The following is a 230,309-nucleotide window of genomic DNA, read 5'->3' as shown; positions in this document are numbered from 1 at the left end:
CACTCCTCGTATGTTACAGCAGGGGTTCCCAACCTTTTTGACTCCAAGGCCCCCCACTGATCAACAATGTTCAAAGTTCCCCCTTCCACTTACAAAGTCTCCAAATTCTAAAATTCCAAATTCCTACCCTAAAAAATATTTCAGAACTTGATATTAACTGGAAAATTGTTTATTTAATATAAAAATGGACAAATAATAAAAAATATCTTGGTTTATTGGTGTTTATAAATTTATTTAAATGCTCATTTTGTCTCAATTTAAATGTACAGTCATCCTGAGGCCCTGGGGGGCGCAGCCCCTCTGTTGGGAACCACTGTGTTACGGTAACTCAGGGTTCCAGGATCAGCGTCGCCTGGGAAATGTCCCGGCGTTCCTTATAAGCTACGTGTTTCCAGCACTCTGGGTTCTGGTTCAAACAACGCCTAACGCTGTGTCTTCTCTCCCCCCGAGTGAAAGCGAGGGAGCGATCAGCAAGGGAAGCACAGAGGACCAGAGTGGACGAGCACAGATCAGCAGATGGCAACACACGAGCACCCCGGACGTCACCCTTTTGCAATAAGTACTTTCTGTTTCATAATAAATTCCCCACTGGGGTTGCTTGAACCATCGCTGTGTGCGTGTTGTGTCTCTTACCCCCGTCGCAGTGAGTTAATAGAGTACACTTTGTCTACATGTGTCGTTTCCAATACTTTGATTAAATTAGTTAAATTGCCAAGAAATTTTACAGGTTAAAAAATATAAAATAAATAATAAATGTTTTTTCAAGATAAACATGCAGATGAGTTCATAAAATATGTTTTTTTTTATCTCAGTGGGTACTTCAAATAAGGTATGTTTAGGTCATAGGAGTTCAGAAGACAAAAAAGTTTGAAAACCCCTGCTGTAGCTCATTTGGTAGAACAATTAACTTTGTGTAGTATTTTCACCTACCAGATGCAATAGCTATCAACAATAACAGGACAAAACCAAGAAGAAAAGTAATCCGTTTAAATATCACCAGCTCAGCTTCTATCCTATCCAGCTCATTGTCTCTCTCCTTCAGGTCATAGTCTCTTGTCCTCAGCTCATCGTCTCTCATCATCAGCTCAGCATCTCTCATCTCCAGCTCATCCTCTATCTTCTCCAGCTCAGTGTTTCTCTTCTTCAGATCATTGATCTCCTGATCTCGAACTTTAATGCCATTTTCTGCTATCATCTGCAGCTTAATGTTCCTCTTCTTCATTTCACTGATCTCCTGCTCCAGATGTTTAATGACATATTTATCCTGTGTCTTCGATCCTGTTTGGTGCTCCTCCATCATCTCCTGTAGCTCAGACTGAGCAAATGACATAAAACATGACACTTTAGACATGAGGGAGTATTTTTCTGTCAGTTATCTTTAAAGAAAACTAATATAAAAAACGCATTTTAGCACTTAACACTAAACGGGATAAAGAGAAGATTAACAGAGATCTACAAAGGAATAACACACATTTCTGACAATAACACATCTTGTATTGCTTTATTACAGTATACTGACCTCTCTTATAGGACCAGGCACAGAAAAAAAATATTTATAATACATATTTTTTTTTTAAATGTTTTTCTATTAAACATAATTACAAACATTAAGTTTTCATCTAAAATCTTAATATAATAAAATGCCGTTTTAGATTCTTAAAGAATTTGATTGACATCTGTGTTAGCCAATTAGCGGTTACATTACCTGAGCCATTTCGTTCGTACGAGCTTTCCAGCTGCATGCAGTTAGCAAACCTTTATGTGTTAGCTAGCAATGTCGATGCAAATATCTATTAAAAACTTTTAAAAAAAGTATTGACCAGCGACCTGCACCAGGACAATAGATGATGATAATAACATTACCGCGGGAGCTTGTTCAGAAGAGGCTGATGAAGGAACAACTACAACAGATCTTAAAGTTATTTCTAGATTCTGAAACATTTATAAGTATGAAATCTATGTGTGTGTGAACTTGTGGGGGTGAAGTAGCACTTTGCTAAATATATGGGTTGTTACATGTTCTATGTTCAAGACCTTTCCATTAAGTGATAAATTTGATACTTAATTTGTACAAATTGTAGAATTGTAGAACATAATTATGTTATTAAATTTGATATAAAATAATGTCTCATGTGACGTAGTAGAGTAGGCGGGGCGAGACCGTGGTTCGAGGCCGGTGAGTAATTGTGAATTAGTGCCAGCTGTGCACACACCGGCCTCGAATCACGTAGGAGATTGGAGCATATAAGAGAACGAGCGACCGGACCGTCGAAGAGAGAGGACCGGGCCCGAACTTATGTTATGTTTGTATTTGTATTTATATTTATGTTCATGTTTTGTTCGCCGGCGGTCGTCCGTGAGGGGCCGCCGGCTGTTAAATTACTTTATTAAATGTATAAAATGTCTTCCGGTTCCCGCCTCCTTCCTTCCCTTTTATTGAGATGTATTACAGTGACATTTTGGTTAAAAGTTTTTTTAGTGTTAATTATTATTTCATTTGATTAACTCATTAATTAAACAAGCGTTATTTTTGTCTTTAAGGAAATAATTATATTATAAAAATATGAATTTTATGTGTAAAAATGTTTCATTTGAGCGTCATTAGATAAAACATTTGTTTAAATATGCACTATTTTAGTTTTTCAGAAAGTATGCACCTAATTATTAAAATCTTTACATAAAACAGCCATATGTGGGATTTAAATATTTTGGTAAACATTTCTAGTTGTTGATTATTTAATATATGTCCTTAATCATTGAAATAGTAATTTTAAATGAGGTGTTTTTGTAAGTCAATGAAATTTTTTGATTAATGCAATTAGTGTAATAAATGCTGGTTAAAAACGTGTAGACGTGGTAGTTTGTTGTTGCTGTTGTGCTGTGTGTGTTGTGCTGCATTTGATTAAAAAAATAAAAATATAAAAAGGAAAAAAGGCAACAGGCAACAGTCAAAGTGCTCGCTCAGTTTTGCTCATGGCCGTCCACAAGACCTTGAGCTAGTCAAAAACATGTAATCTGAAGAAATTGTGTAACATATGATTGATTCCAGTCCATCCCCTCCTTTTGAAGTTAAGTGCTTTAAAAAGGTCATTAATAATCTCCATTGTGTTTCTCTTTTGACAGTTTCAGGTTTAGCCACATACCTGTAAACCAGATTTTTTTGTCTTTATAACCTTAACTATAAAACCAAAGAAAATAATAGATTGATAAGAATTACACAAGTTCCTCGTAACCCAGTCCTAACATTGACCCAAAACTTACATTAATAGCAAGGATAATTTCATTATAAACTTTTTATATTAAAGTTTTTCAGCAGGAAACAATGTTGTTCACTAAACAAACACACAACATACAATGAGTACAATGTTTAAAACTGTGTCATTAAATGTAATATGAATAAACTATATATTTACTTTTTAATATACATATTTATATGTATATACATAAACGTACCACACTGATAACCCAGAATTGTGAAAGTTTAATTGTAAAACAGGCTATTTTAACACTCTTTATCACTGCTGATTTTGCTGTGAAAAATCTTTTTTTCTTAAACACAAGGAAAATAGTTTTTGTTATTCACAATTTTAGTTTAGTCCACATAAAATATCATTTTGATTGTGATTATTAACAGATATAGGCCTCCATTTACCAAACATCTTCATTACCAAACATCTTCATTGGTTTACACAGACTTCTGACACAATTTTAAATGTATAGTAAACCACTGTAGTTGATCATTTGACATCCTTTAACCTGCTCTGTTCTTCTAGTTTACTTAACCAAGCAATTATTAATCTGTTGAGGAGAATCTGTGTCATATTTCTGTCTCTTACCTGCGATTGAAGATCAGATGTGTTCACTGTTACAATCACTGAAGAAATATTCTGTTGTTTTAAGAGTTTCAGCTCTCATTGCAAAAGTGATGTAACAGGTATTTCCACATATTTGCTAAATACTGTAGATATTTTAGTCATTTCTCAGAAGTGACAATGCACATTTTGGGACTTTTGAAGTGCAAACAAACATGCAGTAACTTGTGTACTAGAACTTTAAAAATAGTATTACATGAACTAAATAAAGCCCCACAAATAATGCACACCTGTGGTGATTCAGCTAAAGCTATTTTTAAAATAATTTAGAGTAAATTATTTACAACAGTTATCACACAAGGCCTGTTGCTAATTTCAATGCCTTATTTTTTGGTGGACAGAAATTCATAAATTCAAGTTAATTTCTTTTCTTTGACGGTTAATAGTCTTGAAATGACAAACTTGCTCACATATCAGTAATAACAACTCAAGAAAGATATCAGCAGCTTAAAAGTGTTCAACAAATAGAAAACATTTTATTATTTTTATAGACATGACGCAAGTTTATTAGGTATGCAAGTTTGTGCGTGTGTGCGCGCGTGCGTGCTCTAGTGTCTCTAGTATTCTAGAGACATTGACTATTCATGTCACCCTAGTGCTTCCTTTGTCTTTGTTTTATGCTTGTTCCAGTCTGTGGATTACATTGGTTTGGTTTTGTCCTGTATTGGTTCATTAAATGTTACGTGCACTTGGATCTCCTTCCTACCTCGATCACAATACACTGGAGTGACAAATGAAACAAGAAACACCTGGGAAAACTCATTAACAAGAAAAACTACAAAGGACTACAAACATGGCAGGCAATAGGAAATAACGGAAGAGTCCGAAATAACAGGGAAACACAGAACAGATCATAACATGTCCAGAAGAGGTGAATTTTAATTTACAGATCAAATAGATGATCACTTGAGCACAACATTAGATCACCAAATATGCCTTTTATTCACTTATGGAAGACTTTCACAAATCATCACAGCAATGCGATACAATCTTTAACTACACCGATAACACAACATAAAAAATATTGTAATTCTTTATATTTAAATGTTTTCTAATGTTAAAAACAGAACTTGTAATTATTCAACTAATATCTTTTGTTTGATAAATAAATTTATTATAACTGTCTGACAGGTGTGATGATCAACGGCTCTGAGTTTTTACCTTGAATAATAAAACCTGGGCTAAAATATGGATAGAGTTTCTCAGTGAAAGATTGATCAGTGTAAGAGTAGATATGAGATCTGTTCTCCACATCATAAAAGGAGACCAAACCCTCCTCATAATCCACAAACACACCCACCTTCTGTGGCATTACACTCAGAAACAGAGACACAGAGGAATCAGACCCAGATATATATTCATTCTCATTCCTCAGAGCCACAGTCCAGAATCCATCCACTGGTTTCCTTGCGGTGACTCCCTTCCTGTTCACAGATTCTCTGACAACTCCTAATTTCCAGTTGGTCACTCCCTTCACCTGAACCTCAAAATAAAATCCCCCTGATGAGAATCCCTCCTTTGCCAAGACATCTAAACGCTGATTAAATCTCTTTGGGATGTCTGGGAGTTTGTGCTCAATATTTCTCAATTTCTCAGTTGTCACTTGTTTCTTATCATCAGACAGAAAGAGAAGAGGATGAGCTGTATGAGGATCCAGAGTCACATCCACTGAGAGAGATCAGAGAATATGAATCACAACTGATGATGATGATGTTTGTGATATTTAATGAATAATGTGTCAGTATATAAATGTAAAGTATTGTAGTATATGAGTGAAGAGAGCAGATGACACACTGTACCTGCATACTGCTGCATCAACTTCAACACTGTACAGACACATGACAATACATCATCATCAGCATCTTTCACAAGGATTCACACACGCAATCATGAACAAGGGAACAATGAACAAGTGCGTGTGTGTGTGCTGATAACTAGATGATCAAGTATCAAATCTGAATGAGCTCTTTTGCTTTGTATAAATTAGAAACTTTAAATGGTATTTCTAATTTATGGACTGTGTTGTTTTACGATGGTTGTCTGTAAATAATATATGTACAATGTGTTTGATGTTCACCTACCAGCTTCACTGAGTTTCTCCTGTAGAGTCTCTTGCAGTTGAGTCAGAGATCTCCTCACTTTCTCCACACTCACATGACTCTTCAAACTGATCTCAGAACAGTTATTGGTGATTAATTGACTGCAAATGAACGACCGAATCTACAGCAGAAGAGAGAGAAACAGCTCATAAGAGATCCTTAAAAATCTTAGTGTTAAAGGAGATGCTGTAATCTCAAGTGTTAAATTCAAGATCTCAAAAGATTTCATTTCTCTTAAATAATCCAAAATGACTCTTTACTCTAAGGCACAATCCCAATTCTATTTCATACCCTTGAAATAGAGTGGCAAGGGGAAGGGTTAAAAATATTTCCCTAGCAAATGGGACACCACCACTACACCACAATACATCATCATACATATTAAAAGATGACGCCATCACCTGTAGTCATATAAGTTTTGTGGCTTACAGCCTTAAATGTGGGCCCGGCCTTTTGCCAAAATCAGATCGCCATACAACCCTAGGTTTGCGATTCTGGGGGTCTCTCCATCCATTCTGGAAAAGACCCGGTGCTCCATATGACCCCTCTAACCAAAAGAGAATGGAGACACCCCTAACCCTTCACTAAAGATGAACAATTGGCTCATTTGTGTCTGGCTTTTACTTAAGACATTTGAGATCAAGTTGAAACTTTAATGAAATGCAATAACAGACTCCATTATGACTCCTTGACTAGATCAACTGCTTAAATATTATTTATGTTAATGAGTGTTGTAATACACCATGATTGTTCAGACAGAGACAGATGTAGAGACCTGTATGAGTTGTAGATGATGTTCAGTATGTGAGATCTGCTCCAGCTTAATGTTTCTCTTCTTCAGTTCAGTGATCTCCTGCTCCAGATCTTTAATGACATCTTCATCATGTTTCTCTGCTGCTTTCTGCTTCTCCTCCATCATCTCCAGCAGTTCAGACTGACATCTCTCAATGGAGCGCATGAGATCACTGAAGACCACCACACTGGCTGCTTTCTCCTTCTCTGTGTTTCTCTGATTTAAAAAAAAATTATGTTAAATTCAGCAACTTAATTTACAAAGCGAATTAAAACATGATCTATTAAACATTGAAGTTCTTCAATAGTTTTTAAACTCACTGTCTTGCTGGGGCTTGCTGGGCTATAGCCCCGTCAGAAAATGGCTTAGTCCCGGCAAAGCGCCCCCAAGGATTTTCTAATATATTTTACGGAGTGTTAATTTAACGTTACATTGATTGCAAATAGCCCGTCTTGTAAGCAGAGGCTTTGTTCACTAACTCTGCCCGCCAGTTTCTGATTGGACGAGAGAAGCTGTAAGAATGACTCTGGCCAATTAGCGTCTCCAGTGGCGAGGAGAATAAAGCCTAAGTTGTCTTCTTCACATTAGTCTCAGACTCAGCTCTAGGAGACTGAAGCGCCATTGTTAAGTAAATATGGAGACGGTCGTGAATTAATGATTTACTAGTTGCACATCGGTCTGTTATTGTGGGAACATTTACACGCCACACAAAACTATACTGGATTGGTACCTTCACCTGTCAGTCATATTGTCTCTTGGGCGGGCCTTGACCAATACTTGACCAAAGTTACGCGAGACTAACTTCACATCATCGTGGGTTCGAAATTGCCTCCTGCCCAATTTTTCCCCATCACAAATCAGATCATAAAGCCAATTATTCTTGATAAAATTAAAAAGATTGAAAGTTGTAGGGTAAGGTTGGGGTGAAAGACTGGCAACGTAACTGAACAGACCTGAAGGGCATATTGTCCCTCCCACCAAGGATGAATACTCCCAGTAATATTTGATATAAATATTTTATTTATTTAAATATTGTTACTTTTAATGTTATAGCAATCAAGCTGATAACATCCAAAAAATGTATATTGGAATAATGTTTGATAAGGCATCTGTTACCAGCTCAAGAGCATGATGCGGACTGTTATGCCCGCCGTGGCAAATCAGATGTTGTGGTCAGAAGATTCGGGTGCTATATCTGAGAATTAGTTGCAGAATTGTTAAACTATAACATAGTATATGGAGTTGTGGCAAAATGTGAACATATTCAACGTTTTGATTAATCTGCACTTTATGGGAACACGTCGTGGTTTTAGCTGGAATGAGCGCGTTTATAGTGATTTCTTTTTTAATAAAGAGAACAAAAGAATAAAGCATTGATTAGTTTGCTTTTGGTTAGAAGGAATCATTAGGCTAGCGATAGACCCTTAGTAAAAGGACTCGAACCATGTGATTGTGGATATGGTATTAGTTGTAAATTGAAACTTGTGAAATAATACCGTATGCTACGGTACATTCTTTATGTTCATTTCTGTATTCTGCTTCATTTTCTTTTTCAGTGTAGTTCATAAATACGTTTGTTTCGTAGGGAACTTTTCACATTGCAAAATGTTTTCAACAAAAAAGCACAGCCTATGATGTCAACTTGTTCTAAAACGGTCACAACATCTAAATTTAATAGCAATAATTATATCCAAGTAGTGCAATCATGGGAGATGTTAATGCTAAGGCTGTTCTGTATTTAAATGGAAAAATTGCATGTTTTGTAACTAAACCATTAATTTAGTTAATAATTTGATCAGTCCACCATCTAAACCCCCTTAGCACCCCCAAGGGTCAGCCCACTGCTCACTCTTCTGAGTTCTGCTAAATGTTTGATATCCTGAATCTTCTTGGTTCTGTTTTTGATCATCTGCTGCACGTCTGTCTGTGTCTTCGTGAGATCCAGCTAAAGAATGAACCACACAGACACATTTGATTATGGCGAAGATTTCTAAGCTTCTGAAAAAAGTTTTGATTGAATGTTATATAAGCAGTTAAAAGGATCAGTTCCTCCAAATTCTATCTAATTGTTATCTAACATGTAAACACCAAATTTTAAATTAGGATCTATGGGAAAAAAGTTTTACCTTCTTCTCTTCAATCGACTCTTCGAAAGGAACAAAGTTGTGGTTCTTGTGATCCGTCACATTGCAGATCACACACGCAGATGTGTGATCATCTCTACAGAAGAGCTCCAGAGGTCTGTCATGTTTCTGACATATATAATCCTGCATATTCTTCACAGGATCAATCAGTTTGTGTTTCTGTAATCCTGACACTCTCAAATGAGACTCCAGGTGAGTTTCACAGTAAGAGCTCTGACACACCAGACACGACTTCACAGCCTTCAGCTTTCCTTCAGTACAGATGTCACACACAACTTCAGCTTCAGGTTGTTTCTCGGGACATTTCTTCTTATGTTCATCCACAAAGTCTCTGAGTGTTGTATTAATCTTGAGATCAGGTCTCTGCTTGAATGTTTCTTTACATAATGGACAGATGCAATTTAATAATAAACCAGGCTATACACTGTAAAACTATTCTGTCTCTTACCTGTGAGTGAAGATCAACTGTGTTTACACCTACGATGACTGTAGAAATAATCTGCACACGCTCTTGTATTTATTCATACCTGAGTGCTGACACACATACTCTTTTGGTTTTGTGGGTTACTTGGAATTTCTAGTAACACTTCCACATAACTGAAAACGAGATAATTTAGATTTCTTGGCAGTGTTTCTCGTGTAAACAAATCGATACAAGTCATTATGACTAATTATGTACTGTATTTGAAGTAGGTTTACATAAGGTGAAGTAATATACCTCAGCAAATCCTATTCAGTCATTATCATGTGGAGTAACCATGTCCTCTGACCATAACCCAATATTCAACTTAAGTTTAAGAAAAACAAAAATATAAATATGTAAAGAAACGTGTCATACTAAAGTGTAATCTAACAGAACCGTTCAGAAAACCAGAACAGAGATTCTCATATTAATAAGAAGATGAGTCAAAGAGCTGACTGTTTTATTTTATTTGATAATTGACGTTTCATTTTGACCTTTGATGTAGGCCTATATTGTTATAAAATGACACAATATTTGCTCAAAAATGTAACATCTTTGACAAGACAGCAGCGTGTGTGTCAGTATGTGAGTGTGTGTGCACGTAAGAAAGAATCTGACATGGGTCTAACTTCACAATAAAAACATTTCAGCATCTCTACCTCAGAACTGTGCCCACATAACCTGCAGAGCCAGTTTTAGATATCTTCAGACCATTGGTGCATGTCAAAGTCAGTTTTTTAGGAGAGATCACTGGTGCGTCTGTTATAGGGTTGCACGGTTTACCGGTAGTATCGCGAGACTGTTGATATCTATATTATCTGAGTTATATTTCTGTCACTGACCTGTGAGTGAAGATCAGATGTATTCAATCTTACAATAACGAATAAAGAAATATTCTGTTGTAAGATTAAAAGCAGTTACTTTAGTTAAAGCCTCGTGACCAACTTCCACTAACGCTTAAGACTCAAGACGCTCCAATAGAAAACGTCATTACAGTATTGTCCAGCAGAGGACAGAAGAATTCATTTTATTAATCTACAGAATCATATTGTAGTTACACTTACTTCATCTGGTGTTATTCACATGCAGTGGAGGCGTAAACAAACCTGACTCAACATCATAAAAGGAGACCAAACCCTCCTCATGAGCCACAAACACACTCACCTTCTGTGGCTTTCTCTCAGAGGACCAGCAAAAGTTAAATATTAATTATTATTCCTCAGATCCAAAGACCATAATCCTTTCACTGGTATCAATGGGATTTTACCTTTCCTGTTTACATATCCTCTGACCTTTTATAAAGTCCATTAACTCTTTCCAGCACATGAACCTCATAATAAAATCTACCTGATACATACATGGAAATCAGATCTCTCTGGGTTGGCTGAGAGTTAATGTCAATGCCGGTGTTTTTTTGTTAATATCCGGGGTTGGGACTTTAACCAGAATGCACACATGGGGACTCGTGTTACTTTGGGGACCAAAATGGAGGACAACAAGCTATTCAACGTACTAGGGGTTGGTTGCTTTAAGACTTGAGTCATTATTGAGAAATCAGATATTATTCAGATTTGAATTAATATTATCCGAGCAGATAGATGATGGAGGATCTACGCATGAAAGTGAAGCACCAGAGAGTTGATCTGCCGGCTCTGTCTAAACTGAAGAAAAATAGTTTACATATGTAACGTAACGTAAAATAATTTACGTTTCATGATTTGTACATAATTTAAGAGAATGACGTGGTTTGCATTTTCTCTCTTACATTATTCCTGCTAAGCTTAAAATGTTACCACATTATTAATAACCATGTTATTAAAGCATTTAATTCTACTAAAACAATGTCTGTGAAACAACGGAATGCAAGAACAAAATGTTACAAAACTGTTCTTAATCAAATATTTTAAGTGGTTCTAAAGAATGTTATTGTGTCTTTCACATTGTTACATTCTAGAAAGAAAAAGAAAACTCATGAGTAAATGTTGGGATTTATAATGTTTTAATATCATCACAACAACAATGTTATTAACAAACATTTGTAGAATATCTGGAGAATATTGTTCTGACTCTCAGGGTATTCTGGGAACTACAACACAAATACCTGCTTAAAATGTTACAAGAATGTTAAAATACCAGGTTTTAACAATTTTACCACTAAACATATTTAGAATGTTTTAGAGAGCGTTTCCTGTCTTTTAAGAGAATGTTCTGGGAACTAAAATAAAAACCGCTAAAAATGTTGTTGAAACTACTCAAAACTAAATTAAACTAAACATGTCTACGATGATTTTTTTAGAATGTTATCCCATAATCCAAGATAAAGTTCTGGGAACTTAAAACTACCATCTTAAAACAGTTATGCACATTACTTGATAATGTAAGACCATTTTTACAACTAAACATTTCTAGCTGGGCTGTCCTACACACCGGCGGCGCCAGGGGGGGTCTTGGGGTGTCTCAAGACCCGCCCAAAAAATGCCTTGACCCCCATTTGACCCCCCACCCCCTCCCTGATTAAAAAATATTTAATATATATTAAAATATATATATCCGGGATAAAGATTTAACAATGGTCCTCTTCAAACTACGCAGAATAATAATAATTCATAATTTATTCGACTTAATAATATATACATAAGAATCATAAGAATCACAGCGACGCCCCATGAACGTTGCCACCGCTGCGCCTTTCGTCATTGCGTTCAAGACGCTGCCGCGAGCCCGCAAGTGCTGCAACGCACTTTATATCTTGAAGCTAAAAATGGATCGCTTCGTCAAACCTAAAAACAAAATGACAGCCGACGGAAATAGGACTGAAAATATACCCGTTGCAGTGGAGGGCGAGCTCTGCTTGATCCTAGAATTAGAAATAGAGGACACGGGGAATTGGAGGATGAGGAGGTGGGACCGGAGCAACTCGCATATGGAAGCATATGTGTTGCAAAATTCAATTTGCAATGTAATATGCAAAATGGCAATGCAGTATGTAAATTGACAATGCAATTGTGTATCTAAATATACATTTCAAATAACGTATGTGCAACATTAAGTGCAAAATGAAAAATAAAAATTCAATTATATCTATTACATTTGGGAGTTCCTACACGGGTTTTATGTTGACAAATGTAATTGATATAATTGAATTTTTATTTTCATTTTGCACATAATGTTGCACATACGTTATTTGAAATGGAATGGATTTAACGGGGGATTTAAACCATGGCCCAGCCGAGAAACCAAGACAGCCTAAATTAAAATCATAACCATGTCGTTCTTTTGGATCGGAGGGGCAGCTAGCATCCAGGGGTTTTAGTTACTCGTGGTTCAAACAGTACCAATGGCTTGAATATTCTGTCAAAAGACGCGGCTTTTTGTTTTGCCTGTCTTCATTTTTTTCACAGTGTGCATGGATCGGGTTTTATTTGTTTAGAAGCAAGTAATATGCAGTTATTAGCCGTGTCCACTGTATTTTTGGGGGTTTTCATGAGATCCCCCTTGAAATGACCAGGGTTCCCCCCAATGACCCCCCAATCAAAATTGTCTGGAGCCGCCACTGGTCCTACACCTCACCCAGGGTGAAGAGAGACCCACAAGACAATAATGCACAGTAAATAAATTGAGCAAGGGTCCCTCGAGGACCATAACGGGAGATGCTAAAATAAAAAAAGCGTCTGCTAAATGTCTAAATGTAAATAAAAGGTATTTGTAATGATCATTTAAACTGTCCAAAAACAGTTCCATGAGAAGGTCCGGATAGGTGGAAAATTTGCAATGTCCAAAAAAGTCTGTACGTGGTCCTCAAGGGAGTTATTACCTTGGCGAAAATCAATAGATGTTTTTGTAATGTCCCAACTACTGTGTGTGTGTTTCAAATGTCAAACAAAAACCCTTCTTTATTTATTTGCTCATTTGATTTCTTTCATAAATTTTTAATCTTATTTAATACTGTTTTATTATTCAAATAATACAAAATAATTAAATTAAAAGAAAGAAATCAAATGATGTGTCCGCTATCTTCAATCATCTATAAAGTTTCATATTTAATTTTACTTCTGGAATAAAGACTATTAGAAAATAACGAGACAATCCAACATACAGTATATCTGTAAACATACACAATCTATGAGAACATTTACAACAAGTGGTCTTTACCATAAAAACTATTCTGTACCGAGGATTTGATCTTTACTAACCAGATATGCAGTGTAGCATGTCTGTCTCCTGGTCACCGTTTTTCTCCTGCAGTTTAATGAACAATGCAGCTATTCCAAGAAAAATACAGAGGTGATCTCATATGTATCTTGTGTCCATTTATATAATTAAATGTATATATATAATAAACAGAATGTGCTTGGATTTACCGAAATAACATAAAAAATCAGATCTCTCAACAAGGATCCTATCTGTGAACGGTTGCCTTATATGTTTTTATTCAAAATGTCATTTGTGACCTGGATCACAAAGCCAATCATAAGGGTCAACTTATAAAATTTATAAAATATATTTATATATTCATGAAAGCTGAATAAATTTCCTTTGATGTCTGGTATTTGGATACACTACAATATTTGGGTGATATTCATCACTATTTAAAAAAGAAACAGGTTTGTATTAACACACTATTTTCTATTTTGGCTTAGCGCTGTAATGAGGTTGTGGTGAATAATTAAACTTAAAAGCTGAAATTATTTTTTATTTGAAAGTTTATTAATTATTATAGACACCAAAGTCGACTGCATAATTCTCCAAGAGCAGACAGCAGCGAGTGAAGGTAGTAGGGGCGTTTCTGGCTATTTTCCCTTACAGTATATTTACGGTGGAAATTTTACAAAATATCTACATGAGACATGATCTTTATTTAATATCCTGATGATTTGTGGCAAAAAATAAAAATCAACAATTCTTACCCCTACAATGTATTGTTGTCGATAACTTAAAGACTGGATCACACCACAAGACTTTTAAAATCTGAACAGATTAAAAAACAAACTCACAGACTTTTTGACTGGGCATCACAATACAGAATAAAATATGCAGACTGGCACTAACTTTCAGCAACAACTACAGACAGAAATCTGGTAAAAATCTGTGCAAAAGTCTTGTAGTGTGATCCAGGTTTAAGACTGGTTTTATGGTCCAGGGCCACATTTACAATATTGAACTAAATTAAATTAGGAGTTTAGTGCCAAAATTAGATAATGTTTTCAAAAATGTGTTATCATTTTTGTTGTGTTTGTCTACTTACAACCTGGTTGTCCTTAATGGGTTTGCTGCCCAATTCCCCATCCAGTGTGGACAAAATTTTGATGGTCATCTATGCATTTCTAATGCGTTTCGATGCAGCAGTCAAGTCCAGTGTTAACACGGTGTTGGTTTGCTTTAAGTTTTGTTATTATGGCTAAAATCAAAACAACCATCTGCATTTGGACTGATATTAAGTGGAATGTACAGTAAAAAAAACATGATTATTGAAAAGATTTTAAGACTGACTTTTTCGTTTTGGAACCAAACTCCTCATTTGTTACAGCATGGGTTCCCAACTTTATCCAACTATGTACAAATGTCCGCCCTCCACTTACAAAATATCTGCATCACTATCCTATAAAATATTTCAGAGCTTGATATTAACTGTAATTCTTTTTATTCAATATAACAATGGACAAATACAAAAAATATCTTGGTTAATTGGCATTTTAAAATGTATGAAAATGCTAATTTTGTCTCATTTTTAATGAATAGTCTTCCTGGGTCCCCCTTGAACGTCAGCTAGGGCCCCCTGTGGCCCACAGCCCACCTGTTGGGAACCAATGTGTTACAGTAACTCAAGGTTTCCTGAAATGGGGATGTAGGGGGTTTGTGAATTAAAGAGTACACTGTGTCTCTACCTTTGTTGTTTCCAATACTTTGATGAAATTAGTTAAATTGCAAAGAAAAAACCTTTTACAGGTTAAAAAATATAAAATAAAAAAATGTTTTTTGAAGATAAACATTCAGATTTGTTCATAAAATATATTTTTTATCTCAGTGGGTACTTCAAGTAAGAATGGTTTAGGAAATGGGAGTTCCTAAAAAAAGTTTGAAAACCCCTGCTGTAGCTCATTTGCTAGAACATTAAACTTTGTGTTAGTGGTGGGCATAGATTAATTTTTTTAATATAGATTAATCTAGATTAATTCCAAGATTAATCTAGATTAAAATGGCTCATTTGAATTCTGCCGAAGGCATTCAGAATATGTGTGCTACCCAAATAATGACTAAAAGTAAGTCTTTGAGAACGGGTTTCTCAAGCCAGGTGGCGCATTAGACCAGAGGCTCATCTCCTGTTTCCAAAATGCATCACAAACTGCTTGAGAAAGCTGTTCTACTCTGATAATTGGTGATGAAAATTAAATTATGTTCAATAAAATGAACTTGTGTTCACTTCCGCATTAGCTAAGGGATGATTTGCGTTTAGGTGGTACTTGAGACTGGAAGAGCTCCTACAGTACATTTACATTTAGTCATTTAGCAGACGCTTTTATCCAAAGCGACTTACAAAGAGTGAGGGAGCAACAAGCGATATGTCATACAGGAGCCATAATACATTAGATCTCAATACAAAGTTACTGGTTTCAACTAAAGCTAGACCACTACCTGTTGAGAGAAAGGTTTTTTTAAACCAATTTCGCATTGCACAAGGTGCAAACAACCTTAGTCTTGTCGATGTTTCTATAGGGAAGCTTCTTAAAAATTAATATTCCCTGAAGCAAACCCGGCGGCTTCATAGCTGCATCCATGTTAGCACGTCACGTTTGATACGGTAATTTCACAGTAACATTATGTTGTGTTCAGACCAAACGCGAATGGCGTGTCAAGCGCGAGTGATTTATATGTTAATGCAAAGAGCCAATAGACCTACTTGCTGCGCGAATCGCGCGAATGAAGCCCTGGTTATGAGATGATGAGGCCGCGCTAAGGACGCAAATGAAGCCCTGGTTATGAGATGATGAGGCGGCTTCTGCTTCCGCGAATCACGCGAATCACGCGAGTTGAAAAATCTCGTTCTCGCCCCGTACAGTGCAGTTAAGCTGGTATACATCCGCGCTAAAATATCAAGGTGAAAGTAATCATAGCTAGCGTAGTATAGACCCAGCTCCCAACCCAACTTTGAGAATAGATTAACGGCGACATTTTTTTTATCGCGCGATAAGTGGCCCAGGCCAGCCCACCACTACTTTGTGTATTATCTTCACCTACCAGATGCAACAATAATCAACACTAATAGGATGAGTCCAAAAACAATTGTAATCCGTTTCAATATCAGCAGCTCTGCATCTCTCTTCTCCAGCTTATCGTCTCTCAAATCCAGTTCATCGTCTCTCCTCCTCAGCTCAGCGTCTCTCCAATTCAGCTCAGTGTCTCTCGTATCCAGTTCATCATCTCTCCTCTTCAGCTCAGCGTCTCTCCACTTCAGCTCAGCGTATCTCTTCTTCAGCTCAGCATCTCTCCTCTTCAGCTCAGCGTCTCTCCTCCACAGCTCAACATCTCTCCACTTCAGCTCAGCATCTCTCCTCTTCAGCTCATCGTCTCTCATCTCCTGCTCATCATCTCTCCTCTTCAGCTCAGCGTATCTCCTCTTCAGCTCAGCGTCTCTCCTCTTCAGCTCAGCGTCTCTCCTCCACAGCTCAGCGTCTCTCATCTCCTGCTCATTGTCTCTCTTCTTCAGCTCAACATCTCTCATCTTCAGCTCAGCGTCTCTCACCTCCTGCTCAGCGTCTCTCTTCTTCAGCTCATCGTCTCTCATCTCCAGCTCATCGTCTCTCATCTCCAGCTCATCGTCTCTCATCTCCAGCTCATCGTCTCTCTTCTTCAGCTCAGCGTCTCTCTTCTTCAGCTCAGCGTCTCTCTTCTTCAGTTCAGCGTCTCTCTTCTTCAGCTCAGCGTTTCTCTTCTTAAGTTCAGCGTCTCTCTTCTTCAGCTCACAGTCTCTCTTCTTAAGTTCAGCTTCTCTCTTCTTCAGCTCAGCGTCTCTCTTCTTCTGCTCAGCGTCTCTCTTCTTCAGCTCATCTTCTATCATCTTCAGCTCATCGTCTATCATCTTCAGCTCAGCGTCTCTCTTCTTCAGATCAGCGTCACTCTTCTTCAGCTCAATGTTTCTTTTCTTCAGATCAGTGATCTCCTGATCTTGAACTTTAATGACATTCTCTGCTGTGATCTGCTTCTGTCTCACCTTCTCCAACTCTTTGGTTCTCCATTGTATCTCAGTGATTTCCTTTTTCAGATCTTTAATAAGACATTTATCTTGTGTCTCAGCTGCTCTCTGCTTCTCTGCTATCATCTGCATCTTAATGTTTTTCTTCTTCATTTCACTGATCTCCTGCTCCAAATATTTAATGACACATTCATTGTGCTCCTTTGATCCTGTTTGCCTCTCCTCCATTGTCTCCTGCAGCTCAGACTGACAAAATTACAAAGCAAATTACATAAAACATGATCTATTAGACATGAGGGAGTATTATTCTGTCAGTAATCTTTCAAGAAGACAAATATGAAAAAATATTTTATCACTTTACAATGTTGTTATAAAGAGAAGATAAACAGAGATCTACAGAGGAATAACATATCTTGTCTTACTTTACTACAGTATACTCACCTCTCTTATAGGAACAGTGTTGTGATTCTTGTGATCTCCTTCAGTACAGAAAAGACACACACATGTCTGATCATCTCTACAGAAGAGCTCCAGAGGTCTGTCATGTTTCTGACATATATAATCCTGTAGATTCTTCACAGGATCAATCAGTTTGTGTTTCTGTAATCCTGACACTCTCAAATGAGACTCCAGGTGAGTTTTACAGTAAGAGCTCTGACACACCAGACACGACTTCACAGCCTTCAGCTTTCCTTCAGTACAGATGTCACACACAACTTCAGATTTCTTCTTCTGCTCATTCACAATGTCTCTGAATGTTGTATTAATCTTGAGATCAAGTCTCTGCGTAAATGTTTCTTTACAGTTTGGACATCTGTAGTCTTGACTGTTGTTCCAGTATGTATTCAGACAGATCTTACAGAAGTTGTGTCCACATGGAGTGCTGACTGGATCACTGAACACATCCAGACAGATTGAACACAGAAGCTCATCGGCCATTATACAACTGGAGGATGACATCAGAAAAAAATGATGAAAATATATCAACTAAATGAATGATTTATTCTATTCGACAGCAAAATAGCCAGCATGACCGAACGATCTAGAATGCAGCACTTCGTCTCTTCTTGGATCTACTACACACCTCATGATCTTTACTGTAAGTCGATAAAATAGTGGGAAGCTTCCTTCAACTCGCTCGTATCGTGTATGTCCCCTCCAGCCCTCCTGACATCTGTGATCTAGAATATGCTGCAAAACCACAACCTTTGAGAAAACTATAAACAAACCTGCTTCACATCCGTCTCACAACTCCCTAACTTCGTTTAACACTGTCAAAAAAACTCTCTGATCGCGTTGTTCATCTCTCCGTAACTTGCAGATCACGCTTTATAAAATAAAACACTTGCAGTTTTTTTGGTCAGCAGGCATTGAACTTCCTCTTTCGTTTAAACCTGGATTCACAATCAAATGACAAACTTCACAAATAACCAAACATTCTGACACCATTTAAGTTATTAACAAACTAAAGTAGTTCAGTATTTGCATTACTCTCACTGTATCCTTGTTGTTTTGAGTCAGATCGGTGGGCGTGGTTTGTTTGTTTTGACTAAATCTTTAAAGTCCTTTAGGTGTTTAAAGTCTTACGAAACCGCCCTGACCCTAAAATAACTGTAACCATCTAAACTACCTGTGATTGTTAAACTTGCCAAAGAACACGTTTGCGTGATGATGTCAGACTCGAAACACCATTGCGTCTGTCCGACTCAGTTCAGTTTGACACAAAAGATAACGTTACTTGATGTTTCTGTTTCTTACCTGTGAGAGAAGCTCTTGTGTTCACTATTATAATGACTGAGGACGCATTCAGTTTGGAGAGTTAATGCTTCTTGTGTTGTTGCTAATCGAATTACTTTCACTTTAGTCTCCCAGATACCAGACCGTCTGGATCTTATCCTCGTCGTTATCTTTGCCCAAGCCCCGCCCAAGAGGTCATGTGACTGATAGGTAAGCAACCAATCACGTTTCGATTTATGCCGCGTCATGTTTAGATGCTTAGAAATATCCACACAGTGACAGACCGGTGAACATTCACGAACGTGTCAAAAGAACAATAAAATGATTATAATTTTATGTCGTGAACCTCGCATACTTTGACTTATTACGCGTGTAGTCGATTGTGATGAATTCTTATCGCAACCGTTGTAAACAAGGCAGTTTACTTCATAGATCAAACGGCATTGTGTTGTTTCGAGGCGGATCGTTAAAGAACGCGACTCGCACGTTTCTCGACTTCGAATGTGCTGAAATGTTTCCAGAAAATTGTGCCATTCGCATCAGGCTGCTTCCAATTACCCCCACACAGGGGCGCCGTAAAGGGGGGAAAAGTTAGGACAATTCCAAGGGCCCATGACTGACAGGGGCCCCAAAAATAGGTAAAAACTTATATAAAATTATCAAACCATCATCATTCATTATATATATTTATTTAATAATACAATTAAATATATATTTGTTTTTGCCGGCAAAAGTTAAAAATTCCCATTGACCAAAAAGTAAACATACTAATTGACCGATCACCCCCCTGTATCTGAATGAAATGGTTTGGTCCTGCCTTTGCGCTTTCAGTGACGGTGTTTAGTTACCGTCAGTAGATCCGCCAGATCTTCAGTGACCACAATGTTGCCTAATCAAAATCTGTTTTCAAGTTTTCAAAAAAGGAAAGAGAGGAAAGACAAAGGAAAGCATGTCAAACTGTAACCCAGTTTTTCACCGAGAACGGTGTGTAGCCTATAGCAGTGGTTCTCAACTCTGGCCCGCGAGATCCACTTTCCTGCTGAGTGAAGCGCAAACTCTGATAAAACACCTGAAGAGGCTCATCAGTGACTTAAGGAACAGACGCGTTCAACTTAATGTTCGGCCGCGCAGATTGTTTGGCATTTCGCATTAAAGTACCGCGAGAGCTATTCGAATGCATACCGCGCAATCTGCACTTGAATCTCTTTTGCGGTACTTAATGTTATACGATGATAGATTTGCGCACCGCCGCATTAAGTTGAACGCATCTATTGTAAAGACACTGATTAGCTTGTTCAGGTGTTTTATATCAGAGTTGGGGATAAACTCTGCAGGAAAATGGATCTGGTGGGCCAGGGTTGAGAACCACTGGCCTATAGTCTATGAGTGGTATTAACTTGTTGGCTTTAATGTCCATAGTGAAATATGCTAGCTAGCAAAACATTTACATTTATGCATTTGACAAACGCTTTTATCCAAAGAGACTTCCATTGCATTAACATGTACATTTATACTTAGGTATGTGCAATCCCCTGGGGTGGAACCCACAACCTTACGTTGTTAACGCAATGCTCTAACCACTGAGCTACACGAATGCAAAAGTCTAGTCTTAGCCCACATTAAAATCACCATTTAACCAGTGCAGGGAAAAGTTTAGCACTATAATAACCCTGGTGTGGAAATTCCATTTAAAAATCTGCCGTATTCAATGTTTTGAGAGGATGATGTTAATGTTAAGTTTGTTCGTTTTTCTTTTTTAAAATCTTTCATTAATAATAATTAATTAAAATAATAAAAATAATTTTAAGATCATTTTCAATTTTGTCAAAAAAAATTAGCGAGGCCTTTAATCTTGCATCAAATAGCGAACTACATAATAGACTTGCATGGATGTACAAATCACCAGAAGTAAATATTGTGGTAGAACAAATATTGAACTACAAGAAGCAAGACAGTTGCAAGCCTTTAATTAGAGGTTAGGGTAAAGCTTTTGATGGGACAGTTAGGTCCTAGAGATGTGGTGACAACAGCTGCACACAGGGGGCCCAATTAGATTTTTTGTCATGGGGCCCAAAATACGGTGGCTTAGTGGTTAGCATGTTCGCCTCACACCTCCAGGGTTGGGGGTTTGATTCCCGCTTACGACTTGTGTGTGTGGAGTTTGCATGTTCTCCCCGTGCCTCGGGGGTTTCCTCCGGGTACTCCGGTTTCCTCCCCTGGTCCAAAGACATGCATGGTAGGTTCATTGGAATCTCTGGAAAAAATTGTCCGTAGGGTGTGAGTGCGTGAGTGAGTGTGTGTGCCCTGCGATGGGTTGGCACTCCATCCAGGGTGTATCCTGCCTTGATGCCCGATGACTCCTGAGATAGGCACAGGCTCCCCGTGACCCGAGGTAGTTCGGATAAGCGGTAGAAAATGGAATGGAATGGAACTTAAATATGAAACTGTATAATATAAGGATTTTGAAAGACGAATCTGAAGATAACATGTCCTGTGAGAAACACTCAATACTGTAGGTCCCAAATTAACACAAATGTTTTTGGATATCTCCCTTTTTGTTGAGCAGAAATCAAATCATGATCGTTTAATGAATAATAATTGTATTAAATTTCCTAAAATCTCTGAGCGTAAGGTGAAGCAATAGAAAGGCCAAACCTTCTTATTTTACAGTCTTGAAAACCAATCTTTCTGCATATCATATACATGTATTGTGATACATGTACAGTTGGGTAGAAAAGGTTTCGTCTTGATGTTTAAGTCAGTTCTGCTGATGGACCTCAGAGAGGAGGGTCAGCTAGTGTCTATATTGAACGTTTTCTGCAAATAAGAAAAGATCTTAAAGAACTTTTGGAGTCTCGGATGGAGGTGGTCTGGATGTATCTAGTGGAGCCTCTGATGTGGTCCTGTTTCCAAGTGCAGCTGGTTCATTGAAGAAGCTTGTGACACAGATGGTGTTGAGCATTATTTGACTACCTTCAAACAAATTGCTGGAGTTTGCAGATGGACTAAAGGAGACTGAGATATACACCAGGTCCTGCTTCCCACTGGTAAAGCCTGTGTGGCCAATGTGACTTATAGCACAAGTGAAAGACTTCAAGCAGGTGAAAGATGATATACTGAGGAAATATTACATTCATTTTGAGACTTATCGACAAAGGTTCCTCTCCCTAGATGTGCTATTGGAAGAAGGATCTCACAGGGAACTGTATGTACACTTAATAGATTTCTCTTACAAATGGGTGGAAGCTGGCCATAAGACAGTACAACAGGTTGCAGAGACATTATTATAGAACATTTATTGAGAATATTGTGTCCTGAACTGCAAAGGTGTATTAAAGAGCATGATAGTCCTTCTGCTCTTCTGGCAGATCTTTGTTGCTGTGTGTTTGAACCATATTATATAGTGAATATTTGCATATTATAATACACAATACTAAAGTATAACACAGTTTACTTCAGTAAACACTGTACTACAGTATTCTTCATGCGGGTGAACGCTTACATATAGTAAACCGGGAAAACACATAACTTACACAACATAAAGCATACAATATGGATATTATCATCCTCATAATAATTATAATGGTTTTCATCAATTGACGCGACAAAACACAATAGAAGCAGGCCCCCCTTATGTAGAGTGCATCACTTTGCATCTTCTAAAAATAAGATTTATAATCTTAAACTCAAAAACATATACAACGCTGGAACATCATTTCTTTTCATTGGTGGTCTTATTTTTCATTGGTTAGTGTTATTTGATTGTGTAAAATCCATAATAAATTTCTATATTTCATAAAATGCCACAAAATCTGTGGCCTCTCTGGATTCATATTGGGGTCTCCAGTTTGAGAATCACTGTATAATTCAAAATTTCTATCATATCCACTTAGTAATAAAAACAGCAAAATCATGTGTTCTGTCGCAGGTTCAGCATGAAGTGTCAAACCTGATGATGTGTTTTTATTACTTATTCTATCTGCAACCGGTAAATGTCAGTTTGTGTCAGGCTAGAATAGGTCAACTGGAACAAGACTATTGTTTATTGACAGCAAGTATAACACTGAGAGTGAATGTGACAGAAAAACATCCCTTGTTTTCTCACTTGTGTGTCACACTAATGGTCCAGCCGCCCCTCTGAGGCATAACCATCTGATTTCATCACTGTACTGTACCATTGACTACATGGTACATGGTATGACTATTTCTAGTGTATATTGTCTCAATAAAAAAATTATCATTGTCATTAATTTAAATTTAAATTCAAAATTTACATACATTTTAATTATATATCAGAATATCAGCAGACATGTAATTTATACACCATTCTGAGGCAATGTAGAAACATTAAGACAACACTTTAAACATAATCCGCATATACAGCAGTATTGGAAATGGAAAAGAAAAATTCTACTTAATCCTTTTCATTATGTATAGAAAGTGTTCTTTTGTCTAGTATTTCAGATATAAAAAATATCATAAGTTTAATTGACAGGTGTGATGATCAACGGCTTTGAGTTTTTACCTTTATTATTGTTACGTGGGCCAAAATATGGATAGAGTTTCTCGGTGAAAGATTGATCAGTGTAAGAATAGATATGAGATCTGTTCTCCACATCATAAAAGGAGACCAAACCCTCCTCATAATCCACAAACACACCCACCTTCTGTGGCTTTACTCTCAGAGACAGAGAGACATCAGGAGCAGCGCAAGCTTTATATTCGTTCTCATTTCTTAAAACTACAGTCCAGAATCCATTCACTGGTGTCAGTGTGATCTCTCCCTTTCTGTCAACAGATTCTCTGACCACTCCTAAAGTCCAGTCAGTCTTTCCCTTCACCTGAACCTCATAATAAAATCTCCCTGATGAGAATCCCTCCTTTCCCAGAACAATTAAACATCTATCAAATCTCTTTGGGTTGTCTGGGAGTTTATGACTAATGTCTCCATCTCTCACTTGTTTCTCATCATCAGACAGAATGAGAAATGGATGAGCTGTATCAGGATCCAGAGTCACATCCACTGAGAGAGATCAGAGAATATGAATCACAACTGATGATGATGATGTTTGTGATATTTAATGAATAATGTGTCAGTATATAAATGTAAAGTATTGTAGTATATGAGTGAAGAGAGCAGATGACACACTGTACCTGCATACTGCTGCATCAACTTCAACTTCAATTCTGTTCAGACAAACATCACAACAAAACATCAGCACATCTCTGACATGTATTATGTACGGAGTATATAAATGCAGCGTTTATAAAATATTTTGCATCATGTTTTCTCTGATCAATATGTGTGGCCTTGTTTTTATATTGCAGTGGGGACTTAACCCTGAATGCTCACCAAAGGGGAAACAAGATTATAAATCGACTGAACTGTTATTTATGAAAATTGAAAAAAGCATAAAGTTTTCTGATGTTTAAGTTTAGGGTGTGGTTAGGGAATAGACTATACAGTTTGTACAGTACAACAATCATTATGCTATCGCCTTGGAGATCTCAACCAGACATGAGTATGTTTGTGTGAGTTGCTATTTAGAGGTTCAAGTAGCAAAACAGAAGGAGCTCTACTTGGGATCACCTCTGTACTCACACGCACACGCACACACAGAGACTTGATATTTCTGTGAAAACGTCTTACAGTAAAGGCTCCTTCCTGTAAACTATCCCATAACACAATCCTTTGGACATTTCTGATTAAACCAAAACATATTTCGAACAATAAGTCTGAGTCTGTTTAATGGAGAACTATCTAAATGCTCTCAAAATGTTTGTAACTGTTTTGTAAACAAACTTGGTTTACTGTCCTCAAAGGGTGACCGAACCTGAGACTAGGCTTTAGCCCCGAGCTCATCCTTCCATCATCTACCCCCCAGAACTACACAGAGGAAGAATAAGAGCAGAGGAGGAGACGGGAACATGACGGATGCCCAAAATACTGTTATGAGATTGGCACAGGGACTGCTGTTTATACAGATAGGATTGAATATTTGTCCTTAAATGTATCAATGCCCCCCTTTAAACTAACCTCATGATGTCTTATGATTGAATTTTCTGCTTTTTGTGGGTTTTTTATCAAATGTTTAATAAAAATCTCTCTTTATTTATTTGCTCTTTTGATTTTCTTATTTTCATGTATTAGTAATTTGTACTTAATGTTTGTAAATCCTTATTCTTTTCTATACTCCAAACGCTTTAAACATATGTTTAAAAAAAAGGCTTTCATTGAATTCAAATTAACCTGTATTGTGTATTTGAAGACAGCGGTTATATTATTTCATATGTATCTTGTGCAGCATTTCAGCAGAAACTTTAACAATCACCAGACTGTCCTGAGATTAACCAGAATAAAATCTACAGTCAAAAATCTGATCTCCCAACATGAATCTTTCAATGTGGATCTCTTTGAATCATTTCTACACTCTAAAACAATAAGAGCAAGAGAAAATATCCAACATACAGTAAATCTGTCATCATAAAACCCATCATTTCCCATTATGTTGTCTTTACAATAAAACGTATTGGAAGTTCAAATATATGTTTTAAAATATTACATTCAAATTAATATTTAATATATATTTTAAAATCTGAGTAGTGTATATGAAATTTTACTGACCAGCTTCACGGCGTTGAATCTCTAAGTTCAGCTCATTGTTTCTCTTCTTCAATTCAGTGATTTCTGTTTTTGTTGCCTTAAGTCTTTCTGATGTTTCTAACAAAAAGACAGCAGTTATTTCATGTGTATCTTGTGCAGCATTTCAGCAGAAACTTTAACAATCACCAGACTGTCCTGAGATTAACCAGAATAAAATCTACAGTCAAACATCTGATCTCTACATGAATCTTTCAACATGAATCTCTCTTGTCTGAGCAATGCTGCATTATTTGAAAAACATTATTTAACTTCATCTTCACCTACCAGCTTCACGGGGTTGTTTGTCTTTGTAAGTCTGAATAAAACAAGCAGACAACACAAACAGGACTCCCACAGCCAGGAACCAGAATTTAAGGGAATGCTCAGATGAAGACTTCTGCTGACGACTCAAATCTTTCTGACGTTCTTCCTAAAAAAAAAAACACCAGTGATCTCACATGTATCTTGTGCAGCATATCAGTAAAAATAATAACAATCACCAGACTGTCCTGAGATTAACCGGAATAAAATCGACAGTATAAAATCTGATCTCTCATCATGAATCTTTCTACATGGATATATCTAGACTAAGCTATGCTGTATTATTTGAAAAGCTTTGTACTCTTACACCCCGTCTACGCATGCAAGCGGCACAACATGACAAGACAATAGAAACTAAGACGTTTGTTGTGTCACATTGTTCCGCATGAAGTGGAGACAGAATTTCTGTTTATAGTGGGTTCTATATTTCTTATCTCTGCTGCTCTTTGCCTCTCCTCCACCATCTCCTGAAGTTCAGACTGACATAAGTAAGAAGATAAAACATGATCTATTAAACATGGGGGGGTAGTCAATAATCTTTAAAGATGATTTACAGCATAAAGAAACGTATTAGCTCTTGACAGTATACAGAAGATGAACAGAGATCCACAGAGGAATAACACATAATGACATAAGCGTGAGTATTTATGAGCACCTCTCTTATAGGAACAGTGTTGTGGTTCCTGTGATCCGTCACACTGCAGATGAGACACACACATGTGTGATCATCTCTACAGAAGAGCTCCAGAGATCTTCCATGTTTCTGACATATATAATCCTGCAGATTCTTCACAGGATCAATCAGTTTGTGTTTCTGTAATCCTGACACTCTCAAATGAGACTCCAGGTGAGTTTTACAGTAAGAGATCTGACACACCAGACACGACTTCACAGCCTTCAGCTTTCCTTCAGTACAAAAGTCACACACAACTTCAGCTTCAGCTTGTTCTTCAGGAGATTTCTTCTTATGTTCATCCACAAATTCTCTGAGTGTTGTATTAATCTTAAAATCAGGTCTCTGGTCAAATGTTTCTTTACAGTTTGGACATCTGTAGTCTTCACTGTTGTTCCAGTATGTATTCAGACAGATCTTACAGAAGTTGTGTCCACATGGAGTGCTGACTGGATCTCTGAACACTTCCAGACAGATTGAACACAGAAGTCTCTCAGTCACTGGATTTCTGGAGGATGGCATCACTGAAAAACAAGAAAATCAGAAAATGTTATATTTAACAAATTTTAGACACATTATAAACTAACTTGAAGGTTCCAGTAAACTCCGTCTTCGGGTTTCTCTTCTTTTTGGTGATGTTGATAAAGATTCAGCCATTGATATTTACCTGCCTCAAGACATGAAACGAAACTATTGAATTGATAAGTATCAAATTAATGTAAAATGAAGGTTACATCATGTTGAAATGAACTCTTTCTGGTTTAAAATGTATGTTTGCATTTTATTATATTGTATTATTATATTATAATTTTCCAATTCATACTTTCAAATCAGCTAATTTGAACTCGCTGTATATCAAGCTCTAAAAGGGCATTGGCAAAAAAAAGAGAAAGAAGAGAAACGGCTCTCTACTGCTCTTAACAAACACACTATAGAGTGTCATTCTCTTAAAATTAAACAAATTCATAATAATTTAATCTAAAATAATATATATTTATTTTAGTCGAGGACTAGTCTAAAGGCCTTTCCTGGAAAATGCCCTATAACGTTGATATCAAAGGTCAAATGTTTTTTACAATCAAGCCTCATAAAAGCAACTGAAACGTTTTGAAGTTTGATCTTCTGTTCTTTTAACATTTTTTAATGAATTACTTGTTTAACAAACATACAACAAATTTGATGAACAGGTTTGATAGTCAATTATTTGATAGCAGGTACAATGTTATGTTGTATATAAATGTGATTTACACCCAGGGGCGTAGTTTATGGGGGGGATGGGGGGTAGGTAACCCCCCCAATATTCAAATCCATCAGTTACAACCCCGCCAATATTGAAAATCACAGTAGATCAAATGAAAAATATGTAGAATTACTTTATTTTGTGACAATAATTTTGTTCCTAATCAAATATGAATTTGTCATAATAAATTAGACAAAAAAAACTCCCCCTCCATTGAACCGATTGGTAATGCCCAACCAATGAGTCGCACTTTCACCAAAACAACGCGAGTGGTGTTTCAATGGGAGAGCACACGGGTAGATTAACACAGCGGACTATATTTAACTGCTGTTCAGAGAGGGATGCAAAAAATATAAAGCATGTACTGAGAATGAGGTTTGAGAATATTGTGTAATAATAGCTAAGTACACCATATATGTTAGCTAGCTAATCCATTGCAATGTATTTAGGTATAACTATCAGTATAACAAATTACCAAAGCAGCCATCTGTTTTGCTAGTTCATTTTTCATTAGTGTCTGTAATTATCAATGACAAAAGTATCCACATTGATGTTTGTTTTCTTCCTAAAATAATCTGATTTTTGAACGAATTGGATGAATGAATAAATTAAGTGTCTCACTCATTAAAACAGTGAATCGCTGCCGCCTACTGGCGCTTTCAATACTTAATTTCTTTCTTCACTTTTTAATTTTTTACGAATTTCATAACGTTATGAGGTGTATAATCTCTTTTCAACAGATTCGAGGTAAACACACACATCAAATAGACGTCTCCGTGATGTTCGTGTGCTATCTGGGACGTTCACCCCAATGTTCAAACCAAATCTAAGCCCTTGTTTACACCTGCAGTTTATCAGGTGTTTATTAGTCTTGCTGCGTGTCATATACATCCCTGTTTTATCAAAATGCCTGTATTAACAAAAATGCCACAAAACCTACAATTATTAAGTAACGTTTCGCTAGTCAACAACCAAATCAGTTGAGTATTTCACACGCGGAAACCTGGAATAAATCAACTTCAGTTTGATATATTATGAAAATAACCCGAGCACTTACATTATAAATGTGTCGACGACAAGCTGTTATATTTCAGTCACTTACCTGTGAGTGAAGATCAGATGTGTTCACTCTTACAAATAACTGAAGAAATATTCTTTTGTTAGAAGACATGAATAATAGTTGTGTCGATGTAGATGTAGTTTGACATTAAGTTATTTTCACTTTCTTTGAAAGCTTGTGAGATTATAACTCCGCCCAACGCCTTTTCCTTATAGTTATAAATGATCTTTCTCTCTCTCTCCCTCTGTGTGTGTGTGTGTGAGTCAAATTATCCTTTTTTGCATCCTTATACATCGTCACTGTCCTGCTGAAACCTTGGATCTCCAAATTCACTGTGTTTGGGAAATGGAAAGAACACTGTGCTTTTAAAATGATTAAATATTGTGTTGTCAAAGTTGACAAGCTCATTTTAATAATGTTTAATGGTTATATATTAGCAAAACCCAGTGACAAGCATAAAGTCTGACTAATTATAACGATTTATGGCAAAAAAAATCAATCATATGTCCATTTAAAACGAGATTTTAGAAATCAGCGATATATTCAAATGAAGTTTGTACAGCACTATTCTATTTGTTTTTTTAGCAGCATTGTGTATTTAAATAACATATTGATTTTATAAAATTATTGTATTTTTTAAGTGATCTTGAGTACCACATAAACACCACATCATGTTAAGATATAATTAAACCGTTTATTTCAATGTAAAACAAGATGAGATAACATTTCACATGTCTTATACATTCATGAAACACCAGAAAATCTGCAGAAAGGAGATTTGTAGAGGATTCTGGAACAATGTAGAACTAGATTTTAAATAATGAGGTACAAGTGGCTGTATTGTGAATAAATCACAGCTAAAGGAAGATAATGCTATTTAGCTGTGCATCTAAGAAATTATGATATCTCTGTGGGGGACTGTAAACACCTATAGGGACTGAAAATGGATTCCCAATGAACAGGTAAGGCTAAATAACTTTTTTTAAACATTTATGTTTTCATTTGGTGAGAGAAAGAGCAGCAAATACATTATTAGTTCAGATTATATTTTTTCAGATGCCTATGACAGGTGTCAATGCACAATGACCCTCACGTCCTTAAACCATTTATCCATACACAGTGGCAAAAAGCACATAAAAACAACCACACGACCCCTGCAATGTTATGTTGTAAATTGAAACAGCAATGAGAAGCACAAGTTACAGATTGCAGCTTAATAAATGAACAACAGGAACGATGAAAAAGAACAAAACATAATTCTAATTCTACCAAACCCTCCTCATAATCTACAAACACATCCACCTTCTGTGGCTTTACTTAAATCCCACTCAGTCTTTCCCTTCACCTGAACCTCATAATAAAATCTCCCTGATGAGAATCCCTCCTTTCCCAGAACAATTACACTTCTATCAAATATCTTTGGATTGTCTGGGAGTTTATCTTTAATGTCTCCAACTCTCACTTGTTTGTTTATTTGCTCTTTTGATTTCTTTCTTTCTTTTCTTTTTTTTATTTAATTTGTGTTCCTTGTTCTTGATGTGTCTGCTATCTTGAATCATCTCTATAAAGTCTCATATTTTACTTCTGGAATAAAGACTATTAAAGCAAAAGGTGTATCTGTCATCATACTAAAGAACATTTACCGTAAAGTGTTCTTTACAATAAAAGCTATTGGAAATTGCACATATTTTCCTTGAATTCAAATTAAACTCTGTTAAGAGCATTTGATCTTTGCTGACCAGCGTTGCATTCTCTGTCGCCAGGTCACCGTTTCTCGTCTGCAGCTCAGTGAATTCAAGTCTGCCTTATGTTTCCAAGAAAAAGACAGAAGTGATCTCATATGAATCTTGTGCAGAAAAAAAACAGTCCTGAGATTAACCAGATTAACCTTAAAAACCTGAAATCTCGACATGGTTCATACCAAAGTCATTGAATATGAGCGTAACCATAAAACGTACCTCTGCACACGTTTTGCAGCGCCACTAAATACGTTCCAGCAGGTGCATATTTCTACAGTTTTCAGACACGAAAGTCCACTGGGGGAGCTAAAGGGAAGACCTCGGTGTGATTTATCGAAGACGGTCGACTCGACGTACAACACGATTGACAGTCAGGGGTATGTACATTATATCACATTATCCTAATGCTGTCTGCGTTAGTTTAGTGAAATTGTAAAGTCAGGCTCGATAATTTAGTTCACTGTAGACTCGCTCTGAACGGCTCATTTGAATCATTGAGTGGTTCATACAATCGCAAATGAATCATTTGGTGTGATTTGCGAACCGATCTACCCGGTTCATTGAAAATAATAAGTTCTTTCATGAGGGTCACATCGTGATTTCTTTATTTCAAAATAAGGAGTAACGATAAGCTTTATGTAATATAGCGGAGTAAAAAGATAAAAACGTCATTATACTGTCCACCACTGCGAATAATACACTGAATTATACAGCGATCTATTTATATTTCCAAAAGTCACCAACAGATTTATTTATCTAACCGGATAACAAGCCACATAGCTACTTAATCTACCGCAGAATACGTTACGTTAATTGTAAAACGAAACTTTGAATTGTCGGCGGGGGCTAACGCTAGCTAAATTAATCGGGCATTAGCTTAACTTAACCGTCCAATTGGCGTCACCAGCAGTCACATGATTCTAACGTTACAGTTTAGTTACCATTACTGGAACGTATTTAGTGGCACTGCAAAAAGTATGCAGAGGTACGTCTTACCCTTGAGACCAGGTTGCAATATCAACACAATGTATACACTGATTACTATGTTGATTAAATGTATAATAACATTTTGTCTAATGAGTGTAATAATCAGTTTTGTGTGTTTAATTTTTACTAGAAATAATGCATATGCGTGCATTCATCTGCTTCTTATGCTTCTATGATGATCAGTTAGTAAAGTTAAATTATGTTAAGACGTTTAGATAAAAATGCACAAGTAGTTTGTCAATTACGAATCAATGATTACAAGTTAATGCACTGAAGATGAAAAATGAACAAGACAAACAATTTCAGTCACTAAAAGATTTTATTATATAATTTATACAGGGAGAGAGTAGATAACGGGCAGTCTTTATAGGAAATCATTCAACCACATATACAGATACAACGGCATTTTTATTTAGGAAAACAATATTTTGTTGGAAAAACATCCTTATAATAAAACAGAGATATGTTTTATCAACTTAGCAGAGAATTTGTTTGAGAAGCAGTGAAACGAATGCATGCAATGTTTGGAATATAGAACTCTCCATGACACGAGTTTCTTCCGCATTCTATTCTTCCAACGGAAACCCATGCGAGAGTCGTAACTCTCATATTCAACAGCTCTGGATCTTACTATCTGTGAACAGTTGCCATATTTCTTTGTATTCGAAATTTCATTTGTAACCTGGACCACAAAACCCTTAACAATAAGGGTCAACTCTTAAAATGGATAGAATGTATATGTCATCTGAAAGCTGAATACATTTCCATTGATTTATGGTGTTAGGATACAATACAATATTTGGCGGAGATATCACAATTTAAAACTTTAGAAACTGTTCCGAAAATCGACTTTAAAGTTGTCCATCAGAGGCGCTGTAGCAGGCCGTTGCTGTCACACTTTATCAGCAGGGAAAACAGGAGAGTGGATCCATGTGGAGTAGTAAGTTCTTATAATACATCCCCAAAGTGAGTCAACTCCACAGTCTAAACAAGGAACATGGCAAGTTAACATAAGCAGACACAAGGCGTAACAACAACAACGATCGACAAAGCACAACTGACCAAAAGGGCAAGGGCAGGAGAAGAGACAAACATGAATAAGACGCAGATGAAAGTTACAATAACAAGACACAAGGTATAATGGGAAATGGAGTCATTCAAAACACAAACAGAAACACAGACCACTAGACTCTAGCACACGTTTGTGTGATTATCAGGTTTAGATGTTGTTGTGGTTGTGGGATAGAATATTATAAGACTGATATAAAATCAATAGAAGTCTATGTATTGTTTCCAATTTTAAATAGAACATCTTCTTTAATTATTTACTCGTTCGATTTCTTTCTATATTTTCATTTTTTCTTTATTGTAATTTTGTTCTTTGTACTTGATGTGTCTTGAATAATCTCTATAAAGTCTCATATTTAACTTCTGTAATAAATACTATTAGAGCAAAAGGAAACATCCAACATACAGTGTATCTGTCATCATACAAAACCTATAAGAACATTTACCATAACATGGTCTTTACAATAAAAACTATTGGAAATTGAACATATGTTTTAAAATAATGATTTCATTGAATTCTAATTAAACTTCTGTACAGAGGATTTGATCTTTACTTACATTTGCAGTGCAGCATCTCTGTCTCCAGGTCACCGTTTCTCTTTTGCAGCTCGGTGAATTCAAGTCTAACTAATGTTTCCAAGAAAAAGAAAATGATCTCTTATGTATCTTGTGTATCATTTCAGCAAAATCTTAACAATAAACAGACTGTTGAGATTAACCAAAATAACATCAAAAATCAGATCTCTCAACATGGATCATACAATCTATGAACAGTTGCCTTATTTGTTTGTATTCAAAACTTATTTGTGACCTGTACCACAAAACCAGTCATGAGGGTCAACTTATAAAATGTATAGAATTTATATATCAAATGAAAGCTGAATAAATGTCCATTGATGTATGATGTTCGGATACAATGCAATACAAAATATTGAGAAAATCTACTTTAAAGTTGCTAAGAAGAAACAGGTTTGCATTAATGCTCTCTATTGGCTTAACACTGTAATGACGAAGAAAAGTGAAAAAAAGTGAAGAAAAGACGAACCTGAAAGCTGAAATTCTTAACTTTACTTAGAAATCAAACTTAAGTGGGTACTTTCCAAGAGCAGACAGCAGCATTCAAAGTTTGTTGGGGTGTTTTTGGATATTTTTGTTTGTAAATTTGCTGCCTCCACTCACAAAAATAAAGTTTTTACATATTTACGGTAGAAAATGTATTAAATATCCTAATGGAACATGATCTTTACTTAATATCCTAATGATTTTTGGCATAAAAGAAAATTTGACAATTCTGACCCATACAAAGTGTTGTTGGCAATTACTAAAATACTTAAAATGCTGCTATTCAAAGGCTGGATCACACTACAAGACTTTTAAAATCTGAATAGAGTAAAAAAATGGTGCACTAAATAAAAAGCTGATAATTCGGTCAAGTAGTGTTTTTCTTTAAATCTAATGTCTAGCACATGTTTGTGTGGTTATCAGGTTTAGGTGTTGTGGTAGGATTAGGGGATAGAATATCGTAAGACTGATATAAAATCAATGGATGTCTATGTATGTCCCCACTGTGTGTGTTTCAAATGTTAAACAAACATCTTCTTTATTTATTTGCTCATTTGATTTCTTTATGTAGTTTCCTTTTTTGTTCTTTGTTCTTGATGTGTCCGCTATCTTGAATCATCTCTATAAAGTCTCATATTTTACTTCTGGAATTAAGACTATTAGGGCAAAAAGAAACATCCAACATACAGTGTATCTGTCATCACACAAGACCTGTAAGAACATTTACCATAAAGTGGGCTTTACAATAAAAACTACTGGAAAGTCCACATATGTTTTAAAATAAAATTTTCACTGAATTCTAATTAAAATCTGTACAGAGGATTTGATCTTTACCCACCTTTGCAGCGAAGCATCTCTGTCTCCAGGTCACCGTTTCTCTTCTGCATTTCTGTGAATGCAATACTAACTAATGTTTCCAAGAAAAAGACAGAGGTTATCTCATATGTATCCTGTGTAGCATTTCAGCAAAACTCTTAACAATTAACAGACTGTCCTAAGATGAACCAAAATAACAGATAAAAATCTGAAATTTCAACATGGTTCTTATCTGTGAACAGTTGCCGTATTTGTTTGTATTTTAAACTTAATTTGTGACCCTGAAAACTATCATTCAGGGTCAAATTAATACAATTTATAGAATTTGCATATCATTTCTTAAAACCTTCTCTACTATTTTCTTAAGAACATCTTCATATTTGTCGTAAGAATAAAACAATATAATTACACTTGCTTGCTCTGTGGTAATACTGTATGTTCATCTTATTAACTTTATGTGTGTAACAACAAGCATGTCACATTATTATATAGCTATTCGCTTTAAACGTCATTTATGATGTTAGCAAACGTTAATTTTTTTAACCATTATAATATTTTTTGTGTATTAAAACGGCATAATACTTGTGACCCTTTTAGTGACTTGTGAGAAAATTTACAAAATGTGTAATGGAACATGGTCTTGTATCTGTCATCATACAAAACCTATAAGAACATTCACCACAAAGTGGTCTTTACAATAAAAACTATTGGAAATTCCACATATGTTTTAAAATAAAGTTTTCATTGCATTCAAATTAAACTCTGTATAGAGGATTTGATCTTTACTGACCAGCTTTGCAGTGTTGCATGTCTGTCACCAGGTCACCGTTTCTCGTCTGCACCTCAGTGAATTCTTTTTGCAACAATTCAAGTCTTACTAATGTTTCCAAGAAAAAGACAGAAGTGATCTCATATGTATCTTGTGTTGCATTTCAGTAAAAATCTTAACAATAAGATTCTAAAATCTTAACAGCCTGTCCTTAGATGAACCGAAATAAATGTGCACAGTATAAAATGTAAAGAATTTATATATAATCTGAAAGCTGAATAAATGTCCATTGATGAATGGTGTTGGGATACACTTCAATATTTGTCTGATATATCACTAATTTAAACTCTGGAATCTGAGGTTGCAAAAAATCTAAATATTGAGAAAATTCTAAAATAATTTGGTTCCAAAATGAGATAACTCCGTTTTTTTTTTTAAATCATATTTTTTTATTGTGTTATAATGTATTTATTGTGTTACATCGTGTCTACACCAGAAGTGGTGTACTAGCTCTCGGACCCACTACCCATCCACTGGACGGTTACAATCGCACTAGCGTTCACGTCTGACACGACCAGTCCAGTCAGCATCGCTTCGCTAGAGATTGTGATGCAATACAACGCTGTGGCATTTCAAAACGAACCCCATCTGTTGGTTCGACAACACGTTGAGAGACCAACAAAAAGGGAACATCTCAGCTACGGATGTAACCTCTGTTCCCTGATGGAGGGAACGTGAAGTTGTCTCCTTCATGCCACAATGCGTTCCGCCCGCTGCAGCTGTCATGAGTGGCTCTCAGGCTCCTCAACCCAAAGGTGAATATATGGAGCACGCCGTCTCTGTTTTATACCAAAATCTCCAGGGGCGGAATCCGTCATGCAAATTTAATTCACCAATTTCATTGGCCTTTTCAAAACTAGTCAGAAGATTATAACGTCTCAAGTCAAACCCCATCTGTTGGTTCGACACAACGTCTCGTTCCCTCCATCAGGGAACAGAGATTACATCCATAACAGAGACATTTTTCAATGTTGTTTCCAATATTCAAAAAAAGTTAAATTGCAAAGAAATGTTAGAAGTACAAAAATTATAAAATAGATATAATAACTTTTTTTGAAGATAGACATGCAGTTCATAAAATATTTGTGTTATTCTCAGGGGTTACCTCAAGAAAGGTACGTCAAAGGAGTAGAGATGACAAAAAGTATGTAAACCCCAGCTGCAGCTCATTTGGTAGAACATTAAACTTTGTGTAATACCTTCACCTACCAGATGCAATAATGAACAACACTAACAGGACAATTCCTACAATCCTTGAGTACAAATCCTCAGATGAAGGTGTATGCTGACGACTCAAGTATTCCTGATGTTGTACCTAAAAGAAAATACACCTGTGATGTCACATGTTCTTGTGTTGCATTTCAGCAAAAACTGCTGAGTTATTTTAAGAAGGGAAAAACAAGACTGTTGGGTAAAAAGAACTCAGCAAATGGTTTTTATACCAACATTGGGTTTAAAGAACTCAACATTTTGGGTTGGAACAACCTAATACAGGGTTAATTGGATGTTTGTTCATCTTATACCATAGAAACCAAGTTGTTTGTCGCCTTGTATCACGCTGCACACAGTGGGGACAGCATTTCTGTTTATAATGAATTCTGTTTTCTTTTTTCGCTATCGTGTTACTATCTGTAAACAGTTTTGTTTGTATTTGTTCTGTTAAAAAGTCACTATGAAAAAAATATTTTTCAAAAAGATCAAATAAATATAATTTGTTTATAAAAATATAAATGTCAATCTACATATTAACATAACTCAATGAAGCCTCCTCAGACATGAAAGAGCCTGTATGATGATAGAGAGATTCACTGACCTGTAGTAGGTAGAGATTATTTTCAGTGTGTGAGATCTGCTGCTGCTTCTCAGTGTTTCTCTTCTTCAGCTCAGTGATCTCCTGATTTTGATACATGATCTGCTGAACTCGAACTTTAATGACATTCTCTGCTGTTATCTGCTTCTGTTTCACCATCTCCAGCTCAGAGTCTCTCTTCTTCAGCTCAGAGTCTCTCATCTCCAGCTCTGCGTCTCTCATCTTCAGCTCAGTATCTTTCTTCTTCAACTCAATGCTTTTCTTCTTCAGATCAGTGATCTCCTGATCTCGAAGTTTAATGATGTTCTCTGCTGTTCTCTTCTTCTGCTTCACCATCACCAGCTCAGTGTCTCTCATCTTCAGATCAGTGATCTCCTGATCTCGAACTTTAATGATATTCTCTGCTATGACCTGCTTCTGCTTCAACATCTCCAGCTCAGCATGTCTCTTCTTCAGCTCATCGTCTCTCTTCTTCAGGTCAGTGTTTCTCTTCTTCAGCTCAGTGATCTCCTGATCTTGAACTACAATGACATTCTCTGCTGTGGTTTGCTTCTGCTTCACCATCTTCAGCTCAGCGTCTCTCTTCTCCAGCTCAGCGTCTCTCATCTTCAGCTCAGCGTTTCTCATCTTCAGCTCAGTGATCTCCTGATCTCGAACTTTAATGACATTCTCTGCTCTGACCTGCTTCTGCTTCAACATCTCCAGCTCAGCATCTCTCTTCTTCAGCTCAGCGTCTCTCATCTTCAGCTCATCGTCTCTCTTCTTCAGCTCAGTGTTTCTCATCTTCAGCTCAGTGATCTCCTGATCTCGAACTTTAATGACATTTTCTGCTGCTATCTGCTTCTGCTTCAACATCTCCAGCTCAGCGTCTCTCTTCTCCAGCTCAGTGTCTCTCTTCTCCAGCTCAGCGTTTCTCATCTTCAGCTCAGAGTCTCTCATCTCCAGCTCTGCGTCTCTCATCTTCAGCTCAGTATCTTTCTTCTTCAACTCAATGTTTTTCTTCTTCAGATCAGTGATCTCCTGATCTCGAAGTTTAATGATGTTCTCTGCTGTTCTCTTCTTCTGCTTCACCATCACCAGCTCAGTGTCTCTCATCTTCAGATCAGTGATCTCCTGATCTCGAAGTTTAATGACATTCTCTGCTATGACCTGCTTCTGCTTCAACATCTCCAGCTCAGCATCTCTCTTCTTCAGCTCATCGTCTCTCTTCTTCAGCTCATCGTCTCTCTTCTTCAGCTCAGCGTCTATGATCTCCAGCTCAGTGTCTCTCTTCTTCAGATCAGTGATCTCCTGATCTCGAACTTTAATCACATTCTCTGCTGTTATCTGCTTCTGCTTCACCATCTTCAGCTCAGCATCTCTCTTCTTTAGGTCAGCATCTCTCTTCTTCAGGTCACCATCTCTCTTCTTCAGCTCATCGTCTCTCTTCTTCAGCTCAGCGTCTATGATCTCCAGCTCAGCGTCTCTCTTCTTCAGATCAGTGATTTCCTGATCTCGAACTTTAATGACATTCTCTGCTGTGATCTGCTTCTGCTTCAACATCTTCAGCTCATCGTCTCTCTTCGTCAGCTCAATGTTTCTCATCTTCAGATCAGTGATCTCCTTATATCTCTTCTTATTTTCATACACAAGTTCTCGGAGTGTTGTATTAATCTTGAGATCAGGTCTCTGATTGAATGCTTTGTTACAGTTTGGACATCTGTAGTCTTGACTGTTGTTCCAGTATGTACTGAGACAGACCTTACAGAAGTTGTGTCCACATGGAGTGCTGACTGGATTATTGAACACATCCAGACAGATTGAACACATTAGGTCTCTAGAGGACATTTTTCCCTGAAAAATGATGTAAATATTATCACCTGTACTGCATGACAGTCAAATGTTTGGACATATAATATATAATATTTCTTTAACCTGAGCAGCAACATAATAAATCTGTTGAGGACAATGTGTTATATTTCTTTCACTTACCAGCTGTGTTCACTACATTTCTACAATGACTGATTTTCAGTATCTATTTTTTTGTAATATGCATGTATGTTGATTTTAGTGCTCTGTCATGCTATTTATTTTTGATAGAACGGCAGTAGCGTAGCCACGAGGGGGCCTGAGGGGACCTAGGCCCCCCCATTTACATGTACGCCTCCCTCAGATTTTTGATTGCTTAAAATGAAAAGGAATTGTTAATTTGTTACTCTGGTTGATCGACCAATCAGTTCTCCCCGCTGTTTTCAAAGTTATTGGTTTTATTATGTCATGTGTTGTGCGTCAAAGCGTAGCATTTTTTTCGCAAAGAGTTTAATTTATAAGCTGCGATGGCAGATGCACAACAGTCTTTTTATAAATTATGAAAAGAGCAAGAAGAAACTGATAAGACTGCTAAAGATAACGACTAAAGATATGACTTCTTGTAGTGTCTATAGACTTTTTTCAACAGAAACTTTTGAACAGTACCACCATGGCAGGTAAAAGGTTAGCCAATGGTTTGAAAGGTTGCCACCCAGCTACTGCGATTTCATCCTGTTCCGTAAGACCCCCCGCTCTGCATATATTTTTACTCCTAAAGAGGTTAGTTCAATTTGCCCGTAAGAGCCCCGCGAAGTTGAAATAATGGGACATTGATGTGCACGAAGCATGACTACTACGCAAATCTCATGATTCTGGTTGGATAACACTTCAAACTTCCGTAGTAGGCTAAGTTTTGTTCGTTTGTTAAGATGCTGCAGGTGTAGTGGAGGCAAGCAAGTAAAGTGCTAAAGGCCTGCAGTGTGTAAACCTCACCTCCCGACCTCAACTAACACTCTAGCGAAAGATCGGAACAAGTTAACTTCAGATGTAAACATCAGCCTGTGGGCAGGGAGTAGAGAGCATGTCAATCTGAACATAGTTTATTCATGGAGCGCTTTTCTAATGAGCTGGTGGTTTAAGAGAGACGCCACATATGCAGAGCGGGGGGTCACAAGGACCAACAACCGCTAGGCTATGTTTGTTTGCTAAAATGGTGAAATATGCTGTATCATACAGCTGTATGATTTTAGTAATATATAGAAACCTTGAGCTGGTACTCAACCCAGGTCACCTGGAGCACAGGTGTAACATAAAACAGGTCATTGTTAATGTCCATCAAGTCTCTCATTTCGACACCAATGTAACAGTTTTTGATGTTTTTTAACATATCTATAACGGTCTCGGTTATGTCTGTAACCTCAATTATCTGATAGAGGGAACGAGACGTTGTGTCAAGCCAGTGGCGGTTCTACATTGAATCACTCCCCGGGCGAGATCCGCTCTGGGTGCCCCCCCATCTACTCCCACCCATCCGAGAGAAAAAAAGCCATGTTTTACCATAACTATATAAGTGTAAGACGAACCTTATATTTCTCAATTGCACAAATCCTTCAACAGAACATTTTAAAAACACAATTCTGCACAAATCAGTATAAGTTATCAGAACTTAAATATACTCTATGTACATAAATGTTGCAACATATGTACATGATGTACATATGTATCATGATGTAACACGACCAGAGAACAAGAACATTAAAATATTAAGAATAATATACAAATAAAATATAGAAAAAATATTCTAAATAGCACAAATCCTTCATCACACAAAAGCAAATCTAATTATTACACTATTGCACTAAGAACAGAAAACACAAACTAAAACCTGACCTTTCTGGCCTTCCTTAATGCAAAATCATCAATAATGTCATCATACGAAATCTGCCCCCTATTGAGTTATTGATACTGATGATAGGAAGGCCAGTGAGCTGTTCTTGAGACATGGTTGACCTCAGGTATGACTTGATCAACTTTTGAAAAGCTCCTCTCTGCTTGAGCCACAGTGACTGGCAGAGTAAGTGTAATCCTGAGAGCAGTCCAAAAGTTGGGGTAGATCTCTGATAGATCCTTATCATGCATAAAAGTGATAAAATTCAAGGAGGCTGATGGTTTTTGATGGCTGACCAGTGACAGAGGATTCTCCAAAATACTTTAGAAGTGCCCATGAATTTGCAATTGAAATTGACATCACAAGACAGTAGGCTACAGTATAACTCTTATGAATTGCAAATTTAAATAAACATGCCCTTACATGCCAAATGTCTGTCATGACTCATTAGACGCTTTATTAATCTAATCTAAGGGAGGAACAATTAGCTCCTTGGTTACTGCCTCAAATTATATTCTTTGTCACGCAACAGAGTTATAGCAAATGTTTGCCTTTGAACACATCCAGACATATGTTAATTTCGTTGGCTAATTACAGGGCCCAACATTAACCCCAATGATGGAAATAAATAATAACTTTACTTGTAACAGTTTTGTTGCAAAGCACAATCTTATGGTGAAATTAGATCTCGTGTTTGTTGAGTTAAGACCGAATTATTGTTGTATAAGCATCATAGCAAGAAGGCTAACAAACGTAAGAGTTAACGTTACCACCCATTAACATTAGCCCTTCATTGATGATGGATAACGTCACCGTAATCATACAGAGAGAACGTAGTTACATACCTTTATCTTTTGCTCCTTTCTCCGCTTCTACTTTGATTTTTTCTTATATTGGGCACCTGACGGCTTAAACCTTTTTCTCTCCATCGCTTTCATGTTTATCTGGCACTCGACAATCAAGACTAAACCACTTCACCTCCACATAATCGTTTTGGATTAACTTTTTTTATTAGCCATTTCACACACAATGCAGAAAAAAAACGTGGAAAAATAGGCCTGTGCTTTAAAATTATGAATGAAATGTGCGTTATTTAGAAGAAAGTCAAGGTGTGACTGATTTTAGCCCACTAAATGGGCCCCCCTCCTTGTCCGCTCCATTTGGGAGAGGTGAACTGTCCATCAGGGGATCAGCCCCTCCCCTTTACAGTTTTCACACAGCTTCTGCGCTTCTCAGCAAGCAGGGGCGGCGATTTGCCAATTCCCCACACAGACAGTTATATTATACATAATAGAAACCTGCTTTGCGGCGCGGATTATTTTTCTTTTTCAAGTGCTTGTGCCGCCCCCCACGTGTCGTGAAAATTTGGCGCCTCGGGCGGCTGCCCGGTTCGCCCGTGCCTAAAACCGCCACTGTGTCAAGCTGACAGATGGGGTTCGCCCTTGAGAACCTGTCAACTCTGACTAGTATAGAAGAGGCCAATGAAATTTGGCTAATGAAATTTGCATGCCGGTCTCAGTCCCCGTATAAAATGAAGACGCTGTGCAGCATTCATTTTGCTTTTGTTCTGAAGAGCCTGAGAGCCTCTCACGACTACAGCAGAATACGATACGTGTTGTGGCATAAGGGACTCCTTTAGGGAACTGAGGTTACAGACGTAACCGAGACGTTCCCTTTCTGTCGGTCTCTCAACGTTGTGTCGAGCCGACAGATGGAGTTCCTATGGAAACGCCACAACGTTGTATTGTGTCACAATCTCTACCGAAGCGACGGTAGCAGGTCTGGGCGTGTCAGCACGAGGCTTTTGCAAAACTTAAATCTCCAGTGTAGTCCGAGCCTTTCCTTTTTGTACAAAAAAGTAATAGGTTGATAAGAATTGTATATAAGCTCCTCCTAGCCCAGCCCTAACATTGAGCCTAAACTTCACGCTCCTGATTGGTTACTAGAAAAGTTTTCAGTACCAAACAAACACACAATATCATACAATGTGCGTATTTGTCACGATGAAACAATGTTTGGAACTCAGTCATTAAATGTAATATAAAGAAATGTAATGTTTATATTTGTTTTTCATATTTATATGTATATACATATTCGTCCCACACTTGTAAACCAGAATTGGGAAAATTTAATTGTAAAACAGACTATTTAAAAAATATATTTGCCAAGAGCATCCTCTTTCTAGGGCAAATTCTCTGCCATCTTTAAACTGATCACTTATTTGTTTATTTTGTGATCATAGAAGTGACATGTTTAGAATGATTTCTGTAAACATACAGTTTTGTACAGTCTGTAGATCTGAGTTTTTGCAGTTACTCCTGTTGTGAAGGCAGACAAACCTTGTGTTTTCTGGACTTTCACAGCAAAATCGCTAGTGTTTAAAAATGTCAAATTTAAAGAATTAAACTCTTTTCAAAGAGACTATGATTTAGAAAAATATTTCATTCTAAAACACAAGACAAGAAGTTATTGTTATTCACAATTTAAGTTTAGTCCACATAAAATATAATTTAGACTGTGATTATTAACACATATAGGCCATCCATTTACCAACATCTTCATCGTTTTTATACCAACTTCAAATACAATTTCAAGTGTAAAAAGTAAACCACGCTAGTTGAAAATTTGACATCCTTTAACGTGCTTTTGTTTCTGTAGTTTAGTTAACCAACATTATAAATAAGTTCAGGAGAATCTGTGTTATATTTCTGTCACTTACCTGTGAGTGAAGATCAGATGTGTTCACTGTTACAATCACTGATGAAATATTCTGTTGTTTAAAGAGTTTCACCTTGTGTCATAGCTACAGTGATGATGCTACAGGTATTTCCACATTGCTTAGAACAATAGATGTTTAAGTCATTTCCCTGTAGTGACCCTGCCGATTTTTTTAATTATGAAGTGCAAATAAACACACACTCACTTGTGAACCAGAACTTTAAAAAGCATTTTACATTAAAGCCTGATAGTTCAGATTCAGTGAAATGCTAATATGGCAAGGCGAATTAGCATTTAATCATTCTATTATGATATTAATTTTTGGACATCAACAATTCAATTTCTTGTTCATGATATCAAGCTTAGAATATCTACTAGAAACAATTGCTATTTTTGATATCTGTAATTACATTTTCACTAGTCCTAATGTGAATTCTTGATATTAATAATCGCGTACTCACTAGCAGAAATGTTTATTCTTGATATCAAAAATGTAAATTCAATCAGTAAAAAACATAATTCTTGATAGCTGTAATTGTTTTTTTACTAGTTAAATATCACAATAGGCTGCCATTCAATGTCAGATATCAATAATTCATTTCTTACATGTCAAAAATCTTATTTTAAAATAATCAGAAATACAATTCTTACAAACTTATCAGTAACAACAAAACCAACACAACAAAGATAGCAGTAGCTTAAAAATGTTCAACAAACAGAAAACCAGATTTATTTTTAGAGATATGACTTAAGTCTCTTAGGTATGCAAGTGCGTATGTGTGTGCGTGCGTGCGAATGTGTGTGAGTGTGCGTCCGTCTAGAGACATTGACTCATCATTGCACAATACCTGAAGGACTGCTTCTAGTCATCTAAAAACACACAACACCCATCCGCCTTTAAGAATAAATAAAACACAAATGATAAATAAAGGATTTAATTTTTATGCCAACATAAATTACTGACTCAAAGTCATTTAGAAGAAAAGTGTCATTCTTAACCGCACTCCATTTCTCACACTATAAATGCTAATATTAATTGATTTCACTACAGGTGAGTGACAATCAAGTACAGCCAATCGATAAAGAGCCTATAGTGTATTCTTCATGTCTCACATGGTGGACTGGCGTAAAGGTTCAACACTGAAAACAAGAGGTGTGATGCCACTAAAGCCAACAGAACCCATTACTACAGTGTAGACATGGTCTCGCACCCAATAAAACTTGTGAACCACTGAGAACCATGTCAAAATCTATATAAGTGTGTAGTGTTTTAAACAGTGTATTGCATCATTTGTGTTTGGACACATGATATATTGTTCTCACATTCTGAAATGATAATGTCAATCTTGTTACGAAAACAGAAGGCACGTTTCTCAAGCTTTCACCCACTACAGCCTTTTGTCATTTGTGTAAATAAGTAGCAACTAATTTAATCTGTCCATGTGGACTAATATGTATAGGCCAATAATCACCAAACATGCCCTTTATTCATTTAGGAAACACTTCCAAATACCATCACAGCCATAAAACTAAAATCTTTAATTGCAGCAATAAAACATAAGTAAAAATGATCGTAATTTTTTTATGTTAATGTTAAACAGATTTCCTTGTGGTGACTCTGTAAGGCAGCTGGAACAGTGCTAATTACTAAGGTTGTTTGTGATGCTAGGACACAAAATAACAAAACCTCAGTTGTTGCTAGTTCCTGAGCAATGATATCCTTTCCTCCCATCAGGGGTTGATGTACATACTGAACCCCTCTTTTTATCACAACTCTCTCCTCCCCTTCATATCTTCAGGCCTTGATCATTAGAAAATTGCTTATACATTCCATATTGTGTTTATAATGTTTTGTCATGTTATGAAGATTTGAAAAAAACCTGTTCTGTTATCACAAAATCGATGTGTCAGGATAGGATGGACTAGTTTATACTAGCCTTTTTATCATAAATGGGGCATTTCTAAAGCTCACATGTTACAAATTTCCACCTATCATCTGGCCTAGCATGTTGCATGATCGTGACTAAAATAACTATTGTCGTGTTTCTGAGCAAGCATATCGCGGCCAAACTTAATGATATTAGGTTATCCGGCAACCTCTGACTAGATCGGAACTGGCCGTTTTGTGTCGTTGGTCCATGAGATCCATGAACCCGGCCGGCGTGAGACTCTGTGCGACTGCAGGTCCCAATAGAAAGAATTCCATTCCATTATCTACCGCTTATCCGAACTACCTCGAGTCACGGGCCAATAGAAAGAATAACTCTAAATAATAAATATTAAAGTGTGGAGATTTATAGATAGGCTAACTTTGATCAACAGATACATTTGAGATGTCATACAAGTTATTTTATGTTATATTAAAATTGGAGTCAGATCGGTCTTAACCACAGAGTCACATAAATTGAACTGAATTGTAACCGTTCCTAAATAACTTCATATAGAAATCATTGAGGAGAAGTAGAACACGAGATCCCTTCAACAACACCATTGGATTCCGTCGTTGGGCCAATGGGTGAACTTTAAGAGAGGTACAAGAGGCTGTATTGTGAATAAATCACAGCTAAAGGAAGATAATGCGAAGCTAGTGTCAGAGTTAATATTAGCTGTGCATCTGAGAAATTATAACATCTCTGTGACATCACGTTATTCATGTAACACTCAATAGTTCCAAAATGTCTGTCTGTTTGAATAGGTTTATGCAGCTGTATTTAACACAAATTTCGTAAAATATCAACACAATGTATGCACTGATTAATATGTTGATTAAATTTATAATAACATTTTGTCTAACGAGTGTTAGAGAGACGTAATAATCAGTTTTGTGTGTTTAATTTCACTAGAAAGAATGCATAATATGCCTTACATTAGCAGAATGCATTCATCTGATTCTATGCTTCTATGCTTCTATGATCATCAGTTCATACTAATGTTAAATTACGTTCAGACATTCACATAAAAATGCAAAAGTAATTTATCAATAAATAATCAATGAATGCATGTACATGCACCAAAGAACGGTGAAAAATTAAAAAGACAAACAATTTCAGTCTCTAAAAGTTTTATTATATACTTTATACAGGGAGAGGGTAGATAACATTTTATATAATGAGCAGTCTCTATAGGAAATCATTCAGCCACACATACAGATACAAAGATATTTTTATTTAGGAAAACAACATTTTGTTTCAAAACATCCTTATAATAAAACAGAGATGTATTTTATCAACTGAGCAGATAATTTTTTTGGTAAGCAGAGAAATTAATGTGCTTCAATATAATGTTATAGAGCCCTTTATGACATAACTCTCATATTCAACAGATCTGAATCAAACTATCTGTGAACAGTTGCCTTATTTGTTTGTATTCAAAACATCATTTATGACCTGGACCAAGGGTCAACTTATACAATTGATAGAATTTATATATCATCTTAAAGCTGAAAACATTTCAATTGATGTATGCTGTTCAAATACAATACAATTGGCTATGATATCACTATTTAAAACTCTAGAATCTGAGGGTGAAAAAATCAAATATTGAGAAAATCGCCTTTAAAGTTGTCCATCAAAGGCACTGAAGCAGACCGTTTCTATCACGATTTATCAGCAGGGAAACCAGGGGAGCGGATCCATATGGAATAAGTTCTTTTAACACATCCCCAAAATGAGTCAAATCTACAATCTAAAAAAGGAACATGGCAAGTTAAACAAATAACATGGTAAGGGAACATAAGCAGACAAAAGGTGCAACAACAACAACGATCGACAAAGAACAACTGAACAAAGGGGCAATGTATATACAGGACAAGAGACAAACATGAATTGAGACAAAAGGTGAAACCAGTTACTATAACAAGACACAAGGCATCCTGGGAAATTGAGTACTTCAAAACACAAGCAGAAACAGAGCACAATGGCGCCCTCAGGTGGCGCCAGCAATAGAACATGATAGTTGCTAGAAATCTAATGTCTAGCACATGTTTGTTATTATCAGGTTTAGGTGTTGTGGTAGGATTAGTGGATAGAATATCATAAGACTGATATAAAATCAATGGAAGTTTATGTATGTTCCCTACTATTATGTGTGTGTGTGTTTCAAATGTTTGCTCATTTGAATCTTTGAATTTGAAGATGATATTGAATCATCTCTATAAAGTCTCATAATTTACTTCTGGAATAAAGACTATTAGGGCAAAAGGAAACATCCAACATACAGTGTATCTGTCCTCATACAAAACCTATAAGAACATTTACCATAAAGTGATCTTTACAATAAAAACTATTGGAAATTGCACTTATGTTTTAAAATAATGTTTTCATTGAATTAAAATAAACTCTGTACAGAGGATTTGATCTTTACTGACCAGCATTGCAGCGAAGCATCTCTGTCTCCAGGTCACCGTTTCTCTTCTGCAGCTCAGTGAATTCAAGTCTGCCTAATGTTTCCAAGAAAAGACTTGGTTCGTAATTCTCTAAGAGCGGAAAGGTTATATACAGTATATATATATATAGGGGACAAAATGTACAAAATATCTTCATGGAACATTCTCTCTACTTGATAACTATCTCTCTTTTATGAATTTGATCAGCTACTGTTGATACTGTCCGAAGATACAACGTATACAATACTACTGTACGCACTCAAGATTAATATGAGATGTGATACGTGATCTTTAAATCTAATGTCAAGCACATGTTTATGATTATTAGGTTTAGGTGTTGTGGTAGGATTAGTGGATAGAATATCATAAGACTGATATAAAATCACTGGAAGTTTATGTATGATCCCTACTGTTTTGTGTGTGTGTTTCAAATGTTTGCTCATTTGATTTCTTTATTGCAATTTTGTTCTTTGTTCTTGATGTGTCTGGTATCCTTGAATCATCTCTATAAAGACTCATATTTTACTTCTGTAATAAATACTATTAGAGCAAAAGGAAACATCCAACATACTGTGTATCTATAATCATACAAAACCAATAAGAACATTTACCATAAAGTAATCATTACAATAAAAACTATTGGAAATTGCAGTTATGTTTTAAAATAAAGTCTTTAAGAGGATTTGATCTTTACTGACAAGCTTTGCAGCGAAGCATCTCTGTCTCCAGGTCACCGTATCTCTTCTGCAGCTCAGCGAATTCAAGTCTGCCTAATGTTTCCAAGAAAAAGACAGAAGTGATCTCATCTTGTGCAGCATTTCAGCATAAATCTTAACAATTAACAGACTGTTGAGATAAACCAAAATACCATCTGAAATTTCAACATAGATCTTATTATCTGTGAACAGTTGCCTTATTTGATTGTATTTAAAACTTCATTTTGTGACCTGGACCACAAAACCAGTCTTAAGGGTCAACTTATGCAATTTATAGAATTTATATATCATCTGAAAGCTGAAAAATTTCCATTGATGTATGATGCTCATATTCCATACAACACAAAATATTGAGAAAATCTCCTTTAAAGTTGTCCATAAGAGGTGCTGTAGCAGGCTGTTCCTAAGAAGAAACAGGTTTGTATTAACACTCTCTATTGGCTTAACACTGTTATGAAGTTGTGGAGAATATATGAACCTGAAAGATGAAATTCTAAGCTTTCCATGAACACCAAATTTAGATAGATGCCAAACTTGACTGCGTAATTCCCCAAGAGCTGAAAGGTTTATATACAGTATATTTATATATATATATATATGGGAGAAAATTCACAAAATATCTTCATGGAACATGATCTTTATTTGATAACTGTATCTTTTATGAATTTGATCAAACTACTGTTGATACTGTTAAATATACGATGAATGCAATACTAGTGTAGCAGATTAATATGAGATGTGATACGTGATCTTTAAATCTAATGTCCAGCACATGTTTGTGATTATTAGGTTTAGGTGTTGTGGTAGGATTAGGGGATAGAATATCATAAGACTGATATAAAATCAATGGAAGTTTATGTATGATCCCTACTGTTTTGTGTGTGTGTTTCAAATGTCTGCTCATTTGATTTCTTAATTTGTAATTTTGTTCTTTGTACTTGATGTGTCTGCTATCTTGAATCATCTCTATAAAGTCTCATATTTTACTTCTGGAATAAAGACTATTAGAGCAAAAGAAAACGTCCAACATACAGTGTATCTGTCATCACACAAAACCTATAAGAACATTTACCATAAAGTGGTCTTTACAATAAAAACTATTGGAAATTCCACATATGTTTTAAAATAAAGTTTTCATTGAATTCAAATTAAACTCTGTACAGAGGATTTGATCTTTACTGACCAGCATTGCAGCGAAGCATCTCGGTCTCCAGTTCACCGTTTCTCATCTGCAGCTCAATGAATTCTTTTTGCAACATTTCAAGTCGAGCTAATGTTTCAAAGAAAAAGACAGAAGTGATCTCATATGTATCTTGTGTAGCATTTCAGCAAAAATCTCATCAATTAACGGACTGTCCTGAGATGAAGTAAAATAACATAAATAACCTGATCTCTCAACACTATCTGTGAACAGTTGCCTTTTTGTTTGTATTCAAAACTTCATTTGTGACCTGTACCACAAAACCAGTCATAAGGGTCAATTTATAAAATGTATAGAATTTATAGTAGTATATTCCACTAATATTGGGCTGATATATCACTATTTAAAACTCTGGAATCTGAGTCTAATATTGTGCAAAATAATCTAAATATTTTGAAAATCGCCTTTAAATTTGTCCTTCAGAGGTGTTGTAGCAGGCTGTTGATATTGTGCTAAATAGATGAACCTGTAAACTGAAATTCTAAGCCTTACATAGATACCAAACTTGAGTGCGTAATTCTCCAAGAGTGGACAGCAGCGAGTGGTATTTGTAGGGGTGTTCCTGCCTCCACCCACAAAAATTAAGTTTTGATATATTTACAGTAGAAAGTTGTTAAAATATCTTCATGAAACATGATCTTTACTTATATACTAATGATTTTTGCCGTAAAAGAAAAATGTATCAATGAAACAATATATCTTTGGCAATTAATACATATTATTATAAGGCTGCTACTAAGGGCTGTATCACACTACAAGACTTTTAAAATCTACACATTTTAAAAAACTAGATATCACACACTTGCAGATTTATGGAATATTTACTGGGCATCAAAATACGAAATAAAATCTGCAGACTTTAAGACTGGTTTTATGGTCCAGGAGCATGTTTACAATATTGATGCAGTATTTAAATAAATGAAGAGTTTGGTTCCAAAATGAGATCCTTTTCTTTGTTCTTTTTTCAAAAGTATTATGTTATCACGTTTTAATTGTTTTTATACCAGAAGTGACAAGTGCGAGGCAACATGACAACCTGCTTGTTCTTAATGTGTTTGTCGCGTCGCGGCATGCCTCATCCAGTGTCGACAAAATAAAAAATTATAATTGGTTCTGATGGTTGAAAAATTATAAAATATTTATACAATACATGTATTTTGAAGATGTGTTCATAAAATATATTTTAAATAGTGGTGGGCCGTTAACTGCGTTAACATGCTGCGTTAACGTGAGACTCTTATCGGGCGATAAAAAAATTGTCGCCGTAAATCTATTCTCAAAGTTGGGTTGGGAGCTGGGTCTATAATACGCAAGCTATGATGACTTTCACCTTGATATTTTAGCGCGGATGTATACCAGCTTAACTGCACTGTAGGGGGCGAGAATGAGCCCCTGGTCTGTAGCTCTTTTGGTAGAACATTAAACTTTGTGTAATATCTTCACCTACCAGATGCAAAAATGAACAACACTAACAGGACAACTCCTACAATCCTGGAACACAAATCCTCAGATGAAGACTTTTGCTGACGACTCAAGTATTCCTGATGTTTTACCTAAAAGAAAATACACCGGTGATGTCACATGTTCTTGTGTTGCATTTCAGCAAAAACTGCTGAGTTATTTTAAGAAGGGAAAAACAAGACTGTTGGGTAAAAATAACTCAGCAAATGGTTTTTATACCAACATTGGCTTTAAAGAACTCAACATTTTGGGTTGAAACAACCCAGCGGGGGTCAATGAACCCAAAGTTCAAGTTCGTCCCTTTTTTACAATAAAAAAAACAAGTTGTTTGTCACCTTGCATCACGCAGCATACAGTGGGGACAGAATTTCTGATCATCTGTAATGATTTTTATTGTCTTTTGTCGCTATTGTGTTACCATCTCTCAACAGTTTTGAATTTGTACTGTTAAAAGTGACTTTGAAAAAAATATTTAAAAAAATATCAAATAAATATAATTTGATAATAAAATCTAAATGTCAATTGTAAATATTAATATAACTCAAGGAAGACTCCTCAGACATGAAAGAGACTGTATGATGATGAGTGATCAGAGAGATCTACAGACCTGTAGGAGGAGGAGATTATCTTCAGTGTTTGAGATCTTCTGCTGCTGCTCAGTGTTTCTGTTCTTCAGATCAGTGATCTCATGATCTCGAACTTTAATGACATTCTCTGCTGTGATCTGCTTCTGCTTCACCATCAGCAGCTCAGTGTTTCTCTTCTTCAGCTCAGTGATCTCCTCCTTCAGATGTTTAATAACATCTTCATTCTGTCTTTGTGCTGTTATCTGTTTCCGTTTCACCATCTCCAGCTCAGTGTTTCTCTTCTTCAGCTCAGTGATCTTCTGATCTTGAATTTTAATGACATTCTCTACTAGTCCGTGGTTCACCACCTTCAGCTCAATGTTTATCTTCTTCAGCTCAGTGATCTCCTGATCTCGAACTTTAATGACATTTTCTGCTGTGATCTGATTCTGTTTCACCATCACCAGCTCAGCTTCTCTCTTCTTCAGCTCAACATCTATCATCACTAGCTCAATATTTATCTTCTTCAGCTCAATTTCTCTCTTCTTCAGCTCGGCATCTCTCATCCCTAGCTCAATTTTTATCTTCATCAGCTCTCCGATCTCCTGATCTCGAAGTTTAATGAGGTTCTCTGCTGTGATCTGCTTCTGTTTCACAATCACCATCTCAGCATCTCTCTTCTTCAGCTCAGTGATCTCCTGATCTCGAACTTTAATGACATTTTCTGCTGTGATCTGCTTCTGTTTCACCATCTCCAACTCTTTGTTTCTCCATTGTATCTCAGTGATTTCCTTTTTCAGATCTTTAATAAGACATTTATCTTGTGTCTCAGCTGCTCTCTGCTTCTCTGCTATCATTTGAAGCTTAATGTTTCTCTTCTTCATTTCACTGATCTCCTGCTCCAGATATTTGATGACATATTTATCATGTGTATCTGCTCCTGTTGGCCTCTCCTCCGGCCTCTGGTCCGTCATCTCCTGTAGCTCAGACTGACAAAATTACAAAGAAAATTACATAAAACATGATCTATTAGACATGAGGGAGTATTTTTCTGTCAGTAATCTTTAAAGAAGACTAATATAAAAACATATATTTAGCACTTTACAATGTTGTGGTAAAGAGAAGATTAACTACAGAGAAACAACACATCTTGTCTTATTTTACTACAGTTTACTGACCTCTCTTAAAGGAACAGTGTTGTGATACTTGTGATCTCCATCAGTGCAGGACAGACACACACATGTGTGATCATCTCTACAGAAGAGCTCCAGAGGTCTGTCATGTTTCTGACATATATAATCCTGCAGATTCTTCACAGGATCAATCAGTTTGTGTTTCTGTAATCCTGACACTCTCAAATGAGACTCCAGGTGAGTTTCACAGTAAGAGCTCTGACACACCAGACACGACTTCACAGCCTTCAGCTTTCCTTCAGTACAGATGTCACACACAACTTCAGCTTCAACTTGTTCTTCTGGAGATTTCTTCTTATGTTCATCCACAAAATCTCTGAGTGTTGTATTAATCTTGAGATCAGGTCTCTGCTTGAATGTTTCTTTACAGTTTGGACATCTGTAGTCTTGACTGTTGTTCCAGTATGTATTCAGACAGATCTTACAGAAGTTGTGTCCACATGGAGTGCTGACTGGATCATTGAACACTTCCAGACAGATTGAACACTCAAGCCTCTCAGTCATTGGATCACTGGAGGATGACATCACTGCCAAAAAATAAGTATGAAAGTTCCTTATGGTTTAAAAAAACAGTAAAATACTTATGCTCAACATAAGTCCATAGACACATAAATGTGTCTTCACTGTGGTGAAAATGTAAGTTTTTATATTTAAAGTAACAATAAAAAAATATACTATGAACTATGAAGTGCAGTACCTGCAAAAGATTATCTGAAGGTTTGTCTTAAAATGATAAATGTAATGAAAATAAACTTTATAAACTTCCTGTTTCTTTGGTTCGTGTGACAAAATTCCACCAAATATCACATTTACAATCAAATAACAAATTGAAATCATTTATTGTCCAACTTTCTCCAGATTTACATATAAGATATTAACCCGAGAGACTTGCCTGTGAGAAAAGATCAACTGTGTTCACTCTTAAAATACCTGAAGAAATATTCTGTTGTTTCAACACTTCAGTAGTTTAATGCATCAATATCAATGTTTATCATGAGTTTCACATTCTTTCGTTGATACAGGAATTGTTCAAGTGTTTTCACATACCTATAAACCAGAAGTTTAGTCTGTAATGATAGACCTGAATTGAAACATACACTTGTTTCTTGTTTCATTTCATTTTATTGTTCCATTTCATTAATCCCATTTATTACAATATTCATCTATCATATGTATTCATTCATGTATTTTAGTATTCACTTCTATTTGTATTATTTGTTCCATACTTTCCTGTTGTTTAACCTCGTTAGGAGTTGTCTTGTGATTTATGCTGATATGAGTATCCATTGTTCTGCATCTCAAGGTTCATAATAATGTCATGTGACAATGTTTTGATACTGTAATCTTAAATGGTTAAAAACACATATTGAATCGGTTTCTAGTCAGATGAAGTTTGGCAGAGCTTGACTGAGCATCAACACCCAACTGAGATTAATCAATACATAATTTCTCTGTCTCTCTAACATCACTTGTTTCCTGCCTGATGTTCTGCCCTTCAGCTCTATATCTCCCTGGTGGTTGGGTTAAAGGATTGACTCACAACGGAGTTGATATTTCCAGGTTTAATTTGTTCCTGACGGAGAGAGACCTAGTGAAACTGGACTCAAAGTTTAGATCTATAAGATCTACAAGCCATATCTCATAGTTGGATCTATCAGTCTGTTTCAGGCAGTTACCCTCCCCTTTACTTCACTGAAAGGCAAACAAACACCCAATAATTACTCTTAGGAGACGTTTTCATCCATCACCCACTGCCCAAAGCATCGTTCAATTTCAAAACAAATTTGCACCAAACTTGTTTTCATCATTTTCATAAACAAAGGCACTACAGTGATTATGGCCAATTAAGTACATTAAATAAATTTCAGAGTGTACAAACACACATGAATCTCACATGTTCAAGACAAATATGAGAAGAGATTTAAATGATCAAATATTTTCAAATCACATTTGCCAAGAGCATTTCCTTTCTAGTGTGAATAGAAGAATAAAACAGTATTTGGCTAAGTGATTAAAGATCACACACTCTGCTTAACAAATAACATTATAAAACTGTTCAGGACAATGCATGTTAGACAACTTCTCTAGTTGCTACGATCATGTTACAGGTATTGTCACACACACATCAAAACCAGGAAGTTCAGTCTATTTATTAGACAGTGTCACCCATAGCATTTTGTGCAAACAAAGCCATTACAGTCATTGTGGCTCGTAGAGCACATTTAAAATATATTTTAAAGTAAATAGAGATAAAAATCTGAAGTCAGGGCTGTGAAGAGACATAATAAAAAAGGGGACATTTCATGTTGGTGCAGAGGACAGCACACGGTCTTTCAGACTTTATTATAGATGTTTTGTTAGAATATCACAATTACACATCATTTTAGACACTTTTTTTTAATATTATACAGCATAAATCTATAATTTATACTATACTTAGCGAACGTGAAACTCTTTAAGGTAATTTACATTAATTTATGTTAAGTCCTACCATATGGTCTGAATAAAGTATTATAAATATTATATGATACACGATTATAGATTACTGAAAAATATAATGGAAAATGTAGGTTACTGTACACACTGTCAGCTAAATTTGAAATGTTGATTTACCTGCTGACTTGCTGGAGCTTTCAATCCATGTTTGCATTGATGAACTGACTTCAGCAGCCTCTTTTCGGTGGTTCTCTCTCCGTTTCTGTTTTCTTTTTTTGTGTGAAGACATCATTTCAAACAAAGTGTGTTTGAACACAACAGCAGTTTTGATATTATTTTATTTTAGATCAGATCGGGTATAACAAATTGAGTCGAAACAAATTCAAATTCTCTTTTGAGAACGTGTATATTTTGTACACATTGTTATAGTAGATCTGCCATATTAGAAGACGGAGCAAACAATACCGACAAAACAAAAACCTTCGTAATATTCAACCACTGGTAGCAATGTTGATGCCCTTTGAGTCCGACGAACTTCTGAAACTGCTGCTGTCTGACTCCAGCGCGTGACTCCAGTGAGTTTGACACCTGCGGCTGGAGGCGACCGATTGGCGGGAGTGGCTGCGTGTGGGAGGAGCTGAAAACGGAGACACCTGCCACTATGGCTAAAAGGGATACAGCTACAGCCGGAAGTGATGTAAATCTCGACATAAAATAACAATAAATTAGCGTTCATTAGCTAGCGCTACCCCAACCTCACCTTACAATAATGAAAAAGCTATTCACTTTTGTCAGCGTGTCAACATTTATGCGGTATTGAAGTGCGCATGCCCAGGGGATGTAGCTGCACCCCTTCTAGCCTTGACCGTACTGCTTGTAGTTACGTTGATTCGCGCTGTGTCCTATTTTAATCGTGAACATTTAAATAGTAGCAACCAGATACACATTGTATTAAATATGTTATTTGCTGCTAAAAAATCCCCAAAATAGCAATAATTAAGGGTATATAGCATTGGGTCGGTAGGCTATTCTTTACATTTGTATTTTATTAAATGACACAATGTAACATATATGAACAGCTTTTAAAATTTTAAAGGAAAAACAAATGAACGAGTATTAGGGGAACTGAATGCGTTCAAATAAACAAGAAACACACGTGACAAGTGTCGTCAGCGCGTCCAGCCACAAGTAGTGTCGTTAACGACGCTCTGACAGGAAGACTGTTGATGACATCTCAAGCCATTCAGATGTGTCTCCTGAAACAAAACACACAATGATCCCAAATGTAGGCTGTTGTAGAGTTTGACCTTTTTCAAGACGCTCTTATCTAAGCGACTATAAAGATGGAAGCATTTCAGCAGAGATCTCACCAATGTCTCAAACTCTGCTGAAACTTGCCCAGATAAAATGAAAAATCTTTCAAGACAACCTGAAGCACTTATTAAATGTTCACATTTTCTAAGCCATGCGTTCTACATTGATATCTATGTCATGTGTTACTTAAACATAGAAAACACAAACTGATACAATAAGCATTTGCTAAAAACCTTAAGATGAAAATGTTAATTTAGCTAAGAATTTGAAGTCGGAGTGCCCCCAAACAAGCTCCAAATAACTCCAGTCTGGTGAAGTGAGTGTCCAGCAACCCATCTTGTGAGACATCTCAACCTACAATAAACAACTGAAAACACACCCTAACTGAAAATGTTCCTGATGTTTGTCAACTCTCTATAACTATTTCTATTTGTATGATTCAACTTAAAAATGTAATGTTATGCTTGTTAGCCAAAGCTTATGTTTCCCCTTTCAAATTGTAAGGATAAAAGCATCTGCAAAATAAATAAATGTGAATTATTACTGCAAACCTTTGCAGCTTATGTTAATGTCACGGGCCGAGACGAGCCCCTCTTGAATGTACCACCCCGAGAAGTTACCCAGAGACACCAAGGTAAGTAGTAAAAGTTCAGAACGGAACAGGTGGATTTACACGGGAGTTATTACTTTTATATACGTTTACCAAATCCTAGTAATGATTTGCATGTAGCAAACACAATATTTTTTTGCTTTTAACACAACATTTAATAGGCAATAATTTCTCCTCACTGCTGCACTTTAAAATTAAAACAAGTTATACATAAAATATATATCTGGAAAAAGAAACTTTTGGGAGCAATAAAATAAATTTGTAAAACTGTGTTAATCACCACAAAAGACACATCAAAATGTTATCAGACAAAAATGTTTATAAGTGAGCAATGCAATAACAAGTTTTCTCATATACATATACACTCAAATGTATATTATTAATGTTAAAAAGTATTCATGTTTTTTGCCAGTTTTCTATTTTAAAAGATGAAAGATAAACAAATATGAAAAAGAGCTTTATCAAGACCAACAGTAGCAGAATTTTTACTTTCATATTTCAAGTAGGAAGTAAAAATATGGATAAAGTTTCTCAGTAAAAGGGCAAAACTGACATTTGTAGTGTTTTATATTAAGAATATTTGCAAATTCATCGATTGTAATTGACACGTGTGATGATCAATGGCTCAGAGTTTTTACCGTAATACTTTAAACATGGGCTAAAATATGGATAGAGTTTCTCAGTGAAAGATTGATCAGTGTAAGAGTAGATATGAGATCTGTTCTCCACATCATAAAAGGAGACCAAACCCTCCTCATAATCCACAAACACACCCACCTTCTGTGGCTTTACACTCAGAGACAGAGACACAGAGGGACCAGCACAAGCTTTATATTCATTATCATTCCTCAACACCACAGTCCAGAATCCATCATCTGGTGTCAGTGTGATCTGCCCCTCCCTGTTAACGGATTCTCTGACCACTCCTAAATCCCATTCACTCTTTCCCTTCACCTGAACCTCATAATAAAATCTCCCTGATGAGAATCCCTCCTTTCCCAGAACATTTACACATCTATCAAATCTCTTTGGGTTGTCTGGGAGTTCATGATAAATGTTTCCAATTTTCACATGTTTCTTATCATCCGACAGAATCAGTTGAGGATGAGCTGTATCCGGATCCAGAGTCACATCCACTGAGAGAGATCAGAGAATATGAATCACAACTGATGATGATGATGTTTGTGATATTTAATACAGTGTTTAATGAATAATGTGTCAGACTGAAACGATTCCTTGAGTAATTTGAATACAAAAAATCATCATCAAAAAGGCTTTGTTTAATCCATTTATCTACAGTACACATTCCGCACTGCATTTGGCCACGGACCATTATAACTAACGCATATCCCACTTAACTTGTTTTAGGTCTCTCAAGTCTCACTCATTCACCGTGAGACACATGCATTTTAGTGTGCTCAAACAACAGAAATCCTATTCGCAAGGGATATGTATTATCTGGGGACCTCGTGTGATCTAGAAATGACATCTGTATTTCATGTGGCGCATATATAAATGTAAAGTATTGGAGTATACGAGAGCAGATGACACACTGTACCTGCATACTGCTGCATCTTCTTTAATACTGCACAGACAAATGAAAAAAAAACATCAGCACATCTTTCACATGAATTCACATATTCTATTCAAAACAGGCCGTTTACTCTGACAGAAGAAGATGGTGGTGTTTTGTGTGGCAGTGCGTTCTAGGCTTATACTGTGTTTGAGTACAACTCTATTTCCCACCACAAACCCATAAGTAATGTGTGAACCTCTAGTGCTACTATCTGCAGATGTTCTGAGTTTGTCCATGTTGTGGTCAAGGTTGCAAGGTAAAGAGGTTGGGCTACTATTAAAGTACCATTTAGGTTTCGTACTTATAATATTTTAACAATAAGATTCTGGGAGAGGAGCCAAGAACTTGGATTGGGAAACAATTTCATACATGAATAACAAATAAAATGACTACAATATCAATTAACATACAGTATATTTGATCTTTACCTACCAGCTTCACTGAGTTTCTCAATGTTGAGAGTCTCAATATCTGTAGAAGAAGAAAGGCAGAAGAACATCAGCAGCAGCGAGATCCCCACAGGAACAATAAACCACAAAATAAATCTGTTTCTCTCAAACAGCAGTGAAACAAAATGCTGATCAGGTCGAGTCTTTTGCTGACATCTCCATCCTTTCAGATGTTTCTCCTGAAGAAAAAAGACACCAGAAATTTAATATGTGACCCTGGACAACAAATCCAGTCTTATGGGTAAATTTGTCAAAACTGAGATTTAACATCATCTGAATGCTGAATAATGAAGCTTTTTATTGATATATGGTTTGTTATGATAGGACAATACATGCCGGAGAGGACACAGTTTCTAACTCTGGACTCTGAGGGTGCAAAATATTTAGAAAATTGCCTTTGAAGTTGTTAATAAGAGGCACTGTAGCAGGCCATCCACTCACAAAAACAAAGTTTTAATATATTAGGGCAGTACAAAATATCTTTACTTAATATACTTATGATTTTGGGCATAAATTAATTAATTTTGACCCACACAATGTATTTTTGGCTTTTTCTAAAAGAGTTCTCGTGCTACTTAAGACTGGTTTTGCTATCAAGAGTCTCATATACGTTTCCCCTGAAAAAGTTTGACATTCAACATTTATTCGTTTGACAGATGCCGTCATCCAAGGTGACTAAGAAATGAGAGAGCATTTAAAAGTTTCAGTGTCTCAAAGTATTCTGAGATTTGCCAAGAGGAACTCAAAAAAGAATAATTTAGATCTTTTTCACCTGAAACATAACATTTCAGAAGAAATCATCTGATAAATATATAAATATGTGACTGTAAAATATCTAAATTCTTTTCACATGACAAAAAGAAAATTCAGCATTATGATTTATGACAGAGATGTAGTGACCGGTATGAGTTTGAGATGATCTTGAGTGTGTGAGATCTGCTCCAGCTCAATGTTTCTCTTCTTCAGTTCAGTGATCTCCTGCTCCAGATCTTTAATGACATCTTCATCATGTTTCTCTGCTGCTTTCTGCTTCTCCATCATCTCCAGCAGTTCAGACTGACATTATTAGAAAGCAAATTAAAACATGATCTATTAAACACAGAACTTCTTCAATAGTTTTTAAACTCACTCTTCTGAGTTCTGTTGAATGTTTGATATCTTGAATCTTCTTTATTCTGTCTTGAATCATCTGCTGCACGTCTGTCTGTGTCTTTAACAACTTAATCTAATGAAAGGACAAAAGCGTTTAGGAACAGTCATTCCAAACCTATGTGCCCTTCTTCCAAACAAATCGAAAAGATAAACATTTGCTCATGACTCATGCGCTTTATTCCAAGTATTCTCAAAGAGATGTGGCTCCTTTCTTTATGTACTAATAATTTTCCACGTAAAAGAAGCTCTCAAATCTGACACAAATAAATAACACAAAATATATTTACTGTAGATATTTTGGGTGAAATATTATTTTAATATAGCTCTCACCTTCCTCTCTTCACCCTCATCCTTTACAGAAACAAACTTGTGGTTCTTGTGATCGGTCACAGTGCAGATGAGACACACACATGTGTGATCATCTCTACAGAAGAGCTCCAGAGGTCTGTCATGTTTCTGACATATATAATCCTGCAGATTCTTCACAGGATCAATCAGTTTGTGTTTCTGTAATCCTGACACTCTCAAATGAGACTCCAGGTGAGTTTCACAGTAAGAGCTCTGACACACCAGACACGACTTCACAGCCTTCAGCTTTCCTTCAGTACAGATGTCACACACAACTTCAGCTTCAGGTTGTTCTTCAGGAGATTTCTTCTTATGTTCATCCACAAGATCTCTGAGTGTTGTATTAATCTTGAGATCAGATCTCTGCTTGAATGTTTCTTCACAGTTTGGACATTTGTAGTCTTCACTGTTGTTCCAGTGTGTGTTCAGACAGATCTTACAGAAGTTATGTCCACATGGAGTGCTGACTGGATCACTGAACACATCCAGACAAATTGAACACAGAAGCTCCTCGGCCATTAGACAACTGGAGGATGATATTACAAAAAAAATGATGAAAATATATCAATATATAAAAATATATAAAACTAAATGCATGATTTATTCTATTCGACAGCATTACAGCCATTATGACCGAACAATCTAAAATGCAGCACTACGTCTCTTCTTGGATCTACCACACAACTCCTGATCTCAACTGTAAGTTGCTAAAATAGACGGAAGCTCCCTTCAACTCACTCATATGATGTTTGTCCCATCCAGCCCTCCGGACATCTGTGATCTATAATATGCTGCGAAACCACAACCTTTAAAAAAAACTATAAACAAACAAAACATATATAAACAACTTCCTCTCTCCTTTATTAAACCTGGATTCACAATCAAATGACAAACTTCACAAATAACCAAACATTCTGACACCATTTAAGTAATTAACAAACTAAAGTAGTTCAGTATTTGCATGCTGAAACCTGCGGGCACAACCTGTATCCTTGATGTTTTGAGTCAGATCCGTGGGCGTTGCTTGTTTGTTTTGACTAAATCCTTGGTGTTTAAAGTCTTACGAAACCGCCCTGACCCTAAAATAACTGTAACCATCTAAACTACCTGTGATTGTTAAACTTGCCAAAGAACACGTTTGCGTGATGATGTCAGACTCGAAACACCAAGGCGTATGTCTGTCTTAGTTGAATATTTCACATGCTGAAACCTCATTTAATACAACTTTAGTTAGACATAGCCTACTTACATAATCCAAAAACTAACATTGTAAAACATTCAGGACAATCTGTATCATAATTATGTCCCTTACCTGTGAGTGAATATCAGTTGTGTTATGCAATAACTGGAGACAGATTCTGTTGTATAAAGAAATTAATAACTCAAATGCACCAATATCTCTTTTTGACTTTAGGTTCATTCACTTTCTCTGAAATCTTGTGACATAATAACCTCTCACACCTCCAGTTACTTATGAATATTAATGTCTCTCTCTCTCTTTGCACATGGAGTGCCTGTGAGAGGTGTGTGAACGCCTGAGTGAATGAGTGAGTGAGTAAGTGCTAAATGCATTCTGACTCTCTCTCTCTCGGTCTCTCTCTCTCTCTCTCTCTCTGCAAAGGTGGAGTGGCCGCAAAAGGTGTGTTAGCAAAGTGTTATGGGAAATGTAGTGTGTGTTGACAGACCGGGAGATGAGGGGAGTGCCCTCTACTGGATATAAAAGGGCACTGCAGCTGGTGACTGCGATATTTAGTTTGTGAGTTTTCTATTCTTTTGAATGCGTGTTTGTGTTTTTTGGAGATGATTTTGTTTACTTTTCTAATAGTATAAGGTGCACATTACTCCAGTTTTTCTTACCTATGGGCTCATGGCTGCAGCATGGTTCAGGGGTGGGGTTATAGTTTATGTTTGTTGATGATAATTATTGTGAATGTTTCGTTTTTGGTTTTCTGGTTATTATCTTTTTGATGTTCAAAATATACTTTGGAATTTAAAGTTAATTATGTTGATTTATGTGCTTTTGCATAAGATTTTAATTTTAACCTACTTACTTGAATTGGTTTGTCCAGTTGGGTAGAAAAGGTTTCGTCTTTCGTCGTTTGAGTCATTTCTGCTGATGGACCTCAGAGAGGAGGGTCAGCTAGTGTCTATATTGAACGTTTTCTTAAAGAACTTCAGGAGTCTCAGATGGAGGAGGTCTGGATGTATCTGGTGGAGCCTCTGATGTGGTCCTGTTTACAAGAGCAGCTGATTCATTGAAGAAGCTTGTGAGACAGATGGTGTTGAGCATTATTTGACTTCCTTCAAACAAATTGCTGGAGTTTGCAAATGGACTAAAGGAGACTTAGATATACACCTTGTCCTGCTTCCCACTGGTAAAGCCTGTGTGGCCAATGTAACTATATGTGACTACTGATGAAATATTACATTCATTTTGAGACTTATCGACAAAGGTTCCTCTCCCTAGATGTGCTATTGGAAGAAGGATCTCACAAGGAACTGTATGTACACTTAATAGATTTCTCTTACAAATGGGTGGAAGCTGGTCATAAGACAGTACAACAGGTAACATTATTATGGAACAGTTATTGAGAATATTGTGTCCTGAACTGCAAAATGTATTAAAGAGCATGATAGTCCTTCTGCTCCTCTGGCAGATCTTTGTGTCTGTGTTTTTGAACCATATTATATAGTGAATATTTGCATAGTATAATACACTATACTAAAGTATAATACAGTTTACTTTTGTAAACACTGTACTACAGTATTCATCATGAGGGTGAACGCTTACAGTAAACAGGAAAAACACATAACTTACACAACATACAGATACAACGTGGATATTATCATCATCATCATCATGATTATAATGGTTTTCATCAATTGACGCGACAAAACACAATAGAATCCATTATAGCAGTGATTCTCAAACTTTTCGTTGTAAGGCCCCTTTATGTGGAGTGGATCACTTTGCGTCTTCTCAAATAAAGATTTATAATCTTAAACTTAGAATTTTAATTAAACAAAAAACATATACAATGCTGGAACATCAGTTCTTTTCATTGGTGGTCTTGTTTTTCTGATATTTGATTGCGTAAAATCTATAATAAATTTCTATATTTCATAAAATGCCTCAAAATTAGTAGCCGCTCTGGAGTCATCTTTGGGTCTCCAGTTTCAGAATAACTGTATAATTCAAAATTTCTATCATATCCACTTTATCAGTAATAAAGACAGCAAAATCATGTGTTCTGTCGCAGGTTCAGCATGAAGTGTCAAACCTGATGGTGTGTTTTTATTTCTTATTCTATCTGCAACCGGTAAATATCATCAGTCTGTGTCAGGCTAGAATAGGTCACCTGGAACAAGACTATTGTTTATTGACAGCAAGTATAACACTGAGAGTGAATGTGACAGAAAAACATCTCTTGTTTTCTCACTTGTGCATCACACTAATGGTCCAGCCGCCCCTGTGAGGTATAACCATCTGATTTCATCACTGTACTGTACCATTGACACATAACACTCATTGAGTCTTTAGTGTACAGTGTGTATGACTATTTCTAGTATATAGTGTAGAAATATTCTTGATAAAAAAATATCGTTGTGATTAACTAATTTAAATGAAAATCAAAATTTACATACATATTTATCATATATCAGAAAATCAGCAGACATGTAATTAATACACAATTCTGAAGCAATGTAGAAATATTAACATAACACTTTGAATATAATCTACATATACAGCAGTATTGTATGTTTTAAAACGGAAAACAAAAAAGAAAAATTGTTATTGTATCTAATTATAATTATTCATTTTTATTTAATCATAGAAAGCGTTCTTTTGTTTAGTATTTCAGATATTAAAAAATCATGAGTTTAATTGACAGGTGTGATGATCAATGGCTCTGAGTTTTTACCATTATAATTCAAACTTGGGCCAAAATATGGATAGAGTTTATTAATACATGTAATTAATACACAATTCTGAAGCAATGTAGAAATATTAACATAACACTTTGAATATAATCTACATATACAGCAGTATTGTATGTTTTAAAACGGAAAACAAAAAAGAAAAATTGTTATTGTATCTAATTATAATTATTCATTTTTATTTAATCATAGAAAGCGTTCTTTTGTTTAGTATTTCAGATATTAAAAAATCATGAGTTTAATTGACAGGTGTGATGATCAATGGCTCTGAGTTTTTACCATTATAATTCAAACTTGGGCCAAAATATGGATAGAGTTTCTCAGTGTAAGATTGATCAGTGTAAGAGTAGATATGAGATCTGTTCTCCACATCATAAAAGGAGACCAAACCCTCCTCATAATCCACAAACACACCCACCTTCTGTGGCTTTACACTCAGAGACAGAGACACAGAGGGATCATCAAGAGCTTGATATTCATTCTCATTCCTCAACCACAGAGTCCAGAATCCATTCACTGGTGTCAGTGTGATGTCTCCCTTCCTGTTAACAGATTCTCTGACCACTCCTAAAGTCCACTCAGTTTTTCCCTTCACCTGAACCTCATAATAAAATCTCCCTGATGAGAATCCCTCCTTTCCCAGAACAATTGCATATCTATTAAATCTCTTTGGTTTGTCTGGGAGTTTATGTCTAATGTCTCCATGTCTCACATATTTCTCATCATCAGACAGAATGAGATATGGATTTGCTGTATGAGGATCCAGAGTCACATCCACTGAGAGAGATCAGAGAATATGAATCACAACTGATGATGATGATGTTTGTGATATTTAATGAATTATGTGTCAGTATATAAATGTAAAGTATTGTAGTATATGAGTGAAGAGAGCAGATGACACACTGTACCTGCATACTGCTGCATCCACCTCAACACTGTACAGACACATGATAAGAAATAGATTTGCATTTAAAAACAAGCTTTTTAAAATAGTTTACATCATGTTTCTCTCTGATCAATGTTTGTGTTTGCTGATGTTTAAAGGATCAAGTAATAAATCTGAAGGAGCTCTATCTCTTTGTGTAGGTGAGCACTGTTTATAGGTTTTAGGACAGTTGACATTAAAATAATCTTTGTTCAGTGTGTTTTATGTTCACCTACCAGCTTCACTGAGTTTCTCCTGTAGATTCTCCTGCAGTTGAGTCAGAGATCTTCTCACTTTCTCTACACTCACATGACTCTTCAAACTGATCTCAGGACAGTTCTTCATGTTTAAAGGGCTGCAGATGGACGAGTGAATCTAAAGACAGAAGAGAGAAGAACATCAGCATAGAGAGAAAACACCTCACATGAGATTCTTCAATATCTCAAATATCACAAATAGACTCTGTGATCTCAATCCATTTGGTACAATTACTAAAAACACATTTTAAAAACAACTAAACAACAACTTTATGATTGATGAGAGAGATGTAGTGACCTGTATGAGTTGGAGATGATGTTCAGTGTGTGAGATCTGCTCCAGCTCAATGTTTCTCTTCTTCAGTTCATTGATCTCCTTCTCCAGATCTTTAATGACATCTTCATCATGTTTCTCTGCTGCTTTCTGCTTCTCCTCCATCATCTCCAGCAGTTCAGACTGACATCTCTCAATGGAGCTCATGAGATCACTGAAGACCGCCACACTGGCTGCTTTCTCCTTCTCTGTGTTAATCTGATGAAAAATAAATGTTCATGTTCTGTTCAACAACTTAAATCACTAAGCAAATAAAAACACAATCTATTACACACTGAACATCTTCAACAGTTTTTAAACTCACTCTTCTGAGCTCTGCTGAATGTTTGATATCTTCAGTCTTCTTGATTCTGTCTTGAATCATGTGCTGCACGTCTGTCTGTGTCTTCAAGATCCTAATCTAAAAAACAACAAAAACAAACGTGAACATAATACAGAACTTTGATGAATAGATGTTGCTTATTTATTTTTTGTGAACTGTTTCTGTAATTGTTAATAACTCTCACCTTCCTCGCTTCACCCTCATCCCTTACAGACACAAACTTGTGGTTCTTGTGATCCGTCACAGTACAGATGAGACACACACATGTCTGATCATCTCTACAGAAGAGCTCCAGAGGTCTGTCATGTTTCTGACATATATAATCCTGCAGATTCTTCACAGGATCAATCAGTTTGTGTTTCTGTAATCCTGACACTCTCAAATGAGACTCCAGGTGAGTTTTACAGTAAGAGATCTGACACACCAGACACGACTTCACAGCCTTCAGCTTTCCTTCAGTACAGATGTCACACACAACTGCAGGTTGTATCTCTTGAGATTTCTTCTTATGTTCATCAACAAGTTCTCTGAGTGTTGTATTAATCTTGAGATCAGGTCTCTGCTTGAATGTTTCTTTACAGTTTGGACATCTGTAGTCTTCACTGTTGTTCCAGTATTTATTCAGACAGATCTTACAGAAGTTGTGTCCACATGGAGTGCTGACTGGATCACTGAACACTTCCAGACAGATTGAACACAGAAGTCTCTCAGTCATTGGATCACTGGAGGATGACATCACTGCAAAGAGAAATGGTGAAAATATATCACCAACGTGTCTGATATCAATCATACATTTACAATATGAGAGTAGTCATTGATTTTTTATCTGAGTTATTGACTCACTTGTGGGTTGTTCTATACTACGTCTTCTTGTTTCTCTTTCTATGTTGATGAAGATTCTGTCATTGATCTTTCCCTGTTGAGGTCATTTGAAAACAACCAAACAGTTGAGTATATGACTAAATGCTAAAATCGGCTAAAATCCAACTTTCCACAGACTGTAGTAGATTACTTGAACACTAACTTTATAACTTTTTATAAAGTCTATCAGTCGAAGACAATCTGTGTTTTACAGTATTTCTGTCACTTACTTGTGAGTGAAGATCAGCTGTGTTCACTCTTACAATGTCTGAAGAAATATTCTGTTGTTAAATTGAAAGCAGATATTTTAGTTTGACTTCAGCTTCTATCGTTGATCCTCACTTTCACCAACACTGTGGTGACGTCATCACTCCACCCATTACATCACTCACACAGAACACATCATCTGTTCAGCAGAGGGAGACATTTAATAGGAATTTATTTTATTGTTCTACAGAATCATTTGTGAGTTACTGAAGCTTCACTTGTTGTTATTCACCAGCAGTGAATGTGCAGACAAACCTTAGTTCTGACTGTACAGTATATTTTTTAAACATGTCCATCACCAGAATATTAAAAATGAGTTTAAAACCACTCTGTATTCTTAATCCACACATGACACAGAGTCAACATTTAGAATAACATTTTAATAGTTCACAAGCAAGAAGAAACACAGTTTGTAAGAAGAAAATCATAATCAGAAATATCTTATAAAAACGTGTTCACCCTCACATCTTTCAAAACCTGTATGACTGTTTATTCTGTGCAACACAGAAGAAGATATTTTGAGAAATGTGCCAGTGGTTTTGTTTTCATTTAATAGGGTCAAAATGGGGTTCAATGTTCTTTAGTTACCAATATTCTTCAAAATAACTTCTTTTGTTCAAGATATTTCTTACAGAAGAAAGTCACACTGTACATGTTTGTAATAACATGAGGATGAGCAATTAATCTGCTGTCCTTACCTGAACATCTCTGTGTTCAATCTTTGGACAACACGTTTTGTATTATTTTCAACACAACTTGTGTCAGAAATCAACATGATGTGTGTTGAAAGTAACTCATATTGTGTTAAATAAATGACACAAAACAGAGTGTTAACATTAACACATCAGGTGCCAAGGATGTTTTAACATAAAAAGCTTTAACATAAAAATACGTTTACTAAAGGAAGAACTAACTGCAAAGTTCACACTTAAGAGGACCTAATAAGTACTCACAATAAGTGATAGTTTTGTTTGCCTAACCAGATACCTAAAAAATCATGTAACATAGTGAGATAAAACACATCTCTTCACATTTCTGATTACTAAAATGATTATTTAAACCTACAGTTAAGATGATTTGAAGAAGCTTTGTAATGGGGTGTAAAACAAAACATTTATGTACATTTCTTCTTTAACTAAATTAAAACACTTTATCTAAATACTAAAACACTTAAACACACTGAGCCTGAATTCCCTGACTTCTAACTGCATTCGGTACAGACAAAAAACAACAAAACATCAGCACATCTCTGACAGGGATTATTTATGCAGTATAAACAAGCAGCCTGTGTTAAGTGTTTTGCATCATGTTTTCGCTGATCAATGTGTGTGTGGGGACTTAAGCCTGAATGCACACCAATTTATGGGACCTCGTTTCCTAAATGGAGGTCCCCACGGAGAAACAAGCTTATAAATAAAGTTTTCTGATGATTAGATTTAGTCTTAAGTGTCGGGAATAGAATATGCACAGTATAAAAATCATTACAGTCATGGACTGCCCTCACGAAGATGTACTAACCCAGACACGTGTGTGTCAGGATCAAATGGCAAAACTGAAGGAGCTCTTTTGCTTTGCATAACAGTTTTAATGGACACATTTATTTCACTCAAGCACTCTGACAAAAACATGCACACACAGAGATTTACATTAACAATGTTTCTTTCAGAATCTTACTGTACCTTTAAACCTAACCATCACACAAACCTTTGGCCATTTTCTGATTGAACCAAAACATATTTTCAACAATGAGTCTGAGTCTGTTTAATAGAGAAATCTAAAATTTTCTAAAACTGTATATAGCTGTTTAATATGTTGTAGCTTCTGACTGATTTTTTCCCATAGGTTTGCCCATTCAGTTTTAAAAGTTAATGATAAACAAGTTTGGTTTACTGTCCTCAAAGGGTGATGGAACCTGAGACTCGGCCTGAGACTCGGCTCCAGCGCCAAGCTCATCGCTCTACAGACTTTACATCTTACGCCACTGGAATCAATGTAGGACATGATGTCATTCTTACACTTTTTTCTACTTCAGTCACATATTGTTGGGCAGACCCAATGCAAATAGTCTCTGCCTTTAGTTATTTATTTATTTTTAACTATGTTTCAGTTTTTCTTTCGCTCAACGCCAGGGGATGCTGATGGTGCACTTCTGTGCAATAATCTCTCTTTATTTATTTGCTCTTTGCATTCTCTTATTTTCTTTTATTGCAATTGTGTGCTTTGTCTTAATGTTAGTGATGTCTTGAATAATTTCTACACTCTAAAACAATAATAGCAAAAGAAAAAATCCAACATACAGTATATCTGTCATCATGAACCCCATTATTCCCATAATGTGGTTTTAAGAATGAAAAGTCTTGGAAGTTCAAAGCATTCATTTTTAAATATTACATAAAAAAATGCTATATATATTTTAATCTCTGTGGAATGTATTTAAATTACACTAACCAAATACAGCGTCGCAAGTGTAAGTCCAGCACCTTGATTCTCTCCTTCAGTTCCGATATCACCGTTTTTTATTACTCACGTCTTTCTAATGTTTCTAACAAAAAGACAGCAGTTATTTCATATGTATCTTGTGCAGCATTTCAGCAGAAACTTTTACAATCACCAGACTGTACTGAGATTAGACAGAATAAAATCTACAGTCAAACATCTGATCTCTCAACATGAATCTTTCAACATGGATCTCTCTATTGTGAGCTATGATATGTTGTTTAAAAAAATCTTTGCTCTCTTCTGTCAACAGTTGCATTATTTGTTCATTTTCTTTCCTCACAAAGAAACTTCATTTGCAACATTGATGCAGTATTTAAATAAACATATGTTCCTGTAGCTCAGTTGGTAGAACAATAAACTCTTTGTATTTTAATCTTCACTTACCAGCTTCACTGCGTTGTATGTGATTGTAAACCTTAATAAAAGAAGCAGATAAGACACACAGGACGAGTCCCAAAACCAGGAACCAGAACTTAAAAGAACACGCATATGACGACTTCTGCTGAAGACTCCAGTATTTCTGAAGTTCTTCCTAATAAAAAAAAACACCAGTGATCTCACATGTATCTTGTGCAGCATATCAGAAAAAATCTTAACAATCACTAGACTGTCCTGAATCAAATCTACAGTTTAAAATCAAATCTATCAACACAAATCTTTCAACATGGCTCTCTCTGGTCTTGGCTATACACTTTATTTGAAAAGCTTTGTACTCTACCACATCTACACAATACGCAACAAGAAAATCAAACAAAGGTGTTTGTCGTGTCACATTGTGCCGTATAAAGTAGAAACAGAATTTCTGTTCATTATGAACTCTTTACTGTATATATTTTTTATTCTCATCACATCATGCCGCTCACGTGCGGTGTATACTGTAAAAGAAATTCCCACAAAAGTATATAACTGGAAACAAATATAGCCAGCAAGATTCTTAATTTTAAAACACAATAAAATTACTGTTGAAAACTACAATAGTTTACAGCATATACTGTATATTATATATACTGTATAAACGGCTTATGCTGTGTTATAATTGAACTCTTACCTGTAAATGAAGATCAGCGGTGTTCACTCTTACAATGACTGATGAAGATTGTTGTTTAAAGAGATCAGTAGTTTAAAGCATCAATATTTATATTAAACCTTCCAGTTTGACAAAACCTACTTAACCAGAACACAAACATTATAAATATGTTCAGGACAATGGGTGTTAGTTTCACCTTCTCTCGTTGCTACGGTGATATTACAGGTATTTACATTTACATACCTGTAAACCAGAAAGTTCAGTCTATTTATAAGAAAGTTTGTGCATCTGAAGACATTTAAGTGATTATTGCTCCTAAAACACCTTTTAAATATATTTTAAAGTAACTGGTATCAAACACGTACAAGTCACATAAATACCAAAACACCATATTACACTCTCTGTAGACCTGCCAGGATCTGGCTTAAAATAAAAAACAAAACTTAAGCAAATGCATATTGTACCTTTAAATGCCTAAAGCAAACATGAACGTATATTTTAAGCGAAACCAATCGTTTTCAATGGACGTTTTATGCTGAACATCTGAGGGTTCTCATAATATAAACATAATATAAAAAAAGAAAGAATAAAGGGGCAATGGAAAGCAGATGAAGACTTTTGCTCATGTATCCAGTCTTTCAGGTGTTTCTCCTGAGAAAAAGAAGAAAAATTATAATTCTGTGAATGTAAATGAACATTATGAAGTCTCAAACATGACAGACCCTGTTTTATGTTGTGATAATTTATGAAAGAGAGAGATCCAGTGACCTGTATGAGTTGTTGTTCAGAAAAATTCTGTTGTTTAAAAGGTTCAGTAAAAGTTTCACTATCTCTCACAAAGAACTGTTCAATGTTTCCTCATATACTGAATAAACCTGAAGTTTTTGTTTTTCAGCCAGTGGTCTTTCCCTTTTCTTTACTTAGGGCAATCAAACATTTAATAATAACTCTTATAGGAGCATTTTACATGCACCAAAGCTTAAAGCATTATTAAAAAATTGTCACAAAATAATTTACAAACAAAGCCATTACAGTCATTATGACCAATTAAGTGCATTAAATACATTTCAGAGTAAATTTGGGATCCATACATAGTTTGTGTATATACACATGAATCTCACATGATCAAGATAAATGTGTAAAGTGATTTAAATGATAAAATATCTACATATCTCATTTGTCAAGAGCATTGTGTTTCTACTGTGAACATGACAGTAAAATAGCAACACGCTCTCACACCACACTTAAACTTAACCAGACCTTATAAATCTGTTCAGGACCATACTTTTAGTTTCACATTCTCTTGTTGCTACAGTGATGTTACAGGTTTTGTCACACACACTTCATTTTAATGTAAATGAAGTTTAAGGTGTAAATCAAATGTATAAGAAAAACTGTGGGCAAGTTCTCTGAGTGTTGTATTAATCTTGAGATCAGGTCTCTGTTTGAATGTTTCTTCACAGTTTGGATATATGTAGTCTTGACAGTTGTTCCAGTATTTATTCAGACAGATCTTACAGAAGTTGTGTCCACATGGAGTGCTGACTGGATCACTGAACACATCCAGACAGATTGAACACAGAAGTCTCTCAGTCACTGGATCACTGGAGGATGACATCACTGCCAAAAATAAAGTATGAAAATATATCACCAACATGTCTGATTATAGTGTTGTGCGATATTCTCTATAATCAGATTGTTCTATCGCCAGACTGTGAATGGGTCAATGTTGTTTCATTACCAACTTTATTCCAAAATATCTTCTTTAGTGTTCTGCAGATGAAAGTCAAACAGGTTTGAAATGACAAAAGAGTGACTAAATGAGGAAAGATTTTTTTGTTCAATTAATTATCCTTTTAAGTTTAGCCTCATGTTTGTGTTTACTTGAGAAACGTTCCTGGATTACTTTTTATTTTAGATCCACATGACAGTAGAGATAAAGTCAAAGTCTTGAGCCACAAAAAACTGTACTGTTGTTTTCTGCAGAAATTGACCTGCATTTATTCAATCAAGTTTACACTCTTAAACCTCAATGTTCAAAGTATTTTAAATCAAACTGTCAGTTCAGACCGGTTACATTTTATATACAGCCACATAAATCATCAAGATTATTAACTATTTAAGGACTGGAATGACCACAATACGTCTAGAAATGATGATTCAATGAAAAGTTGGAGTAGTCTGAATTTTTTCTGTGGCTGTATGTGAATATATGTAGTGAAGTACTGACTGTGAAGTTTGATACTTAGACTTTTAGATGTCCCAATAAGTTGTCAATAAATACTTGCCAAATAGTAAACAAGTTGCTTGCATGCTTTAGCGAATAGCGCAAATGAATAAAAATGTCTCTTCAATTTCTTTTTATTAAGAGTTCACTTGATCATCGATAAGATAAAAATGATCTGAAGAAACTTTGTTGCAGGGTGTAGTGGCTACAACAAAACATATCTGAATATTTGTAAAGCAAATTATTTAATTAGAAGGAAACAACTTCCCCTAAACATTCATGTATTTTAACATAAAAACATGTTACTGATCAACTACCCCTTTAATGCACATTTAAAAACTACAAAAGATGCAGAAAAATGTATATGACTTCAATTAAAAAAAGATGAACATTTATTGACTGTAATTGATAGGTGTGATGATGAAGCCTAAAAGCCTAACAACAACTCTCTCTCTTCATACATGTAGTGGCTGCAAAAGGTGTGTTAGCAAAGGGTTATGGGAAATGTAGTGTCTGTTGGCAGACCGGGTGATGAGGGGAGGGTCCTCTAGTGGACTTGAGAAGGCACTGCAGCTGGTGACTGTGACATTTAGTTTGTTAAAGGTACAATGTGTAGGATTTTGAAGGATTTATTCACCTAAATGTAATATATAATACAAAACTATGTTGTGAGTGGTGAAGAAATACCTTACAAAATGAAACGAAATGTTTATATTACCTTACAATGAGCCATTTTATGTATATACACCGCGGGCACACCCTTACATGTAATTTATGAATGTGCACAGCCATGTTTCTATAGTAGCACTACACGGACAAACTGAGCGCGTTTCGTAAAACGAAAGATGCGCGAGAATATGTTCTTCTTCTTCGGCTGTTTTTTGGGGCAGCTTCAAAGCGACTACATAGAAGGATTAGCAGAAGAAGAGGAAGAACAATAACAGCATTTACTTGTCGTGTTTTTTAGTAGAAATATAAACGGTTCTTTGTTGCAGTAAGAAGCAAAATTTGCGCTAATGGCGGACCACACATACTCCGCACAAGAGCCGTTAGAGCGTCAATCTGTTCGTTCAAAAAAGAGAAAATACGACGCAGCAAGGCGAAGTCGAGACAAAAAACGGCAGAAAACCCGAATAAACATCGGCATGGCTTTTCCCAAATGGAGGGCACTGAAGCAGGAAAAGGGTTTGCTAAGCGACGCCGAAGTTGCAAGCTTTCTGCTGGACCGGTAAGTTTGTCTAATTTCCGCTATATAAGTGAAGTGTTTGTTTGATAGCTTTAGCTAATAGATGAGCATGAGCATCAAGTGAGTTTTTCTTGTTTTTAGCACTTTGTTATTGTACTATTATTCCTTTTTGCATGGCCGTGTGCAAATCAAGTTAGAAATCATTTTTACAATCATAATTTGCATACATCGGGTGTAAATTATATTATAATACTGCTTAGCTTCTGTGCATACAAATGTGTAATTTAATAATTGATAGGATAAAATCCAAACTTCCACGTTGCATAGTTTATCAGTAATACAGTGTCAACGAAGATTTGAGAAGATACAATTGATCAATTGGGGTGATGCCTTACTTTAGCATTAGCAAGCGGTTTAAATAGGCTGTATGTTACGAACCAAGTTACCGTGCCAAAACATGCTATGCAAAATAAGCGAATACATCACTGACACAATGTTATACAAGTAACAATAATTTTCACTATAACGATTAGAGTAAATAATGAATTAAGTCAATTTAATTAATTTGTTTTTCTTTGTAAATAAACCTCGTCACTTGATTTGCAAAGGTTACTCTCTGCTGTCTCAGACGACGACATCTCTGTCCTGTGTCCGTAACTTCAGTGTGTTGTTCGCCTGTGAGATGTAGATTGCAATTATCAACACCACCGATAATGGCCGCTATCATTTATTGAACCCTTTTGTCCTGTGACGGCAACCGTAGCTACTCTAATAGAAGGGAGAGGATGGTGGCGGAGCTTTAGGTTGCATTTTCCAACTTCGCCAATAGTGGTCTCTGTTACTTACACAGTTCACCTTTAAGACTCCAGTCGTTCCTACATGTGGGCTCATGGCTGCACCATGGTTCAGTGGGGGGGTTATAGTTTATGTTTGTTGATGATAATTCTTGTGAATGTTTCGTTTTTGGTTTTCTGGTTATTATCTTTTTGATGTTCAAAATATACTTTGGAATTTAAAGTCAATTATGTTGATTTATGTGCTTTTGTATAAGATTTATATTTTAACCTACTTACTTGAATTGGTTTGTCCAGTTGGGTAGAAAAGGTTTTGTCTTGATGTTTGAGTCAGTTCTGCTGATGGACCTCAGAGAGGAGGGTCAGCTAGTGTCTATATTGACCGTTTCCTGCGAATAATAAAAGTTCTTAAAGAACTTCTGGAGTCTCGGATGGAGGAGGTCTGGATGTATCTAGTGGAGCCTCTGATGTGGTCCTGTTTCTAAGTGCAGCTGGTTCATTGAAGAAACTTGTGAGACAGACGGTGTTGAGCATTATTTGACTACCTTCGAACAAATTGTTGGAGTTTGCAGATGGACTAAAGGAGACTGAACTATACACCTGGTCCTGCTTCCCACTGGTAAAGCCTGTGTGGCCAATGTGAATATTGCACAAGTGAATGACTACAAGCAGGTGAAAGATGATATACTGAGGAAATATTACATTAATTTTGAGACTTATCGACAAAGGTTCCTCTCCCTAGATGTGCTATTGGAAGAAGGATCTCCCAAGGAACTGTATGTACGCTTAAAAGATTTATCTTACAAATGGGTGGAAGCTGGTCATAATACAGTACAACAGTTGCAGAGACTTTATTATGGAACAGTTATTGAGAATATTGTGTCCTGAACTGCAAACGTGTATTAAAGAGCATGATAGTCCTTCTGCTCTTCTGGCAGATCTTCGTTGCTGTGTTTTTTAACCATACTATAAAGTGAATATTTGCATATTATAATACACTATACTAAAGTATACTACAGTTTAGTAAACACTGTACTACAGTATTCTTCATGAGGGTGAACGTTGACATATAGTAAACAGGGAAAACAAATAACTTACACAACAAAGACACTTTACTCCATGTTGCTCCAGGGGGATTGTCCCTGTAATAAGTGCACTGTGAGTCGCTAGCGTCTGCCAAATGACTAAATTAATAAATTAAATTAATTACAATCTGTATATTATCAACATGATTATAATGGTTTTCATCAATTGATGCAACAAATCCCAAAAAAATCCATTATAGCAGCGGTTCTCAAACTCTTCGTTGTAAGGCCCCTTTATGTGTAGTGCATCAATTTGCGTATTTTCAAATAAAGATTATAATCTTAAACTTAGAATTTTAATTAAACCAAAAACATATACAATGCTGTAACATCATTTCTCTTCATTGGTGGTCTGTTTTTTCTGGTATTTGATTGTGAAAAATCTATAATAAATTTCTATATTTTATTAAATGCCACAAAATCTGTGTCCTCTCTGGATTTATCTTTGGGTCTCCAGTTTGAGAACCACTGTATGATTCAAAATTTCTATCATATCCACTTTATCAGTAATAAAGGCAGTAAAATCATGTGTTCTGTCGCAGGTTCGGCATGAAGTGTCAAACCTGATGGTGTGTTTTTATTCCTTATTCCATCTTTATCCTGCAAATATCATCACTCTGTGTCCGGCTTGAATAGCTCAAATGGAACAAGACTATTGTTTATTGACAGCAAGTATAACACTGAGTTTGAATGTAAAAGAAAAACATCCCTTGTTTTCTCACTTGTGCGTCACACTAAAGGTCCAGCCGCCCCTCTGAGGCATAACCTCTGATTTCATCACTGTACTGTACCATTGACACATAACACACATTTAGTCTTTTGTGTACAGTGTGTATGAGTATGACTATTACTAGTGTATGTTTTAGAAATAGTCTAAATAAAAAATATATAATTGTCATTAACTTGGCTAATACAAATGTAAATCAAAATGTACATACATATTTATTATATATCAGAAAACCAGCAGAAATGTAATTTATACACCATTCTGAAGCAATGTAGAAATATTAACATTACACTTTAAACATAATCTGCATATACAGTAGTATTGTATGTTTTAAAATGGAAAACAAAAAAGAAAAATGGTTATTGTATCTAATTCTACTTAATCCTTTCTTTTTAATTATAGAAGTGTTGTTTTGTATAGTCATAAAAATCATACGTTTAATTGACAGGTGTGATGATCAACGGCTCTGAGTTTTTACCTTTATTGTTAGGTTCTGGGCTAAAATATGGATAGAGTTTCTCAGTGAAAGATTGATCAGTGTAAGAGTAGATATGAGATCTGTTCTCCACATCATAAAAGGAGACCAAACCCTCCTCATAATCCACAAACACACCCACCTTCTGTGGCTTTACTCTCAGAGACAGAGACACAGAGGGATCAGCAAGAGCTTTATATTCATTCTCATTCCTCAACCACAGAGTCCAGAATCCATTCACTGGTGTCAGTGTGATCTCTCCCTTCCTGTTAACAGATTCTCTGGCCACTCCTAAATCCCATTCACTCTTTCCCTTCACCTGAACCTCATAATAAAATCTCCCTGATGAGAATCCCTCCTTTCCCAGAACATTTGCATATCTATCAAATCTCTTTGGGTTGTCTGGGAGTTTATGTCTAATGTCTCCATGTCTCACTTGTTTCTCATCATCAAACAGAATGAGATTAGGATGAGCTGTTTCAGGATCCAGAGTCACATCCACTGAGAGAAATCAGAGAATATCAATCACAACTGATGATGATGATGTTTGTGATATTTAGTGAATAATGTGTCAGTATATAAATGTAAAGTATTGTAGTATATGAGTGAAGAGAGCAGATGACACACTGTACCTGAATACTGCTGCATCAGCTTCAACACTGTACAGATACATGACAATAAATATATTTGCACTTAAAATCAAGCTTTAAGCTTTTTAAAATGATTTACATCATGTTTCTCTCTGATCAATGTTTGTGTTTGCTGATGTTTAAAGGATCAAGTATTAAATCTGAAGGAGCTCTATCTCTTTGTGTATGTGAGCACTGTTTATAGGTTTTAGGACAGTTGACATTAAAATAATCTCTGTTCTGTGTGTTTGATGTTCACCTACCAGCTTCACTGAGTTTCTCCTGAAGATTCTCCTGCAGTTGAGTCAGAGATCTTCTCACTTTCTCAACACTCACATGACTCTTCAAACTGATCTCAGGACAGTTCTTGGTGTTTAAAGGGCTGCAGATGGACGACTGAATCTGAGGCAGAAGAGAGAAGAACATCAGCATAGAGAGAAAACACCTCACATGAGATTCCTCAATATCTCAAATATCACAAATAGACTCTGAGATCTCAATCGATCTGGTACAATTACTTGAGACACATTTTAAGAACAACTAAACAACAACTTTATGATTGATGAGAGAGATATAGTGACCTGTATGAGTTGTAGATGATGTTCAGTGTGTGAGATCTGCTCCAGCTCAATGTTTCTCTTCTTCAGTTCAGTGATCTCCTGCTCCAGATCTTTAATGACATCTTCATCATGTTTCTCTGCTGCTTTCTGCTTCTCCTCCATCATCTCCAGCAGTTCAGACTGACATCTCTCAATGGAGCTCATGAGATCACTGAAGACCGCCACACTGGCTGCTTTCTCCTTCTCTGTGTTTCTCTGACGAAAAAAACAAATGTTCATGTTCTGTTCAACAACTTAATTCACTAAGCAAATAAAAACACAATCTATTACACACTGAACTTCTTCAACAGTTTTTAAACTCACTCTTCTGAGTTCTGCTGAATGTTTGATATCTTCAGTCTTCTTGATTCTGTCTTGAATCATCTGCTGCAAGTCTGTCTGTGTCTTCAAGACCTGAATCTAAAAAACATCAAAAACAAATGTGAACATACTACAGAACTTTGATGAATAAATGTTTCATATAATTTTTTTGTGAACTGTTTCTGTAATATTGTTTATAACTCTCACTTCCTCTCTTCACCCTCATCCTTTACAGAAACAAAGTTGTGGTTCTTGTGATCAGTCACAGTGCAGATGAGACACACACATGTGTGATCATCTCTACAGAAGAGCTCCAGAGGTCTGTCATGTTTCTGACATATATAATCCTGCAGATTCTTCACAGGATCAATCAGTTTGTGTTTCTGTAATCCTGACACTCTCAAATGAGACTCCAGGTGAGTTTCACAGTAAGAGATCTGACACACCAGACACGACTTCACAGCCTTCAGCTTTCCTTCAGTACAGATGTCACACACAACTTCAGGTTGTATCTCTTGAGATTTCTTCTTATGTTCATCAACAAGTTCTCTGAATGTTGTATTAATCTTGAGATCAGGTCTCTGCTTGAATGTTTCTTTACAGTTTGGACATTTGTAGTCTTCACTGTTGTTCCAGTGTGTGTTCAGACAGATTTTACAGAAGTTGTGTCCACATGGAGTGCTGACTGGATCACTGAACACTTCCAGACAGATTGAACAAAGAAGTCTCTCAGTCACTGGATCACTGGAGGATGACATCACTGCAAAGAGAAATTGTGAAAATATATCACCAACGTGTCTGATATCAATCATACATTTACAATATGAGAGTAGATATTCATTTTTTATTTGAGTTATTGACTCACTTATGGGTTGTTCTATACTATTTCTTCTTGTTTCTCTTCTTTATGGTGATGTTGATGAAGATTCTGTCATCGATCATTCCCTGTTGAGGTCATTTAAAAAAAACAAAAATGTTATGACATTATGTTTGCAACCAAATATTGCATAATATCCCATTAAACAATACTATACTAAAAATGTAAACTATAATGTAAAAATATAAAACTGTGTAAGAATTTGAAAGACCATCAAGTCTTGAAATATATTCTGAAGGTAAGATGTCCTTTGAGAAACACTCAATATTAGGTCCCATATTAACAGAAAATATGATTCAGTTCAGTTTTTAAGCTGATTAAAAAACTATAAGAATAATTTAGCTTGTTTTCTGTAAATCTGATTTAAACCTGCAGAATCCTTCTTCAGTCTGTCATTCACTTCCTGTTTCTTTAGTCAAGTTGTGTTAAAAAAAACAAATGACTTTACTTTACAACCAATAAGAAACTTTGAATTCAATTTCAACAACATTTAAGTAGTAAACATCCAAACAGTTGAGTATTTGACATGCTAAAATCGGCTAAAATCCAACTTTCCACATACTGTAGTATATTACTTGAACACTAACTTTATAACTTTTTATAAAGTCTATCATTCGAGGACAATCTGTGTTTTACAGTATTTCTGTCACTTACTTGTGAGTGAAGATCAGCTGTGTTCACTCTTACAATGACTGAAGAAATATTCTGTTGTTAAATTGAAAGCAGATATTTTAGTTAGACTTCAGCTTCTATAGTTGATCCTCACTTTCACTTTCACCAACACTGCGGTGACGTCATCACTCCAACCATTACATTACACACAGATCACATCATCTGTCCAGCAGAGGACGACATTTTTATACAATTTATTTTATTGTTCTACAGAATCATTTGTGAGTTACTGAAGCTTCACTTGTTGTTATTCACCAGCAGTGAATGTGCAGACAAACCTTAATTATTACTGTACAGTATATTTTAAACCATCCATCACCAGAATAGTGAAATTGAGTTTATAGATTAGATTATAGATTAGATTCAACTTTATTGTCATTACACATATACAAGTACAGTGTAACGAAATGTAATTTTGGTCTAACCAGAAGTGCAATTAGCAAGTGCAGATATACAGTGTGAATAAATACAGAATACAATATTAGGAAAATAATTTACGATGGGCATGTACTATGAAAATATGACAATCGGTATGTACTATGAACAATATATACAGAAGGCTATATACTGTGAACATTAATGTACAGGAGGTTATGAACAGATAACAATATAGACTATACAATAGTGCAAGTGACTTGAGTGTGCATTAGTTACAGACATTAGCTATTAAAGTTACAGTGCAGTAGATGAGTTAATGTGGTTATTAAAGGTACAGTGCAGTACATGAGTTATTGAAGTTATAGTGCAATACATGAGTAGATGCAGTTATACATTTACAGTGCAGTAGATGAGTTAATGCAGTTATTAAAGTTACAGTGCAGCAGATGAGTTAATGTGGTTATTAAAGGTACGGTGCAATACATGAGTAGATGCAGATATACAGTCACAGTGCAGTAGATGAGTTAATGCAGTTATTGAAGTTATAGTGCAATAGATGAGTAGATGCAGTTAGTTATGCGATAGATGCAATAATGCAATAGATGAGTTTCAGTGCAGTAGGTGAGTTAGTGCAGTTATTAAAGTTACAGTGCAGTAGATGAGTTAATGCAGTTATGAAAGTAGTCCATTAGTGCAAATGAGCATTCGGTGTAATGTTCCTGGTGTAAAAGTGAGCAGTATAGAGTGCAAATGATGCGTGTAAACAGTCCGGTAGAGCAGATACATGAAGTACTGGTGTGTACAGTTCCGTCATGTATGGCAGCCCTGTAGTGCAATGTAAACATTATAATAGCAGCAATAAGTTAAAGTTATGAGAGGTAGTGAAATCAGTGGGGAGCAGAGTTCAATAATGAAACAGCTCTGGGAAAAAAGCTGTTTCCTAGTCTGCTGGTTCTTGTCCGGAGGCACCTGAAGCGCCTACCGGAAGGCAGGAGAGTAAACAGTCTATGAGCGGGGTGAGAGGAGTCCTAAAAGGAGTTTAAAAGCACTCTGTATTCTTAATCCACACATGACACAGAGTCAACATTTATAATAAAAAATTTAATAGTTCACAAGCAAGGAGAAGTAGAAAATCATAAACAGAAGAATATTTACCCTCACGTCGTTCAAAACCTGTATGACTGTTTCTTCTGTGCAAGACAAAAGAAGATATTTTGAGAAATGTCTCAGTGGTTTTGTATTCATTTGATGGGGTCAATGGGGTTCAATGTTTTTTAAAATATCTTCTTTTGTTCAAGATATTTCTTACAGAAGAAAGTCACACTGTACATGTTTGGAATGACATGAGGATGAGTAATTAATCTGGTGTCCTTAACTGAACATTTCTGTGTTCAATCTTTGGACAACACATTTTATATTACTTTCAACACTACTTGTATCAGAAGTCAACACAATGTGTGTTTTAAGTAACACATAATTTGTTAAATACATAACATAAAACAGTGTGTTAACTTTAACACATCAGGTGCTGAGGAGTTTTAATACAGAAAAAAAATTAACAAATTATTGGACAAAATAAGTTTACTGAAGGAAGAACTAACTGCAAAGTTCACACTTAGGAGGACCCAATAAGTACTCACAATAAGTGAGGCGATAGTTTTGATTGCCTTACCAAACAACTAAAAAATCCTGTAACATAGTGTGAAAAAACACATCTCTTCACATTTCTGATTACTAAAATGATAAGTTAAACTTACAGTTAGGATGATGTGAAGAAACTTTGTAATGGGGTGTACAACAAAACATTTATGTAAATTTATTCTTTACTTAAAAAAAACTTTATCTCAAACACTTAAACAAAAAAAATATTGGCTTTCATTAAAACAGACCCCACAGTGTCTTCTTCTCCTTCAATTCTGTACAGAAAAACAACAACAAAACATCAGCACATCTCTGACATGGATCATATACTGTATGCAAACAAGCAGCATGAATCAAATGTTTTGCATAATGTTTTCTCTGATTAATGTGTGTGTGACCTTGTTTTTATATCCCGGTTTTATATCCATACCAATTTATGGGGACTCGTGTCCAATTATTGTTTGAAAAATCAAAAAATCTACGCCTAACCTTACCATTAACCTAAACTTTATGAAGTCTTGAATCAATTTTATTGAAAACAAATGCCTTTTTGATCTGTAATGAGAGTATTTTCAGCAAGAGGTGAATCAGAACCCCGCTCTCCAGTGCCCTGTCTTCAGACTTAACATCTCACATGAATCAATGTTTGCCATTATATCGTTCTTACACTTTTTTTCTATTCCAATTATTAAATTATTATTATTTGAATTATTATGGTTTCAAATAATCGCAATTGATGCACGTCTCTATAGAAGACAAAAGCTGTAGTGGCTGCATATATTGCATATATATTTTTAACTAAAGTAGGGTAATAATGGTAAAATGTACCACCACAACACCATCACTTTAAAAAGCATATACCATAAAGATAAGCTGCAGTACAATTTAACATTTTTTAAGCTGTTTCTCAGTATGAAAACTAGTCTACCAAAATTTACTTAACTAAGAAGTTATATTATATTGTAAAGAAAAAAAGGTCTTATATTCAGAACAATATGTTAATTTCAAAGCCAGATCAAAAATGTATGAGAATTAAATGTAACAGCCCTAAACAGACAATTAATCGTGTGGAGTGTATTTGAAATTTCACTAACCAGCTTTACAGCGTTCCAATTGTGTTTCCAGCTCATTGATTCTCTTCTTCAAATTAGCGATTTCTGTTTTTGATGACTGAAGACTTTCTGATGTTTCTGAGAAAAAGACAGCAGTTATTACACATGTATCTTGTGCAGCATTTCAGCAGAAACTTAAACAATCACCAGACTGTCCTGAGATAAGCCAGAATAAAATCTACAGTCAAAAATCTGATCTCTCAACATGAATCTCTCTATTGTGAGCTATGATATGTTATTTAAAAAAAACTTTGCTCTCTTCTGTCAACAGTTGCCTTATTTGTTCATATTATTTGCTCACAAAGAAACTTAATTTGCAGCATTGATGCAGTTTATAAATAAATATATGTTTCTGTAGCTCAGTTGGTAGAACAATAAACTCTGTGTATTCAATCTGCAGCTAAATGTAGTTTGACTTTCTTACCCGGAGTACAACACTTAGAAACCATAAACCAGACAAGTACCGCCCCAATCAGGAGAGGCATCATGGAGACATTCTCAGACGGTTGAGGTCTTTCTGATGTTTTTCCTAAAACAAAAAATACACCAGTGATCTCACATGTATCTTGTGCAGCATATCAGCAAAAATCTTAATTACCAGACTGTCCTCAAGATTAACCAGAATAAAATCTAGTGTAAAAAATAAACTCTCAACATGGATTTCTCTGGTCTTGGCTATACACATTATTTGAATAGCTTTGTACTTTTACACCCTGTCCACACAAGACAATAAAACCAAGGCGTTTGTCGTGTCACATCGTGTCGCATGAAGTGGAGACAGAATTTCTGTTAATAATGGGCTCTAGATTTTTTTATTCTCATCACATCAAGGCGCTCACGTTCCGTGTATACTGTAAAATAAATTACAGTAAAGTCAACAGTATATGACTGGCAACAATATAGCTGTACATTTGAACTCAAGTCTCCAGTGCCATGCACTACAGCAGGGGTCGGCAAGTAAATCTGCCTTCGGGCCAAAAAACTAATTCGCCACTAGATGCGGGGGCAGAGCATAGTCAAAGAATAATTTAAGAAATTAATTGATGAAAAATGCAACTAGAATGGCCTACTTTAAGAAATATAGTCATATATAATTACATATGTAACAGAGACCAGCGAAAGACTGCTGTGCAAGGTAAAACTCACTCGCCGACCCACAGAGATGATCTAGCGACAGACACTAGAGAATTCAGTATTTAGCCCCCTTGTTAGAGGGCCCGTCTCCCAATCGGACCACCATCTGTCTGAGGCCTGAGCAGAGCGGTGCCAGTAGGACCAATGACACATGTAATTGTGTAGATTTAATTACACGATCGTCATATAATTATTTAACGTAGCCTATTTTTTACACTCCTCATGTACTATGCTATTATTACCTCTATGTAACAGTTACCCTTATCTGAGAGGTCCGCTACCCGGCACATAGACGAGCTGTCAGATGCTGTGCAGGATGTTAAATTTACTGTGGTTTCACTGTTAAAATTGAAAAAACATGGTTACTGTAGTAAACTCATGGTTATCACAAAAAAACATGGTTTTGAAAACCATGTTTTTATAAAAACCATATAAACTATGGTTACTGTGGTAAAACCATTTGTTCTCATTAATTAATGCACCAAAAAATCATGGTTACTACACTTGTGCCACAAAAAAACATGGTTGATTTTCATAAGGGCAGTGGTCTCCGTCAGGCATCTATTTTTCCCTAACCATTGACTAGAGCAAATCAATGCTGCAAGTGTAACCAAATTTACATTAGCGGACCTCAAAACAGATCTTTCTGGCATGGGAGTCGGGCGCTCTAACAAGGAGGCTAAAGACCGCAGTCTCTTGTGTCTGTCGCTAGAGAATCTCTTGGCGTTGGGGAGTGAGATTAGACGGTACACAGTCCTTCACTAGCTGGACTCAGTTACACAGGCGAGCACCAGATATTATTGCTAAACCTTACGCCACTGGAATTAATGTTTGACATGATGTCGTTCTTAACCTTTTTTCTATTCCAATCACATATTGGTGGGCAGACCTAGAGTAAATAGTCTCTGCCTTTATTTATTTATTTTTGACAAGGTTTCAGATTTTCTTTCGCACGATGACAGGGGATATTGTGGGTGCACTTACCACGGCTGTGACAAAATCTCTCTTTACATATTTGCTCTTTGGATAATGTGGTTTAAACAATAAAAACTCTAGGAAAAGAAGTTGTCAAATAAAACATTCAAATTCATATTTTATATTTATTTTAAACTCTGTGGAGTGTATTTGAAATTTCACTAACCAGCTTTACAGCGTTCCAATTGTGATTCCAGCTCACTGTTTCTCTTCTTCAATTCAGTGATTTCTGAGAAAAAGACAGCAGTTATTTCATATGTATCTTGTGCAACATTTCATCAGAAACTTTAACAATCACCAGACTGTCCTGAGATTAGCCAGAATAAAATATACAGTCAAACATCTGATCTCTCAACATGAAACTTCAACATGAATCTCTATCTCTGAGCTAGATGTTATTTAAAAAACTTTGCTCTCTTCTGTCGACAGTTATTTGTTCATTTTTTCTGCTCACAAAGAAACTTAATTTGCAACATTGATGCGGTATTTAAATAAATATATGTTCCTGCAGCTCAGTTGGTAGAACAATAAATTCTGTGTATTTAATCTTCACCTACCAGCTTGACGGCGTTGTATGTCTGAGTTCAGCTCACTGTTTCTCTTCTTCAATTCAGTGATTTCTGAGAAAAAGACAGCAGTTATTTCATATGTATCTTGTGCTACATTTCAGCAGAAACTTTAACAATCACCAGACTGTCCTGAGATTAACCAGAATAAAATCTAGAGTTAAAAATCTGATATTTCAACATGAATCTTTCAACATGGATCTCTCTAGTCTGAGCTATGATATGATATTTAAAAAGTTTGCTCTCTTCTGTCGACAGTTATTTGTTCATTTTTTCTGCTCACAAAGAAACTTCATTTGCAACATTGATGCAGTATTTAAATAAATATGTTCCTGCAGCTCAGTTGGTAGAACAATAAATTCTGTGTATTTAATCTTCACCTACCAGCTTCACGACGATGTATGTCTAAGTTCAGCTCATTGTTTTTCTTCTTCAGTTCAGTGATGTCTTAGGAAAAGACAGCAGTTATTTCACATGTATCTTGTGCAGCATTTCAGCAGAAACTTTAACAATTACAGACTGTCCTGAGATTAACCAGAATAAAATCTACAGTCAAAAATCTGATATTTCAACAATCTCTCTAGTCTGAGCTATGATATGTTATTTAAAAAATCTTTGCTCTCTTTTGTCAACAGTTATTTGTTCATTTTTTCTGCTCACAAAGAAACTTAATTTACAACATTGATGCAGTATTTAAATAAATATATGTTCCTGTAGCTCAGTTGGCAGAACAATGAACTCTTTCTATTCAATCTTCACCTACCAGCTTCACAACGTTGTATGTCTAAATTCAGCTCATTGTTTTTCTTCTTCAATTTAGTGATTTCTGAGAAAAAGACAGCAGTTATTTCATATGTATCTTGTGCAGCATTTCATCAGAAACTTTAACATTTACCAGACTGTCCTGAGATTAACCAGAATAAAATCTACAGATAAAAATCTGATCTCTCAACATGAATCTTTCAACATGGATCTCTCTAGTCTGAGCTATGATATGATATTTAAAAAAAGTTTGCTCTTTTCTGTCACAAGTAAATTGTTCATATTTTTTGCTGACAAAGAAACTTAATTTACAACATTGATACAGTATTTAAATAAATATTTGTTCCTGTAGCTCAATTGGTAGAAAATAAACTCTTTGTATTCAATCTTCACCTACCAGCTTCACGACGTTGTATGTCTAAGTCCAGCTCATTGTTTTTCTTTTTCAATTCAGTGATTTCTGAGAAAAAGACAGCAGTTATTTCATATGTATCTTGTGCAACATTTCATCAGAAACTTTAACAATCACCAGACTGTCCTGAGATTAGACAGAATAAAATATACAGTCAAACATCTGATTCCTCAACATGAATCTTTCAACATTGATCTCTCTAGTCTGAGCTATGATATATTATTAAAAAAAATCTTTCCACTCTTCTGTCAACAGTTATTTGTTCATTTTTTTTGCTCACAAAGAAACTTAATTTGCAACATTGATGCAGTATTTAAATAAATATATGTTCCTGTAGCTCAGTTGGTAGAAAAATAAACTCTTTGTATTCAATCTTCACCTACCAGCTTCACGGCGTTGTATGTCTAAGTTCAGCTCATTGTTTTTCTTTTTCAATTCAGTGATTTCTAAGAAAAAGACAGCAGTTATTTCATATGTATCTTGTGCAGCATTTCAGCAGAAACTTTAACAATCACCAGACTGTCCTGAGATTAGTCAAAATAAAATCTACAGTCAAACATCTGATTCCTCAACATGAATCTTCAACATAGATCTCTCTAGTCTGAGCTATGATATATTATTTAAAAAAATCCTTCCACTCTTCTGTCAACAGTTATTTGTTCATTTTTTTTGCTCACAAAGAAACTCAATTTGCAACATTGATGCAGTATTTAAATAAATATATGTTCCTGTAGCTCAGTTGGTAGAAAAATAAACTCTTTGTATTCAATCTTCACCTACCAGCTTCACGGCGTTGTATGTCTAAGTTCAGCTCATTGTTTTTCTTTTTTAATTCAGTGATTTCTGAGAAAAAGACAGCAGTTATTTCATATTTATCTTGTGCAGCATTTCAGCAGAAACTTTAACAATCACCAGACTGTCCTGAGATTAGACAGAATAAAATCTACAGTCAGAAATCTGATCTCTACATGAATCTCTCTAGTCTGAGCTATGATATGTTATTTAAAAAAAACTTTACACTCTTCTGTCAACAGTATTTGTTCATATTTTTTATCACAAAGAAACTTCATTTGCAACATCGATGCAGTATTTAAATGAATTTATGTTCCTGTAGCTCAGTTGGTAGAAAAATAAACTCTTTGAATTCAATCTTCACCTACCATTTACATTAAGTCATTTGGGAGACGCTTTCGATTTACAGTGCACTTATTACAGGGACAATCCCCCTGGAGCAACGTGGAGTAAAGTGTCTTGCTCAAAGAAACACTGGTGTTGGCTGCTGGGATCAAACCAGCAACCTTTTGATTTACCAGTTCAGTGGTTTAACCCAATAGACCACTATCTCACTGTTGAGATGACCTACCAGCTTCACGGCGTTGTATGTCTGAGTTCAGCTCACTGTTTTTCTTTTTCAATTCAGTGATTTCTGAGAAAAAGACAGCAGTTATTTCATATGTATCTTGTGCAGCATTTCAGCAGAAACTTTAACAATCACCAGACTGTCCTGAGATTAGCCAGAATAAAATCTACAGTCAAACATCTGATCTCTCAACATGAATCTTCAACATGAATCTCTCTAGTCTGAGCTATGATATATTATTTAAAAAAATTGCTCTTTTCTGTCAGCAGTTATTTTTTCATATTTCTTACTCACAAAGAAACTTCATTTGCAAAATCGATGCAGTATTTAAATAAATATATGTTCCTGCAGCTCAGTTGGTAGAACAATAAACTCTGTGTTTTTAATCTTCACCTACCAGCTTCACGGCGTTGTATGTCTAAATTCAGCTCATTTTTTTTCTTCTTCAATTCAGTGATTTCTGAGAAAAAGACAGCAGTTATTTCATATGTATCTTGTGCAGCATTTCAGCAGAAACTTTAACAATCACCAGACTGTCCTGAGATTAGCCAGAATAAAATATACAGTCAAACATCTGATTTTTCAACATTAATCTTTCAACATGAATCTAACTAGTCTGAGCTATGATATGATATTTAAAAAAATCTTTCCACTCTTCTGTCAACAGTTATTTGTTCATATTTTTTTCTCACAAAGAAACTTAATTTGCAACATTGATACAGTATTTAAATAAATATGTTCCTGTAGCTCAGTTGCTAGAATAATACACTCTTTGTATTCAATCTTCACCTACCAGCTTCACGACGATGTATGTCTAAGTTCAGCTCATTGTTTTTCTTCTTCAGTTCAGTGATGTCTTAGGAAAAGACAGCAGTTATTTCACATGTATCTTGTGCAGCATTTCAGCAGAAACTTTAACAATTACAGACTGTCCTGAGATTAACCAGAATAAAATCTACAGTCAAAAATCTGATATTACAACAATCTCTCTAGTCTAAGCTATGATATGTTATTTAAAAAAACTTTGCTCTCTTCTGTCAACAGTTATTTGATCATATTTTTGCTCACAAAGAAACTTAATTTACAACATTGATGCAGTATTTAACTAAATATATGTTCCTGTAGCTCAGTTGGTAGAACAATAAACTCTGTGTATTTAATCTTCACCTACCAGCTTTACGGAGTTGTCTGTCTTTGTAAGTCTGAATAAAACAAGCAGACAACACAAGCAGGACTCCCACAAACAGGAACCAGAACTTAATAGAACGCTCAGATGAAGACTTCTGCTGATGACTCAAGTCTCTGTGATGTTTTTCCTAATAAAAAAATACACCAGTGATCACATGTCTCTTGTGCAGCATATCAGCAAAAATCTTAACAATTACCAGACTGTCCTGAGATTAGCCAGAATAAAATCTACAGGTATAAATGTGATCTCTAAACATGGATCTCTCTGGTCTTGGTTATACACATTATTTGAAAAGCTTTGTAGTCTTACACCCCGTTGACGCAACAAGACAATAAAACGAAGGTGTTTGTCACGTCACATGGTGCCGCATGAAGTGGAGACAGAATTTCTGTTCATAATATGCTCTAAAAAAATTATATTCTCATCACGCCACTCACTTGTCGTGTATACTGTAAAATAAATTACAGTGAAATCAACAGTATATTATTGCCAACAAATATAGCCAGCAAGATTCTTGATTTTAAGCGACAGGAAATTACTGTTAAAAACTACAATAGTTTACAGCATATACTGTATATTAGTTTACAGTATATAAGTACTGTAAATTGAATTCCAGTACTTTTTGTCGTAAACACATATTTAAAAAAAACAGCAATAATTCTGTGATAACAACAGAAATAATTTCTTGTGTAGACAGAATGCTGCAATCTGTCAACAATCTTATTTGTTTGTATTTTTTCCTCAAAAAGAAACTTCATTTGCAACATTGATGCAGTATTTAAATAAATATATGTTCCTTTAGCTCAGAGGGTAGAGCATCGCACTACAAACACTAGTGTCATGAAGCCTTTCATACTAAAGGTTGCTGTTTGGTTGCACAGGGTAAATAGGGCACCCTTCTGTTATAAATCGCTTTAAATCTTTCTAATTATTTTATATCTTACATAATTTGTATGTCAAATTCTTAAATATAAATCTAAGAGACTGTTTAATTCAGCTCATAGGGGTATTAATCCATGAATGATTATCTGCAAGGTATCATCTTAATTTAAAATTACAATTTTGGAAGAGATCTCATCACCAGAAATGAAATAAATTACATATAAATGCGGTTTGAAAAAGCACAAGCAGTTTGTGCCTTCATGCGTCCCGTAGTTCGGCTGTTTTAACTTTGTTTATTAGTTGGCAGAACTTATTATTTACATGGATGGATAGATTTATTTAGAGTGTTTGCATTTTATTTTAAACGGAAGACCCTTCTTCCGGCTTTGCTACTGATCGGATGCATTTACTAGCGCTCCCTGCTTTGCGCTTCTGCTTTTATGCTTTATCTTATTTAAACACCAGCAGTTCAGTACAATGCTCAGACTAAACAACTAGGCACTAAAACCAAAGATTGGGAAATACTTCAAAACTTTCGAATGCAACCAGGATTTCTTTCAGGATAGTGGTTTACTTACTGCCGACAATTGAAACTCTTCAAGATAACTCCGCTGCCCACTCTCAAACTGGTGTGAAAATGCCTTCTTTTGGATTAACAACCACCTGCTGCTCACACTGCCACAAACTTCTACAAAAGATTGCAGTTCTCGAAACAAAGCTACTCACAATATTGCCGTCCCTGCAAGTACACACAGCTGACACTCGCCGTGGACCAACTCAGCATACAGCCGGTGAGTTCCGTGAACCCAGCACTTCTCATCAGATTATAGTGAGCTCAGACAAACCGTTACAGATGCAAACAAAGGTTGCTGAGGACACAAACCGTTGGCAAGAAAAGGGCGCAAGACCTAAAGATGCTCATAATATCAGACTGTCGAGAGTGTCACAAAGTGCCGCATTAGACAATGTTGGTACTCTGCCACATCTTGAAAATAGATTTGAGGCACTACTCAATATGGGTGAAGAATCCCCAAATGTGGTCAGGCAAAAATCAAAAGTGGACACTGCAGCTGGCAGACGCTCTGTGTCAAACAGGAAACGGCACCCTGCTCAGAAAGCAGCCGAGCCAAATACTCTGATAGTGGGGGACTCTATTATCAGAAACCTTCGTAGCAGGGCTATACGTACATACTATTTCCCTCAAGCAATGATTGCTGATGTAAGCAAGGAACTGTCAAACATCCTGAAACAACATAAGTCTGTAAATCGGATTGTCATACATGTGGGGAAAAATGATACTCGAAAAGAGCAGTCAGAGCTCCTAAAAAGGGATTTTAATGAACTCTTTGAAATGCTTGGAAAGCTAAAAGTTCAGTCATTCATTTACATTTACATTTAGACATTTGGCAGACGCTTTTATCCAAAGCGACTTACAGTGCACTTATTCATCAGTGGACCTCTCCCAGCTCGGGGAACGAATATGTTCTCTCGGCTACTCAGTCTGAACATATGGCTGCAAAAAACTTGCAACATGAGAGGACTGAACTTCATTGACAACTTTAATCTGTTCTGGAGTCAAAGACAACTTTTTACCACAGATGGCCTCCACCCAAACAAACTTGGTTCAAGAGCGCTAAAGGACAATATCCTCTTCTCCCTCCTTCACCCATCAGCAGAGTGTGCCACTCCACTCCTAAATGGCACAAATACACCTGGCCATAGTGACTCACCTCAACAGTTGGATGGACATTTGGATAACACCACTCAGGCTGTACCCTGCCCAGTGACATCACATCAGTTAGACGATGACGATGACGAGGACTCGACACCCAAGGACGTTTCTGTAGATAACAACCGGAAGAGCCAAAACAACATACTTCAGTCTCCAGAAACGCCAGACTCGCGCTTCTCACGACACACTTTCTCCCTCTCTACCACATCGTCTCTTTTGAGCTTCTCAGAGAAAATGGAGGAACTAGTATTTGCTGGAACAAAAGTCTCCCACTCTATTGTCGTGAGTCCACAGGTTTCAACTAAAAAGTGACGGGCCCCACAGCCACCAAAGCCTCTGGGTCAACCTGGCCAGCCTTTTCCCTCTGAAAGAGCTCTCCGTCCTCTGCCACAACGACAGGGATCACACAAACCCCCATCTGCTGGAGATGGACTAAACAAGACTGCAAAAAGCACTGGTAACTGATATGAATTGGGTCCCTGCTACGATAACCGCAACAATCTCAAATATTTACAGAACAAGTGGGAACCCAGTGTTCCTTTAGTTTTCCCTATATCTGTCCTGATAAGTGGATGCAAAACTAAGGCCCTTTCCAGTCGTATGGCAAAGCTATCTAATCCAATACCTTTTAGAGGTCACTCTGAGAATGACAGGGGTAAAAAACTAAAAACAGTTACTATTCAATTAGCACTTTTAAACATCCGTTCACTAAAAAACAAATCCTTTTTGGTCAATGACCTCATCACAAGTAACAAACTGGACTTCATGTTTCTAAATTAAACTTGGTTAGATGACGGTTGTAGTGCTACAATCCTCAATGAATCTGCCCCCCCAAACTTTACTTTTATAAATGTTGGCAGAGCTGTAAGGAGAGGTGGAGGAATAGCTGCTATATTTAAAGATCTCTTTGACTGCAAGCAAGTTTTACTTGGTGACTACCTGTCCTTTGAATACTTGAGTATTGCGTTAAAAGGTGCACCACGGTGCAATAAAATCAATTTTATTGCTGTTTTACTGTTTCTTAAAATCTAAAGTTTTTGTGATCTTAAATCATTTGCATTTTAAAGATAAGACTTATTTCTTTCTGTCAATCATTTTATGTAAAGCACTTTGAATTGCACTTGTGTATGAAATGTGCTATGTAAATAAACTTGCCTTGCCTTGCCTTGCCTTGCCTTGCCTTGCCTTGCCTTGCCTTGCCTTAAACAAACTGCTCATGGTCACAAAACGGGCAATATGAGAAATAAACTCTTTAATACCAGTTTTTTTTCAGAATTGTCTGCAGAACACAACACTTTTCATAACAGGTTTTTTGTTAAAGCAAAGAAAGTTAAACAACAACAACAACAGCTATTAGACTCAAGTGCATCCACCTGTCGATGAAACTATCTGTCGTCTGCAGTGAGCGCTGACACAAACTGTGATGAGCGAGCGTCAAATGGAAAACACAGAGTGGAATAAGCCACTCCACGGAGTTTCAAATGAGATATAACTGAAAAACGGGAGTATGGCAGCAGATGGCCGGTAAAAAACGGGAGACTCCCGTGAAAAACATGAGTGTTGACATGTATGTTAATATAATTCCATGAAGTCTCCTAAAATGAAAGAGCCAGTATGACGAGAGAGATCTACAGACCTGTATGAGAAGGAGATTATCTTCAGTGTTTGAGATCTTCTGCTGCTGCTCAATGTTTCTCTTCTTCAGTTCAGTGATCTCCTCCTTCAGATCTTTAATAACATCTTCATTCTGTCTCTGTGCTGTTATCTGCTTCTGTTTCACCATCTCCAGCTCAATGTTTCTCTTCTTCAGTTCAGTGATCTCCTGATCTCGAACTTTAATAACATCTTCATTCTGTCTCTCAGCTGTTATCTGCTTCTGTTTCACCATCTCCAGCTCAGTGTTTCTCTTCTTCAGTTCAGTGATCTCCTTATCTCGATCTTTAATAACATCTTCATTCTGTCTCTCAACTGTTATCTGCTTCTGTTTCACCATCTCCAGCTCAGTGTTTCTCTTCTTCAGCTCAGTGATCTCCTTATCTCGATCTTTAATAACATCATTCCGTCTCTCTGCAGTTATCTGCTTCTGTTTCACCATCTCCAGCTCAGTGTTTCTCTTCTTCAGTTCAGTGATCTCCTTATCTCGATCTTTAATAACATCATTCCGTCTCTCTGCAGTTATCTGCTTCTGTTTCACCATCTCCAACTCAGTGTTTCTCTTCTTCAGCTCAGTGATCTCCTTATCTCGATCTTTAATGACATCATTCCGTCTCTCTGCAGTTATCTGCTTCTGTTTCACCATCTCAAGCTCAGTGTTTCTCTTCTTCAGTTCAGTGATCTCCTTATCTCGATCTTTAATAACATCTTCATTCTGTCTCTCAACTGTTATCTGCTTCTGTTTCACCATCTCCAACTCAGTGTTTCTCTTCTTCAGTTCAGTGATCTCCTTATCTCGATCTTTAATGACATCATTCCGTCTCTCTGCAGTTATCTGCTTCTGTTTCACCATCTCCAGCTCAGTGTTTCTCTTCTTCAGGTCAGTTATCTCCATATCTCGATCTTTAATAACATCATTCCGTCTCTCTGCAGTTATCTGCTTCTGTTTCACCATCTCCAGCTCAGTGTTTCTCTTCTTCAGCTCAGGGATCTCCTGATCTCGAACTTTAATAACATCTTCATTCTGTCTCTCAGCTGTTATCTGCTTCTGTTTCACCATCTCCAGCTCAGTGTTTCTCTTCTTCAGTTCAGTGATCTCCTTATCTCGAACTTTAATAACATCTTCATTCTGTCTCTCAGCTGTTATCTGCTTCTGTTTCACCATCTCCAGCTCAGTGTTTCTCTTCTTTAGTTCAGTGATCTCCTGATCTCGATCTTTAATGACATCATTCCGTCTCTCTGCAGTTATCTGCTTCTGTTTCACCATCTCAAGCTCAGTGTTTCTCTTCTTCAGCTCAGGGATCTCCTTATCTCGATCTTTAATGACATCATTCCGTCTCTCTGCAGTTATCTGCTTCTGTTTCACCATCTCCAGCTCAGTGTTTCTCTTCTTCAGCTCAGGGATCTCCTGATCTCGATCTTTAATGACATCATTCCGTCTCTCTGCAGTTATCTGCTTCTGTTTCACCATCTCAAGCTCAGTGTTTCTCTTCTTCAGCTCAGGGATCTCCTTATCTCGATCTTTAATGACATCATTCCGTCTCTCTGCAGTTATCTGCTTCTGTTTCACCATCTCCAGCTCAGTGGTTCTCTTCTTCAGTTCAGTGATCTCCTTATCTCGATCTTTAATGACATCATTCCGTCTCTCTGCAGTTATCTGCTTCTGTTTCACCATCTCCAGCTCAGTGTTTCTCTTCTTCAGCTCAGGGATCTCCTTATCTCGATCTTTAATAACATCTTCTTTCTGTCTCTCAGCTGTTATCTGCTTCTGTTTCACCATCTCCAGCTCAGTGTTTCTCTTCTTCAGTTCAGTGATCTCCTTATCTCGATCTTTAATGACATCATTCCGTCTCTCTGCAGTTATCTGCTTCTGTTTCACCATCTCCAGCTCAGTGTTTCTCTTCTTCAGCTCAGGGATCTCCTTATCTCGATCTTTAATGACATCATTCCGTCTCTCTGCAGTTATCTGCTTCTGTTTCACCATCTCCAGCTCAGTGTTTCTCTTCTTCAGTTCAGTGATCTCCTTATCTTGATCTTTAATGACATCATTCCGTCTCTCTGCAGTTATCTGCTTCTGTTTCACCATCTCAAGCTCAGTGTTTCTCTTCTTCAGCTCAGGGATCTCCTTATCTCGAACTTTAATTACATCTTCATTCTGTCTCTCAACTGTTATCTGCTTCTGTTTCACCATCTCCAACTCAGTGTTTCTCTTCTTCAGCTCAGGGATCTCCTTATCTCGATCTTTAATGACATCATTCCGTCTCTCTGCAGTTATCTGCTTCTGTTTCACCATCTCCAGCTCAGTGTTTCTCTTCTTCAGTTCAGTGATCTCCTTATCTTGATCTTTAATGACATCATTCCGTCTCTCTGCAGTTATCTGCTTCTGTTTCACCATCTCAAGCTCAGTGTTTCTCTTCTTCAGCTCAGGGATCTCCTCCTTCAGATGTTTAATGACATCTTCATCCTGTTTTTCTGCTGCTTTTTGCTTCTCTGTCATCAACTCCTGCTCAGAGATTTCCTTCTTCAGATCTTTAATGACATCTTCATTGTGTTTCTGCGCTGCTCTTTGGTTCTCGATCATCTCCTGAAATTCAGACTGACATTACAAAGCAAATTTAAACATGATATAATATACATGGGGGGTAGTTAATATTCTTTTTAGATGAGTTATATAAAATGAGTTTATAAATGTTTCATAAAAAAACATTTTAGCACTTCACAATATACAGTATACCTCTCTTATAGGAACAGTGTTGTGGTTTTTGTGATCTCCTTCAATGCATGACAGACATACACATGTCTGATCATCTCTACAGAAGAGCTCCAGAGGTCTGTCATGTTTCTGACATATATAATCCTGCAGATTCTTCACAGGATCAATCAGTTTGTGTTTCTGTAATCCTGACACTCTCAAATGAGACTCCAGGTGAGTTTCACAGTAAGAGCTCTGACACACCAGACACGACTTCACAGCCTTCAGCTTTCCTTCAGTACAAATGTCACACACAACTTCTGCTTCAGGTTGTGTTTCATGAGATTTCTTCTTATGTTCATCCACAACATCTCTGAGTGTTGTATTAATCTCAAGATCTGGTTTCTGGTTGAATATTTCTTCACAGTTTGGACATCTGCAGTCTTGACTGTTTTTCCAATATGTATTCAAACAGATCTTACAGAAGTTGTGTCCACATGGAGTGCTGACTGGATCACTGAACACATCCAGACAGATTGAACACAGAAATCTCTCAGTCATTGGATCACTGGAGCATGACATCACTGCAAAGAGAAATTATGAAAATATATCAGGAACATAACAATATGAGAGTAGTAATTTGTTTTTTTCGGTATCACTGACTCACTTGGGGGTTCTTCTATACTACGATTTCCAGTTTCTCTTCTTGTTGATAGAGATTCCATCATTGATATTTTCCTGTTGAGGTCATTTGAAAACATACAACACTAAATGACACTTGAATGTTTGCAATCAAATTTTGCATAATTTCCCATTTAATTCCACAAACATAAACGTATAAAAAAGTTTAATACAGAAATTTGAAAGACGATTAAGTCTTGAGATAATTTAGTGTATTTTGGAGGTAAAATATTCTTTGAGAAACACAGTTAATACATGCCATATAACCACAAAGATTATTCAGCAAATGTTTTATTTCAACATATTAAAAAAACGATAAGAATGTTTTCATCTTGTTTTCTGTAAATGTGATTTTGAGCTTCGCTGTATCGTGTCCTCATCAGTCTGTCATTAACTTCCTTATAAAGTCACCAAATGATTATATTATATTATATATATTATATATCTGAGTTATATTTCTGTCACTGACGTTGTGAGTGAAGATCAGATGTGTTCAACACATCTGATCTTCACTCAAAAGGTCAAGAATATTCTGTTGTAAGATTAAAAGCAGTTACTTTCGTTAAAGCCTCGTAATCGTGATCCACTTTCACATTCATTAACGCTAGAGACTAGTTATGTGTCGTTCATGAATGTTTCGTTCTCTCTGAACAAATCTTTAACATGACTCGGGAGTCACACGAGTTGTCTCAGAGAATGATTCATTCGATCATTTTGTGTTTACCGTGCATGTGCAACATTGGACCTGAAAGAGAATTTTTATTTTTTTGTTAGAGATTAATATAAGTAACAAACAAAAAACAAGACAACGGTGAAACCAGTTACAATAACGAGACACAAGGCATAATTCTTCTAGTGTTTTTTTTATGGCTGTTTGGAAAACCCACGAAAAGGTGGATTACCGCCACCTACTGATCTGGAGTGCGGAGAGTACTTCGGTTTGGAAGAAAAAATTAATTCCTATATTCTGTCTATTGTTCCTGTGTTTTTTAGGTATTTAAATAATATTTCATGTACTTTTGATTGCTATTCCTAACAATACTTTAAAAGAGATATAATCCACTCCAAACCATCCTTGTTTTAATTAGAATCTCTCCCTTTCATATGTGTCCCTTTCAGAACTCTCATTAAGGATATGCCTCACTGTTTCTAATTCTCCAGATTCTTCACACTTTCCCGATTCATGCTTACCTATTTTAAAAAGAGTATAGTTTAATGCTGTATGTCCAATTCTTAGTCTTGAATTAATGACATCCTTCTTCCTATTTCCATATCTTTTTCTCTCATTTCCAACATACTCCTGAATCTGGAAAAGATGTCTTCCTTTGAAGCCACTATCCATAACGTTTCCCATTTCTTACAGATGATATCACTCTCTTGAATTCATCTTTAATTACTTAATTTCTACTTGTGGATGATTTAATGCTTTCTTTGCTAGCAAGTCTACTTCTTCATTTCCATCCACACCCACATGTGCAGGTACCCAGAGGAAATTTAATTATATCCTTAACTGCTTTATTCAAAACAAATTCAATTCAAGTTTATTTATATAGCACTTTTCACAATGTGCATTGTTCCAAAACAGCTTTACAAGGGCAAACATGAAAACAGAAAAGGTAAAACACAGCACAGTTCATGGTGTTTATAGAACAAGCAAGATCATTCTAATAAATAATATCTAATTAATAAATAAATGAATGAATGCAGTCTCCCGGTGAGGAAGCCACTGCCCTGCTTTGGACTAATATCATAACCTTGACGCTATTTTTCAAATCTCTAGACACAAAACTCACAACCAATGATCAAAATGTTGATTTTTCAAAACTCTTCACACTTTTTCAATTGCTTGGATACAATACACATGAAACTATTTTAGCTTTCCTATAGCTCAGTGGTAAGAGCATTGCGTTAACAACGCAAGGTTATGGGTTCAATCCCAGGGGATTGCAAATACCTATGTAAAATGTATAGGATTAAAGCAATATTATTTTATTTTTATTTAATATATTTTTTATTAATGTATTAAAGTCGCTTTGCGTCTGCCAAATGCGTGAATGTCAATGTAAATGTAAACTAAGATCATTTGTTCATTTAACAAAAATCACCTGTTCAAAACGACGCAACTTAACATCAAAGTATTACTATTTCAAAATGTAACTCACACATCACATTCTTTTTATGTTCATCCACAAATTCTCTGAGTGTTGTATTAATCTTGAGATCAGGTCTCTGGTTGAATGTTTCTTCACAGTTTGGACATCTGTAGTCTTGACTGTTGTTCCAGTATTTATTCAGACAGATCTTACAGAAGTTGTGTCCACATGGAGTGCTGACTGGATCACTGAACACATCCAAACAGATTGAACACAGAATTCTCTCACTCATTGGATCACTGGAGGATGACATCACTGCAAAGAGAAATTATGAAAATACAACACCAACATGTCTGATTATAGTGTTGTTAGACTATATTCTCTATAGTCAGATCGTTCTATCGCCAGACTGTGAATGGGTCAATGTTGTTTCATTAACAACTTTATTCAAAATATCTTCTTTTGTGTTCTGTAGAAGTCAAACCGGTTTGAAATGACTAAATGAGGAAAGATTTTTTGTTCAATTAATTATAGACAAAATGTGTTCCTTTTGAGTTTAGCCTCACATTTGTTGTGTACCTACTTTTTATTTTAGATCCAGATGAGCGTTAAGATAAAGTCAAAGTCTTGAGCCACAAAACACTGGACTGTGGTTTTCTGCAGAAATTTACCTCCATTTATTCTGCAAATAGTCGTTTACATTCTCAAATGTGAATGTTCAAAGTATTCAAAATCAAACTATCAGTTCAAACAGGTAACATGTTATATAAAGCCACAGAAATAATTAAGATTATTAACAATGGTTTATTTAAACACAAAAACAGGATCAAAATAGAAGTATATATTTTTTAACTGTAATTGACAGGTGTGATGTTTAAGCCTAACAGCTAGTTTTTACACATATATTTTGGGGATGGGCTAAAATATGGACAGAGTTTCTCAGTGAAATATTGTTTAGTGAAAGAGTAGATATGAGATCTGGACTCCATATCATATGAATCCATTTACTGGTTTAAGTGCGATCTCTCGCTTTGCTGTTAATTGATTTATTACTAACATAACCAAAACATAACAGCATAAAACATTCAGGACAATCTGTATTATATTTTTTGACTCTTAATTATGGATTTTAATGTCTCTCTCTCACTTTGCGCATGGATGGAGTGGCTGACGGATGGAGTGGCTGATAGTTGGACTGGCTGCGAGAGGTGTGTGAGTGAGTGCCATCTGCATTCTGACTCTCTCTCTCTCTCTCTCTTCATACATGTATTGGCTGCAAAAGTTGTGTTAGCAAAAGATTATGGGAAATGTAGTGTGTGTTGGCAGACCGGGTGATGAGGGGAGTGCAGCTGGTGACTGTGACATTTAGTTTGTTAAGACTCCAGTCGTTCTCACCTATGAGCTCATGGCTGCAGCATGGTTCAGTGGTGGGGTTATAGTTTATGTTTGTTAATGATAATTCTTGTGACTGTTTCGTTTTTTGTTTTCTGGTTATTATCTTTTTGATGTTCAAAATATAGTTTGGAATTTAAAGTTAATTATGTTGATTTATGTGCTTTTGTATAGGATTTCTATTTTATCATATGTACTTGAATTGGTTTGTCCAGTTGGGTATAGAAAAGGTTTGGTCTTGATGTTTGAGTCAGTTCTGCTGATGGACCTCAGAGAGGAGGGTCAGCTAGTGTCTATATTGAACGTTTTCTGCAAATAATCAAAGTTCTTAAAGAACTTCTGGAGTCTCAGATGGAGGAGCTCTGGATGTATCTAGTGAGGCCTCTGATGTGGTCCTGTTTACAAGAGCAGCTGGTTCATTGAAGAAGCTTGTGAGACAGATGGCGTTGAGCATTATTTGACTACCTTCGAACAAATTGCTGTAGTTTACAGATGGACTAAAGGAGGCTGAGATATACACCTGGTCCTGCTTCCCTCTGGCAAAGCCTGTGTGGCCAATCTGACTATAGCACAAGTGAATGACTACAAGCAGGTGAAAGATGCTATAATGAGGAAATATTTGAGACTTATCGACAAAGGTTCTTCTCCCTAGATGTGCTAGTTGAAGAAGGACCTTCCAAGGAACTGTATTTACGCTTAAAAGATTTATCTTACAAATGGGTGGAAGCTGGCCATAAGACAGTACAACAGGTTGCAGAGACATTATTATGGAACAGTTATTGAGAATATTGTGTCCTGAACTGCAAACGTGTATTAAAGAGCATGATAGTTCTTCTGCTCTTCTGGCAGATCTTTGTGTCTGTGTTTTTTAACCATATAGTTAATATTTGCATATTATAATACACTAAACTAAAGTATAATACAGTTTACTTTAGTAAACACTGTGCTACATAATTCTTCATGAGGGTGAACACTGACATATAGTAAACAGGGAAAACATATAACTTACACAACATAGAGCATACATGGGGATATTATCATCATCATCATCATGATTATAATGGTTTTCATCTATTGTCGCATCATGTCGAATATACGGCACGCTGCGACAAAACACAATAGAATCCATTATAGCAGTGATTCTCAAACTTTTCGTTGTAAGACCCCCTTTATGTGGAGTGCATCACTTTGCGTCTTCTCAAGTAAAGATTTATAATCTTAAACTTATAATTTTAATTAAACCAAAAACATATAAAATGCTGGAACATAAGTTCTTTTCGCTGGTCATCTTGTTTTTCTGATATTTGATTGCGTAAAATCTATAATAAATTTCTATATTTCATAAAATGCCTCAAATTTAGTAGCCGCTCTGAATTCATCTTGCGGTCTCCAGTTTCAGAATCACTGTGTAATTCAAAATTTCTATCATATCCACTTTTCAGTAAAAAAGACAGCAAAATCATGTGTTCTGTCGCAGGTTCAGCATGAAGTGTCAAACCTGATGGTCTGTTTTTATTCTTTATTCCATCTGCAACCGGCGAATGTCATCAGTCTGTGTCAGGCTAGAATAGGTCAACTGGAACAAGACTATTGTTTATTGACAGCAAGCATAACACTGAGTTTGAATGTGACAGAAAAACATCTCTTGTTTTCTCACTTGTGTGTCGCACTAATGGTCCAGCCGCCCCTGTGAGGTATAACCATCTGATTTCATCACTGTGCTGTACCATTGACACATAACACACATTTAGTCTTTAGTGTACAGTGTGTATGACTATTTCTAGTGTATAGTGTAGAAATAGTTTTAATAAAAAAAAAATATCATTGTCATTAACTTGGCTAATTTAAATGAAAATCAAAATTTACATACATATTTATTTCATATCAGAAAACCAGCAGAAATGTCATTTATACACCATTCTGAAGCAATTTAGAAATAATAACATAATACTTTGAACATAATCTGCATATACAGTAGTATTGTATGTTTTAAAATGGAAAACAAAAAAGAAAAATGGTTATTGTATCTAATTCTACTTAATCCTTTTTATTTAATCATAGAAAGTGTTCTTTTGTTTAGTATTTTAGAAATAAAAAATCAAGTTTAATTGACAGGTGTGATGATCAACGGCTCTGAGTTTTTACCTTTATTGTTAGGTTCTGGGCTAAAATATGGATAGAGTTTCTCAGTGAAGGATTGATCAGTATAAGAGTAGATATGAGATCTGTTCTCCACATCATAAAAGGAGACCAAACCCTCCTCATAATCCACAAACACACCCACCTTCTGTGGCTTTACACTCAGAGACAGAGACACAGAGGGATCAGCAAGAGCTTTATATTCATTCTCATTCCTTAACACCACAGTCCAGAATCCATCATCTGGTGTCCGTGTGATGACTCCCTTTCTGTTAATAGATTCTCTGACCACTCCTAAAATCCAGTCAGTCTTTCCCTTCACCTGAACCTCATAAATCTTCCTTAAGAGAATCCCTCGTTTCCTAGGACATTTATGTGGCAGTTAAACCTCTTCGAGTTGTCTGGTAGATCATGGATGATGCCTCCATCTCTCACTTGTTTCTCATCATCAGACAGAATGAGTTGAGGATGAGCTGTATCAGGATCCAGAGTCACATCCACTGAGAGAGATCAGAGAATATCAATCACAAGTGATGATGTTGATGTTTGTGATTATAACAAGTTCAATCGTAAGGAAGAAAGGAGGCGGGGTCGGCGTGGCTTGGAAAACGTAAGACTTTATTAATAATACTTCCGGGTTTCAAATACCCGATCACTCAGTCCTTTTTACAACTCTCTGGTTGACGAATCTTTCTTCTCTGGGAATTCCTGGATGCACCATCTCTGTGGCTCCCGTGCACCGTCTTTTCCCAGCCAGTTTCTCTCTCTTCGTTTGTTTCCTCCGTCTCGCCTTAAATGCGTCTCCTCGCCAATTACTAGAATGAGAAGCAGGTGTTTTCACTAAACCATTGATCTGCTTACTCACCGTCATTCTCCCGACACGCCCTCTCCGCGCAGACTGCGTTAAACCACGTCCCCCTTGCCACAGTGATATTTAATGAATAATGTGTCAGTATATAAATGTAAAGTATTGTAGTATATGAGTGAAGAGAGCAGATGACACACTGTACCTGCATACTGCTGCATCCACTTCAACACATGACAATACAACATCAGCACATCTTTCACATGAATTTATAGAAATTATGAATATATGATACGATAATAAGAGGATCCAGTATCAAGTCTGCAGGAGCTCTATTACTTTGGTTAAACTAGAAACTTTACATGCAGGTATTTCTGCACATAAATGAACTGATTTTATCAAAGATTGTGGTGTTTTACGACATGTGTCAGTAAACAATCTCTGTTCAGTTTGTTTGATGCTCACCTACCGGCTTCACTGAGTTTCTCCTGTAGATTCTCCTGCAGTTGAGTCAGAGATCTCCTCACTTTCTCCACACTCACATTATAACTGCTCATATTGATCTCAGACCAGTTCTTAGTGTTTAAAGGGCTGAACATGGATGACACAATCTACAACAGAAGAGAGAAGAACATCAGCATGGATAGAAACAGCTCATGAGATCCTTCAATATCTCAAATGTCACAAAAGTTAAAAGAGATGCTGTAATCCCACTTGTCTATTCCAGAGTCTCACAAGATTTACGTTCTCCTCAGAAGAAACATTTCTTATGAAATTTCCCCAAGATGACTCCGTTACGAGCAAGGCAGGACGGGAGCTGCGAGGGAATGATGTGTGACCGTGACGCCAGTGACAGAGGTGTAAAGTACTTGAGTAATTTTACTTGATTACTCTACTTGATTATTATTAAGGGGGATTTGTACTTTAATTGAGTACAATTCAAAATGAATACTTGTACCTTTATTTAATTACATTTTAAAGGGAAAAAAGTACTTTTTACTCCTTACAATTTTATTTATACTCAAAATGTACTCATTTTTGGAGGCTCGCTTTCCTCTATCTTCCCTTACTAATGAACCAACTGAATTGTGCTGATAACCAGTTTAATTTAAATGTTATTTATTCAGCCAATGAGATTCGTTAAACATTCAATGAAATTGGCCAGACATGTTCATTGGTCCTTTTGAAGTGAGGTCATGTCACATCAATGACTAATGCACAGTTCCTTGCTTGACCTGTGCCTGAGAGAAATGATCAGTGGAAGAAAATGGTGGAACACGATTCAGCTGCTAATACAGTTCAAAATCTGCCATAGGATCAAGAGCACACGTGACCTTCTTGTAGTGGAATTGTAGGGGGTCAGTTGTGGTCTAGTGGTTAGAGAGTTCGACTCATTGCCAGAAGGTCGCTGCTCCAATTCTCAGTGCCACCAGGAAATGACGGAGTGCCCTTGAGCAAGGAACCTACCCCTGTTTGCTCTGCAGTGGTAGCTGCACACTGCACCCTACTTGTAAGTCGCTTTGGATAAAAGGGTCTGCCAAATGAATAAATGTAAATGTAAATGAATAAGGATTCATATAAGATGAAGTGTGTTCTTTGTCTCCTACTCACCAAGGAAATATCTGCCTATCTTGAAATCAGCTTCTGTTGAAGTTAAACCAGAGGTTTTACAACCTTGAGTAGCATGTTGCACATTAGAATAGCCATGTCTTGTGTTTTGATACAACTGCAAGAGTTAAATACAATTAAATACAACCAATTCTAAAGCAGGATAAAGCAGTTGTTCATTCACTTCATATTGTAAAAGATGATGTTTTTTTACTTTTCTCGAGTATGTTTCTGGCCAGTTACATGTTCTTTCACTTGAGTAACAGTTGTGAGTACTTTTTACAATTCTGGCGAGAGATAATGAGTGTCAGCTGCACGTTCCACCGGTCTCGCATCTCTCAAGGGGAAGATAAGCATAAAAGGATGAGTGACCGGAGGTTACGATGAGAGAGGACCAGGCCTGAACACTGTCATCTTAAGTTGATTTATGTTTGGGTGGATTTCAAGTTCTGTATTTTAAATATTATTTACATTCATTTATTTCTCTGATTTGTTATGGAGTGATGAAATACACCATGATTAATCAGAGAGAAAGAAAGAAAGAAAGAAAGAAAGAAAGAAAGAGAGATGTAGTGACCTGTATGAGTTGTAGATGATGTTCAGTGTGTGAGATCTGCTCCAGCTCAATGTTTCTCTTCTTCAGTTCAGTGATCTCCTGCTCCAGATCTTTAATGACATCTTCATCATGTTTCTCTGCTGCTTTCTGCTTCTCCTCCATCATCTCCAGCAGTTCAGACTGACATCTCTCAATGGAGCGCATGAGATCACTAAAGACCACCACACTGGCTGCTTTATCTTTCTCTGTGTTAATCTGGTCAACCACATCAAACAACATCAACTCAGCAAAAAACATTTAACAAAAAACAAAACAACAAATATCAGTTTCATGTTCACACAATTCAATTTGTTAAAATTATTTAGAAATCAAATCAAAACATGACATATTAAAGGGCCGCGATCCAAGAAAATGCACTTTTAAATGTTTATCTACCAGAAATTGAGCCGACAGCGTGTGTGCAGAATTACACTGTAATTATACAAATCCATCGATTCTTATTTTTGTAATCTCCTATAAACAACAACAGTGACACAAAACAGGCTTTTGGGGATTCCCTAACAATCTGATGTCACATTGTTTACCGCTCACAGACTCCACAAAATGTGCACCGAGTTCCACCATAGGCCGGAGGGACGTCCCCAGGCGGGACGCCCAGAACTCTGCATCCGGAGAAGAAGCAGTTTTTTCAGGTCGACAATCTAACATTCACCGGTTCGTATCTCCGGAAGTCGAGTTGAAGTCTGGAGCTAGAGCTCCCGGTAGCCGGAAAGGTTTAAAAAGTTTATCTCAGGTACCTTGTGGCCCAGCGCCCGGAAGACTAGGCTCCGGCCAGTAGCCGAATGTATCTCCCGCTCCTGGAGTCGGGGCAAGTCAACCCGGGTCAGTATAGCATGGGTTTCGCCAAAAAAAAGATTCTTAAGAGGGGATCAGTACCAGCTGTTTGCTCAAGCTTCATCTCCAGAAGAAGTAAGTATTACCCATCGTTTTGGATCAGGTTAAATATTGTGTTAAGCATGTTAGCAGCTGTTGTTTACATGTTTGCGTCTAATCCTGAGACTTTACATCATACAGGTGTTGTGTCGTAATGTTAGTGGTTTTCTCGTATGTCGTTGAGTGCAACAATGCTTAGAGCGGATAGAGTGCACAGTTGTAAACAACCTGGATGCTGATCTTTACACACCTGTCTGTCATATACAAGTACTCTGAATGCATGTTTTTGCCTACACCCATGTTTTGTATGTCTGTTAGTAATATGCATGCACAAGATTAATCATCAATGGCCAACATTTCATACAGCATATGGTCAGCATATGTTGCTCTATGTATGTGTGACGGAACGAACCTCGAACCACACCTGCTCCAGGCAGGGTGGGTTCTGCACGGGAGTCGGGCGCTCTAGCGAGGAGGCTAAAGACCGCAGTCTCTAGCGTCTGTCGATAGAGAGTCCTTGAGGCAGAGGAGTGAGGTTTACATACTTGCTCAGCACTTCACTGGCTGGACTCTGTTACATATGTTTTTGTCTTTTCCATTAAATTGGTACTTATGAAAAAGACCATTGAGTCTGGAAATATATTCTGAAGGTAAGATGTCCTTTGAGAAACACTCAATACTATAGGTCCCATATTAACACAAAATATTATTCACTTCATTTTTTAATTTAACAGATAATTTAGCTTGTTTTCTGTAAATGTGTTTTACACCTGCCGAATCCTTCTTCAGTCTTTCATTCACTTCCTGTTTCTTTAGTCAAGTTGTGTTAAAAAACAACCAAATGACTTTACAACCAATTAACTTTGAATTCAATTTCAACAACATTTCATTCGCACCAATTGCATATAAATAACACGCGCTGTGCATAATCGTATAATACGGACGCCAAATTGTGATTTTGCGTGCATAAATACGCCTTTTTTTGCGTGCATATGGGTCATTCTATAATTAGGGGTACATTTCAGGTCAACAAAAAAGTGAAGAAATCAGTGTGCTTTTCTACAAAATAATCTATTTGTTTCCATAATATACCCCCATATTGTTCTAAATTCATTAGTTGCCAAGCTTAAACTCAAATTACACTGCAAAAAATGACTTTCTAATTTAGTTTTTTTTTCTTGTTTTCCAGTTAAAATGTCTACAAATTCTTAAATCAAGATACATTTTCTCGATGAGTAAAATGGCCTAAGAAAATAAGTCTTGTTTTTGGGGAAAAATATGAAATTTCAGTGAAATAGTGCTTTAAACAAGCAAAAAAATCTGCCAATGGGGTAAGAAAAATAATCTTGAATTAAGGTTAACCTTTTCTTAGTCGCTCAATTCAAGGTTATTTTTCTTACCCCATTGGCAGAATTTGCTTGTTTAAAGCACTAATTCACTGAAATTTCATATTTTTCCCCAAAAACAAGACTTATTTTCTTAGGCCATTTTACTCATCGAGAAAATGTATCTTGATTTAAGAATTTGTAGACATTTTAACTGGAAAAAAAGAAAAAAAGACTAAATTAGAAAGTCATTTTTTGCAGTGTAATTTGAGTTTAAGCTTGGCAACTAATGAATTTAGAACAATATGGGGGTATATTATGGAAACAAATAGATTATTTTGTAGAAAAATTCTATGAAATTTCATATATTTTTACTAAAAACAAGATTTATTTTCTTAGTTCCGTATGCTCATCAAGAAAATGCTTCTTGATTCAAGAATTTTTAGACATTTTTACTTGAAAACAAGACAAAAAGTCTAAGCAAAAAAGTCATTTTTTGCAGTTTTACTTTTTAAATATTTAAATGAAAATAAATATTTGATTAATTGTTAGACAAAAGTGGTGTCATAGAAGAAATAAATGTACTACACATATGATAAAACATTTGTTTGAAAGTTATTGAGTCTATTCACCAGGGGGGTTGAGGTTGTATGTCTAACTGATTTAAAAAATATGAATTTTAAACTGAATAACGAATATTCTTTGGTATACTATCATCAATGGATGTTTTTTCAACATAATTCTCCATTACACTGAATTTAGAGTTATTCAACGTCTTTATGTAATACTGTTCACTCTAGAGATGTCCTTTTTATCCTTTTTATAAAATTTTAGCCTTCAATTAAAGATTTATGACACAAAAATCACACGTAACACAATTGACAGATAAAGTAACACAGTTGACAGAAGTAACACGGTTGACAGGATGCATTAGGAGAAAAAGAGAAACCTTTAAAACTCTTTAAAATAAAACCTTTTTCATATTTTACCATGTCATTCCTGTGTTATAACAATAGTTAATGTATGTTTTTATCAACAATACTCAATATAGGCATAAACTATGACAAGAAACCCAGCCAACATTGTCAACCGTGTTAATCCCTGTCAACTGTGTTACACTTGATGGGTAACACAGTTGACAAGTAACACAGTTGACATTTCTTCCATTTTAGGGCCTTGTGCTAACTGCAGACCTTGAACATGTCCCCACATTATCTTAATCAACTAGTGTTTTTATACATTTGATCTACATTTTTGTAAATATAATATCTAAAGTAAGTACACAAGACCATGTTGATAACACAGTTGACGAGCAATTCATCTACTCTATGTGTAGACAATAATAATGATTAAAAATTGAAGAGGAGGAGTAGAAATTTACCACACTGTATTTAAAATTCCTGCCACTGAAGGTCGTGACATCACATGATGTTGGACGTGTGACTATGGAACAAACCATTGCTGATTTATAGGGGTTTTGTCAATGGGTAACACAGTTGACAAAGATTTCTCGGACACACACAAAGTTGATAATTTAATAGATATAAACAAGTGAATTAGTTTTTAAAATACATTTGCCTTGTTTTAATGATTATTTTTAACAAATAATGATGAAAATAATATTCAAAAACATGTATTGTAGTGTCAATTTGAAAGGCAAAACTTGACTTTTAGCAAATTGGACAGCACAAAAACTGTTATTTCCAGTACAGCAATGCATTTTCTCCTAATTAACTCTTGGAACTGGTTGACTTTTATGCATGAAATAAAGAGGAATGTTCCCAAATATAAAAGTGATCATTGCTTGAAGTGAATATTCAGTAAAAATCATAAATACAACCAATGGACTTGAAATGTACCCCTAATTATAGAATGACCCAGTATTTCTGTCACTTACTTGTGAGTGAAGATCAGCTGTGTTCACTCTTACAATGTCTGAAGAAATATTCTGTTGTGAAATTGAAAGCAGATATTTTAGTTAGACTTCAGCTTCTATCGTTGATCCTCACTTTCACTTTCACCAACACTGCGGTGATGTCATCACTCCACCCATTACATCACACACAGTTCACATCATCTGTTCTTATAACTCATATCATACGAGTGTCTGTCTGTGTTTTCATACTGTATCAGAAGAGAGAACATCAGATTTACAGCAGATTACAAGAGATGTAAAAATTTTTTGTCCCCAGAAGAACGTGTTTTAAAGCATGAATTCATTCTTAACATTGATTTTTACTGATACAGTAAATCAACTACTGTGGGAAATAGTTTATATTGGCCACTGTAAGTTCAGATGTGTATAAACTCACACAAACTCAGTTGACAAACCTGTAAAACAGCAGTTTATAATGGACGTTCTCTTTCTGTCGGTCTCTCGACGTTGTGTCGAGAACGACAGATGGGGTTCGCCCTTGAGAACCAATCAACTCTGACTACTATAGAAAAGGCCAATGAAATTTGGCGAATGAAATTTGCATGCCGGGCTCCGCCCCCGGATATCCGGTATAAAAAGAAGCCGGCGTGCAGCATTCACTTACCCTTTGTTCTTCAGAGCCTTCGCTCATGACTACTAACAAAACAAATTCAATGAATTCTTCTTCTTCTACATTGCCGGATCTACGACGTGTTGCAGCGGATCGTCCCTAGCTGCAGCGACCTGGGCGTCTCGCCGGTTCCGGAGGTGTTAGAGATTTTTCCAAAAAAGTCATTTTCAGGACTGACTGAGCAATCTCCAGTGCGGCATGTCCCGCTGTTCTCTTGGGTGCGGCACCCTCATCGAGGAGGTGGATGGACACGATCGCTGCGTTAGGCGTCTGGGCGTCCAGCACGCTGAAGCAGCAGGCAGATTGTCATTCAGAAGTTGCGGTCATGGGTGGCTGTCCTCCTACGGGAACAAGCCCCCATTTCGTCTGCTACCTGGGCTGTGACATCTATGGCTAAGGCCCTGATGACCACCCACGTAGCAGCGTTAGTGATATGGGGAATTCTGCGAACGTAAACCCACCAGCCAAGTGCTCACGGGCCGATCGCACCCTGATTCGCTCTTCTAAATGTTCCCCAACCGGTGGTGGCCTACTGTCCGGATCCTCACGCACACACTCGGAAACGACGTGTGACGTGGATGAGATGTCGCTCGCAGCATCGGAGGGAGACCGTCATCCGACTCTGACGAATCCAAGCTCCACCCCCAGCGGTCGAGTTCAGGAGGAAGCAGAAGTGATGTCATCCATGCTAACCCGGGGATGCGTGGTTCCTGAGGTCGGAGCGCGGTGCAAACCACGCCCACCCCGGGTGCCATGTTTTTCCCGGAGGTGCATGAGCTGTGTAAAACTTGGAACGCTCCACTCACGGACCGTTCCATTGAAACCAGCTCTGGCTCCCTTACTTGCCTCGTTGGTGGGGCAGCCAAAGGCTACGTCGAGATCCCCCGGGTGGAACGGGCGCCTGCGGTGCACCTGCGGCTAACTCCTTGGGGGAATCGACCACGCCTTCCGTCCAAAGCGTGTAGGACTTCGGCATCACTGGTGTCGAAGCCTTACACTGCCGCGGGCCAGGCTGCCTTCTCTCTCTACGCCATGGCCATCCTGCAGTCCGCCAGGCCAGGGCGTGGAGAGAGCTCCATGAGGGTAAGGCCGACCCGGGTATAATGCAGGATCTCCTGCATTGGGCAGTCAGAATGAAGCTTAAACGTCCCCTTGCACCCTAGGGCCCGGCTCTGCACCCGGTGTACACGAATCACCTACGCATCCCCCTTGCCACCTATTTTGGGCGGGGCATCCTAATGGACACGCCTCCGTCCACAAAACGCCTATACATCCCCCTTGCTCCGTATCGGCTCCGTATCGGTGCGGACTGGAAATATTCGAGCCGATAGGCCCCGAGCCGCGGTGCGTCGCACGCCCAAGCACCCAAGAGCCATAAAAACGGTGTGTCCATTATTTACCTATGGAGACCCTGTCAAATAAGTTATGTGTGGCATGTACATTACTAACTTATAATGGGGACCTCGTAGGTAAATAATGGACAATGCCTATATGTATTATTATTCAATGAGTTATTCAGCTCACACCAACTGTAAAGCACACAGGAGACACTGGGCTTCGTGATGATGTGCTTTACAGCTCACAGTTGTGCCCCATAAGCCTAAACAAGTTGAGTACATTTGAAACCTACGGGTAATGTGTCAAAAGTGTTATGAGTGGGATGCATTTGTCTTATTTGGCCATTACCTGTTAAATACAGCATTATAACACCTTTATTAAGCTTAATATCGGTTTGTCCATAATTTACCTATGGTGACCCTGTCAAATAAGTTATGTGTGGCATGTACATTCCTAACTTATTTAATGGGGACCTCGTAGGTAAATAATGGACAATGCCTATATCTGTTTTACCTGTTAATTACAGTGTTATAAGACGTTTATTAAGCTTAATATCGGTTTGTCCATCGTTTACCTATGGAAGCCCTGTCAAACAAGTTATGTGTAGCATGTACATTTGTAACCTATTTAATGGGGCCCTCATAGGTAAATAATGGACAATGCCCGTATGTGTTATTACCTGGTAATTACCGCATTATAACATGTTTATTAAGCTTAATAACAGTGTGTCCATCATTTACCTTTGGGAGCCATGCCAAAAGTGTTATGAGTGGGACTTCCTGTGACCACAGGAAGTCCCAATTATAACTTATCCAATTGGGCCCTAATAGGTAAATAATGGACAAAGTGTACATGTCAGGGATTGGGGAAGGTAGAACCCAAGTGCAGGCAGACTCAGAGGTTAGGGGAATAACAGGGACTTTATTTATACAAACAAGACTGAAGAGGCAAAACAAAAACCCACGAGGGGGAAAACAGGACAGGATAACTTTAACAGAAATCAAAGACAAGGACTCACTAGACTACAAACACTTAGGATGACACTAAACTAAACTTATAGAACACGAGGTAATATTAACAAGGGATATAGATATTACAGAACAAAAGACAGGGGGTAACTCACACTACAGAATTCCAGCAACAAGGCAGAAGTTTGATTACAAGGACAGAGTACAGGGAACGAGGTATAGTACCGTAACATCAAACAATCCAAGAGCACAAGACAATAGACAAGAGGGTGTTTTAAAGGGAAACGAACATAGGATAATTGGCAAGGGACAGGTGTGGGTAATGAAACACTAATGGTAAGGTAACAAGGAAACGAGATGGAGGGAAAACACAGACAAGACATGAGAAGGCGCATGTCAGCCAATATGTAAGCAAAGACATGTCCTACTCACACAAAACCCAAGGACTTATGCCATGACTCCACCGCAAGACAAGAATAACCATGACATGATAGTGGAATCATGACATAAGCCCCCCCCCAAATGGACACCACCAGGTGTTCATCAAGGGGCAGACTAACAGGACAAGACAGACTGGGATACAGACAAGACCAGACAAAACATGGTAAACAAGATCAAAGGCATACAAGACAAAATAACCCACGGGTTGGGGTGGGCCAATAAAAATAACAAACATGGGAGGGGGGGTGGGGGCAAACAAGATAACATAGGAAGTCCAGAAGGGGGAGGGCTGGGTGGGGAAGTTCCAGCCCTTGGGGACGCGCCAGGGCGCGGAGCCCCAGGGGGCTTGACAGGGGTAGTCCTGGGGGGAACTGTTCTTGTCCCCTGCAGGACTGCTGGGCTGGACCATGGCTGGGCAGCCGGACTTGACGGCGGCGGCTGGGCAGCCGGACTTGACGGCGGCGGCTGGGCAGCCGGACTTGACGGCGGCGGCTGGGCAGCCGGACTTGACGGCGGCGGCTGGGCAGCCGGACTTGACGGCGGCGGCTGGGCAGCCGGACTTGACGGCGGCGGCTCCTGGACCGGGCTTGGTTCCGGCTCCTGGGAGGAATCTGCGACCGGGCTGGAGGCTCGGACCGTCCCCTCCCCACGGCGCCCCCCCAAAAAATATTTGGGGTTTGACACCACAGGACTCGGGACCACCGGACTCGGGACCACCGGACTCGGGACCACCGGACTCGGGACCACCGGACTCGGGACCACCGGACTCGGGACCACCGGACTCGGGACCACCGGACTCGGGACCACCGGACTCGGGACCACCGGACTCGGCTGCCCTCCCCTCCTCGGCTTCTTCTTCCTTGAGCGGCCCACAGGACGTGCAGCCGACGGCTGAGATGTGGTGGAAGAGATGGTTTGCTCCGTGCTGGAGGAGTCGGACGGGGAGTCCCACGACTCCCTTCGTTGACGTCGTCCACGGAGACTAGTGGGTGGTGGAGAGGATGCGGACAGTGGAGAGAGGCCCATGACCCCTATTTGCAGGGTCTGGTCCTCTGGGATGGAGATTAAAGTGGAGCTTGGCGGGTCTGGAAGGTGCTTGGAGGTGAGGTCAACGACCAGCTCCTTGAAGGAACCTCGGACCATCCTCTCTCGATCCTCCAGTGATGGCGGGTTGACCAGACCCGCTAGAAAGAAGGCGTTCATGATGGCCTCTGGAAGAAAACCCCTCCTTCTTATAGACGCCTGGGCGTACTCTGCGACAGTCCGATCGCCCTGTGGAGGAAATGGGCCATTTCCCCCTTGGATCCTGGTAGTGGTAGTCTGCCACCAATCGGCCAGCTCCCGTTGGGTAGAGGCTGAGAAGCTGCCTGCTGGGTTCATAATTTGGCTCTTGGATTCTGTCAGGGATTGGGGAAGGTAGAACCCAAGTGCAGGCAGACTCAGAGGTTAGGGGAATAACAGGGACTTTATTTATACAAACAAGACTGAAGAGGCAAAACAAAAACCCACGAGGGGGAAAACAGGACAGGATAACTTTAACAGAAATCAAAGACAAGGACTCACTAGACTACAAACACTTAGGATGACACTAAACTAAACTTATAGAACACGAGGTAATATTAACAAGGGATATAGATATTACAGAACAAAAGACAGGGGGTAACTCACACTACAGAATTCCAGCAACAAGGCAGAAGTTTGATTACAAGGACAGAGTACAGGGAACGAGGTATAGTACCGTAACATCAAACAATCCAAGAGCACAAGACAATAGACAAGAGGGTGTTTTAAAGGGAAACGAACATAGGATAATTGGCAAGGGACAGGTGTGGGTAATGAAACACTAATGGTAAGGTAACAAGGAAACGAGATGGAGGGAAAACACAGACAAGACATGAGAAGGCGCATGTCAGCCAATATGTAAGCAAAGACATGTCCTACTCACACAAAACCCAAGGACTTATGCCATGACTCCACCGCAAGACAAGAATAACCATGACATGATAGTGGAATCATGACAGTACATTCATAATATAAAAATGGTGTCTACATGAGACACCTACGGGGGAATCGTCAAATAAGTTACGACTGGGACTTCCTGTGACTCATCAAAACACCGGAAGTGACAGTCATAACTTATTTGACAGTGGCCTCGTAAGCTGTCATTGGACAATACTTTAAATGGCTTATTTTAAGATTTTTAACAAATTTCATACGACAAACCCACAGATATGCATTCTAGAAGCACCCCATCAAGATATATTACACAACTCAGGCTGTTAAAAAGCTTATTTTGCATACAAGTGGACTTTTGAAAGAATTATTTTTCTGCCCAGCTTTTTATTCCTATTTATGCTTTATTTTTGTGCAAATGCTTTGGGGCCTCGAATGCTAGTCCTTCACATCATTAAGCAACACATATTCAAAGGCCATACCCCTTGCAGGGGTATGGCCGGGAAATCCGGCAAGTGCTCAAAATAAAATCACAAAAAATATTCCCAAAAAATTAACGTCACACATTGTCCCCCAAACGGGCAATATAGCACATAACGTGGCCGTACGCACTCGGTACGCTAGGAAACGAATGAGGGGGCCGTGACTAGACATAGAATTTGAATTGGGGTCATTCGAACCTCCAGGGTCAGTTCTGGGGTCATCGTACGATAGCCACATATGAGCACACAAGAATAGGTAACGCGAGTCAGAGGCTCCCGTACTGCCCGTGCAGGCCCCAGGAGCCAGAAACCCATGTGGCCCTCGACGACATACCGAGAGGGCTAGGTCGGGACACAGAGTAAAATTTTTCTTATTTTTCGTACATCACGATAGCTCGCTTGGACCTCTGAGTGCCCACGCACTGCCTGGCGCGGTCGGCGTGCATTTCCGACGACTTTTTGTCAGATACCCCAACAGGGCGCATTTCGGCAATTTCGCGGTGTAGCGCCATCAATAGGCAGCAAGGGGCGTCAAACTGCCAACTCCAGGTGCTCAACCGACGAGAGGAAGACTGTGGTAGAGTTAGGCTGTTAGGGGACGCGAAAGGCACCTTTTGGACATAGTGATGAAGATTAGGCAGTTAGGGGGATGTTTAGGCATTTTGCGGCCAATCGCCATCAATAGGTAGCAAAGGGCGTCAAAATACCAACTCTAGGTGCGCAATGGACGAGAGGAAGACTGCGGTAGAGTTAGGTGGTTAGGGGGATGCGAAAGGCACCTTTTGGAGGCAATGATGAAGATTAGGCAGTTAGGGGGATGTTTAGGCGTTTCACGTCAAAATGGTACATTTCGCAGTACTTTACCACCCCTTGTGGTGTCCGCATGATGCCTTTGACGGAAAATGGACCCTAAACTACGATAAGGGAAAACGTCTTGGTTACGTATGTAACCTCAGTTCCCTGATGGAGGGAACGAGACGTTGTGTCGAGAACGACAGATGGGGTTCGCCCTTGAGAACCAATCAACTCTGACTACTATAGAAAAGGCCAATGAAATTTGGCGAATGCAATTTGCATGCCGGGCTCCGCCCCCGGAAATCCGGTATAAAAGGAGGCCGGCGTGCAGCATTCACTTACCTTTGTTCTGAAGAGCCTGAGACCTCTCAAACTGCAGCAGAATACGATACGTGTTCGTGGCATAAGGGACACAACGTCTCGTTCCCTCCATCAGGGAACTGAGGTTACATACGTAACCAAGACGTTCCCTTTCTGTCGGTCTCTCGACGTTGTGTCGAGAACGACAGATGGGGTTGCCTATGGAAAACGCCACAACGCTGTATCGCGTCACAATCTCTAGCGAAGCGACGGTAACAAGCCTGGGCGTGTCATCTCGAAGCTTTCGTGAGACTGTAACCTTCCAGTGTGGTGGTCGAGGGGTTCCAGAGCTTTCTTGGAGAAAGATGGGTACAGCCCTGACCGGTAACTTTCACGGACGGGGCCTTAGCTCTCTATAGGCGAGAGGCCGTCCAGATCAGTTTACACCAGGTAAGCGTGACTCTTAATCAGGGAAGCGCTACAAAGGCCACCTCCTACCCGTGGGGAGGAATATGGTGGATATAGGTATGGTCTCGTCCTTGGAGGAGAACGCATGGAACGTGCGGACTGAGTAGTTAACCGCGAGGTGGAGGCCCACCTGGGAAAGCTCATGGGTTACCAGGAGTGGGAACCATTCTCATGAGGATACATCAGACGGAACAGCCCACGGAGGGGGTGTTACAGACGTCCGGTAGCACTAGGTCCGGTTAGAGCTATCTGTGATAGCTCACATGGTATCCCGGCCTAAGGGGGAAGGCTGCTCTGCACAGCCAGCCCCCAGGGGGTGCTTGTTTGGTGATGGATGGAATGCCTATTCTTAACCAGTGTCTGGGTAAGAAGGGAGGCTGGTGAGGTACCAGTTTCTTAGCGATGTGTTCGGGTAAGAAGAAAAGGTAAATAGCACACTGACCCAACCTGTTAGAGGGTGGAAAGGTGCTTTTGCAGGCATACGCCCCCCCCGGATGCCAGTCCTACATGTCGCCACGCAGGACGTGGGCTGACACCGGGTTTACGCGAAGGTTGTTAACCCTTGCGAAGGTGTTTGGGCATAGCCCAACCCGCAGCTCTACAGATGTCTGCTAGAGAGGCGCTTCTACCAGTGTCCAGGAGGTGGCTAAACTCCGTGTGGAGTGAGCCCTCACTGCCAATGGGCATGGGAGATTCTGAGATCGGAATGCCGTCGTAACGGCGTCCACGACCCAGTGCGCCAGCCTCTGTTTGGAGACAGCCTTCCCCTTCTGCTGTCCTCCAACAGACACGGAGCTGGTCAGAGCTTCAGAGCTCTGCGTGCGGTCCAGTACGTACTGGACACAACACTAGTCGGGTTGGGTCTTCCTCCCCTATGGGGAGCGCCTGCAAGTTCACCACTTGGCCCCGGAGGGAGTAGTGGGAACTTCTTGGGCACGCATCCGGGCCTGGGTCTCAAGATAACGTGAGAGTTTCCAGGGCCGAGTTTAAGGCAATCCAGGGACACGGAGGATGCTCGGTGGTCCCCTACCCTCTTGAAGGAAGTGAGCGCCGTCAGGAGGGCCGTCTTACTCTATGAGGAAGATCGGAACCTCCGAGGGGCTCTTTGGGGGGCCCTGAGGCTCCCCAGGACCACTTAGGGTCCCAAGAGGGTATGGAGCGGAGATGAGGCGGATTCCGGCCTCTCGCTGCTTAGGAACCTGGTGACCAGGTCGTGTTGCCCTAGAAACTTTCCACCGACTGAGTCGTGATGAGTTGCAATAGCGAGTACATACACTTTCAGTGTGGAAGGGAGATGTTAGTCTCCAGTCTCGTGAGAAGGGGAACACAATCCTGATCAAGCACCTCAGTGGGTCTTTCTCATTGAGAAAGACACCAGGACGAGAAGAGGCACCGTCTAGAGGCGTGTAACCGCCTAGTAGATGGGGCCCTAGCCTGGGTGATGGTCTCAGCCGTATAGGGGGAGTAGCCATCTTAGGATCTTCTCGTCCCGTCTAGAGACCAGACATGGGTGTTCCAGAGGACTGATCTGGGATGCCAGAACGTGTCCTTCCCCTGAGAGAGCAGGTCCTCTGTCAGGGGAATGGTTCAGGGGGAGTCGCTGTCCAGAGCATCGGCTATGAGGCCAAGTGCGGTTAGACCGGTGTGGTGTAACCAATAACACTTGGTGCTCCTGCTCCCTGACCTTGCACAGAGTCTGTACAAGAAGGCTCCTGGGGGGGGGAAGGTGTGCTTCCGCCCATCCCGCGGCCAGCTGTGCGCAAGGATATCCGTGCCGAGGGCAGGGACTATCAAGCGGGCAAATGGTGGTGTTACGGGAGGTGAACAGGTTTTACCTGGGCCTACCCGAACAGCCTCCAAATGAGCTGGACTGCACGGGGGTGGAGTCGCCACTATCCACGAGGCATAAACTGGCGAGAAAGCACGTCGGCTGTCTAGTTCAGTTTGCCCGGGGTGTGTGGCCTGCAGGGAACGAGTCACCTGTTGACTCCAACGGAGGAGGCGTCGAGCAAGTTGTGTTTAGCTGCTGTGTGCGAACGCCACCCTGACGATCTGTATTCGCTACAGCTATAGTGCTGTCCTCGGAACAGCACGTGCATGTCTTGCACGAGAGGCCGTAGCCTGCTCAGTGCAAGTAGCATAGCCCACAACTCTTGGCAATTGATATGCCAGCGCAGGCGGGGGTTCGTCCAACACCCCACCTGCGTGCCCGTTGCACACTACACCGCACCCCTGCAGGGAGACTTCAGTCGTCACCACGACCTGCCTCATAACCTGCTCAGAGGGACCTGAGTCCGTCGAAAAAGTCATAAAGACTAGGGGTTATGGTGCGTCGGCAGCAGGGCGGCATCACCATGCGCCTGCTGCCGGTGTGCCACGCTCTCCTCGGAACTCGACTCTGAAACCAGTGTTGGAGCGGTGTCATGTGCATCAACTCGAGGGGTATTAACCCGCGAGGACGCCATGTGTCCCAGGAGCCTCTGAATTGTTTCAGGGGGACCGCTGTCTGCCTAAAATGTTAATTTCAGACAGTTCAACACTGGTTGGGCACAACTGCGGACAGGTGTTCCGACATGGTGACAGAGTTGAGTTCCATACCGAGAAAGAGGATGCTCTGCACTGGGGAGAGCTTGCCCCTCTCTTGGTTGACCTGGAGTCCCAATCGACCTAGGTGCCGGAGCACCAGGTCCCTTTGTGTACATAACAGATCTCGCGAGTGTGCCAAGATAGGCCAGTCGCTGAGATAGTTTAGTACCCGCTCGCCTTCCTCCTCTCAGGGAGAAAGGGCGGATCAGGGACAGACCGAAAGGGAGGACTCTGTACTGATATGCCCGCCTCTCGCACGCGAACCGTGGGAACGGCCGGTGTCGAGGAGGATCGAGACATGAAAGTAAGCGTCCTTCAGGTCGATTGCCACAAACCAATCCTGACACCTCATAGATGTCAGGACGCGCCTCTGTGTGAGCACCCTGAATGGCAGCTTGTGAAGGTGCTCTGTTCAGGGTACGCAGCCTTTGGGGGCAACCCGCCGTCTTTCTTGGGAACGATGAAGTGCGGGTGGTGACCCACTGAACATCTTGGTTTTGAGGGACGAACTCGATGCCTGTTTTGCCAGAAGGGTGGTGACCTCTACCCGAAGTACGGATGCGTCCCTGCCTCTGACAGAGGGAGAGATGATGCTCCGAAACTTGGGTGAGTCTCTGGCGAACTGGATCGAGTAACCAAGACGGACCGCCCTCATTAGCCAGCGAGACAGTGTGGGCAGCTCTCGAGCTCCCAGGGACTGTGACAGGGTGACCAAGGGGACGGTCTGCTTCATCATTCCCACGGGGGGTGGTTCGTCGGCTGGCGGAGCTAACCATGTCGTGGGGAGTCCCCGGAGGGAAGGTTTGCTCCGCCTACTTACCTGCCTGGCGGGACAACGGCACGTACTGTCGGTTTGAGAGTGGTGACGGCTGTCGTATGTGTACGACCTCACGCCTCGCCAGGGTGTGAGGTCGGTTCGCCGAGCACAGTCCAGTGGAGTGTGCGATCGGCTGCAAGTAAACCCGGGGAGAACAAAAAAATCAGTGAGTAAGTGGGCGCCAAGCCCTAACAAGGGCCCGGCTTTGGTGACGAGGCAGGAGTCGTCCCGTACCGACCGATCAGAGCCGTGGCTGTGAAGGTTCGGGCCCGATGTTGTTCTCCCTGGGGTCTTCCCGTCAGTGTCCCTTCTCGCGAGGAGGTTGCTGATGGGGTGGAGGTTTCCCCCTCAACCTCTGCTTCCGGGGTGCCGCCTGTGGGGGCACAGGAACCGGAGCCGATGTCGAAAGGGTCCTGGGTTGCAGGGAACCAGACGTCACGTGAGATCTCGGAGGCCTGTAGGCGGCCGAGTCGCGGCGTGAAAAAAATGTGGTTAATGCCACTGTCTGCTTCGCCGTCAAAAAACTGCTGAGCGCAGTCCTCTACGGTGTTACCAACAACCCACCCTGCGAGATGCGTGCATCAAGAAAGCGGACTTCCTTGCTGTCACTCTTCTGCACAAGGTATAGCCGGGGGTGTCTCTCCTGGACCACTACCGTGGACATCGTCCGACCCAGGGCCCGTGCCGCCGCCTTAGTCGCCCGTAGATCGCTGTCAGCGGTGGCACGGAGATCCTGCATTATACCCGGGTCGGCCTTACCCTCGTGGAGCCCTCTCAACGCCCTGGCCTGGCGGACCTGCAGGATGGCCAAGGCATAGAGAGAGGAGGCAGCCTGGCCCGCAACATCGCAAGCTTTCGACTCCAGTGATGCCGAAGTCTTACGTGCTTTGGACGGTAGGAGTGGTCGATCCCCCCCAGGCGGTAGCCGTCCGCGGCACAGGTGCACCGCAGGCGGACGTTCCACCCGGGGGATCTCGACGCAGTCCTTGGCTGCCTCACCATCGAGGGAAGTAAGGGAGCCAGAGCTGGTTTCACTGGAACGGTCCGTGAGTGGAGCAATCCAAGTTTTACACAGCTCCTCATGCACCTCCGGGAAAAACATGGCACCCGGGGTGGGCGCGGTTTGCACCGCGCACCGACCTCGGGAACCACGTATCCCCGGGTTAGCACGGATGACATCACTTCTGCTTCCTCCTGAACTCGACCGCTGGGGGTGGAGTTTGGATTCGGCAGAGTCGGATGCCAGTCTCCCTCCGATGCTGCGAGCGACATCTCATCTACGTCACACATCGTTTCCGAGTGTGTGCGTGAGGATCCGGACGGTATGCCACCGCCGGTTGGGGAACGTTGAGAAGAGCGAATCGGGGTGCGATCGGCCCGTGAGCACTTGGCTGGCGGGTTTACGTTCGCAGAGTTCCCCATATCACTAACGCTGCTAACGTGGGTGGTCATCGGGGCCGTAGCCACAGATGTCACAGCCCGGGTAGCAGACGAAATGGTGGCTGGTTCCCGTAGGAAGACAGCCACCCGTGACCGCAACTTCTGAATGACAATCTGCCCGCAGTGCAGGCAGATTTGTCAACGAACGCTGCTTCAGTGTGCTGGACGCCCAGACACCTAATGCAGCGATCGTGTCCATCCCCCTCCTCGATGAGGGTGCCGCACCCAAGAGAACAGCGGGACATGCCGCGCTGGAGAATGCTCAGTCAGTCCTGAAAAGGACTTTTAGAAAAAATCTCTAACACCTCCGGAACCACCGAGACGCCCAGGGGAAGGTCGCTGCAGGAAGGGACGATCCGCTGTAACACGTCGTAGCACCAGCGTGTAGTTGTAGAGGATTGAATCCTGAGTTGTACTCATGAGCGATGGCTCTGAAGAACAAAAGGTAAGTGAATGCTGCACGCCGGCCTCCTTTTATACCGGATTTCCGGGGGCGGAGCCCGGCATGCAAATTGCATTCGCCAAATTTCATTGGCCTTTTCTATAGTAGTCAGATTTGATTGGTTCTCAAGGGCGAACCCCATCTGTCGTTCTCGACACAACATCGAGAGACCGACAGAAAGGGAAAGTGCCACTCGCCATCTCAAAGTGTGCGAATTGGGCGTCCAAATGAGGCACACGATCCCTTCGCCCCCCTAGTCGTCCAATGGCAATCAATATGAATGGGGTTTACCTAACTTCCCTTACCCCTAGTCTTCCATGACTTTTTCGACGGACTCAGGTCCCTTTGGGCAGGTTATGAGACAGGTCGTGGTGACGACTGACGTCTCCCTGCAGGGGTGCGGTGCAGTGTGTTACGGGCACGCAGGCGGGGCGTTGGACGAACCCCTGCCTGCGCTGGCATATCAATTGCCCAGAGTTGTGGGCTGTGTTACTTGCACTGCGCAGGCTACGGCCTCTCTTGCGAGACAAGCATGTGCTGGTCCGAGGACAGCACTACAGCTGTAGGGTAGACAGATCGTCAGGGTGGCGTTCGCTCACAGCAGCTAACACAACTTGCTCGACGCCTCCTCCGGTGGAGTCAACAGGTGACCCGTTCCCTGCGGGCCACACACACCCCGGGCAAACTGAACTAGACAGGCGACGTGCTTTCTCGCCAGTTTATGCCTCGTGGAGATTGACGACTCCATCCCACGCAGTCCAGCTCATTTGGAGGCTGTTCGGGTAGGCCCAGGTAAACCTGTTCGCCTCCCGTAACACCACCATTTGCCCGCTTGGTATTCCCTGCCCTCGGCACGGATATCATGGCGCACAGCTTACCGCGGGATGGGCGGAAGCACACCTTCCTCCCCCCAGGAGCCTCCTTGCACAGACTCTGTGCAAGGTCAGGGAGCAGGAGCACCAAGTGTTATGGTAACACCACACCGGTTTAACCGCACTTGGCTTCAGAGCTGATGCTCTGGACAGCGACTCCCCCTGAACCATTCCCCTGACAGAGGACCTGCTCTATCAGGGGAGGGACACGTTCTGGCATCCCAGATCAGACCTCTGGAACACCCATGTCTGGTCTCTAGACGGGACGAGAAGATCCTGAGATGCATACTCCCCCTCTATGGCAGAGACCATCACCCAGGCTAGGGCCCCATCTACCAGGCGGTTACACGCCTCTAGACGGCGCCTCTTCTCATCCTGGTGTCTCTCTCAATGAGAAAGACCCACTGAGGTGCTCGATCAGGATTGTGTTTTCCTTCTTACGAGACTGGAGACTAACATCTCCCCTCTCCACTGAATGTGTAGGTAGTCGCTATTGCCACTCATCACGACTCAGTCGGTGGAAAGTTTCTAGGGCAACACGACCTGGTCACCAGGTTCCTAAGGGGCGTGAGAGGGCGGAATCCGCCTCATCTCCGCTCCATACCCTCTTGGGACCCTAAGTGGTCCTGGGGAGCCTCAGTGCCCCCCAGGAGCCCCTCGGAGGTTCCGATCTTCCTCACAGAGTAAGACGGCCCTCCTGACGGCGCTCACTTCCTTCAAGAGGGTAGGGGACCACCGAGCATCCTCCGTGTCCCCGGATAGCCTTAAATTCGGCCCTGGAAACTCTCACGTTATCTTGAGACCCAGGCCCGGATGCGTGCCGAAGAAGTACCCACTACGCCCTCCGGGGCAAAGTGGTGGACTTGCAGACGCTCCCCATAGGGGAGGAAGACCCAACCCGATCAGTGTTGTGTCCAGTACGTGCTGGACCACATGCAAAGCTCTGACCAGCTCCATGTCTGTTGGAGGACAGTAGAAGGGGAAGGCTGTCTCCAAAAAGAGGCTGGCGCACTGGGTCGTAGACGCCGTTACGACGGCATTCCGATCTCAGAATCTCCCATGCCCATTGGCAGTGAGGGCTCACTCCACACGGTGTTTAGCCACCTCCTGGGCACTGGCAGAAGCGCCTCTCTAGCAGACATCTGTAGAGCTGCGGGTTGGGCTACGCCCAAACACCTTCCCAAGGGTTAACAACCTTCGCGTAAACCCGGTGTCAGCCCACGTCCTACGTGGCGACATGTACGACTGGCATCCGGGGGGAGTATGCCTGCGAAAGCACCTTTCGACCCTCTAACACACATATGTCAGAGTCAAGGCCCGCGGGCCACATCCGGCCCGCGAGAAGGTTTTTTACGGCCCCTGGGATGATCTTGATTTATTATTAGAACCGGCCCGCAGACCGCAGCAAGCCGGCAGCCCGCAGATCTTTTACACGCACCAATACTACATTTCCCACAATGCAACGGTGACGCACCGAGCAGTAGGCTGCTTCATTTCAATATTTATTGGCACAGCAGTCGTCAGCATCACAGTAAAATTAACTTTCAGATACCCATCAAAAATGGCAAAACGGAAGGTGGACACTGAGAACCGGGGGTTTCAAACAAGGTGGGAGTCGGAGTATATGTTCACGGAGGTAGCTGGAAAACCTGTGTGTCTTCTGTGTGGAGAAAGTGTGGCGGTACTGAAAGAGTATAATCTGAGACGACATTATGAAACGAAACACGCGGACAAAAACAAGAATATGGACATGGAACAAAGGCTACAAAAAGCAGAGGAATTAAAACGAGGCCTCAAATCTCGACAGGCTCTGTTCAAAAAAGCCAAATCACAAGGCCAGGCTGCTGTCAAGGCCAGTTTTATTTTGGCAGAAGAGATCGCTAAATCAGCCCGGCCATTTACGGAGGGGGATTTCATCAAAAACTGCATGATTAAAGTTTGTGACGAAGTTTGCCCAGAAAAAAGGCAACTCTTTTTAAATGTGAGTCTGAGCAGAAACACCATTGCCGAGAGAGTAGACCAGTTGTCCATCAATCTAAAAGAGCAGCTTGTGAAAAAGGGAAAAGATTTCATTGCATATTCCTTGGCTGTGGATGAGAGCACCGACATTTCTGACATTGCCCAGTTGTCAATTTTCATCCGCGGAGTGGACTCCAGCCTAAGCGTGACAGAGGAGTTTTTGGCTTTACGTCCTATGCATGGCACAACTACGGGGCATGATTTGTATGAAGAGGTGTCAAGATGTGTAAATGAGATGGAGCTGCCTTGGGAAAAACTCGTAGGTTTGACAACCGACGGAGCACCTGCGATGTGTGGACACAGGAGCGGACTGGTGGCGAAGATACGGGAAAAGATGCAAGAGGAAAACGCGACAGGTGAGCTGACAGCTTATCATTGTATCATACACCAGGAAGCGTTGTGCGGTAAAGCCTTGAAAATGGAGCATGTAATGAGCATCATCACGCGCACAGTTAACTTTATCAGAGCCAAAGGTTTGAATCACCGCCAGTTCAAGGCATTTCTGACGGAGTTAGAAACGGAGCATGGTGATTTGCCTTATCACACAGAGGTGCGATGGCTAAGCCAGGGAAAGGTGCTTCAAAGATGTTTCGAGCTTCGTGAGGAGATTTGTCTGTTCTTGGACAGCAAAGGGAAAGACACAACACAACTCCGAGACGAAATGTTTCTGTGTGAAATGGCTTTTCTGTGTGACATTACGAGTCATCTGAATGCAATGAACTTGCAGCTGCAGGGTCGGGATCATGTCATCTCTGATATGTACAGTACAGTGAAGGCATTTAAAACCAAACTGACTCTGTGGGAGACGCAGATGCGGAAAGAAAATTTGAGCCACTTTCCCAGCTGCCAGACCATGAAAGAGAAGCTCTCTACCAGTGCGTTCCCGAGCGCACAGTTGGCTGATAAAATAGGTATGCTTGCCGCTGACTTTCGACGCCGATTTGCTGACTTTGAAGCACAAAAAAGCAGGTTGGAACTGCTCGGTAACCCATTTGCTGTTGACGTGGAAAGCTCACCACCAAACCTCCAAATGGAGTTGATTGACCTCCAATGCAATGATGCACTGAGGGCAAAATATGCGGCAGTGGGTGCTGCGGAGTTCGCCCGTTTCCTCCCCGACACAATGCCCCAGCTGCGCATCCAGGCTGCTCAAACGTTGTCTATGTTTGGCAGCACATACCTGTGTGAACAACTGTTTTCTTTGATGAACCTGAACAAAACATCACACAGAAGTCGACTTACTGCTGAACACCTCCACTCAATTCTGAGGATTTCCTCAGCTCAGAGCCTTACCCCGAACATTGATGAACTTGTGGAAAAGATGGGACACCACCAAGTATCACCCTCAACCTCAAACAAGTGAACATTACTGTACAATCACATATTTAGAGTTTTTACTCAGTTCAAGTTTAAAAGTTAAAGTTTAATATTTGTTTTCACTGCATGTTACTTCTCCTTAAACAAAGTGTTGTTTTTGATTAATAGATTTTTGCACTTTATTTTATTGTATTTCAATCCAATTATATTTTAAAAATATTTCAGTTGAGTGGATGATAGAAAATTGCTATTATTGTTTTTTTCTTTGAAGTAAATTTAGCCCACTTTTGCTAAAATAGAAAATATAGGCTACTGATGGTGCCTTGAATACCGGTTTCTTTCATTTAATGTTCATGTTATGGGGATTTTTATATAAAGGAAATTTGTCTTTTGTGTCTGTTGAAAATTAAAGATTACTGACAGAGCCATAAGAAAATATTGCTTTATTTATCTGATCATATTGGAATATATTTGTTAGGTTTTCAGTAGGTTCAATTAGGTTCACTAGACTATATGCGTCATTGAAAAATTTTTCAATGAACATTCGAACAGTCCGGCCCTCGGCTTGTAGCTAAATTTTTTATTTGGCCCTCCGTCCATTTGACTTTGACACCCCTGCTCTAACAGGTTGGGTCAGTGTGCTATCTACCTTTTCTTCTTACCCAAACACAGGTCAAGAAACTGGTACCTCACCAACCTCCCTTCTTACCCAGACACTGGTTAAGAATAGGCATTCCATCCATCACTAAGCAAGCACCAACAGGGGGGCTGGCTGGGCAGAGCAGCCTTCCCCCTTAGGCCAGGATACCATGTGAGCTATCACAGAAACATGGGTGGAAATCTCAAGTAACAGTAGGGGGGTACGATACATAAAAAAATTCTCAAGAGCAATTTTTGAAGGGGACACAAATAATACGGTCAAAATTGTACTTACTACGACACTGAGCGACAATATGCATTAGGTTTATAGGTTCATCATGAACTGAGCCGCATAACTGACTTGAATGTGTTGCGCAAAGCGCAGGTGAAATGAACGTGGAGAGCAGGCATTGGGCCAAACCATTGTGAGAGGCACTGGAGGGGGAACTCAACAGTTTTTAAATTTAAAACGCATTTTTGCTTTTGTATTTTCTACTAATTACACAATTAGATTAGATTAACAAATAGTTTTATGACAATAGCGAATTTCACTGATCGAGAGGGGGGACAACCCTCGGATAGAGGGGCACATGTCCCCTCCGTCCCCCCCGGGATTTACGCCCCTGCACAGATAGCGATAACCGGACCTAGTGCTACCAGACGTCTCTAACACCCCCTCCGTGGGCTGTTCCGTCTAATGTATCCTCATGAGAATGGTTCCCACTCCTGGTAACCCATGAGCTTCCCCAGGTAGACCTCCACCTCACGGTTAACTACCCAGTCCGCACGTTCCATGCGTTCTCCTCCAAGTACAAGACCATACCTATATCCACCATATTCCTCCCCACGGGTAGGAGGTGGCCTTTGCAGCGCTTCTCTGATTAAGAGTTGCGCTCACCCGGTGTCAACCCTAGCCGGACGGCCTCTCGCCAGTAGAGAGCTAAGGCCTCGTCCGTGAAAGGTTACCGGTCAGGGCTGTACCCATCTTTCTCCAAGAAAGCTCTGGAACCCCCCGACCACCACACTGGAAGGTTACAGTTTCGCGAAAGCATCGAGCTGACACACCCAGGCTTCACTAGAGATTGTGACGCGATACAGCCTTGTGCCGTTTTCCATAGGCAACCCCATCTGTCGTTCTCGACACAACATCGAGAGATGGACAGAAAGGGAACGTCTTGGTTACGTATGTAACCTCAGTTCCCTGATGGAAGGAACGAGACGTTGTGTCCCTTATGCCACAAACACGTATTGTATTCTGCTGCAGTCGTGAGAGGATCTCAGGCTCTTCAGAACAAAAGGTAAGTGAATGCTGCACTCCGGCTTCCTTTTATACCGGATATCCGGGGGGCGGAGCCCGGCATGCAAATTTCATTCGCCAAATTTCATTGGCCTTTTCTATAGTAGTCAGAGTTGATTGGATCTCAAGGGCAAACCCCATCTGTCGTTTTCGACACAACGTCTCGTTCCCTCCATCAGGGAACAGAGATTACATCCATAACCAAGACGTTCAGTGCGCAGAAGCGGTTTATAAAAACACAGACGTGTCAAGACGATCCTATAAAATGATATTTAAACAGTCATTGTCAGTCGTGTCCAGCAGAGGGCGACATTTACTAGAATTTCATTTTATTGTTCTACAGAATCATCTGTGAGTTACTGAAGCTTCACTTGTAGTTATTCACCAGCAGTGAATGTGCAGACAAACCTTCTGCTTACTGTACAGTATATTTTTAAACATGTCCATCACCAGAATAATAAAAAAATTGAGTTTAAAAGCACACTGTATTCTTAATTCACACATGACACAGAGTCAACATTTATAATAACATTTTTATTAGTTCACAAGCGAGGAAAACACAGTTTGTAAGTAGAAAATCATAAACAGAAGAATATTTACTCTATGACTGTTTCTTCTGTGCAACACAAAAGAAGATATTTTGATGGGGTCAATGGGGTTCTTTGTTCTTTAGTTACCAATAATCTTTAAAATATCTTCTTTTGTTCAAGATATTTCTTGCAGAAGAAAGTCACACTGTACATGTTTGTAATAACATGAGGATGAGAAATTAATCTGCTGTCCTTAACCAAACACATCTCTGTGTTCAATCTGTGAACAACACCTATTGTATTATTTTCAATACAACTTGTGTCAGAAATCAAAACAATGTGTGTTTAAAGTAACACATAATGTGTTCAATACATAACATAAAACAGTGTCTTAACATTAACTCATCAGGTGCTGAGGGTTAATAGGGTGTACAACAAAACGTTTCTCTACATTTATCCAAAGATCCGTTCCCACCATGACTTCTCCTTCAATTCTGTACAGAAAAACAACAAAACATCAGCACATCTCTGACATGGATCATATATGCAAACAAGACATGCACACACAGAGATTTGCATTAACAATGTTTCTTTCAGTATCTTACAGTACCTCTAAACCAGTGGTTCTTTACCTTGTTGGAGGTACTGAACACCACCAGTTTCATATGCGCATTCACCGAACCCTTCTTAATTGGAAAAATAAAATATGTTTTTTTTTCAAATTCAAAACATAGGTATGTATTTTACTGGTGCACAAAATGAACCGTGTATCAACATCACTGTGTTCAAAGAACAAAACCATTAAAACATGATAATGAATATCCATCCATCCATTTTCTACCGCTTATCCGAACTACCTCGGGTCACGGGGAGCCTGCGCCTATCTCAGGAGTCATCGGGCATCAAGGCAGGATACACCCTGGATGGAGTGCCAACCCATCGCAGGGCACACACACTCACTCATTCACTCACGCACTCACACCCTACGGACAATTTTTCCAGAGATGCCAATCAACCTACCATGCATGTCTTTGGACCAGGGGAGGAAACCGGAGTACCCGGAGGAAACCCCCGAGGCACGGGGAGAACATGCAAACTCCACACACACAAGTCGGAAGCGGGAATCGAACCCCAACCCTGGAGGTGTGAGGCGAACGTGCTAACCACTAAGCCACCGTGCCCCCCGGATAATGAATATATACTGCAAATCAGTGTGACTTCTGACACTTTTTTTTGCTCGACATAGTTAGTATGAAGGGATTAAAATATAAGGAAAGAATTCACACGACGTACCATCACGACAGTCACAAGTCGACAACTGGGCGCATCAAATTCCCTGCAGCACAGATAGGCCAAGCGATGTTGCGTGATCACCTGCAGCCAATGATGGCCAAGCGGGGCGTGTCATCACGAATCCTATGAGTCGGGTGTGTGTCTTCTTGACCTCCGCCGAACCCCTGAGACTGACTCACCGAACCCCTGGGGTTCGATCGAACCCAGGTAAAGAACCACTGCTCTACACCTAACCATCACACAAACCTTTGGGCATTTCCTGATTGAACCAAAACTTATTTTGAACTATGAGTCTAAGTCTGTTTAATGGAGAAATCTAAAATACTCTCAGGCCTGAGACTCAGCTCCAGCCCCAAGCTCATCCTCCCATCACCCCATAGAACTGCACAGAAGAAGAATAAGAGCAGTGGAGAAGATGGGAAAAACTGTAGCGAGGGCCACAGGGACTGCGGCTTATATACAGAATTGAATGTTTATTCTCTTCCTAAACCTTCATCAAGAACTTCATTTAGATTTGGACCTTAAAAGTATAACTACCCCTCTTCCAAGCAACCTCATGATATCTTTTTTTTTCATTTTTGTGTGTTTTTTAAAATGTGATTATGGGATAAAGCACAAAAACAAACACATAAACACATGTTATATGTATGACTATAGCCAAAGCACAATCTTTCATATGAAACTAGCTGCGCGGCGGAAGCTTAACCACCCAAACATCAACCTGTAATAAACTATGAGCAAACCAGTCACGCGATTAAACAACCGCATGCTCCACGCTGACAGCACATAGAAATCAACCCGTACACATTCTGCCTGTAGACCTATTAGCCACAATCTCAAATAAAGAAATAAATATCAATTACTGTTGGTCTGCATGCAAAACTCTGAAAGTGTTCTTTCTTTCTGGATTGATGCTGATGAAGTCCTGCACGAGGACATTAATGTTCACTAAAAAAGCCTAAAATTATTTTTTGCACCATTTGAACAAGACCACTTATGACACTTGATCTTCACTAACGCTGTGACGTCATGAGACACTTTTGTTGTCTGTCACGATTCATTCTGTGTTCCCCTGCCTGCCTTGGACTATTAGTTTTTTTTCCTGAGTTCCTGTTTCCTCATATCATTTTGTAGTTTCTTTGATTTATTGGTTCAGTGTTAATTATTGTCAGGTGTTCCTGTTTGCCCTTTTGTTATCCAATGTGTATATATATCCCTTGTGTTTAATTTGTCAGTCGTTGTTTCAGTGTCCCTGTATTCTGGTGTTTTCATGGATTGCTTTTGTCTCTTGTTGCGTTATTCTTTAATTACGTTGTACTTTGTTTCTTGTTTAATTAAAAATATAACTGCACTTGGATCCACTTCCTGTCTGGATTACTTATGTTACAGTTGTCATTGTAACAGTAACATTATGAATACAAAAACAGTAAAGTCATTAATGTTTTCAATGGATATTAGTGTATAGACACATTAATATAATGTATTATATTTATTTTTGATAAACATTTTCATTTCTGGAGAGTCTATTTGCAGTAGAAATAGTCCGGCCAAGTCAGCAATGCTTTTTACACTGACCTAAAAATAAAAATAAATCTGAAAAATGATTTGGATTAAATTGAAATAGTGGTTAGATGCTATTTACTTATTAATAGTGGCAGATAATGTAACTATTTCCACATCAATATTGTTGTGCATTAAACATATGCAATTGTTTAATGTTATTATGCAATGTTAATTAATGTTGATGTTAATTTCACCTCCAGCTGAACCCTGCCAAGACTGAACTACTTGTGTTTCCGGTGTACCCTACGGTGCAACACGATCTCAACATCCATCTTGGCAATACCACAATCACTCCCTCCAAAACAGCCAGGAACCTCAGAGTCATATTTGATTGGTGAACAATCAAATATGCAGGTGAACAGCTGTCCTTCAATGATCATGTTGCAAAGACAACACGGTCATGCGGATACGCCTTATTCAACATTAGAAAGGTTAGACCTTATCTCACGGAGCATGTGGCACAACTCCTTGTCCAGGCCCTGGTAATCTCAAGACTACTGCAATGCTCTCCTTGCTGGTCTTCCTGCAAAGGCTATCAAACCGCTCCAGCTGGTTCAGAACACAGCAGCACGACTCGTCTTCCAACAGCCCAAAAGGGCTCATGTGGCACCCCTCTTCATCTCTCTCCACTGGCTACCCGTCGAAGCCCGAATCAGATTCAAGTCACTAATGCTTGCCTACAGGACTATCACTGGATCTGCACCGGGTTACTTTCACACCCTCCTGCAACCCTGCAACCCTTCACCCCATCAAGATCCCTGCGTTCAGCAAACCAGCGGCGTCTTGTATTGCCTTCTCATAAGGATAGTAAATCGCTTTTTCGCACATTCCGCTTCACAACTCCTTCCTGGTGGAACATTCTTCCTAACTCTGTCCGGTCAACCACATCTCTCACAACATTCAAAAAATTACTTAAAACACAACTCTTCTGTGAATATCTGAAAGACAAATAATAATAAAAAAAAAAAATACTTTCTCTCAACAGGTATTGCTCTAGCTTTTGTTGAAACTAGTAACTTTGTATTGGCACCTAATGTATTATGGCTCCTGTATGACATATCGCTTGCTGCTCCCTAACTCTATGTAAGTCGCTTTGGACAAAAGCGTCTGATAAATAACTAAATTTAAATGTAGATAAAAAATTATTCAAATGATGGCAACTTTTTGAGATATTAAGGCTGTACACCTACCCCTAACCTAACCATTAACCTAAACTTTATGAAGTCATGAATACATCTAATTGAAAACAAATACCTTTTCGATCTGTAATGAGTGTTTTCAGCAAGAGGTGAATCAGAACCCCGCTCTCCAGCGGCACGCTCTTGAGACTTAACATCTCACTGGAATCAATGTTTGCAACGATGTTGTTGTTACACTTTTTTCTATTCCAATTATTAAATTATTATTGTTCGAATTATTATGGTTTCAAATAATCGCAATTAATGCACATCTCTTAGACACGAGGGGAAGCTGTAGTGGCTGCATATATATTTTGTAACTAAAGTACATTTACATTTATTCATTTGGCAGACACTTTTATCCAAAGCGAATTGCAAGTAGGGTGCAATGGGCAGCTATCACTGCAGAGCAAACAGGTGCGTGCTCAAGGGTACTTCAGTCATTTCCTGGTGTCACTGATTATGGAACCAGCGACCTTCTGGCTACGAGTCAAACTCTCTTACCTCTAGACCACAACTGACCCACATATGGTAATAATGGTAAAATGTACCACAACAACACCATCACTTTAAAAAGCATATACCATAAAGATAAGCTGCAGTACAATTTAACATTTTTTAAGCTGTTTCTCAGTGTGAAAACTAGTCTACCAAAATTTACTTAACTAAAAAGTTATATTATATTGTAATGTTGCAAGTGAGAAGAAAAATAGACTAGAAGCTTTTCTATGACTGAGAGCATTCAGGCTTCAATTCACTCCTGATCAATTTACTTAATTTATAAGTATTTGTTGGTTGTACTATTGACATGTAAAAGCTTACACATTGAATATATGATGACCCCATTTTACCTAATGTCTTTCCAAGAAAAAAAAGGTCTTATATTCAGAAAAATTTGGTCATTTCAAAGCCAGATCAAAAATGTATGAGAATAAAATGTAACAGCCCTAAACAGACTATTAATCGCCATAATCAGCAAAGCCCCAAAACCAACAGTTAATCTTCATAATTAAGCCAATGTAAGACAATTTATCTCGGCCTAGATATCTCTACTTTTTTCACACGATGCCAGGGGGTGGAGTGGGTGCACTTCCTGCAGCTGTGCAGAAATCTCTATTTATTTATTTGTTTTTCGTTTAATGTGGTTTTAACAATAAAAAGTCTTAGAAAATACGTTTTAAAATATAACCTTAAAAACAATATTTTAAACTCTGTGGAGTGTCTTTGAAATTTCACTAACCAGCTTTACAGCTTTTCTGGTTTGATTTCAGCTTAACAATTTTCGTCTTCAATTCAGCGATTTCTGAGAAAAAGACAGCAGTTATTTCATATGTTATGCAGCATTTCATCAGAAACGTTAACAATCACCAGACTGTCCTGAGATTAACCAGAATAGAATCTACAGTCAAACATCTGATCTCTCAACATGAATATTTCAACATGAATCTCTCTAATCGGTGCTATGATATATTATTTAAAAAAAAACTTTACACTCTTCTGTCAACAGTTGCATTATTTCTTCATATTCTTTGCTCATAAAGAAATATAATTTGCAACATTGATACAGTATTTAAATAAATAAATGTTCCTGTAGCTCAGTTGGTAGAAAAAAAACTCTGTGTATTAAAACTTCACCTACCAGCCTCAAGGTCTTGTTTGTCTGAGTCCAGCTCATTGTATTTTTCCTCCAATTCAGTGTATCCTGAGAAAAAGACAGCAGTTATTTCATATGTATCTTGTGCAGCATTTCAGTAGAAACTTTAACAATCACCAGACTGTCCTGAGATTAACCAGAATAAAATCTACAGTAATACATCTGATCTCTCAACATGAATCTTTCAACATGAATCTCTCTAGTCTGAGCTATGATATGTTATTTAAAAAAAATTTGCTCTCTTCTGTCAACAGTTATTTGCTCATATTTTTGCTCACAAAGAAACTTCATTCGCAACATTGATTCAGTTTTTAAATAAATATATGTTCCTGTAGCTCAGTTGGTAGAAAAATAAATTCTGTGTATTCAAACTTCACCTACCCTCTTCAAGGTCTTGTTTGTCTGAGTTCAGCTCAATGTATTTTTTCTCCAATTCAGTGTATCCTGAGAAAAAGACAGCAGTTATTTCATATGTATCTTGTGCAGTATTTCATCAGAAACTTTAACAATCACCAGACTGTCCTGAGATTAGACAGAATAAAATCTACAGTCAAACATCTGATCTCTCAACATGAATCTTTCAACATGAATCTCTCTAGTCTGAGCTATGATATGTTGTTTAAAAAAATCTTTGCTCTCTTCTGTCAACAGTTGCATTATTTGTTCATTTTCTTTCCTCACAAAGAAACTTCATTTGCAACATTGATTCAGTTTTTAAATAAATATATGTTCCTGTAGCTCAGTTGGTAGAAAAATAAACTCTGTGTATTCAGTCTTCACCTAAATGTTGTGTGACTTTCTTACCTTGAACAGAACCCCAACAAATCAATATCAAGACAGCTACCGCCCCAATCAGGTAATGGTTCATGGGGACATTCTCTGAAGGTTGAGGTCTTTCTGATGTTTTTCCTAAAACAAAAAATACACCACTGATCTCATATGTATCTTGTGCAGCATATCAGCAGAAACTTTAACAATCACCAGACTGTCCCAACATGAATCTTTCAACATGGATCTCTCTGGTCTTGGCTATACACATTATATAAAATATATAAGAAAAGCTGGTAACACTGTATAATAACTGTACGCTATAAATCATAAGTTAAGCATAAGTAAATAGTTAATTAATCATTTATGAAGCATTGGCCCCACATTAATAGACATTAGTAAGCAGTTTATAATTACAGCTATAAATGCTTTCTTCTTGATTTATAAGCATGTATATATGATATGCTTAATAATCAAATTTTCATACTTTATTAAGGATGAATTCATCATTTCTAAATTAAGGATTACATTACTTACAAACCAGTTAGTTAGGAGTTGTCAGTGGTTCATGAGATCATTTAGAAAGTGTAAGTAAATGATTAATAAACTCTTTGAATGCACATTTACATATCTTATTATTCTGACATATAGTAACGGTTACTCAATTTGTTAATAAATGCTTTATTAACACACATTCCTGCTGTAATTCATGATTAATTAAGGTAGTTATAAAACATTTACTAGTTGTCAGTTAACTATTTTTATGAGCTCATTTAAAGTGAGGACTATTTATGCCTTGTAAAGCATTTACAAATGAGAGTTAAAGGCTCAGTTATCTTCTAAACAGAAAAAGGAAAAGCACAACACAGAGGGATGAAGAACATTATAATGGGCTCTAGATTATTTTTTTTATCATCACATCACGCAGCTCATGTGCCATCTATACTACAAAACAAACTCCTGTAAAATCAACAGTATATGACTGGAAACAATATAGCTGTACATTAGAACTCAGGTCTCCAGTGCCATGCACTACAGCAGGGGTAAGTAAGTTTGGCATCGGGCCAAAAAACAAATTTGCCACTAGATATTGACTTCAACCTTCTTCCAATGATAATCTGTTGTGTGTGTATGTTAGATAAGTATGTGTCTACTTTAGGTAATAAAGTCCTATTTTATTTCAACATTGATGTTGTTTTAGTTCATGCTCATAATATGGAGTCCCTTAACATGCCGATTCTTGCTACCTGCTCGTAATGCTAATTGAATTCCCTAAATCATGAATTTGATCCAAAAAAATTATAATTGATCATAATTAATAAAATTCATCCCAATTTGGGTTGATATTTATTTCCCTTACAAAGGATGGTTGAGAATATACTACTTGCAATTGTGATCAAAGCTCATGATAATTCTTACATATTTGATGAAGAATAGTGTTTAAATAATACTGTTCCTCATTGAATCCCCTAGAGTTTGTTCCTCATGAACGGCGCAGTCCAAAATTTCATGGTAGGTCTGGTGCAGGCATTGAAGAGTAGGTTGAAGAGTGGGTCGAAGAAGCTCAGGCGTGCATATGCATGTTGACAATGACAGCTGTTGAACAGGCTTTCTTTTTGGTTCGACCACCTTGAAGGAGAAGCTAACGACGAGTCTAAATATTGGCCGAACCCTGCTAAGGATAATCCAGAAAAGGTTATTTCTGCATTGTGTGAAGTATATGGCTGTATCGAGTCCTATATTACACTTCAAGAACCCTTTTGCTCGCGGCTACAGTTGGAGGGAGAGATGTTACAAGAGTTCTCCCTGGCCTTATTGAGTTTATTTGATAAGCTTAAACAACAGTCTCTGCATGCCATTTTAGATACGCAGGTGGTAGTTAGGGACCAATTTATGGAATGCGTGTTGGATAATGCTTTATGCAGAGAACTAAATCAACTGGGAAGACATCAGCCTTCTGCATCACTATTGGATGTGTGAGGGGAAACAATTTACTGGGAGAGAGTGCCAGGTGGGTCCTGAGCAGGGGGGTCATTCACAGGAATTTGGGGAGTAAAAGGAAATGCTGACTCGACAGCAACAGCAGATTGATCAGTTTATTCAGACCTTAGCCCCTAGCCGAAGTCCCCAGTCTCATTGTCCGCCGCTGCGTTCGGGTTTCGTGATTTGTGGACTGTGTCAACAGCACAACATTTTGGTCGAGAATGTCATTGGCAGCCCCATTCATCTGGCCCTCAAAATCATTCCCAGGGTAACCAGTTATCTCGTGATGCTAGGTGAAATTTCCCTAACCAGTCGGAAAACTAGAACCCACCGGACTGCAGAGTCTCAGTTGAATTGGCTCTTGTGATTTTCGTGCCAAAGGTTCTGTGTCTCGTTTAGTCTCCTCATGCCGACATTTGGTTGTAGATATTGGTGGTGTACCCATACCCTGTTTGATAGATAATGGTTCTATGGTATCGACCATTACAGGGAGTTTTTGGTCTGGGTTTGAACCATGGGGCCCGCGTCGATTACAAACCTGCCATTGGTTACAGCTTAGAGCAGCCAATGGACTAGAAATCCCTTATATATATGGTATTTGGAATTGGACGTTGAATTGTGTGGTCGTGTGATATCAGGGTGTGGCATATTGGTTGTGTGGTTGTACCCTATTTGAGGTACCATTAGTGACCCAGGACACGGGAATATATCAGGCCTTCCAATCTTTTAAGAAGGTAGATGGCATTCTGCGTATGGGAGCAATGTAAGAGTCCGTGGGCATCGGGTTTGTTGTGTTCCAGGGGGCAGAAACAGCAACATGTTCTTCCATGTTCAGATATGAGATTGTGTTATTCGAGACCCTCGACAATGGTTTGCCTGCTGGCTTATTGGCCTCTCCGCCGTTAGTGTATGTCGACGGTGGTATGGTTTGGGTGACTGTTGTTAATGTGGGTGTTCTCAACACTGTTTTATACCCAAAAACCATCCTTGGGAAGTTGCGGGAAGTGTATCTGGCGGATCCACCGGCCGGACTGACCGAGGTATCTGCGGTTCCGGTTTTCACAGTGACCTGTGATACGAGGGCAGCCTCAGAAGCAGAATAGTTAGAGAACATAGAAATGTCAGGGCTGTCGGATGAGGAGCAGGGGCAGGTTAGGGCTCTCCTTCGAGAATTCCAGACGGTGTTCTATGCTGGTGAGGGAGACTTGGGTTGTTCTGACCTCCTGTCCCATGAAATTCATTTAATAGACGAGAAGCCTGTTCGTCAACGCTATAGACGGATTCCTTCATCCGAATATGAGTTGATTAAGAGACTCATATTGGCCAGCTTTTAGAAACACAAGTGATCCGGGAAAGTTGTAGTCCGTACGCCTCCCCAGTAGTATTGGTTAAGAAGAAGGACGGTGGCCTAGGCATGTGTGTAGACTACTGTCAACTCAATGCTAAAACCCGTAAAGATTAATTTCCGCTGCCCCAAATCGAAGAGTTGTGGTTACCTTAACAGGTGATCAGTTCTCGCTTTGCTTTCTATCTCTTTCTCCCGCACGCACCACTCCCATCATCACAGTATCAAAACAATGGTTATCACAAAATAACCATAGTTTTGTTTACCATGTTCTTTGTAAAAACCTTAGTAAACGATGGTGACTGTAATAAAACCATGATTTTACCATAAGTTATTAATGCACCAAAAAATCATGGTTACTACACTTGTACCACAAAAAAACATGATTAATTTTCATAAAGGCAATGGTCTCCGTCAAGCCAACTACTTTTCCCTAACCATTGACGAGAGGTAAATCAACCCAACTGACATGAGCCGCTCTAAGCGGGCCTCGAACGTGGTCTTTCTGGCATGGGAGTCGGGGGCTTTAATGAGGAGGCTAAAGACAGCAGACTCTTGTGTCTGTCGCTAGAGAATCAATTGGCATCAGGGAGTGAGGTTTACAGAGTGCACAGTTCTTCACTAGCTGGCCTATGTTATAATGGCACGGGCCAGATATTATTGCTGGAGAGCCAGTCTTGGCCCTCGGGCTGCCTATTGCGGACCCCTGCTCAACAGACTTTTCATCACTGAATCCATGTTTGACATGGTGTTGGTCTTATACGTTTTTCTATTCCAATCACGGCAGACCTAGTGCAAATAGTCTCTGCCTTTATTTATTTTTCTTTTTGACACGGTTTCAGTTTTTCTTTCGCTCGACACAAGGGGGTGCTGTGGGTGCACTTCTCAATACTATGCAAAAATCTCTCTTTATATATTTGCTCTTTGGATAATGTGGTTTTAACAATTAAAACTCCTGGAATTTTTTTTTTTAAATATTACATTCAAATTCATATTTTATAAACATTTTAAACTCTGTGGAGTGTATTTGAAATTTCACTAACCAGCTTTACAGCGTTGTATGTCTAAGTTCAGCTCATTGTTTCTCTGCTTCAGTTCAGTGATTTCCGTTTTTGTTGCCTCAAGTCTTTCTAATGCTTTTGAGAAAAAGACAGCAGTTATTTCATATGTATCTTGTGCAGCATTTCAGCAGAAACTTTAACAATCACCAGACTGTCCTGAGATTAACCAGAATAAAATCTACAGTCAAACATCTGATCTCTCAACATGAATATTTCAACATGAATCTCTCTAGTCTGAGTTATGATATGTTATTTATAAAAACGTTGCTCTCTTCTGTCAACAGTTATTTGTTCATATTTTTGCTCACAAAGAAACTTCATTTGCAACATTGATTCAGTTTTTAAAAAAATATATGTTCCTGTAGCTCAGTTTCAACAATAAACTCTTTGTTTCAATCTTCACCTACCAGCTTTACAGCGCTGCATATCTAATTCCAGTTTATTGTTTTTCTTCTTCACTTCAGTGTTTTCTGAGAAAAAGACAGCGGTTATTTCATAAGAATCTTGTGCAACATTTCAGCAGAAACTTTAACAATCACCAGACTGTCCTGAGATTAGACAGAATAAAATCTAGAGTCAAAAATCTGATCTCTCAACATGAATCTTCAACATGATTCTCTCTAGTCTGAGCTATGATATGTTATTTAAAAAAACTTTACACTCTTCTGTCAACAGTGATTTGTTCATATTTTTGCTCACAAAGAAACTTCATTTGCAGTATTGATGCTGTATTTGAATAAATAGATGTTCCTCTAGCTCTGTGTATTTTATCTTCACCTACCAGATTCAGGGCGTTGTATGTGATTGTAAGTCTGAATAAAACAAGCAGACAACACAAACAGGACTCCCACAACCAGGAACCAGAACTTATAAGAACGCTCAGATGAAGACTTCTGCTGACGACTCAAGTCTTTCTGATGTTCTTCCTAAAATAAAAAAACACCAGTGATCTCACATGTATCTTGTGCATCAAAAATCTTAACAATCACTGGACTGTCCTGAGATTAACCAGAATAAAATCTAGTGTAAAAAATCTGATCTCTCAACATGAATATTTCATCATGGATCTCTCTGGTCTTCTTGGCTATACACATTATTTGAAAAGGTTTGTACTCTTAAATCCCTTATACACAACACGTGAGAAGACAGTAAAATCAAGGCGTTTGTCATGTCACATGCTGCTGTGAAATTCACATAAAATCAACAGTATATTACTGGAAACAAATATAGTCATCAATCTTCTTATTTCTAAAACACATTAAATGTATTGTTAAAAACTACAATAGTTTACAGCGTACTATTTATTTACTTACAGTGAATTTATACAGTAAAATGAATTTCAGTACTTATTTTTTGTCGTATTTTAAAATACCACCAAGCTTCTATACAGTAAAAACATATCTAAAACATCAATAATACTGTGAAAACAACAGAAATCATTTACAGTGTATACAGGGTGTTGCTATCTGTCAACAGTCTTATTTGTTTGTATTTTTCGCTCACAAAGAAACTTAATTTGCAACATTGATGCAGTATTTAAATAAATAAATGTTTCTGTAGCTCAGCTAGTAGAGTATGGTAATACAAACACTAGTGTCGTGTCGCCTTTCATACTGAATGTCTGGAACTCATCTCGCTTTCTTTGGCCAAGGCCTGCCCAAGAGGACATATAACTGACAGGTAAAGCAACCAATCACTTTTCATTTTGTGTCGCGTCATGTTTAGAGGTGTGGAAATGTCCCCATAGTTACAGACTGATGTACATTCAAAAATGTGTCAATAGTTGACAGCAACAAAATGATTATAGGTTTATGCCGTGAACAATTAACACAAATTTAGAAAAGAAATATTTACGAAAAAAAATTATGTGAATGCAAATATCATTAATATACATACCTATCAACTTGTGTACTAAAATCCGGGGGATGAGTTGGGTGGCAGTTTGGTTGTGCAGGGCAAATAGGGCACCCTTCTATTATAAATTGCTTTAAATCTTTTAATTTATTATTTAGGGCAAATTTTTCAAAGGAGAAATAACAAAAAAAATGGGAGTATGGCAGCAGATGGCTGTGAAAAACAGGAGACTCCCGTGAAAAACATGAGTGTTGACATGTATATTAATATAACTTCATAGAGACTCCTAAAATGAAAGAGCCAGTATGACGAGAGAGATCTACAGACCTGTATGAGGAGGAGATTATCTTCAGTGTTTGAGATCTTCTGCTGCTGCTCAATGTTTCTCTTCTTCAGTTCAGTGATCTCCTCATTCAGATGTTTAATGGCTGTTATCTGCTTCCGTTTCATCATCTCCAGCTCCGTTTTTCCCTTCTTCAGCTGAGAGATCTCCTGATCTCGATCTTTAATATTATCTTCATACTGTCTCTCTGCTGTTGTCTGCTTCTGTTTCACCATCTCCAGCTCAGTGTTTCTCTTCTTCAGTTCAATGATCTCCTCCTTCAGATCTTTAATGACATCTTCATTCTTTCTCTCAGCTGTTATCTGCTTCTGTTTCACCATCTCCAGCTCAGTGTTTCTCTTCTTCAGTTCAGTGATCTCCTCCTTCAGATGTTTAATAACATCTTCATTCTGTCTATTTGCTGTTTTCTGCTTCCGTTTCACCATCTCCAGCTCAGTGTTTCTGTTCTTCAGTTCAGTGATCTCGTCCTTCAAATCTTTAATGACATATTCATTCTGTCTATTTGCTGTTTTCTGCTTCCGTTTCACCATCTCCAGCTCAGTGTTTCTGTTCTTCAGTTCAGTGATCTCGTCCTTCAAATCTTTAATGACATATTCATTCTGTCTATTTGCTGTTTTCTGCTTCTGTTTCACCATCTCCAGCTCAGTGTTTCTGTTCTTCAGTTCAGTGATCTCGTCCTTTAAATCTTTAATGACATCTTCATTCTGTCTATTTGCTGTTTTTTTCTTCTGTTTCACCATCTCCAGCTCAGTATTTCTCTTCTTCAGCTCAGTGATCTCCTCCTTCAGATGTTTAATGACATCTTCATCCTGTTTCTCTGTTGCTTTCTGCTTCTCTATCATCATCTCCTGCTCAGAGATTTCCTTCTTCAGATCTTTAATGACATCTTTATTGTGTTTCTGCGCTGATCTTTGGTTCTCCATCATCTCCTGAAGTATAAACTGACACAACAAAGCAAATTAAAACATGATATTTTAAACATGGGGGGGTCGTTAAAATTCTTGTAAGATGAGTTACAGCATAAAAAAATATTTTAGCACTTGACAGTATACAGTATACTGACCTCTCTTAAAGGAACAGTGTTGTGATTCTTGTGATCTGTCACAGTGCAGATGAAACACACACATGTGTGATCATCTCTACAGAAGAGCATCAGAGGCCTGTCGTGTTTCTGACATTTACTGTCCTGCAGATTCTTCACAGGATCAATCAGTTTGTGCTTCTGCAATTCTGACTCTCTCAAATGAGACTCCAGATGAGGTTTAGAGTAAGAGCTCTGACACACCAGACTTAACTTCACAGCCTTCAGCGTTGCTTCATTACAGAAGTCACACACAATTATGAAAATATATCAAGAACATAACAATATGAGAGTAGAATTTTCATTTTTCTGTGTAACCGACTCACTTGGGGGTTGTTCTTTACTAGAACTTCCAGTTTCTCTACTTGTTGATGAAGATTCCATCGTACGTATTTCCCTGTTGTGGTCATTTGAAAACAAAAATCACAACACTTAATGACACTTGAATGTTTCCAACCAAATATTGCAAAATTAAACAACTATATTGTAATTTTAAATTAAAATGTAAACGTATAAATATGTATAATACAGGAATTTGAAAAGAACATGAAGTCTTGAAATATTTTATTGTATTTTGGAGCTAAACTGTTCTTTGAGAAATACACTGAATACTGTATGTCCCATATAAACACAACGGATTATTCAGATCATTTTTCATTTCTACATATTAATAACAAAAAATGATTTCATCTTGTTGTGTATAAATGTGATTTAAAGCTGCACTATATCGTTTCCTCATCAAGTCTGTCATTAACTTCCGGAAAAAAATAAGTGATATAAAGTTAGTTTGTTATCTATATTCCCGACACATTCAGCAATTAAACTCCAATAACTCCTAAACCACTTGTCCTTCACATTTATGAATAATATTACCCCTTCAATGACTAAGCTAATAATATTTCACAACCTTCTTTTATGTTCTTTTTTATCATAAAACAACATCTTCAGAAATAACTTCTTGCAATATCTATGTCCAGCAGGTAGACAGATCTATACAACCAGGGTCATTCAATAGATGGGGACAGTGGGAATTTTTCACAACTATCTTTTTACCCCAGCTGGCAGATAAGAGAAACAAAATTCCAAAATGAACCTTATGTAATAGCTTTTTCCAGCAGGTAGACAGATCTATAAAACCAGGGATATTCATTCGGGGAGGACATTAGGCATCTTTGCAATCCCTTTTTCCACCAGTAGGGGTAAAAAGAGAGGTTGTGAAAGATGCCCACAGTCCCTCTCTATTGAATGACCCTGGTTGTATAGATCTGTCTACCTGCAGGACAAAGCCATTACAAAATGTTAATTATTTTTGGACGTGCAATTCCCTTATTCACCAATAGGAGTATAAAGAGAGGTTCTGCAAGATGCCTACTTTAGACCTCTTGACTGAATGACTTGATTGACTCTGGATGTATAGATCTGTCTACCTGCTTGACAAAGCTTTTACAAAGTTATTTCTGAACATGTTGTTCACTAATCGTCCACTGGGTTCAACAGAGAGTTTGTGAAAGTTGTCCATTGTCCCCCTCTACAGAACGACACTGGTCTCATGTGTTTATGCCCTGTAACAAAAAAACTATAAAAAAATACCCACCTAACTATATAAAAACAAAAAAAGCTTGCACTTTTCCCACGGTTTCTTACGTTCTGCTTTACAAAGAGTTAGCTCTTCCACCGACAGCTTGTGCGGGGCAGTGTTTATCATATCGAGCAAAAGGATCATAAGGTTGTCCTTATAGAAGTAATATTATTTAGATATGTGAAGGGCAAGTGGTTTTGGAGTTATTGGCGTTTAATCGCTGAATAGTGTGGGACTATCAAAAACAAAACTTTAACCCGCTGAAAAACAGACGAAATGACTAAACTTTGATTCAAAACAAATAAATAAAAAAATATCTAATGCAATTTTCATAAAGTGGTAAACAAAAAAATAGTTGAATATTTAACATGTTAATATCGTCGTCTGTCCAAGTCGACAGGCCTAAAAGCTACTACGTGTTCACTCTTACAATAACGAATAAAGAAATATTCTGTTGTAGAATTTAAAGCAGATATTTTTGTTAAAGCCTCGTGGTCTTGATCCACTTTCACTTTCACTAATGGCAAACTGTGTAACCGGTGGCTCACCTATGCCCGGGCGACACCAGTTATTAAAAACTTGTTTTGAGTTGTGTTGTTTTGTGGAAACAGACACAGGAAAGCAGGCATCAGTTTCACTGGATCATTTTATCCTGATCGACAAAGAAACATAAGATTTAATAAGATTAAAAGGACTTTAATGTGCTCTCTCCCATTGAATCACATACAGAAAGGGAAGAAAAACATCAACATGTCAAAGATTATAAAGAAATAAAAAAGAAAACATACCTGATAGAAAAGGAAACATACAAGAAGCCCCTCAGATTAAAAAACCCTTATTGTGAACTATAAAAGTGTTGTACATTTGTCACCATGTGCTCACTTACACATTTAAGAGAAATATAACTCAAAAAGTGTAAAATGACAAAAATCATCACACATACATGTAAAATAACATTATTAACAAGTTTGAACGAAGATACATAGATATAAAAGTAATAAATAAGTAAGGATTAAAGCGGATTATCAGAAACCAAGAAGATACCTTTCTGTCTCATTGAATCAGATGACAAAAAGGAAAGAAGATGTTAAGAGACAGGAAGTTATGTCATCTAGTGATCATACAACACTTAAAGGGGAAGCACATGTTTAAGAACCAGTAGCTGTTGTTTTACTTCCTCCTTTTGTTGAAAAACATTTTTTGCATATGTTGCATTTGACTGAAATGACTGAAGTTGCCACAAAATGAATCCAAATATCACTCCTTTATCTAGTTATCATTCTCCTGAGATGTTAGAATATGTCTGAGGCTCTTCTCCTGCCCTCATCTAGTGGGGGTGGGTGTGGTATGGTCACCTTGGTGACAGTCCAGAGTGACAGTTGTCCTTCAGCTTAACTTTGTGTGACCCAAGCACACTCTATTTCTAAGTAAATCAACTTAACTCTCCAGTTTTATATCAGTTTGGTTACAAATGTTGAAGCTGACGTTATCATAACCTTAATATGTTAAACTAGCATTAATCATTCAAAGGCTTGGATTTTTTTATTATATAGCCTAGTCCTAGTGTTTGTTTATTGATGGACAAAGACAGTTTAATGACAAATCAATCAATATATTATTGTTTTATTTATATATAAAATAACACAGATCCTGAAGAAACAGTAACCAAAACATAGTGACATAAATGATCATAACATTTTTATTTCTAGAAAAATGATAATTACACATATTTTTATAATTTTATGATAACTCCTTAAATAAAATCCAACATACAAAAAATACATGTTTACTTTATAGTATTTTATACTGATACGGTAAATGGTCACGTGACAAACGAACGAACGACTCGAACCCGAAGACTCCAGAGATGAACTAATCAATTCTCTTTCCGGCTTTGACTGCATTGGTTTAGCTTACGAAACTGTCACGTGGTGAATGAACGCGTCAGACCCGAAGACTTGTTGTCTTGTTGTCTTCAGGAAGATTTAATTAAAGTTATTGCAACATCCAAACCGACGACATGCTTATTAGACCCCATTCCGACTACTTTATTAAAAGAGTTACTACCTGCTGTAATTGAGCCCATTTGTAACATAATCAACTCGTCAATTAATCTAGGACATGTCCCAGGGCCTTTTAAGCTGGCTGTCATTAAGCCTCTTATCAAAAAAACAAACTTAGACCCAAATGAACTTGGAAGCTATAGACCGATTTCAAATCTCCCGTACTTGTCTAAAATACTAGAAAAAGTAGTGTCAACTCAACTGTGTACCTTCCTACAAAATAATGACATGCACGAAAAGTTTCAGTCTGGCTTTAGACCGCATCACAGCACTGAAACTGCGCTCGTTAGAATTACAAATGACCTTCTTATTGCTTCAGATAAAGGCAACATCTCACTATTAGTCCTGCTTGACCTTAATGCTGACTTCGATACTGTAGACCATAAAATACTACTAGACCGTTTACACCATTATATCGGTATTCAGGGACAGGCACTGCAATGGTTCAGATCTTACTTAACAGACAGATATCAATACGTCCATTTAAATGGGAAATCGTCAAATCTTACGCAAGTAAATTAAGGACTACCTCAGGGATCGGTTTTAGGACCCTTGTTTTTCTCCATATACATGCTGCCCCTTGGCAACATTATTAGAAAACATGGAATTAGCTTCCACTGTTATGCAGATGATACTCAGCTATATATCTCATCAAGACCAGATGATTCCTTTAAGCTATCCAAACTGGCAGAGTGCATCGAGGACATAAAACATTGGATGACTAGTAATTTCCTCCTTTTAAACTCTAGCAAAAGAGAAATATTACTTATAGCACCAAAATCAAGTAAACAGAATATCTCCGATTACAGCCTGCAAATTGAAAGCTGCACTGTTACTCCAACAAATACAGTTAAAGACCTAGGCGTTATATTAGACGGCAACCTGTCATTTAAAAATCACATCTCAAATATCACAAAAACAGCCTTCTTCCACCTTAGAAATGTTGCCAAATTACGAAATAGTTTATGTGTTGCAGACGCAGAAAAGCTTATTCATGCACTTGTGACCTCACGGCTTGACTATTGTAATGCTCTACTTAGTGGTTGTCCTGTATCATCGATAAACAAACTACAGTTAGTTCAGAATGCAGCTGCCAGAGTTCTTACTAGGTCAAGTAAATACGATCACATAACCCCAGTTTTATCATCGCTGCACTGGCTACCCATTAAGTATCGTATTGATTTTAAAATTATTTTAATTACTTACAAAGCCCTGAACGGTTTAGCACCTACTTACTTAACAGAGCTTTTATCACGATACAACCCATCACGCTCTCTAAGATCTCAAAACTTAGGACTTTTGACAACACCTAGAATAACAAAATCCACCAAAGGGGGACGAGCTTTCTCATACGTAGCACCTAAACTCTGGAATAGCCTTCCTGATACTATTCGAGGGTCAGATACACTCTCCCAATTTAAATCTAAATTAAAGACACATCTTTTCAGCCAAGCTTTCACTTAATGCATAGTTAATGAACAGCAGCTGCGCTAATTATTCTCTTTATTCTCTTTCCGCCTCTGCCTCGGGATGCCCATCCCGAGGTAGGAAGACGTTCCACCATGTCCAGGCGACCGACAGATGCCCATCCCCAATTTGAGATTACACCAGATACAGCTGCAGACTGACTGACCATCCCAGCTCCATCTAAGGCAATTCCACCACCAGCCAAGAGAAATATGACCATCGGACCATCCCAGCTCAGACCACTACATCCCCAACCAAGAGCAAAGACGGACTATTTGTCTTATAAATGCTGAAGTTACAATATTTGGTATTAAATGCTAAACCTAAACCACATGTCAGCAGTCTGAGCGCAGCTATGAAACGTCAGAGGGGATCTGGCCCTCCCGGTTGAGCCCGGTTTCCCCCGAGGTTTTTTTCTCCATTAATCAATCATTGGAGTTTGGGTTCCTCGCCACAGCAGGGCAGCGTTGGCCTGCTCACCGGGAGACTGCATTCATTCATTTATTTATCTAGAAACTAGATATCATTTATTAGAATGATCTTACTCATTGTATAAATACCATGCACTGTGCTGTGTTTTACCTATTCTGTTTTCCTGTTTGCCCCTGTAAAGCTGCTTTGAAACAATACACATTGTGAAAAGCGCTATATAAATAAACTTGAATTGAATTGAATTGTTGTCAGATGAGGTGAGCTAATCATAGACTAAAGACCCAGGTTAACAATTAATTCATCTTTTCTGTTTCTTATAACATTAACGTTTTGTATTGTTTGTAATGTAATAAACGTTTGCATAAGTAGTAGATGTGTTTGGAAAGTAACCTGTAATATTTGAATTATATTTTGCTAAAATGAACGATATGACTCGAGAAAAGATTTGTTCATTTTGCTGAACGAGACTCAAAGGTCCGAGTCAGTAAAATGATCCGAACTTCCCATCACTAAACGTTAACTGATATGGCGCACATGTTAGAACCCCCTTAGCTGTTCTAAATCAACTGTAAAACACGGCTTCAAGGGGCTTTTTGCTTTTATAAAACGGTTACCCCATTAAAATATTCATTTTAATATTTATGTTATTCATAAAATAAACATCAGCAACAAAAAATATAACGCTATAACACATGTATTCCTCCGCCAAGCAATGTAGTTCAAAAGAGGTTACCAAGCAACAAAGCAAACAAACCATCACAAATGGCAGTTGGGGAGTAACACTTTTGTAATGCGGTCACAGCTGTATGTTTGTTGAGTAATTTACAACGGCTTCGAATGCGGCTCAACCAATCAGAATCAAGGACTTGAACTATCCGTTTTATAAATTGTGAATGTACGCTTGCATTGTTGTTCAAAGTCACAGTGCTTTTATTGGCACACAACGAGTTGGCTGATTTTTTTCTTAGTAGAGCAGCTAACTAACTTAAGGTACATGCAGTGGGAGATAAACGATAACACAAGTACAGTAACGTTACAGGCAAAACACAAAACACAAACAACAGCAGTTTGTACCAGTTAATAGTGTTATTGCCTAGGTGTTAAGGGTGGCAGTCTGAGTGTTGTTTATAATTCTATGTTATTGAATCAAGATAATATGGTGACATTTAAGTTAACATGTTTTTAAAAATGAAACTATATTCCCATCAGTGATGCAAATTAGAACTAGTTTCTAGTAATTTGCATCACTGATGGAAATATAGTTTCATAAATATTATCTAACTGCAAGTAAGTTAAACAGTCAAACTGTTTGTGACTTTTAAATCAAAGTTCTAAAAAAAATTTTTTTACTTTTACTTCAAATACTTAAGTACAGTATATTTCAGATACTTTAAGACTTTTACTATTGTTTACTATTAAGTACTATTGTTAAATGTAACTTTCACTTCTACCAAAGTCTTTTTCTAGTACGATACTTGTACTTTCACTCAAGTATTGCTTTCTAGTACATAATACAACACTGGTGGCATGTACATTCGTAACGGATTTAATGGGGCCCTCATCGGTAAAAAATGGACAAAGCCTATTAATAGTCATTAATTAACCTTGGCAATGAGCTTTTCAGGTAATACAAATAATGTAGTGCATATGAGACACAATCCTTCACACTGATATGCAATAAAGCATTAATTCTGTGAAACTAATAAGAGGGGTGCACTTTTGTGAATTGTTATTTTCTCCTACAGTTTGGGGATCCATAGGACTTTGTAACACAAGGCTAATTCTTACATCTCTAACTTATTTGAAGGGGGCCTCATAAGTAAATAATGGACCAAGCCTATTAAGGGTCATAAGCCTCAATAAGGAGTTATATAGCTTCAAACAACAATAGAGTGTCCAAGAGTTACACCCCTTCACAATGACGTGCATTAATGCTCATAGTTGTGTTCCAGAAGCTTAAAAATGGTGTGTCCATCATTTACCTTTGGGAGACATGCCAAAAGTGTTATGAGTGGGACTTCCTATGACCACAGGAAGTCCCAATCGTAACTTATCCAATGATGCCCCTCATAGGTAAATAATGGACAAAGTGTACATTCATAACAGAGAAATGGTGTGTACATGAGACATCTACGGGGGCACTGTCAAATAAGTTACGACTGGGACTTCCTGTGACTCATCAAAACACCGGAAGTGACAGTCATAACTTATTTGACAGTGGCCTCGTAGGCTTCCATTGGACAATACTTTAAATGGTTTATTTTAAGACATTAAACAACTTTCGTATGACAAACCAACAGATGTGTGTTCTAGAAGCACCCCATAAAGATATATTACAGAATTCAGGCTGTTAAAATGCTTATTTTATATACAAGTGCCCGAAAAAAAGCACAAAAAAATATTACAAAACAATTAACGTCTCACATGGTCACCAAAACTGGCAATATAGCACAAAACGTGGCCGTACGCACTCGGTACGCTAGGAAACGAACGAGGGGGCCGTGAATAGATATAGAATTTGAATTGGGGTCGTTCGAACCTCCAGGGTCAGTTCTGGGGTCATCGTACAATAGCCACCTATGAGCACACCAGAATAGATTACGGGTGTCAGAGGCTCCCGTATAGCCGGCACAGGCCCCAGGAGCCCAACACTTAGCAGAGACTTGCGTCTAGTAGCCCTCGACGACATACCTAAAGGGCTAGTTGGTGACGTGCTATTAAATATTTTTTCTTCTTTTCATACATCTCTCTTCCTCCCATTGTTTTCTATGGATAAGGGGTTAGGCTAAGGGATTGGCAATTAATTCCAGGAAGAAATGGGTCCCGGGAAGTGTCTAGAGACAAGGAACTCGAGATCCCGATAGGGGAGCCCCTGGCGGTCAAACTTTTCGCATATCCTGGCCCTGTGACCTTTTGACCTCTGGATTCTGTGGCAGTGTCCATCATGAGTCTATGAAAATAAATGGGATAGGTTACGAGTGTCATCGGCCCCCGTAGGGGCCAAGGGGTTTATAGAGGCCCCCAAATTTATATTCTGGTAGTCGGTAGGCCCCTGTTTCACATACCGAAAGTGCGGCTTTCTAGAGCCGAAGTAAACAGTTTTTAGTGTGTTTCACACAAATCTTGCAATCAGGCCTCTTCGACTGAAAGACACAAATAGCCTCTTTCATTGGCAAAATGAACCAGTGTGAGGTTCAATCTTTTTTAACAAAAATGGCACCTAGAAGTGACATAGAATGACCACACTCGCTGTAAAGGTTCATGGGACCCCCATCGTTTACTTTGACGAACATCGAGGCCCTGTGACCTTTTGACCCCTGTATTCTAGAGCGTACATAAGTAGCCTATTTGTAGGCTGTCGGTGTCTTTTCTGGCAAACCGAGCTGTCAAATAGGTCGGAGGGGCGCGCAACTCCAAGACCCGACCCGGGGGCCTGTGACGGGCCACATACGTGAATATTAGGCCAATCGGACCATTCTGCGGCAGTGTCCATCGTGAGCCTATGAAAATGAATGGGATAGGTTACGAGTGTCATCGGCCCCCGTAGGGCCCAAGGGGTCTCTAGAGGCCCCCAAAACTATATTCTGGTAGTCTGTAGGCCCCTGTTTCACATACCAACAGGGCGGCTTTCTAGAGCCAAAGCAAACATTTTTTTAGAGTGTTTCACTCAAATCTCTCAATCAGGCCTCTTTAACTGAAAGACACAAAGAGCCATTTTCATTGACAAAATGAACCAGAGTGAGGTTCAATCTTTTTTCACAAAATGGCACCTAGAAGTGACCTAGAATGACGTAGAATGGAGTATCCTTTTTAGCAATCAGTTATTGATTATGAGCCATATGCTCCAGGATGTCCTTCCTGTAGGAAAACAGCTCCCAAACCCTCCAAACTTACATTAACTGAATGAGTCTCATCCTAAAGAATCTGAGTACTGGGGCTCTGCTCAGCTGTGATTTTAGTACTTCAAAACTCTTTTGCTGTGAAGTTTCCCAGTGCCACTCCACACCACTTTCCAGAAGTTTCCTCAGCGGTGCGCTATTCTCTGACAGGTTTGGAATAAACTTTGTGAGGTATTGAACCATGCCAAGAAACCTCATTAAAGATTTGTCCTGTGGTCCGGTCATCTCCACAATTGCTTTGATCTTGTCTAAGTCTGGCTTCCGACCTTCTCCAATCAGTACATGCCCAATGTACTTTATTTCATCCATTCTGATCTTGCACCAGATTTATTTAAAATGAATGCTTAGTCTATCTAGAAGTCCCCTTAGCCTTGCATCATGGTGTTCCAGATTTTCTCCCCCAACAAATATATCATCAATGACAATTACAACCCCTTCCAGGTCTTCAAGCCTTTGAGCTATGCACTTCTGGAAAACCTCAGGAGATGGAGATACACCGAAAGGTAACCTGTTGATACGGTATCTTGGAAGTACAAAGCTTGGAACCTTCCTCATCTAACCCACTTAATGCAGTGTTTGTATGAATATGGACTAATTTGGATATAAAATGAATGAAACTAAATTTGAAGCAATGTTGCTTTCGGGTGTTTGGCCATCCCAGTTAAATGTACAGGTTTCATTTCAGTGGTCTAAGCAAGGGTTTAGATATTTAGGAATTCTTTTTACACCCAATTCGAGCCAACTTTTTGTGGCAAACAACAATAAATTAATAAAACATAAGAAATTATTTGGAAAGATGGGAAACTCTTCATCCTTCATTATTTGTCAGTATTGAGGTGATAGGAATGAACATGTTACCTAGATTCTTTTTTTGTTTCAATCTCTGCTGATAACTGTGCCCATCTTTGTTTTCAATATGTAACATAAAATAATAACCCAATTAATTTATATGGCAGAAAAAGAAACCAAGGATAAGAATTACAACCCTGCTTCTATCAAAGGAGAAAGGAGGCCTAGGTTTACCGAGCTTAAAGAGTAAGTGACATATGATTTTTAAGTTCCTAACTTGGTTTATGGAGTGTCCAACAACAAGTTTTTGTACAGTTCTGGGAAAAAAGCTGTTTCCTAGTCTGCTGGTTCTTGTCCGGAGGCACCTGAAGCGCCTGCCGGAAGGCAGGAGAGTAAACAGTCTATGAGCGGGGTGAGAGGAGTCCTTGAGAATGCTGCGAGCTCGACGCAGACAGCGTTTCTTTTGGATGTCCTCAATGGAAGAGAGTGTAGTCCCTGTGATGCGCTGGGCTGTTTTCACCACCCACTGCAGTGCCTTGCGCTCAGGAACAGAACAGTTCCCGTACCAGACTGTGACACAGTTGGTCAGGATGGTCTCTATCGTACAGCGATAGAAGTTCACCAGGATAGTTGAAGACAGTTGGTTCTTCTTCAGTGTCCTCAGAAAGAAGAGACGCTGGTGAGCCTTCTTGATCAGGCATGAGGTGTTGGTGGTCCAGGACAGGTCCTCCGAAATATGGGTCCCCAGGAACTTAAAACTGGAAACACGTTCCACAGCCGTCCCGTTAATGTGGATGGGGTCGTGTGTGCCTCCTTTCGCCTTCCTGAAGTCCACAATAATCTCCTTTGTCTTGGAGGTGTTAAGGAGCAGGTTGTTGTATACCAATCTCTTCAGGATTATTATATATTGAATAAATGTTTCCTCTGTAAATATAACATATTAATGTCAGAGATAGATGACCGATGACTCCTGAGATAGGCGCAGGCTCCCCGTGACCCGAGTTAGTTCGGATAAGCGGTAGAAAATGGAATGGAATGTCAGAGATATTTGCTTTTATTTAATATATTTATTTATTTTTTATTCAATTTATCTTTGAGGCAGATCTTTTTTTTCTTTCTTTATTAAGGATTATGAAAATGGAGATGTGAAGTTTGGGCATAAACAAAAAAAATTAAAGGGATAGTTCAGCTAAAAACTCCAATTTGCAGTTTATTTACTCACCCTCAGGCCTTCTGAGATGTAGGTGACATTTTTTCTTGAGTAGAACCGTAAAGAAGATTGTTTGGTAAATCCAGCATTGTCTGATACAGATAATGGGAGTATATGAGCTCAGCCTGTCTAAGAGTTCCTAAAGAACATCATACCAAAAAAGCGGCTTCTGGTGACACGTTGACGTCGTGTGAAGCGTCTTGCTCGATATTTTTCAGGTTTCGATATGTGACTCCAGTCAAAGTTTAAAAAAGGAACAAAAAAGTCAGAGTCAGAGCTTTCGAAGAATACCATACACAAAAAATTGTGTGGTTCTCTCTTTAAACTGGAAAAGAAAAACAATGTCCTGTAAGAAAATAAAGCTCTCAACAATAGGACTCTAAAGTATATTTGCTCTTCACCTACCAGCAACATTTCCCAGTTTCTCAGTGTTAGAAAAGTGGAACATCAGCAGCAGGGAGATTCCCACAGGAACAAGAAACCACAGATGAGATATGATTCTTCTAAACAGGAGTGAGATTAATTGGAGAGCAGATGAAGACTTTTTCGGACATCACCAGAGATCTTACTTTATCTCTTGTAGAGTTCAACATTTATTTATCAGATGCTTTTAGCCAAAGGGACTTACATGTGAGCTTTTAAAGTCTGGAAGTCCCTAAAGACTTTCCTTTAGCATTGTGACATTGTGACGCAGAAACTTTCAAACTGTGCTTAAAAGTCTAAAATGAACAATCTGATATTCTATATTAAATTTCACAGATATTATAAATTTCACAAATCTATATAAAGTAATTTAGGATTATGTCATCCGCAAAATATAAATATGTAAATATAACCAAGAACTTTATGAAGGACAATTTCATGATGATTGATGCAGTGACCTGTAGAAAGTGGAGATGATCTTTAACGTGTAAGATCTGCTCCAGCTCAATGTTTCTCTTCTTCTGTTCAGTGATCTCCTGCTCCAGATCTTTAATGACATCTTCATCATGTTTCTCTGCTGCTTTCTGCTTCTCCATCATTTCCAAAAGCTTTGACTGACAACATTACAAAGTAATTAAAAAAACAATATATTAAACAATCATAGCGGTGGGCGTTTACTTCCAAGTCTTCAAAGCAGCACGCCCATAAAACTTGAGTCTTTGTAGAGCTGGCCTCAAAACCCGGGTAGAAAACAGCCTATTACTTATTGAGGTTGATGTTTTTGAATGTAAAAACCACGCAAACTTCATAGGTAGACCTCAGACAACAGTATAAAATAATAAAAACGGCCAGTTCAGGACACCTTTCAGTTAGAGGTCCCAGTAACTCTTCATACTGATCTCAGACCAGTTGTCAGTGTTTGAATGGCTGCACATGGATGAGTGAATCTACACTAGGAGAGAGAAGAACATCAACATGAGATCCTTTCATATCTCAAATGTGTAACGTGTTAGATCTAGACCCTTTGATCGCACACACTGTCGTCTAAAGAGCCTCACAAAATTTAAAGTAACATTCCTAATTGAATTCATCCAAGATCAAACAATCTAAACTCTGTGATCCACTGTTTTTTGACATTTGACTCGTGGTTTGACAGCCTCAGACATGACGGACTGTTGGCTGAATGCCTGATGCATAAGGAACACTTTTCTGGAAACACTTTAGCATGTTTTAAGTCGTCATCTCATTGGTTAAATTTTACAGGATTTCCACGAGACCTGATTTAGGTAACATTACTTTAGGCTCCACTTCTGTGGTTTTCACAAGTACTACAAAGGGGTTCATATGGCACGAGCACATGTTTTCTGTGTCTTTGGTGTGTTATAAATTGCATATGTTAGACATGTAAAATGTATAGGATAAAGCAATGTAAGTCGCTCTGGAAAAAAGCGTCTGCCAAATGCCTAAATGTAAATGTAAAAATATGGTAAGAAGCGTTACAGTGCCTGTATGACGAGAGAGATCTACAGACCTGTATGAGGAGGAGATTATTTTCTGTGTTTGAGATTTTCTGCTGCTGCTCAGTGTTTCTCTTCTTCGGTTCAGTGATCTCCTGATCTCGATCTTTAATAACATCTTCATACCGTCTCTCTGCTGCTCTTCGGCTCTCCTTCATCATCCCCTGAAGTTCCCACTGACATAACAAAGCAAATTAAAACCTGATTTATTAAACATGGTGGAGTTTTTTTTAGTCAATAATCTTTAAAGTTGTGTTACAGCATGAAAAACATTTCAGCACTTGACAATATACAGTATTCTCACCTCTCTTATAGGAACAGTGTTGTGATCCTTATGATCTCCTTCAGTGCAGAACAGACACACACATGTGTGATCATCTCTACAGAAGAGCTCCAGAGGTCTGTCATGTTTCTGACATATATAATCCTGCAGATTCTTCACAGGATCAATCAGTTTGTGTTTCTGTAATCCTGACACTCTCAAATGAGACTCCAGGTGAGTTTCACAGTAAGAGATCTGACACACCAGACACGACTTCACAGCCTTCAGCTTTCCTTCAGTACAGATGTCACACACAACTTCAGATTTCTTTTTATGTTCATCCACAACATCTCTGAGTGTTGTATTAATCTTGAGATCAGGTCTCTGTCAATTTCTTTACAGTTTGGACATCTGTAGTCTTCACTGTTGTTCCAGTATGTACTGAGGCAGATCTTACAGAAGTTGTGTCCACATGGAGTGATGACTGGATCACTGAACACTTCCAGACAGATTGAACACAGAAGTCTCTCAGTCATTGGATCACTGGAGGATGACATCACTGCAAAGAGAAATTGTGAAAATGCATCACCAACGTGTCTGATATCAATCATACATTTACAATATGAGAGTAGATATTCATTTTGTATGAGTTATTGACTCACATATGGTGTTGTTCTAAACTTTGTCTTCTTGTTTGTCTTTTTTATGGTGATGTTGATGAAGATTCTGTCATTGATCTTTCCCTGTTGAGGTCATTTGAAAACAAAAATCACAACACGTTATGACATTATGTTTGCAACCAAATATTGCAAAATTTCCCATTAAACAATACTATATTAAAAATGTAAACTAAAATGTAAAAATTTAAAACTGTATAATATAAGGATTTTGAAAGACCATTGATTCTTGAAATATATTCTCAAGGTAAAATGACCTTTGACAAACACTCAATACTGTAGGTCTCATGAAAACACAAGATTACTCTGTTCATTTTTGTATTTAACAGATCAAAAGACTATAAGAATAATTTAGCTTGTTTTCTGTAAATCTGATTTAAACCTGCATAATCCTTCTTCAGTCTTTCATTCACTTCCTGGTTCTTTAGTCAAGTTGTGTTAAAAACGTCCAAATTACTTCGCTTTACAACCAATAAGAAACTTTGAATTCAGTTTCAACAACATTTAGGTAGTAAACAACCAAACAGTTGAGTATTTGACATGCTAAAATAGGCAAAAATCCAACTTTCCACATACTGTAGAAGGTTTCTTGGACACTAACTTTATAACTTTTTATGAAGTCTATCAGTCGAGGACAATCTGTGTTTTACAGTATTTCTGTCACTTACTTGTGAGTGAAGATCAGCTGTGTTCACTCTTACAATGTCTGAAGAAATATTCTGTTGTTAAATTGAAAGCAGATATTTTAGTTTGACTTCAGCTTCTGTCGTTGATCCTCACTTTCACTTTCACCAACACTGCGGTGACGTCATCACTCAACCCATTACATCACACACACACAGATCACATCATCTGTTCAGCAGAGGGCGACATTTACTAGGAATTCATTTTATTGTTCTACAGAATCATTTGTGAGTTACTGAAGCTTCACTTGTTGTTATTCACCAGCAGTGAATGTGCAGACAAACCTTAATTATTACTGTACAGTATATTTTTAAACTTGTCCATCACCAGAATAGTAAAATTGAGTGTAAAACCACTCTGAATTCTTAATCCACACATGACACAGAGTCAACATTTATAATAAACATTTTAATAGTTCACAAGCAAGGAGAAACACAGTTTGTGAAAAGAATATCATAATCAGAAATATCTTATAAAAATATGTTTACCCTCATGTCGTTCAAAACCTGTATGACAGTTTCTTCTGTGAAACACAAAAGAAGATATTTTGAGAAATGTCTCAGTGGTTTTGTGTTCATTTGATGGGGTCAATGGGGTTCAATGATCTTTAGTTACCAATGTTCTTTAAAATATCTTTCATTCAAGATATTTCTTCCAGAAGAAAGTCACACTGTACATGTTTGGAATGACATTAGGATGAGTAATTAATCTGGTGTCCTTAACTGAACATCATTGTGTTCAATCTTTGGACAACACGTTTTCAATTACTTTCAACACAACTTGTATCAGAAGTCAACACAATGTGTGTTTTAAGTAACATGTAATTTGTTAAATACATAACATAAAACAGTGTGTTAACTTTAAGACATCAGGTGCTGAGGAGATTTTAATACAGAATAAAAAACTTTTAAGAAAAATTAACAAATTATTAGACAAAATAAGTTTACTGAAGGAAGAACTAACTGCAAAGTTCACACTTAAGAGGACACAATAAGTACTCACAATAAGTGATAGTTTTGTTTGCCTTACCAAACACCTAAAAAATCCTGTAACAGAGTGTGAAAAAAACACATCTCTTCACATTTCTGATTACTAAAATGATAAGTTAAACTTACAGTTAAGATGATGTGAAGAAATTTTGTAATGGGGTGTACAATAAAACATTTCTCTACATTCATTCTTTACTTAAAAAAAAAAAATGTATCTCAAAAAAAAATATTGGCTTTCATTAAAACAGACCCCACAGTGTCTTCTTCTCCTTCAATTCTGTACAGAAAAACAACAAAACATCAGCACATCTCTGACATGGATCATATGTGCAAACAAGCAGCATGAATCAAATGTTTTGCATAATGTTTTCTCTGATTAATGTGTGTGTGACCTAGTTTTTATATCCCGGTTTTATATCCATACCAATTTATGGGGACTCGTGTCCAATTATTGTTTGAAAAATCAAAAAATCTACGCCTAACCTTACCATTAACCTAAACTTTATGAAGTCTTGAATCAATTTTATTGAAAACAAATGCCTTTTTGATCTGTAATGAGAGTATTTTCAGCAAGAGGTGAATCAGAACCCCGCTCTCCAGTGCCCTGTCTTCAGACTTAACATCTCACATGAATCAATGTTTGCCATGATGTCGTTCTTACACTTTTTCTATTCCAATTATTAAATTATTATTTGAATTATTATGGTTTCAAATATCTCTATAGAAGACAAAAGGGGAAGCTGTAGTGGCTGCATATATATTTTTAACTAAATTAGGGTAATAATGGTAAAATGTACCACAACAACCCCATCACTTTAAAAAGCATATACCATAAAGATAAGCTGCAGTACAATTTAACATTTTTTAAGCTGTTTCTCAGTGTGAAAACTAGTCCAAAACTTACTTAACTAAGAAGTTATATTCTATTGTAAAGAAAAAAAAGGGTCTTATAATCAGAACAATATGTTCATTTCAAAGCCAGATCAAAAATGTATGAGAATAAAATGTCACAGCCCTAAACAGACAATTAATCTTCAAAATTTAGCAATTATTTGTAAGAGAATTTATCTCGGCCTTTATTGTTATTATTTTATTTTATTATTTATTAACAGTATTTCTTTCACTCGGCGTCAGGAGGTGCTGTGGGTGCACTTCCTGAGGCTGTGCAAAAAAATTCTCTTTATTCATTCGCTCTTCGGATAATGTGGTTTTAACAATAAAAAGTCTTAGAAAATATGTTTTAAAATATAACAATAAAAAGAATATGTTATATATATTTTAACTCTGTGGAGTGTATTTGAAATTTCACTAACCAGCTTTACAGCGTTCCAATTGTGTTTCCAGCTCATTGATTCTCTCCAAATTAGCGCTTTCTGTTTTTGATGACTGAAGACTTTCTGATGTTCCTGCGAAAAAGACAGCAGTTATTACACATGTATCTTGTGCAGCATTTCAGCAGAAACTTTAACAATCACCAGACTGTCCTGAGATTAGCCAGAATAAAATCTACAGTAATACATCTGATCTCTCAACGTGAATCTTCAACATGGATCTCTCTAATCGGAGTTATGATATGTTATTTTAAAAAAACTTTGCTCTTTTCTGTCAACAGTTTGTCACGAAACGTATGAGCAGAACCCAGATGCAGGCAGACGAAGTTAAAGCAAAGAATTTTATTTAAATAACAAAAAACCCACGATGGGGCAAAACAGATACTAGTACTCACAAACAGAAAACTCTCCACGAGGGGAAGAAATTAAACATGATAGCAAATAAAATAATAAGTCCAAAACACGAAATACTAGGACAGAACTCACGGGGAGGAAAAGCACTCAGGGTAATCCAAATATAATCCGGAACATGGGGTAAGGCAAGAAAGACAAATACAATACAATGAACCGAAAGGTGTGAGGGGAAACAGAGATATTAAATAGGGACATAATAACGAGGGGAGATTGCACAGGGACGGAGAAGGGCAGGTGACAAGACTAAACACTAATGGGAGACAGGTGACGGAGATAACACACTAAGGGAGCCTAACGGAGAAACAAGGGGGCGGAGTTTAACGGAACACAGGATGACACGCGGCGAATTATCCAAACATACCGCCACGTGTCTCCACATAAAACAAAACATACACACAAGACATGATACTGTAGCAACCCTGTCCCAAGGCACGAAATCCAAGAACAGAAAGGACAGGATCGTCACACAGTTGCCTTATATGTTCATATTCTTTGCTCACAAAGAAACTTCATTTGCAGCATTGATGCAGTATTTAAATAAATATATGTTTCTGTAGCTCAGTTAGTAAAAAATAACTTCTATGTTTTCAATCTGCGGCTAAATGTTGTGTGACTTTCTTACCCGGAGTACCACACTTAGAAACTATATACCAGACAAGTACCGCCACAATCAGGAGAGGCATCATGGAGAAATTCTCTGAAGGTCCTAAAACAAAAAATACACCAGTGATCTCACATGTATCTTGTGCACCATATCAGCAAAATCTTAATTATCAGACTGTCCTGAGATTAACCAGAATAAAATCTAGTGTTAAAAATAAACTCTCAACATAAATATTTTCATATGTGGACAATAGAACCAAGGCGTTTGTTGTGTCACATCTTGCCGCATGAAGTGGAGATAATAATGGGCTCCACATTTTTTATTATCATCACATCAAGGCGCTCACGTTCCGTGCATACTTTAAAATGAATTACAGTAAAGTCAACAGTATATGACTGGCAACAATATAGCTGTACATTTGAACTCCGGTCTCCAGAGCCACACACTACAGCAGGGGTCACCAAGTAAATTTGCCTTAGGCCAAAAAACTAATTCGCCACTAGATGCGGGGGCAAGAGCATAGTCAAAGAATAATTTAAGAAATTAATTGATGAAAAATGCAAAATGGCCTACTTGAAGAAATATAGTCATATATAATTACATATGTAACGGAGACCAGCGAAAGACTGCTGTGCAAGGTAAACCTCACTCGCCGACCCACAGAGATGATCTAGCGACAGACACTAGAGAATTCAGTATTTAGCCCTCTAGTTAGAGGGCCTGTCTCCCAAACGGACTGACATCAGTCTGAGGCCTGAGCAGAGCGGTGCCAGTAGGACCAATGACTCATGTTATTGTGTAGATTTAATTACACGATCGTCATATAATTATTTAACGTAGCCTATTTTTTACACTCCTCATGTACTATGCTATTATTATCTCTATGTAACAGTTACCCCTATCTGAGATGTCCGCTACCCGGCACATAGAGGAGCTGTCAGATGCTGTGCAGGATGTTAAATTTACTGTGGTTTCACTGTTAAAATTGAAAAAGCATGGTTACTGTAGTAAACTCATGGTTATCACAAAAAACATGGTTTTGAAAACCATGTTTTTATAAAAACCATAGTAAACGATGGTTACTGTGGTAAAACCATTTGTTCTCATTAATTAATGCACCAAAAAATCATGGTTACTACACTTGTAACACAAAAAAACATGGTTGATTTTCATAAGGGCAGTGGTCTCCGTCAGGCATCTATTTTTCCCTAACCATTGACTAGAGCAAATCAATGCTGCAAGTGTAACCAAATTTACATTAGCGGACCTCAAAACAGATCTTTCTGGCATGGGAGTCGGGCGCTCTAACAAGGAGGCTAAAGACCGCAGTCTCTTGTGTCTGTCGCTAGAGAATCTCTTGGCGTTGGGAAGTGAGTTTACACAGTGCACAGCTCTTCACTAGCTGGCCTCCGTTATAGAGGTGCGCCAGATATTATTGCTAAACCTTACGCCACTGGAATTAATGTTTGACATGATGTCGTTCTTAGACCTTATTTCTATTCCAATCACATATTGGTGGGCAGACCTAGTGTAAATACTGTAGTCTCAGCCTTTATTTATTTATTTTTGACAAGATTTCAGTTTTTCTTTCACACAACGACAGGGGATGTTGTGGGTGCACTTCCCGCGGCTGTAAACAAATCTCTCTTTATATATATTCTCTTTGGATAATGTGGATTTAACAATAAAAACTCTTGGAAAAAAGTTTTAAAATATTACATTCAAATTCATATTTTATATATATTTGAAATTTAACTAACCAGCTTTACAGAATTTCAATTGTGATTCCAGCTCATTGTTTTTCTTCTTCAGTTCAGTGATTTCTGAGAAAAAGACAGCAGTTATTTCATATGTATCTTGTGCAGCATTTCAGTAGAAACTTTAACAATCACCAGACTGTCCTGAGATTAGCCAGAATAAAATCTAGAGTCAAACATCTGATCTCTTAACATAAATCTTCAACAGGAATCTCTCTAGTCTGAGTTATGATTTGATATTTAAAAAAAACTTTGCTCTCTTCTGTCAACAGTTGTCTTATTTGTTCATATTCTTTGCCCACAAAGGAACTTCATATACAACATTGATGCAGTATTTAAATAAATATATGTTCCTGTAGCTCAGTTGGTAGAACAATAAACTCTGTATTTAATCTTAACCTACCAGCTTCACGGCGTTGCATTACTAAGTTCAGCTCATTGTGTCTCTTCTTCAATTCACTGATTTCCGTTTTTGTTGCCTCAAGTCTTTCTAATGTTTCTGAGAAAAAGACAGCAGTTATTTCATATGTATCTTGTGCAGCATTTCAGCAAAAACTTTAACTTTTACCAGACTGTCCTGAGATTAACCAGATCTCTTAACATAAATCTTCAACAGGAATCTCTCTAGTCTGAGTTATGATATGTTATTTAAAAAAAACTTTGCTCTCTTCTGTCAACAGTTATTTGTTCATATTCTTTGCTCTCAAAGAAATTTAATTTGCAACATTTATGCAGTATTTAAATAAATATATGTTCCTGTAGCTCAGATGGTAGAACAATAGACTCTGTGTTTATCTTCACCTACCAGCTTTACAGCGTTGTATGTCTAAGTTCAGCTCATTGTTTCTCTGCTTCAGTTCAGTGATTTGTGTGTTTGATGACTGAAGACTTTCTAATGTTTTTGAGAAAAAGACAGCAGTTATTTCATATTTATCTTGTGCAGCATTTCAGCAAAAACTTTAACTTTTACCAGACTGTCCTGAGATTAACCAGATCTCTTAACATAAATCTTCAACATGAATCTCTCTAGTCTGAGTTATGATATGTTATTTTAAAAAAAACTTTGCTCTCTTCTGTCAACAGTTATTTGTTCATATTCTTTGCTCACAAAGAAATTTAATTTGCAACATTTATGCAGTATTTAAATAAATATATGTTCCTGTAGCTCAGATGGTAGAACAATAGACTCTGTGTTTATCTTCACCTACCAGCTTTACAGCGTTGTATGTCTAAATTCAGCTCATTGTTTCTCTGCTTCAGTTCAGTGATTTGTGTGTTTGATGACTGAAGACTTTCTAATGTTTTTGAGAAAAAGACAGCAGTTATTTCATATTTATCTTGTGCAGCATTTCAGCAGAAACTTTAACAATCACCAGACTGTCCTGAGATTAACCAGATCTCTTAACATAAATCTTCAACATGAATCTCTCTAGTCTGAGTTATGATATGTTATTTAAAAAAACTTTACACTCTTCTGTCAACAGTTATTTGTTCATATTTTTTGCTCACAAAGAAACTTAATTTGCAACATTTATGCAGTATTTAAATAAACATATTTTCCTGTAGCTCAGTTAGTGGAACAATAAACTCTTTTTATTCAATGTTCACTTACCAGCTTCAGGACATTGTGTGTGATTGTGAATCTGAATAAAACCAGCAGACAACACAAACAGGACTCCCACAACCAGGAACCAGAATTTAAAAGAACGCTCAGATGAAGACTTCTGCTGACGAGTCAAGTCTTTCTGATGTTCTTCCTAAAATAAAAAACACCAGTGATCTCAAATGTATCTTGTGCAGCATATCAGCAAAAATCTTAATTACCAGACTGTCCTGAGATTAACCAGAATAAAATCTAGTGTTAAAATCTGATCTCTCAACATGAATCTTTCAATGTGGATCTCTCTGGTATCGGCTATACACATTATTTGAAAAACGTTGTAGTCTTAAACCCTGTCTACACAACACGTCGTGTCACATTGTGCTGCTGTGAAATTCCCATAAAATCAACAGTATATTAACAAATATAGTCATCAAGCTTCTTATTTCAAAAACACATTAAATGTACTGTTAGAAATTACAATAGTTTAGAGCGTACTATTTATTTACTTACTGTCAGGTTTGGCAGAGACGAAGCAGACAGATAGGTAAGTTTAGATGTTTTAATATGCAGAATGGATCGGTACAGCGAAACAGGCGAGTGACCAGTAAGATGAAATAACAGATGATAGCTTATCAGTAGTGTAACCAAGTCTCTCTCTCTCTCTCTCTTTCTCTCTCTGTGAGCGTGTGAATGTCTGAGTGGGCGGAGTGAGGGAATGAGTCTAACTGGAGGGAGATGGTGATGGAATCCTGACAATACCCCCCCTCCCAAGGCGGCTCTTGATGGCTGGGAAGAAGAGAGATGTTGCCGGCGACGAGGTCGACCACAACCCCTGGGAGCTGGGCGGTCAGGATGGTCAGCATGGAACTGGAAGAGTATAGCAGGATCTAGGATATCATCACGGAGTACCCAAGAAAGTTCCTCTGGACCGTAGTGCTCCCAGTCCACCAGATACTCCAGACGGGGACCTCGCCGATAATGGTCGATAACCATACCTTCTGGCCAGGTTTTTTTTTTTTAAGGTTTTTTTTAAGATCATGATCTTTTTAAGATCATGGCGGCGCGTTCGGACGCAGCGGCTACTCCGGGTCCTAAAAACGGTGCTTTTATGTCTGTTAGTCTCGTCTCCTTGTCTTCAAACTGTCTGACTTTATTGAAAAATCAAAAGACAAACACCCGGAAACACATCTATGATCGCCAGAGCCTCCTGGATATCGACAATGTGTACAAACACCAGCTTTCACCGGCGACTACGGAGAAGCTACAAGGCCTCTGTCTGCTGCTGAAGCCGGACCCCGAGACCGCGGCCTCGCCTACTGATGCCACCCGCACAAAGCGGCGACGCCGGCGGTGTGAGAGGGGACAGAAGCGCGGCAAGCGGGGAGGTATTCGAGCTAGGCTAAGGGATAATCCAACCAGTCCAGCAATTCCATCACTCATGCTCTCAAACGTTCGCTCTCTGGAAAACAAACTGGACTTAATTCAACTCAGCCGGTCTACACAGCATGAGACAAGGGATTGTTGTGTGTTTGTTTTCACTGAAACATGGCTAAACGACAACATCCCGGACACCGCCATTCAGCTGCACGGACTAACCTGCTGCCGAGCGGACAGAAATTCATCACTGTCTGGTAAGACTCGCGGGGGTGGCTTGTGTGTGTATATCAACAAAGAATGGTGTAACAATGCAGCGGTATTATCAAAACACTGTTCATCGCTGGTGGAGTTTATGGTTGTGAAATGTCGACCGTTCTATCTGCCGCGGGAGTTCACGGCCATTGTTATTGTCGCGGTGTACATTCCCCCGTGTGCAAATGCTAAGGACGCGCTTCGTGAACTGTACAGCGCCATCAGCGAACAACAAACAAATAACCCCGACGTTATTTCATCATAGCCGGCAACTTCAACCACGCTAACTTAAAGACAGTTTTACCAAAGTTCTACCAACATGTGAACTTTGCAACAAGGGGAAATAACACACTGGACTTTGTTTACACAACAGTGAAAAACGCATACAAAGCCGAACCCCGCCCCCACCTCGGATACTCGGACCACATCTCTGTTATGCTAACCCCAGCATACAGACCGCTTCTCAAACTGGCCAAACCGGTTCAAAAGCAGATCACGGTATGGCCAGATAATGCTACCCCAGCACTACAGGACTGCTTCCAGGACACAGACTGGAACATGTTTAAAGAGGCGGCCACTTATAATAACCATACAGACCTGCAGGAGTACACGGAAACTGTGACTGCTTACATCAAATACTGCATTGATGATGTGACAGTCACCAAGACCATCACCACACGTGCAAACCGGAAGCCATGGATGACAGCAGAGGTTCGTGGGCTGCTAAATACCAGAGATGAAGCGTTCAGATCAGGAGATAAAGCAGCCCTCAAAACAGCAAGAGCCAATCTGTCCCGTGGCATCAAAAATGTAAAACGTTCATATGGCAATAAAATCAACAATCATTTCACAAACAGCAGAGATACACAGAGCCTGTGGCAAGGCATTCAGACCATCACTGACTACAAGCCCCCGCCACAAGCCTGTGAGGACGACTCATCCCTCCCAGATGCACTCAACCACTTTTATTCACGGTTTGAAATGCAGAATGACACATCTGCACAAAAACTGCCCACACCTCCAAACGACCAGGCACTCTGTCTGTCTCCAGCCGACGTAAGGAAGACCCTATCTAGGATTAACCCACGCAAGGCTGCGGGTCCTGACAATATACCTGGCCGCGTACTGAAAGACTGTGCTGAACAGCTGACAGATGTCCTAACAGATATCTTCAACACCTCGCTGAGCCAAGCAGTCATCCCCACATGTCTCAAATCCACGACAATCATACCGGTACCAAAAAAATCACCTGTGTCCTGTCTAAATGACTACCGTCCCATAGCACTGACTCCAATCATAATGAAGTGCTTTGAGAGGCTAGTCATGCACAACATCGAAAACAGCATCCCCAACACACTCGACCCTCACCAGTTTGCATACCGCCCAAACCGCTCTACGGATGATGCAATTTCCTCCACCCTCCACCTGGCTCTTACCCACCTAGAAAATAAAGACTCATATGTTAGAATGCTGTTCATCGACTTCAGCTCAGCATTCAACACAATAATCCCACAACAGCTCATCAATAAATTAAGCCTGCTGGGCCTCAACAACTCCCTTTGCAATTGGATCCTGGACTTTTTAACCGGAAGACCTCAGTCAGTCCGTGTCGGCCACAACACCTTGAGCACTGCCACACTGAGCACAGGTGCCCCACAGGGCTGTGTGCTCAGCCCGCTGCTCTTCACGCTGCTGACCCACGACTGCACTGCCAAGTTCAGCTCCAACCACATCATCAAGTTTGCCGATGACACATCAGTGGTAGGTCTCATCAGCAACAACGATGAAACGCACTACAGAGAGGAAGTGGCACAGCTGACTGAATGGTGTGGCGCAAACAACCTATCCCTCAATGTGGAGAAGACAAAGGAGGTTGTGATGGACTTCAGGAGAAACCCCGTTGACCACCCCCCACTGACCATCGACACCTCGACTGTGGAGAGAGTCAGCAGCACTAAATTCCTGGGGGTGCACATCACAGAGGACCTCACCTGGGCTACCAACACCAAGTCTGTCTCCAAGAAGGCACAACAGCGCCTACACTTTCTCCGCCGGCTGAAAAAAGCAAGCCTCCCTCCACCCATCCTCACCACCTTCTACAGGGGTACCATTGAGAGCGTGCTGACCAGCTGCATCACTGTCTGGTACGGAAACTGTTGTGCAGCAGACCGCAAGACCCTCCAGCGGACAGTGAACACCGCTGCAAAAATCATTGGTGCCCCTCTCCCCTCCATCCTGGATATTTTCCTTACACGATGCTCCAGCAAAGCAAAAAGTATCGTGGAGCTGAGATGCACATGAGCTGAGTCCCATACCCCCTCGCTCTGATGGAACCAAAAGTCGACAGCTGGAACCTCCGAGGGCTCACCCGACCAAGGGAAGAGTGGTGGCTGGTATCCAAGGAAACACTTAAAGGGGGTGAGCCCGGTGGTACGTTGAGTAAGGGAATTTTGGGCGTATTCAGCCCAGGGGAAGTATCGGTTCCAGCTGTCTTGGTACTGGTGGCAATAAGTCCGCAGATAACGTCCAATCTCCTGAATCTTCCGCTCAGTCTGGCCGTTAGTCTGTGGATGATATCCTGATGAGAGGCTGACAGTGACCCCGAGGAGCTTGAAGAAGGCGTGCCACACCCGGGAGATGAATTGGGGTCCCCTGTCCGAAACGATGTCTTCTGGAATGCCGAAGTTTCTGAATACGTGATGAAACAATGCTTCAGCAGTTTCTAAAGCTGTGGGTAAACCAGGTAAAGGTATCAGCTTGCAGCCTTTGGAAAATCTATCAACCACAACGAGCACACAGGTAAATCCACCGGATCTAGGAAGGTGAGTCATGAAGTCCACTCCGATGTGTGACCAAGGGCGTCTGGGGATAGGTAGAGGCACAAGTTTACCCTCGGGTAGTTTTCTGGGCGTGTTGGATATGGCGCAGACTGAACAGCCGCGGACAAATCTGGCGACATCCTCGGAAATAGACGGCCACCAGTACCGCTGACTGAGGAGCGAGAGGGTACGCTTGCTACCTGGATGTCCAGAGCCCGGAGCTGTGTGAGCAGAGTCCAGAAGGGGAGTACGAAGATGTTGAGGTACGAAAGTACCCCACACACCTTAACGCCACTACAAGAACATGATCAAGGATCAGTTTAACACCACTGATTCGAGAAGTATGTGGCAAGGACTGAACATCATCACAGGCTTCAAAGGCAATAAAAACTCTGCCGTGAACGCCACTGCCACACGCCCGGACGAGTTAAACACCTTTTATGCTCGTTTTGAGGAAAATAACACCGCCATTGCAGTAAGAACTCCCGCGATCGAGGCGACAGTGGCTAGATCGCTCAACATCTCTGTAGCGGATGTAACCCGATCATTCCTGCGGGCCTGAACGGCATCCCTTTTCTCGTCATCAGAGCGTGTGCATACCAACTAGCTGGAGTCTTCACAGACATTTTCAATCTCTCACTTTCTCTGTCCATCGTACCAAAATGTCTACTATTGTTCCTGTACCAAAGCAACCCAAAATGACTTGCTTAAATGACTGGGGTCTTGTTGCTCTGACCCCCATCATCAGCAAATACTTTGAGAGGCTAATTAAAGATTCACTCTGCTCTGTTCTGCCTCCCTCACTGGACCCACTACAGTTTGCATACCGCAACAACCGCTCCACTGATGATGCCATTGCACATACACTGCACATTGCTCTCTCCCACCTGGAAAAAAGGAACACATATGTCAGAATGCTATTTATTGACTACAGGTCTGCATTCAACACCTTTGTGCCCTCCAAGCTAGATGGGAAACTCCGGGCACTGGGCTTAAACAGCCTGTTGTGCAGCTGGATCCTGGATTTCCTGTCTAACAGACGATAGATAGTCAGAATTGGCAACTATACCTCCTCATCACTGACCCTAAACACTGGAGCGCCATAAGGATGTGTTCTCAGCCCACTCGTGTACACCCTGTACACACACGATTGTGTGGCAACTAGGGATGGGAATTGATAAGAATTTAACGATTCCGATTCCATTATCGATATGGCTTAGCGATCCGATTCCTTATCGATTATCTTATCGATTCTCATTGGGTGAGGGAATAAGTACAAATTTGTTTGTTTGTATTAACTCGCTTTAATATCTGATAAGAACACGGCACATACTCAGAGTATACACAAATTATGTGTAGCAACCTCAGAACAAACCTAAAAGTAGGCTACACAAGTCCAGGGACCTATAGAATTTTTCACATTCATCATTGGTCCAGACAAAACATAAAATAAATCTGCCATTTAAGTGCCCTAAAAACACAGACTAAACAGTCAAGGAAGAGTTTGTGCCTTTGGGAATATTCTACATGAAACAAAATTCAACTCAACTGACATACAAAATAAAAAGAAGTCTTCTGTAAAGACCACAACTATCAATTTAGGCAAATTAACTATTTTTGTGCAGAAAAATGGTCATGTTTGCCCTCTCAGGAAGGATACGAGATTAAAAATGGGGCTCACATTAACTAAATAGAGAAGTTACCTTCAGCATTAATAGCAGATGACGTCTCGTTAGCTCCGCTGCTGCTTGACTCACTTGTTGTTGTTCTATCGCTAAGTAGTAGTGTATCAAACACGCGACAGTCCTGCAAATGAATTGCATGCTGTGTGGCCAAATGTTTCTGCATATTGGAGGTAGTTCCTCCCTTTGTCGAAATTCAACTTTTACAGTTGTTGCAAATGACCGCATTGGCGTCTTTTCTAGTGAAATATAACCGTGCTTTAGATCGCTTCTGCCTCGATTACATGTTTGCTGCGTAACCAAAACAACACAGCACGTGTGTGACGTCATGATGATGACACATTTGCAACGAGCGGAACCGATAAGCAGAATCGTTAAGCAGGTACGCCAGCGGTTCCAAGGAATCGATTCACTGGGCACCGGTTCTAAAGAAGAACCGGTTCTCGGTTCCCATCCCTAGTGGCAACACACAGCTCCAACACCATCATCAAGTTTTAGACGACACAACGGTGGTAAGTCTGATCCCTGACGCTGATGAAACAAACTACAGAGAAGATGTGCAGACTCTGTCACATTGGTCTGATGAACACAACCTCTCTCTCAAAGTCAGTAAGACCAAGGAGCTCACATGGTCCACTCACAGCGAAGCCGTATTGAAGAAGGCTCACCAACGTCTCTTCTTCCTGAGACGGCTGAGGAAGTTTTGTCTGAATCGCCACATCCTCACTCGATTCTACACCGGCACATTAGAGAGTATCCTAACTGTCTGGATCACTGCCTAGTATGGTAACAGCAGCGCTCTCAACCGGAAAGCCCTACAGAGAGTGGTACGAACTGTGTGAAAAATGCGAGGAGGATTACTAGAGACACTAGCCACCCGAGTCACTGTCTGTTCTCACTCCTTCCATCAGGAAAGAGATACAGCAGCATCAGAACCCGCACCAACATACTACGTGACAGCTTCTTTCCCCATGCAAATGTAACGGAGGGAAGCTAGTGTAGAGCTGTGCAGTATGTAAACCTCACTTCACGACCTCAAGCACTCTCTAGCGACAGACGCTAGAGACTGCGGTCTTTAGCCTCCTCGCTAGAGCCCGACTCCAATGCCGAACCGACCTGATTCGAGGCCCGCCTGGTGCAGGTGTGGTGCGTTCCGGATACACAATCAGACTCTTAAACACTTGACTTTCACAATCCACTCATTAGCACTGCACTTTATCACCCACTAGCACGCACAACTTTATACATTGTTGTACTGTAATACACAATACATATCAATCAAAGCACACCATGCACACATTTGTGTGTACATTTGCTGCTATTTATTAAGTTATTTGTAAATTATGTGTCATTATCCTGTGTACACTATGCACATTGTGTACATTTGCTGCTGTGTATGATTATTATGTATATTTCGTGTCATATGTCATTCGTGTTGTATTCTGGTGTAAAAATTGTACAGAAATGTTGACTGTGTAAATGTGTACAAGAAATGTCTGTCATACTGCCAGGTTGGTTGGAACTGCACTCATGTTTTTCACCTGTTGCACCTGTGTATATGATTGAATGACAATAAAGGGATTTGATATTGACTAGTTTTATTTCACCTACCAAAGCGTGACAGCCTGTGAGAGCAAATGTGCAGTGGACAAAACCACAGAGCCACTCCGCGGGCGTTTCAAATGAGAAATAACAGAAAAACGGGAGAATGGCAGCAGATGGCTGTGAAAAACGGGAGACTCCCGTAAAAACATGAGTGTTGACAGGTATGTTAATATAACTCCATGAAGTCTCCTAAGATGAAAGAGCCAGTGTGACGAGAGAGATCTACAGACCTGTATGAGGCGGAGATCATCTTCAGTGTTTGAGATCTTCTGCTGCTGTTCAGTATTTCTCTTCTTCAGTTCAGTGGTCTCCTCCTTCAGATCTTTAATAACATCTTCATTCTGTCTCTGTGCTGTTATCTGCTTCTGTTTCACCATCTCCAGCTCAGTGTTTCTCTTCTTCAGCTCAGTGTTTCTCTTCTTCAGTTCAGTGATCTCCTCCTTCAGATGTTTAATGACTTCTTCATACAGTCTCTCTTCTGTTGTCTGCTTCTGTTTCATCATCTCCAGCTCAATGTTTCTCTTCTTCAGTTCAGTGATCTCCTCCTTCAGATCATTAATGACATCTTCATTCTGTCTATTTTCCGTTTTCTGCTTCTGTTTCACCATCTCCAGCTCAGTGTTTCTCTTCTTCAGTTCAGTGATCTCCTCCTTCAGATCTTTAATAACATCTTCATTCTGCCTATTTGCTGTTATATGTTTCTGTTTCACCATCTCCAGCTCAGTGTTTCTCTTCTCCAGTTCAGTGATCTCCTCCTTCAGATCTTTAATGACATCTTCATTCTGTCTATTTGCCGTTTTCTGCTTCTGTTTCACCATCTCTAGCTCAGTGTTTCTCCTCTCCAGTTCAGTGATCTCCTCCTTCAGATCTTTAATAACATCTTCATTCTGTCTATTTGCTGTTATCTGCTTCTGTTTCACCATCTCCAGCTCAGTGTTTCTCTTCTTCAGTTCAGTGATCTCATCCTTCAGATCTTTAATGACATCTTCATCCTGTTTCTCTGTTGCTTTCTGCCTCTCCTCCATCATCTCCAGCTCAGTATTTCTCTTCTTCAGCTCAGTGATCTCCTTCTTCAGATGTTTAATGACATCTTCATCCTGTTTCTCTGTTGCTTTCTGCTTCTCTATCATCATCTCCTGCTCAGAGATTGCCTTCTTCAGATCTTTAATGACATCTTCATTGTGTTTCTGCGCTATTTTTCTGTTCTCCATTATCTCCTGAAGTTTAAACTGACATAACGAAGCAAATTAAAACATGATATTTTAAACATGGGGGGTCGTTAAAATTCTTTAAAAATTAGTTACAGCATAACAAAAAAACATTTTAGCACTTGACAGTATACAGTATACTCACCTCTCTTAAAGGAACAATGTTGTGGTTCTTGTGATCTGTCAAGGTGCAGATGAAACACACACATGTCTGATCATCTCTACAGAAGAGCATCAGAGGCCTGTCGTGATTCTGACATTTACTGTCCTGCAGATTCTTCACAGGATCAATCAGTTTGTGCTTCTGCAATTCTGACTCTCTCAAATGAGACTCCAGGTGAGGTTTAGAGTAAGAGCTCTGACACACCAGACTTAACTTCACAGCCTTCAGCGTTGCTTCAGTACAGAAGTCACACACAATTATGAAAATATATCAAGAACATAACAATATTAGAGTATAATTTTTTTTTTCTGTTAACTGACTCACTTCGAGGTTGTTCTTTACTACAACTTCCAGTTTCTCTACTTGTTGATGAAGATTCCATCGTTGATATTTCCCTGTTGTGGTCCTTTGAAAACAAAAATCACAACACTTAATGACACTTGAATGTTTGCAACCAAATATTGCAAAATTAAACAACTATATTGTAATTTTAAATTAAAATGTAAACGTATAAAAATGTATAATACAGGAATTTGAAAAGACCATTAAGTCTTGAAATATTTTATTGTGTTTTGGAGGTAAACCGTTCTTTGAGAAATACACTGAATACTGTATGTCCCATATAAACACAACGGATTATTCAGATCATTTTTTATTTCTACATTAGTTTATGAGAAATGAGATACATTACGGTACGAATAATGTCTAAGTTTTCCTGTAGCTCAGTGGTAAGAGCATTGCGTTAACATCACAGGGTTGTGGGTTCGATCCCTGGGGATTGCAAATAACTATGTAAAATGTATAGGATAAAGCAATGTAAGTTGCTTTGGATAAAAGCGTCTGCCAAATGTAAACGAAAATGTAAATTGTTTGTAGACGTGCAATTCCCTTTTCCAATAATGAATATAGAAATATTCTGTTTTAGGCTTTAAAGCAGATATTTTAGTAAAAGCCTTGTGGTCGTGACCCACTTTCACTTTCACTAATGGCATACTGTGTAACCGGTGGCTCACGTATATTCGGCGACAGCAGTTAATAAAAACTTGTTTTGCGTTGCGTTGTGTTGTGGAAACAGACACACAACAGCAGGCATCAGTTTCACTGGATCATTTTATCATGATTAACAAAGAAACATATAAGATTTAATAAGATTAAAAGGACTTTAATGTGCTCTCTCCCATTGAATCACATACAGAAAGGGAAGAAAAACATCAACATGTCAAAGATTATAAAGAAATGAAAAAGAAAACATACCTGATAGAAAAGGAAACATACAAGAAGCCCTTCAGATTAAAAAAAACCTTATTGTGAACTATAAAAGTGTTGAACATTTGTCACCATGTGCTCACTTACACATTTAAGAGAAATATAGCTCAAAAAGTGTAAAATGACAAAAAATCTTCACACACACAAGTAAAATAACATTATTCGCAAGTTTGAGTGAAGATACATAGATTTAAAAGTAATGTATAAGTAAGGATTAAAAAGGATTATCAGAAACCAAGAAGATACCTTGCTGTCTCATTGAATCAGATGATAAAAAGGAAAGAAGAGGTGAAGAGACAGGAAGTTTAGACATCTAGTGACTTAAAGGGGAAGCACACGTTTAGATCAGAACCAGTAGCTGTTGTTTTTCTTCCTCCAAGTAAAGAAAAAAAAAAAAAAGTGAAAGTGATCAATTTGTCAGTTATGGTGACCCATATCCGAGATATACCTCTGCTTTTAACCCATCCAGAGAGTAGTGAACACACGCACAGCAAGAGGTGAACACACATACACCCAGAGCAGTGGGCAGCTATCGCTGCAGCGCCCGGGGAGCAAGTAGGGGTTAGGTGGCTTGCTCAAGGACACCTCAATCGTTACCCGCCTGACCTGAGGATCAAACCGGCAACCTTCTGGTCACGAGTCCAACCCTCTAACCATTGGGCCACGACTGCCCTGTAAGCTCTGCTCACTGTATCTGTTATTCTTAACTCTTTACCAGGTTTGTAAGGTACTTGCAGGTCATACGGCTGAAGCTTTAGCAACATCCTCTGTAGACGTGATGGAGCTTTTTGCAGAGGCTTTTTGAAAACTGTCTCCGGTGTTTAAAAAATCGGTTTGTGATCTGACTGTAATCTTACTTTCTTCCCATAAAGGTAATGGCAGAATTTCTCACATCCATAAACAATGTCTAAGAGCTCTTTTTCAATGGGAGCATACTTTTCTGGCAATCAGTCAGCGATCATGAGCAATATGCTCCAAGATGTCCTTCCTGTAGGACAACAGCTCCTTAACCCTCCGAACTTGCATCAACTGAAAGAGTCTCATCCTAAAGATTATTATATAGAATTGTATAAGTTTATATAGAATTGTAATTATTTTGCTTTCATTTGGTGGTTTGTTTATTTTTAATTAAAAGTTGTTAAACGTTCGCCGGTGACCGCCTCCTACCCATTCCATGAACGTGTTACAGCGTTCATCATGTGTCGCAAATGGAACGCCTACAATCATTGCTGGATTACGGTTTACTGGTTATTTATGATGGCGGGGATTTTACCTTACTAGTTTGAGGCCTAGTCTGACTATGAAGCATCCAATGAAAATAGTAGATAATAGATAGACGATAATAGTTTGACCACTTAAATTAGCTGGGTTCATAGATAGATAAACAAACTGTAATAATCCAGAAATAACAGTACATGTAAACATTAGCATTGAATGCATTAGCTAAAAACAGACATAAGTTACACAAATATTTCTTGAAGTTCAGACAAAAATAAATAGTCACACTTACAGCTTGTGATTCAGTGGAGCTTACAGGTCCATAAGTGACGTATACGCGGTGATACTGGTTCACGTCTCGTTTTGCGTGATTCAGATTCGACTCCCTTTTTCTAAAGCCAATAACTTTGTTATTTATTCACCTAGGGGCTTACAAACACGGCAACATAACACACTGGATGAAATATAATTTTTCTGATCTAATGTTACTTACTCTTTAAAACACAGAATATATTAAAAGAAAATGGGAATTGGAATTAAATACTATGATTGAAGAGGAAACTAGGGAAGAACTATGTGATGGTTGTCATAAAGGAATAAATAGTCAACTATACAGAGAATTTGAATGGAAAGTAAAAAAAAATTCAATACACCTTATGTGATCTTTACATTTGTCAAAAAGCTGCCCAAAAATTCAGGACTTCTGTAAAAGTGTTAAGAAAGAAGATAGATAAGATACTAGACGTGAAGATACCTTTAGATCCAGTGGCGTGTCTGTTAGGAGCACAGCCTGAACATTTGTATTGTGAAAAAAATTGTACACTAAAGATATTGTTATTGATAGCTAAACAAATTATAACAGTGCTCTGGAAAAAAAAGAATCTCCAATTTTGGTTCATTGGACTCGGAGACTGAAACAGGTTTATATAATGGAAAAAAATAACTGCTTGCTTGCAAATGAAGATGGATATTTTATTGCTAAGATGGAAAAACATCATAATATACTTGGATAAATAACTAAGAAAGGTTAGATACAAACTAATGTAACATTTATCTATGTAACACATTATTTATTTTACCAATCTGTTCAGGGTTATTTTATATTGAATAAATGTTTCCTCTGTAAATATAATATATTAATGTCAGAGAGATATGCTTGTATTTAATATATTTATTTATTTATTTATTTTTCAATTTATCTGTGAGGCACTGTATTGGATTGAATTATAATAGGTAATATATATTATTCTTTCTTTTGTTAGGATTATGAAAATGGAGATGTGAAGGTTGGGCAAAAAAAAGTTAAAAAATATAATACATTTATAGGGATAGTTCAGCCAAAAACTCCAATATGCCATTTATTGACTCACCCTTAGGCCATCTGAGATGTAGGCAGTGTTGGGTAAGTTACTCTGAAAAAGTAATTAATTACTAGTTACTCATTACATACTCAGTAGTGTAATTAGATTACTGTCCAAACGACTTTGTCCAAAAAGTATTTAGTTACTCATTACTAATAACTTTCTATATCCTACATCGACCTTGATTAGTTAAGTGATTCAAGGATAGACATGAAACGGCTTATTTAATTCATTCAAATAAATAATATTATTAACTGACCAAAGTATTTCCAATGTGATTTGGTAATTTGATGTCAATTACATGTCATGATTCCGCTATCATGTCATGTTTTATTCTTGTTCTTCCAGCGGAGTCATGGCATAGCCTAGAGTTTTGTGTGAGGAAGACATGGCATGGCTTAGATTTTGGCTGTCATGCGCTTTCTCGTGTCTCGTCTTTGGCCCCGCCCCTCTCGTCTCCTCGTTAGCTTCCCTTCAGTGTTTTATTACCCACACCTGCCTATTGTTAATTATCCTTTGTTCGTCTCCCTATTTAATGCCCTTGTATTCTCTGTCCTGTGCTCGTTTGTTCTTGTACCACCTGTATGCTATATGGAACGCTATTGAGGATTTGACCCTACGCTGTGTCCCAGCGTTTCTGCTCCTGAGTTTTGATTTAAGATTTTTGTTACAGCTTGTTACCGTCTGTGAGTTTTTCGATCCTGTTTGGCTGTCTTTGTTAATCCCCTGTATTTTACTCCATTGTGGGTTTTTGTTTAGTGTTATGCTTTGTTTCCTGTTTAAATATAAAAGTATTTTGTTTTGCCTCACCACCGTCTGCTTGCATCTGGGTTCTCTCACCACACGTTTCGTGACATTACACTATTGCACACGCATATATTTCACAAAGTATTTTGTTTAATTACATCAAAAGAAACTAATTAAATTACAAAAAACATACGAGTAATCCCTTACTTTACTTTTTCAAGGGGATGGTAATTAAATTACAGTAATTACTTGGTATCTAGTTACACCCAACACTGGATGTAGGTGACATTTTTTTTGAGTAGAACCATAGAGAAGATTGTTTGGTAAATCCAGCACTCTCTGATACATATAATAGGAGTATGAGCTCAACCTGTATAAATTCCTAAAGCACATCATTCCAAAAAAAGCGGCTTCTGGTGACACGTTGACGTCTCGTGAAGTATGGAACGCCAGGAGGGTCAAAAAACGTGCGTATTTTAACGCGTTGTTTGCGCGTAGAGTACGCGTAGTCTACGCGTGAAAAATCGACGCGTACTCTACGCGTGATGTCAGACGTCAATTTCGCGTGTTTTTGACCCTCCTGGCGTTCCATAAAACACGGCAGTTTACTTCATAGATCAAACGGCTGCGTGTTGTTTCCAGGCGGACCGTTAAAGAACGCGACTTGCACGTTTCTCGACTTTGAATGTGCTGAAATGTTTACAGAAATCTGTGCCATTTGCATCAGGCTGCTTCCAATTACCCCCAGATACCCCCACTCTGTGCACTAGACCACTTGACGTAGTTCCTGTTTTTGGCTCCTTTTGCGTCCACGCGCTCTTCAGTGGCGAAGACCGGTCCATGGGAGTACTTACCAAACAGTAGACTAATGGTAATGTTTACTTATTAGCAATATATGTTTGGCTTTTGCCAAACACAAAATTTAGCGAGAGAGCAAAATAATATTTGGAAATGCATCTCCACCACAACATTTAAGATAAGAGAAAACATGTTTACTTGTAAATTGTAACATCATATCCTGATATTAATGCATAAAAAATCTCATGTGCCAATGTCCCAATATTGGACTTTTAAAAAACAGGTGAAGAAAACATGGCTTCACAACGATTTTTAAACATTTAAAAAAAAAAAACATTTTGTTACTTTAGATCATCAGACTTTTATCTTCAAAATTAGGTGTTTATATTAAATTCTTTTAGTGATTTATATTTGTAAATTCACTGATTGCGAGTGACAGGTGTAATGATCAACGGCTCTGAGTTTTTACCATTATCATTCACACATGGGCTAAAATATGGATAGAGTTTCTCAGTGAAAGATTGATCAGTGTAAGTGTAGATATGAGATCTGTTCTCCACATCATAAAAGGAGACCAAACCCTCCTCATAATCCACAAACACACCCACCTTCTGTGGCTTTACACTCAGAGACAGAGACACTGAGGGATCATCAAGAGCTTGATATTCATTCTCATTCCTCAACACCACAGTCCAGAGTCCCTTCACTGGTGTCAGTGTGATATCTCCCTTCCTGTTAACAGATTCTCTGATCACTCCTAAAGTCCAGTCAGTCTTTCCCTTCACCTGAACCTCATAATAAAATCTCCCTGATGAGAATCCCTCCTTTCCAAGGACATATACCAGATAATCAAACCTTTTTGGGTTGTCTGGGAGTTCATGATAAATGTCTCCATGTCTCACTTGTTTCTCATCATCAGACAGAATGACATTAGGATGAGCTGTATCAGGATCCAGAGTCACATCCACTGAGAGAGATCAGAGAATATGAATCACAACTGATGATGATGATGTTTGTGATATTTAATGAATAATGTGTCAGTATATAAATGTAAAGTATTGTAGTATATGAGTGAAGAGAGCAGATGACACACTGTACCTGCAAACTGCTGCATCCACTTCAACTTCAATTCTGTTCAGACAAACAACATCACAACATAATCACATCTCTGACATGTATTATGTACGGAGTATATAAATGCAGCGTTTATAAAATATTTTGCATCATGTTTTCTATGATCAATAAGTGTGGCCTTGTTTTTATATTGCAGTGGGGACTTAACCCTGAATGCTCACCAAAGCGGAAACAAGATTATAAATCGTACTGAACTGCTATTTATGAAAATTGAAAAAAGCATAAAGTTTTCTGATGTTTAAGTTTAGGGTTTGGTTAGGGAATAGACTATACAGTTTGTACAGTACAACAATCATTATGCTGTTGCCTTGGAGATGTAGTCAACCAGACGTGAGTGTGTTTGTGTGCGTGCGTGCGTGCGTGTGTTTATGTGCGTGTGTGTTGTTATTAAGATGATCAAGTAGCAAAACAGAAGGAGCTCTACTGCTTTGCTTAGGGATCACTTCAGTACTCACATGCACAGATTTGCATGACATTTCTGTGAAAACATCTTACAGTATAGTCTCCTACCTCTAAACTAACCCATAACACAATCCTTTGGACATTTCTGATTAAACCAAAACATATTCTGACAACGAGTCTGAGTCTGTTTAATAGAAAACTATTTTAATGGTCTCAAAATGTTTGTAGCTGTTTTGAAAAGAAAATTGGTTTACTGTCCTCAAAGTGTGACCAAACCTGAGACTAGGCTTTAGCCCCGAGCTCATCCTCCCATCATCCACCCCCCAGAACTACACAGAGGAAGAATAAGAGATGAGGAGGAGACGGGGAAAATGAAGGATGCCCAAAAAACAGTTGCGAGATTAGCACAGGGACTGCCGCTTATATAGATAGGATTGAATATTTAGCCTCCTTCATTTAGATTTGGGCCTTAAATATATCAATACCCCTGTTCCAACTAACCTCATGATGTCTTATGATTGAATTTTCTGCTTGTTGTGGGGTTTTTATCAAATGTTTAATAAAAATCTCTCATTATTTATTTGCTCTTTTGATTTTCTTATTTTCATTTATTAGTTATTTTGACCTTTGTACTTAATGTTTGTAAATCTTATTCATTTCTACACTCTAAATGCTTTAAACATAAGTTAAAAAAAGGGTTTAATTCAAAATATCTTCTGTATTGTGTATTTGAAATTTCACCTACCAGCTTTACAGCGTTGCATATCTAAGTCCAGCTCATTGTTTTTCATCTTCACTTCAGTTTTTTCTGCGAAAAGACAGCAGTTATTTCATATTTATCTTGTGCAGCATTTCAGAAGAAACTTTAACAATCACCAGACTGTCCTGAGATTAACCAGAATAAAATCTACAGTCAAACATCTGATCTCTCAACATAAATCATTTAACATGGATCTCTGTAGTCTGAGCTATGATATATTATTTAAAAAAACTTTACACTCTTCTGTCAACAGTCTTTGTTCATATTTTTGCTCACAAAGAAACTTAATTTACAACATTGATGCAGTATTTAAATAAATATATGTTCCAGTAGCTCAGTTGGAAGAACAATAAACTCTGTGTATTCAATCTTCACTTACCAGCTTCACGGGGTTGTATGTTTTTGTAAGCCTGAATAAAACAAGCAGACAACACAAACAGGACTCCCACAAACAGGAACCAGAACTTAAAAGAATGCTCAGATGAAGACTTCTGCTGACGACTCAAGTCTTTCTGATGTTTTTCCTAGGAAAAAAAGACACAGGTGATCTCACATGTATCTTGTGCAGCACATAACCAGAATAAAATCTAGTGTTCAAAATCTGATCTCTCAACGTGAATCTTTCAATGTGGATCTCTCTGGTCTTCTTGGCTATACACATTATTTGAAAAGCTTTGTACTCTTAAACCCCGTCTACACAACATGTGAGAAGACAGTAAAACCAAGGCGTTTGTCGTGTCACATTGTGTTGCTGTGAAATTCCCATAAAATCAACAGTATATTACTGGAAACAAATACAGTCATCAAGCTTCTTATTTCTAAAACACATTAAATGTATTGTTAAAAACTACAATAGTTTACAGCGTACTATATATTTACTTACAGTGTATTTATACGGAAAAATGAATTACAGTACTTATTTTTAGAGTGCTACAATCTGTCCTATTTGTTCGTATTTTTGCTCACAAAGAAACTTCATTTGCAACATTGATGCAGTATTTGAATAAATATATGTTCCTGTAGCTCAGCTAGTAGAGCAAGCACAAATACAAACACTAGTTTCGAGTCGCTTTTCATACTGAATGTCTGGAACTTATCCCGCTTTCTTTGGCCAAGGCCTGCCCAAGAGGACATATGACTGACAGGTAAAGCAACCAATCATTTTGTCTTGCGTCATGTTTAGAGGTGTGGAAATGTTCCTGCAGTTACAGACTGATGTACATTCAAGAACGTGTCAAAAGTTGACAGCAACAAAATGATTATAGGTTTATGACGTGAACAATTAACACAAACCTAGAAATGTAATATTTACAAAAAAAATATGCGAAAGTAAATATCATTAATATACATACCTATCAACTTTGTGTACCAAAATCCGGGAGTCAAGCCTGGGGGCAGGGGATGGGTTGGGTTGGGCTGTTTGTTTGTGCAGGGTAAATAGGGCACCCTTCTGTTATAAATCGCTTCAAATCTTTTAAATAATTTAATATCTAACATAACATTTTTTATGTCAAATTTCTAAATATAAATCTAAGAGACTGTTTAATTCAGCTCATAGGAGAATGAATCCATGAATGATTATCTGCAAGGCATCATCTTAATTTAAAATTACAATTTTGCAAGAGATCTCAACACCAGACTTGAAATAATTGACATATTAACGCGGTTTGTAAAAAAACAAGTAGTTTGTCCCTTCAAGCGTCTCGTAGTTAGGCGGTTTTAACTTTGTTTATTAGTTGGCAGAATGTATTATTTAAATGGATGGATTTATTTTACTGTAGAAAAAAAAGACTTTGCTCTGTTTTTCACTGAGAAAACATCATCCATCAGCAAAGAATTCTCGCTACCTCAGAACTTGGAACAAACCTCCCACACTTCAACCATCGAACTCTCCTCTTGCAACCCCACTGACAGACTCTGAAGTAACCAGACTTCTCTCGAGCCACCCCAACACCTTTCCCCTTGACCCAATCCCCTCCGATCTCCTTCAGGCCATATCCAGCACACTCACACCTGCACTCACACACATCATCAACACCTCACTGCTCACCGGCACTTTCCATCCACATTCAAACAGGCCCAGGTCACGCCCCTCCTGAAGAAACCAACATTGGACCCCTCTACTCCCGACAGTTGATTGTATCTCTCCTACCATTTATTGCAAAAACACTGGAAAGGGCAGCGTTCTACCAGGTGTCTTCCTACCTATACCAGAACAAACTACTGGACGACAAGCAGTATGGCTTCAAAACAAACCACTCTACTGAGACTGCACTGCTATCGGTAACATAAGCACTGCCGTTAGCCAAGGTGCAATCTAAATCCTCGGTCCTGATTCTAGTAGACATATCTGTAGCGTTTGACACTGTCAATCACCAGATACTGCTAGCAACTGTGTCATCATTAGGAATCTCAGGCTCTCCTCTCCGCTGGTTCAAATCCTACCGCTCCAACAGATCCTTCAGGGTGTCATGGAGGGGCTCGCTGTCCACTGCTCACCACTTGATCACTGGGTCCCTCAGGAATCGGTACTTGGACCGCTGCTTTTTTCCATCTACATGACATCCTTGGGACCCATCATACAGGCTCATGGCTTCTCGTATCACTGTTATGCTGAAGACACCCAGATCTACATCTCGTTTCGACCAGACGATGCCACTGTAGGAGCTCACATTACAGCTTGCCTCGAGGACATCTCAGCTTGGATGAAAGGGGATCACCTCCAGCTAAACCCTGCTAAGACTGAACTACTTGTGTTTCCGGCGTACCCTACGGTGCAACACGATCTCAACATCTATCTTGGCAATACCACAATCACCTCCTCCCAAAACAGCCAGGAACCTCAGAGTCATATTTGATGAACAGCTGTCCTTCAATGATCACATTTCAAAGATAACACGGTCATGCCTTATTCAACATTAGAAAGGTTAGACCTTATCTCACGGAGCATGCGGCACAACTCCTTGTCCAGGGCCTGGTAATCTCAAGGTTGGACTACTGCAATGCTCTCCTTGGTGGTCTTCCTGCAAAGGCTATCAAACCGCTACAGCTGGTCCAGAACGCATCAGCACGCCTCGTCCTCCAACAGCCCAAAAGGGCTCATGTGGCACCCCTTTTCATCTCTCTCCACTGGCTGCCCGTTGAAGCCTGCATCACATTCAACACAATAATGCTTGCCTACAGGACTATCACTGGATCTGCACCGGGTTACTTTCACACCCTCCTGCAACCCCACACCCCATCAAGATCCCTGCTTTCTCCAAACCAGCATCGTCTTGTATTGCCTTCTCATAAGGACAGTAAATGTTTTCCCGCTCATTCCGCTTCAAGACTTCTTCCTGATGGAACATTCTTCCTAACTCTGTCCGGTCAATCACTCACAACATTGAAAAAACTACTTAAAACCCAACTCTTCTGTCAATACTTGACAGACAAATAAAAAAATAAAAACCTCACTAACCCTTTCTCTCAACAGGTAGTGGTCTAGCTTTCGTTGAACGTTGTATTGGCACCTAATGTATTATGGCTCCTGTTTGACAAATCGCTTGTTGCTCCCCAACTCAATGTAAGTCGCTTTGGATAAAAGCGTCTGCTAAATGACTAAATGTAAATGTATTTAAAGTGTTTGCATTTTATTTTTAAAAAACTGCTTATGGTTACAAAACGGGCAATATTAGAAATAAACTCTTTATTACCCATTTTTATTCAGAATTGTCTGCAGAACACAACACTTTTCATAACAGGTTTTTTGTTAAAGCAAAGAAAGTTAAACAACAACAACAGCTAATAGACTGAAGTGCATCTACCTGTCGATGAATGATCTGTCGTCTGCAGTGAGCGCGGACACATACTGTGATGAGCGAGTGTCAGGAAAACACGGAGTGGAATAAGCGGACACATGGTGTAATAAGAAAGTTTTTCTCAGAGATGTGACTTCTCTCTACTCAACTTCGACTACAGTTTTATTTCGCCAACCAAAGCGCGACACCCTGTGAAGGAAATATGCAGTGGACAAAACCACATAGCCACTCCGTGGGAGTTTCAAATGAGATATAACTGAAAAACGGGAGTATGGCAGCAGATGGCTGTGAAAAACGGAAGCCTTCCACGAAAAACATGAGTGCTGACATGTTAATATAACTCTATGAGGTCTCCTAAAATGAAAGAGCCAGTATGACAAGAGAGATCTACAGACCTGTATGAGGCGGAGATTATCTTCAGTGTTTGAGATCTTCTGCTGCTGCTCAATGTTTCTCTTCTTCAGCTCAGTGATCTCCTCCTTATGATCTTTAATAACATCTTCATTCTTTCTCTGTACTGTTTTCTGCTTCTGTTTCGCATTCTCCAGCTCAGTGTTTCTCTTCTTCAGCTCAGTGATCTCCTCCTTCAGATCTTTAATAACATCTTCATTCTTTCTCTGTACTGTTTTCTGCTTCTGTTTCGCCATTTCCAGCTCAGTGTTTCTCTTCTTCAGCTGAGTGATCTTATCTCGATCTTTAATAACATCATTCCGTCTCTCTGAAGTTATCTGCTTCTGTTTCACCATCTCCAGCTCAGTGTTTCTCTTCTTCAGCTCAGTGATCTCCTCCTTCAGATGTTTAATGACATCTTCATCATGTTTCTCTGCTGCTTTATGATTCTCTATCATCATCTCCTGCTCAGAGATTTCCTTCTTCAGATCTTTAATGACATCTTCATTGTGTTTCTGCGCTGCTCTTAGGTTCTCCATCAGCTCCTGAAATTTAAACTGACACATCAAAGCAAATTAAAACATGATATATTAAACATGGGGAGGAAATCATCAGTAATTGACTTATATGAAGGCGGGTCTAGACTCCTTCTCCTGGTTGATGAAGATTCTGCCATTGAACTTCACCTGTTTAAGACTTCTCAGATAAATAGGCATCCTGTACCTCAGTGGTAAGAGCATTGTGTTAACAACGTGGGTTCGATCCCAGGGGATTGCAAATAACTATGTAAAATGCATAGGATAAAATAATGTAAGTCGCTTTGGATAAAAGCGTCTGCCAAATGCCTAAAAAAATTATATTTAATATATATAAATGTGGTCTTTTTGGATTGTAAATATCGTGATCCTGATTTTTGCATTACATTATATGATAACTTGTTCCTAATGTCATAATTTTACATCATCTCATTTAATTTATCTCTATCAAACTCTACTATAAATCAATATGACAGCTTCACTACTGTTTATAAATAATGTTCATTGCAGAACACATTCATAAACGCACTGCTTCCTGCTCACAGTTTGAACTTTGAACTGCTGTTTTATGCAAGATACGACGTTCATAAAGATGTAACGTTACTCGTATCAAACTAAAAATAATCTTATCAAAAAAAAACATTAGGTCAGGTAAAGTAACATCTTAAAGATAGCTTTTAAGTTTCACATACTTTGAGAGACAAAATGGTAAATGTTATTAATAAATCACTTTCGCTTGAACTTTTATAAAAATGTAAATGACGAAAGAATCTGCTAACAGCATAATAAACATCCGAAGTGAGTATTCGACATGTTGAATTCTGCATCTACTCAACTTAATCCAGTTTGACTCATAACACACTTAAACATTTCAATAACTTTATAAATCTTTTGAGGACAGTCTGTGTTATATTTCTGTCTCTTACCTGTGAGTGACAGAAGTTTTACTTTCATTACAGGAAACAAGAAATTCCAGTCTGTTTCAGGTGGCGTAAAGAAAAAATTGCGAGACACAAGGCACAAGTCCTATAAAACACAAGCAGAAGCACACAGCACTATGGCGCCCTCAGGTGGTGAACAGAGTCGCCAGCAATAGGACGTGACAGTTTCTGACATTGGCCCGCCCTCTTTTCAAAACATTTAATTCATTAAATTATTAAGAGATAATCATTAAATATCTGCAAACAATGTGTAAAAATTTAAGTCAACCGGCTTCCTTAAACTGCCAAAACTGACCCAATTAAAATAAATAAATGTAAAAGTTTATCACAACATCTGGCTGTGTAGGCTTTACAATTAACACATTTCTTTTTGCTTTCTATGCCTCCTGAATCATACATTCAGCTTCAATTATCATGAAATAATTACGTCTAATTTTAATATTTTTTGTGTGTTTACTCTACTAATCTATTTAAAAAGTTGCATAAAACATCTATTTTCTGTATTATTTGTAATTTTAGTAATAAAAAATAAATTTTGTGTTTTTCTGACGTTCTGGTCAACTCTGTTAACTCTGTTATTAAAAGGCATAAAAACTTTAAAGCGCTAATAAAAAAATCATGTGACTTTCTCCAAATGATGTCACTTCCTCTGGCGGGAAAATCTGGAAGGAACTGAGGTATGTCAATATTCCTCTCTTATTAATTTGTACAAAATGTTTAGGATACACCAATAGTAGACTTATTTTTTGTCAAATCTGTTATTATGATATTTCAGTGAATATCTCATTCATTTTTTTTTTAAATAATATGATAAAAATACATAAATTTCAGTTTTAGACATGCCATGTGGTATCTGGTTTGAGGTTAGCATCTTGAGCTAAAGCTAAAGCACAAAATGGTGGAAAATATCAACTCCGTTATTGTCAACTGTATATATTTGACCCAGTTTGTCTATAACAGAGTTGACAGATTTGTCTGTTCGTACTTTGATTTTCAAAATAATTAAAAAACAATCTTACAAGTTTAAGATCAGCAAATATTGAAAATCTTAAATTTGAAGTGTTTTCTATCAATTTAAAAAAGTTTAACAAAAAGAAAATCTATTTTTTTTGGATTCTTTCTCTATTTGAAATGTACCCGCAATTCTAGAATGACCCACATGTGAATTTGTTGACTAAGCAGAAACCGCTGTCATATCATGTCACTTCATAGGCCCTGTCCCAAATGGCGTATTCCATTCGGACTTGCGGTCTGGTGGACTTAAATTGCGCATGATCGTCATGTAAGTGCTGTAATTGTTTGTGTGGTCACTATAGAAGTTTGTAACAGAACCAAATCTTCTCTGCTGCATAGTTGCATTTCTCCTGTTGATAAATATGTTAATGTTGTGATTTCTTCTATTCCTGGCGCTATGGCATTTCTGCGCTGTTTTGAGATGTTAGCGTGTCTCCAATAGAATCAGTCACAAACATCTAATGTGTTGTGTCTTATTAACTCACTTTCATTTCATTCAATGTAATTTTATTTTATTGCGCTTTTACAGTTTGCATTGCATCAACGCAACTACACAAGAAAACCAAAACCAAGAGAATCAAAAGTTGAACACACACACAAAAAAACGAAAAGTAAAATTGAAGTTGTCATGCATTGCAACACATTTCTTCTCACTTTTCGTGTTTCGACCATTTTCTCTGCTGAAAAAGAAACTCTTAAGTCTCTTTAAAGTCCTCCTCACAACTCTTAAAATTTTGAACCTTAAAAGCTCTTTTAATGGTTAAGATGCTTTATGAAATTCTTTTTTCTTTACTAGGATCTTTTCTTTAATTCTAAGTGGAAGCGCCCACATTTCTAAAAAAAAATCTTAGAATTTTGTCACTAGGAGCAACTCTTTGCGCTAAGATTTTTCATACATACGGGCCTAGAACTTTTAGTTTGTTTCATTTAGATATAGGCCCTGTGACTTTCATATTTAGTGCAAAGAATGGTGGCTGCAGTGACTTTGTCAAAATGTCTTTCTAACCTTAACTAAAAATCCAAAGGGACATAATACGTTCAAAAGAATTGTATACAAGCTCCTCCTAACATTGACCTTAAACGTAACCCTCTGGATTGGTTAATAGAAAAGTTTTTCAGGGGCAAACAATGTTGTTCACTAAACAAACACACAATAACAAACAATGTGAGTATATGTCATGATGAAACAATGTTTAAAACCGTGTCTTTAAATGTAATATAAATAAAGGTATATTTGTACTTTTTAATATACATATTTAAAAGTCCCACATTTTTAACCCAGAATTGGGAAAGTTTCATGGAAACAGGCTATTTAAAAATTTTTTTTGCCAAGAACATTGTCCTTCTCTACTATCTTCAAACTGATCTATAAGTTGTTTATTTTGTGATCATAGAAGTGACATGTTTAGAATGATTTCCAGTGCTGTAAACATACAGTATTGTAACATCTGTAGATCTGAGTTACCTGTTGTTCTTTACCTAAAGTGAAGATGCTCACAAACCTCCTGTTTTTCTGGACTTTTGAAAAATGTTTGTTTCTAAAATACAAGACAAATAGTTATTGTTATTCACAGTTTAAGTTTAGTCCACATGAAATAGAATTTTGACTTTCTGCTACATAACCCGTCCGTTTACCAAACATCCTTATTGTTTTTACACCGACTTCTGATACAATTTTAAGTGTAAAAAGCACACCAAGGTAGTTTAAAATTTGACATCCTTTAACCTGCTTCTGCTCCTATAGTTTACTTTACAAACATTATAAATCTATTGAGGAGAATCTGTGTTATATTTCTGTCTCTTACCTGTGCGTGAAGATCAGCGGTGTTCACTCTTGCAATGATTGAGGAAGTTATGTTGTTTAAAGAGTTTCAACTTGTGTCATTGCTACAGTGATGATGTTACAGGTATTTCCACATACTAACTAAATAAACTAGATGTTTTAGTCATTTCCCTATAGTGACCCTCCCCATTTTGGAATTTTTACGTGTAGAGAAACACACAGTAACTTGTGTACCTGGGCCCGTATTCACAAAACATTTGATCTTTACACTAAGAGCTCCCCTAAACCTGCAGTTAAAGTTTAATACTAAGAGTTTTCACTTGAAATCTATTCACAAAGCTGCTGAGAGCAACTTTTATTAAGGAAAAGAAAGAAATCTTAAAATAAGAAAAAGGGCCTAGTTGCTATGGATGATGTCAGCAAGCTTACTGAATATGACCAAAGTGATTGGCTGATAGAGGATGGGTCTCTGTTAATCATTTAATCATAGAAATATTATAAAATGAGGTCTCTTGCTGACACATTTAAATTAAGATCTTAAAATACATTTTGATTTTAACATATATTTAAATTTTTATATATATATATATAATTATTGCCGTATTCAAATTAAGATGATAAAATATACACAAAGTTAATGTTTATTTCGAGTGCAGAGTTAATTTTTGAGGACCATTCTTTTTAAGAGTTTCTCCTAAATCGGCAAGTTACAATCTACTTTTAGCCTTAAGATGTTTTGTGAATACGGTCCCAGAACTTTAAAAAATATATTACATTAACTAAATAAAGCCCAATATAAATAAAGATTCAAAAAATTAATACATGACAAATAATGCACACCTGAGTTGATGGAGCCACAGACATTCATTATTTTTCTAACGGTTCAGAGTAAATTATACACCACAGTTGCCACACAACAAGACCTGTCGCTAATTTCAAGCCCTCATGCACATCAGTATTTTTATTTATATAATTTTTATATTATCCGCATGAATCAAAAAAGGGTTGCTATCAGTGTTATTTCAGTTAGCTTGGCGAACTTGGAACTGTAGCGCAGTGGACAGAAATTCATAAACAAGTTTGAATTGTATTGTGTTTACTGATCTCATTTCATCATTTTGGACCTTATCGCTCACACAGACACACACACAAACACAGACTCTGACCAATTCCAAACCTCCGTCGCTTTGACCCGCCAGCTTGGCAAGCGGGTCTGTGTTAAACGCCGTAATGGCTGCAGGACCGGATGGCTGCTTGCCGAAGCTGGATTATTTTACCCTGTTGCAAGTCTTGTCTATGGTGTATTATGTGTATCTGTTTTTTCTCTCCACTTCCCTCATGTTTGCTTCTTCTTAAATCCATTTCGTTACACTGTACTTGTTATATGTGTAATGACAATAAATTGAATCCAATCCAATCTCTTGTCAAAAAAGCATTTACTTTGACGGTCAATAGTCTTGAAATGACAAACTCGCTCACTTATAACAACAATAAGACAGCAGCAGCTTAAAAGTGTTCAACAAATAGAAACCCAGATTTATATTTTCAAACATAGTGACTCAAGTCTCTTAAGTGTGTGTCTATGTCTTCTAGAGACACTGACTATTTGACACAATTAAGCAGAGAACATTAGTAATCTGTTTAGAGGAATCTGTATTATATTTCTGTCACTTAGTTGTAAGTGAAGATCGGATGTATTCACTCTTACAAATAAATATTTCTTAAAGAAATATTCTGTGGTTGCACTATACTTAGGAGTAGACACATCTGTTCTTGTGGTTTTCCGGGTTAATTGTATGTACATTTTATAGCATATATCTTATGATTTATCAATTGCATTCAATATCAAGTCTATATCTTGAAATGACTACAAATTAGGTGAAGTATACATGTCCACATTATATCTCAGCCATCACATTCAACCCTTACCATAGGGAGTAATCTCTGACCAGAACTCAATATTCAACTGAAATAAGAAATATAAATAAAGAAATATGTCATACAATACAGTGTGATCTGACAGAAGCAGAATGTAAAAAAAACAGAGCATTGAAGAAGATGAACCAAAGGGTCCTGACATCTGATATATGTAATTTGATATACTGATTCATATTTTATTTGACATTTGATGTAGTTTAAAAATGACAAAATATTTGCTCATAATACAACATCTTTGAAGACGGGAGCAAAAGCAACAAGTAAATATCAAGATTACAATTTCATTATCGTCACACGTCTCTCCAGTGTATTTGTGTTTGTTTGTTTGTCATATTGTCTCCATCCCTCACTGGCGTAAAAACCCGGGGTTGAAAATGGCCTATTACTAGTTGATTTTGATGTTTTGAATGTAATAACCACGCAAACTCCATAAGTAGACCTCAGACAACAGAATAAAATAATAAAAACGGCCTGCTCAGGACACCTTAAGTAAGAAGTCCCACATGACTCTTCATAATGATCTCAGACCAGTTCTCATTGTTTGAATGGCTTCACATTGATGAGTGAATCTGCTCAACCTGATTTTGCCAAGTGGTTGATGTCCTCAGGACAACATATTTTGCTGACCTAAGGACAACGTTTTTATAAATAAAACCTAAACCCACACCAAACCCTGACCCTAACCATAACTAACCCCTAAAATCAGAGGGAAATGATAAGTGAAAAACAATGTTCTAGAAGCCCTTATCCTGGTTAGAAGATTAAACTTAAAATAAACTGTAAACTTATTTCTGAAATCTGATTGGTTGATTTAAATATTGTCCTAGGGTCAACATGATGTGCCCTAAGGATGTCAACCACTTGGCAAAAACTGGATAGCCGAGTGAATTTACAGTAGGAGTGAAAAGAACATGATCATGAGATCCTTTAATATCTCAAATGTGTTAGGTGTTAAAACTAGACCCTCTGAGCGCACACGCTGTGGTCTCAAGAGCCTCACAAGATTTAAATAAACAATCCTGATTTAATTCATCAAAGATTAAATAATCTAAGTTTTCGACTGTAATTTGAGTCATGGCTTGACATGATGGACTGTTGGCTGAATGTGTGATGCATAAGGAACACTTTTCTGGAGACACTTCAGCACGTTTGAAGTCATCAACCTATTGGTTGAATTTTACAGGATTTCCAGGAGACCTGATTTAGGGAACATTACTTTAGGCACCACAAACTGTGGTTTTCCCAAGTACTATAAAGGGCACTAGCACATGTTTCCTTTGTCTTTGGTGTGTTATAAGTTTTCCTTGCGTGTTGATAGATCCAACTATGAGATATGGCTTGTAGATCTTATAGATCTAAACTTTGAGTCCAGTTTCACTAGATCTCTCTCCGTCAGGAACAAATTACACCTGGAGATATCAACTCCGTTGTCAGTCAATCCTTTAACCCAACCACCAGGGAGATATAGAGCTGAAGGGAAGAACAGCAGGCAGGAGACGAAGTGATGTTAAATAGACAGAAAATGATGTATTGAATAATCTCAGTTGGGTGTTGATGCTCAGTCAAGCTCTGCCAAACTTCATCTGACTAGAAACCGATTCAATATGTGTTTTTAACCATTCAAGATTACAGTATCAAAACATTGTCTCATGAGATGGAGACCAATGGATACTCATATCAGCATAAGACACAATACAACTCCCAACGAGGTTAAAGAACAGGAAAGTATGGAACAAATAATACGAATAGAAGTGAATACTAAAATACATGAATGAATACATATGATAGATGAATATTGTTATAAATGGGATCAATGAAATAGAATAATAAAATGGAATAAAACAAGAAACAAGTATATGTTTCTATCCAGATCTATCAGTGTGTTAGACATGAAAATTAGCAAAAAAAAGATGCATTCTATCTAAAAGCAAATGCTCACCCAGACCTGCTTGAAACAACTTGTATAACCACACCCCCAGAAATCTACAGTACGAAAGACCGCGCAAATGTATACGCAAGTAAGGTGGGTGTACCTGTGTCCTTGAGCAAGACACTTTACTCCATGTTGCTCCAGGGGGATTGTCCCTGTAATAAGTGCACTGTAAGTCGCTTTGGATAAAAGCGTCTGCCAAATGCCTAAATGTAAATGTAAAAGTTTGCAGCCCAAAAGGACATATGACTGATAGGAAAAGCAACCAATCATGTTGCTTTAGTGCCTCATCATGTTTAGAGGCGTGGAAATGTCCCTGCAGTTACAGTGTCAAAAGTTAACAGCCAGAAAATTATTATTTAAATTATAAGTTTATGCTGTGAACAATTAACACAAACTTAGAAAAGTAATATTTATAAAAATTGTAATGTGAATGTAAATATATTTAAAAAGCTCCATGAAGTCTCCTCAGATATGAAAGAGCCAGTATGACGAGAGAGATCTACAGAAGTGTAGGAGGAGGAGATTATCTTCAGTGTTTGAGATCTTCTTCTGGTGCTCAGTGATCTCCTTCTTCAGATCTTTAATAACATCTTCATACCGTCTTTCTGCTGCTCTTCGGCTCTCCTTCATCATCTCCTGAAGTCCATACTGATATAACAAAGTAAATAATACATGATTTATTAAACATGGCGTGGTGTTTTTTAGTCAATAATCTTTAAATATGAGTCAGATCATAAAAACATTTCAGCACTTGACAGTATACAGTATACTCACAGTGTTCTTGTTCTTGTGATCCGTCACAGTGTAGATTAGACACACACATGTGTGATCATCTCTACAGAAGAGCTCCAGAGGTCTGTCATGTTTCTGACATATATAATCCTGCAGATTCTTCACAGGATCAATCAGTTTGTGTTTCTGTAATCCTGACACTCTCAAATGAGATTCCAGTTTCACAGTAAGAGCTCTGACACACCAGACACGACTTCACAGCCTTCAGCTTTCCTTCAGTACAGAAGTCACACACAACACAGTTTTCTTCTTATTTTCATCCACAAGATCTCTGAGTGATGTATTAATCTTGAGATCAAGTCTTTGGTCAAATGTTTCTTCACAATATGGACATTTACAGTATTATCTGTTGTTCAAGTGGGTAGTCAGACAGATTTTACAAAAGTTGTGTCCACAAATGATGAAATCATGTCATACATGAGAGGAGTGCCCTCTAGTGGATATAAAAGAGCACTGCAGCTGGTGACTGCGATATTTAGTTTGTTAGGTTTCTATTCTTTTGCGTGTTTGTGTTTTGTGGAGATGATTTTGTTTACTTTTCTAATAGTATAAGGTGCACATTACTCCAGTCTTTCTTACCTATGGGCTCATGGCTGCAGCATGGTTCAGGGGTGGGGTTATAGTTTATGTTTGTTGATGATAATTATTGTGAATGTTCTATTTATGGTTTTCTGGTTATTATCTTTTTGATGTTCAAAATATAGTTTGGAATTGATTTATGTGCTTTTGTATAAGATTTCTATTTTAACCTACAGTATGTACTTGAATTGGTTGTCCAGTTCGGTAGAAAAGGTTTGGTCTTGATGTTTGAGTCAGTTCTGCTGATGGACCTCAGAGAGGAGGGTCAGCTAGTGTCTATATTGAACGTTTTCTGCAAATAATAAAAGTTCTTAAAGAACTTCTGGAGTCTCTGATGGAGGAGGTCTGGATGTATCTAGTGGAGCCTGTGATGTGGTCCTGTTGACAAGTGCAGCTGGTTCATTGAAGAAGCTTGTGAGACAGATGGTGTTGAGCATTATTTGACTACCTTCAAACAAATTGCTGGAGTTTGCAGATGGACTAAAGGAGACTGAGATATACACCTGGTCCTGCTTCCCACTGGTAAAGCCTGTGTGGCCAATGTGAATATTGCACAAGTGAATGATTACAAGCAGGTGAAAGATGATATACTGAGGAAATATTACATTAATTTTGAGACTTATCACACAAAGATTCCTCTCCCTAGATGTGCTATTTGAAGAAGGATCTCACAAGGAACTGTATGTACGCTTAATAGATTTCTCTTACAAATGGGTGGAAGCTGGTCATAAGACAGTCCAACAGGTTGCAGAGACATTATTATGGAACAGTTATTGAGAATATTTTGTCCTGAACTGCAAACGTGTATTAAAGAGCATGATAGTCCTTCTGCTCTTCTGGCAGATCTTTGTTGGTGTGTTTTTAAACCATATTATATAGTGAATATTTGCATATTATAATACACAATACTAAAGTGTAATACAGTTTACTTCAGTACACACTGTACTACAGTATTCTTCATGAGGGTGAACGCTTACATATAGTAAACCGGGAAAACACATAACTTACACAACATACAGATACAATGTGGATATTATCATCATCATCATGATTTTAAAGGTTTTCATCAATTGATGCGACAAAACGCAATAGAATCCATTATAGCAGCGGTTCTCAAACTTTTCGTTGTAAGGCCCCTTTATGTGGAGTGCATCACTTTGCGTCTTCTCAAATAAAGATTTATAATCTTAAACTTTAATCAAACCAAAAACATATACAATGCTGGAACATCAATTCTTTTCATTTGTGGTATTATTTTTCTGGTATTTGATTAAGTAAAATCTATAACAAATTTCTATATTTCATGAAATGCCACAAAATCTGTGTCCTCTCTGGTTTCATGTTGGGGTCTCAAGTTTGAGAACCACTGTATAATTCAAAATTTCTATCAAATTCACGTTGTCAGTTATAAAGACAGAAAAATCCTGTGTTCTGTTTATTGACAGCAAGTATAACACTGAGTTTGAATGTGACAGAAAAACATCTCTTGTTTTCTCACGTGTGTGTCACACTAATGGTCCAGACGCTCCTGTGAGGAATAACCTCTGATTTCATCGCTGTACTGTACCATTGACACATAAAACACATTTAGTCTTTAGTGTACAGTGTATTTATGAATATTTCTAGTGTATTTTTGAGAAATAGTCTCAATAAAAAAAGATAATTGTCATTAACTTGGCTAATTTAAATGTAAATCAAAATGTACATACATATTTATTATATATCAGAAAACCAGCTAATGAAATATTAACATTACACTTTAAACATAATCTACACATACAGTAGTATTGTATGTTTTAAAATGGAAAAGAAAAAAGAAAAATCGTAATTGTATCTAATTCTACTTAATCCTTTTTATTTAATCATAGAAAGTGTTCTTTTGTTTAGTATTTCAGATATAAAAAAATCATGAGTTTAATTGACAGGTGTGATGATCAATGGCTCTGAGTTTTTACCTTCATCATTCAAATAAGGGCTAATATATGGATAGAGTTTCTCAGTGAAAGATTGATCAGTGTAAGAGTAGATATGAGATCTGTTCTCCACATCATAAAAGGAAACCAAACCCTCCTCATAATCCACAAACACACCCACCTTCTGTGGCTTTACTCTCAGAGACAGAGAGACAGAGGGATCAGCACAAGCTTTATATTTATTCTCATTCCTCAACACCACAGTCCAGAATCCATTCACTGGTGTCAGTGTGATATCTCCCTTCCTGTTAACAGATTCTCTGGCCACTCCTAAATCCCATTCACTCTTTCCCTTCACCTGAACCTCATAATAAAATCTCCCTGATGAGAATCCCTCCTTTCCCAGAACAATTACACATCTATCAAATCTCTTTGGGTTGTCTGGGAGTTTATGTCTAATGTCTCCATCTCTCACTTGTTTCTCATCATCAGACAGTATGAGTTGAGGATGAGCTGTATCAGGATCCAGAGTCACATCCACTGAGAGAGATCAGAGAATATCAATCACAACTGATGATGATGATGTTTGTGATATTTAATGAATAATGTGTCAGTATATAAATGTAAAGTATTGTAGTATATGAGTGAAGAGAGCAGATGACACACTGTACCTGCATACTGCTGCATCCACTTCAACACTGTACAGACACATGACAATCAATCATTATCACATCTTTCATATGGATTTGTATATGCAGTTATTTTAAAAACTCTGTCTTTGATCTTCACTTACCAGCTTCACTGAGTTTCTCCTGTAGTTCAGTCCTAATCGTCTCCACACTCACAAGACTCTTCATATTGACCTCAGTCCAGTTTACTGTATTATAATGTCTGCACATGGATGAGTGAGTCTACAGTGAGAGAGACAAATATAAGATCCTCCAAAATCTGACATTTCTCAGGGGTTATGAAACACTGCATCCCACAAGTCTTTCATTTCTTATCAGTAGAATCATTCCTCATTAATTTCACACAAAATCAAATGATCTCAACTGTGTTCTTCACATTCATTTTTGTATATTTATAGCTCTATACTCAACAACTGTCTCATTCCAGTCCATTTCATTTCCGCCGAGTCATTTGAGACTAAGTTGATAATTCAATGAAACATCATTTATTATTACATATTCACAAATGTTATTAAATCTTCAAGATATTTGTTTAACATTCCATTATAAATGTAGTGTTAAACTAAAACAGGAAATCATCCTGGATAAGCGTTCAACCAGCGTTGATTATTTAATATATAAATATCATTCCAACTGAGATGTTGTGACCTGTATGAGTTGTAGATGATGTTCAGTGTGTGAGATCTGCTCCAGCTCAATGTTTCTCTTCTTCAGTTCAGTGATCTCCTGCTCCAGATCTTTAATGACATTTTCATCATGTTTCTCTGCTGCTTTCTGCTTCTCCTCCATCATCTCCAGCAGTTCTGACTGATATCTCTCAATGGAGCGCATGAGATCACTGAAGACCGCCACACTGGCTGCTTTCTCCTTCTCTGTGTTTCTCTGATGAAAAAATATATTTAAACATTCAGTTCAAGATCTTTATAAAAGCAAATTAAACTCTGAACTTCTTCAGTAGTTTTTAAACTCACTCTTTTGAGTTCTGCTGAATGTTTGATATCTTGAATCTTCTTGATTCTGACTTGAATCATCTGCTGTACGTCTGTCTGTATATTCGACAGCTGAATCTGTGGAAAGAACACAGAGATTTTTTATTATAGAGCATCACTTCACGTCACTTACATTATGTGTTTAAAGATCGACTTTACGAAGCGATTTTATTTTTGTGTTTCTCTGCCATGTTTCTCTGAGTTTGAATATAATATGAGTATAAGATTTGAGAGATATTTTTCAGAACTTTACAATGTTTAGTTGTTAGAAGTTCAGTGTGAACATTCTGCTGTTTATGATGCACACGGTTCAGAAAGTCACACAGAATGACATGAGACTAAATATTCTTGACTGAATGTTTTCTTCAACAATGTTAATAAAAACTACTATGATAGTCAATGTTACACCAGAACTGTCCAACTCTTCACACTTTTCAAAATATCTTCTCGTGTTTAACAGAACAAAGAACTTTATAATGGTTTGGAACATCTTGAGGGTGAGTCAATCATGACAGAATTTTCATTTTGCGGTGGAATATCCCTTTAGTAACTTCTAATCTCTCTCACCTCTTCTAAAGGAACAGTGTTGTGATTCTTGTGATCTCCTTCAGTGCAGAACAGACACACACATGTCTTATCATCTCTACAGAAGAGCTCCAGAGGTCTGTCATGTTTCTGACATATATAATCCTGCAGATTCTTCACAGGATCAATCAGTTTGTGTTTCTGTAATCCTGACACTCTCAAATGAGACTCCAGGTGAGTTTTACAGTAAGAGATCTGACACACCAGACACGACTTCACAGCCTTCAGCTTTCCTTCAGTACAGATGTCACACACAACTTCAGATTCAGGTTGTTCTTCATGAGATTTCTTCTTAAAGTGATCTACAACGTCTCTGAGTGTTGTATTAATCTTGAGATCAGGTCTCTGCTTGAATGTATCTTTACATAATGGACAGATGCAATTTGTTCTTTGGACCCAACACTCATTCAGACACGTTTTGCAGAAGTTGTGTCCACATGGAGTGCTGACTGGATCATTGAACACATCCAGACAGATTGAACACAGAAGTTCTTCAGTCATTGGATCACTGGAGGATGACATCACTGAAAAAAAAGAAAAATATCACTTGCGGTATATGACTGATTTTCAAACACCATTTAAGCATCATTCACGCAGTAAATCATCAGTTATTAACTTAAATGGAGGCGAGTCTAGACTCCTTCTCCTGGTTGATGAAGATTCTGCCATTGAACTTCACCTGTTTAAGACTTCTCAGATAAAAAGGCATCAAATAAATACATGAAAGTGGTCTTTTTGGATTGTAAATATCCTGATCCTTATTTTTGTATTACAATATATGATTACATGTTCTTCGTGTCATAATTTTATCTCTATCAAACTCTACTATAAATCAATATGACAGCTTCACTACTGTTTATAAATAATGTTCATTCCAGAACACCCTCATAAACGCACTGCTTCCTGCTTATAGTTTGAACTTTGAACTGCTGTTTTATGTAAGATACAATGTTTATAAAGATGTAACGTTACTCATCTCAAACTAAAAATAATCGTATAAAATAAACAAACATTAGGTCAGATAACGTTACAACTTAAAGATTGCTTCTAAGTTTCATGTACTCTGACAGACAAAATGGTAAATGTTAATAAATCACGTTTGCTTGAACTTTTATAAAAAATGTAAATGACAAAAGAATCTGCTAACAGCGTAATAAACGTCAGAAGTGAGTATTTGACATGTTGAAATCTGCATCTACTCGACTTCTTCCTGTTTGACAAATAACACGCTTAAACATTTCAATAACTTTATAAATCTTTTGAGGACAGTCTGTGTTATATTTCTGTCACTTACCTGTGAGTGAAGATCAGCTGTGTTCACTCTTACAAGAAGAAATATTCTGTTGTTTAGAAAAGTTTAGTAGTTTACGAAATGCGTCGCCATCAATGTTCCTCCAGTTAGTTTTACTCTCATTACAGGAAACCAGAAGTTCCGTTTCTGTCACGTCCTATTACTAGTGGCGCCTCTTTTCACCACCTGAGGGCGCCATATTGCTCTGTGTCATTGCTTGTGTTTTATAGGCAGTGTTGCCAGATTGGGCTCCTTTTGGTCACGTCCGACCATAAAAAAATGCATTGGGCGGGTCTTTAAAATTTGGGCTGGTTTTTGATGCAACAGGCGGGTTTTTATTTTTGACTATAAACAGTATTCTTTATTATTTTTTTAATGAAAAATAACTATAAAATAAATTATATAATGTAGGATGATGTTTAAATTAGGTATGGTTCAGGTTAGCCAATAAGGTTCAGGGGAATCCTGTCCAATCAGACTTCAAGCTTGATTGGCAGGTTGTTGTAGGCTAATTCGTTATATCGTCAAAACTGCATTATCATCATCAGTGATCATCATTCATCATCATCATCATGCCAAAGTGGGGTAAATATAAAAAGTCCTACAGAAAGAAATGGGAGAGCGACCAGTCTTTAAAAACATGGATTACACCTGTGGTGGACGATAATACAAAGGCATTTTGTAAATACTGTCAATCAGAAATCAGAGCACAGTTAAATGATTTGAAAGAGCATGCTAATACAAAAAAACACAAATCGCGCTGTGCACCAAGTATAAAAACTTTTACTGTGTCAGCGGGAGCAGCAGGGCAGTGTCCGATCAAAGATGACCAAAAGCGCCGTGAAATTAGAATTGCTGCTTACATTGATTGTCACAGTTCAATAAATGCGGTGGACGATTTGTCAGACATTTTGAAAGATGAGATGGGAACATTCCAAATGCACCGGACAAAGTGTGCAGCCATTATCAAATCTGTCCTCGCGCCACACTTCAGAGAAGAACTTGTGGAGGATATTGGGGAGTCTCCATATTCCCTGTATCTCGATGAAACACTGACATATCCGTGAACAAACTTCTTTGCATTTGTGTGAAATACCAAAAAAACACAGCAAGTTTGTAAGTGCATATCTTGGACTTGTGGAGCTGACAGATGCTGATGCTAAAGCCATATCAGACACTGTTGTTGCTTTTCTATCAAATAACGGTCTCCAGATTTAAAACATGATGGGCATTGCCACAGATGGTGCCAGCGTAATGGTTGGAAAAAAACACTCGGTTTTCACCCTACTTAAACAAATACAGCCAAACCTGCATCTTATTCGCTGTGTTTGCCATTCACTTGACATTGTTGCAAATAAAGCAATGCAGCTTCTTCCAAGCAACATAGAATACATGGTTAGAGAAACCTACAACTGGTTCGCACATTCAGCAAAGCGGCAGTATGAGTACAAGAACATATACGAGACTATCAATAACGGGGGCTGCCCCTTGAAATTAATAAGTCCAAGCTGTAACCGTTGGCTTGTGATGGCTGACTGCATTAACCGCATTGTGGATCAAAAAGATGCCCCTTTGCTACAAAAAGATTAAAAAGTGTTTTGTCTAAATTTAAAAAGATACTACATGGCATAAGGTCAGTAACATGATTAAGTATGAAATAATATTAAAAAGAGGCATAGTCTCTCCGATCAAATCAGAAGCAATTTCTGCAGAATTGGGCAATGCCAAAACAATACACAGAAAACACCACTAAATAAATCCACAACCACAAAATAAATATTGTGAAGAAAGCAAACAGTCATTGTGTTTGTGTCCAGCAGTGCAACAGATTTACTCAGCATGACATCTAATTTTAACAACACATTTGACTTTGAGAATAATATAGTTGTGTTTCTTGATGTGTAAAATAATGGATCTCAACATGCAGAAGATTCAGAAGCAATGACTGTGCAGGACCTGGAGGCCACTGGACAGTTTAATAGCTCAGACCAACAAAAAAACTCTTCAATAACTGACATAAAAAACAAACTGTCATCAACTGTTTAGGTAACATTTTTGGACTATTTTTGTTAAAAAAAAAAAGAATATTCTGGATGGACTATATTTAAATATTCAGGGCAGTGCAAAATTAGACAAAACTAAATATTTTCTTATTTTGTAACATTTTCCAAATTATTCAAGGTGTATGTAAGCTTTGACCACCACTGTTGCTTCAATAAAATTATATTAGCCCAAATTACTGTATTACAGACTTCACCCTGTATGAAAGACATATTTATTGTCATGGATCTCAGTGACTGGTTGAACCCAATTGCAGGCAGAGGTAGGACAAGACGGTAGAGGGTTTAACAGGGTTTTATTTATAAAAATAACACTAACAAAACAGGCAAAAAAACCCATGAGGGGGAAAACAAGATAGGATAAATAATAAACGTTGATGAGGAAACAGACTGACTAAACTAACAAAACAAACACTGGATTAGAACACTAAACTAAACTAAGGGAATCAGGGAACAGGGATCAAGAACAAGGACTCAGATATAAACAGGATAAAGGCAAGGCAAGGCAAGGCAAGGCAAGGCAAGGCAAGGCAAGGCAAGGCAAGGCAAGGCAAGGCAAGGCAAGGCAAGGCAAGGCAAGGCAAGGCAAGGCAAGGCAAGGCAAGGCAAGGCAAGGCAAGGCAAGGCAAGGCAAGGCAAGGCAAGGCAAGGCAAGGCAAGGCAAGGCAAGGCAAGGCAAGGCAAGGCAAGGCAAGGCAAGGCAAGGCAAGGCAAGGCAAGGCAAGGCAAGGCAAGGCAAGGCAAGGCAAGGCAAGGCAAGGCAAGGCAAGGCAAGGCAAGGCAAGGCAAGGCAAGGCAAGGCAAGGCAAGGCAAGGCAAGGCAAGGCAAGGCAAGGCAAGGCAAGGCAAGGCAAGGCAAGGCAAGGCAAGGCAAGGCAAGGCAAGGCAAGGCAAGGCAAGGCAAGGCAAGGCAAGGCAAGGCAAGGCAAGGCAAGGCAAGGCATACTCGGACGAGGGACATCATACAATGAACGCGCACAGGACAATGAAACATGAGGACTCTTTATAGGGACAAACTAAAGAGGGAACAGGTGCAGTGGATGAACACTCAAGAAAAACTAATTAACACAAACTAGGAAACAGGAGGGTAGGAACGATGATGCAGACCAGAGAGAGATGAAATCGTCTCTCTCCAACATGAAACAGAGGATCCTTTATGATTCCACCTCTAGACCAAGAAATACCTGACAAGGTGAGGTGGAATCATGACAATTTATTGTTTTACATTAGTTTTACAGAGTAAATGAAGTCAAACAACTAGATTTCCCAGTCTTAATATTTTGCTTTGACCATTTTTCATTCACTGGCTAAACAGAAGATGCACAGGCACATGTTATCCAGCGTCCAACCACCTTCACCCTACTGCACATTTACTTTAATAGTGAACACATAAAACAACCGGTCCAAAGTATCAAGATATTGCTTTCCAATGCCTCTGAATGCCTCCAATGACGTTCTCTGTCTGCAACAGTTCATATGTTGTTTGATCTCATGGAAAGGGTTGAATAAAGTTGTTATTTATTAAAGTGTTCTCATAAATCCACAAAATGAAGTTTAAACCACTGAAGTCGCTGAATATTTGAACAATGTCTGTAACTTTCTGCACTTTTATTGTATGTTGTGTTGCTGTTTATGTGGCAGCACAAAGTTCGCCCATAAAATCTCAACAAACTATCTTCATTTGTGTTCTGAAGATAAACGGAGGTCATGTGGAACAACTTTAGGATGAGGAATTCAAGACAGAATTTTCATAAAGTGAAAAATCCTTTTAATGACAATTAATGTCTGAAAATACTGCAATGACACAAAATGACACATAATGGCATTCCTTGCAAAGGAGCATGTGGATTTTTTTATTTTTTCAAGTTTCAATTACAGAAAGTATTATTTTGATCCAGTAACCCAAAACTGGATAAAAAATGTATTGATTAAAATCATGTGATGATCAACGGCTCTGAGTTTTTACCTTTATTGTTAGGTTCTGGGCTAAAATATGGATAGAGTTTCTCAGTGAAAGATTGATCAGTGTAGAGTAGATATGAGATCTGTTCTCCACATCATTAGATTGAGGCCGGTCTAGACTCCTGGTTGATGAAGATTCTGCTATTGAACTTCACCTGTATAAAACTTCTCAGATTAATAGGCATCAAACAACATTTTAAAGGTGATCTTTTTGGATTATAAATACCCTGATCCTGATTTTTGCGTCACATTATATAATTACTTGATCTTCATGTAATCATTTTATATCAGCTCATTTCATTTAGATCAATATGAAACTCCACTATGTCAATATGGCAGCTTCACTACTGTTGAAGGAAATGCTTCCTCCTTAAATTTAAACTTTGAATTGCTGTTTTTTTATGTAATCGTCTAAAAACTAAACATAATCCATGACTCCTCCCACCTCCTCCTTTAGATTAGATTAGATTCAACTTTATTGTCATTACACATAAATACAAGTACAGTGTAATGAAATGTAGTTTAGGTCTAACCAGAAGTGCAATTAGCAAGTGCAGGATATACGGTGTGAATAAATACAGAATACAATAATAGGAAAATACTTTACAATGGGAATGTACTATGAAAATATGACAGTCGGTATGTACTATGAACAATATAAACAGAAGTCTATATACTGCATTGATTGAAACTCCTAAATGTATTCACCCCCTCCTCTGTTTCTGTGTGTGTTTAACATGATCCTTTCCTCCATTCTAGTGATCTTGTGCGATATGTAGTTTTGCTTATGTGATCCTTTCAAACTTTTTAGCATATTTATATGAAACCAGCATGTGATCTGTTTTTCCAAGAATTGTTGCTTTAGACATCACCATAATTACTACAACATCAATGTATTATTTGAAGTTACCTCAAGTACCATATAAACAGGATGTATATACACACATCAGAATCAATGTATTAACATCTGGTATCATCAATTTACCACAGTACAATACCACCACTGAACACTTTTACTTATTAGAATGTTGAGGAAATAGTCTAGAGAATGAAATATATTCATTTGCTTCATTTAAATGTAGACCAAGTTGATATAACATTTTACATTTAAGAAAAGTGTCTTAGACATCCATGACATATAAGCATTAAAGTGAAAAGTAATTTATAGAAATTTGAACATAACATTCTGAACATAATTCTTATTCTTTGTAATTATTTACATTTTATTGTAAACTGTATTATTTCATCTTTTTCATGTTTGGATTTCTTCATTGATTCTAATTGACAGATCTGATGATCAATGGCTCTGAGTTTTTACCTTCATCATTCAGACTTGGGCTAAAATATGGATAGAGTTTCTCAGTGAAGGATTGATCAGTATAAGAGTAGATATGAGATCTGTTCTCCACATCATAAAAGGAGATCAAACCCTCCTCATAATCCACAAACACACCCACCTTCTGTGGCTCTACACTCAGAGACAGAGAGACATCTGGATCAGCAAAAGCTTTATATTCATTCTCATTTCTCAGAGCCACAGTCCAGAATCCATTCACTGGTGTCAGTGTGATCTCTCCCTTCCTGTCAACAGATTCTCTGACCACTCCTAAAGTCCACTCAGTCTTTCCCTTCACCTGAACCTCATAATAAAATCTCCCTGATGAGAATCCCTCCTTTCCCAGAACAATTACACCAACATTAAACCTCTTTGAGCTGTCTGGAAGTTTATTCTTTATTTCTCCAGTTCTCACTTGTTTCTCATCATCAGACAGAAAGAGAAGAGGATGAGCTGTATCAAGATCCAGAGTCACATCCACTGAGAGAGATCAGAGAATATGAATCACAACTGATGATGATGATGTTTGTGATATTTAATAAATAATGTGTCAGTATATAAATGTAAAGTATTGTAGTATATGAGTGAAGAGAGCAGATGACACACTGTACCTGCATACTGCTGCATCCACTTCAACACTGTACAGACACATGACAAGAAAACATCAGCACATCTCTGACATGGATTATATATGCAGAATAAACAAGCAGCTCAAAGCAAATGTTTTGCATCATGTTTTCTCTGATCAATGTGTGTGTGACCTTGTTTTTATATCACTGTTCGGGACAAAAACCTGAATGCACACCTACTCATGGGGACGTGTGTCACTGTTGGGACCAAATGGAGGACAACATGCTAATAAATTAATAGAACGATCTGATGGTTGCATTTAGGGGTAGGGAATAGAATATACAGTTTGTACAATATAAAAATAGTTTCGCCTATCGACTGCCCCCACAGAGATGTAATAAACCTGACGTGGGTGCGTGTGTGTGTGTGTGTGTGTGCGTGCATCTGCATGTGCGTGGTGATATTAAGAGGATCAAAGGGCAAAACTGAAGGAGTTCTACTACTTTGTGTAGCAATTTTAATAGATACATTTATTTCACTCAAGCACTCGAACAGACACACGCACACACAGAGAGAGCAATATTGATGCAGTATATAATCAAATATGTGTTACTGTAGCTCATTTGGTAGAACTCTGTGTATTTCATCTTCACCTACCCGCTTGATGGCGTTGTGTGTCTTTGTGAGCCTGAATACAATAAGCGGACACCACAAACAGGACAAGTCCCACAACCAGGAACTTATAAAATCTCCCTGATGAGAATCCCTCCTTTTCCAGGACATTTCGACAAGCATCAAATCCCTTCGGGTTGTCTGGGAGATCATGCATGATTCCTCCAGTTCTCACTTGTTTCTCATCATCAGACAGAATGAGATATGGATTTGCTGTATCAGGATCCAGAGTCACATCCACTGAGAGAGATCAGAGAATATCAATCACAACTGATGATGATAATGTTTGTGATATTTAATGAATAATGTGTCAGTATATAAATGTAAAGTATTGTAGTATATGAGTGAAGAGAGCAGATGACACACTGTACCTGCATACTGCTGCATCAACTTCAATTCTGTACAGACACATGACAATAAAACATCAGTCAATCTCTAAAATAGATTATAGTGTATATGGAGTATAAACAAGCAGCTTGTGTAAAATATTTTGCATCTATTTTCTTGGATCAATGTGAATGTGTGTAACCTTGTTTGTTGTACCACGGTGGGGACTTAAACCTGAATTCACACAACGGTGAAACAAGCTTTTAAATTGTACTGAACTATTATTTTTGAAAATTGAAAAATGCATTAAGTTTTCTGATGGTTATGTTTAGGGCTGGTTATGTAAGGGAATAGAGTATACAGTTTGTACAGAATAACAATCATTATGCTGTCCCCTTGGAAATGCTTCCCTGTAGCTCAGTGGTAAAAGCATTGCATTAAAAATGCAATATTGTGGGTTCGATCCCAGGGGATTGCATATACTTAAGTATAAATTTAAAGGAAAATGCAATGTAAGTCACTTTTCTGCTAAATGCATAAACCAGACATGAGTGTGTGTGGAATCATCTCTATAAAGTCACATACTTTACTTTAATTTTAAAATAGATTTTCATTGCATTCACATTAGATTCTGTAAAGAGCATTTGATCATTCTTTACTAACCAGCTTTACAGCGAATTATGTCTGTCTCCAGGTCACAATCTCTCTTCTTCAGCTCAGTGATTTCCTTTTGTAACAATTCAAGTCTACCTAATGTTTCCAATAATAAGACAGAGGTTATCTCATATGTATCTTGTGTTGGGCAATTCCGTATAACTGTCAACATAACCATGAAGAAATTAAGGTTTTCTCAATGTTTTTTAATATGCTAACAGCATAGGTATCAACATTTGGTGATTTAAATACCCATGTGAGGTCTCTCTTCAAGATTTTAAAGCCGTTGTTTTATTTTTAGTTCACGATTTTCATAGTCAGCTAAGTGCCATTTTCACATCCATAACGGTACATATTGCTCATAAAATTAAAAACACATCAATCCTAAAATAAAGTAACTATTTGGTGTTCTACGAAGGTATTGTTGGGTATTTTAGCTTCAGGGTTGTGCATTTTAATTCACAGAAATCCTACAAAAATGGATGTCTCCCAAAAACTGTGTCCTTTTTTTGTCACATCCATAAGGTGTGTTCATTTCCTTCTTTTTTAAATAGAAAATGTATTCATAGACTGAAATTTCCCTGTTGTTTAGACTCCATCAACAAGGGTTGAGTAAAACATAAACAGATGGTTCAATATATTCGTAACAAATAGATTCTCTGAGCATTCATGTCACATCCATGAGGCAAATTGTCACGTCCATAACGTTGGAATTGCCCTGTAGCATTTCAGATTGCCCTGAGATTATCAAAGATAATATCTACTGTGAAATCTAAGCCATGCTATTTGAAAAGATCTGTAGACTTACTATCTGTCAAAAGTTGCCTATTTTGTTTGTATTCGAAACTTTATTTGCAGCATTGATGCAAAAGTTAAATAAATGTAGCTCATTTGGTAGAACAATAAACTCTGTGTTGATATTCACCTACCAGTAGCAAAAAGGAGCAACACTACCAGGATAAATCCTATAACTGTTGACAAGCGCAAATCCTTAAATGAAGACCTTTTCTGACTACTTAAGTCCTCCTGAAAAAAAATACACAAATGCATACCTGTCACGAATTTTATGTAGCATTTTAGCAAAAATCTTAAATGCATACTCAGCCAAAAATTAAAATTCTGCCATGAATTACTCACCCTCAAGTCGTTAGATAACCTAACACCTCCGTTCATCTTCAGAACACAAATTAGGATAGTTTTCATGAGATCTGGGAGCTTTCTGACTCACCCATAGGCAGCAATGTAACCAACCTTCATAGTGTAGAAAGTGAGTAAAGGCATAGTTGAAATAGTCCATGTCACTCCAGTGATTCATCCTTGACTGTTTTAAGTGATGAGTAAGCATAGGCCTACGTTTGATTTTGACACTGGTGGGGACATAAATAAAATAAACACTGTCTCTGAATTAAAGGTGTGATGAATTAAAATCATAATTTTAACCCGAGCTTTTGAGAGGGACGCGTATTCACGCGAACATCACGTAAGTGTCAGAACTGGAAACGTTATTGACGTTTCCAGTTATGGACACCATGCCCAGGTTCTGGAATCCACCTATTGATAGGTTGAACACCGCCTCAATAGAAAATTATGGACGACTACTTCTCTTAAAAAAACTGTAGGCCTACTATGCGTCACTCTTTGTTAGAGTGATGTGCCCTGTGCACTATTCGGACCTAGTCATTTGTATCAATTGCATAGATTGTCTGTGATCTTAAGCCAGTGCGAATCGCCATCTCTGTGATTTGGTGGGCTCATATATAATTTTCAAGGTTTCAAGGTTAAATTCAAGGCTTTATACACCGTTTGAATAATACTCCGAATAACGGAGGCTGGAATATGAAGTGTTTTGGTATTATTTCGGGTACTGGGTGATATCCATACGTTAACGGGAGTCTCCCGTTTGTTTATTTATCGTGGAAACTCGCCAAACATTTCAGATCCGCGATCGCAGTGATCTTTTGTCCGGTTCCGGATCACTGGTCTCAAATGTTGACAGGCACGGTCATATATCATTAAATGCAATTCAGGTATAGGCCATACAAACTACAAAATGCGCAAAGCCTCGCCATCACATCTGGGAAATAAGTCAGTAAATTTGAGTAAATTCATGCCGTGCGTTTGCGTCACATGAAATACTGATGTGTTGAGTTGAACGATTTTTTTAAACGCGTGAAATTCACTTCATTACTATCGAAAGCCAACAGGATCACTATCCGCATGCTTTAGATCGCCATATTGTTTGATTTATCTTCCCCATAGATTAATAAGTCAAAACAATTGAATGAATAAGTATAGCCTATGTGTGGTTTTACTGCTCACTGAACGGACTGCTGGCTAAATGTGGAGAAAGGGGATTTATTCTAAACTAAACATTCTTTGTCGGACATGCTATGTTTTCTATACCTTATTTGGTATAACAGGTGTCTTATTGTGCTCTATATAAAGATGTTTCCTCCCTGAAATAAATGATTTCAAAAGCTTGATGCCTTTCTGTGTCCTGTTTTTGGAGCTCCCAGATCTGCAGAAGAATTCTCTCACAACATCCAACCTATTTCTGGTTTGATTTTAAGGGTAATCCAAAACATAGAAAGATATTAAGTGTTCGAAAGGAACCTGATTTTTAACACATATTAATATTAAAACGCCGATTTCTTAACGATTTCTGGTGCTAAATGAATGTCATACTCCACCACAAGTTTAAGTAAGGCCGTGCGCCAATCGACGTTAAGTTAACGTCTCACGTCACTCAAAATGCAAACTCATTTGCTAATAAACATAGCTCCTCCTCTTCTGGGTTTGTGCGCTCTAACTTTCTTTAAAATATCTTCTTTTGTGTTTATACGGATTATACATTATACAGTCATACAGGTTTGAGAAGTCAAGAGGGTGGGGTTGCAGAAGTTGTTAAAGTAGTACGCAATAAGAAGTCTAGATGTAAGCTCGGTTGACTTGCAGTCGCACGCTGCATCTTTTGGCTTGTTCGAGTCCCACTTAATAATTAAAAATAATCACCTTAATAATCACCTTAATTTAAATTGTATTATATGTTTTGTTGAGTAAAATTAATTTTATCTAAATGCTCAGCTGAAAGTTAGTTCCACACACAGTATATTGTCAGTCTACTCACGGAGGTAAAGGGCAATGTGTCCCATAGGAAATGTGAGTGGTCGCGTGCTAATGACATTTAATTGGGCAGGTTATGTGCGTTGAGGTGGTTATTGAAAGGCTGTTGGCGAGGGTGTCTGGACGTCGTCGGGAGCGATTGAGAAATTTAGAATAAATTGTGTGTTGTGGAAAAAGAGCTCTTATTCCTACTTTCTTTATATATTAATCACACATTAAATGCTGAAATATAAATACAAAAATCCCTGTGACACAGAACATAACAAGACCAACAATGTAAAAATCTGCAAGTGGTCCAAGCGGGACTCGAACCAGTCAAAGACGCAGCGTGCGTCTGCGCATATACAGAGCCAACCTATAGACTAAAAGCAACGACTTGTATTGCAAGTCGCATAAGCATACTCAGAATTCTGTAATCATTTACCCACCCTCTTGACTTTTCAAACCTGTATGACTGTATAATGTATAAACACAAAAGAAGAACATTTAAAGAAAGATAGTAACAGAAAACCGTTCGTCCACATTGACTTTTTCTTCATACAATAGAAGTCATTAGGGACCAGTGGTAGATGATGACAGAATTTTTGTTTTGGGGGTGAACTACCTTTAAACTACCAAGTCATGACCTGACTTAATTTTACATATTAGTCTTACATATATATTTTACACATTGTTTGCTGGAACATACTGCATTAGTTATATGTTTTTTCTTTTCAGCATATTTTTCTTTCAATTCTTTCCATTTTTTGTTTACCACAAATTTAAGCTGGACATGGATTTGGGATGAAATGAGCCTCCGACATGCTGTAGAGCGCGCAAACCCAGAAGAGAAGGGGCTATGTACACTCACCTAAAGGATTATTAGGAACATCATACTAATACTGTATTTGACACCCTTTCGCCTTCAGAACTGCCTTAATTCTACGTGGCATTGATTCAACAAGGTGCTGAAAGCATTCTTTACAAATATTGGCCCATATTGATAGGATAGCATCTTGCAGTTGATGGAGATTTGTGGGATGCACGAAGCTTCCGTTCCACCACATCCCAAAGATGCTCTATTGGGTTGAGATCTGGTGACTGTGGGGGCCATTTTATTGCAGTGAACCATTACACCACCACCATAATTGCATTACTGAGAAATTGAACAGGTGTTCCTAATAATCCTTTAGGTGAGTGTATATGAGCTAATAAGTTTGTATTTTGAGTGACGTGTGACGTTAACTTATTGTCGTTCGCCGCACGGCATTACTTAAACTCGTGGAGGCGTATGACGTCAATTTAGCACCAGGCGGAGTGAAGAAATTAATACGGTGATCAAAAGCATGCGAATTGTGATCCGGTTGGCTTTCGATAGCAGGATGTCCTATTGCATCTGCATTGACCTGACATGTAAATAACTCCCGCTTAACGCTTCATTCACGTTTGTTGGGAACACAGCATTCCAATGCACGTCCGGAAGACCATGTTACGCATGCGACGTTGCTGCCAATAGGGAAATCAGAAAGCGCTGTGTTCGAAAAATGAACGAAGGTCCTAGGATTGTCGAATGACATGAGGGTGAGTAATTCATAACAGAATTTTCATTCTTCGGGAGAGGTATCATTTTAACAATTAGCAGACTCTCCTGAAGACGTCTTAACATGGGCCTCTCTAAAAAGATGCAGGGTTATATTAAATCCAGAATTGGGTCAAAAAGGGATGAACCCAGTCGTTGGGTTAAAATGTCAACCCGTCTACACCACACGTCAGCGGCACAACGCGACAATACAATTTCTGTTTTTAAAGGGGTTCTGTTGTCTTCTGCTGCGTCACATCACGCTGCTTGCATGCCCCGTAGACTTGAAACCGCAGGGTGTTACGAATCTCAGACGTCACGCCCGTAACCAATTGGACGAATAGGCAACATAAGGCCGTGTTCACACTTCACTTCTTTTTTGACAAGAAAAGGTATACAAGATCTCTTTTTTAGTAAAAAAAAAACTCTTGTAGCGTTTGGTTACAGATACCAGCCTAACGCCATGACTTCGTAGGCAGCGTCTGTGCACGAAGGCAGCCCAGAGAAACAAATAGGCAGCTTAACTGAAGTCTATTTGAATTAGAAACAGAGATCGTCTTTGCAATAACTAATCAAATATTTAAAAACTACATTACAAATTTCTCCATAGAAATGCAATCAGAAGTTGTTGAAAGTGAACATTAAACTTGCATTTAAACAAAACAATGCTCCTACAAGCCTTTCAGCTGCCATTTTATATTTTTCGAGCTTGAGCATTTTCGACCAATCACATTCCTCACTTGTTGTTATGGAAAGGACAAGCCTCTTTCATTAGCTGTGAAAAAGGAGCTTGACGTAGGGTGTTTTTTCAGAAAAGTGGAACTTTTTTCAACCTCAAAAGACGCTCTCAGCTACAGAGAAAGACGCATGCACTGGCATTTAAAAAAGCGCTCAGGACGTTTTTTAAATCACTTATTATAATGGATTATAATGTAAAACAGACGCTAGCAGCTTTAAAAAGGAAGTCATGTCTGAACATGAAAAAAAGCAACCAAAGTTCAGTAAATTTAAGTTTGTTAAAATATAAATGCAAATATTAATATAACTCATTGAAGTCTTCTCAGATATGAAAGACCCTGTATGAGTGATCAGAGACTTGACCTGTAGGATGCGAATACAATTTTCAGTGTGTGAGATCTTCTGCTGTTGCGCAATGTTTTTCTTCTTTAGCTCAGTCATCTCCTGATCTCTAACTGTAATGACATTTTCATACTGTCTCTTTTCTGTTATCTGCTTCTGTTTCAGCATCTTCAACTCAATGTCTTTCATATTCAGCTGAGTGATTTTGCTTTGCAGATTTTTAATAACATCTTTATCCATTTTTTCTGCTGCTCTCCAGTTTTTCCTTGTCATCTCCAAGTCATTGTTTCTCCGTTTGATGTTTTGCTCCAGTTCTTTAATAAGATGTTTATTTTGTGTCTCTGTTGCTCTCTGCTCCTCTGCTATCATCGCCAATTCATGGTTTCTTCTCTTCAGCGCAGAAATTTCCTCATTCAGATCTTTAATGAGATCTTCATCTCTCTGCTTCTCCTCCATCATCTCCATCAGCTCAACGTTTGTCTTCCTAAGCTCTTTGATCTCCTGATTCATATGTTTAATGACACCTTCATACCTGTCTTCGGATGCTTTCTGCATTTCTACCTTCATCTCCAGCTCAATGTTTCTCATCCTTAGTTCAGTAATTTCCTTCTTCAGATCTTTAATAAGACTTTTATCTTGTGTCTCTGCTGCTCTCTGATTCTCTGCTATCATCTCCAGCTCAATGTTTCTCTTCTTCAGTTCAGTGATTTCCTGCTCCAGATCTTTAATGACATCATGTTTCTCTGTTGCTCTTTGCTTCTCCTCCATCATCTCCTGCAGCTCAGACTGACATTACAAAGCAAAAACATGTTATATTAAACATGATAGAGTATTGTAAGACAATAACCTTTAAAGGGCCGCAAATCCAGGCGTTTTCTCCAATGTAAAAATAGTCCCCAGAATGTCTCTGTAAAGTTTCAGCTCAAAATACACCATATACCTTTCATTACAATATTTTGAACATGGCCATATGTGGCTGCAATGGAAAACATGCCGATTTTTGTCTGTCTATTTAAATGCAAATGAGCTTCTGCTCCACTCCCTGTATGCAAAATATGACGAAGAGCGCTGACAAATGTGCTTTGGATGACAACAAAAAAAAGAAATATAGCGGAAAGCGCAATAACGTCTTTAATGCCCTATCCAACCAACACCATACACTTACTGCAATAAAAATCACCTTAATGCCTTGTTCATAAATACGAATTAAAGTCGGGGTGTCCGATTTCCGAATTACGTTTGTTAAAATAAAGTTTGGCTGAGTAAAAAAACACCTTGTTGCTAAGCAGCAGTAAGGTCCACAGTGCACAGGACAGACATTAGTCGAGCCGAGCACTGATGAGGAAAACAAAAGATGGGGTAGGGGTCCATTTGTATTGGTGATTTGAAAATAAACAACGGCTAACAGAAATCGAACACCCCGCCTTTAAATGGAGAAGACAAAAACATAGTTAGAACAACATATGCTGTATGAATTGTTGACCATTGATGATTAATCATGTGCATGCATATTACTAACAGACATAACACAGATACAGGCAAAAACATGCATTCAGACTACTTGTATATGACAGACTGGTATGAAAAGATCAGCAACCAGGTTGTCTTTCAAATGCACACTTAGGAGAAACAAGAAAATTCTGAACTCCCCGAGAAAGACACTGCCATAACTTTCTTTCGTTGTAATGAATTAGCGTTACAGAAATTATGTCGGTCACAAGTATAACACTCGCAAGGCCGGCCTCAACCAAGCCCCCGCCACCAGCGTCTTCATTAGATCCTCGCCCTTTATCCCCGGACTTTTAGTTACACTACACTTCCCAGGACTCAATGCACTCACTCATCAACACTGATCATTCAAAGCTGGTGAGCGGTCATGGGCAAGCGTAAATCAATGTGACATCAGATTGTTAGGGCATCCCCAACAGCCTGTTTTGTGTCAGTGTTGTGGTTTAAAGTAGATTACAAAATAGATGGATTTGTATAATTACAGGGTGTTTCTGCACACATGCTGGCGACTTTTAAAAGTGCATTTTCTAAGATTGCGGCCCTTTAAAGAAGACTTACAGCATATAAAAACACTACCAATAGAAAAATTATTAATAAAAAAAAAATGTTAGCACTTGACAATGTTGTGAAGCATAGAAGAAAAAGAGATCTACGGAGGAATAACACATATTTCTGATCGAACTCTAGCTACAGTATACTGACCTCTCTTATATGAACAGTGTTGTGGTTCTTGTGATCCGTCACAGTGCAGATCACACACACACATGTCTGATCATCTCTACAGAAAAGTCCCAGCGGTCTGTCATGTTTCTGACATATATAATCCTGCAGATTCTTCACAGGATCAATCAGTTTGTGTTTCTGTAATCCTGACACTCTCAAATGAGACTCCAGGTGAGTTTCACAGTAAGAGCTCTGACACACCAGACACGATTTCACAGCCTTCAGCTTTCCTTCAGTACAGATGTCACACACAACTTCAAATTTCTTTTTATGTTCATCCACAAGTTCTCTGAGTGTTGTATTAATCTTGAGATCAGGTCTCTGGTCTAATGTTTTGTTACAGTTTGGACATCTGTAGTCTTCACTGTTGTTCCAGTATGTATTCAGACAGATCTTACAGAAGTTGTGTCCACATGGAGTGCTGACTGGATCACTGAACACATCCAGACAGATTGAACACAGAAGTCTCTCAGTCATTTGATCACTAAAAGATGACATCACTGGAAAGAGAAATTATGAAAGTGCATCACAAACATGTCTGATTATCAAACATTACAATATGAGAGTAGTCATTCATTTGTATTCCCAATTATTGACTCACTTGCGGGTTGTTCTACATCTTCTGGTTTCTCTTTATGGTGAAGTTGATGAAGATTCTGTCATCAATCTTTCCCTGTTGAGGTCATTTGAAAAGAAAAATCACGTTATGTCATTGAGTTTTCAACCAAATATTGCATAGTTCCCTATTATACAATACTATATTAAAAATTATAACGTAAAAAATTAAACTGTGTAATGTAAAAATTTTAAAAGACCATTTAGTCTTGAACTATATTCTGAAGGTAAGATGTCCTTTGAGAAACACTCAATTGTCACGATTTGCGTGGCAAGACATGGCGTGGGAACCCAATTGCAGGCAGACACAGACGGTAAAGGTGGTAACAAGGATTTATTAAAATAATAAACACAAAACAAAGACCCACGATGGGGTAAAACCAGACAGGAATAAATATATAAACTTTAACAACAAAGGACACTGACTGATTAAACTATAAAACAAACACTGGAAACAAACACTAAACTAAAACTTACTAGACACAGGGAACAGGAACAGGGTAAGACGACGGCATGAAGAAGCTATGAAACAGGAACATGTACTAGAACAGGTACGAGAAACAAGTACAATGCACGAGCACGGGACAATGAACATGAGGACTCTTTATAGGGAACAAACACAGGATCATAACAAGAAACAGGTGCTGGGGATTAGCACTAAGGAGAGGCTGACGAGGGACGAGATGTAGGGAACAATGACGAGACACGAGAAAGAATCATTCAATCTCACATAAAACCATAGATGCCATGACTCCACTCAAATAACACGAATAAACATGACATGATAGTGGAATCATGACACTCAATACTGTAGGTCCCATATAAACACAAAATATTATTCAGCTCATTCTTTAAATTTAACAGATTAACAAACTATAAGAATAATTTAGCTTGTTTTCTGTAAATGTGATTTACACCTGCAGAATTCTTCTTCAGTCTGTCATTCACTTCCTGTTTCTTTAGTCAAGTTGTGTTAAAAAAACAAATGACTTTGCTTTACAACCAATAAGAAACTTTGAATTCAATTTCAACAACATTTAAGTACTAAACATCCAAACAGTTGATTATTTGATATGCTAAAATCGGCTAAAATCCAACTTTCCACATACTGTAGTAGATTACTTGAACACTAACTTTATAACTTTTTATAAAGTCTATCAGTCGAGGACAACCTGTGTTTTACAGTATTTCTGTCACTTACTTGTGAGTGAAGATCAGCTGTGTTCACTCTTACAATGTCTGAAGAAATATTCTGTTGTTAAATTGAAAGCAGATATTTTAGTCTGTCGTTGATCCTCACTTTCACTTTCACCAACACTGCGGTGACGTCATCACTCCACCCATTACATCACTCACACAGATCACATCATCTGTTCTTAGACAGACAGACCCACATCTGATACGAGTTATTTGTTTTACACCGAGTGTTGTATCAGAAGAGAGAACATCAGATTTGTACAGTATATTTTTTAAACATGTCCATCATCGGAAGAGTAAAAATTTAGTTTAAAACCACTCTGTATTCTTAATCCACAAATGACACAGAGTCAACATTTATATTAACATTTTTAATAGTTCACAAGCAAGAAGAAACACAGTTTGTGAGTAGAAAATCATAAACAGAAAATTATTCAACCACACGTCGTTCAAAACCTGTATGACTGTTCCTTCTATGCAGCACAAAAGAAGATATTTTGAGAAATGTCCCAGTGGTTTTGTGTTCATTTGCCGTAGTCAATGGGGTTCAGTGTTCTTTAGTTACCAATGTTCTTTAGTTACCAATGTTCTTCAAAACATCTTCTTTTGTTCAAGATATTTCTTACAGAAGAAAGTCACAATGTACATGTTTGTAATGACATGAGGATGAGTAATTAATCTGATGTCCTTAACTGAACATCTCTGTGTTCAATCTTTGGACAACACGTGTTGTATTACTTTCAAAACAACTTGTGTCAGAAATCAACACAATGTGTGTGTTGAAATTAACACATGTGTTGAATAAATGATACAAAACAGTGTGTTAACATTAACATATCAGGTGCTGAGGAGTTTTAATACAGAAACAAACTTTAAAGAAAAATGTTCAAATTATTGGACAAAACAAGTTTACTAAAGGAAAAACTAACACAAAGTTCACACCAATAAGTATTCACAATAAGTTCCAAATTTTGATTTGTCTTCCAAACCCCTTAAAAATCCTGTTACAGATTGTAATAAAACACATCTCTTCACATTTCTGATTACTAAAATTATTATTTAAACCAAGAGTTAATGGGGGTTTACAACAAAACATTAAACATTTATTCTTTAATTAAAAGAAAAAACTTTATCTCAAACACTTAAACACATAATATATTGGCTTTCATTAAAACAGATAACATTTGCGTTCCTTAAGTATCCCCAAATCTGTATAGACAAAAACAACAAAACATCATCACATCTCTGATATGGATTATTTATGCAGTATAAACAATCAGCTTGTATAAAATGTTTTGCATCATGTTTTCTCTGATCAGTGTGTGTCGGTGACATTGTTTTTATATCCCGGTGGGGACGTAAGCCTGAATCCACATCAATTTATGCGGACTAATGTCCAAAATGGAGGTCCCCACGGGAAAACAAGCTTATAAATCATACGTGATATTTTTAAAAATATAAATGTGCATAAACTTTCTGATGGTTAGATTTAGGGTTGGAAAATAGAATATGCGCAGTATAAAAATCATTACACTTATGGCCTGCCCTCATGAAGATGTAATAAACCAGACGTGTGTGTGTGTGTGTGTGTGTGCGTGTGCGTGCGTGTATATGTGTGGTAATATTTACAGGATCAAATGACAAAACTAAAGGAGCTCTCCTGTTTTACGTAGCAGTTTTTATAGATCCATTTATTTCACTCAAGCACTCTCACAAAAACATGCACACCCAGAGATTTGATTTGACATTTCATTCTTCAGTCTCTTACAGTAGCTCTAAACCTAACCATCACACAAACCTTTGGGCATTTACTGATTAAACCAAAACTTATTTTGAACAATGAGTCTGAGTCTGTTTAATAGAGAAATCTAAAAGGCTCTAAAAATGTATGTAGCTGTAATATGTTGTAGCTTCTGACTGTATAGGTGATGTTTTTCCAATGGGGTTGCCCATTCAGTATTAAAAGTTTATGATAAACAAATTTGTATTACTATCCTCAAAGGGGGATCAAACTTGAGACTCCGCTCCAGCCCCAAGCTCTCTCATCACATCCCCCCACCACCAATTTTTTTGTGCCAAGGTGGAAGTTATGAATGTGTCATGGGCAGCCGCTTAAGTTCAATGTTAATAAATAACAGAGGCAAAAATGAGTTGCTGATGAGGATAAAGAAGGATGCCAGTGTAGTAGGATACAGCATACAAACAGATGTTATATGTTCCCCAATAGCCAAAGCACAATCTTTTGTATGAAACTAGCTTCTCGGCGGCAGTTTACCCACCCAAACATCAACCTATAATGGGCCTTTTGGCAAACCAGTCACGCGATTAAACACAACCGCATGCTGCACCCAGTGGCGCAAAAATGGGGTCTGCTGTAAATGCGGTGCATAGGGGCGGCGCACAAGGAATGGCGCCATTGTGCCAAAATATTATTTAACGTTTTTGTTTTATAAAACGTTATAAATAATAAAAAATGCTACGAAAAAGTAATTATCTAAAACGTTTTAGTTTCACCTTTGTATAGCATTTAAACGAGTTCAATAAACATATATTTTATTTAATCAAGTTATTATGTCAACCAATCACTCTTTGACAGTCAAATGACCAAATGAATCGAGCAAGAAAACTTCCCAAAGCGCAGAACAGGACATGAATATGAAAACCAAATAAATTGACAAGTAAAAACAATGTCCAAGTGGATAAATATCGATTATCATTGCTCTGTAGCTTTCCTGTAGCTCAGTGGTAAGAGCATAAGATCGTGGGTTCGATCCCAGAGGATAGCATATACTTAAAAACAAAGGATCATGCAATGTAGAACGCAAAGCGTCTGCCGTAAATGTAAATGTAGGGAGTTCATATCATAATTAAATGTCAGTTCACCTCTAAGTCTTTGGTGCTCATAAAATAAATCTATGTTTGTGAAGGAGCTTTATACATTCTGGAGAGTCTGAGAAGGTTGTTAAAGCTGTTAAGTCTCCCACTATCACGCATATAAGATAGTAATTGGGATCTTCATTACATGTCGGACACTTTTACCCCATATGAGGATGCGAGCTTTGCAGTTTGAATGTCAGGCCAGTGTTCTTCACATAACGAGAGCTGATACGTCTTCTGCAAACAGGGGGCAACACATAGCACTGGAGAGATTGCGTGTGGACAGTATAACATTGATTGAATGACAGAGACAGGAAAACAAGGTTTGTTAACAAAAGAAAAGATTCTGCGTTCAATGTTAATGAGTTTGTCTTTGTTTTACTTTAGTGATGTGCTTTCATAAAATGTGAACGACAAACTGAAAATGTTTTAAAGCAAGGAGGAAATCCAAGGATTTTTTATTTATTTGCGTTATAATGCTGTTAAATGCATGTAAATGCACAGTAAAGGTATTTTTAACATAGGCTATTTTATTGTTGTTTTTAATAAAATATTAATGAACCACAAACTAAGCATTCATTTTAAAGTAGGCCTATACCGTTTGTTTATTTGCGTTATAAAACGCGACTATGTCATGAGCTACGCTACGTCTTATTCGTCTTATTCTGATTGTGTAAATAATACTTTTTGTTGAAGGAAAGGGAATAATCTTAATTTGAAGATCAAAATAAGTTTATTTCCTCACCAGCACATATCTAATGGGCTACAACTCGATTGTTACTTATATTTGAGATATTTAAAGAAGTTGTATTGTTTTAAACTGGAAAAGCATTTTTGTTAAAGGTTTAAATGTCAAAATTCTAGACTACATAATTTAAACTCACATTTCATAGAATACAATAAGCAACATTTGGGGTTTTATTTAGTTATTATAAGCAAAAGCTCAAATAAAAAATAGTTTAGCCTTTTATCCGATTAATAAAAAAACAATCGTCCGGTTATACGATTATCAAAATAATAATTTGTTTCCGTCCTAATTAATTGTGTATGTCTGAACATAAACTTTATGTACTTTTGCAACTTTGCTCCTTTGTTTCATTAGTTTGTAGATTGTTATTTATCTTTTCAGAATTCAGAATCTGTAACACTGTGAAGCAGTTGGAAAAGTGATTCAAATTAAACCTTTATGCTTCTGTTATAGATGCAAATATTAATGTCACCTTCACATGATGTAGAATATAAAGGAAATATACAACTTGTCTGCCGATTTTTTATCTGTTGTGTGTTTTCACTAACGCCGTGACCCCATGAGACAGTTTTGTTGTCTGTCACAATTCAGTCTATGTTCCCCTGCGTTTTGGAATATTAGTTTTCCTGAGTTGCTGTTTCTTCATATAATTTTGCAGTTCATTCTAGTTTCTCTGATTTATTGGTTCAGTGTTAATTATTGTCAGGTTTCCCTTGTTTGCTCGTTTGTTATCCCATGTGTATATATTGTCATGATTCCACCATCATGTCATGCGGTGGAGTCATGCCATTGCCTGGGGTTTGGTGTGAGAAAGACATGGCTTTGTTTATATTTTGGGTTACCATGCTCTTTCTCGTGTCTGGTCAGTGTTTCCCGCCTTCTCGTTTCAATGTTGCCTTACCAATAGTGTTTCATTACCCACACCTGCCCCTTGTTAATTATCCTGTGTTCGTTCCCCTGTAAAACATCCTCGTGTTCATTGTCTCGTGCTCGTTCATTGTATGCTGTTCGTTGTACTGCTTGTGTACGCTGTAGTGTTTCATTTGTCAGTCTTTGTTTCAGTGTACCTGTATTCTGGTGTTTTCATGGATTGCTTTTGTCCTTTGTTGTGTTATTATTTTATTACGTTGTACTTTGTTTCTTGTTTAATACTAAATAATACTGCATCTGGATCCGCTTTCTACCTGGATTACTTATGTTACAGTCATCATTGTAAAAGTAACGTAATTAAAATAAAAAAGTAACGTATTAATGTTTTCATTTATGGAGAGTTAATTTGTATTGAGTATAAATAGCCCGGCCAAGGCAGCAATGCTTTTCACAGTAAGCGAAAATAGCTGAATTTGCTTTGGATTAAGAAGAAATAATGGTTAGATGGTATTTACTTATAAATATTTGCAGATAACGTTACTATTTCCACCTGAATATTGTTGTGAATTAAACATTATGCAATAATAACAGGGTGTAAATAATTATACTTAATTATGTCAACTTTTTGAATTATTAAAGCCGTACACCTACCCCTAACCTTACCCTAAACTTTATGAATGTAAGGCTTGTGTCAAGGTGTCCACATCCCGGGAAACACAAAACTTCATCCAATACAATGAACTCCCCACAGGGTTTGCATCTCCATCTCAGACAGCATACAACAATGATTGATGATAACCAACTCACACCTTTACATCTGTCCTCTTCTCCACCTCTCCTCTCTCTCCAACTGAACTCAGAGCAATTCAAAGCTCGCACATGAACTGGATATGACCAATAGCATATCTTATATGGACAAAGAATCTTCATATGCATATTTTGCGTTTTGAAATGTCTCAGTGCGATTTGTACAATGGTCTCATATCCACAGCAGTGGAACAGATCATAACATAGGTTTGAGGCTTTAAAGTATTCTGCTCACTGTTGAGGTTGTGTCTTCATGCAAATGCCCATTTGTGGCCTGATCATATCCAGGACAGAGTCCTTTACAATGTTATATGTTGTTGTGTGGAGGAAGGGTATTTTGGTCGGAGTATTTAAGGGAAGCAGGCAGAATGTTCTGGGGAATTCTTACTATGATAAACCCATTGGTGCTGTTTGTGAGCCTTCAGAAACAGCACTGTGTTTTTTCCGATCAGATCATTTTCTTCTGTCAGGTATGCGTCTTAGACTCATAGACTTATCTTTGAGGATTTGATGTTTTGTTTTCGTATTCTCTGAATTGAATTGTAATTGGCAAAATAATAAATTGTCATGTTTTAATTTGTTCTGCATTATTCTGAGTTTATGAACTTAAGTAAATCACACTTTATCCTTTGTTACCGCAAATGTACGTTCAGGTTAGTGATGGACTTAATTCCTGTACTAAATTGCACATATAATTTAGTCTGTTTCATCTATAATAGTATTCGCTCTGTCCTTGTTGCTTTACCCTCTCGCAGGGTTTTTTTCTTCTGTTTTTGCGTTATTAATTAATTTTTTTATGTTAAACCTGCCTGCACAGGTTCTCTCCTTGTCCAATCCTGACAACATCTTACGCCTCTGGAATAAAATTTTGACATGCCGTCGTTCTTACACTATTTTCTATTCCAATCACGTATTGGTGGGCAGATCCAGTGCAAGTAGTCTCTGCCTTTAATTATCTATTTTTTAGTTTTTCTTTCGCTCGACTTCAGGAGGTGCTACAGGTGCATCACTCACTAGGCAAAAATTTCTCTTTATTTATTTTCTCTTTGGATCTTTATATTTAATGTTAGCATTGTCTTGAATCATTTCTATCATGAAACCTAAGAAAATATCCCATAAAGTGGTCTAAACTATAAAAAGCCTTGGAAGTTCAAAACAGAAGTTTTAAAATATTACATTCAAATGAATATTTTATATATATTTTAAACTCTGGAGTGTATTTGAAATATCACTAACCAGCTTCACAGCGTCGCAAGTGTAAGTCCAGCACCTTGATTCTCTCCTTCAGTTCAGTGATTATTGTTTTTGAAAGCTGAAGTCTTTCTAATGTTTCTGAGAAAAAGACAGCAGTTATTTCATATGTATCTTGTGCAGCAGTTCAGCAGAAACTTTAACAATCACCAGACTGTCCTGAGATTAGACAGAATAAAATCTACAGTCAAACATCTGATCTCTCAACATGAATCTTCAACATGGATCTCTCTAGTCTGAGCTATGATATGATATTTAAAAAACTTTGCTCTCTTCTGTCAACAGTTGCCTTGTTTGTGTATTTTTTTGTGCACAAAGAAACTTAATTTGCATCATTGATGCAGTATTTAAATAAATATATGTTCCTGTAGCTCAATTGGTTGAAAAATAAACTCTTTGTATTCAATCTTCACCTACCAGCTTCACGGCGTTGTATGTCTAAATCCATTTCATTGTTTCTCTTCTTCAGTTCAGTGATTTCTGAGAAAAAGACAGCAGTTATTTCATATGTATCTTGTGCAGCATTTCAGCAGAAACTTTAACAATCACCAGACTGTCCTGAGATTAACCAGAATAAAATCTACAGTCAAACATCTGATCTCTCAACATGAATCTTTCAACATGGATCTCTCTTGTCTGAGCTATGCTGCATTATTTGAAAAAAAACTTTGCTCTCTTCTGTCAACAGTTTACTTATTTGTTTATATTTTTTGCTCACAAAGAAACTTAATTTGCATCATTGATGCAGTATTTAAATAAATATATGTTCCTGTATCTCAGTTGGTAGAATAATAAACTCTGTATATTGTATCTTCACCTACCAGATTCACGGTGTTGTATGTCTTTATACGACAACAGGACAAACAGGACCCCCACAACCAGGAACCAGAACTTATAAGAATGCTCAGATGAAGACTTCTGCTGACGACTCAAGTCATTCTGATGTTTTTCCTAAAAACAAAAAAACACCAGTGATCTCATATGTATCTTGTGCAGCATATCAGCAAAAATCTTAACAATCACCAGACTGTCCTGAGATTAGCCAGAATAAAATCTGGAGTTAAAAATCTGAGCTCTCAACACAAATCTTTAATCATGGATCTCTCTGGTCTTGGCTATACACATTATTTGAAAAACGTTCTACTCTTACACTCCGTTCAAACAACATGCATCAAGACAATAAAACAAAGGTGTTTGTCGTGTCACATCGTGACACGTGAAGTACAAACAGAATTTCTGTTTATAATGGGCTCTATATTTTTTTATTCTAATCTCATCACGCCGCTCACGTGCACTGCATACTGTAAAAGAAATTACCATAAAATCAACAGTATATTACTGGAAACAAATATAGCCAATAAGCTTCTTAATTTTAAACCACAATACATGTACTGTTAAAAACTACAATAGTTTACAGCATTTACTGTATATTAATTTACTGTATATTTATACTGTTAAATGAATAACAGTACTTTTGTCATATTTTAAAAAACCCCAAAGCTTCTATACGGTAAAACATATTTAAAAAAACAGCTATGATTGTGTGAGAACATGAGAAAACATTTACAGTGTAGACAGGGTGTTGCTATCTGTCAACAGTCTTATTTGTTTGTAATTTTTTGCTCACAAAGAAATTTCATTTGCCTCATTGATGGAGTATTTAAATAAATTTATGTTCCCGTAGTTCAGATAGTAGAGCCTGGAACTACAAACACTAGTTTCGCGTCGCCTTTCATACTGAATGTCTGGAACGTATCCCGCTTGGCCAAGGCCCGCCCAAGAGGACATATGACTGACAGGTAAAGCATCCAGTCAAGTTTTGTTTCGTGCCGGTGTACATTCACAAACTGGTCAAAGTTAACAGCAACAAAATGATTATAAATGTATGCCATGTACAATTAACACAAACTTAGAAAAGTGGTATTTAAAAAACATTTATGTAAATATACTTAATAAAACTTCTTGAAGTCTCCTCAGATATGAAAGTGACTGTATGACGATAGAGATCTACAGACCTGTATGAGGAGGAGATCATCTTCAGTGTTTGAGATCTTCTGTTGCTGCTCAATGTTTCTCTTCTTCAATTCAGTGATCTCCTCCTTCAGATCTTTAATAACATCTTCCTTTTGTTTCTCTGCTGCCCTTTGCCTCTCCTTCATCATCTCCTTAAGTTCAGACTGACATAACAAAAAAATGAAACATGATTTTCTAAACAGGCTGGGGTGTTTTTAGTCAATAATCTTTAAAGATGAGTTACAGCATGAAATAAACATTTCAGCAGTTGACAAAATACAGTATTCTCACCTCTCTTAAAGGAACAGTGTTGTGGTTCTTGTGATCTCTTTCAGTGCAGAACAGACACAAACATGTGTGATCATCTCTACAGAAGAGCTCCAGAGGTCTGTAATGTTTCTGACATATATAATCCTGCAGATTCTTCACAGGATCAATCAGTTTGTGTTTCTGTAATCCTGACACTCTCAAATGAGACTCCAGGTGAGTTTCACAGTAAGAGCTCTGACACACCAGACACGACTTCACAGCCTTCAGCTTTCCTTCAGTACAGATGTCACACACAACTTCAGCTTCAGGTTGTTCTTCATGAGATTTCTTCTTATGTTCATCCACAAGTTCTCTGAGTGTTGTATTAATCTTGAGATCAGGTCTCTGGTTGAATGTTTCTTCACAGTTTGGACATCTGTAGTCTTCACTGTTGTCCCAGTGTGTGTTCAGACAGATCTTACAGAAGTTGTGTCCACATGGAGTGCTGACTGGATTACTGAACACTTCCAGACAGATTGAACACAGAAATCTCTCACTCATTGGATCACTGGAGGATGACATCACTGCAAAGAGAAATTATGAAATTATGTAAAAAACTTACATGTACAAAAAATACAATGTAAAAAAAAATCCTTATGACAAAAGGCTTATGCTGAGTTCTATTTCTGTCACTTACCTGTAAATGAAGATCAGCGGTGTTCACTCTTACAATGACTGAAGAAGTTATGTTGTTCAAAGAGATCAGTAGTTTTAAGCATCAACATCGATGTTTAACCTTCCAGTTTGACAAAACCTACTTCACCAGAACACAAACATTATAAATATGTTCAGGACAATGGGTGTGTGCTTCACCTTCTCTCGTTGCTACGGTTATATTACAGGTATTTACATACATGTAAACCAGAAAGTTCAGTCTATTTATAAGACAGTGCCACCCATATGTTTTGTCCATCTGAAGACATTACAGTGTTTATGTCCCCTTAAGCACATTTTAAACATATTTTAAAGTCACTGGAGATAAAACATTAGGTAAGGTATATAACATGTACAAGTCACATTAATATTTACTCTTAATAACTTAAAACACCATATTACACTCTCTGTAGACTTGCCAGGATCTGTCTTAAAAAAAAAACTTAAGCAAATGAATATCGATCTTTTAAATGCCTAATGCAAACATGTACATATATTTAAGCAAAATGTTTTTAGTGGACGTTTTTGGCTGAACATCTGAAGGTTCTCTGCTACATGTTATAAAAACAACAAGAAAAACGTTTTTTATAAAAACATTTGAGAACCAGATGATTCTTTGGAGACCCAAAGTGGTGGTTCTGTGGCATCATCAATATGTACATTTCTAAAAGAAGTCTAAAGTGTGCAATGTCCTGTAAAAAAGGTCTGACTAAAAACACAGTCTACAGAGTTGATTTGATTTTACCTACCGGCTTCACTTCTTAGTTTCTTAGTGTTTCAAAAGCAGAAGAACATCAACAGGGAATTTCCCGCATGAACAAGAAGCCACAGATGAGATCTGATTCTCCCAAACAACAGTGAGATCAATTGGAAAGCAGATGAAGACTTTTGCTCATGTATCCAGTCTTTCATGTGTTTCTCCTGAGAAAAAGAAGAAAAAATATAATTCTGTGAATGTAAATGAAC

The 230,309-nt window shown here is 38.1% G+C and overlaps 7 protein-coding genes and 2 pseudogenes across 16 annotated transcripts; all 9 read right to left on the bottom strand.

Annotated features, from left to right (window-relative positions):
- Positions 1–4,986: 4,986 nt before the first annotated feature.
- Positions 4,987–19,653, bottom strand: LOC130415372 (E3 ubiquitin-protein ligase TRIM39-like). 5 transcript variants are annotated; one of them, XM_056741029.1, is made up of 7 exons: positions 17,993–18,522; positions 14,370–14,376; positions 8,614–8,709; positions 6,747–6,980; positions 5,954–6,092; positions 5,672–5,698; positions 4,987–5,540 (listed from the first exon to the last, which is right to left on the bottom strand). In XM_056741029.1, exons 1-7 carry the CDS (start codon positions 18,520–18,522, stop codon positions 4,987–4,989), a joined length of 1,587 nt encoding a protein of 528 aa, XP_056597007.1. The 5 variants fall into 5 exon arrangements, with proteins under 5 accessions (XP_056597007.1, XP_056597006.1, XP_056597004.1 ...); XM_056741028.1 differs by lacking the exon at positions 14,370–14,376 and adding an exon at positions 8,891–8,908 and having other exon boundaries at positions 18,004–18,522; XM_056741026.1 differs by lacking the exons at positions 4,987–5,540; positions 5,672–5,698; positions 5,954–6,092; positions 6,747–6,980; positions 8,614–8,709 and adding exons at positions 18,647–18,753; positions 19,321–19,443 and having other exon boundaries at positions 13,624–17,808; positions 18,004–18,508.
- A 3,149-nt stretch (positions 19,654–22,802) lies between these two features.
- On the bottom strand, positions 22,803–56,444 carry LOC130415211 (centromere-associated protein E-like). The gene is made up of 22 exons (XM_056740756.1): positions 56,076–56,444; positions 53,448–53,989; positions 52,311–53,258; positions 51,690–51,795; positions 50,225–50,311; positions 49,024–49,095; positions 48,308–48,379; positions 47,560–47,625; positions 46,046–46,119; positions 43,943–43,993; positions 37,551–39,380; positions 36,947–37,052; positions 35,699–35,785; positions 34,931–34,999; positions 33,589–33,657; positions 32,861–32,946; positions 31,195–31,246; positions 26,919–27,460; positions 26,228–26,372; positions 25,925–26,020; positions 24,454–24,486; positions 22,803–24,322 (listed from the first exon to the last, which is right to left on the bottom strand). The coding sequence occupies exons 1-22, from the start codon at positions 56,188–56,190 to the stop codon at positions 23,784–23,786; spliced, it is 5,787 nt and encodes a 1,928-aa protein (XP_056596734.1). The 5' UTR covers positions 56,191–56,444; the 3' UTR covers positions 22,803–23,783.
- A 1,966-nt stretch (positions 56,445–58,410) lies between these two features.
- On the bottom strand, positions 58,411–62,126 carry LOC130415206 (E3 ubiquitin-protein ligase TRIM39-like). The gene is made up of 7 exons (XM_056740748.1): positions 62,086–62,126; positions 61,330–61,873; positions 60,977–61,072; positions 60,748–60,903; positions 59,831–60,026; positions 59,381–59,407; positions 58,411–58,958 (listed from the first exon to the last, which is right to left on the bottom strand). Exons 1-7 carry the CDS (start codon positions 62,103–62,105, stop codon positions 58,411–58,413), a joined length of 1,587 nt encoding a protein of 528 aa, XP_056596726.1. The 5' UTR covers positions 62,106–62,126.
- Positions 62,127–65,504: 3,378 nt separating this feature from the next.
- On the bottom strand, positions 65,505–71,925 carry LOC130415505 (E3 ubiquitin-protein ligase TRIM39-like). Of its 2 annotated transcripts, XM_056741262.1 has the most exons (11): positions 71,800–71,925; positions 71,136–71,283; positions 70,701–70,794; positions 68,216–68,391; positions 67,968–68,040; positions 67,309–67,862; positions 67,107–67,202; positions 66,767–67,000; positions 66,448–66,586; positions 66,195–66,221; positions 65,505–66,063 (listed from the first exon to the last, which is right to left on the bottom strand). In XM_056741262.1, coding segments are annotated over exons 5-11 (1,590 nt in total). In that variant the 5' UTR covers positions 67,969–68,040; positions 68,216–68,391; positions 70,701–70,794; positions 71,136–71,283; positions 71,800–71,925; the 3' UTR covers positions 65,505–65,524. The 2 variants fall into 2 exon arrangements, with proteins under 2 accessions (XP_056597240.1, XP_056597241.1); XM_056741263.1 differs by lacking the exon at positions 70,701–70,794.
- A 6,064-nt stretch (positions 71,926–77,989) lies between these two features.
- On the bottom strand, positions 77,990–80,756 carry LOC130415869 (E3 ubiquitin-protein ligase TRIM39-like; annotated as a pseudogene).
- Positions 80,757–104,128: 23,372 nt separating this feature from the next.
- On the bottom strand, positions 104,129–159,137 carry LOC130415422 (E3 ubiquitin-protein ligase TRIM39-like; annotated as a pseudogene).
- LOC130415420 (repetitive organellar protein-like) lies at positions 130,624–191,823 on the bottom strand. Of its 5 annotated transcripts, XM_056741108.1 has the most exons (21): positions 191,742–191,823; positions 191,402–191,474; positions 188,908–189,007; positions 187,451–188,002; positions 183,635–183,779; positions 183,241–183,303; positions 182,058–182,090; positions 181,815–181,926; positions 181,568–181,691; positions 179,424–179,465; positions 175,894–175,975; positions 175,552–175,802; positions 174,429–175,427; positions 166,473–166,617; positions 166,069–166,155; positions 165,666–165,752; positions 165,264–165,359; positions 164,864–164,926; positions 163,122–163,205; positions 162,068–162,160; positions 160,153–161,031 (listed from the first exon to the last, which is right to left on the bottom strand). In XM_056741108.1, the coding sequence occupies exons 4-21, from the start codon at positions 187,982–187,984 to the stop codon at positions 160,994–160,996; spliced, it is 3,078 nt and encodes a 1,025-aa protein (XP_056597086.1). In that variant the 5' UTR covers positions 187,985–188,002; positions 188,908–189,007; positions 191,402–191,474; positions 191,742–191,823; the 3' UTR covers positions 160,153–160,993. The 5 variants fall into 5 exon arrangements, with proteins under 5 accessions (XP_056597085.1, XP_056597086.1, XP_056597082.1 ...); XM_056741107.1 differs by lacking the exons at positions 160,153–161,031; positions 162,068–162,160; positions 163,122–163,205; ... (3 more) ...; positions 166,069–166,155; positions 166,473–166,617 and adding exons at positions 130,624–131,134; positions 135,915–135,977; positions 136,314–136,376; ... (3 more) ...; positions 141,893–141,955; positions 142,267–142,411 and having other exon boundaries at positions 181,568–181,926; positions 191,742–191,821; XM_056741104.1 differs by having other exon boundaries at positions 181,568–181,926.
- A 6,560-nt stretch (positions 191,824–198,383) lies between these two features.
- LOC130415421 (nuclear factor 7, ovary-like) lies at positions 198,384–202,570 on the bottom strand. Its single transcript, XM_056741109.1, has 7 exons — positions 202,432–202,570; positions 201,120–201,661; positions 200,535–200,630; positions 200,212–200,445; positions 199,668–199,785; positions 199,546–199,572; positions 198,384–199,414 (listed from the first exon to the last, which is right to left on the bottom strand). Exons 2-7 carry the CDS (start codon positions 201,657–201,659, stop codon positions 198,876–198,878), a joined length of 1,554 nt encoding a protein of 517 aa, XP_056597087.1. The 5' UTR covers positions 201,660–201,661; positions 202,432–202,570; the 3' UTR covers positions 198,384–198,875.
- A 4,338-nt stretch (positions 202,571–206,908) lies between these two features.
- On the bottom strand, positions 206,909–229,461 carry LOC130415202 (centrosomal protein of 290 kDa-like). Its single transcript, XM_056740744.1, has 15 exons — positions 229,327–229,461; positions 228,672–229,213; positions 228,383–228,544; positions 227,189–227,318; positions 226,785–226,847; positions 226,353–226,448; positions 220,985–221,023; positions 217,982–218,502; positions 215,792–216,556; positions 210,939–211,035; positions 210,019–210,105; positions 209,400–209,426; positions 209,014–209,268; positions 208,398–208,424; positions 206,909–208,266 (listed from the first exon to the last, which is right to left on the bottom strand). Exons 2-15 carry the CDS (start codon positions 229,209–229,211, stop codon positions 207,728–207,730), a joined length of 3,348 nt encoding a protein of 1,115 aa, XP_056596722.1. The 5' UTR covers positions 229,212–229,213; positions 229,327–229,461; the 3' UTR covers positions 206,909–207,727.
- Positions 229,462–230,309: the final 848 nt, after the last annotated feature.

This window comes from Triplophysa dalaica, chromosome 25 (assembly GCF_015846415.1).
Source record: "Triplophysa dalaica isolate WHDGS20190420 chromosome 25, ASM1584641v1, whole genome shotgun sequence".
Classification (NCBI taxonomy): domain Eukaryota; kingdom Metazoa; phylum Chordata; class Actinopteri; order Cypriniformes; family Nemacheilidae; genus Triplophysa; species Triplophysa dalaica.
The sequence above is the reverse complement of the archived record's forward strand: the minus strand, read 5'-3'. Positions and strand labels throughout refer to the sequence as shown.

What these genes read in the sequence shown, in the direction of transcription:
- LOC130415421 (XM_056741109.1), bottom strand. Translation starts at nt 201,659, where the DNA reads ATGTCATCCTCCAGTGATCCAATGACTGAAGAACTTCTGTGTTCAATC. An exon ending in ACACTGTTCCTTTAGAAGAG is followed by an intron (nt 200,631 to 201,119) that starts GTGAGAGAGATT and finishes TTCTTTCCACAG; the next exon opens with ATTCAGCTGTCGAATATACA. An exon ending in ATTCAGCAGAACTCAAAAGA is followed by an intron (nt 200,446 to 200,534) that starts GTGAGTTTAAAA and finishes TTTTTTCATCAG; the next exon opens with AGAAACACAGAGAAGGAGAA.
- LOC130415505 (XM_056741262.1), bottom strand. An exon ending in ATGAGGGTGAAGCGAGGAAG is followed by an intron (nt 67,203 to 67,308) that starts GTGAGAGTTATT and finishes GTTGTTTTTTAG; the next exon opens with ATTAGGATCTTGAAGACACA. An exon ending in ATCATCTCCAACTCATACAG is followed by an intron (nt 66,587 to 66,766) that starts GTCACTACATCT and finishes TTCTGTCTTTAG; the next exon opens with ATTCACTCGTCCATCTGCAG.
- LOC130415420 (XM_056741104.1), bottom strand. Translation starts at nt 187,984, where the DNA reads ATGGAGAACCTAAGAGCAGCGCAGAAACACAATGAAGATGTCATTAAA. An exon ending in TGAGTGTAAAGCCACAGAAG is followed by an intron (nt 179,466 to 181,567) that starts GTGGGTGTGTTT and finishes TTACTTTTTCAG; the next exon opens with AGTAACTTACCCAACACTGC. An exon ending in CACACAATGTCCTGAAGCTG is followed by an intron (nt 166,156 to 166,472) that starts GTAAGTGAACAT and finishes CAAAAACATTAG; the next exon opens with AAAGTCTTCAGTCATCAAAC.
- LOC130415206 (XM_056740748.1), bottom strand. Translation starts at nt 62,105, where the DNA reads ATGGGACAAACATCATATGA. An exon ending in TGAGAAACTCAGTGAAGCTG is followed by an intron (nt 59,408 to 59,830) that starts GTAGGTAAAGAT and finishes TTGTCTGTGCAG; the next exon opens with TATTAAAGAAGATGCAGCAG. An exon ending in GAAGATGCAGCAGTATGCAG is followed by an intron (nt 58,959 to 59,380) that starts GTACAGTGTGTC and finishes GATCTCTCTCAG; the next exon opens with TGGATGTGACTCTGGATCCG.
- LOC130415211 (XM_056740756.1), bottom strand. Translation starts at nt 56,190, where the DNA reads ATGATGTCTTCACACAAAAAAAGAAAACAGAAACGGAGAGAGAACCAC. An exon ending in GTTGTTCATTTTTGCATCTG is followed by an intron (nt 50,312 to 51,689) that starts GTAGGTGAAGAT and finishes TTGAAACATTAG; the next exon opens with CTCGACTTGAAATGTTGCAA. An exon ending in GATTCAACGCCGTGAAGCTG is followed by an intron (nt 24,487 to 25,924) that starts GTCAGTAAAATT and finishes TTGTCTGAACAG; the next exon opens with AATTGAAGTTGAAGTTGATG.
- LOC130415372 (XM_056741025.1), bottom strand. Translation starts at nt 19,547, where the DNA reads ATGACGCGGCATAAATCGAAACGTGATTGGTTGCTTACCTATCAGTCA. An exon ending in CACAAGAGCTTCTCTCACAG is followed by an intron (nt 18,509 to 19,320) that starts GTAAGAAACAGA and finishes GTCATCCTCCAG; the next exon opens with TTGTATAATGGCCGATGAGC. An exon ending in ACACTGTTCCTATAAGAGAG is followed by an intron (nt 17,809 to 18,003) that starts GTGAGTATACTG and finishes TAATTTTGTCAG; the next exon opens with TCTGAGCTGCAGGAGACAAT.
- LOC130415202 (XM_056740744.1), bottom strand. Translation starts at nt 229,211, where the DNA reads ATGTCATCCTCCAGTGATCCAATGAGTGAGAGATTTCTGTGTTCAATC. An exon ending in ACACTGTTCATATAAGAGAG is followed by an intron (nt 216,557 to 217,981) that starts GTCAGTATACTG and finishes TTGTAATGTCAG; the next exon opens with TCTGAGCTGCAGGAGATGAT. An exon ending in GTGGATGCAGCAGTATGCAG is followed by an intron (nt 208,267 to 208,397) that starts GTACAGTGTGTC and finishes GATCTCTCTCAG; the next exon opens with TGGATGTGACTCTGGATCTT.